The 263,367-nt window shown below is 42.8% G+C and overlaps 37 protein-coding genes, 2 non-coding genes and 5 pseudogenes across 54 annotated transcripts; 16 read left to right on the top strand and 28 right to left on the bottom strand.

Annotated features, from left to right (window-relative positions):
• Positions 1–143: 143 nt before the first annotated feature.
• On the bottom strand, positions 144–5,050 carry LOC127783012 (spindle pole body component 110-like). Of its 2 annotated transcripts, none has more exons than XM_052310309.1 (15): positions 4,660–5,050; positions 3,650–3,777; positions 3,489–3,560; positions 3,297–3,410; positions 2,723–2,791; positions 2,578–2,634; positions 2,139–2,192; positions 1,986–2,048; positions 1,830–1,892; positions 1,593–1,754; positions 1,330–1,485; positions 965–1,045; positions 834–895; positions 608–729; positions 144–471 (listed from the first exon to the last, which is right to left on the bottom strand). In XM_052310309.1, exons 1-14 carry the CDS (start codon positions 4,859–4,861, stop codon positions 654–656), a joined length of 1,359 nt encoding a protein of 452 aa, XP_052166269.1. In that variant the 5' UTR covers positions 4,862–5,050; the 3' UTR covers positions 144–471; positions 608–653. The 2 variants fall into 2 exon arrangements, with proteins under 2 accessions (XP_052166269.1, XP_052166268.1); XM_052310308.1 differs by having other exon boundaries at positions 608–732; positions 4,660–5,049.
• A 3,114-nt stretch (positions 5,051–8,164) lies between these two features.
• On the top strand, positions 8,165–14,002 carry LOC127782697 (uncharacterized). 2 transcript variants are annotated; one of them, XM_052309964.1, is made up of 5 exons: positions 8,165–8,452; positions 8,575–9,178; positions 9,800–10,207; positions 12,347–12,543; positions 13,079–14,002. In XM_052309964.1, the coding sequence occupies exons 2-5, from the start codon at positions 8,686–8,688 to the stop codon at positions 13,322–13,324; spliced, it is 1,344 nt and encodes a 447-aa protein (XP_052165924.1). In that variant the 5' UTR covers positions 8,165–8,452; positions 8,575–8,685; the 3' UTR covers positions 13,325–14,002. The 2 variants fall into 2 exon arrangements, with proteins under 2 accessions (XP_052165924.1, XP_052165925.1); XM_052309965.1 differs by having other exon boundaries at positions 8,165–8,431.
• A 5,426-nt stretch (positions 14,003–19,428) lies between these two features.
• Positions 19,429–25,231, top strand: LOC127782220 (protein ROLLING AND ERECT LEAF 2-like). Of its 4 annotated transcripts, none has more exons than XM_052309313.1 (6): positions 19,429–19,626; positions 21,298–21,399; positions 21,503–22,842; positions 22,930–23,147; positions 23,230–23,453; positions 24,182–25,231. In XM_052309313.1, exons 3-6 carry the CDS (start codon positions 21,564–21,566, stop codon positions 24,801–24,803), a joined length of 2,343 nt encoding a protein of 780 aa, XP_052165273.1. In that variant the 5' UTR covers positions 19,429–19,626; positions 21,298–21,399; positions 21,503–21,563; the 3' UTR covers positions 24,804–25,231. The 4 variants fall into 4 exon arrangements, with proteins under 4 accessions (XP_052165273.1, XP_052165275.1, XP_052165274.1 ...); XM_052309315.1 differs by having other exon boundaries at positions 21,506–22,842; XM_052309314.1 differs by lacking the exon at positions 19,429–19,626 and adding an exon at positions 19,655–19,901.
• Positions 25,232–27,240: 2,009 nt separating this feature from the next.
• On the top strand, positions 27,241–35,031 carry LOC127781889 (pumilio homolog 5-like). Its single transcript, XM_052308950.1, has 10 exons — positions 27,241–27,594; positions 28,241–28,883; positions 30,287–31,704; positions 31,802–31,943; positions 32,107–32,214; positions 33,039–33,251; positions 33,336–33,446; positions 33,792–33,986; positions 34,248–34,419; positions 34,528–35,031. The coding sequence occupies exons 2-10, from the start codon at positions 28,245–28,247 to the stop codon at positions 34,548–34,550; spliced, it is 3,021 nt and encodes a 1,006-aa protein (XP_052164910.1). The 5' UTR covers positions 27,241–27,594; positions 28,241–28,244; the 3' UTR covers positions 34,551–35,031.
• Positions 35,032–35,784: 753 nt separating this feature from the next.
• Positions 35,785–37,897, bottom strand: LOC127781890 (exocyst complex component EXO70I-like). The gene is made up of 2 exons (XM_052308951.1): positions 37,676–37,897; positions 35,785–37,146 (listed from the first exon to the last, which is right to left on the bottom strand). The coding sequence occupies exons 1-2, from the start codon at positions 37,895–37,897 to the stop codon at positions 35,854–35,856; spliced, it is 1,515 nt and encodes a 504-aa protein (XP_052164911.1). The 3' UTR covers positions 35,785–35,853.
• A 1,244-nt stretch (positions 37,898–39,141) lies between these two features.
• LOC127783274 (probable mitochondrial adenine nucleotide transporter BTL1) lies at positions 39,142–43,559 on the bottom strand. The gene is made up of 5 exons (XM_052310511.1): positions 43,155–43,559; positions 41,194–41,288; positions 40,383–40,716; positions 39,879–40,116; positions 39,142–39,715 (listed from the first exon to the last, which is right to left on the bottom strand). The coding sequence occupies exons 1-5, from the start codon at positions 43,392–43,394 to the stop codon at positions 39,465–39,467; spliced, it is 1,158 nt and encodes a 385-aa protein (XP_052166471.1). The 5' UTR covers positions 43,395–43,559; the 3' UTR covers positions 39,142–39,464.
• A 636-nt stretch (positions 43,560–44,195) lies between these two features.
• On the top strand, positions 44,196–47,381 carry LOC127781827 (RNA pseudouridine synthase 3, mitochondrial). Of its 2 annotated transcripts, none has more exons than XM_052308887.1 (8): positions 44,196–44,568; positions 44,975–45,046; positions 45,138–45,296; positions 45,668–45,796; positions 45,891–46,007; positions 46,131–46,232; positions 46,456–46,614; positions 46,788–47,381. In XM_052308887.1, the coding sequence occupies exons 1-8, from the start codon at positions 44,254–44,256 to the stop codon at positions 47,160–47,162; spliced, it is 1,428 nt and encodes a 475-aa protein (XP_052164847.1). In that variant the 5' UTR covers positions 44,196–44,253; the 3' UTR covers positions 47,163–47,381. The 2 variants fall into 2 exon arrangements, with proteins under 2 accessions (XP_052164847.1, XP_052164849.1); XM_052308889.1 differs by lacking the exon at positions 44,196–44,568 and adding an exon at positions 44,581–44,745.
• Positions 47,382–47,590: 209 nt separating this feature from the next.
• On the bottom strand, positions 47,591–49,363 carry LOC127781831 (pentatricopeptide repeat-containing protein At3g42630). Its single transcript, XM_052308895.1, has one exon. The coding sequence runs from the start codon at positions 48,924–48,926 to the stop codon at positions 47,616–47,618; it is 1,311 nt and encodes a 436-aa protein (XP_052164855.1). The 5' UTR covers positions 48,927–49,363; the 3' UTR covers positions 47,591–47,615.
• A 106-nt stretch (positions 49,364–49,469) lies between these two features.
• LOC127781830 (RNA-binding protein 208) lies at positions 49,470–55,347 on the bottom strand. Its single transcript, XM_052308894.1, has 12 exons — positions 54,908–55,347; positions 53,841–53,902; positions 53,461–53,563; positions 52,722–52,798; positions 52,566–52,627; positions 52,384–52,471; positions 52,056–52,131; positions 51,388–51,418; positions 51,162–51,284; positions 50,546–50,637; positions 50,193–50,366; positions 49,470–50,104 (listed from the first exon to the last, which is right to left on the bottom strand). Exons 1-12 carry the CDS (start codon positions 55,067–55,069, stop codon positions 49,811–49,813), a joined length of 1,344 nt encoding a protein of 447 aa, XP_052164854.1. The 5' UTR covers positions 55,070–55,347; the 3' UTR covers positions 49,470–49,810.
• Positions 55,348–57,533: 2,186 nt separating this feature from the next.
• On the bottom strand, positions 57,534–60,711 carry LOC127781828 (uncharacterized). Of its 4 annotated transcripts, XM_052308891.1 has the most exons (3): positions 58,608–60,711; positions 58,196–58,307; positions 57,536–58,097 (listed from the first exon to the last, which is right to left on the bottom strand). In XM_052308891.1, the coding sequence occupies exon 1, from the start codon at positions 60,445–60,447 to the stop codon at positions 59,047–59,049; it is 1,401 nt and encodes a 466-aa protein (XP_052164851.1). In that variant the 5' UTR covers positions 60,448–60,711; the 3' UTR covers positions 57,536–58,097; positions 58,196–58,307; positions 58,608–59,046. The 4 variants fall into 4 exon arrangements, with proteins under 4 accessions (XP_052164853.1, XP_052164852.1, XP_052164850.1 ...); XM_052308893.1 differs by having other exon boundaries at positions 57,534–58,728; positions 58,822–60,711; XM_052308892.1 differs by having other exon boundaries at positions 57,534–58,746; positions 58,822–60,711.
• A 452-nt stretch (positions 60,712–61,163) lies between these two features.
• Positions 61,164–68,143, bottom strand: LOC127781826 (auxin response factor 21). The gene is made up of 13 exons (XM_052308886.1): positions 67,835–68,143; positions 66,739–66,837; positions 66,563–66,619; positions 66,311–66,475; positions 66,139–66,223; positions 65,836–65,926; positions 65,560–65,724; positions 65,357–65,479; positions 64,950–65,025; positions 64,743–64,881; positions 62,744–64,587; positions 62,381–62,571; positions 61,164–61,893 (listed from the first exon to the last, which is right to left on the bottom strand). The coding sequence occupies exons 1-13, from the start codon at positions 67,994–67,996 to the stop codon at positions 61,740–61,742; spliced, it is 3,351 nt and encodes a 1,116-aa protein (XP_052164846.1). The 5' UTR covers positions 67,997–68,143; the 3' UTR covers positions 61,164–61,739.
• Positions 68,144–76,030: 7,887 nt separating this feature from the next.
• Positions 76,031–77,307, bottom strand: LOC127781832 (uncharacterized). The gene has a single exon (XM_052308896.1). It carries the CDS (start codon positions 77,113–77,115, stop codon positions 76,420–76,422), a length of 696 nt encoding a protein of 231 aa, XP_052164856.1. The 5' UTR covers positions 77,116–77,307; the 3' UTR covers positions 76,031–76,419.
• A 265-nt stretch (positions 77,308–77,572) lies between these two features.
• Positions 77,573–77,692, top strand: LOC127783407 (U5 spliceosomal RNA). Its single transcript, XR_008019311.1, has one exon. It is a non-coding gene; the product is annotated as a U5 spliceosomal RNA (small nuclear RNA).
• Positions 77,693–78,023: 331 nt separating this feature from the next.
• On the bottom strand, positions 78,024–79,135 carry LOC127781945 (glycosyltransferase family protein 64 C3). The gene has a single exon (XM_052309015.1). It carries the CDS (start codon positions 79,124–79,126, stop codon positions 78,128–78,130), a length of 999 nt encoding a protein of 332 aa, XP_052164975.1. The 5' UTR covers positions 79,127–79,135; the 3' UTR covers positions 78,024–78,127.
• LOC127781946 (protein PHOTOSYSTEM I ASSEMBLY 2, chloroplastic) lies at positions 78,900–81,550 on the top strand. Of its 2 annotated transcripts, none has more exons than XM_052309016.1 (3): positions 78,900–79,603; positions 81,062–81,190; positions 81,284–81,550. In XM_052309016.1, exons 1-3 carry the CDS (start codon positions 79,382–79,384, stop codon positions 81,359–81,361), a joined length of 429 nt encoding a protein of 142 aa, XP_052164976.1. In that variant the 5' UTR covers positions 78,900–79,381; the 3' UTR covers positions 81,362–81,550. The 2 variants fall into 2 exon arrangements, with proteins under 2 accessions (XP_052164976.1, XP_052164977.1); XM_052309017.1 differs by having other exon boundaries at positions 79,315–79,603; positions 81,280–81,550.
• Positions 81,551–81,660: 110 nt separating this feature from the next.
• Positions 81,661–88,793, bottom strand: LOC127781944 (isoamylase 1, chloroplastic). Its single transcript, XM_052309014.1, has 18 exons — positions 88,275–88,793; positions 87,960–88,142; positions 87,763–87,855; positions 87,256–87,408; positions 86,786–86,862; positions 86,062–86,203; positions 85,872–85,979; positions 85,671–85,756; positions 85,203–85,274; positions 84,988–85,114; positions 84,548–84,634; positions 84,014–84,106; positions 83,367–83,525; positions 82,847–82,930; positions 82,611–82,691; positions 82,451–82,530; positions 82,240–82,357; positions 81,661–82,118 (listed from the first exon to the last, which is right to left on the bottom strand). The coding sequence occupies exons 1-18, from the start codon at positions 88,671–88,673 to the stop codon at positions 81,861–81,863; spliced, it is 2,400 nt and encodes a 799-aa protein (XP_052164974.1). The 5' UTR covers positions 88,674–88,793; the 3' UTR covers positions 81,661–81,860.
• Positions 88,794–97,341: 8,548 nt separating this feature from the next.
• Positions 97,342–98,626, top strand: LOC127782656 (uncharacterized). Its single transcript, XM_052309925.1, has 2 exons — positions 97,342–97,621; positions 97,708–98,626. The coding sequence occupies exons 1-2, from the start codon at positions 97,454–97,456 to the stop codon at positions 98,290–98,292; spliced, it is 753 nt and encodes a 250-aa protein (XP_052165885.1). The 5' UTR covers positions 97,342–97,453; the 3' UTR covers positions 98,293–98,626.
• Positions 98,627–102,513: 3,887 nt separating this feature from the next.
• LOC127781378 (pollen receptor-like kinase 4) lies at positions 102,514–105,836 on the bottom strand. The gene is made up of 2 exons (XM_052308326.1): positions 104,070–105,836; positions 102,514–103,513 (listed from the first exon to the last, which is right to left on the bottom strand). The coding sequence occupies exons 1-2, from the start codon at positions 105,550–105,552 to the stop codon at positions 102,843–102,845; spliced, it is 2,154 nt and encodes a 717-aa protein (XP_052164286.1). The 5' UTR covers positions 105,553–105,836; the 3' UTR covers positions 102,514–102,842.
• Positions 105,837–106,009: 173 nt separating this feature from the next.
• On the bottom strand, positions 106,010–107,834 carry LOC127781379 (uncharacterized). The gene is made up of 3 exons (XM_052308327.1): positions 106,890–107,834; positions 106,555–106,810; positions 106,010–106,471 (listed from the first exon to the last, which is right to left on the bottom strand). The coding sequence occupies exons 1-3, from the start codon at positions 107,832–107,834 to the stop codon at positions 106,341–106,343; spliced, it is 1,332 nt and encodes a 443-aa protein (XP_052164287.1). The 3' UTR covers positions 106,010–106,340.
• Positions 107,835–108,739: 905 nt separating this feature from the next.
• Positions 108,740–113,936, top strand: LOC127782195 (ranBP2-type zinc finger protein At1g67325). Of its 6 annotated transcripts, XM_052309271.1 has the most exons (11): positions 108,740–108,951; positions 109,173–109,218; positions 109,318–109,430; positions 109,529–109,814; positions 110,241–110,305; positions 110,526–110,577; positions 110,658–110,767; positions 111,495–111,525; positions 111,737–111,888; positions 113,304–113,504; positions 113,567–113,936. In XM_052309271.1, the coding sequence occupies exons 1-10, from the start codon at positions 108,940–108,942 to the stop codon at positions 113,478–113,480; spliced, it is 1,044 nt and encodes a 347-aa protein (XP_052165231.1). In that variant the 5' UTR covers positions 108,740–108,939; the 3' UTR covers positions 113,481–113,504; positions 113,567–113,936. The 6 variants fall into 6 exon arrangements, with proteins under 6 accessions (XP_052165231.1, XP_052165230.1, XP_052165232.1 ...); XM_052309270.1 differs by having other exon boundaries at positions 113,304–113,936; XM_052309272.1 differs by having other exon boundaries at positions 109,532–109,814; positions 113,304–113,936.
• Positions 113,937–117,171: 3,235 nt separating this feature from the next.
• On the top strand, positions 117,172–117,845 carry LOC127781276 (ethylene-responsive transcription factor ERF015-like). Its single transcript, XM_052308210.1, has one exon. The coding sequence runs from the start codon at positions 117,172–117,174 to the stop codon at positions 117,739–117,741; it is 570 nt and encodes a 189-aa protein (XP_052164170.1). The 3' UTR covers positions 117,742–117,845.
• A 1,496-nt stretch (positions 117,846–119,341) lies between these two features.
• On the top strand, positions 119,342–119,414 carry TRNAE-CUC (transfer RNA glutamic acid (anticodon CUC)). Its single transcript has one exon. It is a non-coding gene; the product is annotated as a tRNA-Glu (tRNA).
• A 395-nt stretch (positions 119,415–119,809) lies between these two features.
• On the bottom strand, positions 119,810–121,643 carry LOC127781551 (uncharacterized). The gene is made up of 5 exons (XM_052308518.1): positions 121,053–121,643; positions 120,900–120,945; positions 120,557–120,642; positions 120,355–120,413; positions 119,810–120,123 (listed from the first exon to the last, which is right to left on the bottom strand). The coding sequence occupies exons 1-5, from the start codon at positions 121,503–121,505 to the stop codon at positions 119,985–119,987; spliced, it is 783 nt and encodes a 260-aa protein (XP_052164478.1). The 5' UTR covers positions 121,506–121,643; the 3' UTR covers positions 119,810–119,984.
• A 16,310-nt stretch (positions 121,644–137,953) lies between these two features.
• LOC127782354 (uncharacterized) lies at positions 137,954–139,055 on the top strand. The gene has a single exon (XM_052309525.1). The coding sequence runs from the start codon at positions 138,204–138,206 to the stop codon at positions 138,432–138,434; it is 231 nt and encodes a 76-aa protein (XP_052165485.1). The 5' UTR covers positions 137,954–138,203; the 3' UTR covers positions 138,435–139,055.
• Positions 139,056–139,164: 109 nt separating this feature from the next.
• On the bottom strand, positions 139,165–144,680 carry LOC127782355 (uncharacterized). The gene is given in 15 exon segments (XM_052309526.1): positions 139,165–139,505; positions 139,763–139,829; positions 140,006–140,127; positions 140,334–140,417; positions 140,604–140,700; positions 140,796–140,838; positions 140,957–141,027; positions 141,218–141,345; positions 141,635–141,725; positions 141,824–141,930; positions 142,030–142,155; positions 142,212–142,318; positions 143,090–143,369; positions 143,465–143,621; positions 144,193–144,680. Coding segments are annotated over 15 exon segments (1,971 nt in total). The 5' UTR covers positions 144,581–144,680; the 3' UTR covers positions 139,165–139,402.
• A 2,029-nt stretch (positions 144,681–146,709) lies between these two features.
• On the top strand, positions 146,710–151,153 carry LOC127782998 (chaperone protein dnaJ 10-like). The gene is made up of 10 exons (XM_052310294.1): positions 146,710–147,055; positions 147,137–147,196; positions 148,260–148,342; positions 148,593–148,752; positions 148,925–149,054; positions 149,669–149,827; positions 149,941–150,119; positions 150,213–150,293; positions 150,378–150,521; positions 150,721–151,153. Exons 1-10 carry the CDS (start codon positions 146,969–146,971, stop codon positions 150,820–150,822), a joined length of 1,185 nt encoding a protein of 394 aa, XP_052166254.1. The 5' UTR covers positions 146,710–146,968; the 3' UTR covers positions 150,823–151,153.
• A 107-nt stretch (positions 151,154–151,260) lies between these two features.
• LOC127782999 (BTB/POZ and MATH domain-containing protein 1-like) lies at positions 151,261–152,535 on the bottom strand (annotated as a pseudogene).
• Positions 152,536–155,762: 3,227 nt separating this feature from the next.
• On the bottom strand, positions 155,763–156,741 carry LOC127783132 (BTB/POZ and MATH domain-containing protein 1-like; annotated as a pseudogene).
• Positions 156,742–158,925: 2,184 nt separating this feature from the next.
• On the bottom strand, positions 158,926–162,734 carry LOC127783133 (BTB/POZ and MATH domain-containing protein 1-like; annotated as a pseudogene).
• A 6,634-nt stretch (positions 162,735–169,368) lies between these two features.
• On the bottom strand, positions 169,369–170,358 carry LOC127781107 (BTB/POZ and MATH domain-containing protein 1-like; annotated as a pseudogene).
• Positions 170,359–174,014: 3,656 nt separating this feature from the next.
• LOC127781771 (BTB/POZ and MATH domain-containing protein 1-like) lies at positions 174,015–175,100 on the bottom strand. Its single transcript, XM_052308798.1, has one exon. The coding sequence runs from the start codon at positions 175,098–175,100 to the stop codon at positions 174,015–174,017; it is 1,086 nt and encodes a 361-aa protein (XP_052164758.1).
• A 1,533-nt stretch (positions 175,101–176,633) lies between these two features.
• Positions 176,634–177,360, bottom strand: LOC127783134 (BTB/POZ and MATH domain-containing protein 1-like). The gene is made up of 2 exons (XM_052310381.1): positions 177,261–177,360; positions 176,634–177,178 (listed from the first exon to the last, which is right to left on the bottom strand). Exons 1-2 carry the CDS (start codon positions 177,358–177,360, stop codon positions 176,634–176,636), a joined length of 645 nt encoding a protein of 214 aa, XP_052166341.1.
• Positions 177,361–178,498: 1,138 nt separating this feature from the next.
• Positions 178,499–182,385, top strand: LOC127781454 (mediator of RNA polymerase II transcription subunit 15a). The gene is made up of 4 exons (XM_052308409.1): positions 178,499–178,793; positions 179,518–179,629; positions 180,471–180,579; positions 182,090–182,385. The coding sequence occupies exons 1-4, from the start codon at positions 178,534–178,536 to the stop codon at positions 182,161–182,163; spliced, it is 555 nt and encodes a 184-aa protein (XP_052164369.1). The 5' UTR covers positions 178,499–178,533; the 3' UTR covers positions 182,164–182,385.
• A 2,838-nt stretch (positions 182,386–185,223) lies between these two features.
• Positions 185,224–186,138, bottom strand: LOC127783135 (BTB/POZ and MATH domain-containing protein 2-like). Its single transcript, XM_052310382.1, has one exon. The coding sequence runs from the start codon at positions 186,136–186,138 to the stop codon at positions 185,224–185,226; it is 915 nt and encodes a 304-aa protein (XP_052166342.1).
• Positions 186,139–195,056: 8,918 nt separating this feature from the next.
• LOC127783136 (BTB/POZ and MATH domain-containing protein 1-like) lies at positions 195,057–195,601 on the bottom strand (annotated as a pseudogene).
• A 1,852-nt stretch (positions 195,602–197,453) lies between these two features.
• Positions 197,454–198,872, bottom strand: LOC127783137 (BTB/POZ and MATH domain-containing protein 3-like). The gene is made up of 2 exons (XM_052310383.1): positions 198,732–198,872; positions 197,454–198,005 (listed from the first exon to the last, which is right to left on the bottom strand). The coding sequence occupies exons 1-2, from the start codon at positions 198,870–198,872 to the stop codon at positions 197,454–197,456; spliced, it is 693 nt and encodes a 230-aa protein (XP_052166343.1).
• Positions 198,873–199,392: 520 nt separating this feature from the next.
• LOC127783213 (BTB/POZ and MATH domain-containing protein 1-like) lies at positions 199,393–200,917 on the bottom strand. Its single transcript, XM_052310447.1, has 2 exons — positions 200,627–200,917; positions 199,393–200,133 (listed from the first exon to the last, which is right to left on the bottom strand). The coding sequence occupies exons 1-2, from the start codon at positions 200,915–200,917 to the stop codon at positions 199,393–199,395; spliced, it is 1,032 nt and encodes a 343-aa protein (XP_052166407.1).
• A 9,144-nt stretch (positions 200,918–210,061) lies between these two features.
• LOC127783138 (BTB/POZ and MATH domain-containing protein 1-like) lies at positions 210,062–211,118 on the bottom strand. Its single transcript, XM_052310384.1, has 2 exons — positions 210,900–211,118; positions 210,062–210,829 (listed from the first exon to the last, which is right to left on the bottom strand). The coding sequence occupies exons 1-2, from the start codon at positions 211,116–211,118 to the stop codon at positions 210,062–210,064; spliced, it is 987 nt and encodes a 328-aa protein (XP_052166344.1).
• Positions 211,119–215,528: 4,410 nt separating this feature from the next.
• On the bottom strand, positions 215,529–216,578 carry LOC127781560 (BTB/POZ and MATH domain-containing protein 1-like). Its single transcript, XM_052308526.1, has one exon. The coding sequence runs from the start codon at positions 216,576–216,578 to the stop codon at positions 215,529–215,531; it is 1,050 nt and encodes a 349-aa protein (XP_052164486.1).
• Positions 216,579–218,052: 1,474 nt separating this feature from the next.
• LOC127781269 (uncharacterized) lies at positions 218,053–220,945 on the bottom strand. The gene is made up of 7 exons (XM_052308204.1): positions 220,756–220,945; positions 220,518–220,649; positions 219,845–219,927; positions 219,314–219,400; positions 219,035–219,183; positions 218,692–218,823; positions 218,053–218,437 (listed from the first exon to the last, which is right to left on the bottom strand). Exons 2-7 carry the CDS (start codon positions 220,645–220,647, stop codon positions 218,248–218,250), a joined length of 771 nt encoding a protein of 256 aa, XP_052164164.1. The 5' UTR covers positions 220,648–220,649; positions 220,756–220,945; the 3' UTR covers positions 218,053–218,247.
• A 7,097-nt stretch (positions 220,946–228,042) lies between these two features.
• On the top strand, positions 228,043–235,523 carry LOC127782316 (type I inositol polyphosphate 5-phosphatase 13-like). The gene is made up of 11 exons (XM_052309471.1): positions 228,043–229,025; positions 229,903–230,155; positions 230,245–231,049; positions 231,796–231,920; positions 232,049–232,133; positions 232,442–232,595; positions 232,695–232,732; positions 232,813–233,080; positions 233,229–233,352; positions 233,480–233,840; positions 234,867–235,523. Exons 1-11 carry the CDS (start codon positions 228,293–228,295, stop codon positions 235,257–235,259), a joined length of 3,339 nt encoding a protein of 1,112 aa, XP_052165431.1. The 5' UTR covers positions 228,043–228,292; the 3' UTR covers positions 235,260–235,523.
• Positions 235,524–237,987: 2,464 nt separating this feature from the next.
• LOC127782866 (cytochrome b561 and DOMON domain-containing protein At4g12980) lies at positions 237,988–240,378 on the bottom strand. Its single transcript, XM_052310143.1, has 3 exons — positions 239,690–240,378; positions 238,577–238,831; positions 237,988–238,462 (listed from the first exon to the last, which is right to left on the bottom strand). Exons 1-3 carry the CDS (start codon positions 240,305–240,307, stop codon positions 238,163–238,165), a joined length of 1,173 nt encoding a protein of 390 aa, XP_052166103.1. The 5' UTR covers positions 240,308–240,378; the 3' UTR covers positions 237,988–238,162.
• Positions 240,379–252,318: 11,940 nt separating this feature from the next.
• On the top strand, positions 252,319–253,695 carry LOC127781266 (auxin-induced in root cultures protein 12-like). The gene has a single exon (XM_052308201.1). It carries the CDS (start codon positions 252,431–252,433, stop codon positions 253,220–253,222), a length of 792 nt encoding a protein of 263 aa, XP_052164161.1. The 5' UTR covers positions 252,319–252,430; the 3' UTR covers positions 253,223–253,695.
• Positions 253,696–256,708: 3,013 nt separating this feature from the next.
• On the top strand, positions 256,709–258,711 carry LOC127783401 (60S ribosomal protein L32-1-like). The gene is made up of 4 exons (XM_052310665.1): positions 256,709–256,830; positions 256,957–257,048; positions 258,107–258,288; positions 258,411–258,711. Exons 2-4 carry the CDS (start codon positions 256,959–256,961, stop codon positions 258,538–258,540), a joined length of 402 nt encoding a protein of 133 aa, XP_052166625.1. The 5' UTR covers positions 256,709–256,830; positions 256,957–256,958; the 3' UTR covers positions 258,541–258,711.
• The last annotated feature ends 4,656 nt before the right edge of the window (positions 258,712–263,367 follow it).

Consider the following 263,367-nt stretch of genomic DNA (forward strand, 5'->3'; position numbering starts at 1 on the left):
GTATTTTTCGACTTGATAGAAACTTTTATGAAGGCATTTTCAACGTGTAGGCAGTTTTGTAGTAACGTGAGAAAACATAACGTAGCATTTGTAGTTTTTCGTTAGCTGTACAGCAGCATAGAAGATAGACCACACGCGGTTGCTGGACGGAAACTATATATTAGTATAGCCCCAAGTGTATCTATGTTCACGAACAAAAAACCAGATATCATGCACGCATTAACAAAGTTACAGGAAACAATAACAAATAAAATACCAACAAAACAAACGCTGAAATGCAGAGGTTTCCCCGTAAACCTCAGCAAAATGCAGATATAAAGGCCGCTGCGACACAAGTCCATAGCAAAGATACACCGGGGGAGAAATAAGAAAACTAAAAAAGAGAAGAAAACTATGGTGGTATACAGCACTTTTCAGGGTTGCCCATGACCCAAATATATCCTTCCACCATTGCTGATTCTGCTCCAAGATCTGCACAAGCATCAGTACCCACAAATACATTAACAGAAAATTCACGTAATTAAGTGATCAGTCAAATTGCTTGGTTAAAAGAAGTTTGAAGGTTGGCAATCTCAGCAAGAGAGTGTGAAGGATCTGATTTCCATACCTGCAACCCTAAATAGCGGGTGAGTCCCAATGTATCCCACAAGTGCCTACTTATCAGCATGCCGGCGCTTGTGTCTCCTATGGCCGTGGTTACCGCCATGAGGTGGTCTCTTCGGCTTCTTACTGCTGCATGAACAGAAGGTTTTTCAAACAAGTGACAGACAACACCAGTTCATCGTTGAGGTTACATCAGTAATGGTTTGAATTAGAAATATTTCAACACTAACCAGAATGCTTCCATTAGAAGCCTGTATATAATATAGACAGGGATAGCCAGCAAAGCAGAAGCCTGCAAAGAAAATAATTTTGTTATATGGGCATATATCTACAGCTGGTTAAATTTTCCAAGGGTGCTTACCAGGAACCAAACCAACTCCTTCGTCGCAAGTGATTTGGATACCTCATGTTGGTGTAGGTAATCTAAGATGGTTGATTGCGCCTAGAAAAACCGATAAACAAATGTTGAGATTTTTCTCGCGGATGAAATACTTCTAGTATAGGAGTAAAGTGAACATCAATAAATGTCGTATATCCAAATGGTGTAAATGTAACTATATGTTGGTGCAGTAATCACAATCTAGTTTGAAATGTGACTCTGACTAACATAATAATATCTGGTGGTCAAGGGGATTAAGAACAGAGATGATAATAGAATACTGGTGGAGTACTGACATGAAACACATACTAGAATATCTAGACATTTTAATATAAGGAGATGCAGACCTGCCGATGGTATGTGGTTGCTGATTCAAGAAATGACCCATACACACGAACTGCTCTTTTAGTATACGGCTTAAGAGTAGTTCTAACTTTCTCAACATGTGGCTTTGTAACCTCAGCAACTTGATCAATGTAGGGTTTGGAGAACTTCTTGGCTTCCTATTGCAACATAGTCAAATGACCATCAATTGATCATATATACCATATACCAGTGCAGCCATCAGAGGAAGATATTCTAGATTCATGAAAGTACTAGTGCTAAGTACCTGGAAGTAGGGATCAGCAAACTCTTTAACCTTTGCAACATGAGGTTTAACAGCATCCCTTGATGCCTCATAGACCTCCACGGATTTTGATGAGACCTTTTGTACATAAGGTTCTGTGTTTTTCTTGAGGACAACCAATTTTTCCTTCACTGGAACCCATTTCTTCAATAATTTAAAGTTATATTGTTAGTTGAAGATAAATAAAAAAGTAATAAAAACATAGTCATCGTAAGCTACCATTTTAGCAGTCTCCACATGTGGCTCAGCCCATTTTTTTGCCTGTGCTGATTTTTCTGATGCCTGATGCAGGTATACATGGACGTATGTTAACAGTGGATATATTTAAGGTATGCATTTTGAAATAAAAATAAAAACTGTGTAATTAGGATGCACCTTCTGCAGAAAACTGTTGATAGCAGGTTTTCCATGTTCATTCCAGTGACCAGAGATCACCTCCTACACAGCACGACAATGACAATGATAAGGGACAGGGAATACAAATTACTAGAATGTCAGGTGCATTGTTTGCTGGTTCTGCTTTGTTACCATATAATGAGCAGAGTGCGCAGCTAACCAAGGTGGCAACCATGCTCCATGAACCTGTAAAACGAAAGGCAGTATAAAATCACGCAGCCATATTTTGTTCGCATAAACCCAAGAGGATCACATCAAAGCAACATTAGAATAAACTTCAGGATACTTTAGAATGATAGACACATATTGTAATTTGAAATGCAGCAAGTGCTGGGAGACAAAGAAAAGGACTGTGCATCTACAAGGCATGTATCTCTTGGTCATGTTATGTTATCACTGATCAGCTCCACCAGCTGATCATTTAACTTGGAAGTTTAGTTTAGCCCAATAAGATCATAACTGTAATGTAGGATCATTGTCTTCACATTATTGATACTAATATGCATCAAGTTTAGATGACTGAAAGGATTATACTAGCAGCTCTACTATCGTACTATCAAGGTAACTTTACCTCTGTCAGCTGTTTTGACTTAGTTGTTGCTTCCAAATGCAGCCTCATCAGTTCCTCCTACAAACATGAAAAATCATGTATGGAATCAAATTCATCATAGAATCATCATATGTAAATACATTAATAGTCATCAAACATATCTCACCTCGGCAACTTTCAGAGCACGTTCTGTGCTTTGAAGCTTGCGCTTTTGCTCATCATTTGTCTTTTGGAGCTAGGTAGGACCAAAAACAGAACAGAAAAAAGATAAGTCCATATGACATGTAGAATGTTATATCTGTTTAGATTTAGTTAACTTTTGAGTGTAGGATCATATCAATCAGAAGACTCTCCAGTTATTATTGATAGACTCAGCTTCTAAGAAAAGAGAACATTGTAATAAAATTTAGTGCGCAGCTGTTACATATTCATGAACAAAATGGAGAGAAATCAGCTAGTCCCTTGGAAATAGGATTGTTAACCTACTACAGAAGTGCATTTAGTTTCTTTGGGGGGTTTGACTATTTATTTTTGGGTAGGTGAGGTGGCAAGATGTGTTGCCTGCCGTTGGAGGGTCTTGTAGTAACTAAGGAACGGAGTGGGATAAGATCATAAGTTTGCTGCATAACATATTTACGTAGTTACGAAAGGCAAACAACCCTGACGAAAATAACTAATACAGACCTGAAATAGAATAGTCTAATAGTACAAAAGGCCAGAGTCATCAGTCATGTACTCACTGCGTCAATCTTTGCATTCAACTCTTGCACCCTCTTCTCTGCATCATTAGCTCTGTTCTCCAAAGTAGCTTTCTTGACACTTTGTGCTTCAACATCCTTCTTGAGCTTGTCAATCTAGAATAGAAAATATTAGAAACCACAACCTAATAAGTGGTAAATTTTAATTTATCATGAACATTCTATGTTTTGCACCTGCTTCTCAAGCTCAACAGCCCGAGCGTTGGCCTTGCCAGCCTGCTCCTCAGCAGCCACAGACCCCTTTGCCTGTAAATGGATCAGATAGTGATACAATAAATTTTAGCCCATAAAGTAATGTTTCAGAGGCAATTCCTTCAGCATATAGTACTTCATACCTGGAGGGAAGTAATCTCGCTCTGCAGAGAAGCAATCTTCTGTGACTTCTCCTCGATGAGCTTCTCCAACTTTGCTATGCTATCATCCTTAGCCTTCAGTTCCTTGGATCGTTCTGAGATTCCTGATTCTATAAGATGATCCTTGGGTTATTGGAAGAAACATTATGTGCAGCATGCATTTTGGTTAAATCAAATACTAACCCACTATGCAAAAGTTATGAAGTTTGTTTTGCTTGATTCAGAAACAGTACTACCAGTCTACCACAAAAAGATATTATTCCCAATTCGGGCACAGCTTTAACTCTAGACAGTACAAGCTTTTTAAGGCCATTTATAACCCTATTATTACACAAATTATTCCAACTAAAGCATGAAAATTCATGATAGGCTTAAAGTTGTTGTGGTATAAATAATTACAACCATTGAATGCTGAACCACGAAAAGGTAACTTTAAGCAAAGTAAAAAAGAGTAAAACGCAGTTTCAAAAAGGAAAACACAGTTTCAAACGAGTACGCAATTTTTTTTAGAAAAAAACAAAAGGATCAAAATGCTCGCAAGTGGAGTATCTATCATATCGATAAAGAAAAAGTTCAAATGAATAGCAAGTAGAGTATATATCATATGGCGGATAAAAAGAAAAAAAATGAAACAACTAGGAAAATCTCACAAACAACAAGCCACTTGATCAAATTAGGCGCTTGTCACCAAGCAATCCAACACCGCCCATCAATTGATCACGCAAATACTAAACCCCTTATAACATGGATCCCGCAAAGCTCGACAAATCTAACATCATCTCGCGATTCACGTCGAATTGGCCCCCTAAACCCCTCGCTTCGCTCATCGCGGAGCCACCAAATCCAGCGAAAGAAGATCAAATTACCCTACCTCACGAGCACCAAATCCAATCCAACCCACCCAAATCCCCCCACCGGAAACCCCAACGAGCCACCCCCACCTCCGACTCAACCCGATGAGATACACCAGCACGGCACGCCACGGCACTTACCTAGGCCGGAGATCTTATCCCTCAGCTGCTGCAGCTCCGCCCTGAGCGCCACCGCCTCCGCCTCCTCCTTGGCCCTCTCCACGATCCCCTCCTCCACCTCCACCACCGCCTCCGCCGCCTCCTCCTGCGCCGCCACTCCCGTCGCGATCACCAGCACCACCGCCGCCGCCAGCAGCAGGAGCAGCCTCGAGATCCTCCCCATCGCCGAACCCCCTCCTCCTCCTCCCAACCCCAACCCGCCGCCTCCGGTTCGCCGCCGAGCCCGCGAAGACGACGACGACGACGAAGGCGAGTAGTGGCGGAGAGTGCCCCGGTGCGCGTCGCGTCGCGTTCGTTAGGACTTAGGCGCTGCGAGGCTGCAGATTTTTTTTTTCCCTTTTTCTCTTCTATTTTTCCCCTTTTTTTTCTCTTTTTAACCCGCGACGAAGACGAAGCCACGGGAGCACGTGACCTGGCACGTGGAGCGGGGGGGCGGCACACGTGGCGGGTCGCGGTTCGTGCTGCCGCGTGGGTCCATGTCACTGGCTGGGTCACTGTGAGATGGGTCCCACCGAGCCTATCCTGAAGGACAGGTGGCTGGCGGCGACGACCCGGCACGCATCGAAGGGGGAAAAGATGTTTTTCTCTCTTTTTTTTTGTTTTTGAGAAGAAAAGGAAATTGATTTCGAGTGTCCGTACAAATGTCCGTGTTCTAGAAGGCGTTGGGTGGTAGGCTTCCTAATTCTAACCATCGCTTTTATGGTTGGGTTGGGATTAAGCTTAAATAATCACCTGCAATACCTAAAAAATGAGGTACTGGTTTAATCACTGTGATTTGGATTAGGGGATTCGAAATTGATCATGCAAAGGTTTCTCCGGTCTTTGAGGGCAATGCAAAGATCCATTTCCTTAATTTCCCATTCTGCACACCAGACTGATGTCCATATTATGTTAGGGAGTATCTGATTTCTTTTCTAATTTTAGATTTCACACTTCCCAATCTAGGAGTACTAGGCTGTGCGTTTTCTGAAAAGCAATTTTTTTTACCTTGTAGCATTAATTTATCCACTTATACCTTCAAATAACTATAAAAAAAAAAGAAAATCCATCAGTTCGTAAATTTCAGCTGTCTCAAACTGCACAAATACGCTGAATAATTCCCAAAGCCACTAGCTACTGATGAAGGAGTAGCTGAATCTTTGACATAACTGATGAATCTTCTCTAAACTGATGAGAAAACATAACTGCAAAAAAAAAAAGAAAAAAACGGTGGAATGACTGACAGTCTGACGGCAACCATAAATGGGATCTTGATCATCTGATGAAGATCGGACCGTGGTGGGGTTACGTTGGAATTAAAGGTGAGATCAGGGTTGTTGCAGCAGTTACTACAGTCTTACTGTTACAGAGGGGTTAGTTGGCGAGTAGCTCAATCGTCAGCCATTCTTTTCTTCTTGTGATGAAGAAATTAAGGTGAGAGTTCAATTTTCAGTGGCAGGAAAAGATTAAGCACTTTGCTTACCACTCAGTGGTTGCAATCTTTTAGACTTTGAGACGATTTATCTGATGGTGGGTTATCTATCCGTGTTCTTTGTCGACTTCTTTTTGCTGCCGGATTAATTTGACCTGTGTTTCCATGCTTTTGGGTGGAGAAGATGGACAAGAACAAACTTGGCACTTGACAGATGAGAAAAATGAGACGTTTACATGTGTACGAATGGGCGGAGGTGCGGAGAAGATGCACACGCACGGCTACAGGGTGTTTTCCGAGTGTAGTTTTTTTTTCTTTTCTAGCCACGTGAGCTGGAAGGCAAGGAATTCCGGTGCAAATACTGCAAATCTTCATGAATCATGAATTCACCGTAAAACAACAGCGAGAGTCTACGGCTTGCTTGGCGAGTCCGTCTTGTGGCATCACAATTGTCACACCATTAAGTGTTAACACGACGTGAGGGAAGAAATTCTGAGAGGTACCGAAGACTATTAGTGGTTGAGCGTTTTATAGCTAGGAGGCGTTCCAGCATGGTGTTGAGAGAGAGGGAGAAGGACATAGGCTGTGTTTGGAAAATTGGTTTGGGATATGATTTCCCACCTCTTAAAGGGTAAGCTTCAATATTAGCCATCCATTCATCTCACTCCATTTTATCATATCCCTCCATTCATTTCTATTTCCCATCCCACCTCTCCCAACCTATTTTCCAAACACACCCCTAGGTGTTGGAATTTACGCTCTCATCCAAAGTCATTATATATCTGCTCCTGTTCACAATAATATACTCCCTCTGTCCTAAAATAAATCCAATACTAAATATGAAATACGGGTAAGAAAGAAGGGGTAAAAGATCTTATGACCCTCTTTAGAGAGCTTCTAGCCACCACAATTTCTTCCAGAATTTTCAGGTCCCCTTCAAATTCTCAACTAGATTAAGAGATTTATAAAATCCATAAAATAAACTAGAAGTCATAAGTTAGGAAACCCAATCTTTTCATATTCTAAAAAACTAGCTACCAATTATTTATTTAGAATCATTAAGCTTTCCCAAACAGATTAGGCTGTCTTTGTTGCTTGAAAGGGTTGACAAGGATGCACAATAAACTCACAATGGACCATCATGTGCGCGTCCTAAGCACACGCTTGGTAGAGGCCGCAGGCCCAGCAAGCCGCATCCCACGTGGAGTACCCACACAATGCCCACTTTTCTGGGCCCCCAATGTAATAAACCGCGTCAGCCTCGCTGGGCCTTAACTGGGCCAGATCCACTCAAACTGGCTAGAAGAGTAGGAGTACTTAATTTCAGCCCCATACTAGCCCATTCCAAAGCGAGGACGAGTCGGTGGGCCCCACGTTCTGACCGGGAGGAGACGCCGACGACGACGACATGGGTCCGTACGCACTCGCACGATCTCCCACGCACCTCCCCTCCAGCTTTGACCACACAGGTAAGGGTAAGGCTGAGAATACAACTTTCTCTCAGCCCACCCGTATACTTTTTCCATCACATATTTTTAAATCTAAAAAATTTATTTTTATAGATATATTTCTATCCAATAATTTATCCTTTTAATGACTTTATCAGATTTATCAGATTTAATGCATGACTCTCTATTCTTCCACACAAGATTGACTAGATGTGTATCGAGAAATGTAAATATTAATAGATCACTTGTTTATGAGAAATGACTAGTAGCATGTTTAAATGAATGATAAGTATAATTACTTATCCTTAGTCTATGTGCCAAGATGAAACATGACTATCAATGAGTAACAGTTAGCTCTTTACCATTAATATAGAATCCACTTGTACAGTTAGCTCTTCAAGTCGACTATAAGTTTACAGCCCACTTCTTCTCTCCTCTACCTCAGCGTTTAGTTGGCTTACAGCCTACTATTATACTTATACTTGCTCTAAGGTAACCCAGGCGATTACCATCCCCCGCTAATCCTAATCACACCCTTAATCCCGCGCTTAGAAAGATGGTTTAAGTTTCGCGAGGCGCGGAAGCATCGCCACCGACTCCCTAAACCTCGTGACCCCCCAAACCATCACCACCACCACCACTGCCACTGTAGCGTCATGCTGTAACGCTCGCTTAAACCCAAGCACGCAGCACACGCTCTCCATTCCATTCCCCTCCCGATTGATCTCCGCCTCGATCCCCCCCGACGCCGCCATATGGAGCTCACCGCCGCCGCGTGATGAGTTGCCCCGGTCGCGATTGCTGGGCTCCGCTGGTGATTCGTCGGTTGGATCTTGGAGGTTTTTTATCCCCATTATTCAAGCTGGTTACTCGGGTGGGTGGTTTCTTGAGGCTGGTGCGTGGTTGCATTTCACGGATTTATGAGTTCTTAGTTTTATTTTTATTTTGTTATTAGTTTGGGGCTTGTTCTTTCGTTGTTTGCTTCACTTGGTGATTTGATTCTTGTGGTGCTTGCAGGGAAGACAAAAAGGGGAGGGAGGTTTTGGATTAAGGAAAGGGGAAGGGGATCTTCTTTAGCATCGATCGGATCCTCTCTGTTGGGATTTCGAAGCTTCTGCGCTTCCACGGATGGATTTCTTCAAGATCAAGAAGTTGGGGAAGGCCCGGAAGAGCGGCGGGGGCGGGGGAGAGGTTGTAGAATCAGAGGAGGAAACCAAGGCTGGGAACAATGCAGCTTCCGATGAGCAGAAGGGCAAGATCTTGGAGGATGATCCTGCGGCGGCAGCAGCCGGTGCGGGTATGGATGCAGATGCAGGCAATGGGGCCGTGGAAGGGCAGGAGGAGGATGATGACGATGATGATTTCATCACCAATGAGGTGAAGCGTAGGCTCAAGGAGCTGAGGAAGAACAGCTTCATGGTGCTCATCCCTGAGGAGGAGTGTGCTGAGGTGGAGGAGGATGGGGAAGAGGAGGAGGAGGAAGGGAGTAGCTCCAGGGAGTGGATGGAGTCCGACGTCGGCGACGGGTTCCCGCTATGCGGGTTCGATTCGCTCTATGAGAAGTATTGTGAGAGGATGGCGGTGTTCGATAAGATGATCACGCAGCTTCTCAAGGATCCAGGTGAAATATTTAGCCCGCGGAGTCGTTCTCGTATGGTTGATTGTACATTTTGCATGTCTTAGTTGAATGCGAAACCTAATGTATATTCATGTTAACCACTTGGTCTTAGATAACCCCTCCGTTATTGCCGTTCATTTGTTTGTGGGACATTAATTGGCCATATGATTGCACGTGCGTGCATGGTATCGATTTTAGTACATATATGATACGATAGATTATATAAATCTAAATGACTGTTGAATATCATATACTTTGCCATTCCTTATGTGATGAGTACATAACTACCATATGAGTGTCATATGCTTCATATGGAGATTCTTATGCTAATTGATGGTATCATTTTGTATGATAATAAATTGTCGTCTTCCGTAGGTAGTTCTATTCTGTTAACCAATTTCAGCATTTTACTGGCCAACAGTTCCTGAGTAATGTTTCCTTTATGCATACATCAGTGCCTATTAACTTTTTGTCGGACTTGAGGGTTCCGTCTTTTCCTTGTGTAGCAAGGCTACACTTATGCATACACATTTGCTTACCTAATCAGACAGTTTCTTTTGCCGTTCTATTCTATAAAGTCTCAACAATTTATCCTTTTTAATGATTGGTAAACAAACTTCCTAGGGTCCTTCAACATCTCAAAAAAGTCGCCTAGATCAGCATCCAAATTGGCATCAACCCTGCGCAACCTCTCTTTCAAAAGGAGGGATGACCTCCAGGAGGACTGCGAACATCTTCAGCAACAGCAGAGCGAGGATAATCCCTACCAAACACTTGAGACAGCATATGTTGGGCATGTTTCTTTAAGTTGGGAGGCTCTTCATTGTATGTATGTGCACCTGAGTCTGATACTCGCAGCTCAACCTGATAATCCCACCACCTACAGCTGTGCTGCTCAAGCATTCCAGCAGTTCCAGGTTCTATTGCAGAGATTTGTTGAGAATGAGCCATTTGAGCAAGGTTCACGGGTTGAGATATATGCACGGTCTCGGAGTTCCTTGTCGAAGTTACTTCAGGTCCCCACTTTTCAAGGTATGATTTTTAGGTTTGCAATCTTTAAACGGACATAACCCATCATTTGACAATCGAATATCTTTCCGTGAGCGGTACAAATCACCCTTAATCTTCCTGGCAGCTTATTGACTTTTTTATTTTCTAGAAAATAATTATATCATTGGGTTGAGTTTCTGTGTAGCATAGTAATTCATCGATTTTATTACCTGATGTTTCTTTTAATCAAATAATTTCTGTGCACATTAGTTTCTTTTACAAAAGCCATTACATTTGTTTGGTTGAAATTTTGTGTCTTATTGAACTTAACTTCTGATAGATTGCCCAGTGACAAAGCCAGCAAGATGTACGTACCGTTTTGGCATATGAAGTAAAAAGCTCTAGCAATTATAGGTAGGTACATTGGCATACTCTCAGAAAAAAAAAAGGATACATCAGCTGTGCACACTAATGCCTCATCTGGCAAGGCCCAAATCTTAGTTTAAATTCCTGGTCCATCTCTAGGGATGGGCTGGGATTTGGACATTGCCAAACAAGGCCTAAGACACCATGGTTTACCATTGGTAACATGTCCAGAATGACCTACTATGCAGTTCTGTAAGTACCAGTTACTACAGCTAGGACCTAAGCACATTGAAGATATCGTGCTGTAGGATGGAGATTTCTGACAATTTTTGCATCTTCTTCCTACCTGTAGGTTACTCCTGTGCAACACAAAGTAATGCATACCCTTTTTTTTTGGTGATTGGGTTGTCACGTGCTTGATATATTGATCTTTATTGTTGCTCGTACATCTTTCATCAGGTCAACTTAATCTATTTGCTTATCCAACTAATGACATTGTTTAGTACATGTTTTCACAATCTGTTAATCTGGTGCTGCTCTTGGGTAGGTCCTTGGTGATAAGCTATGGTACTAAGATGCATTTAAAAATCAAATGTGTTGACACTAATGTTGGAGAGTTATAAGTGTATGACTGGGGTAGATTCAGTTGAGAGCTTTCATCCTTAGATGTTTAACTCAAGATGAGTTTAGGATCTAGAACATACTATGCATTTGTCCGTACAGTCTATATCTCAGTTACTAGCTGTTGTGCCAGATGATAGTTTCTTTTTTAAATCACACTTATGTTTAGGATCTAAAACTTTCAGCTACTGATTAACAACTTGCGATTTATGGCAATGTCTCCCAGAAGTACAATCAAATTGGTAATGACTTAATATAATTATGATGGAAATGTTTAAGGGCCATTAGCCCATTATAGGAGATATATAGATCTTACATCATGTTTATCCACATCAGCATGTTTGTCGTATTAAACGACATGCAGATACTGCCCTGGACGTAGATTATTTTAACTTTTTAAGTGTGACTATCTTTGGCTTTGGCATTGAATAGCCTAGACATTGCACATGCTATAAGCCATTTTGATCTGCTGTACATTATGGCACTATTAATGGCCAGTATTGCACCACCATTGGATCTTTTTTCCTTTCAATTCTGTTTCACATTTCGTGTGCGACCAAGAAAGATATTAACAGCAGTCAGATTTATAACATCATTGAGTAATTATGTGAATATGGCAACACCTGAACACTATATGTATCCAAGAATTAAGAGCCACATGTTTCGTACTGTTGATTTCTGCAACATGTGCTCAACCTGTGACTGAAATGGTGTACACAAGCTTTAAGAGCATTCTTTGCAAATTTAAGATGTGTCAGAATGCCATGCCCATAAACTTCCTCATTTATTCCATAGGATTTTGAAAGATTTCTGTCAGTCTAGACTCACAGCAGGACTTGGTACAGGTATAAATTGTATTACCTAGATGCAAGCTAATCGGTTGGTTGAACCAAATCTTGTTTAATGTGATGCTTAGTACAAAAAAAATCCCTGAACTCCCCAAAAGATTTCCTTGCATCAGATTTTACTTTGGTCTACCAGCAAGGCAGTAAGTTCTGAATGCAATAAACACTGTTGTCTCTTCTGTGGGGCCATGGCTTCACTTTTGCTTTTGTTACAGGATTTTTTTTTTATGTTTTTGCATTCATTTGAGAACTGGGTTCTTTAAACACAATTTTTACACGACTCTGTTAATTAATGCCATTCTTGTTTTTAATTAATATATTTCTTTTCATTTTTGTATTCTCTATACAGTTGCAGATGGGAAATATAATGCTGAAGATCAAGTGGAACCTTCAATTTTTGCATCTGACCTCATCAAATTATTAGAGGAGTCTATCATGACTTTCCGTCTTTTCCTGAAAAAGGACAAGAAAAAGAATAGTGCCCTCATGAGTGTTCATAGTCATACTGGAAGCTCGATTCAACAAGTTCAATCCTCTCTTGATAAGGTAATATCTTATTCTTATATGCGGCTGATTGACTAACAAAACCTCGAGCTCCTTGGTAGGTTTCTTTAGTTCATATCTGCTGGGTGCTGGTTATTCAGTGTCTCACAGGGTAGTTTTATATTTGATGAAACGGGGTAGTTTTATATTCATTGTTGCTAACTTTTATTGGCTTGGTTTTCATATGATATCTTTCTGAAATGTGCTAGTAGTATAATCACTTTTTCCTCAAATAGATCTGATGTTCGTCTCATATGAAACAAAAGCTCTGAAAGTTATTTGCATGGATATGGTATTTGTACTTGCACATGGTGGTTGAGTCTGCATGCCTTCAAGATTTCTTTACAGCATATGTTACCAAACGTGGCACGTCGAGAAATAAATGCCATATTACTAATGCAGCATCTATTCTTAGCAACGTGAGCCCAATTAGCTGATTCGATTGTTCACACGCTCTTTCAGTCTCAGATCCGTGTATATCTACAGTTTATGTCTTTATACGACTCTTTGTTTCTAATGGATCCCTCCAAACCTGCAGAAGGAAGTGAAAGTGAAGGAGCTATTCAAGAAGAAGAAAGGATGGAAGAGCAAGACCTGGCCAGCCACAATGGAGGAAGTTCAGCTGCTTTTTGCCTTAATCGACATCAAGGTTGTGTCAAGGGTCCTAAGGATGGCGAAGCTCAGCAAGGAGCAGCTCCTGTGGTGTGAGGAGAAGATGAGCAAGCTGGATCTCTCCGACAACAAGCTGCGGCGCGATGGATCCCCAATCCTGTTCCCCTGTTGACCCATCTAGTGCCTGAGGCACCGCAAAATGTGGCATCTGCTACACTTTGAATACTTGATAGCTTAGCTGCTGTATGAGCTGATACCACCCTATTATATGTAAATGCCTTTAGGTTTAAATGCTCATACTAAAACGATACCTAAGAAGAGTTGCTGCTAGATCCCCATTTCTGGAGCCTGTGTTTAGCATGAGGTTTTTATGCAGCATAGCAACATATGGAAGCAAGACAAATGGTTAATCAGAAATCACCGAGTAAAATCCTACTTCTGGACATAGTTGCAAGCTGTGTCTGAACTCTGAAGCTACTGGAGCAATGAGATTGAAGCAGGTGGCTTTAAACTACTCAATCTCCACATGCAAAGGAACTTCAGTGTGTTTGATTGCAACCTGCAAACTGAAGTGAGATCTGCTCAATTTTCTGCAGTGCTTTCTCTGAATTTTTAGGTAGGTGTTGTACCTCTCCCTTATCTTTTAGCACTTGGCTTCTGCAAGGATAAACCTGCTGCTCGTGCAAGCACGCATGTAACTCTGCAGAAAAAAATCATAGTGCACCATGATGCAACTTTAGAACAAGTGACATGTCTTCCTTTCCGTACACGGCGTGTGTGAAAAGGCCTGTGCCTCTTGCCATGCATAAATCTTTCCAAATGTTTTACTGAAATTCTGATAAGCTAAAAATTAACATTTTGGAAGCCTACAAATTGCATCACTTATGAGTTATGACCATTACCTTAACGATCTGCTCGATTGTCATGAAAGAGAATCGGTTTGTGAAGTCCGAGCGATTTTTTAATTGGTTTCCTTATAAAAGTTGTAAGTTTTTACTCAATTTTTGACAAACTGATACAGATTTGGTTTTTTCTTCGAAAACGATAAGGTAAACCCTGCCTGCACTACTGATCTCCACAAATGGATCTATGAACTTATGGACCAACACTGCATTGCCGTGTGGACCCCAGAAAGTCAGTTACTCAGTTGAATAATCTAGACTGGTGAGCCCCATTTGCAAGTGAACAGTCCGAATGTTCTGCATCAGCAGCATGCAGCATCAGGCCAAGTCCATGAGCACAGCAAATGGCTGCTGCCACTAAATTCCTGCTGCCACAGCCATCAATGGTGGGGGTCATCAATGTGTTGTGGTTGTGAGCTTGTTTGTAAGCAATGCAAGGCAAACTGGCCATTCACTGTGCCCTGCAATTTATGTGCCATAAAACTTGCACTGTTGCAGATCTCTCTCTCTCTCTCTCTCTCTCTCTCTCTCTCTTCCAGCCATGGAGGACAAATGAAATGCCAATGGGCCACATTGGCACTATCTATTTGGAAACTTTGATTGGCACTATCACACTGCTGCTACATCCCTGCCTATTTGGAAACTTTGATTGGCACTATCACACTGCTGCTACATCCCTGCCTATTTGGAAACTTTGATGAGGAGACTTTTCTCACATCTTGGGCTGTGTTTAGTTCAGCGCAAAGTTTAGATTTTGGTTGAAATTGGAGATGATGTGACTGAAAAGTTGTGTGTGTATGACAGCTTGATGTGATGGAAAAGGACTGAAGTTTGGATCCAAACTTTGGATCTAAACACAGCCTTGGTATTACCCAGTTTGATTGTTCTGAATAGATAATATATAATAGATCATCTCATTTGTGATGATATTAAAGGGTACAAACGGATAAATCAACTAACTAAAAAGCTAAAAATTCATTTTAAAATATATTTTAAGCAAATTATATACGAAAAGATTCTGAAAACATCACACCCTTTATAAGCTTTGGAAGCGTGCATGCCCATGATAATCTATAATTTCACCATGTTTAGATCCAAAGTTTTTCTTCAAACTTTCAACTTTTCCATCATATCAAAACTTTCCTACACACATAAACTTCAAACTTTTCCATCGCATTGTTCCAATTTCAACCAAACTTCCAATTTTGGTGTGAACTAAACACACCTTTTGTAAGACGAAAAGAACCGGGCATATGGCTGCAACAACCTTGATGGGAGTTTCTTGTTGTAATGCAGAATGAGATTACCTCTGCACCTGTCATTGCCCTGCAAAGCATGTGCAGTCAGATGTGTGGAGTGAGATGTGTGTCATCTCTTTGCTGCAAAGAGTCCCTTGAAATGTACTCCTCTTGTGTATATGCAGGAGTGCCAATAAGATGCAGAGAAGTTAACTCTTGTGGCAGCAGGTCATGTGATGGAAGGCAACCACTAACCATTTTTCTTCAATGCAGACTGAAAGAGGTAGAGGCCAAGTGAGGTATTTCTTCAAGAACTCTTTCTTGCTTGCTCTACTGTTCTTCAGCCAAGTGAGGTAATTCTGGTTTTAAGATGGTGGTTTTGGTAGGTTTGTAGTCTGCTTGGAATAGATCAACAGGCAACCAAAATTGGGCTCAAGAGAGTACAGAGAAACTGCATTGGGATCTTGATTCTTGCAGCCATGAACTGCATTGCCAGAAGCATTGGACCTTCTGACAGTGAGTGAGCTGTGTGTGCACACAACCCAATCTTCAGTTATCCTATACAGTAGTAGTACAATGCAGCAGAAGGTAGAAAATAACATCAACATGAACAGATCCAATGCTGGTTTTCTACAGTCTACTATTCCAAGTTGCAGACAAAAAAGCACACTATTATAAACCCATGCAGGATGCAAGCTCTGGTTCTCTAAAGAAAATTTTCATGTCAGCTTTTATTGCAGGCATTCGCAGTTCAATTAAGTCATCAGTTTTGATCTAGAGAGTAAACGTACATGTATAACACTGTAGCAGTATTTTGCAGTTTTGTGTTTTCATCAGGAAAAAGTGCAGTAAAAAAAGTGAGTCCAATGGATGGGAAATTGACCAGACTGAAGCTACTACAGTATGCATGTGTCTCATTGGACTGTGTTCAGTGTAGTTGCTCTCTATATAATTTCTGTCCTTTTTTCTACTTTTTTTTCATTGTGGTGGCCCACATTGTATTGATGAAAAGAGCAAGTTAAGATTCTTGGTGTGTCCTAAGAGTAGAGCATTTGGTTAAGGTTAGTCCTGTACTGTGGATCTGGGAGCTGAGGCATCAGTAAACGAAGACAAAATGGCCATGTTTGCCAATCATGTCTTCTTCTGAACCCCTGGCTGGTGAGACATTGAAAAAACAGGGCCTTGTTGTGCTTGTTTCATTTGTCTTGTTTTGATAATGTCAAATGCTAAGTACTAGTAACTTGCAAGGCTGCAACCATAGGATCTAGATTAGAGTGGCATCCTATGAGCAACTAGTCTTCCTCACTTTGTTCTCTTCCTAGCAGGAGATGGGCACAAGGATTATAAAAACTTCCAACTTGACTAATACTTATCCTATGGAAAGACCTTATTTGTCTTGTTTTAACATCTGAATTTATGTGCATTAGTCCTCCTAACCACTGCTAATCTTCAGTTTCAGAATTACGTACAAAACAGTTTTGAGTACAAAACAGATTCAGAATTTATAAAGTATCACCACTTTTTGTATTTTTTTTCTTCTTCTCATGCCTTTGTGATAACTAGATCGAGATCCGACGGTTTACGGTGGATATCAGTGGGGACCAATGTGTAATTAACAGAACTGCGGGTGCTTTTTTACAAAAGTAACATCTGACGTGGCACCCCTAACTTTCCAGCATTCCCACGGTGTTTAAGTAAACAAATATATGGTGGAATGGAAGAGAAGCTAAACATTGTAGTAAATATTATTCAAACTGAATTTTTACATTTTCTCATCATGCTATTTTTTAAAGTATGACCATTTTTTTTGTTTCTTTTCCGCTCACGTTTATGTGATAATACAGTGGAATGCCCGAGAAGCTAAATATAATAAATGTTATTCAACCAAGTGGAAAGGGTTCCCACAGTAAAGAAGTATAGTGTAAGGGCTGTACTGATAAAAAACAGCACCAAGCCTAGGCAGCTAAGCCTAGATAAAGGTGTGAGAAAAGGACCTCTAAAAAAATTCTGGGGCATGGACATGTGGAAGAATCTTTTCATCTCTTTTGCTTTTTTTCATCTCTGATAGAGGGGGGAGGCAGACTAACAAACTGTGCTTTATCTTTTTGAAAATTCCCATGCATGCTCATATCCATCCAATACAAGAGACCCTTTTTTCAAATTGCTTTTGCAGTGCATGCCTTCCTCTTCATGGTCATTTGGTCAACATAATCTTTCATTTTGTACAAGTGCTATGGCCTATGAACATATCTACTGAGCACCTAATATGCAGCACACCGGTGATATATGATTCTATTTGGATAATTTCATGGGGGTGTGTTCTAACATTCTAATGGATGATGAGCTTATGTCGATTATTCGAGGTCTCAAATGAAAGAATTAAATATTAGAATGTTCAAATGGTGATTTTAAAAGGTTTTCTTAAAATTGCTGATGTACAAAGTTTTTTTTTTTTTTGCAAACTTTTAGAAGTTCAGGAAATGTATCCGTGATAATCCAGGATTTTTGCTAGGACATATCCTAGTAGACTACCATCCTATGCAATAGTTGTGCCGAGTTGACTCTGTTGTAAGGACTTTTGAAGCGGAAAGCATGTATGAATCTAGCTTTGTGGTATTTGAAAATAATGTTTATTGATGACTAGTATAATGGTATTTCTTTTTCTGTGCAGTGGTAGCTGCTGTAATATACTAAAATCTATATCATTACATCTGAACGCACCATCGCAATGACGCGTTCTCTTGAATAAGGCTTCTCTCTTTTTTTTGTGCTTTTACATATGTTATATAGAATTTAAAATTTGAAAAGCCGAACACTCGGCATCTCCTCAAGAATTTCGTACTGTTTTTGGTTTTAGAAAACACATAAAAGCAAGATAAAATCAACAAATAATCTAGTCCTTGATAGAATACATGGATTCGGTAGAGTGACTCGACCGAAAACCCCAACCACTACCTACTAGTGCAAGCATCTGAGGAACTTTCATCTGAATTGATCAACACCTTAAAAGAAAGAAAGATGAGAGCATCTATTCTCTCTGGGCCTTTTCTGGGGATCGATGAGCTCGCATTTTTGCACAAACTTGCCTTGTGTGGTAGCCCACACCTTGTGCATGGTAGCCAGGTGCCGCATGCAGTGGCAATCCACACACACAGGATTGATTGATTGATACTAGTAGATATCATAGATAGATCTGAATTCCCATTGTTCTTTCTTTGCTAAAGATTACTCTGATCAGATTTTTTTTTTCTTTTGGCGTGTAGAAAAAAAGAAAAGGTTTTGGTTTGTTTAAAAGTGTATCTTGATGCAACCGATTTGTCCAGGAAATGAGATAAGTGTGATGCGTCAAGAGCGGCATGCATGAAGCCTGAACTTAACTGACTAACCGGAAGTTTGTTCAAAAGTTTCAGAGTAAAAAAGAGAGGAAAAAAAGACGTCTTTCTCCTCTTTTGTGAACTGACAAAAATGCAGACCTTCATGTTGTGCATAATTCATTCATTTATCAAGTTGATAAAATGGTATTAATAGTGTATTATTGAATAGTACGTTCTAAGTAATGAATTTTCATTCAACGTGCTGCTATTAAAGCATGTAGAAAAAACAAATTTTAAATTATTTATTGTAGCTTTCTCTGAAGTCTGAGCCGTACGTCCAAAATCTGTTGTCACGGTCATAACTTCAGTTTCTTTTCTCTAACGTAAGTGTTGTCGTATTGGTGAATGCCATAAATTATTCAACTGATAACTCCAAAGGGCATGAATGTCTTGCAGTCATCCTTCCTAGTGGTGGTAGACTGGTAGTATTTCTCAAGAAAGCCCCTCTGATCCTTTTCCTACTCCCAATATAAAATATCTCTGAATTCCAATGTGAAATTTCTCCCACAAATCACAAATTCCATTCATCTCGGTAGAGACATAAAATGTCATAAATTGCCTGAAATTTACTGAACATTGAACAAAATGTTCAGAGAGCAATTTGTGTAAAATGGCAAGGGAAGTAAATGAGTGGGGTATTATTGTGAAATAACTACAAGTGTAGGGTCATAGCTCAATTCAGTTACTATCTGCTGGCTGCTGCTGCTGCTGCTCCACTTTTCTCTCTCTTCCTTCCCAGTGATTTCTCTCCTTCTTTCAAGTCTTTTGACCGTTGTTGCATTGCATCTCTCTCTTTCTCTGCCACCACCACTCACACTCTCTCTCTTTCTCTCTCTCTCTCTCTCTCTGCACAAAGACTTCTTCCATTTCTTGTTCTTGTAGACTTGTACACACGCATACCAAAGGAGGAGAAAGGGATAGAGTAGAGTAGAGGAGGGAGGCCTGAACTTCTGTCATCAGGTATAAGCTTATCTGAACCTCTCATCTTATTTTAATATGTGAGCTTATAGGTTTGCATTTGCATTCCTCCTGCTTTGCTTTTGTTTTCACCTTTCTCTTTGTGTTGTTTAATGCTCGCAATTGATGTGGTTGGATGAGAGGTTTTGTGGGGCCAAAGTGGAGAGAGAGAGAGAGAGAGAGAGTGAGAAAGATGAGGGTGTGTGGTTTCTTCTTGCGAAGCTGTTCTTGATCTTTAGCGAATTTTGTGTGCTCCCTTTTGAGTGCTTCAAGAACATGTATGTATGCCTCTTTGTCCCTGGTTCCCATGGCCTTCCTTCCCTTCTCCTCCTCTACATGGACTCGTCTGTCTCTGCCTTTGCTTCCTCCACACTTCAGAATGATGTGCTCCTGTGCTGCCCATGTCCACCTGATCTTTATGCTTGGCTTTGCCTTTTTCTCTGGTGTTGCAAGATTGGGAATTGAGCAGAGATTGCCATGTTTTCTTGGTTCTTGATGGCTTGCTCTTGTTGTGTGTCCTGTTCTTCCCCACAAGATTTCATCTTTTTTCCTCACTCTTGTTTAAGTTAGGATTGTACTCTGGTTTCTCAGGAGATTGTAGAATTGGTTTTATTCAGTACATTGCCTGTTCATATATTTGCTCCAAGATTTTGGTCATCTGTTTCATCAGGGATTCTGAATGTTTTTTTAAATTTTTTTCTGCAAGGAGAACCACGATTCTGAATATTTTAGAGTGAGAATTCGTCTGTAAGCTCACGGGTCGCGTTTGTCTACCATTTGATTTGTCCGTTGTAGCAAGATAATTTGACATTAAGTTGGAGGCTTGGAGCTAAGTCCAAGACTTGTTTTTTCTTTTGGGGGCACTATGAGACAAGAGCTGTTACTTATTATTACCCATAATCATCACCTGAGCTTTGTCTTTGGCCTGTAGTTTTTACATCACAAGATTATTATTTTTTACTTCTGCCTGATTCCTTGCTTATACAGCAGAAGAGTGTCTAGCATGGTCCATCTGTTCTGAAATTTAGAATTCTGCACTTATTTTACTGTTAAATCTTCAGAACTAAATCATTCGTTTCTTCTGTAACTTGAAGACAGTAAAGATGATTCTGTCTGTACTGTTTTACCCTGAAAAAAAGTGTGACTTTGGAAGTCCAATGCAGTACAACCCCTGGTGTGTGTTCATAGCACTAGCCTCACACACTCACACTCCATACTGTGTACTGAACTGAATTTAGTTTAGTTGTCAAGTCCGTTCACTTACTGCAAGTTGAAGGTAGTAGGGCCAAGGATTAATATTCCTCACTCTCTTGCCTTCTCAGCCCTCTTTTGGGAGAAAAAGAATGCTGGTGCTACCGAACAAATGTGTAGTGTAGCGTATTTGCAGTGGGGTATTTCACCTGCAAAGGAGCATCTTTCTGTAGCCTTGTAGCTTTCACTCCCCTTTCTTTGTAAAGATATTTCAGGTTTCCAGATAAATAGATGCATCTCATGCTCTGTTTGGTTTTCAGTAGCTTGCAGTTGTTGCCTGTGGCTTCTGAGTGGCCAGTTTTTGTGGTTGTATTCAACCAGTTTCAACATTCATGACTGCTGTTGCACTTCATTAGCTTATGCCTAAGCTCCCTTTTGCTGCATGATTTGATTGCATATAATCATTCTGCATTGTTTCTGCAGCTTCTGAACTCTGGGGAACTTGTCAGACAGCAGGGTTGATTCAGGTCATCTTCTTGCTTGGAATGTGCTCATCACCAAATGTCGATTCTTGTACAGTATTAGGTAATTTCTGCAATGTTACATGACTCAAATACCTGGTTTCTTCAAGTCAGAACTGACCTGTTACATTTTCCTTCTCCAATGTTTTTCCACATGTTGAACTCAGAAGTTCTGATCCAAGCATGACGGGTTCTTGAAAGTTGAAACTACACAAAGGCTTTGGAGACATGGGATGTGCTGCTTCCAGGTTAGAAGATGAGGAGGCTGTCAAGATGTGCCGGGACAGGAGGGACTTCATCAAGCAGGCGCTGGAGCAGCGGAACCGCTTCGCGTCGTCTCACTTTGCCTACATTGAGTCCTTGAGGCGCGTCTCGATGGCGCTCCAGTGGTTCGTTGCTGGGGATGATCACCATGAGCTCATATTTGACCCCTTCATTTCTTCCTTGAAGCAACAGAAGCCAGAGCTGCTTGGCCTCCCTTATGGTTCATATGAGAAGAGGACAATTCATGTCTCAAAGTACCTGAGGTCAGGACCAAACCCGTCGGTATCAGTTGAAGAGCAACCGAGACCCGTGGAAACAATCCGTATTGAGTCACATTACCCCACAGTTAACTTTGGTGGCATGGACAGGTTCTTCGCAGCGCAATCCTCGCCAATGAGGCCATCTTCTTACTACACACCACCTTATGACAGGCCAAATTATCCACCTCCATCACCCCAGGAGCCAGTGAGGAACTCTTATTACATGTCCTATGACAGGCCAAGCTATCCAGCTGCATCACCCCAGGAGCCAACAAGGAATTCTTATTACGCGTCGTATGATAGGCCAAGCTACCCACCTCTGTCGCCTCAGGAGCAGGAATCATCACAGTGGGACTTCTTCTGGAACCCATTCTCATCGCTGGACAGCTTTGCGTATCCGCGACCTCGGAGTAGCTATGACAATGTGGTCACCGACGATGAATTGGCACGATTACAGCGTGTAAGAGAGGAGGAAGGAATCCCGGAACTTGAAGAAGAAGATGATGAGTGTCAACAACATGAACAGGTGCACCAGAAAGAGGAACAAGTGGATGACGATGACAATGATGATTTTGATGATGACGACGATGATGACGATGACGATGACGATGATGGCGACGATGAATGTGATCATTCAGATGAGAGATGTATGCCTTCTAATGGGGGTGCTTGCCCTGTGAAGACTGAGGTCAATGGCAAGCAGGAAACAAAGGGCTTTGAATCCAAAGGAGTTCAGTGTGAACCGCGTAACAAAGTAGAACTTGAGATCAAGGCGCATAAGAAAGAACTGATGAGGAACAAAGTAGCAAATGCAGAAGAAACACCTGGTTTCACAGTGTATCTGAACCGCAGACCAGCAAGTCTGGCTGAAGCCATGAAGGATATTGACAGTCAGTTCTTGGGGATCTGCGATGCTGCAAAGGAAATCTCAGTGATGTTGGAGGCAAGTAGAGCTCAGTACTCAACCTCAAACGATCTTTCTGGTACTAATTTTACAAACCAATACTGGAATTACTTAAAACTATTTCAGATCTAACTCACTCGACTTACTAATGAATTTAATAATGCAGCAAAGATGCTAAACCCAGTCGCATTATTGCGGTCTGCATCATCCCGGTCATCGTCTTCCCGCTTCCTTCTTGCTCCCACAAGCTCAATAGAGGACCTCTATGACAATGAGACAAACAGCTGTTACTCTGAAGAATCCTGCAGTACAATGTCTGGAAGTCATCACTCCACTCTAGATAGACTGTATACATGGGAGAAGAAATTATACAAAGAAGTAAAGGTACAATCTCCACCAGGAACTAATACCAGAAGATCAATAGAAGTGAGTAGTGGGAATCATGCTTTGTTTTTGTCACTTGTAGGCAGGCGAACGATTAAGAATTGACTACGAGAAAAGGCTGAACCATTTGAGGAACCAGGATGTGAAAGGCGACGAGCCTTCCTCCGTCGATAAGACCCGTGCAGCATTGAGAAGTTTACATACTCGGATGAAGGTGTCAATACACACAGTTCAGTCAATATCAGCGAGGATTGAAGTTCTAAGAGATGAGGAGATGCAACCTCAGCTTATGGAGTTGATCCGAGGGTACGTTTCTGTAGTTTATTGTTCAGTTTTGGTGTCCTGCATAGTGAGAGTAGAAACACAATAATGCGCATATATTAACTATTGAAATGGGATCCATAATTTGATCAACAGAGTAAATAACCAGTTACAATTGTTTCAGCTATTAGGATCTCAGATATAGGATGCGTAGGTAATGTGATCATTGTGATGAAATAGGCATGCAGAAGTAGGTATGCACAACTGGAGGTGTTCTGTTCCTGTAAATGAATGTAAAGCAATCTACTATTTACAAGAGAGAGAGAGAGAGGGGGGGGGGGGGGACTGCATACAGATAAACTCAACAAGAACATGTTTGCAACAAATTCTTCAGTTTTGTAACACAACACAAGTTGAATTCGAAAGAGTTACTTTTTTTTTCCCATCAGCATGCTATTAAATCGTACAAACATAATTAAACAGAAACATAAACAGATGCAGCAAAAAAGGCTGACATTCTTAATCATACTGTCTTAGACGGGTACAAAAGCCATCTTTTACCATCATCACTGTGAGCAGGAATTATAGCCCTGCTCTTTTCATTGTTTTAGCTTAACCAGATTGTGTAGGATCCATCAAAAGTTTGAATTTGATCAATTCAACTCTCAGAAATGGCAAATGCAGCGACTTATAACAAAATGAAAAGAAGATATTTTCCCCCCTTGTTGCATCACTGTGATCTTGAACATTGGACATGTCTTGGCATTACGCAGGTTGTCACGGATGTGGCGCACCATGGCCGAACGCCACAAGGCTCAGAAGCGCACCATCGACGACGCCAAGCTCCTCTTCCTCCAGCGCCACCCCACGGCCGCCGCTGCCACCGCCACCGCCATCGCCCTGAGCGCCCCGGACGCCGCGACGCCGCCCCCGGCCGCCGTGGCGCTCGAGTGCGAGATCCGGGCGTGGCGCGGCGCACTCGAGACGTGGCTGTCGGCGCAGCGCGCCTACGCGCGCGCCCTCGCCGCGTGGGCGCGCCGCTGCCTCGGCATCGGCGGCGCCGGCGCCGGCGGCACCGCCGCCGCCGCGCTGCCGCTGGCGTTCGCGGTGTGCATGGAGTGGGGGCACGCGATCGACGCGGCGTCGGAGGCGCGGGTGATGGACGGGCTGGACTTCTTCGTCGCCGGCGTCGGGTCGGTGTGCTCGGGCGTGGCCACTGGCATGGAGGGCATGGCCGGGCGCGTGCTCTGCGCCGGCATGGCCGCGGTGACCGGCGCCATGGCCGAGTTCGCCGACGCGTCGGCGGACGGCTACGACGCGCTGGTGTCGGCGGTGGCCGCCGGCGCGCCGGGACGCCGGAAAGAGGAACCGACATGTGGGCCCCAGGTGTCATAGAATGGCTCAAAAAAAAATTTGCCTAAACTTGAGTTGGATTCTGCAGTTGCCTAAAAAATTGCCTAGTCTTAGTCTTGTAATGAAGAATGATTTGCAACGCTGATTTACTGTAGCTGGTGATTATTGACTTGAGGAGAAGTATTAGTTAGAGGGTTTAATTACCATGGTGATTATGTTCTTGGGTGTGATTCTTCTGTCAGTGAGAGGAAACTTCTGATATTGTTTTGTAAGTAAGTATGAGGTTAACAGGTAAAAAGGGTGTACTGGTTAATGTTTTTCCTTGAAGAGGGGAGTGAGTACTGTTTTAGTTGATTTTGTTAGGTGCTGGTCTGTTTTAGGTTGAATGAAATGTAAATTACTCATGAGCTATCTGGCAGAAACTGTAGCAGTATCAATTAGTTGATTTAATCCAGCAAGCTACTGCACTACTAATTGTTTCCTTCACCTCTCGCCAAAAGACCTACTCCCCCCTAAAAATAAAAAATAAACTCAACCAAGAAGAGGCTGTTGATTCCTCCTATTATAAAAATCTAGACGTGGGAGATATCACATTCTCGTTTAAATTGAGTTTTTTTAGATGGACAAAGTATGCTACATCATAAATCACATGTACCTAGGCTCTTTTTATTTCTTTTTCTGATTTCAGATTTGGGATGTTGGTTTGCATGTTTTCCGATATTTTGAACGGTGTATTTTTTTTAAAAAAAATCTTAGAATAACTTTTTTAACTAATTAATTCATTTGCTATACCCTTAAATAGCTATTGTATCATAAAGAAAAGCTAATTACTCTCTCTGTTTCATAATGCAAGACTTTCTAACATTACTTACATATATTTAGATGTTAATGAATCTAAACACATACATATATCTAGATTTATTAACATCTAGATAAATACGAGCAATGCTAGAAAGTATTACATTGTGAAACGTAAAAAGTACTCATCAATTTTAACTATCTCAAATAATGTCATTAGTAGTGCCATCACAATACACGGTGCTATATGGATGATGTATTGATTTATTCAGCATAACCGGTGGCTTCGTTGGCTTTGTTGATTAATTTGCACCGTTTTATAATTAGACTTGCTTCAGTACTCCTCGTATATAACTTAAATTGATTGGAAGGCGTGAATTACTCCCTCCGTTTCAAAATATTTGACACTATTGACTTTTTAGCACATGTTTGACCGTTCGTCTTATTCAAAAACTTTTGTGAAATATGTAAAATTATATGCCTACATAAAAATATATTTAACAATAAATCAAATGATAGGAAAAAAAATTAATAATTACTTAATTTTTTAATAAGACGAACGGTCAAACATGTGCTAAAAAATCAACGGCGTTAAATATTTTGAAACGGAGGGAGTATTTACATACTCAAATATGACAACATGTGGTAATGAAGAAACTGCCGAATGCATTTCATAACATTTAAGTGGAAACATCGTAAGATTGTCTACAGTACAGTTTGAGAACGAGTCAAGCAATTTCCATGCAAAAGGAGTAGAGTACCTTCCCTTCACGTATCTTCCAAAACGTATACGTCTAACTACAGCAACACAAGACAAGGTCAACACAGTTTAAATAACATCATCGCTTAGGAGAGACGATTTACTAACAGAACCACGGAAACTACACAAAGAAAATGAGAACAACTACCTATTTTTTTTAAGAACACGAACAAATATCTCTATATCGAGTATTACTTTATTTGTTTGAAAAAAATCAATTTCCAATTCCTACAATAACACCAAAAAATTATTACTATTCACCGATGAGATTGGGGCAACCGTCCATATAGTTAGGCGGTGGCTCTTAGTTTTACCTTGGTTAAAAAGCAACTATTTTTTAAAACTGACCTGACCAATATAATTATAGTTAGATAAAGCATGTTATCCAACCTTCATGATTCCCCCAATTATTATATATTGCAGCCCATAATGATATTATTATTTGTAACATAAATTAAAAAAGAAAACCAGTTAGCCAAACAAAATTATTAGAACCAACTGTTTATAAATATAGTTAAAGTTTTACCATTTGATATTCTTGACAAAAACAGATAAGCACAACTTAATTATACCTATTTATTTACATATTTTGATGTAAATAAAGAAAAAAAAAGAATGTACTTATGAACTACAAATAAAAGGTGTGAAATCCCATTACACGACACCAGCACCAGCTGTAGCGAGGGCTTCGCTCAACTCGACTTGACTCAAGCGACGCCGCCACCCCTCTCCCCTCGGACGCAGCTCCTCTACCTTACGTCGGAGGGACTACGATAGATAAGTACACCTTTATTAGATATAATTTATTTACTCATTTCAATTTAAATAAACTAAAAAAAGAGAGAATATACTTCCGAGCTATTACTCCAGTAAAACCCCAGAAGATTAGCCTAGCAGAGAGCGTAGCACTCGCACTGCACGCCACCACACCACCGCAGCTCACCTCTCAAGTCTCAAGTCTCAAGTCGACTCGACTCGAGCGGCGCCGCCACCCCTCGCCTCTGCTCTTCTCCTCTTCTCTTTTCCTCCTCTTTCGCTTTTGCTTCTCCAAACCCTCGCCTCTCTCTCTCTCTCTCTCCTCCTCCTCCTCCTCCGCCGGAGACCACGGGCCTCACCCTGCTGCTCCGAGCTCCCCCTCCGGCGGCGGCGAACAGCCACGGTCTGGCTCTAGGCTGCTGCTCCTCCTCCTGGGGTGGGGTGGGGTGTGGCCTCGTCGGCCGGCGAGCAGGTTCGGAGGAGATAGCCAGGAGGCGGCCGGGTGGAATCGGGCTGAAGGTATTTGTTCCTCTCTCCAAGTCCTAGCCCTTCTCCTCCGCGCCACCTCGTGAGCCGGCGCGGTGTAGATTGGAGATATAATGGATAAAAATTCCTTCTTGGATTGATTTTTATTACTGCTCCGTTTAACCCATCCGGTTTCGTCCCAATCCCCTTTCTGAGGAGCAACGACTTCGGTGCAAGTTTCCTTTTTTTTTTCTTCCTTTCTTTTTTTTTTTTTGGGTTGGCTAGGGGTTCAGCTTAACCCCCTCATTCCACACGTTACGTTCGCCTGTGGCTGGTGGACTGCAACATGTAGCCTATTAGTATTATGTATAACCTTTTATTGTGCTACTAAAAATCTTCATTTTTACGATTAGCCAATTCCACCAAATCACAAGTTTTCCTTACTGCCTCATTTGTATCCTTTTGGGAGGTCCTGAGGTTGTTTAGCTTAATGTTTTTATTTATCCACAGTTGTTTCTTTACCCTATTCAAGAAGTATAATTGGGAACTTGTTTGCTTGCACCAATCTAATATTGTTACCTAATGCATTATCGAACCTAGTAAATTCTGAATAGCCAGACTTGGAAAGTAGCAAAGTGGGGAATGGAAATTGCAAATGTATTCGATGGATGAACACTGAATATTCAGTTTCTCTTTGCAGTGTGATGGCTACAGAGAGCGCTGTCCGGTTAATTGGAGGAACGGGGTCTGGTAACTGGAGCAAGGACTTCAGTGCATTTGACTCGTCACTGGGTAGTCTTTCAGGAGAAGGTCTGGGGTTTGTGGACAATAACAGTGGCGTTTATGGGGGCTGGAGGGAGTCTGTCCCAAATCGCAGCGGAAGTGCGCCGCCTAGCATGGAAGGGTCTCTTGCTGCTCTTGGTCATATGATAGGTCAGCAGAGTGGGAACTTGGAAGCCACTTTAGGGGGGAAGCTGGGAAACGTGGCGGACAGTTCCAAATCTGAGGAGCAGCTACGTGCTGATCCGGCATACTGTGACTATTATGGCTCCAAGGTCAATTTGAACCCAAGGCTTCCGCCACCACTTATGTCTAGGGAGAGCAGACGCTTCATGAACCGGGTTGGCAAAGTTAAAGAATGGAGAGTGGTTTCTCAAGATGACAGCAACAAAGGTTCCTTGTTTATTCCTCGATCTACTCTGTCAACACACAGAGAAGAGCCTGAGGACGATAGGTCACCAAGGTTGGATTCAAGTTCAGCAGAGGATGCCCAAGGTTCTGGTAAAAGTGGATCCAACTTTGATAGCCATTATACTTGTATGAATCTTGGAGATTTTGCATCGGTGAGTGCTCCTCATGATCCAAACCTCTCCTGCTCCCCTGATGTCTCACATAAAAATATTTATGTATTTTATCGTCCTATGTTTTGATTTCACAAAGTATCTTCCAAAATTGCTAATGAACCACTACCAATGTCACCCAGTCTTTCAACTTGAGTTCGAGGATGATATGACACTATTTTGGTGAGAAAATATTAAGGTTTCCCATTTTATGGGGAACTGATCACTCTAATCTTAGTGCATATCTATATACTACTTTGAATATTGGTAGTGGCCAATGTTCACTATATGAATCAAATACAATATGGATAATTTATATCAATTGTTCCTCGCTACGAGCAACTGTGTAGCTCACATACATGTACAAAATTGTACCAAGTATGATATGATGATTAGAGTGGGAATACTTTTATTTTGCCTTTTGGGCTTTATTGTAAATCCTATTGCAACACATGGGTATTTAGCTAGTATTTGAGAACAAGAGAAAGGCGATGTGACAGTCAAACTATCAGTAGTAAAGTACAATATCCAAATTGCCAAATCACTTACATCTATATAATTATCGTAAATCTACAGTTAATTGCCTCAATCTTCTAGTTCAAAAATGATCATGAATTTCTCTGCTATTATTGTACATACCATACAAAAAGTGTTGAAGATGTTTGCAGTGTTCTATTTCTAAGCTGCCATACAGTGTTTTATATCTGCCACATGTTGCATGGGTTTGGAGTGTCCAAACCAGTTAGTGTTAAGTTGTTAACTCACAGCAAATTTTGCAGCAGGCAGCAAATAATTATGACATTTTCATCAGCTATTTTGCTTTTCTGAAAGTCACTAGCCTAACCAGCCCTACTTAAACCTTGGAATTTCCTTTGCTATTTTGCTATAGTTCAAGAGCTTGTCAAGATTCCTTATAACTGATCAAAGTTCAATTTGGCATTCCTTCTTTGCGGAGTGGAGTTCTGTAGTGTCTTTAGTTATTTACCATCTATAGTATAATAACTCTGTTATGTGTTACAGGATGCTGCCAATTGTGCTAATCTGTATTAGAACATCGTTGGTGGTTGAATATTTCATGTCATGGACAACTCTACTTTTCTGTTATATCTCTAAGGTCATAATGTTTAATTAGTTAATCTATGAAACTGTAAAATAAATAAAAGGAGGTATTTTATTAAAATTCATAGTCATTCTCATATGCACCCTACCAAAGTCACTAGTGTACAATGGCATGATAAATTGTTGAGCTTGGGATTTGACCAAATCGTATTTGGTTGTTTCTTTTGATAATGAATTATTGATTTCTTTCCTGTCTTCACTTGCAAATGAAGTTTGAAGTATTGCTTTGATTTATTTTCATGCATATTATAGTTGATATTCTCATCATCTGTTTTATATCTTTTTAGGAGAGTTTTCAGCAGAAAGCCGCTTCTTTGTATGACAGTTCTACTCATCCATCAAATAGCAATACTGGTGATGGTATATCTGACCATTCTGACATTAACTCATCAACGAATTTTTCAATTGATGCTGTCAAGACATCTGGGTTGAATTCATGGACACCTGTTCCTGTGACTAACACAGTGAGAAGTACGCATAGCAACAGTATTTCATCTACATCTGTTCCCAGTTCATCAAGTCCTGATAACAACCCCAGTATGCAAACTTCTCAGCAAGAGAAGCCTAGCATAGACATCAAGCATGGGAATGATGTGCCTGGCAGCGGTTCTATTCTGACTGAACTAGATACTGTGAACTCCAATATGAAGAATCTGAGGATAAGTTTGGATAGCCATGATACCATACATGTTAAGCAGCAGTGGCCGGACAATGTCTTGCAGCAGTTTGGCCCCTCACCTTTAGTCCAGGGTGATCCTATTCAAATGATTCCTCAAGGAACACATCTTCCCCATGTTCCTTTTGTTGAGAACTTGTCGCATACTCAATTAAAATTACCAACTGGTGACATGCAGCAATTTTTACCACCGCCTGGTATGACAACACCTTTTTATGCACCAAATTCTTTTGGAAGCCCTTACTATCAAAATTTGCATCCGGCTAGTGTATTGCCAACACCATTTGGAACTGCTGGATATGCTTTGAGTGGTTCAGCTTTACCACCTGTTATGACTAGCTATGCTCCCCAGGTTTCTGTTGCTACACCTGTTGACAGCCCTATTACTCCAAGCTTTAGTGGTAGACCATCTGGTTTTCCTTCACCAGGGAATCTTAGTGCAGGAGCAGAATTTGTTCAGCCATATAAAATGTATGGACAACAACTTGGGGTCACCATGCAGCCATCCGTTCCTGACCCAAACTTCTTTCAGTTCTTTCAGCATCCTTCTTTACTTTCATATGCTGGTATAAATCAATACAATACAATGGGACCAAGGGTTAGTGTTGTTGGAAATCCTGCTGATAGTTTTGATCCCCAAAAGGTATTATCCCAGCCTGCGTATCCATCTGATCAGAGGCTTCAACTTCCAAGAACTGGAATTTATAACTCTCCTGCAGCCAGAAGAGGAGGGGCCGCTCCAAATTATCAAGGCATGACACCATATGTTGGAGCACCAATGACTTACCCAACAAGCCCAGTGTTTCAGGGACAGACTTTCACTGGAGTATTTTCTCCTGGTAGGAGAAATGATTCTGTGAGATTCCAAACTCCCTCAAGAAATATGACCGCTTATTCTGGTGTTCAAGGGCAGCGAGAAAGGGAGAAATTCGATGACCCAAAGGCATGTTCCTTCCTGGAAGAACTCAAGTCTAACAGGGCTCGCAGGGTTGAACTATCTGATATTGCAGGCCGTATAGTAGAATACAGGTTAGTCTCGAGGTGTTCCTTTTAGTTGTTCTGTCTTAGACATGTCTACTCATATACAACTTTTGGTCATTAATTCCTGATGTATTTTTTATCTCAGCGCTGACCAACATGGCAGCCGATTCATCCAACAGAAGTTAGAGAACTGCACTGCTGAAGAGAAGGCATCTGTGTTTGCAGAAGTTCTCCCTCATGCTTCATCATTAATGACTGATGTGTTTGGGAATTATGTGATCCAAAAGGTATGCTGCTGTAAGAGTTAATATGTCAATGCCTATTATCTGTGGTAAAAATCATGTGTTGCATGTTGTGGTCTAGTCACTTCATCTTACATAACTATGCCTTGTGACCAATAACAACTCTGAGTTTTATCATATGTGAAGAAATGACATATAATATCTGCAGTTCTTCGAACATGGAACTCCTGAACAAAGGAGGGATCTTGCCACTAAGCTTGTTGGCCATGTTTTACCTTTGAGCCTTCAAATGTATGGATGCCGAGTAATTCAAAAGGTAATCTTTACCTTTTTCTTATTTTATCTTTCCTAAAATCAAGAATGCTTTTGAATACTTTGATGGCAACTATAAAAATATTGGACTGTGGGTATGCGGTTCTTTTTTTTATAGCAGATTTTTGGGTTTATCTGTGGAAAACTTTAAACTTAAATAACTGGTTGGACAATACCATAGAATACATGGGTTAGCGATAGATGGTTTCAGGTTGTCTATGACTGTGTGCCTTTGCTAGCTATACTTCTGATCTTGAAAGGTGTATTACTTATTGGCTATTGCCTATTGATTTGAAGTTCTGATGTAGCTTATTTAGATTTTTTTTTAACATCGATTATATGCAGAGTATTAAAGGTTACTATCAACCTTACATTAACCATCTAGCTCTACTGAATGTTCCATAGGTCCTCAGCCTTTTGAACTTGAGAACTTTGAAGAGAACTAAAATATTTTAGAAATTAAGAAATGTCTTTAAGAGAGTAGAAGTACTCAGTTGTACACGAGAAACAAGTGGTACACGAGATTAGAAGTACTCGGCTGTACACGAGATACACAAGGGTATCCATGTTCTATATCTGTGTATGCAATCATTACAGTATTTTGGGGAAATTTTGCCTGGGGAATTCAAAATAAACTACTTTTGTATGCCTAGAAATAGCTATTTTATGTCCTCCTGCAAGTATTGTGTGGACCTGGCGAATGTTCATTGGCATGACATGGATGCACATACATGCAACACTGCGACGAGAATACGAGATGCAGCTTAGTACCATCTATGATCTGTTACCAGTACTATATTTACCTAACTTGTATTTTAAAACATGTAGGCTCTTGAAGTTATGGAACTTGACCAAAAAATAGAACTAGTTCGTGAGCTTGATGGAAACATTATGCGATGTGTCCGTGATCAAAATGGGAACCATGTTATACAGAAGTGCATTGAATGTGTTCCTACAGAACATATTGGCTTTGTAGTATCTGCTTTTCGGGGGCAGGTGGCCAGCCTTTCAATGCACCCATATGGTTGCCGTGTTATTCAGGTAATTTCAGAATAATATTTGAGATGTGTTCTGTGCTAGAGCTTGGTGGCCAGCTTTCTCATTAATCTTTATCCTACTTGGTAGAGAGTTTTGGAGCACTGCGGTGGTGATTCACAAGGCCAGTGCATAATAGATGAGATACTGGAGTCGGCTTGCGTCCTCGCACAAGATCAGTATGGCAACTATGTTACACAGGTAAATTTGTCTACAAGCTGATGCAATACTTGCTGCCCAAATTCCTATTTCCTTGGCAGTACCCATCACAACTGCGGAATAATACCCTGTCAATCAGTCAATCCTGCCTTGCTGAAATATGATAATTTCAAACAGTTTCTTGACTAGTAAATGATCAGACTGTGTGTAACAGACGTAGAATGCATTGCATGTTATGAAGTGTGTTGGCTCATTTGTTGGCAGTTAGCACTGAAATCTACATGCATATCTTTAGTGAATGATGCCATAATGAAGTGACTGAACTCAATTTTATGTCATCTTGTATTCTTACTTGTCAGCTCGTTGTTTTTCCTTTCTCTTTTGTAGCATGTTTTGGAAAGAGGAAGGGGACATGAAAGGACCCAAATTATCAGTAAATTGGCTGGGCAGGTTGTTACCATGAGTCAAAACAAATTCGCATCAAATGTGATAGAGAAGTGCTTTCAACATGGGGATATGACAGAGCGAGATCTTCTGATCCGGGAGATTGTGAAGCAGACTGAGGGCAATGATAACTTGCTGGTATGTTTGAGAAGTTGATACTGTAAATCAAATATTTTCATTCAGTTCTCTCCCTCCCTCTCTCAGGCACAGGGAGCAAAGCCTGAATTAGCGGGATAACCAGTATGCAGTAGCATCCCGTGTTTTTAGCATCCACGAAAAAATTAGATAAAAACCGATATACTATTCACTATATCTAATATAGCATCTCTTAGATTCCACAATTTTCTTTCCTGCGGTTTTCGTACGAATTGATTTGCTAACAACCTTTTACACATTTAGGCGATGATGAAGGACCAGTATGCAAACTATGTAGTTCAGAAGATACTTGAAACATGCAACGAGCAACAGAGAGAGCTCCTGCTCAGCCGTGTGAAGGGCCATCTGCAAGCATTAAGGAAGTACACCTATGGCAAGCATATTGTGAGCCGAGTTGAGCAACTTTGTGGTGAAGGTGATCATCCTCTTCTACTTTTTACTTCTAACTGCATCCTCTCTTTGGTTTTCTTCAACCTTCAAGTGCAACATTCAATTGACTCTATTTATGCTTTGATACTTTCAGGAGACACCGAGTCAGATTCTTGAAAAATTAGCATATTTCTTCACTGGAGGTGTATGCTTGGAGCCCTCAAGATGAACAACCTCCAGTGCTTCCAGAAGGGCTAACAAAACTCTTGTCTCCTTCAGATTGTACATAAGTGACTCTCATTAGTTGGTAGCCTAGGTGCTAGATACAGTTTAGTGGTGTGCATCAGTGTATCTATGTTAGGGGTTTGCTTATTTATAGAATCAATAATGGTACTGTAATAGTTGGGTAGCTGTTTGCAAAAGAAGATTTAGTGGCTTGTATGCGATAAATTATCGACTGCTTGGTAATGTAATCGCTTGCTTAGTGGCTTGAATCGCAGCTGTGCGCCAATTTGATGTGTCCAATCATGTGATATTGTGATGCATATATTTGCTAGATTTATAGGCAGAAGCTGTTCATCCGCTATGAAGAAAAGGTATATAATTTAAGAACGAACTGTACTTTGGGCCATATTTTATTGCCAAAGTTATCATCTTATGTCTAATCTTTTCATTTTTGTTGCACAATGGGCCATCCTAAGATTCTTAACTCTTCACTTGCCATACGTAATGTCTTTTTGGCAAAGGTACGGCATGTGTATAAATGGTGAAGTTCGCCGGCAGTTGTTATTGATGTGTTCGAGGTTGTTGTGATATGATTTGAGGTGATCCATTGTATAGGAAAAGTAAAGTTACCTAGTCCTTCCATTTCAATATAAGATGTTTTGACTTTGGTTAAAGTCAAACTGTTTTAAGTTTCAAGTTTGATTAGGCTTATAGAAAAAATAGTAATATTTTTAATCCAAGATAAATTTATTATAAAAATATATTTAATTATCAATTTAATAAAACTAATTTTATAATATAAATATTACTATATTTGTTTATAAATTGGCCAAATTTAAAATAGTTTGACTTTTTTTTGCGGGGATAAAACAGTTTGACTTCGACGAAAGTCAAAACATCTTATAACCTAAAACAAAGGGAGTAGTTCAAAGTAAAAAGGTTGAATAAAGGGTGATCCAAAATAAAAATTTAACAACAAAATATGGCATAAAGTGCATTTCACTCATAATTTAATTATCAATGGTTAGAAACTCAGTATGCTGCCTTGGCAAACTGATATCATGAAATTTAATTATCACGTTTAAATCTTGGGATTTACCTGGTTGATCATATTTGTGAATAAAATGCATTCTTATTCTTAACCATAATCCACAAAGAGAACAAATTGACGAACGTATTCTAATCCACACTTAAATGAAAACGCCATCAAAATTTAAAAGATATATTGGCGCCAAATGCGCCACTGTGGGTTCAATTAGCCCTCAAACCCCTCAAGATTGCCACTCTGCCGTCGGCTCCTCGTCCGGCCAGCGCTGCCGGCGACGCCGCCGCCGTCGCCCATTTCGTCGAACACCCGCCGCACCATCCCCTCAATGGCGTCCACCGGCAGGAACTCCCGCCGGCCGCCGCCGGAAGCCACCGCGCTGTCGTTCGCCCTGAGGAACCCGGCGTAGGCGCCGCGCACCGCCTTCGCCGCCGCCGCCTTGATCTGCTCCCGGAGGTCGCCGTCCGGTATCTTGTACTCCGCGCCGTGCCGCCGCGCCCGCTCCTCCAGCGCGTCGGCGAACGCCGCCGCCTTCTTCCTCGCCTCCTCCGGCGACGGCCACGCCTTGGCCGCGCCGGAGCTGCTGCCGCTGACGAGGCGGACGAGCGGGCCCCACGCCGCGTCCTGGTACTCCCACGCCGCCTCCTCCGCCGACGCCTTGTACCGCCGCCGCATCGTGTCGTCGCCGACGAGGCTGGCTAGCTCCGATCCCCTGGCGCGCATGTAGATGTACCAGTAGGAGTTCATGGCCATGACGTGCGACGCCACCGCGTCCGGGAGCGCGCGGCGCGCCGCCTCGACGTGCCGGTGCAGCGCCTCCAGCACGTTCGACGCCGCCTCCGCGAGCGCCTCGCTGTCGCCGCCGTCGTCGTCGCCGGCGCCGGCGCGCAGCGCGGCGTCCATGGTGCCACGGTAGTCGTCGGACGCGAGGCACTTGAGGTAGTTCACGGCGTAGCGCACGATCTTGGGCACGTGCCCGGACTCGCCGGTGGCGGCGGCGGCGACGTAGTGCGTCTCGACGCGGAGGCCGAACTCGTAGAACGCGGCGGCGGCGGCGCGCGCGAGGGCGCGCTCCACCTCGCGCGCGCGCTCGCGGATGGCGAGCAGCGTGGCCGACTCGCCGGAGAAGAGCTCGTCGAGGCGGCCCCTCTCCCGGGCTACCGCGTCGAGCATGTCGAGCAGCCTGAACAGCCGCTGCGGCTCGCGCGCCGCGGCGGCGGCGACGCCGTCGGCGAAGCGGAAGAACGCGGCGGCGATGCGGGCGGCGATCTTGGCGAAGCACTCCGGCCAGACCGCCGGCGGGAGGGGCGCGAGCACGCGCGCGCAGAGCCGGCGCTCCGCCGCCAGCACGCCGGAGATGGCCACGTGGAAGTGCGGGCCCCACAGCGCCATGGCCGACTCGAGCGCCTCCCACTCCATGGCGTCGACGTCCTCCGGCGTGTACGACTTGAGGTACTCCGGGTTCAGCCGCATCATCGCCTTCGCCGCTCTCCTGTACCTCACCTGACGTCACAGCGACAGTTATTTCAGTTATTACTCGGAAAACTATTTTGATCCTTGAGGAGATGTCCCTGGCTTGTTTAAAAATTATCTAAATGGTTCTAAAAAATTCTCAAAAGAATTTGACAATATTTATATACCACACCATAGAATTTTAAGTCCAAACGCAACTCACACGACGTGACGACGATGAGATATAAAAAAGACAAATCTAACATATAAATAGTAAACCTTTTTTTTTAGAGAATGAGATTTAAGCTCAGAATTTTAGATGCTACTTAGCCCACTAGACTATTTACTCAGGTTATTGTAACCTCGAATAGTAACGCACTGTTCACATTTAAATTTGTCCTTCTCTCTCTCTCAACATATAGATTGGATTTGAGCTTGATTTTTTATGAATTTATAAATATCATTATGGTCTACATTATAATTTTTTCTAGAACTTTTTGCAACTATTTATATTGGATTTTAAAGAAAAAAAAAGTAAACAAACTAACTGCCACGGCGAGGAATGGTGACGTCAGCTAACCTTGACGTAGATATCGAGGCAGATGTCCAAGCAGTCGTTGCCGGCGAGCGTCCTTGCAATCCTCGCCGCGGCGTCCACCTCGTCATCCGTGCCCAGCTCGTACTCCTCCTCCACGTCGCTCACCTCGCCGCCGCCGCCGGGGTGCTTGAGGCGGAGCAGGAGCGCCTCGAAGAGGTCCTGGAGGCCGAGCAGCGCCTCGTCGAGCGGGCCCTCGAAGCGCATCTCCTCCGCCTCCGCCTCGTGCACCGCGCGCAGCGCCGCCGCCGCCTCGGCCAGCCGCCGCACGCGGCCGCGCCCGGCGGCCTTGGTCCGGCCGAGGAACCCCACCGCCTCCTCCACCCGCCTCACGGCCTCGTCCCCGCGCGCCACCGCCTCCTCGACGGCGTCGCGCAGCCGGTCCACGCGGCCGACGAACGCCGCCGCGCCCCCGGCGTCGCCCGGGTCCGCCGCCGGGAGCGCCGCCGCGGCCTCCTCCGCGAGCGCCGACACGCGGCGGAGCGCCGCGAGGAGGGGCCCCGCCGGCGCCACGGCGCGGTCGATGCGCGCGCGCAGGGCGCGCGCCGCCACCGCCTGGGACTGGAGCTGGGAGGACGACGGCAAGCCGCTGTACATGTCGCCGAGGCGGTCGCCGGCGGCGTCGATGGCAGCCTCGGCCTCCACCGCGGTCGCGAGGACCGAGACGATCGCGGCGCGCGAGGCACGGAGCTGTTCGAGAACCGTGTCGCCGCCGGCGATCGCCGGAGTGGAAGCGTGGGCGCACATGGCCGGCATATGGCGACGCCTTCCTCTGTGTTAACCACTAATAGCCATGCATTATATAATTGAACACTTAATGGGTAACTAGAGCAAATAATTTCTTAAGTAAACTTCATGGCAAAAAAATTTGAATTTCAATAAAATGCATTTTTTTTTTCTGTTTACCAAACAGAGCTTTCATTCAGTATCAACACAAACAGAGGTTGAGCTTAAACAACAACTAAACAGGTCGATCGTCTAATATATGTAAGCTTATAAACAAGAAGTTGCATGTACCTCCATTTAGTACAATAATAACAAGAGTATGCTTACGATTACTACATAGTTTCATGCAAGATTTTCTGAAGAATTATTGGAATGCATTCATCTGACAGTTAAAAATATAAGTCTGTATGTTGTAGTGTTACTCTGAGTGATCTCTGTTCATTTCCACAATACATCATGGTGCAATATCTCTGAACCGAGTGAAAGGTAACATTGGAGAACAGGACAAGCTTTTCGGTGAGAGCAAAGCACTTGAATTTTAGCTGCTGCAGAGGGCAAATGGCTATCTATCTTTGGAGACTTCACCTCCTACTGTCTTAATTCTGAGAAACAACAGCATGCATCCGACAAGAATCACATTGTAATTTTGTTGTAATGTACGGCAATTTGCAGAAAAAGAATGGCAGATAGCATTTCTGAATCACACATTCGTACAAAGGCTACTCTGGGAATTAACCCCCTTTTCTTCATTACTTGGGGAATTTCACAGAATTTTGGGGGCAATGCATAACTCAAGCCACATGGCATGGAATGTCTGCCCCCCTTGTCAACAATTACTGGCTTAAACAATCCAGGTTGAATAAAGCCAATTAACTAATGCTTCTAATCATTGGCACAAAATGGCCTCTTAGCTAGATGACTGGCATGTGTGGGATTTCAAAGAAGAAAAAAAAAAAAGGAAATCCCACACTGCCTCACAGCACAAGAAATTTATTCTGTAGCAATGCCTGCCATGTTGAACAATTCCAGGCATGCTAGACTGCTAGTGCTAGGTGTGCAGCTCTGGAGCCAAAAGAATGTCCTTCCATGCCTCATAGAACATCCAGGTAATGCCGGAGGTCGGCATCACCTTCAGGGAGCTTGCGGCCCATCCGCGGTAAAGTCCCTTGATGCCCTCCTCTTGGAACACCTCAGCTAAGGCCGCGATCATGTGGGGCGGGCATTTCCCTTGCAGGGTTCCAACCATAAGCCGCTTCCTCGCCACTTCCAGAGGGAAGCTTATTGTACTTGAAGTTAGACCTAGAAGATCCAACATCAAAATTGTGAAAAGAGGGGTATACTCAAATCAAATGCTAAACTTCTCGTGAATTATCCCATTTCTCAGGTTTATCAGAATTTTTGGGAATTAAATTGTTAGCTAGTGAATTTCTAATCAGCAGGTGAAGTGGCACTGAATGCTAACCTGAAAGAGCTCCAATAATGAGTAGCTCAGGACGGCTCAAGGACTTCTTTTTATGTGCACGGCAATAAGAAGTCTTGATCGTCTCATACATGAAATAGTAGCAGGTGCTATAAGGAAGCATGCCAACTAGTGTTGGGCAGAGGCCAGCATAGAGACCACCAATACCATCAGTTTGGTATATCTTGTTGAAGGCAAGGCCGATACTTGGATAAGCCTCACGGTTGACAGTCAGGCGGTCCTATGATAGAACATCAGAGTATCAGACTGATGTACATGGATAAATGGCTTGCCAGCAGAAAGATATAAAAAATAATCAGACTCAAGCTACATAAAACTATTTTGAAGTTTGTCAGTATTTTGCACTACTTTGAACATAGAACTACAAAACCTACAGTTTAATTAAAAAGGAAATATAGCATAAAACACATCATGAATTCCAATTTTCACAGCTGGAAAAGCCAACAGATAGTTTAGACCATTAATACGCTGTAGATTATGAAGTACCTTAAGAACCTCAAGAGGATGGCACACTAAGGTGCTAACTATTCCAGCAGCCGCACCACCAACAGCAATTGGAGAGAGCAAGTGAAGTGGTAGCTCCATTTTCAAATTGCCAATTTGTATATTTGGGCACCCATCTTCCTTCCATTTCTCTTGTGCTTCTGTCATGCTCCTTTTGACACACTCAAATGTGCCAAGCTCAAGTGCTTGAGTTGGAATAATCCGAAGCATATTTATTGTATTACCTGCCCAGAGTCCTTGCCAGCCATTTTGTTCGACGATCTCCACAAAACTACCAAAAATGTGTTTTGATCCTACCCCAACAACCATTCTTGTCCTGAAATCAGACACCATGTAACATAATGCATAATTCAACAGCAGTCGATTGAAAATATTTTTTTGTAAAACACACACACACAAAAAAAATGACCACTCCTTTTTTTTATTTTGTGACTAAGCTTAAGCTTATATGACTACGAGTACTTTGTTAGTAAATATCCGTTGTTCATAATAAAAGAAACAATCAAGCAACTACTATATTTTGATTCTAACATTTGAACTAAATGGTGCATACGACTGTTCAACAAAGCCGAGAAACATAATGGTAAAGAACTGATCTCAATTATGTTTATAAGGCATAATTCTAGAAATCTCCTCAAGTGTACCAACAAAAAATAAACAAAGCAAAAAAGAAAAGCAGCTGGTACTCCAAGAGCCTACTTAATCACCAAGCCAACTAAACCATGTAATCAGAAAAGAAGACAATGTTACAGAAGTGAGTAAATGAATGCAGTGATGGATGTAAAGTGAATACCTGATAGTTTCTAGAGGAGCAAGAACAGCTTTAGTCATAGCACCAGCTAATGCCCCACTCACGAATTCTCCAACTTCTCTATTCCTCAGGAAATTCTGCATAAGATATAGTAATGGTTCCAATGTTAACAATTAACAACACCATGATTTAAAACTTACGAACAACTTTGGGTAGAATATAAATCAGTGAAAGAACTATTTCTGGAAGTGTTAACCCTGAATGCATCCAAAAAAACACCTACAAGCGTTTTGATGTGGTAGAGCTGCTATGGAGATGATTGCAACGAACTTTTCATCACCCACTGCAAAGCTATAAATTCAATATTTTCCCTTTTGAATAGGAAAGAAAGCGGAAGCTATATGTCCAATTACTGACTGCACTTGTTTGTGGATTTCTATGCTATAAACACCTAAATGGATCTGGAAGGTACCCGAGGTATTCAAGTAATTATTTTGTGTTCGGTCACTACTTCTTGCCTGTCATCTGTATCTAATCCAAACTACAGCATTAACTTTCCAGGACACATTTCCGGTTTGAAAATTTGATCAAAATTGTGAGTTCCTAAACTACAGTGTGCTGGGTTTGCTTAATTGTCAGCACGAAAGTTCCTCCACAGAGGCAACATCACTAGTAGTAGGGCAAATTTGAATGTTATTTCACATGATCCAGTCCAAATTCGGTGTTGGAAATTGGAAGGGGAAAAATAAGGGATAACAACTAAAAGACCACTCTTTTCTACACATGGTAGATTTGAGAAGACCAAGAAAAATCTCAGGTACCAGATGACAAAATTGGTGTCTTCGTTGAAAGAAACATCTCATCCTACCAAATTCTAGAAGACTATTCTCAACCCGATGAAAACTAATTGACTTAATCAGATAACACACAAAAAAAAAAACTTGCCCTACTCACACTAAAACAGAGCTGATGATCGCTGACAGCCAGAAGTTTATTGTCCCACAATTTCCATATATATGAAATATATAAAATACTGTAAAACTGTAAAAGGGTTGTTCACCGTGAATAATGTTTTCGGACAGTTTACTCGTATTTCTATATGTGGTTGTCAAGTATTTGGCTCGACGTCTATTTCTGAAGAAATATCTGCCTACGATCAATACAAAGAATACTAGTCAGCAGTCAGCACGTGTCGTCTACTGGCACATGGCAATGGGAAATAGGACGAACGCGTTGAACTAATCCTAAATAAATAGTGCCATAATAAGTAACACTAGTTCATCACTTAACTGGATAAACAAGTAGCTAAAGCAAGCTAAACAGGGGGGCAAAAACGAGGTCACAGCTTCCTATAACCTGTACACTTCAGTACTTCACCAAAACGAGCCAACAGAAACCATTTGGAATGCGCCTAGATCAAGAAAATACTCCAATAAGCATGAAAGAAACTTTCCGACAAAAGCAGATTTTTAACAGTACATTAACTAATAAAAATTGCAACGTGTAGCTGAGCCTTTATGTCTTTATCAGAAGTACACAGATCAAGATTCAAGAGTACACCGTCAACAAAATTATCCAAATAGTTAAGAAATTAAAAAGTTGAAGTACTTAGACTTGAAACTGGTACATCAAACAGTTAAAAAGAAGACTTAAAATAGAGTTGAAACGAATAATGAAAATCAGGAGCTGAAACTTCAAGAAAGAAATATACGGAGTACTTGACAGCCTGAAACTGAAGTACTCTGAACACAGAAAAGCATCAAGCCATCAACGAATTAGAACTGTTCGCTAGATAAAACAGCTACAGATCGAACATGAAAAAACCCCTCCATGAATCAGAACAAGGTGTCCCAGTTGCAAAATCCTATTCCGACATCAACAATCAAGCACAGCAAATCCAGTTTTAAACAAAACAAGCTTGCAAATTTGCCGCTCAAACAGTCTCCAAAACGTCCCAATATCCCACTACCCCCAGACGCCAAGATCTGTGTCCCTCCCCTTACCCTGACGGCGGCGCCGACGTCCGGGAGCCCGACGGCCACGTCCCCGACGACCTTGGCGACATCGAAGTCGTCGTCCTTGGGCAGGCCCACGACTAACAAGTCCTCCTTGTACCCGCCGCCGGCGCCGGCGCCGCCGCCGCCAGCCACGGCGCCGACACGGACGTCCGCGAAGCCGATGCTGGCGAGCGCGAGCTTCTTGCCGCCGCCGCCGCGCGCCACCCCCTCCTCCTCCATGCCCATGGCTAATCGAGAGGAACGCAAATGCGCGAAACCGCAGGGGGCAAACCGCAAAATGGTGGTGGCTCCTCTCCTCGCCGCCGCGCGTCGCCGCTTTTGGAGGAAAGGGTGGAGAGGAGAGGAAGGAAGGAAGGAGGAGGATGCTGACGTGGCGAAGCGCAAGAATTTTTGTATAGCGGAATGGAGATCGAATTCATACTAGTACGTATTTATATACTGTATTTATCTTGTATTTTTCCCTCTTTTTCTTTCTTGAGTGAATATTGCTACGCGTGTTTGTATTGTGTGAGATTTTTGCATGTTTTTGTTGTGTTTGTTCATAGTGGGATGATTCGAAATCTCCTGTATTTTTTGTGAGTTTCTGACATCAATTTGCACGTTTGAGAAATTTGTGTGGTTGTATTTTTTTTTTGTGTATTTACACCAAGGCTTCCTTCTTGAAACTTTCCTGCATTTTGGCATTTTGGCCGTTTGGAATGGTGGCCTTTTTCTTGAGAGAGACCTCGATGTCATAAAAAAAAAGTGTTTTTTTTCCTTTTCTTTTTTTTTTTGAAATGATTTCTCACTCACCATGATTGAGAGAGAAAAAAATAAGGGAAAAAGCGAGGGCTAAAGTACAAAAAATGGGTCCTTTTCCCGAGGCGATGACCTTTTGGGCCCACAAATTATTATTCCCCTGCAGGATCTAGCCTACACAGGTGTGTGGGCCCACCACGCGTGCTGGGCCCACCGTGATACTGGAGTGATAGGCCCATGGACCTATGTTGTATGGGCCTTACGTCAGCACGGCCCAGTTGCTGGTTTTACCTGCAGATGCGAGCAGCCGCTGGCGGCGGCGGTCGGAGAGCGAGTGGAGGGGAGGATGCTGTGCCGCCGCCGGCGCGTGGGGGCGGCGGTGCGGTGGCTGTCGCGGCTGGCGCCGCCCGCGCCGGCGGAGGCGGACCCGGTGGTGGTCCGCGTGGACGGGAGCAACGTGGCCCGCCTCGGGAAGCCCAAGCCCGGCCCGAGGCAGCGGCAGATGCTGTCGCTGCCGCCGTTCCCGGGCGGCGGGGACGGCGACCCGCTCCCCGGGAGGAAGGCGGCGGCGCCGCGGCGGGTGACGGCGGTCAGCTGGGTGAAGCACTACCTCGCCGACGTGCCGCAGGAGGTCGTGCAGGCGCACTTCAACAAGAGGCTGGTAAAATCGCACATGGCCTTCAAACTAATTTTTGACAAACTCTTTGATGCAAAGATTGCAATCTGTTTTCTTCCTAGTTAGTGAGACATATTAGAGGAAAAGATTCATGTTGTTCTCTTGCTTGAAATGCTCTTCGGGAGTGTGGACTCTACTACTCTAGTGGCGAAATGTTGCTTGGTTAGTGCTCATGTTTAAGTTTTTCTGTGTTTCTGCCCTTGCAAGAAAATAGTATCATGATCTTAATATGTCTTATTTATGTATGATTAGTCACTTTTATTTTTCTTTAAGTTCACAATTTTCCCTCTTGCAATCTTTTCTCTCAGTTTGATGTCATATGCAGTTGGCACTATATTTAGGGATTCCTTTTTTGTGTATGAAGTGAAACCATTTGTTCCCCGTTTACCAGGTTTATTCCGAGTGCTCAGATCATGAGGTTTCAGTTGAGACTATTAAGAGCCAGAAGCATCATCTCAAGAAGGTATACAATAGAGATTTCGTTCCTAAAATCTGTTTGTATTCTATTGTTCTGCGGTTTGAATGAAGTAAATATGCTCAGCAGTTTGTTGCAGATCAAGCATAATGATGTGATGGAGCCTGGCATGAGAATTCACCTTCCTGTGTCAGTGGCAGAGGGCGAGATTAAGAAGCGGTATGAGACCATTCCAACTGCCACATTGCATCCCAATAAAGATGAGATTGAATACTTGAGAAGGCTTGTCATACACAAGGTAAATTTATGGTTGTGTGATGTATTTTCATTGGATGAGTTGTAGCCTACATAATTCATGTAGTATGTGCGGATAAATTATGTAGGTCTTCTACCTTTGTACCATTCTATACCACAACTTGGACATACAGTATTATGATATGAATTAATTAATGGCTGTTTACATATTATGGTGCTTTTAAAATATCATAAGAGTGCTGTTCACAGTTTTATTATGCCTGTCAATTATTGAAAAATGTCAGCTTGACACAATTTGAGCACTCTGTTTAATTACGCAGCTTGGCATCATTTTAGTGTTTATTTTTTGGAGCTTACTGATTTTAATTTTCATAATTCAGAGTCATAATTGTATGCAAAATTTTGAAATTACAGGATTCTGCCATACTTGTACTTAACAAGCCCCCAAAAGTGCCCATGAAGGGAAATTTGCCAGTGCATAACAGCATGGATGTGCTTGCAGCAGCAGCTCTGTCATATGGAAATGAAGAAGGTCCAAAATTGGTGAGCTCAAGAGTCTCTTCATCATTGGTCAGCATGTATAACCATAAGCTTGCACTGAAGATTTTTCTCGATGGATTTTGCGTTTTGACCACAGGTTCATCGACTGGACAGAGAAAGTAGTGGTTTGCTGTTGTTCGGGAGAACAAAAGAAAGCTTTACTCGATTGCATTGGCTTTTCACTAGCGTCAATTTAGCAAAAACGAATTCTCAGGTAATGAGGCAAAATCAATTCATTGTGCTTGTGGTTAAGCAATTTTTTTCATCTAAACAACTTTTATTTGCTCTCTGTTGTTATTTGCATGTTAATTCCTTAAATTGTTGACAAATATTATAGGTATGGAATGCTGCCTGTGAAGCATACATGCAGAGGTATTGGGCATTGGTGATTGGGACCCCTAAAGAAAGAGAAGGGATTATTTCTGCGCCTCTTTCAAAGGTGTTCCCATTTACTTAGTATTACTCTCAGTAATGAACCACCTAAGCATGTAAAAGAAAAAAGAACTGTTTCCTCTCTAAGTCTGAGTTTTTTAGCTTCCAATCTTTTTCACTTAACTTTCCACTATGCAGTAATCTTAGCACTTGTGCTACGAGTAACCATGGATTGTTCAAGTCATATGTGCCAAGTTACATGCATAATAACATATATTTTTCATAAACAGGTACTTCTTGATGATGGGAAAGCCGAGCGTGTCATTCTGGCACATCCATCTGGCATAGATGGTGCACAAGAAGCTGTAACAGCATATCGGGTGATGGGACCAACCATTCATGGGTGCTCATGGATTGAGCTACGCCCATTGACAGGCCGAAAGCATCAGGTACCCTCAACTCAATATTATGTTCTAATGTATCAAGATAATTAAGATAATATATGTTTTGATATTATTAGTGGCTTAGTGCTACTGAATGCCTGAGTTATTTCACATGTATACATATGAAATGATGTTTTCTTTACTGAAAGAATCAATCTTTCCGTTTTGCTCCTCTGCAGCTCCGAGTACATTGTGCAGAAGCTCTAGGCACACCCATTGTCGGAGACTACAAGTACGGGTGGTTTGTGCACCAAAGGTGGAAGCAGAATCCCCAACCAGACTTTGAACCGTTTACTGGGGAGCCATACAAGCTGAGGCGCCCAGAAGGCTTGGAAATCCAGAAGGGCAGTGTTCTCTCTAAAGTCCCTCTGCTGCACCTGCATTGCCGGGAAATGGTCATCCCCAACATCGCGAAATTCCTGAGCAGCAATGGAGAATGGCATGAAAATGGTGCTCCATGGTCCAAGGAGAAGCCCAATCTCCTCAGGTTCATCGCACCGATGCCTGCACATATGAAAATTAGCTGGAATATCATGTCCTCATATCTGGTGTAAGAGCATCTCCATGTGCCATTGTTGGTAACATCAAGTTTCATTCCATGTAGTTTTACTGAGAAGCAGCTAGGCTTCTAGTTCATTATTTTCTAGATTCTATAGCTACATCTTCTCACAGTCTGGGTGAGAATCTGTTCTGCACTGCTTCGGGAGCCTAAGATTTTAGGATATAAGCTGCCGCTGCTAGAAGCTCAGCTCCCCCGAATAGTGCCATAGCTGTTTTTTTCAGGAATGCCAGATTGTAGCATCTGAACCATTGCAAAAGAAACAGTTGGTGTGAATATAGATCAATTTTCTAAGAGTATACATCCTACCAAAGTTTTAAATCTTTGTTTCTTTTTTGTAAGCATGATGTAATTCTGAACAATAATTACTGTACGTTGCAGCATTTTACTACTAATGAAATGCCACTGCTAGTCTGCTACTAATCTGATGAGTAATTCCATTCCAGTATCAGTAGTTCCAAAAGATTTGGTTTTTCCTGTGCTGCTTCCTCAGGTAGACGCCGAGCAACTTGTAATACGTCCACCGCCGCTCGCCGCCGGTGGCCTCGAGCAACACCTCGGAGCTCGCGTGGAATCCCCCCTTGCCGAACGCCTCGAACACGACGGCGTCCGTGGCCACGACGGGCTCGCCGGCGCCCAACCGATCGAACGCGAAGTTGAGGTTGCGAGCGAGGCGGCGCTCCAGGTAGGCGTCGACGAAGCAACCGTGCGTGACGAGGTCCGGCGCGACGCCGTCGCGGCGCATGTGGTCGGCGGTGAGGTGGAGGTCCCAGAACATGCACATCTTGGAGAAGGCGACGGCGCGGAGGTTGAAGGTGGTGAGGTCCGGCGTGAACCCGGCGGCGACCATGTCCAGGAACGCGCGCTGCAGCGACTTCATCTTGAAGTTGGCGGCGAAGGAGAGGAGGTAGAGGTTCCAGAGCAGGTTGCCGCCAGCGCGGCGGCCGAGGCCGACGTCGGTGACGAACTCGCCGAGCTTGTAGTACTTGCGGTGGGAGATGTACGCGGACGCCATGGCGCGGATGGCGGCGACGGAGACGAGGAGGCGCGACGCCTTGAGCCGCCGGTACGCGGCCTCCATCTGCGGCACGGTGCCCGACGCCGCGTAGTGGCACACGAAGGCGTTGCCGGTGGCGGAGTCGACGGGGAGGCCGTGGCGGGCCATCTCCCGGACGGCGTCCTCCATGAGGGCGAGCTCCCCCGCGGCGCCGAAGCAGGTGACGGCGAGCGGGTAGAGCGCCCGCGCTGCGCCGGGGTCGCGCGCGCAGAGCTCCCGCACCACGAGGAGCGCCTCGTCGCACCGGCCGAGCCGCGCGTACGCCGGGAGGAGCCGCGGCGCCGCGGCGCGGAGGCGCGGCGCGGCGGAGCTGTGCAGGAGCTGCGCCCACATGGACCGCGCCGACGCGAAGTCGCCGGCCTCCGCGTGGGCGAGCATGAGCGCCGCCGCCGCGTCGGCGTGCGGCGGCGCGGCCCTTGGGCAGTAGGCGCCGTCTCGCCGCGGCGGCCGCGCAGCCGACGGCGAGGACGGGAAGGCGAGCCTCGCCGGCGAGTGGAGCTCGGGAAGGAGGAGGCGAGCGGAGGGAGAGGCAGGCGAGGGCAGCGGCCATGGTGGAAGCAGGAGAGAACCCATGGTGATGATGACGTCACCTCTTTTTCTTAGCTTGGCTTCTGCTTTCTGAACTGCCTCACAAAAAGGGCAGGGAGAAATGGAAGCAAGATTTTTGAGAGGAAAAAAAATTCCTGGGAATTGGCAATTCATGTTTTCAACTTTGGGTTAACTGAATCCATATTATTATCAATAATAATTTATTCATTTTCGAAACATGCTATATTAAAATTCGCAATGTTTAAGTTGTGCCATTACAATTTGGTTTAGAAGTCTTGATAAATGCATATACATCGAAGGGGCAATAGTAGTGGCACTGACATGTCCCGAATACCTGCTAAATTTTAATAGCACAGCTTGAATATCACGAAATTATAATTAGCATACTTCAAAGATGGAGAAATTATAATGGCGGATTCAATTATAATAGCGTGCCAATCCTGTCTGCAGAATCATCAAGATGGTGACAAACCCAGTGTAACAAGTTTCAGTAAAAAAAATGCAGGATTTGGATCATCCAGCAGTTCAGAATTCAGAGCTAACATCTCTTTTCTTCTGCGCTGATAATCTGATATGGCAAAAAATGGTCATCTTAGCCTCCATATTGCAACAAACTCAATCTGTTCATCACTGACGGCACAAATAATCACCAAAGATAAGCAGAGGATAGCAGCAGGAAGCTGCAAAACACAAACCTTTGACTACATGATAAGACTAGCCCTCTTTGCCCAAGGTGAATAATCAATACTCAGATGGGCATCAGGAGAGTTACATTGATCAATCGCAAATTCACATTCCATCAAATACATCTGTTACTCTGTTAAGGCGAGAACTACTTCGACCAAATTAGAAAAGAAAATGGTCAATAGTACAACAATAATAAGAAGATAAAAACACAATTCCGCGACAAGCAGTGAACCGGAAGAGGAGCACTCACTCAAATAGTACAGAAACCAGAAAATAGGAACCGAAAGAGGAAGGCCAGGCTTGCGCCGAACAAGCCGAACACTACAAATGCCTTCCTCCTCCTTAAGCACCTAGTTGTAGTACATAAGCTGTTGCGCTGATGACTGGTTCGGGTACCCGTCGTAGAGGGCCTGGGAGCCAGCAGCAAGAAGCCCTGCGGATACCTGACCTGCAAGGCCATGCTGGCCAGCAATCTGCCCAGCTGCGACCTGGCTTAAGGTAAGTTGCCTCTGATATGCTACGATATCAGCTGCCGAGAAACCTTGTGGCACACCTGCCATTGGTACGGGTTGATATGAAGGAAGTGGCGGTGGCAATGGCTTGGAGGATGTACCAGGTGGGGTAGGTTTGTTGCCCCATGAGCACTAAGAAAGAACATGGGAAATTGCATAAGTAATCATGCAAAAAATTGAAAGAACAGACGAAATAATATTTATTTGAATTGGACAATACCTTGATCGGCTTCCCACGCACTACCAATCCATTGGCCATCTGAATAGCCAATGCTGCTTCGCCATGGTTACTGTATCTCACAAACCCAAATCCTTTATCCTGTTGAACGCGAACTTCCTCAATAGCCCCAACACCTAAATTATAGAAGTGGCGGTGAAGCTCATCTCGGTTAACCTGACAAGTTAGATAAGTAAATGATCAATTTAAGGTGTCCTAAAATTCGAGATGAGAAGTAATTGCAACACACGAGGAAAGAGGAACGGTCTAGCACCAATTCCAGGGTAGGATATGGAGTAGGAAATAATTAGAACATAGGAAGAAAGAAAACTGGGCTAGCACCAGTTAATTTCTACCTCATGTCCAAGGTTGCCAACATACACCGTAGTACAATCAGGGTTGTTCTCTGGATTCTCTTTACTTCCGGTGTCCTGACTTGCCTCCATTCCTGCAGAATAAAGTTGAAAACAATTCAGAATTAGCAGCGAGGACTATGTACGTCAGTAGCTCAAATTGCTATTGTTAAAGAGCAGCTAGATATGAGTGTATTTGCTATGGATGAAAATAATCGTAACAAATGAATGTGGTTATGCAGAAAATACAAGTTGCAGCATCTTTTCACTTCTTTTGTTACAGGAAGCACTTACAAGTTGCAGCAGCGTATGCAGAAAATACAAATATACATGGAAATCCGGTCATCTCAGATCTTTGTGTGTTAAATTTGATCTTTCTAAGGATTAACATAAAAATACAATGTGGAAGGTCCATTGTGTAATATTGAAGAACTTCAGGGGGCTCAAAATGCAGTGTAAGTAAAGGTGGGATACCAGATTCAGAACAATAACCACCAGCTTCGGTCTTTTAGAGGTTGACTCAAAAGTTTATGGCCATGGTGTACCCCACATGCTATTTATTCAGCTGAATATAAATATAATAGTGCCTTTTGGTCATGAAACTAGTAAAACAACTAACCTGGATTACTAGAACTACCATTTGTTAGTACAACTGCATTATGGTTGTCAGTTTCTTGTTTCTCTTCTGCATTGTTCTTTGTTGCCCAATTACACCTTATTTGTCTGCTTCCAAGCCATTTCCCTATTAAAGCATATTAGTTTGCAAAAGTCAGGAAGTTACAACACTGGAATGCCAGTAGGTTATAAGAAAAAAAATATATTATGAGCTCTGCTTGCATGTTTACCAGTCATTTCAGTTATAGCAGTCTCAGCTTCCTGCATTGAGAAAAATATCATGAGTGATAATAGGACAAAACACTAGGTGCAACTGTAGGACTGGACATCAGTTTACAAATGAAACTTCAGGTGATAATCAAATTTATGTTCAAGCTATGATAAATCATAAATAAAAAAGCAAAAGAAAAAAAACTGACACTTGGAATTTGCATAACCTTCATACAACAGCAAAGATCACCTACGATACAGTTTGAATTTTTGGCTATGGATGAATGACATAAGGAACCCGAAGAGCTAAAATTAGATATACAACAAGTACCATAAAAAACTATTTGAATATTAAAGAATATGGAATCATAACATAAAAAGTAATCAAACCTACCAATACCAAACATGAGAACATAATATTATATCTCATCTGAAACTAACAGTAACTGGTACACAGGTGGAGAATAGTTCACTGAATTAAACTACAACAGCAATAGCTCTAAGCCTCTAACAGAACACTGGTTGCCAGGAAATAAAAGAAAGAACGCAAATAGGTTGTCACTCGTCACTGTAGTATAGCTAAAACACCAGAATAATAGGTAGAGAATAAGCTGTGGAACACACATCACCCACGGGACAAAAATTGGTAAACATCTGCGAAATGGAAAAAGGTCTGAGTTGTTCATGCCTGTTGATTACGGAAGGAGACAAAACCATAACCTCTGGAGCGTCCGGTTTTGTTATCCCACATGACTCGAGCATCACTGATCATAAATGACACAAATGAAAAACTGAAAAGCTACAGCAAAAACAAAAAAAAATGGTAGAAACAAAGAAAAAGCATGTAGTCCAAAACGCAACATTCTAACATGTAATATCATCAATTTTACAATGGATAAAGTTTATATAGAAAATTGAGCCACTTGAAATCAAGTCAGAATTACAAGGCATAAGCTGCAGAATGCAGATAAAAATTATCATATAGTTTATCATGTCACAAAGAACTAAGGACTTACGAACAAGAAGGATATGCTGAGAAACAGGCATAAAGAGTTGCATCATTCACTTCAGAACTTAAATCACCAACAAAAATATGGAAATGCCCTGGAAATAGTTCAGTGGGCACAGTTAACCAAATAAGAATTAAAATTAGAAACAAATGAAAGACATGTGAGGTTTTTCTTTAATAATATCTCACCAGATGTATCCTCCCTCTGTGTACTTGCATAAGCCCAGTTCACCTTGATTGCTTGGCCACATCTGTGCAAAAAAAAGTCCATAATGAAGAAACCCTAAAAGAAACTTGAGGCTCTGAAACCTGTGCTGTTGAAGTTAATGGAACACGGGAACTTACATGTGACGACCATGAAGGGTCATTATTGCAAGAGCCGCTGACCTCCGATCATAATAGTCAACAAAACCAAAGGAAGACTGTAACGAAAAAGTGAATTCTCATCAAACAGATGAATATTAACAAAATGCAGTAGGTTCTAGTTATTGGCCCTGTTCTTTTCAGCTACTTCATTGGATTGTTACGGTGGATTATTTGCTCCAACGACTCTAAAAATATATTTTCTCAAAAAACTTTCTTCTACTGTATTGCTTAAACCACTTGCTCTAAGCTACTACCTCCATCCCAAAATATAAGGAGTTTTGGGGTTGGACATGGGTATTAAGAAAGTAGGTAAAATTCAATGTGTGATGGTTGTGATTGGTTGAGAAGAGAAGGTAGGTGAGGATTTTAAGAGGTGGAAGGTTGTGATTGGTTAAGAAGGGAATAAATTGTTATATTTTGGGACAGATGTTGGAGGCTAGAAGTTGTTATATTTTGGGATGGATGGAGTATTTCTTAAGTTTATTTCTACAAATCTTTATTTGATCCCTACAATCACGTAGATAATTCACTGACTAATCTGTTACAAACTGTGCCAAAATGTTTGATGACATTTGAACCAAAATCACACCAAGATTGTTAGAAAATTAAAACTAAAATTAGGTCGGGAATGTTGTAGTGTTAGAACGTGGCGTTTCTCAAACTTTCATCAAACCTTGGGCACAGCCTTTGGATGCATGAGCAGGATGCATAAACATACCTTCTCCTTCCGGATGAGCTTGCATCTTTCCACAAGGCCAGAACTCTGGAAAACTTCGATTAGAAGGCTCTCAGTAACATTAGGGTGCACATTCCCAACATACCTAGTTGACACAGCATCGTTAATTAGAAAAATAAACAAAACTTCAAAGTAGTTAACTAGCAACCATATATTATACAAATTTCTACCAAAGAAAAAATCAGCATCAGCCTTGATGGAAGACTGTGCATAACCTAATTATGCACGCATGCGTCACCTTGTGGAATTCCACATTGGTCATAAAACAAAATAAGTTGGCAGATAAGGGGGAAAATATTAAAAAAAAAAGGAAGTTGTATAATATATGAAGGTGAAAGCAGGAAAAGACTGAAAGCACTCACACACTGCGACATGTGGATGGATCAAACCCTGGTGGAAGATTGCCATTTGAAATAGGCTCCATCTGCAAAACATAAAATGTCAAAAGAAAAAAAAAACAAGACTGACGCGAAGCAAGCACGGCAAAACAAGATAGAAAACAAATAAGTACAATGAGGAAAGCTAAACTTGGTACCAAATAACATAAGAAGAATAGGCACCCAACATTCAAACTAAAGAGGAATCACACCAGTAGTGCAGATAAGATATACACCCACAAAGCCCATCTAGCAAAACATAGTTTCTAAGTCATCTGTTATCCATTAACATCGCCATGGTGATGTGGATTGTTAAGCCAGACTTCCAAACCTATGTTCTTCGTGCAGCAGGTGATGTCGCACAAAACCAGGCTATTTGGTGGGTCTTATAAGATCGTGCCATTAGGAACCTTGAATAATTGGAGAGTGGAAGCACTAGCCTAAGGAGATACGGAAAGCATTTTGATTAAACAGATTTTAGTATGCACCAAGAATGTACACTGAGCCAATGAGGTAAGGGGGACAGCTTACAAAAAGTTAAACTCTCCCAGATTCATAACAAATGCAATAATTTTATACAATAATTACATTCGATGTGAATATGAATAGCATATAGGCAAGTAAACATGATATGATCACTTTCCCCAGAAATTGTAAAGGAAGTGAAAACCCAATTCTTCCAAGCCATGTTTCATCACGGCCAACTCAAAGTTTGTCTCTCTTTTTTCACCAAACTAACCTAACAATTAGCAGTTAGCACGACATTTGCCATGAATAATGACATGCACCTTTTATGCAACTAAAGACAACACATCACTTGCTCAATTCCAAATAACAAAGAAACTCTAGTTTTCAAGTGAGAGCCTCCTCTAACTACTCAATCAATCAAGATGCAACCTTAAAAAAAGGAGGAGGAATGCACAAAGCAAAACAACAATCCTCCTGGGGCTCGCGCGGCAGATCGGCGCGCATTACTGCTCCCCGACACGCGCACGCAATGGCACGAACAAACAGATCAAGAAGAGAGGGGGGGAAACGGGAGAGGGGCTGACCTGGGTCATGGCCGCCGCGGCGGCGGCGGCGAGGACGCCGGACTGGTACTGCTGCTGCTGCTGCAGCGCCTGCTGCATCAGGAGGGCCTGCTGCTGCTGCTGCTGCCTGAGCCGCTGCTGCTGCTGCTGCTGCTGCTGGTGGTTCCCGCCGGCGCCGTTCATCTCCTCCCCCTCCGACTCCGACTCCGACTCCGGCGGCGACGGCGACGCGGCGAAGACCGGATCGGGACCCCGGGAACCGAGAGTTCGCGCGGAACGATCGACAGATCGGGGGAATGGATCGAGCGGATCGAGAGATTCCGGGGCGAATTTCTTGCGGGGATCGAGCTAGATAACGGAGGAAGAGGAAGGTGAGATTTTTCTCGTTTTCTTCCTCTCTTTTTTTCTTTTCTTTTTTTTTTCGCTCGCCTCTGTTTTTTTTCTCCTCCTCGTCGAGCTCCAATGGAGGTTAGAGAGGGGGAGGGTAAGTTGGGGATTTTCCCCTGTGTAGGAGTCTAGGAGATGGCATGGACCTTACACTGACAGGTGGGCCCGGTTTTTCCCCTGGCTCTAAAGCCTGAATCTGCATGGTCACTTGTGGTCAGGTGGTCAGGTTAAGACTTAAGAATATGGATGTGGTATTGTGGATAGGTTTCAAAATTTTTAAAAGGAATTCGCTATAGCAGGTAATACTTGTTTTGTCCAAACATTACATATTTGGTTCATATTTATCTTAAGATTTATATACCCAAGGTGGATAGGGTTTGATGTTTGGTTAGACGGATGTGACATACCTGTGGTAGAGCTCAGCTCAAATTGGGCCAGAGAATGAGATTTTACGAAAGAAATTATATTGGAATTTACTTAGGGAAAGATAAATTTTTAAGGCCCATTAAAAGATGCTTGAGATGAACCATGGCTCTGGTTTTCAAACGATTTGGAAAAATTTGGTCTTTTGCTTTTCACGGGAATTAGAGCCAAATTATTACATGATTTACAGCACATTCATTTACATTACAAAGAAAAGAGAAAGCCAACATAGTTCGAATGATAAGACGTTGTTAAAAGCAAATGCTATTGCTAAATCCCCATCCATAATTAGCAAAAGGTTGCATAATCATCATATTTAGGTAACAGCACAAGTCCTATATCATTTGTTTGTCATTTTCGCACTTTTGCAACATGGCCCAAAACCAAAGACAATGCGTGTCTCTTGTAAAGTATCTACATATAAAATTTAATAGAAAAGTTATCGGAAATCATCTCATTGCGACTTAACCATATAGCCTAGCATATTTCAGATGTCTCGGCTAATATTGTCTCTAATGATGGTGATATCTAAGGTAGGATTACAGTGTATGATTGCTTATTTTTGGGACCAACTTCATAATCATAGGTTAATAGATTGCATTAATGATTTAAAGAAGAATGTCAAATTACTTAAACATACATTTACTCACAAATACTCTATGTCTTTTTCATGTAGCTATATGTCTATTAAGTCTAGCGGATGAACACGACAAAAGATGTTATCATCCCATAAATGTGATGCATATGCATACATTTTTATCAGTACTAAGGGCCTGTTTAGATCCCCTGGCAAAATTTTCACCCCGTCGCATCGAAATGTTTAGACACATGCATGGAGTATTAAATATAAACGAAAAAATAACTAATTACACAGATTGCGTATAAATTGCAAGACGAATCTTTTGAGCCTAATTGCTCTATGATTTGACAATATGGTACTACAGTAAATATTTGCTAATGACGGATTAATTAGGCTTAATAAATTCGTCTCACAGTTTACATGCGAAATCTGTAATTTGTTTTGTTATTAGTCTACGTTTAATATTTCAAATGTGTGTCCATATATTCGATGTGACACGCCAAAACTTTACACCCATGGATCTAAACACCCCCTAAACTTTTTATATGCCATGTTATAACCTCAATACATATTTATCCAAATAATACCTTAAATATTCCTTAAAAAAATTATCCAACGTCCCAAATAACGGAACTAGGTATTTTAATGTCGAAATTTTACCATTTGGTTCAAATAACAACCTCCTTACTAATGTCTTGCGGCATTGTCCATGTGATGAATGAGTGGTTTTTCCATAATATTAGCCAGTTTGGAGATAGGACATCCTTTGGAATGGAAAAGCTCAACTGGTTAGGTTCATTGTGGTGGAACCTGTCCACCCGTGTTCAAGTTCTAGATTTGCTCGCATTTATGACTATTTATTCTTCAGTGATAGATGACATACTCATCGACAACAAGACACCCGTAGTGACTTCGTCAATCTCAAGATATGTCGGCCTAGCCTTCCAGAGGTTCTCAAGATATTACGGTCTAGTTTTTCGGTGATGCTCATAGCAATAGGGTGTGCGTTCGTAGGGGTGTTCTCAAGATATGACGACCTAGTTTTTCGGAGATGCTCGTAGTGATAGGGTGTGTGTTTATAGGGGTGAGTGTGCGAGCGTTGTGAGCGTCTACGTATGTATCGTATTACAAAAAAAAAAGGAATTTTCTAAGAGCAATTTTATGGGAATCAATCCAGATTATGTAAAATTCATGCCTCCCAAATAAGCTCTAAAATTTGAAGTCACACCTCTCCCGCGATTCATGGATCCATCCAATATAGTCACCAAAAAACGAAGTATAATCTTCCAATTCCAATTCCACTCTTGTCATTGTTGGTATTAACAAGAAAAGTACATGGCACCAACACGAAAATGGCGATCGAATATACCTCTACAAACTTTAAATGAACAAACAATGATTTAGATAGCTCACAACATGAAAACGGCGATCCAATATACCTCTACAAACTCTAAATGAACAGATAAATAATTCATCTGGATGGCTCACCAGGGGCCTATTTTACAACGAAACGCTAATAATCAGTGCATCCTGGTGATGATGTTCTGATCGACAGGTGAAACAATTGTTTCCATGATTCTGGGCTTACTTGCTTCACATGCTTCTCCATAACATCACAGCAGATACCAGTAAGCCATATTATGTTTTCAATACAAAATATTGACACTCAAACAATAATTGCTGCTGCTCCACACATGAACAAAAGTGAAATTACACAACAGATAACCAGAGAAGAAGAATGTACTCCTGCCCAGTATGTTTGGGACAACCAGTTTTCCTCTTGGCTGCTGATACGCCATATTTCCACCTTAAGCTTAAAGTCTTTTTAAAAAGAAGGGAAAGCAGGTCAGTTCCATATGGTGCAGATAAATAATGTAGTGAACAAGGGAACCTTAGGAAAACAACGGCACAGTGCTTACCCCATATTAACCTTGGAAAGATATATTTTGCAGGACAATGCATCGACAATACCTTTTCTTTTCTCGAAAACATCAGCAGGACTCATATGGAACATGTTAAGCGAAAGATGATCTGTAGTACATATTTTTATTTTGAAGGTATTACCACCAATGTCAAAGACCAGTAGACGTCATAATGTTTCAGAGGCATGAAAACAAAATTATTGGTTGAAGTGGTGTACAACAAAATGTACCGTGAAAAGAAATTCAATAGCTAACATAAGAAGTCTAGCATCAATTTTGTTTTTTGAGAAGAATTCAGACATTAAGGCTAAATTGATCTAGGACATGGCAAGGTTTCTAGTGTCTTCATGAGACTGTTTACGTCGCATAATGTTTAAAAGGACAGAAAAATCTTCATGCACATACATACCTGTAATATGATAAATATCAAGAGGAAACCATATCGTTTTAGCTGTTATTGTTGTACTCAGATGCTCTCTTCTTTTAGATGTCAGATGTATCATTTTGCATTGCATTGACATTAACAAGATCTGTTTGGCAGAGGTGTGCTACATATATCACGACAAAATATTCATCTTGGGAAGCAAGCGATTTTGTAATGATATCTCAATTGTTGCTATTACCTGTTCAGTTAAATAAGATCTGAAATACAGCAGTAAATACTCAGGAAGAGCTGAGGAATCTGGGGTATCAAATCCAGTGGCTGGCTCAAATGGACTTCTTCATTTGAGATAAGAACAGTGAAATACTATAGCCGTCTGAATAGTATGCAAACAAATCCAAACAAAATAACTTCTGGACAGATGTTGTGGAGGCCAATTGGAGCAACAATACAGTGACTTGGAATGTCAGATTCTCGTTATGTGTTCCAAAAAATCCCCAGCTAATTTCCTCAATTTTGTCAGAACGCTTCCTGAACTATCAGCAAGGATAGTTTCAACTGGTGACACTGTGGCAACAAGGACAAAATTTTCACCATTACTGACATTTATTTCATACAACTCAGAGAAGACATGGCGAAGAACATCAATCAACCCTTTGTAGAAGGATCCATCTGCAGCAGGAGGGATAACATTCAATATGAAAGCCCCATCACGATGTAGGATCGTGCGTGAAGCAAGAAGAATGCTTTCCTTTGTCATCTCCAACGGTGGTGCACTGACTCCACATATAGCATCAGATGAATCAAGATCCACCATAATCGCACTGAAATTCATATCAGGGTCCCCTTGATGAGCAAAATCCTGGATCATTTGAATAGCATCACCAACACGGACTTGAAGGAACTCATCCTCTACCAATCCAAAATGGCTCCTTGCAACATCCAACACAACACCATCAGCCTCTATCCCTAGTACATCACACTGAAGCCCCATTCTGATTGACATCAGAAGAGCGCCGCCACCGATACCAGCACAAAGACACCTCGGCTTGCCACCCAACCGAAAGCTCTCATCCATGGAAGGGGCGATCACCGCAAGACCAGCGGCCATTGCCTGTAGGTAAGGCTGGACCAGCTCTCCACCCACCTCAGGCTGCAATGAACCACCTCCAACCTCATCCAATGCATCTAACATCAAAGAATCACCCGGCGATAATTGCCGCACAAGGCGCACCTGCGTCTGAACAAGGAACGGCATCCGCTTGAACCGCAATCGGCGGCGCAATTCAGCCGGACGTGGCGCGCAGTCGACGGCCACATCCTCAACAACCATCTCACCAACCACAGGACCAGCGACAACCTTGACAGGAGCAAGCCGGAGGAGGTCATCATGGAAGGAGAGCAATGGCACGTCAGGGATAGCATCGCCCCCAAACGCGTCACGGGGGCATAGAGCCAGGAGGAGTGGGAGCAGCCGCGCGTGAGCAGGATCCGGGTCCGGGCGAGCGGCGGCGGCGACGACCACCACCCGAGAAGGAGACGGCGCGGAGAGCTCGGGGCCGACGAGGATGAGGCGGGAGAGGTGGCTGCACTGGGAGCGGGAGGCGAGGAGGAGGTGCAGGTGGCCGGCGCGGGTGGAGAAGATCCAGTCGCGGTGCCGCCCCGCCGGCACGAGCATCGCCGCCGTGCGCGGCGACGGGTGGGGTGAGGAGTGGTCGAGAACCGCCACGCGGAGGAACTCATGGCCGCCATGGGCGTACGGGTCGGAGGCGTGGTCGAGGAGGAGGAGAGGGTTTGGGAAGGAGAAGGCGATGAAGCGGGAGGGCTCCACGTCCTGCAAGCCCTCCAGCTCCGAGCTGACCGCCATTGCAGAGAGAGAGATCTCGAGCAACCAAGAAACCCAAGCAGGAGGAGCAATCGCGCGCGTCCAAATTTCTCGACGAGGGTTTCGTTTCTCCTCCGATTGGGGGAGTATCGCGAAGATTCTAATGGCGGGGAGAGAGGGTTGACCTGAGATTCCGTCCCGTCCAGCCGCCGCCGGCGAGGGAGTCGACGGGGCTCGCGGCGGCGCCGGCGCCGGCGGCGACGAAAAATCGCCTGGAGCTGTGAGCTGAGGGTTTCCTCTGTCACTGTGTTGTGGGACCACAAGGTCAGTGAGAAACAAAGATCATATGATATATTTACCGTTCTTAAATTAGGTGTATTTGACCCCATGTTTTGAGTATTTTCTATGTTCAGTTTAAAATTATGTTCCCGTTGATGGAATTGGTACAGTATCTTCCAAAATCCATTCTTCGGAAGAAGATTGTAAGCAGTAATGCTTATTAACAACAACAAAGGAAAATTATGTAAAACTTAGTGTATGTGATCTTAGCGATTTAAAAATTAATGCTGGAAAATGAACTACGATAAAAGAAACAAACAAATCTAAAATTAAGTTTTAAACTTCAAATATTGGTTGTGGCTCATAAGATGAAGAGCAAATGATAAAGCTGTTGGTCATCTCATATAACGAATGAAGTCAGGCAGCATATGATAGAAAGAATTTAGAGAAATGACATGATGAAAAGTCCCTTAGCAATATTTGCAATAAGAATTTGGTACTAATTCATTGAAATATTTCGTATCCCCAAATGTACAACTCAACACTAGCTCCCAAAGACTGTAGAAAACTCTCATACAAATACATGATCAGCGATTCCTCATGTATAAAATGTTGTTTTTTTTTACCCATTTAGATCTGTAACAGCTTACAGATGGTGATATCTGACAATCTCCATTCTGCAGCTTATACAGCAGCAATATATACACTGTAGTATAGACATATGGACGGGCTATACAAGAGGGTAACAAGGCCATAAAAACATACAGAGAATTAGCACATCTACAAGACTGCAACAGAGACAATAGTCTGAATAATGGAGTAAACTTATAAATGGAGGCTTCTGGGCACTCCAACACAGCCTTCCTCTTGTATCCATATTATTGAGTTTTCTTGTCGATAAATTTACTGTAAGCTCAAAGTTTCGAAGCCAAAATTATCATTGCCTACTACCATCCTTTGCACTGTCATGAGACTAACAGTCAAAAAAAAGTCGGTCCTGAGGTGACAGCAACTACAGTATGTATGTAAAGTGGGTTTTGATCAGTTTCTACATTCTAGTCGCCGGTTATCCTCCAGGGATGACCCCCATCAGAGCTGCTGCAAGCTTGGTTGGGTAGAAAGCTGTCTCCAAAGTCGCCGACTAATCTCATCTGCATTTCTTCCTGTGGAGAAAGAATCCTGATACATCGTACACATTTCACAAAGTCCCTGCACATGCAAAGCCATCGGTTCTTAGTTATCACCGTGATACAATTAGAAATAGCTATACTTTGATAGGTGAATAAGTATGATCAGTTGAAAAAAATGGAGCCTCGTTATATTTCTCAATCAGGTAAGTGGTGAGATCACTGCAGAAAATATGCTTGATTGGTTTTACGTAACACAGAGTTGCTTTTAGAGTCTCTCTACATGTTTTAACAGGTAAAGTAAATATTCAGCTGGAGTTAGAAAACATTCTATGGCATGTGAAACTAACAAGCAGGGATGTACAGATCTTTGCGTGTTAGTGAAACTAAGCTCACAAACAATAAATCCAGAATCTATATGAAGTTGCTCCAAGATCATGTTCACTCAAATCAGCTAACCCCATCCATGGCTTTATCTTCGGTAAAAAAAAAGATCCACGCCTCCAGAAAGATATTATTGTTAGTTTTGTATGTGCAGATGAAAAATAAGTTTATGGGATTTGACTTACTCCCATGGATCATCGCCAACTAGTAGAACATCCTTCTCGTGATCTTCATATACTAGCTTCCAGCCAACTCTATTTTGATCACCAAGCTGCCCCTCAATACCAAACATCCGAGCAACGTCATGTTTCAGCTCATCATATCCAGAATATCGATTGATGTCAATTGATCTTCCCACCGCACCACGCTTGTGTACCTGTAGATAATTATTTTGGTCAGCACAGGTGTCCACTGCAATAATCATCAACATGTGCAATTATTTCATGAATCTTAGTTAAGAGTCATCCTAAGATTGTAACTTAACTCGAAATTTTTTTCTAAAAAAGATGGTGTAAAGTAACAAGTTGAGGCTAAGCTAGATAACAAACCTTGGTGTAGGTTCTCATCCGTTGATGTGCAGGACCTGCTGCAGACCGGGAATTTCTATTTAAGAATGGGGTATCATTGATTGCAGAATCTATAGAATTGAATGCCATATCAGCAACTCCAAATGAATGTGAAATCATTGAAGATGATAACTCTTGTTGAGAATCCTTTGATGAAATGAAGTTAGAAATGCCATTTCCTGGCAACTGATCCATGTATTTATCGGTTCCAATGTCATTCGCAAGCAGGTCTGCATTAAGTGGTAAACCCAGTTGACCATCAATATTCACCCCAAATAGAAGGTTATTTCTTGGATCTGTAACCTCAAACTCGCTATCTGGAACTGTGTCTTTTAGCAAGTGATGCTGGTGGAAGGATGAAGGTGGAAAGTTTTGTTGCAATGATCCATCAGCCTGGGAAAGGCAAACCGAAGTAGCTGAAGAGGATGTGTCCAAGTAATCCATTTGAGGATTGTTATTTATGCAGTCTTGTCCAGTAGCTGGCCTTTGTTCTGTCGTCTTGGGAATCATAACTGTTTGCTTTACATTTTGATATGGCTTTGTGTCCTGTTCGATCGTAGGACCCAACACAACAGATGATTGAGATGTCTTTCCTGCTGTAGTTAAACTTTGGTTCTTGGAGCTACTTGGGATGGATTGCAGAAGAACAGGATTGCTGTTAGTGGATGGTGATGTTGAAGTAGACGGAACATCATCTGTCTTCAATAATTGGCGTCCACCAGCTACATGCAAAGAACTAGCACCCATGGAAGTAGCGATGTCTGATTTTGAATTAGGAATGACATTCCCAGTTAAGTCTTGAACTTGGTGAGACTGAACCTTTTGCTGTGTCGGGTATTGAATAGTGTTACTGTTATGTAAACTAATAGCTTGGTTTGTTACCTGTACACACTGCTGAGGAGCTGACTGTGAATTTATCACTTGCTGCTGCAAATCCAAAAGCATCTTCTGCTGCTCTGAGATCAGAGGCTGCTGTGGCTGTAAAGCCTTGAGTAGTTGTAGTTTCATTTGATGATCTGCCACCTGCGTATTCATACTTGCATCCATGGAAACATGAACAGGTTGTATCTTTATTTGCTGATGTTCCTGTACTGACTGCTGAACCTGCTGGACAGGTTGCAACTGTTGTGTTTGCTGCTGCTGATGATGTAACTGTTGCGGTATCTGCTGGTGCTGCACATGTGGCTGTTGCTGCTGGAGAAGCTGGATTTGTTGAAGACCTCCTTGTAAGACAGTGTGACTTTGGACCGAAGGTTGCGTTTGCTGGAGTTGGGCCTGGACAACAACTTGAGGTTGCTGCAGTTGCGCCTGGAGAATGACTTGTGGTTGCTGAAGCTGAGCCTGAACAACAAGCTGAGGTTGTGGAATGTTTATGTTTGGCTGGCTGCCTTGCACTGGTTGAGTAACCACATGCTGCCTTTGTTCAGAGTTGCAATCCTGAACCACCTTCTGCGGTATTATAACACTTCCTAATTGGTTTGGTGTAGGGATAACTTTCGCTAATTGTTCTGTCTGTTGGTTTTGTTGAGGTACCAACGCAGTGTTGAACTGGATGTTGTTTTGTTGCAAGAACTGCGTGTGAAAACTGATTTGCCTTGATAAATCAGCTGCAGCCAAATTTTGTACAGGTTTTCCACTTAATGAGTTTAGTAACTCTGGTTGCACAACCGTGCCAGGAAGCGAGGAGCTGTGCTGCATGTTCATCCACTGAGCTAGATTTAGACCAGGCACTACACTGTTCTGAATATTCAGATCTTTCTTGCAAATCTCCTCACCAACCCATGGCATGGCCCTCTTGAGAAGACCGTCCATTTCAGTCTCGTCATCTACAGATGTGATTAAATTATTATAAGATAATGAAATCATAATTTTCTGTTAGAACTGATATTCAGTCGAAAACTTTGGTTACACAATAATCATAGTCTGATATGAGTACTAATCATCCATAGAGTGACCTTTTATCAGATCAGTAACTGTTTACCTGTCATCCCAGGTAGCCTTGGACGTTTTGCGGTGAATAATGGTGAGGGGTAGATGAAGAATGGAGCAATGATAGGCTCTATCTCCCAGAGGGAAACCCTGGTGCGTCTCTCAGTTGGTGCCGCTTCATCCCATGCAACCTGCATATAGTTCTACTTATTCCAGCAAAAACAAAGGAGATATAGCTTTGTAAGGAATCAGACCAAACCTGAATATTGCGCCAATGAGATGTTTTCCACCTTACTGGATCCAAATCACTTATACCAGTTATTGTACCCATGTACCTGCAAGGAAGATGTCACAAATACGATTCAGAAAAGAATCTTATAAAACATCACACATTCACAAGTGCATGAACATGAACACAGTCAACACACAGAACTGAATGTGACTCAATGCAGAAAAATGATGCTCCCAAAATATCCTAAGTGTGCACAACACACACCAAGGATCTTTTTAGGTCCAGTCTGTAGCAGGGTCCCTGTGGGAGTCAAGGTAGCTCGATATCCACCCCTTAGAGGGGGGTTTAGGATAAAAATTTTTCAACTAAAAGGAATTTGAAGTAATGAGAACAAGTATATGTTACACAAATAAGATAAAGTTCAGAAACTATACCTTCTTGTTCCTGACTCTTCAGTTTCAAACATCATTCTGAACCGCATGCCAAGAGATAATTGGTTACCATACACTGCCTTCTGGTATTTGGCAAAAGGAATCACAAATTCGGAAGCACTGGCCCTGAATAAACAAAAAAAAGTTCAAACAAAACTAATAACATATCATCTCTTCATACGTTAAACCTAGCCAAAGATGTTTACCTTGGGTTATAATATATTGTAAATTGGCTGTTATTCGCTGCAGCATGGGCTGCTGCAGCAAGAATTCCAATATGCATACTATCACTAGATAAGACAGATGATGAGAGGTTCGTAGGTTGCCTATTTGCTCGTCTGATCCCCAAGAGGAGCTGCTGTTTTGCATCCCTATGGTCGGAATGAAGAAAGTTTAGTACTCCCTCAAGATTGATTTGTTACAGCAACATTTTCAAGCGACAGCGAGGCAGAAAAAACAGTTTATTGGCATAATCAGTGTACCTAATAAACAAGACTGAATCACCAGCAAGTAATCTCTTTCCACTGACAAATAGGCTCCAGCCCGTAGTCAGTAAATGCCTTTTAGGCTGACCTGGTGAAGAGAAAGAGAACTCATAAACTTTGAGACATTAAAGCATGAAGTAACACCAGAGTTTCCTGAACCTTTTAGTAACCAAAGGCCAAAGCTGACATACGGCAGTTGAATACGGGTTTCGTTTACAAGAGTAAGGCCTTTACTAAGTTGCATTAGCTTTTATCATGCATCAAAGGGAACAACGGAATATTAGTATTTTTCTACTGTACCCCGGTATATATGACGAAATGTCCAAACATTATCATGCAAATCCCGGGCCTGCAGTTCCTGGGCAGGAGGCTGCATGGAGAAGTCCTAAACATAATACAGTGCGCATAAGTTAGTAGAAGAAACCAAGAAAGAATCAACACTTTGTTTTCCATAAGGTCAAAGTATGCTCACAAGACGAGGAAAAATCCTCTCAGCGGCACGGCGTGGCACAGAGAAACCTCCATGAGTGCTTGTATCACTGGCGGTCAGTGTTTTGCAAAAGAATTCTGTTTGTGGCCTGGTTTGCTTCAGCGCAAGCTCTGATGCTAGCAATGTCTCCTTGTCACACTGGGTCACCTAATAATCCCAATTCCAAAATCATGTCGGTACTGCTACATCACATAATCCAGAAGATCTAACTGAATTTGGGAAATTGCAACCTACATTGCTAACTGGCTGGAGAGTCATTCGAGCATAAACCTCATCTGTGTCAGGATCAGCCTGTCATGTTTTGTCAAGAAATGTGTCAGTACAGAAGTTCAAATTATTGGCATAATAGAGCACTAATAAAGCGTGGAGCTCTTTTTCTGTTTACTGATGCTCAAAGTGGCAGAGATTACAAGCATGGTGACACTGTGGAGGATGCATATCAGCTTTGATGGAAGATTTGGATAGCTTGGAATTTGCGCATCTGCGTCCTTTCGCATAGATGCTGCAACCTGAAATCGGGTATCCAGGAATGAGAATTGTTCTCCATGAAACCCCAAAACCACTTGCACAAAACTTGCACATTTACAAACGGTGTGCTAGTAACTCTCAAAGCTTTTGTTAACTCTCATCATAGAACTTGTGTACAGAAACACACATGTTTTCTATATCAAACTCCATGGTAAAACAGAAGCAACCAAGTAACATGAGCACTTTTCGTTTGGGTTGATTCAAAATACAGTGCCGTATAACTGAATTTGCTAAGAACTGAAAGAAGATTAACAAAAGTTGTATGTTCGTAGTTGAAAGTTGCAAAAAGATTAAAGTTATCTGCAGATAAGATTAAACAACATGTAAAGGAGCATCAGAAAAGGAAGACAGATTGGGAGGATGCCCAACTCCATGCTCCTCCAGCATTGCATCAAATGGCACCAAACCTCCATGACACGACGACTTAATCTCACAAAGAACAAAAGCAAAGGGAAGTAAACAACACGAGCAATTAGACAGTGAATTAATTCCTCTCTGAAACCTCTTCCTTTATGACCAAAAAAATCGATTCCCAAATCTTCCTCTTATGAGAACAAGAACACCGAGAAAACCGGAATCTTTTTTTCCCTATTTCTCGAGAACAAAGGGAAAGAAACCATTTGGATATATGGCCAAGATCAAACGCTCAAGAACCAATTGACACCGGACACGGAACCAATCAACCAAACCACACAACCGCAAAGAGAGAGAGAAAAAAAAATTCTCCGCCGCACGCGGACATGACGCGACAACTAAGAGACGAAAGATGAAAACGAAAAATTCACGAAAACCACAACGAAAAAACAACAAGAACCAAAGAAAGGGAGAAATCTCCCTTCATCCGAAATGGGGGAAAAAAAGAAGAACAAAGCAAAGCAATCAGCAGCAGCAGCTTTGATCAAAGACGACTTCAACAACTTCACAAGTCGTCGTCGTCGGAAGCAGAGAGCTCGGCGGCGGCGGCGGCGGCGGCCGTACCTGCTCGCTGTGGCCCTGGGGGAAGTAGACGATGAGGCTCCCCTGCGGCGGCAGCGAGACGAGCGGCCCCGCGCACGCGTACCACAGCTCCTGGTTCACCTTGGTCGCCCCCCTGCCCTCCCCCTCCTCCCCACCACCACCTCCTCCGCCGGAGCTCGCCATCGCCGCCGCCGTGTCTCCCGAGCTCAGTCACCGCCGCCTCAGCCTACCGCCCGCCGGAATCCATCGCCGGATGGATCGCCGCCGGCGAGGAGGAGGCGAATTTGAGGAGAGAACAGAAGAGACTCGGTAGCAGCGAAGAGAAAAAAAAAAGTAGTAGTAATATAATAGTGCAGCCGAGCTAAGCTTACTGGCCACTGTACTGTTTAAGCATCAGAGTTAATTTAATCGCAGGCTATAATTAATTAATTACTCTCGCTAATTAATCAACCAGAACACATCTGGGGAATGGGGATTTGCAGCTGCAGGCTGCAGCACGTGTGGAGAGGGATTCTATACGCGAAATTCACACGCGCGAGCGTGCGGGTGCGTTCGTTGCGTGTGACTCCTATGAATTCTGACGAAATTCTGAATACACTGCTCCCTCCATCACATAGATTCCATTCTTTTCTCCAACAAAAGTTAGATAAAGATTAATATTTTCATGTCACGATTTTCAAACTGCTAAACGGTGTAATTCGTGCGAAAATTTTTATATAAAAGTTGCTCTAAAATATCATACTAATCTGTTTTTCAAATTTGTAATAATTAAAACTCAATCAATCATACGTTAATACCACCTCATTTTACGTAAAAAAAACTTAATCTTCATCTTCATCTTTATCTTTAGAAGAAAAGAACGCCACCTATACAAAACTAACTTCTAACTATACGTCCAGATTCGTACTCAGAATTTGATTTTTTAGGGACAAAGAGAGCATCTCTGAATAAACATATGGGAGCAGCCATTCGTTTTGCCTTTTCTTCGTAAAGATTACTAATTAATGATGGGATTTTAATTTATTTTGTATACTATCCACCTTTTGACAAGTTTGTTTCTTTTCTACTACCTCTTTTGATGTTTGATTTTGAGAAGAGAGGGAAAGGTAATTTGCAGTGTATAGCATTTGGGGCAATTTTATCTTTCTCTTTCTCTATTTCTTTTTGCCTACTTTAGTTTTGCTTCTTTTTGAACTCGGCTTTTCAGAAGTTTTGGATGCTTTTCAGAAGTTGCCAAGGGAGACTTCAGAATATTATTTGGAGTTTAACTAGGTGCATGCATGTTGGCATGTACTGTTGGTAATATAGTGCCAATTCCTTTTCTTTTTACCATAAAAAATGGATGATAATATGCTATAATATGATAATGTGGATAATATGGATGATAATGGAGTATTACTTACAATTTGGAGTTTTTTTTATGGAACTCTTCAAGTGACCCAACCATAGCTTCTTTTTTTTTCTTTTTTTTTAAACCACCTGTGTTAGGCAAAGCTAAAGGATGAAGAGAACGCTTAACTACTGCTACTAATAGGACTCCACCTTACGTGATACTAGTTTCATAGTGTTAGGCCCAGTTGATAGTTGACTGAATTAGATGTGTATATATAGATATTATTCCTTTGGGATAAGAAAAAAAAATCAGCAATACACTCTTTTCATGCGAGTGGGGTTTATAAAAGATCAAAATAAATCGGGACACTAGAGTTAATATTATTTTGAGGAAACTTAAAACTCCATTGCTAAATTGCTTTTGGCTCTGATTGTTAGAGTTATGGCTAATAAGCTGTGAAAAAAATGAGCAAAGTAACCTTATGAGTAAAATTTTTATATGTGTAGTTATCATTGTCTATTCCAAGGAGTCTCTACTTGGCCAACTTCCTTAGTTCGTAAGACAAGCCATCAAAACTGTGCGACTTGTGGGCCAACCCCTGTTTAGCTTAGACCAAGTCTATGGTCTCATGGGGAGGTCCATGTGTCCATCCTCTGTCTAGAAATATCCTTATGAAGGTTGAACGTTCGATTCTGGTTGGTTCAGTTGATGTGGGTCGAGATCGTGCCCCTAGAGCTGTTTAGAGACAAACACACTTTCCCTATGCTAGCGCGTAAGATATGATAGCTGGCTGCATGGTGGCCAGGTCGTGGCGTTTTTCTATGCTAGAGTCCATGACTCTGCATTGTCCGGGACTGCCAGGTATATCTTGCCCATTGAGGTCGAGTAGAGTAGGCATGTCATCCCTTTTCGGAGTCCACCATGTAATCGTACATGGGAAGGAGGATGAAGACCCTAGACTCTAGGTGTTGTATCATGAGCACCCCTTGGCGTCTCATGACAGGCCAAATAGTGTTCATGAGTGCCGAAGATGGGTGGGTGTGTGTCCAAATAGGCACTACATCGCCTTTGGGAGGAATGCATAGGCCACAGAGCCCATCCATCATATTAACTACATATTCTCTCAAGTTGCCTCTTAGCATTAATGATGAGGGATAATGTGTATTGAAGACTCAATATCTCTTGGGAGTAGCTTTTTAGGCTCACATGAGAAAATAAGGAGACTACAAGTTAGTCTAGTGTGGATTCCTAGGGGAGATCGGCCGCTACATTAAATATAGCGAGGAGTTCAAGGAATTAGTTCGGACTTATGATTATGTACAGTCTTTTTTGTTTGTCTTTCATCAAGGAGAAAAAGAGAGAGCAGGGTAGTTGTAGGGTATAAAAACCCATCCTAAACCCTGTAGAAAAGGTTAGACGTTAGGAATTGGTAAGAACACCAGTCTTCCTAAGCTAGTTGGAGAGCATCCAGAGCTTGTACGAGTTGCTTTGATAGTGACGAATAACATGAGTAGATTTGCTATCTTCGGAAGACCTGAACATGTGTACGTGCTTGTGTTCTTTCTTATTCCCCGAGCATATCTGGACACGCCGTCAGCATCTAGAACGGTACCCCTGGTTGATCCCGATTTATGATTTTTCACATTTGTCGGTGTTAATACTGGTTTAAAATTAACCAAGACTAAAAAATGGACCGATAAAACAAACACCAAAATTAACCTTAGGATTAAATTTTTAAAATTCAAAATTTGATTGTATGTAAATTGCAAGCTAAAGTACAAGGGAAATCCAACTGAACTACTATATTGTTCAAACTGAGTTTATTATAAACTACTCTATCCATCTTATATTTATTCATAGTATTCAACAAAATTAATTTTAGGGTATTGCCTTCTTCACCGACTATACCTGAACTGGCCCTCATTTAACTTTTTACCCAATTAATTTTACCTTAAACCCCAATCCCACTCGAATTGAATGACAAAGGGAGTAACTAATACTACATAATCGAAGGTCTCCCATAAAACGAGCCACAGAGATATTATATCAAAATCATTACCATGACTAAGCATATACTGAACATGATTGCATATATATACTCCATATATGGAATTAATTGAACATTAGTGTTATTCATGCGCGATTAGATAGCACTTAGGGCCATGCTAATTGGCTGCTAGCTAGCTAAATAGAGCTAGAGTTAGCTACTAATTACCTACTAGCTGTTTGCAGCAAGCTGATAGTGCAACCTTAGCTACTAGAGCTAGTGGCCTTGCATGTGTTGATCATCATCTTTACTCTGGAATATGCATATCCAGCTAACAATAATGCATATGCATTGCGTACATTTGATGCATGCCTAACACAACGATCGATCGACGCCGCTCCTACTCGATCGTTTCACCAATGAATAATTCATGATCAGTTTGGCTCTTTCTTCCAAGCCTTTTAATACTATAGCATGTAGTATGAGTAAGAGCTACTTTCTGCAAACCCAATCTCATGGACCATGCGTGTACTTTATGTTGCAGTGTTGCAGCTAATTACTATGTCTGTTTCTCTATTGATTTTTTAAATAAAGTTTAAACATTTGTCTTATCTAAAATTTTTGTGTAAATATACAAACATTTAAGTCATACTTAAAGAACATTTAACGATAAACAGAATAAATAATAATTACATAATTTTTTTTAATAAGATAAATTGTTAAATGTATCTAAGAAGTCAACAGCGTCATACATTACAAAAGGGATAGAGACTACTACTTCAAAATTGAAGTATAGCAACTACAAAAATCCAAGCTGCATTGCATTCCGCGCATTCATCCGCCGACCGATCGATCGATCAGCAGTGATGGGATGCAACATGGGACCTCTTGCTTGATGAACAATAATATGATCATCATACGCCGGTGCCACTACTTCTTATCGTATACACACTCGTCCATAAATTAATAATTTTCATCAGACTAGTATATACCGAGTTGTATGTATGTGTATGCTGCCTGATTAAAAAGGCTGTCGTTTCGGACACAGGTCAAACTTTCAAAGTTAAGCAACAAATTAATAATATATATTTATAAATATTTGGAATATTGCACACATTCTTAAAGTCCCAAGCCTCCGAGGTAGGTTCATATGCTATGGACTTGATCACTTGATTAGAGGAACTTCATCCCAAATATTACATACTCACCGTTGAATTCTTCTTTACAAAATTCTTATCTAGATTCCAAGACTCGGTAAGTACATAGTTAAAATAAAATATAGTACTTCCTCCGTTTCACAATGTAAGTCATTCTAACATTTCCTATATTTATATTGATGTTAATGAATTTAGACATATATAACTATTTAGATTCACTTTCGCTTCCACCCTCATTTCATGATGCGATTAACCACCGCATCTACTTGAGAGAGGATCAAATACACAAGCGTTTCGTTCCAACCAAATATTCCAGATAACGGGGGGATGAGGGAGTCGAATCATTTTTTGAGGTGATCTCGGTGAGAGCACTCCCATTAGATTTGAAGTGCCGACCATTGGCTAGACGAAGAGGAAGGACCAATTTGATCTTGACCAACAACTCGTGCCATGCCAATGCTTGTAAAAACTGCTACCGATCGAGCTTGATCTCATGCCTGGATTGATTGAAACCAGCTAATTAAACACGTGCAATATAATTCAGACTCTTTAACCGATCCAAATCTTGGCATTGTACATGTAATAGTACAAAATATGCATGGCAGATGCATGCTCTGGTTGGCCACATGATCGTCGCGAAACGTGTGATGGACGTACGGCGATCGGGTGAGATGGGATCCCCACATGCATATCATCACCGCTTCATCCGCCTCCTTCTTTGTCCTCATCTTAAGCTAAGCTAAACTGAGACCATAGAGCTTAATAATTGATCAACTATATATACATCTATCCAGTGATTAGTAGTTCTTGTTGTTGCCAGTTGCCTTCTCTTCAGATAGATAGCGAGATTTGATCGATAGATCGAGATAATGATTAACTTGTACGTGCAGGTGATCGATGCGTCCTACTACTAGTAGTTAATTTCTCCAAGCTCCTTTCAATTCAAAGAAATAGTTTCAGCCTCTGAATAATGGAAGCAAGCGGATCAACCTGATCAAGACGATTAATTGCATCATAATCAACAGAGAGTTATTTAAGAGCTAGCTATTTTTAGGCCTTATCCGTAGGCAGCCTTCACATATCACTAGATAACAATTTTTACAGACAACTAAAATACATTAATATTTGTGTAGAGATGGTAGAACCAATCGTCTCTTAAAATAACACATGAAAATTATACGTCTCCAGTTTTTTTTTTCACGTGAAAGTAACCAGATATATAGCTTGTTTATTTCTAGCTATTTAAGTTCATATTAAATCATTACTCTAATTTACTAATATATTGGCGTACAATTATTTTACACGTTCGGGAAAAGAATCTTACTCTAGTTTAGTTTACTTAGTAATTAAATAATTAGATAATTAATATGTCGAGACTTCCGGTAATTTTTATTCTAGTTTCTCCACTGAGCAGCGCCATATGAAAAACAATTTCCAACTACGATCGGCTTAATGCCATCTCCAGCGAAAACCATCTCCCCATGTGGGCCTTTATGCCAGCCGTTGCCACATATATTTCTTTCATCCCATAAAAAATCAAAATAGAATACAAAAGCACATCTAAATTCACTATATTAAGATATGTTATATCCAATCCTATGTTTCTTTTATAGAGGGAGTATATAAGACCACATGAGTTGCTTGTTTACACTGATAACTTGTAAGTTGTAATGTAAGTTCATGCAGTTTAGTTGCAAGATATATTTGATAGCGTAGTGAAAAGGGGTGTGTGGTTTTAACCTTAAGATCACGTGTTTAATATTTAACACACTCATAATTTTTTTTAGAAAAAAAAATATTTGGAGAGGCGATTCTCCCTCGTTTTTATGCAGCTCAGCTGCCAGCTCGATCGACTCGACCAGCTTATGCATTCAGAGATGGACGATGGCTGGCCGTCATGGGGTCCTCCTGCAGCTGGGCATGGTGGTTGCGTCGTTGCGAGCATTCGATCCGATGGGGACGACACATTGCGCCGCTAGGGCCCCCGGATCGATCACTGTTCATCGACGTCTCGTCGGCACCTACCAATCATCATCATCATCCATCAGACATTCATTTTCGCAGCAAATCTCTGAATAATTCAGCAGCAGCTCGATCCATCCATCAGATCGCAGGATGAAGCATGTCATCGATCCTGAATTTAGCCTGACGAGACTGCATTTCTGTTTCATCCATACTACTATATGCACCGGCGAAAACTATGCACCGTGTACAGTGTACAGCGTAGAATTCAGAGTTCAGAGTCTCTTATCCTCTCACTGGGTGTTAACTGAAGAATGTTCTCTTGCAGTGATAGTATTAGTTGTTGGCATGAACAGCTAGGAGTAATTAATAGAGATATGACGAGACTGCATTTCTGTTTCATCCATGCACCGTGTACAGCTTAGAATTCAGAATTTAGAGTTCAGAGTCTCTTTTCCCACAAATTTTGACAATTTGACCCTTAGCAAAAAACTATTTTTACAAATAAACCGTCGCCAAAACTTATTTCAAATCTGACCCTTTTGCTCAACGCCAAATCGTGTGGCGCTAAACTTAGACACCTCAGCGCCAAATAGCATGGCGCTGAATGTACGTTGGCACGCTGACTTAGTCTCCCATCCGCCATGGCACGGTATTCAGCGCCAGCTGACGTGGCGCTGAGGTGTCTAAGTTCAGCGCCACATGATTTGGCGTTGAGCAAAAGGGTCAGATTTGAAATAAGTTTTGGCAACGGTTCATTTGTAAAAATAGTTTTTGCAGAGGGTCAAATTGTCAAAATTTGTGCCTCCCACTGGATGTTAACCGAAGAATGTTCTCTTGCATATAGAGTGATATTAACTGTTGGAATGAAGAATTAGGAGTATAATTAATTAATAGAGATATGACTGAGATGTTATCCACTCTGACGACAAATCATCAGGAATCTGTCAAATAAAGCGGCCGGCTATCCTGATGAACCCTTGAAGATTTTCGTCGCTGGAATTGAATCTCCGGGCACTTTGATCAGCAAACCTGATGTGATGCCAAAACGAGCACCTTGTCGGCTCCGTGGTTTATGCGATTGGACATCACTCACGCTTGATAGATGAGATAATGCATATGCTTTCATTAGTTGTTGTACTGCAGTACAATTTCTACTCAGTCATGATATCATTATGAATGAAGCTTTGCATTGTCCAAGTTTTTTTTCTTTTTTATTTTTGCAGATAAATGCATTTGTTAAGACCAGTGCGACCGATCTGAGGACAAGAATTATTGCCCATTGACATTGCGAATGGTAGTGGGCAAACATAATTAAATGTTTGTTTTTTTTTTACAAAAATATCATACAATAATTTTAATTAGTTCATCCTTACAGCTCATGTTGCCTTTTTTTTTGTTTTTACTGTTTGGCAAAAGACTTGCACGTTAATATATTAGGGTTTTGTTGTTTATACTAAATATGTTCACGAGTATTTTAGGGCCTGTTCACTTTGACGCCATTTTTAACCTTACTAAATTTTAGTAAAGTTGCCAAAAAGTAGTTTGCTGCAAATTTTTGGTAACTACATAACAAATCCTGCTAAAATTTTGACAAGACAACGTCAAAATTTGGTAAGGTTGAAAATGGCATCAAAGCGAACATGCCTTTAAACTTTTCAATAGTTTACGCTTTTCGTCTTTTTGTTTTAAAATATAGTAACATAGAACACACAATTAGACATCAGCTACCATTACAAAAGATATATTAGAACAAAGGACATCTTTACTCTCTTTATTAATTATAATATAACAATATAAAACACGGAATTGACATTGTGGAACATAGGGGTCGGAGTCTCGCAGATGGCAACAGAGGGGAAGGCAAAAGGCCCACCAACTGCACGGCCCAATACCTGACCAATCGAAACCCAACAGGCCAACACTGCGGGCAATCCCGTTCCGGCCCAACTTAAATGGGCCGTCCGTACCACGGCGGAGCTCCGGCGAGCTGCCACGGCGGACGCGGAGGGATTCTTCGGGATCGCAGAGTGTTGGGATCGTACGTTTTCCTAGTACTGAATTCAAACAATTCTCTTGAATCTGATCCAAATCATCTCTATTTCAGTTGAAAACTGATTTCTACAGTACAGCAACAGAGTACACGGGGTGAAAAGATTTCCCAATTTCACCACGACCACATCACCGGGCTCGCCTGCCCGATCGCCGGCAGCGGCGGCATGCAGTGCTGCGGCCACCGCCGGAACAGGTACCCCTCGCCGCAGCCGGCCGCGGCACCGGCGCCGGCGAGATGCGCGCCCTCTTCCTCGACCTCCATCGCCTCCGCTGAGCCCTCGCCGTCCTCCTCCTCCTCCGACGACGACGACGAGACGCCCACAGTGTCCTCCGCCATCGAATCCCCCGCCGCTGCCGGCGCGGAGCCCCACGGGACAAGGGCCATGCCGGCGCCATCCTCTTCTTCTTCTTCGGCGCCGGACAACAGCCGCCGCACCGTCCGGCTGTCCGCCTCCCGCAGCATGTCCCGGATCCACTCGGCGCCGGCGCGGAGGCTGGCCCACGGCCGGAGCCGCCGCCGCAGCTGGCCGAGGAGGCCGACGCCTCCCACAGAGTCGACCGGCTCGTACACCACCATAGCCCCTTCACCTACCGCCGCCACCTCCGCCGCCGACGGCGCCTCGCCCATCGCCACGTCGTCCGCCGCCGCTGCGTCGTCATCGCGCACCAGCCGCCTCATCTTGGTCGCGCGGCAAGCGAGCGGGAGCCCACCGTCGACGTCGCCGGGGCAAATGAACAGCTCAGGCTCCTCCCCGCCCTTCCTCTTCTGCGTCACGCCGCCGCCGGGGGACTCCACGAGCACCACCATATCCTGCTCCACTAATCAATCACCACGTCGCTAATCTCGCCACTTAATCCCGGTGCACTCGAAGGTTAATTCTCGCATCGCAGCGAAGGGGGGAAGCGAAATGGCGGGAGATTTATACGGGGCTCGTCGAGAGAGGAGTGGACGAGTGGAGAAGAAGAAGGCGAGGAAGACCGGAGAAGCTTCGGTTCCATCTCCGGAAGCCTCTAGAATGCGCCTCGCTTCTCGAGACAGCGACAGCGCGTCACCTGGGCGGCCCACAAGGCCACCATTCTGGGCCGGATGGGTGATGGGCCGAATTGGTGGTGGGCCGAATGGCGGAAGCCGAGGAGGGGTGTCGCGCGCGGTGTGGCCGTGTGAGGTGGGGGTTTGAGTTTAGTACCACCTCGGCGAGCGAGGCGGGTGGTGGAGGGGGAGGTGGCTATATAAGGGGGGTTGGGTGCGACGGTGGAAGGCACGCAGCTGCGTGGTGAGCACAAAGCGAACTATTCTTTCGCCTTTTACTAAAGAATACCGTGTGCGCGCCACAATTAGCAGCATACGCTAATTTTTGGAGGGTGCCTTCTCTTACGAGGAGGCTCCCACAATTTAAATTTAAAGCTTTGTTTTACTAAATCTTGAAATATTTTGGCGGAAATTTAAAGCTTTCAGCCGTGAGATGTGTCAAATGTTTTTAAGTAATTGTGTAACTCTGAAATGCTCAACGAAAGACTACGGGATTAACGTGATTTCGAGTTTGAATTGATTTTACCAATGCCTGTGATTAACTTGATGATTTGGGGTTTGAAACTTTGAATTAATTTTACCAATGCTTATTTGGGGTTTGAATTGATTTTACGCCTGAATTATCAGATATCTACAATCGCACTCTGTAAATTTGGTTTCTATAGAACATACTACAATTTATACTCCACTACTGTTTTAAACCTGGATTTCCTCTGAATTAAATTTACCAATATCTGCAAGTTTTCAGAATTTATACAGTGATAATCAGGGAAGACTCATCGTGTCAAAGCTACTCCTGGTCACACCGGACGAGGCGGCCGCGTTTGCTGCACAGCGCCTGCTCGCCGCCGGCCGCCGCCACCACCTTCCCGTAGCTGTACCGGAGCGGCATCCTTCCCAGCAGCCGGTGGAACTCCGTGATGCAATCCCCTCTCTTCTCCCAGTGCGCCGCGCCCCCCGTCGAGCTCAGGCCGACGGCCTTCATCTCCTCGCCACCGGCGCCGGCGCCGGCGTCGGCATCGTCGTTCCTCGGGTCGCCCCAGTCTCTGATGCTGCCGGCCTCCACCAGCACCGGCCCCTCGCCGGACTCCTCGGCGGCGACGAAGTTCATCAGGATGTCCTCGCAGTTGCGCTCCCGGTCCACCACGGCGCGCGCCGCGGCGAGCTCCGGCGAGCAGGAGTACTCGCGGAGGAGGCCCGCGCCGAGGACGAGGAGCTTGGTGAGCACCATGGAGTAGCGCGCCTGCTGCCGCGCCGCCGCGCCGTACGCCCACCTCCCGCGGGCCAGGTCGAGGTGGTGGGACCTCGGGAAGAACCCGACGAGGGTGCCCGGGCGGGCGCGCTGCTGCCAGGCGGCGAACGCGAAGGAGAGCGCGGCGGCGTCCGGGAGCACGTCGTCGTCGGCGACGGCCACCGCGGCGGTGCGGATGGACGGGTGCGGGAGGAAGCGGGAGTTGAGGGAGGCGGAGGCGGTGCGGTGGAGGGTGACGGCCGGCGGGAAGCTTGACAGGAGGCTGTCCGGTGTGGAGGGGTTGGACCAGAGCACGACGACGGCGAGGACGAGCGGGTGGGCGGCGTACGCTCCGGCGATGGCGCGGAGCAGCGGGAGCCGCCGCTCCGAGTAGCCGCTCAGGAGCACCGTGAGCCGGTCCGGCCTCAGCGTGGCCGCGTCCGGCATGGACTCCACTCCGCAGAACGCCTCTTCTTCTTCCACACCGGATACGGCAGCGGCGGCGGCGGCGAGCGTCGCCGCGAGCAAAAGGAGGCGGAGGCGGCGATGCGACGCCATGGACGCGGTGGCGAGATCTGGTTCAAGTGTTCAACGCTGGAGCCGTTGACTTGTGAGTTAAAAATGTCTCGAGTTGGATTCTGTGTGGGCCCCAGTGTCAGCCTCGGTGGTGAGTGGTCGTGTACGATCCGACGTGGACTCGCGTGGGCCCGGGGCGTCAGGCGCGGGAGCCGTTCGTTTTCCCCGCGGCTTTATCCACACGAGGAGGGAGAGAAGAGGTGGAGAGGGAGAGGCGAGGTGTAAAGAGGCGGAACAATGGCGGCGGCGGCGGCGGCGGCGCAGTGGTGCGGCGCGGCTGGGCTAGACAGGTGGGTGGGCCGGTGGCGGTGTACCTTGTCGCCGGCGGCTCTGCCGGTGCCGTCGCGGCGGACGAGGAGGAAGGGCGGGGTCGTCGGCTGCGTGTCCGTTCCAAGGGAGGTCGCCGCGGCCGCGGCGGTGGAGCCGGCGGCGCCGCCCGAGGCTGAGGCCGAGACAGAGGTTAGTTATCTTGCATGCTCCCTGAGCTCGCCGGCGCTTTGCCGGAGCAGTGTGTGGTGCAACCGTGCAATCCTCACACCGACAGGACGGGCCCACGGGTCAGCGAGACAGCAGTGGTGCCCTGTGGTAGTTCTCTCTAGGAAGTCCAACCGCTTACCATTTGTAACTGTCCTAACCTTGACCTCCCTCCGCCGTCCGATCTACCATAGGCGGTTCAGATCACTAGGGGCACGTTTGGATCCTGGGCAAGGGACACCCTAGCCTTGCCTGGCAAGGCTATCCGTTTGGAACTAGTAAAATAGCCTGGCTTTTAGGGGCGAGTTAGCTGTACAGGGCGAGAAAAACTTTGCCGGCTAGGGAGAGCCAATTTGTCTCGCTTTCGACGGCAAACTTCACTCGCGTGAAAATATTGTCTGCGGGCGACGCGGACTTCTCCGGAATCGCTGATATTCTCTCCCCAATCAGGAGACGAACTCATTAGCAGCAGCTCAATCCGGAGGCGATCTCATCCGCGTAGACTCCTAGATTTGATTTCTTCTTTATCGTCAGCTCCTAACCTCTTCTTTCTCAGATACATGGTGTGCTGTCTTGTTCAATCGCTCTGTCAGGAAGTAGGTAGAGTTAGAAAAGAGCGTCTTTGAGATCGTTTGCTTTGTGCTAGATGCAGCCTTTGCGTTGCCAAGATCATTTATTATGATGGTACTTGATTAAGGAATTCTCTTGATTTCTCATTTGTGAATCCTAAAATATTATGGGCCATTTTGGTTTGGTACCAAAATGTTGCCATACCAATTTTTTGGTAGTTTAAATAGTAAATGTGATGATTTGGTTTGAAGCTAAATATTTGGTAATGCCTATATTCAATTTGGCACAATTCTAGAATGTTCTTCACCACAATTCGATATTTGGCACTCAATTGACATTGATCTAAAACACTCATTTACAATTCTACCCTACCAAAATATTGGTAGTGCCAAAACTTACGAAGAGTTTGGCACTACCAATATATTGGTAGGGTACTAAACTAAACAAGCCCTATAACTTTAAGGTACTAATAAACTACAAGCAAAAGAATGGCTATGGGAAAAAAACAATGCAAGATTATTAACATGACCGGTGCCTTTTAATTTTTGAACAAAAAAAGGAAGCAAAATAAACGTGGGCAAAGCAATAATTTTTGAAGGATTCAAACAGCTAGCCACTATTCCTTACCCTCGGAAGCAAACCAACCAAACACAGGAGGTACGGCAAGGCTAGCAAGCTGGCAATGAGATGGTTTAGCCTTGCTGAGCCAGGCTAGCTGAGCGAAGGATCCAAACATACCCTAGATCAACACCATTGGTAGCCTTCGCCCTCTCTTCTGATGCTGAGAATCTGACTGTGTGGTTTCGATGCAAAAACCATTCGAATCTGATGCTGTTGAACTACCTTGGCTGTGATGATTCTTCTTGTCCTAAGGAAGAAGGTGTAGAGTGCGAAGGTTGCAACGGCGCAGGGTGGCTGCTCTGCGACTTCTGCAAGGGGAAGAAGAACAACGTCAAGTCGGAGAGCAGCCGGATCTACCGCCGCTGCCCGACCTGCAAAGCCGTGAGTTTCGCTCCTCTCTTCAATTTTGCACATTGCCATCACCTTTTTCTGCTTCGTTCCAACACTTTGAACTGGTGCTGCTGTTGCAGGCAGGGTACATCCTTTGCCCAAGATGCAGGGTCTACAAATGCATCACTTATCCAGAGAGCAATGACTCATGAACAGAAGTGAAACTGATCGAGCTGGAAAATCTGGATGAAGATCTGATCCTTTTGATGAGCATGCTTGAGTTGAGTGGATAGACTGCACCGATGAATATAGAACAACCGCACAGCTCTGAATCTGATTGTACTGCGCATTGAAGCAAAATGACTATGTACACAAGTGCATTCTGCATAGCAACATATGCTGTTTATTGTACCTTGCTCTTCCAAACATCAGGCATACCCTGATGTTCCGCCTTTCTTGTTGAGTGAAATGAGGATCATCTTTCGTCCACTCAACATGTCAGCATACCCTGCACTAGTATATACATCAATCCGTTCTTGCCAGAGAATGCTTTTTCTGCTAGCTCGTCCCGGAGGAGCTTATCTGGCCGCTCAGGACATGCATGAATATACAGATTACACCATCCATCAAAATTGAAGGACCGCACAACTTCAACATATACGCAAAAAGGGCTATAAACATATGTTTTTTACTCTGCTATACTATGCTATACTTTGTTCTTTCAATCATCAGGCTGCAATTCAAGGATGATGGAGGAGTAGCTGAGCATGGGGTAGAGATTGGAGTTGAGGAAATGAGAGAACAGGTGGACGGCGTGAGCACGATCAGGCAGGTCGTCGGTGAGGAAGTCATAAGGCGCTGGCTTGCCTGTGTCCACCAGCGGCTCCCAGCGGTAGCCTGGGCGCTCTGGGAGTCCAACAACCGCCGGCAAATGGCTGGCGTTGAAGGCCACGTAGATCTCGCCTTTCGTTTCATCTTTCTGTGATAGACATGGATAAAAGAAATTATCATCTAGCTTCAACTTGATTGTTGTGAAAAAGACGGTGCTTTTATTTTTTGGGGGGAAATGGCTGTGTTGTGTGAGAGCATTATGTAGGTACCATGGAGAAGGCCACGAAACGGCTTGTCTCAGACCAGTCAGGTTTCCCAGGCTGATGGCCATGCCAATGCAACCGTTGAGCTGTTGGGAAGTCTGCGAGGCCAAGGGACTCGCATTGTCTGCAATGTAAAAGAAAACAAAGCATGAGGTCGATGTAGGCTATGGAGACGGTCTCACTTGTTTAGCATGTGGAAGTGTTCCAGAGTAGTTACTTGCGGAATTTGGTCATAAGAGAGCAGAACCGTTGCAAGTCAGAGGATTCTTCTTTCTTGTCCCAGCGGAAATAATTGACCTATAGAAGAACCAAAGATGGATTAAGGGAGGGGTTTAATGACAGCTGATTCGAAAAATACACCATCACATTGGACTGACATAATGGTCATGGCAGTATGTGTTGTTGTTGCCTCCTTTTGTATGGCCATATTCATCGCCCATGTAGAACATCGGAACACCCTAAAGAATTAAGAGAAAGTAATAGTTTAAAAATGTTAAATACTGCAGAAGATGTGACTAATGAAAGTGGCAAGTACAGAACTAGCATCTTAACGTCATCCTACATTTTGGCAAACGGTCTAAGATAATTAAAGAGGTCAGATAATAAATCTTACTTGAGAAACCATGAGAGAAACAAAGAAATTGCGCATTTGCCTCTTCCTCAATCTTTTGACCGACAAACCTGCAAATTCTCCTTCCTACATTGTTGACATGAAATTGTAAATGCGCATTCTATATAAGATTCTCAACTGCAAATTGAAAGAAAACTAATTACTTTGAAATTGCTAATGTATATCAGGTCTGCGCCTCTGGTGAGGCAAACGGAGCGCAAATCCTAGTCACTGAGCTCACATGGTTTTCCCACCAGCATCAAATCCTAGTGACTGGACTCATGGTTTACCTACCACCAGTAGTAACCTTCATCCATAAGTCCCATAACTCATCTCATTTACAAAATACAACACACATTTTCATCTTTAAGAAATACAGGAAGTTTACAGACCATGATATTTGGTAGGGGAAACCTTCATCACACTAATGGTTTAGCTATCGAGTAAAGCCATTGTAAGATTATCGGGCATTTGAATAGAAGTAAAACAAGAACTATGCATAAACATTATAGTGCAGTATTACCTCCCCACAGTTCCAGCTGAGGTTATGATTTTCTCCATCTCTATTATCCTCACCATTTGAAGAGTTGTACTTCTTGTTATATGTCACCAAATCAGCCAGCGTAAATCCATCATGCGCACACACAAAGTTAATACTGTGCCAAGGTTTCCTCCCCCCTGCCTGATTAATAAAGGAATATTTGTAATGGCAAATACAAGTGACAGCTTTGATTCTTATGCAAACCTAAAGGAAATGTGAAGTAAAAAACAAATTACATAGACTAGAATGAAGCTACTTTGCATTGGTACTTCTCTGTGTATTTTTAAGTGTCAGAAATGTACTAGTCCAATTGGCTATCAGTATCTAACATAACCTCTTTTCACAAAGAGAAATGGACAAAAGAAAATAAAAATGGCATGGAGGTTATTTTTTCAGAGGTTAGGCCAAATAGAAGCCTCACCAGACACAAGAGCACCCCAAAAAATGAATGAAAAGAAAACAAGACCATTTTCTTTACTCGCAAGTCGTGTGTTAAAGGCTATGCGTGGATCTAGAATTATAACTGTAAGCTTCATGCACTATTATCACCAGTTCATCGTGTGGCATTTCCAAAGACCCCATCCAATTTGCATTGTACCCGATCCATCTAAAGGTATTTCACTATGTACCTGGTATAGATGTGGACTTCCACACAAACATTCAGCGAAACCACCAGCAAATCCATCTGTGCCTTTAATGAATTGACGAACAATGTCCCGGTACTGGAGAAACAAGCACATAACATAAATCAGTGATATGATAAAACAACAATTACACATATAAAGTGGGAACTATGTTAGATGTTGGTTTAACTTTAGATGGATGCAGATCATATGTTATAACTCCAAAGTACAGTGTCTAGCTCAAATATAAGCTTAGTATACTGTTGTTTCGTACTTTTTCATAACCCATGCCCTGCTAAAGAACAAAAGGCGTATTTATGTATTGTTAGCAGTAGCCCTGAGAAATAGCTCACCGTTCAGTTCATGTATTATCTTCTGTGTACATTTATGGGCAGAATAATTTATGTGTTTGCCTTTGAAGTTTAGTAAAATAATGTTATGTTAAATTAGACATGTCTCATATATAACCTCTATTTAGTGTATGCAAGGAAACATTTGTTTCCTTAGAAAATCGAATAGATCAAGATATGCAGTTGTTACCTTTCCATTCCATTCTGACCAAATTTTCCAGTGAGGAAATTGACCTACTTGATAGAGGCCTCCCGCATCCCATGCTTCAGCAATGAGCTATAAATGCAACCGGATATACGAATAAGAGGATTTCACAAGGATACAACAACGTACTAATTATATCATACTCCCTCCATTTGATATTATAAGTCCCTTTTGACTTTTTTGTCTATAAATTTGATCAAACCTAAAGAAATTTGACATATAAAAAAGTCAAAACGACTTATAATATGAAACAGAGGTAGTACATACTATTATGATATTTGGTGTAGATATTTTCTTTATATCAGAACAAAAGAATTACTTGTGTAGAAAAATAAATTCATTGCCAAAAATATGAATGGTAACATTACTGGTATGAATGTACTAGAAATTGTAGATGCGCAACAAAAGTCAGAAAAAGTAGTAACCTTGACATCTCCAAGAATTGGATCATTGCTGATCATGTCAATAAGTGGTGGAGTAGCAAGAGGTGTCCCTGTCGTAGTCATGTCACCTTCTACTGGACTTCCATACACATTAACTGGATCCCAAAGACTTGTAAAAGTAACAGGAAAAAAATAAGACTCTTCTGGAAAGACAAAACACGGCCAAAATAAAATAAAATAAATGAACTGCCGTTTACCTGCATCCTCTGGTCATTATGGATGCAAGATCAAAACGAAAACCATCAACATGCATTTCTGTCACCCAGTATCTGCAATGTCAAAGCTATTTTGTTTAGAACAAAGCAAACAAAAATAAGCACACCAAAGATATCATGAAAAATGGCCTAACAGGAGATTCAAGCATATTACAACAAACATGGCAGTTCTTTGATTTATTTATTATTAATGAGCATAAAAAAATGATAAGATGATGGGATATAGTTTCCCTGCTTTATTAGAATATAGAAGAATATCCAAGTGTACATATACTCAAGCACTGAAACATCATCAGTATGTGTTTTGAAAACAGAAAAAAGCAATTTGCTGGAGATTAAAAGAATAAAACCCTTACAGGCTTGCAATTGAAGTTCTTGACAAAATGATAAGCAGTGAGAAGAGATCAATAACTGTTTTACTGTGCAGTATATATATATTTATAACTGTACCTTAAACAATCTACAATAAATTCACGGACCACAGGATGATTACAGTTGAAGGTATTCCCACAACCAGAATAATTGTAAAACTCTCCCTGTAGGCACAAACACCCTTCAAATTCTTAGATAGAATTACATAATAAAACTGCATTATATACATCTCTGAAGAAAAAAAAAAGAAATGTTTCCACAATGAGCAATATAACGCACCTTAGGGGCAAGCATATAGTATGTGCTATTATCTATCCCCCTAAATGATAATATTGGTCCTTTCTCATTACCCTCGGCTGTATGATTGAAGACAACATCCATGATCACCTAATAGAGTATCCCCACGTAAAAAAATATGTTGAGAAAGCAGCAATTACTAAACAAGAATTAGCTATATCAACTTGGTTACCTCAATTCCCCGTTTGTGAGCCTCTCTAACAAAAGTTTTGAATTCATTTATGGCATCACGGCCACAGTTTCTTATCCCACCTGATGAATATCTTATCATTGGTGAAAAAAAGTTTATCGTGGAGTATCCCCAGAAGTTCATCCTGGTAAGATAGTGAGCAGTTTATATGAAATAATATAAAAAATGATTGAATTTCTATGAAAATATGAAAAATCATAATAATGTAAAAACATGTATGGATGTACACAGTACACATGTTACAAGAAAGTAAGTGCGTAACTGCAACATTCCATGCAAATGAAGGGAAAAAGGTGAACTGAGTTTAGAGATGGAAAAAAAAAATCACATTCAAGAATCTAGACAAAGAAAAGGCTGTTATGCTGCAACTATGCAAAATCTATGCATGTCGAACCTCTTATAAGAGTGGGAGATTTGGGCTATCAATTATTCAAATGTAATACGATATTGATGTGACCAACATTAATTATTGTTTACATCTCACAAAGAAAAACTAGTTTATTTTATCAACTTATAAAAGTCAAGATGGTAGCGTTAGCAGTAGGTCATATCTATCATGTCTACACAAACACCTTATGCAAAATAGTTGACTGGATGTTAACCAATGCACAGTTTAGAAGGGGGAAATCAGTTTTGCGAGAGTAAGATTCGTTAGGCCCCATTCAAACACTGCTTATAGCTCAATTCTGGATGTAAGTCTGCATACTTGGAAGAGCAGCTGAAGTACTCCAGCTCATTGAATTCATGGCAGGGCATCAACTCTACACAGTTAACTCCAAGCTCCTGTAGAGGGGTTATTCCAGATTTAAATTAAGAATAAACACACAACTAAAAATATAAACAGGCTATTATTACAGCTATTCACTTAATGGACCACTCATGAACAAAATAAGAAAAAAAATGCTGGGACACTAAGTAAATTTGTCAATGCATAGACCAAATTTTAAGTGTTCTATCACAAAGTACAGCATAGGTCTTAGAAATACTTTTTTTCGCTGGGAAGGTCTTAGAAATACTTGATTATGGTTAAGTTGTAGAATAGGATATCTTCAGCAAAAGCCATGCAAAATCTAGATGTACGTGAAGATCTTATAAAAAATGAATATGTAACAGTCTTATAAATTGCTCTGTGGCCCAATAGCTTCTTGACCGAACTAGGTAATTAGTAAAATGCACCTTCAGATAGTCAAGCTTTGATATAGCCCCAATGTAAGTCCCTGGATGTTCTACATTGCTTGAACTGTGCTTTGTAAACCCACGTAAATGCATCTCATAGATTACAAGATCCTTCTGAGGATATCTCAGAGGTAGGTCACCTTGCCAATCAAACTGCAAATGCAAACATTTTACTGTGAGATTTAATATCATAGACAGTAACAACAACAAATTAATGCAATTCATTTTTTTACAAGGCACATAAATGCAATTCCACTTCATAGCAGCAACGAATAAATGGAATTCCTTCGGAAAAAAAATCATGTTCTTTTCCACTTGCAAACAAATATTATTATTATTATTATCAAAATTACAATATTAGAAAAAAAGATGCAAATCTTAGTTGTACATTCAGCAACCAGCTAATCGGATAATGACTGCCTCGGGTAGTCGGGTATCAGATCAAAAGAGGATAAATGGAAACAAGTGGGAGTTAAAAAAAAAAAGGAAACTGATTCGTTGGCATACCGTACTGTACGGAAGAGGGATCAGGCCAGCCATTTGAGGCCAGCAATCGCCACCAGGACCGGGGACACCATACTCTCCTCGGCTTATCACTGCCTACAGTAATAGAAAAAAACTGCAGATAAGCGCCTCCCAAAACTAGTACAATCACAAACATAGGAGAAGAACACCAAGAAGGCAAAATGAAGCTAATGCATCACCTTGGCATAAGGATCCACCACGACATTGGAGACATCGAAGTACTGGCCGCAGTGAGGGGCGAACATACCATCGAACCTGTACCCGTACAGCATGTTGTGCAGCTCCCCTTCGATGAAGACGTGCCACACATTCCCCGTCCGATTGAACAGAGGATCAAGCGGAACCTCCTCAGTCACCTCACCCTGCACCATCCCACACAATGCAAAACCACCTCAACTAATCATCGGATTAAAAAAAAACAGAGCCACTGAAAACGAAAGGAGAACTTCGCGAGGAACGCGTGACACCGTTGTGGTGGTCTGAAGCGAGCTCACCGCCTCGAGATCGTCGGGGGTGAAGAGGCAGAGCGACGCGGCGGATGCGCCGGCGGAGTAGACGGCGAAATTGACCCCGCCGTCGAGCGCGGTGGCCCCGAGCGGCGCGGGCATTCCGGCGAGCACCCTGCACGCGCCACCCAGCGCGTACCTCTCCGGCATCACCACCGCCTCCACCTCCTCCTCCTCCTCCTCCTCCACACCCTCCTCATCCTCCCCGACCCTGACCTCCACCGCCGAGGCCACCGACCTCCTCAACCCCACCCGCCTCCCCGCGTTCCCCGCCGAAACCGCCGCATTCCGCCGCCTCGCCCCGCCGCGCAGCCCCGGCCCAGGCCGCCCCGGGGCCGCCGCGACGACGAGCGGGCGCGCGGAGAGGCAGTGCGGGAGGCTCGCCATGGCGGAGAGATTGCGAAATCTCCGATCGAGAGAGGCGATCGAATTGTGAATTTTTCCGGTGGATTATTTATAGTTGGGGATTCGAGTTCGTGGGGAGTGTGAGGACTGAGCGCGACTGAGATGAAGGGGAAGCGTGTGCGTTGCGCGCCGCGCGAGGAGGCGGGGGGGAGGAGGTATCACTGTCTCGCTGACATGTGGGGCCGGAGGGTGGGTCCCACTCTACAGCTGACGTGTGAGGCCGGTGGGTGTGGGAGGGGCGTCGCGTTGCGGCGCGCACCGTCCACTTGGACATGCAGGTAGGCGGTGAGGCTGTTGCTCCTTTTTCGGGATGGGGCCCACGTGCATGGGCTTTTCGTGGGGGCCGCGTGCAGTCGCTTCTAGATATTTCCCCTTTCTAGATTCAGAAAGTTTTTTTTTGTACTTTTTTAATACAGATTCAGATGCTCTTTGTAATAATAAAGTACTATTTAAGAGAACATTTTGTGAGAAATGTTGAACATTCAACTGAAACAATTTAAACTAAGGGCTTTGCTTTTTTTATTAACATTTTTAACCTACCAATTTTTGGTAATGTTTAACCTTCAACTAAAACAATTTAACCTAAGGAATATTCACTTTGTTGTTATTTTTAACCCTACTAAATTTTGGCATTACCAAATTTTAATAGAACAACAAACCAAACTCATTATTGTTGTTGCTATCTTACCAAATTTTGAAAAACCAGGAAGCTTCCACTCTCAAAAACTCTACCAATTTATCCCGTTACACTGACATAAGTAATGACATTGCACGGTTCTGATGTAGGAGAGGTAAATTTCATCAGTAGATAGCACGAAAACGCCTCTATGACATAACTTCAATTGGTATAGGCACAACCGTAGATATATATATTTATTTGCCTTTAATAAAACTTGAACAAAACACAGCATTAGCTGTAGACATATGGCCAGATGTCACAGGTGTGATGTCGGTGCTGCCACATCACATTAGCATCTATACCGCACGTGCAAGACAGGGAGATTAAAAAAAATATCAACAACTGGGTCAGGCTTGCACCATTATCTATATGATTCTGTTTACTTACGGATTACTACAACTAATCAGGTTCTTTTTTCTATTGGAATTACATGTTGATTCCAACAACCACCTCTCTCCTTTGTTAAAACTTCTCTTCGTGTGAACCATTCCTTCTAGGTATCGTGTGCTTGTTTTGTTTCCAGTAGCAGGATCAGATGTAGGCATGTGGTGTGGCCGTCTTTTTCTTCTCCTAACTAGTCTCTCAACGCTGTAGATTTGTATTTTTTTTCCTGCTATATCAATAGAAATGTCGCACTACCGTATGGCTTGATTCGAAAAAAAAAACTGCTCTTCGTGTGGGTTGTGTTGATGGCTTGCGTGGCTGCTTGTCCATAGATGCTTTCGGCTGTTGGTACGTATTGCAGATTGTCGCTACGTACTCCCTCCGTCCCATAATATTAAAACCTAGAACTGGATGGAATGTTTCATAGTACAACGAATCTGGACAGATGTATGTCCAGCGTGCAGTGCAGCTTTCGGCGGATTTCTTTGGAGTGCAGTGCAGCGTGTACGCTGTCGTGTACGCGAAGCACGGGCACCAGCTGCACCACGAAAAAACGTGACGCCGTAGAAGGCCGTAGCAATCTGGGCCGTCCACCTCACGCGGCCCATCTTGAAATCCAGTGCGCGGCCTGCGTATGCACGTGGGCCGTGTGGCCTTCTCCACGCTGTTCAACAGACGGCTTGGGCCGAGAAAAACTAGCCCATCTTTGAGCCTTGCTAATGGGCTTGGCTGTAAAGCGGCACAGGCACAAGTAACGGCCCATGCCCATGCAAAAGTAACGGCACAGTGTTACAGCTCCTGGGTACAAAATTTTTCTAGCAAAGGGTTACGAAAGTTACTACATCCTTTTCAATTTACAAAACATTTTGACTTTAGTCAAAGTCAAACTGCTTCAATTATAACTAAGTTTATAGAAAAAAATAATATTTTCAACTCAAGACAAATTTCTTCTGAAAATATATTCAACTATTGATTTAATAAAACTAATTTAATATTATAAATATTAATTACTATATTTATCTATAAACTTAGTCAAAACGTCTTATAACCTTAAACGGAGGAAGTATTTATTTAGCACTTTTAGATATTTGTTAAACGCTAATAGGCTAAATATACAATGAAATTTCCAAGCCATATACATGACACACAAGTTTCTAAAATCTATTTAGTCCATCTCGAGATCCGTATATCACTTCACTGATACTTTTATACTTGGTTCTTAAAAAAATATCAACTCGAAATTTTATGATTGGATATGAGCGCCTACATCGTACCGTAAGCTTTTATTCCGCCAACACCACACCATCACCATGGACGTATGTACGGATCTTTTACTTTTTAAGGTAAAAAGAAAGAGCTTTATTAATTATAATTATAAAAATAGCGATTATATTTCTGATACAATAGTCTAGGATTCCTACGGGAGCACACAATCTCATCTGTGCAAGCTCTTAAGCCTCTTTTGCTTCAGCAATCCTTGCTTCAATTCCCAGGCATCTCTCAAAGTCTCAATGGACAACTTAAGGGGCTTAGACAACTTCGGTGATATCCATATCCAATATTGTTGGAATATGGATCAATTCCATCGCCACTAAAAGACCTTTTAGGATGTGTTTGGATAATGAAAAATGTGACATGGAATTAGGATTGGGAAATAAATGAAGAGTTAGGATTAAATGGAAGAGGGATAATGAATGGTTAGGATTGAAAGATGTCTTTTAGTGGGTGAGAAATCATTTTCCTATCCCATTAGCCAAACACTCCCTTAAGCCATTATAGTGCGTTGGCCTAAACTACAACGCCACACAAATGTAAGGTTCTATGTGCTGCTAATGGGCATGTTCGGCTGCAAGGTGCAGCAGCTGTACCACAGTGTTGCTGCTGCAGCTACTTATATAAAGTACTGTTCTGGCCGGCTGCACCACAGCCGTATGAGTGCAGCCGAACATGTCCAATAACACAAGGCTTTTGCAAACTACAGTCTCCATTAATAATTCCTGAACCAAGGGGCAGATCTAGAATATTCCAAGCCTAGTGCTCAATAAGTTTGCTTTTATCCTTTTTTTTTTAGTTTTGAAGTGCAAATTTCAATGCGTATTTAAGCTCAGGAGTATGATTGCAGCCCTGGCTATCTCTCGCCCTACTTGCCCCTGCTTCACTTGCTTCTTCACTACTCCCTCCGTTTCACAATATAAGACTTTCTAGTATTACCCACATATATATAGATGTTAATGAATCTAAACACATACTTATGTCTAGATTCATTAGCATCTAAATAAATGTGAGCAATGCTAGAAAGTCTTACATTGTGAAACGGAGGAAATATCTTCTTAAATGCATCGTCGACATATTGTTCAAGTGGATTATATGAATTTCTAGAATCTTGAAAACTATTGGCGGAACTCCATCTCACCACGTGTTATATTTTGAACTACTAATTTTGGTTTTCCCTATGGAACTTGAAATCCCTGGGCCCTTGGGCAACCCTGATGGACAAAGTACATTAGGGAACAGGAATTGTCTAATTTTCATATGTATATTATCTTATATAGTGAAAGCAGCAATCTTTCTTACACGAGAATACGCCACATCGTAAAAAAACATATATCAACCATTGAATAAAGAATTTAGATAAATAATAGCCATTGGATCAAAAAGGTTACATATGCATTAAAAAAATAACAATGGGATAAACATATGGGAATTTTTGGAGGTTTCTAGTGCCCCCTCTTAGACACATGGTACAAAAAGAGGGCAAAGATAATGAAGAAAACAAAAACTAGGGGGTTATAGTGATTTCTCATATAGTACGACAACTAAATCTATAGTTAGCTAGACCAATATATACTTTGTAAATAAATTAACTCGTGCTAAAACCTTCTGTAAACTAATAGACCGTATACAACAAATAATTCTTATACGGAATTAAAAATCACGCATCGCGCGACTAAGTGGCTTGTTTATTGAAATCTTTACAACTTTTTATCGCTTTTCTTGTCCTTGATGGCAGCCACCCCTCTCATAGTCTCATTTTCCATGCGAACAAAATATTTTCTCTATCGAATGAAAGGTTGAATAATGTAAATGTCCTAACTCAGGCATAATTAACTAGACACAAACTTAATGCATGTGCTTCATTTGTGCACCGTCCCACAACATTTTCATTAGATATTCTCTAATGCATGAGAGCCGCACAATCTGGTGGTACGGTTTTGTACAAACAGGCTACAAGCTTCATAGAGTACCATTTCAGTTAATTAACTGTATAAAGTACCAGTGGTCAACATCTTTTAAAGTTTAGGCCATACATCGATTAATTGCATGGTCAATCACTTGAAGTCCTTAGTCTTACACATATAGTACTCGATCGTTGATCCAAATACGGTGTACGGACCAAGGTCGGCAACATTTCTTGATTTGCATATGGATGTATGTACAAGTACACAAAACCTGATCTAAGTAATCAACATAAACGAGGTCATAATCTGATCATTTCTTGCATGGAAGTATGCACAGTGGTATTCTTTTTTTCATTATGACCGTTTTTTTCCTCGATTTTCATTAGCACGCTATCTAAATCGTTAAACGGTGTCCCTGTGTAAAAAACTTCTATATATAAGTTGCTTTAAAATATCAAATAAACCTATCTTTTTAAGTTTGTAATAATTAAAAGTTAATCAGTTATGCACTAACATCTTTCTCATTTTGAGTGCTTTAATTTTATCTTCATCTTATCAATCTCAAACATAACTAAACTCCATCTAATCAAGGAAGACGAGTGAGGTCAGAATTTGATCAGACGATAAAGTGAGGCCAAATTAAACTCAAATTAAACTCATGGGTATATGTCAAGTAGCAGGTATACGGCCGTGGCGGCCGGCACAGCCTCAGTTTTATTGGATGAGATATACGTTGATAAGGCAACAGTGGTTGGATGCTACTACTCCCTCAGCCTCTCAAACTTATAGGTACTAGCTGTAGTAGACGGCGGGTAAATACGTAATCGATGACTTTCAAAATATTAACTATAGCTAATACATAGAAAAGATATTTTTAGGAAAAAGTGACTCCAATAGATTTGTCATTTAAAATGATTTATTTTTTATATGCATGATTAAAATTAAATGTAGAAATGAACTGAGCGTACCTTAACTGTTAAGGTATCTTACGGGGAAATCTGTCCACCCGGATTCAGGTTCTCAACTTGACATGGGTACCGCATGCGTGTTCATAGAGTCGAGCGCGCACGTATATATAAGCGACGTCTGTATTGTTTTCTGTAAAATAAAGTATCATATATATGTACATAGTACGTTGCTGGAATGCTAAAGTACTTCCTGGTTATAAATAATTGACATTAATTAGAATAATATTTAATTAAAACTTTTAATTATTAACTTTATGTAAGATTTAGAAGCCTCTTCTACTCATTTTGTTGTTGTTTTTATATCAGATTAAGTTTATAAGTCTAGTAACAAACTTTATGGTACTACGATGGTATTTTAAAGAAAAATCTTGCTTATACCATTATTTTTTGTTTTAAATTAATAATTCTCAAGTAATTAATTACGGATTGTCACGGTTTTAAAAGTTTAACCAAATCATACACCTAGTTTTCACATATCCTAATTAATCACCTTTTTTGTTTTCAACTATACCAAAAATACATATATACGCACACGCCACATGCACACACACCCATGAGTATATATCCACACACACCCATGAGTATAACACACTCTTAAAAAGTTAAATTTGGAAACCAGCGACAAATTCCTTTTCTTCACTAAATTCCCATACTCATGTCAATGCAATATTTATGGGCACAAGTATTTCAACCTTGGTGGAGGCTCCTGCACTTATGAATTCACCATCACACTACCTGTGCTTCTTCCCAGATCGACGCAGGAGAACTCTGTTGCATCTTTCACTATAACCATATATATCTTAGAAGCCTGTGATAGAAAATGCATATATTCATGCTGCACTCCAAAACAGATTGATCTTTCCAGGAAGTGCTAGGTTGACATATCTCCACTAAAACATGTCAATCTGCCCTGACCTAAAAGATCAAGTATATATATGGTATATACCGAAGATATGGAAACTCTCCGTGTAAAAAAATTCCATGCATATGCCATTCTTGTCTTCTAGATATATAACACTTTCTGAGTAACTTTGACACTCATCAAATGGGTGCAACACACCAACAACCAAAATGTAACCCATGCACGCGACTAACAATATATATAGGAGTACTTCATATGTTCCATTTTATTTGACACCGGATACTATATATAAATTAAACTTTCACTGCTCGTCTTTTTTAAAATATATATAGTTATGAACATCGAGAAAGATATCATGCTAAATATAATCATACTACTGTTGTATTCATCACAGCATCTCGTAATAAAAATCGTGATTCAAAATTTTTTTATTGGTGTAAAAGGTAAAAAATCAAATTGGTCAACGTGTCAAATAAAAAAGAAACGAAGAGAGTACGAGTAACTTCCACGCACTGCCGGCCGTTATTCTACCACGCTAGCTACCACCATTTCTCCATTATTTTTGTGCGTGCATCCGGCGGCGGCGGCCACTGCCTCCCTCGTGCCAATCCAACGAGGAGATGCAATGCAAATTATATTGGGACAGGAGATAGAGAGGGAAAAAAAAGGTTAAGATCAGGAGGAGAAGACGAAGACGATGGCAAAGAAGAATACTACGTACACTAGCTAGTTTCTATCGTGCGCTGTGACGAAGACTAACCCAACATATGGCCGGCCGGCCGAAATACACAGAGGCGTGGCTAAATGGCTAATGGCATTTTCAGGTAGATAGCGAGCTCGCTTTTGTTGAGGGGTTTATCCAGCTCATACAACCCACTATATAGAATTTTTTCTTTTTACAATGAAAAAAGGCGTTTACAATTCAACCCCACTAAAAATTGCTAGCCTGCTCGGTGAATATATTATATACTACACGTACCCCTTTATTTGATGTTGGTAAGTTTAATTTTGACATAACCACGAGTATATTGTAACAAGAGCATTCCACTAATCTAATATGAATACATATGTGTTACATATAAAGACTACTACTTTGTAAGGCCGAGGGTCGATATGGTAATATGTATTGTCCTATTCTATGCATGTCGATCACTTTTTGAAATCTTTCTAATTAAATATATTTTAAAAATCGATAATAAATTATGTGTACACTTTATTTTATATCTAAACTTTTTTAATATCTAAATGATATTATATATGGTACGCGTGGGACAACACTAAATGCGAGTGATTTTTACAATGGAAGCATATATAATTTCTGATCCCTAGACTAACTAAATATACACACAACGGAATTTATGGATATTGAGATTTGAACATTGATGAGTGTAATCATGCATCTACGATTTCACTACCACACCAAACTATGTTTCCCCAAATAGGTAACAACAGATTGTTATGAGTTTTTGCCCATTGTGGTGGCATCGATCAGCATGGCAATTAATTAACTCATACTACAGTTTACCTGTCACTCGCTAGCTAGCTCTTGAAACATTCTTCACAACACTCGGTGGGGAACCGAATGGACATTCCTGCTGCCTCAGCCTGCACGTATGAACCTATGATCCACACATGTATATCCTGCAGCTTAATTTACAATTAAAGGGGTAGGAGAATGTTGGCCAAAAGGCAAAATTTTCCCTTTCCAGGGCACTTAACAGTTAACACCTTATCAGCAAATGGTTGCTTACAGCTACCTAAATAGACCGACGGTCGTCGTCACAAGATTAATTAATTAAGATTTGCATGCACCTTACAATACATTTCAAGCAAAAGGCCGACTTGCAAAGTGATCTTGTTTTATTTTATTTTTTGGGCGTGATAGATTTATATTAGACCAATAGCACTAATACTCCCTCCTTTTTTTTATATATGACGATGTTAACTTTTTGGATACGTTTGACCATTCGTCTTATTCAAAAGTTTATGTAATTATCATTTATTTTATTGTGACTTCATTTATCACCAAATATTCTTTAAGAATGACTCAAATATTCTCATATTTTTCACGAAAGAATTTGAATAAAACGAATGATCAAACGTTGATAAAAAGTCAACGGCGTCGAAGTAGTATCACACTAAACAAATCCAGAGGGACGCGAAATCTTTTCCTTTACCAGTAAAAAGCTTTTCTGAATAAAGAAAACCTAGAACAGAAAAAGAAAAAAGGGGAAATTAAACTAAAATATTATAACAGCACTGGGGAGCTATCTCCTTCGTCACAACTGGGCGGCAAGATGAGGTTTGGTCATCTCATCAGCTGACCCCTCTTTTTCAGTTTTTTCTTGACCATTTTTTTAGGTCACAATTGCTTTTTCCCTATTTCTCGTCTCGCCTTCGTGGAATTTGAATATGTTTCCACCAACCAACCAACCAACCGTATGTGCAATGTGGTGCACATTTTGTCATCTCCTACCTTTTGCTCTAGCTTGCTAGCTAGTGAGTGCCATCTCGTCGGCTAGCTAGCTCATCACTATATAATCTCCACATGGGAGAGAAAATTAAGACAGTGCAGACGACGACCAACCTCCTCCTCTCTAGCTTCTCCGACGACGAACTCCGGCGATCGAGCGGCGAGGAGGAGGAAGAAGAGAGAGAGAGAGAGAGAGAGCAGGTTGGAGAGGTCGTCCATGGCGTGGAAGGACGGCTACTTGGACCTCGTGCTGATCCCGGCGGGGATCGTGTTCCCGATCGTCTACCACGTCTGGCTGTGGCACGTCGTCCGCCGCCGCCCGCTCTCCTCCACCGTCGGCATTAACGCCGCCACCCGCCGCCTCTGGGTCTTGGGCATGATGAAGGTACGACGAACGTCGTCGATCATGGCGTGGCGGCTAGCCCGGGAATTAATCGATTGGATTAATGGATTTGGAAACTTCATGCGCAGGACAACGAGAAGAAGGCGGTGCTGGTGGTGCAGTCGATGAGGAACGTGATAATGGGGTCGACGCTGATGGCGACGACGGCGATCCTCTTCTGCACCGGCGTCGCCGCCATCCTCAGCAGCACGTACACCGTCAAGAAGCCGCTCAGCGACGCCGTGTTCGGCGCCCACGGCGAGTACATGATGGCGCTCAAGTACGTCACCCTCCTCCTCGCCTTCCTCCTCTCCTTCCTCTCCCACACCACCGCCATCTGCACCCTCAACCAGGCCACCTTCCTCCTCAACACCCTCCCTTCCTCCTCCTCCTTCGCCGCCGACATCGCCGGGCTGCCGGTGACCAAGGACTACGTCGCCGACGTGCTCGAGAGAGGATTCCTCCTCAACCTCGTCGGAAACCGGCTGTTCTACGCCGGCGTGCCGCTTCTCCTGTGGATCTTCGGCCCGGTCTTGGCTTGCCTCTGCTCCGTCGTCATGATCCCGATACTGCACAGCATCGACGTGGTTTACGTCGATGGGAGCAGCAAGGGCGAGGCCAACGCCAGAGTGGAGATGGTGTACGAGAGCGATGAGAGCGTCATGCAAGTTTGACCAATTTCAGACACGAGTCGGACTCTGTAACCTGGCTACCCTTACGGAGAATATGTGGTGGTGCTCTCGTCTCGTCCTTCAAACTCGATCTTGAAGAAAAATGCGGGCAATTCTTGATCCAACAGTGACTGCACCTGTGTTGTGTGTGTCATGTTTGTGGCTTGGATTGTTTTGAGTATTCTTATTCAAGACATGTTTAGCATGGCACGGCCGGGAGAGTACTTGGTGCTGTAACAGAGACTCACTGATCGGTCAACTGTTAACGCACAGCAATGTACTGGTTACAACTGCTGTAATCTGTCAGAATAAGATGTTCTCCCCCATTGATTCACTATTTGTACGTACTATCGCAAAGTCTTTTTCCTCCTCGAGAGGAACTCCCATCGATTTTCATTTCACTTATAAAATTTAAAAAAGTCACAAGATATACTAATATATGATATATCACAATATAAATATATAAATTCAAATTCATCTTATATTAGTATAAATAAAAATAACAGATAACTTGTATATACTCCCTCCGTTTCTAAATATTTTACACTGTTGACTTTTTAGCACATGTTTGATCATTCGTCTTATTCAAAAACTTTTATGAAGCATATAAACTATATGTATACATAAAAGTATATTGTTCAATGAATCAAATTATAGGAAAAGAATTAATAATTACTTAAATTTTTCGAATAAGACGAATGATAAAACATGTTTAAAAAAGTCAACAGCGTCAAATATTTAGAAACGGAGGGAGTATATCATTTTTTTTACTGGGAAACTTATTTTTCACCTAAGTGGACATACACTTATTTTGTGCATTCAACTAAAAAGCTACCATGAAATTTTTTTAAAAAAGTAAGATATATCAATATGATATATATCATTTTACAAACATACAAGTTCAAATTCTAAAAAAAAACAGACACAAATATGATGATCAAAAATGTGTATCATTTATGGATGAGATTTGTTATTTTTATTTCTACTCGTATAAGTTTTTAGTTGGCATGCACGAATTGAGTGTATGCCCACTCGAGTGATGAAACCACTTTCATTTTCATGTTTGTGAATAATATACATGTAAAATATTGATATATCTTACCATTGTATTTTCTCATTCTAAATAGCTTTTTAGGTGATATGTATAAAAGGAGGAGATGTCAAGCGGAAAAAAATGCCTCCAACAAGTACAAATGATCTAAGTATCATACTCCCTCCATTTTTTAATAGATGACGCTGTTGACTTTTTCTCACATGTTTGACCATTCGTTTTATTAAAAAAATTATGCAAATGTATAAGATATAAATCACACTTAAAGTACTATGAGTGATAAAACAACTCATAACAAAATAAATTATAATTACGTAAATTTTTTGAATAAGACGAATGGTTAAACATGTGAAAAAAAATTAACGGTGTCTTCTATTAAAAAACGGAGGTAGTATATGTCTGGTTGGAAGATGCGTTCCTCTCCACCCGTAACCAGCTGACACAGAGGCCCTATATGTCTGTACTTCCTCCACCAGTAATTTGCATTGAAAAAGGGATACTGTAGTACAAAATTACAGGACCTTGTACCCTAAATCCTACCGGACACGGCAGAAAAATTGGAACTGCAAAAAAGAGGGGGGGGGGGGGGGGGGGGGGGAATCCCAAAACAGACAGAAGATTGCCATGGAATTGAATAAAGAAGAACCATATAGGCCAAAATTCTGGCTAGGAAAAACAGAACAGAACTTTACAGCCACAGTGGCACAGCCCAGGGCCAAATATGTGGGACTGCATAATATGAAAAAAAAAAAAACAATGTGTGCTTTATAAAATTCAAAGTTGTAAACCCCTTTGCGTTTTTATGAGATTTGGGCAGTACTAAATGGGTTAACGTGACCGTTGGTGAAAAATTAACAACAAAGTGATACCATCTGTTCTTGATTTTGTTATAGCAAATGGAAGATATCTAACATTATAATTTTATAGAGAATTGTCCGTTATATGACTCGCTATAAAGTAGAAGTTTGCCCTTGCAATTTCAAGACGGATATATTTACATCTCCAGGAGGACACTCTTATAATTACAGCTTGATGTGCTCACGTACGTGTAACACATGTCTCCTTATATGAGTCTTTTATGTTTATAAAATAGTTGCACCCTAAAAAGGTGACCTTTGAAGTTAAAGACATGACCAGGGGCTCTGTTCACAACAACAACAACACAGATCCTGTTCCCTCCAATGACGAAAGCTCTCAAAAACAGAAAGCCTAGTTGTGGCAATGTGCAAACAAAAATGCAGGGTTTTCTCAAATGAAAAACCGTGTGCCTTGCCAAGTTGCCATGTTGATCTTTGCATCCTTCGTGCAGGTTTGTGTAGCCTGCAACACACAAGTTGTATTTTTGGTGGATGCTCGCTACTTCCACTCAGTGGTAGTCAACAACTAAAAGATCACAATATGTAGCAATCCCAACCACGGAAAGGTGTGGACAATGTTAACCACCTAGGTAGTTAGGTCGTTGATTTTAGATAATTTTTACGGTACTCAAGTCGGTACAGGAAAGTAACAACACTTTATGGTACTCGCGAGTTTAGAATCCACTCTTTTTTTCACACTTCACGGTACTCGCGAGTTTAGAATCCACTCTTTTTTTCTGAACTCCTTATATCATCTCCAGAGTACAATCTAACCATTCAGCGAAACATGGGACTGAGGGTACATGGTTCAATTAATTGAGTACTTCATCCGTCCCATAAAAGCAAACTTAGGACTAGATGTGACTTAATCTAGATTCATTGTACTAGATTAAGTCACATCCAGTTCTATGTTTAATTTTTAGGACAGGGGAAGTATGCTTGTAGTGTGTAAATCTATCGTGAGACCCACTAGTAGAAAAAAGAAAGCTAAACCATCTCCATTTCCTATTCAGATGAAGTGGTGTCCAACCGATAGGCAAAAAAAAAGTAATTTGGATGTTTTTTGCAAGCATGTTGAGGCCCTCTTTGTTTAGGCTTATAAACCAATTTATAAGTCGAAAAGTTTAAGCCTAAACAAACAAACAGTTTTTTCGTTTGGCTTTTTTAAAGCCATAAGCCGCTCTAACACTATTAACTCAAAAGCTAGGTTGGAGAAGCTTTTTTACTTATGTGAGGTATATGTATGAACCACCATTAAATTTAGAACATTAAATCATCCCACTTATAAATCATATAAGTCAATAATCTAAGTCAATAAGCTTAAGCCTAAACACAGAGAGCCTGAGAGAGAAGAGAAATGGCTCAGCTCGCGCACAATTGGTGCAAACTAATTTCAATTAAATAGACCTAGCTAGTGAATAACCGTGAAAGTTTATAGAGAATGGGGATCAGTTGGGTCTATTTAATTGAAATTAGCCCGCACCAATTGTGCATAAGTTGAGCCATTCCTTTTCTCTCTCAATACGCTTGCATGGTATAAGAGCTTTTCATGTCGAGGACAACAGACACATGCGTCTTGACGCTTGGAACGCTGAGGCGGAGGTAGTGCTGGTGTCATGTTGGTTGGCACTGTGTCTTGGGCACGAGGCGTTGGTGCCGTGGTGGCAAGCACCACATCGCGCACGCCCGGCTGGACGACCACGGTAGAAGGAGAAGGTGTCGTGGTGATTGTGTTGTCTGACACCGTGATGGCGTCTTGGGCCGCCTGTGCTTGAGTGAGGGTGGCGGGAAGATCATCGGTCTTGCCAATGGCTGTTGCGGCATAGGCAGTAGCAAGCGCCGCGACGAGGTTGGCAATAGCGTCTTGGGGCGGAGGGAGGGGCGATAGGAGCGACGCCATCGATGGGCTGTGGAGAAGCCATGGATGCAGCGGAAGGAGAGAGGGAGAGGGAGGGGGCAGACGGGATCAATCTTGCTCTGACACCATGCAAGTGTATCGAGAGAGAAGAGGAATGGCTTAACTCATGCACAATTGGTACGGGCTAATTTCAGTGAAATAGACCTAGCTAGTGAATAATCGGAAAAGATTACAGAGAACGGAAGGTAATAGTGGGGCTTACTATGCATTCCCCGTTCACCAAATATGGAAGATACGATGCCAAAAATAGGAGGGACGACAAGCTATCTTTGACAGGTTTGAACGAAAAACATGGTTCCATTTTGCCTTGTACCGATTTGGTTTGCTACCTGTAGTGTTGTGTGTTTGTTGGTACAATTTTAAGTGCGATGGTTCGATTTATTTCATACACCGATGATGCCCTAATTAGTAGTGAGGCATAACAAATTTAAACTAAAATATACGACCTTCTGGACCGTAAAATCGCTCATATTGTACACGACATGAACATACTGTGCCCTGGCCTTTGTGCCACTAGCAAAAAAAGAAAAGAAATATGAGAAATGAAATGAGTCAAATGCTAACGAAAAAAAAATCGAAAAAGACGTACATGAAGTACAGAATGCTAGTTCAGATTTAGTGTGTTAGGCATCATTTGTGTATACTTTACATAATGAGCTTTTTAACATATCATTTGATGCTGCTTAATTACAACCGATGCGCGCGCTAATGTGGGTTAATTTCCGAGTTAGTTGATGGCGACGCTGGCGAATTCGTCGCCGTCGATCGAGGAGTAGAAGGAGTGCTCGTCGTTGGCGTCCTCCTCCTTCCCCCCCTTGAGCTCCTCGATGCTCTCCACCGCCGTCTTGAGCTCCCACCGGCTGTCCACGGCGGCCTCGCAGCACGCCATCCCGATCTTGATCAGCTTCACCATCTCCCCCTTGCTCTCCTCGTCCTCCCCCTTCCTGATCATGTCCGCGTCCACCACCTTCTCCAGCCACTCCCCCTCCGGCGTCGACGCCACCGCTCCGACGAGGTCGCCGTTCGCCGTCGCCGCCTCCGGCTGCGGCGGCGGGTCGTAGGACGGCGGCCGGCCGGTGAGGATCTCGAGGATGAGGATGCCGAGGCACCAGACGTCGCTCTTCTTGGAGGAGCGGCCGAACTGCCTCCGCTCCGGCGACTTGAAGGCCACCATGAGCTGCGCCGAGTGCGACTGGTTCATCACCGGGACCAGCGAGTAGTCGGTGAGCAGCGGTTCGAAGCGGTCGTTGAGGAGGATGTTGGACGACTTGAGGTGGCCGTGCGGCACCGTCAGCATCGGCAGCTCGTCGTACAGGTATTGGAGCGCTCGCGCCACCCCCTTCACCAGCTTCAGCCTCGCCGGCCAGTGCACCAGCTTCTTCACCCTCCGACCCTCACCTACAAATCCACACCCCCCCAAAGAAAATTAGCTTCAATGATGAAAAATTACAGAAAAGTAAATGAAACAACTTAAAACAATAATTTACGAGTTAAAACTTTTATTATACCTAAGTTATCATTTGTTGGGGTTGAAAAATAGGGTAAATTTGATCCATGCCATTACAAATTTACCGTATTAAAAATATTATTAATATTCTGAAACATGTTGTGGGGGCATTGAAATTTTCTAAAACTCGAATCATCCTCATGGCAGAAAATGTGACGGCGATGCCATGGTTTGAAAATTTAGAAAATTCTGGTGGCACGCAACAAGTTCCACGAATAGTAATGTTATATTTCTAATACGGTAAATTTATAGTGGCATTGATCCAATCTACCAAAAAAAACTAGGATAAAAGGAATAGTCCAAAACCAACTTTAAAAATCAAGTTTGAAACCTGGAACTCTGATTGTGGCTTAAAATTAAAATTTAAACATTAAATTTGAGTGTGGATTATAATAAGCCAACAAGGAAGCTAATAAAAAAGAAAGAAATGTGGTGTGTGTGGATTACCGTGGAGGAGGTGAGCAAGGCTCTTGTTAGGGACGTAGTCGTGGATGAGGAGCTTCTCCTCCTTGCGGTAGTAGTAGGAGATGAGCGGGAGGAGGTTGGGGTGGGAGAGGCGGCCGAGCCGCCGCATGTGCTCCTCGAAGTCCTCCTTCCCCACGCGGTTCATCTCCTTGAACCGCTTCACCACCACGGAGTGGCCGCCGGTGAGCTTAGCGCGGTAGCACACGCCGAGGTTGGCGGCGCCGAGCACCTCCGCCGACGCCTTCAGCAGGTCCTGCAGCTCGAAGAACCTCCCCCTGTCGTCGTCCCGCACGAACGTCAGCCGCCCTTGCTCCCCCGCCTTCCCGCCGCCGCCCCTCGCCGTGCTCCCGCTCACGCTGCTGCTTCGCGCGCCGCCTCCTCCGGTGGTGGCGGCTGCGGCGGTGGCGGCGGCGGCGGCGTGCGTGGGCTTGGTTGCTGGTGACGCGGGAGCTGATGGCAATGTGGGCTTGGTTGAAGCTGCAGGGCCGAAGTTCTGGGTGTTGTACTCTCGCCGCCTCTGGAGCGCGACCACCGCGAAGCCGATGATGGCCAGCGTGCCGAGGAACGCGGCGAGGACGCCGAACGACGTCGATCCCTTGGTGGGCTTCGTCGCGCCCTGCGTCCCCTCCTCGGCTGGCACGGTGCCCGTTGTGGTTGTCTCGGCGGCGGCCGGGGGAGACGGCGAGGTCCCGATCTTGCCGGATGTCGCCGCCGGCGGCGACGTCGTTGCCGGTGGGGATGGCGCCTCGCATTTCGCGTCGACTGGCGCGCCGCAGAGCTTCTTGTTGCCCTCGAACATCTGTGGATCGATTGATTTGAGGCTCGCCGGGATCTCCCCCTCCAGCTCGTTGTTGGAGACGTCGAACACCTTGAGATCCTTCTGGGGGAAGTCGGGGATCTTGCCCGTGAACTTGTTGTCGTTGAGCTGGAGGTCGAGGAGCCTCGGCACGGCGGCGAGCGAGGCCGGGATGGCGCCGGTGAAGCCATTCCGCGACAGGGACACCTTCTTGAGCCAGCCCATCCCGGCGAACGCGTCGGCGGGGATCTCGCCGGAGAACTTGTTCCCGGACAGGAAGATGGCGCGGAGCCCGCCGAGGCCCTTCACGTCGGGCATGGCGCCGGCGAACTCGTTGTCCATGAAGCTGAGCGTGCGGAGGCCGGTGAGGCTCTTGAGCGGGGCGAGGTCGAGCTCGCCGGACAGGCCCTCCTTCTCCAGCTGCAGGCCGAGCACGCTGCCCTTGCTGCACACCACGCCGGCCCACGCCGAGGTGCCGCCATCGCAGGGGCTCGTGCCGGCGGCCCAGGTGTCCAGCGCGCCGCCGCCGTCCACGATGCCGGCCTTAAGCTTGAGCAGCGCGTCGGCTTCCTCCGCCGGCGCCGCCGCCAGGAGGCGCGCGGCGTCGGCGAGGAGGCAGAGGCAGGAGGAGACGGCTAGCACGCGCAGGAGGCACGGCGCTCCGGCCATGTCCAGCCCGCCGGCGCCAGCGCCTCGACGACGGCGGGGCGGGGTGGTGGGGGTGGCGCACGTAGCTTTCTCCGGAGAGGAAAAGTAGGAGAGATCGCGGGGAAGAGAGCGGATTCAGGAGAGAGCTCTCTTCCGCGCGCGCGCGCGTTGGAGAGAGAGAGAGAGAGAGGAGAGAGAGAGATGGGGCGTCGAGCTAGCTGGCCGCATGGCCATGGCCATGGCTGTGGCCGTTGCTGTTGCTGCCTAACTATAGCAAATTCAACCATCTCTCTCTCTCAGCTACGACTAACCTGGACTTACTACCTCAATTAGCAAATTCAACCTGTCAATTTCAGAATTGCCACATTACTAATCCAACCACATGATCTGAATCTTTTTTTTACATTTATACACAAGAAGTTCATAATGATACTCCCTCCGTTTTATATTATAAGTCGTTTTGACTTTGGTTAAAATCAAACTAATTTAAATTTATAGATAAATATATTAATATTTACAACACCAAATTAGATCAATTAAATGATAATGGAACATATTTTCATAATATATTTATCTTGAATTAAAAATATTGCTACTTTTTCTATACAAACTTGATCAAATTTGAAATAATTTGATTTTGACCGAAGTCAAACGACCTATAATATGAAACAGAGGGAGTAGATGATTATAAGTACATCGTCTAATTGCTGAAACATACCACACTCATAAACATTTACTGACACATTGCATAATTGCGTTCTTGCAAACTGGTGAGGAAATTTTAACAATTAACACGAGCTAATAATTAATTAAGAGAGGACTTTGCTTAGAATCCATAGCACGAGAGTCATCTCGAAGGCGAAGATGGTGTGGAGCAATCCCCTGTCCAGCGTGAACCCGAACAGTGTGATCCCGCCGCTGTTGTGGCACAGGTACGTCACTGCAACGACAAAAAATGGCGCGAGCGAGTGAATTTAAATCTCAGAAAAAAAATGGCGCGAGTGGGGGTTCATCTGGTGTTACCGAGGGCGTGTCTGCTTCTGTAGGCGCACGCCGCCGTCGTCGTCGTCCCGAGCTCCGGTTGGTGCGGCGCGTCCACGTCGCTGGCCGACGAGCTGGGCGCCGCCGGCAATGGCGCCGACTTGGCGTGGTGCGCCACGGCCTCCATGCTCATGTGCCACTGGCTCGCGATGGACACGATCCTTTGCGCTCTGTGCGTGATCCTCGCCGCGCCGAAGAGGCACATGAAGAAGCCGCTGAGCTGCACCGACGAGCCGACCTGCGAGACGGCGAGGGTATAAGCATCGTGTCGTGATTGCTACGCCTGCGGCGGCGGCGGAGTGGCTGTGTGGTGTTACCAGGAGGTCGCCGGAGTTGGCGAAGCTCTTGCCGTCCTTGGAGGAGAGGGCGACGACGAGGGCGCCGAGCTGGCTGACGGTGATGGTGACGAGGCAGGAGAGGATGAACGCCCTGTAGCGGTGGCTGGTGGCGAGAAGCTGCGTGCGGATGCGGCGGTGCTCGGCGAAGATCTCGGCGGCGGCGGCGCGCGCCTCGACGTCGAACATGTGGTAGATCCCCTCGAAGCGGAGGATCTGGAGCTCGCACGTGAGGCGGAACAGCACGCACACCAGGAGGAACACGCCCGTGCGGTACACCCACGACGCCACCGTGGCCACCAGCGCCACCGCGCGCCACGGCACGCCGACGCCGGGGAGGGGGAGCGGCGGCTCGACGCGTACGGTGGCGAAGAAGAATACGGCCTTGTGCGCGGCCTCGACGCAGAGCGACGGGAGGAGCAGCGCGGCGAGGAGGCGGAACGCGCGGTCCAGCTCCCGCGCGTACCCGCGCCGCACGAACGCGGTGTCGTCGCGGAGCCCGCCGTCGAGGAACAGCAGCTGCCGGAGCCCGCCGCCGCGGCGGAAGAAGGACGCGAGCGCGGCGAACGAGATCGCCGCCAGCCCCGTCGCCGGGGCCTGCGCGACGCGGTTGAACGTGATCGCCGACGCGGACACGGGGGACGCCCCGGCGTCGGCGCGCAGCGAGAGCGACACGGCGGCGGGGACGGCGAGCGCCAGCGCGAGGAACGCCGCGTACGACGCGGCCCGCGCGGCGCGGGAGGAGTGGTCCAGCGCGCACCACTGCAGGAACACCCGGAAGCTGCGCAGCTCGTCGTGGATCACCGACTTGCTCCGCGCGTACGCCGGGTTCAGCAGCAGCGGCTGCGACGACGCCGCCGCCGACAACAACGACGACGACCACGGCGACATGGAAGACGTCTCCTCCTCCTCCGAATCCATTGCCATTGGAACAGTTGGACAATTCGGTTTGATTCGTATGCATCGAAATATATAGTCGTCGTGATCGAGCGAGCAGTGTGGGGGGTGTGCAAGTGTTCGACATGAGGGGAAAGGAGAGGAGGGAGGAGGAGATCTCGTGATCGTTCACAAGGGCGGCGACGACTGATGAATGCAGCAAAAGGCAAGGGGAAGAAGGCGACTAGCTACGCGTGCATATGCACGAACTGTTCGATGATCTTGATCGCCATGCATGCATTGTCCATGATGTTCTTCCTTTTCTTTTTCGTTGTCAAAGGTTGTCACCTGTTCAGCTCGATGCACACTCTTGGCTGAGCTATACTGAACTGAATAACTTGTTTTGTTTTTTCTTAAAAAAAAAGCTCGTTCCGGTCATAAATATTTAACTCCTGGAATGAGATTGTGATCAAAATTTCAAAATTCAGACCATCGAAATTTCTTTAAATGACTAATTTAAAAGCACAAAAAAGTGGCAACAATAGATTTACCTTGAAAAGTACTGTCATAATATCATAAACTTATACACATATACAGATTGGCAGAATTTTAAACGATTGATAAATCTTCTTCTAAGCTTCAAATATTTATAATCAGAGGGGGTAACTTTTCTTTTTTTGTGAGTAAAAAAAGAAAATGAATAAGTATTATTAATGAACTTTGGAAATCCTAAATCAAATTCCAAAAGAATAAGTCCACTTCTGAGGGACTCAAAGTAGACTTATACGAATTCCAAACAGGCTTAGTAAGCCCATGGTGAGTTTACAGATGGGCCGTAACCCGGAAGAGATTGCCAGCTATGCTAGGCGAGGTGGAGGGCCCACCTAGTGGGCCCAATTGTTTTCGCGGGGGCATATACAGCGGAGGACGCGTCGTTGTGGAGAAGTGGAAATCAGTTTCCACTTTCTTCCAAAGCCGAAAAATCGAGAGAGAAAGAGCAAAACCCTAACCGCGGCGCTCCGCCCCCTTCCGCCGCCGGATTCCTCCTCCTCCTTCGTCCGCCTTCGCCGGCGCCGCCCTGCTCCGAAGGAGCCCAGGCCTTGTCGCCGCGTCGCTTGCCCCGCCGCTGGTTTCAGCAGCAGCCACCCCCACCACCATGTCTTCTCAGGTACACGGGTCTCTTTCCTCGCCTTGCTCTATTTGTCGCCGCGGATTGGTCGGGGGGCTCCGATTGCTGCCGCGGGAATCCACCCCCGTCGCCGCGGGATGGTGCGTGCGGGAGTGGGTGGGCGTAGAATTAGGTTAGGTTGGATTTGGACCTGTTGCTTGTCGATCAGCCATGGGATGTCGCCGCAAAAGCTCACGCTCGCGGTGTTTGTTTGTTTACAGGTCGACAACCGTAGCCAATCTGCTGGAAAGCGTGCCCGCACCGACGGTAGGTCGCTTCGCCGCGGCGATTAACCTGCGGCTTTCCTTTACTGTTTAAGCTGCATCTGAGGGGAATTTCATTTTTGGTATGGATGACGACTCACAGGTGGGCGGCGTGAGGACGACTGGGTTTGCCCCAGCTGCCAGAACGTCAACTTCGCCTTCCGCACCACCTGCAACATGCGCAATTGCAACCAATCCAGGCCCACGGACTATACGGTACATGTGATTGCCACCGATGCACGCTCATGTGGTTGATTAGTTCCGCTCGTCGTGATTTTTGCATTTACCTAGTTGTGCTGTTGCCTCCTCTCCAGAAGGATATGCAGAAACCTATGCAGACACCGCCGCCCCATTTCCCCATGTCAGGGGGATACATGAGCCCAGGGACGCCGCCATCCATGTACCTCGGGGGTGGTGCTCCCCCTTATGGCACCTCCCTCTATGGCGGACCTGCTTTGCCACGTTATGGTATTGCTCAGTTCCCTGGGGGTTCTGGATATCCATATGGCTACGGTGGCCGCCTGCCAATGGGGAGCCCCTATGGGCCGCCGATGCATATGGCAGGGCCTCCATATTCTGCTGGATCCATGATGGGACCAGGTAGGGGTGCTACAACAATATAGACTCTACTAACTGCTGAGTACTTGATTTACTAGATACAATGGGCAAAATTTTTGAGACCATTTATGTCCTTTTATGCAAACCTTAGTGTGGCCAGAATGAGATTTTACAGGAAATATCCTTTTGCCTGACATTTATTTTCTATAGTTACGGGATAGAAATGCTAGTATGCGAAGTATGTTTCTTCGGGAAGTAATTTACTCTTCTACGCTCTAGCATGTAAACTTTTATAGGCAAATTAGTTATTACCATATATTTTTTTTGGGTGGTTGTTGCAGTTTATGAATTAAATGCATACGAGATAAAAATTAAAAAGTTACCAACTCTTTGTGAATATGTGTCCTGACTCGTGTGAGACTATTCCTCACATTTTTTCTCTTATCCATTTTCCTGTCCTCAAAATAGGTGGAATGTATGGGATGCCCATGGACAGATATAGCTTGGGCTTACCTGCTGGTCCTGGTCCAATGGTAAACTTTTCTGGATTATTAGTATTTGCTCATGCATATTAGCATGATTCAATTGTTTTTCCCTTGCATAACAAACTATTGTGGGATGTTGTCAGTGGTCACTCTGTGCTCTGTGGGTCTAACTGTTGAAGGGCTTCCTTTAAGTGTCCTTTGATATTATAGTGTGATAAATAACGATAGGAAATGTTTCAACTCTCATTTATACAATTCTTTGATGAAGGGCGCGAGGGCTGGTTCATATTCCGAGGAAGGATCCCAGAAGAAGCCTGCAGGTATATATTTTCAAATGAATTTTGACTGTTCATTGATTTTGTTGTCCATTGGTTTATTTTTCTCATGAACTTTATTTTAGGAGCTGGGCGTGATAATGATTGGAAATGCCCTAATTGCAACAACATTAACTTTGCATTCCGGACAGTCTGTAACATGAGAAAGTGCAATACACCAAGACCTGAAAACCAGGTACAGTTCTCCACTTCTTGTACTTGTGCAAGTTCCCACCTATTGTATTACTACTACTAAATTATGAAATATCTTTCTTTCTATAAATCTAAAATTGGTCAAAGTTTATGTGCAAATTCTGATAATGAATAAATATTTTTGATTTGCTTACTAAAAGGTGTACTGCAATATACTAACATCGTAATCATGCTTAAAGTTGACCTTGTTGCCACAAGATTAGCAATGTGACAGCCGTTTGTATTCGATGCTATAGTAACTGGTCTGAACTGTTCATTAAAACCTCATGCCATGCAATTCAACACAATTTGCTTGTGCCATGTATTAAGTTGCCCATTGTTTGGGCACCAGGACCTAAGGTATTAAGTTGCCCATTTCGTGTGAACTGTCATTGTTTTCTCCTCAAAACAAGATGTACTAAATTTCTCTCCATTTGGCAAATCTGGAACCTATACTTAGCAATACATCGTCCACTCAGCCTTAGCCATTAATCAAGTCACAGCTGACATGCAGTAACAAACCGGCGATTTTCAGTACTGCTATATTAACTGTGTTCTGGGAAGTCTGTAGCGTGTCAAAGTATTCTAAAATAGTTTGAGCTGTTCTCTTCGTAATTTCACTTTCATCTATCTTCTGAAATCGTTCCTCATGCTTTGACTTCTCTTGTTTTTCCTAGAGTTAAACCATCATGCTTACTTTGCTGATAGCTTGTGTGTCAACTCTTATGCAGGGGTCCAAACCTGATGGTGCAAGAGGTCCAAGTAAGTTTAACACTAACTATGCATACATGCGGTGCCTTGTTTGTAAAATTTTTTAGTGTACCTTTAGTACCTCGAAACCAGTAAAATTCTGAGATCAATGCCATCTTATTTCCACATTGCATAAGTTATGCGTGTCACTTAGCACTAGTTCTTGTAATGGCTTTGTCCTTTTTAATTCTATATAATCTTTACATCTAATATTTCATGGCAGAACCAAAGATGCCAGAAGGTAGTTGGAAGTGCGAGAAGTGCAATAACATAAACTATCCATTCCGCACAAAATGTAACCGTCCAAGTTGCGAGGCTGAAAAGCCATTTCAGACAAACAATGCAAATGATTCATCTGCTGATCAGGACAATCAGGTGCATAATTAGAACCTCCAGTATGATCATCATTATATGCCATGCCTTTCTTTAGAACAATTCAATATAAATTGCATATCTTATGTTTTCTATCAACAGTTTCGTTTATTTGCTTGTCTTCATCATCTCTTGTGCATGGCTTGATATATCATGTCCTTACTGTTACAGTGAGTCCTAGAACAGTTATGAGGGTCAAGAAGGTCCAGCGTCGTCGTCAAGGTTCAGTCTGAATGTCTGGGGTCTATCTGTGTCAGTAGTCGCTGCTGTATCCCCTTGAGACCTTAGTTGAGTCGTCGTCCTAATGGTAAACGTTTTGGAGTGGCAACTGGAGTCATGGATTTCTTTATTGCTACAGATTTTGGTTAAGAACATCCCTTGTGAATTTGTCATATACTTCTGAAGCTTGGTTGCTTTGTCTTGGTTACTGGTACTCTGGGAAAATGGCAATTTATGATATAAATTTCAATTAGCTATCTGTGTCTTAGATTGCTACCTGTGTGCTATGAAGTACTATTAGACTGTTCATTGCGGTCTCAGTTTTGTCAATTGTGTTTGTGGTCTTTGTTTCAACGTAAGGGTTTGGTATCTCAGATAAGTTGGTTCTTGCTGATGCCTATATCTTTTTTACCCGTTTTAAAAATTTTCGAGAGGATCTTGGAAGGTAGATTCTCAGTTTCTCACTATATGTTTGCGTGGCATCCTCTTCACAAGTTTCTCTCCACATTTTCTTTTTGTACTGAAAATTGATTTGGAGAGCCTCTCTGGTGCTATTGTTTGAAGTAGCAATTGGGTCTAAGAAACAAGTTAGCTCGGTACCATGGAATTGATACCTCTGTGTCAGTATATCACTATTTCATCAATGGTAGCAGCCTTTGGAATAAATAAAAATTGAACTTGATCTAGTTTCTGCCACAAAATTTTTATATGTTTGTAAAAAGAGGATAACACCCTTCTGTCCTCCCACAATGTTGGTATATTGGTTAGGAGACCTATAAAACCATTGTCTGAGGTTAATCAGGTCCATTTGAACCATGGACCTTAGCTTAGTTTCCATCATTGTCAATGGATTGACTCCTACAGCCAATGTAGAAATTAATTGAAAAACTATGATTATCCCAGTGCTCAGAAGTTCTATAAGTCCCTATTGTTTGCTTTTACATGTGTACGGCAAATAGGCATGCATGTTACTTTCTGCCAGACTCGTAGAGCTCATGGAATCCTGTTATATGTTATCATGTTATCTGTAGCTTAGCATTTTCAAGTTACCCCATTCTGATGTGCTTGATTCAAAGAGAGGGCCCTTGATGAAACAGTGAATCCATGTGCATCATCACATTGTGGAGTGGTAGACTGGGTACCATTGCATGCTTGGTTCGACTCTGACTACTCGACTGACTGGATGTCATTAAAATTAGTTGTTGTCATGTAATATTGTGAAGCTTTTATCAAAGCTGCAACTTTCACATGACTTTCAAGACAATAATGAACAAACAAAGGTGGATCCTCCCGGTGGCCCTGCTGGAGTACCGACAAGTTCGCACGCCCTGCGAATGGCAGCTCTCAGTGAGTTGCAGAACAGTGTTAAGAGCTGATACCCTTTTCATTTTCCAAACAAGGTGAGAACTTTGATCCATGTGGATGTGCTTCTATCAGGAGCAGCTGACAGTATTGCATGCAGTGATCTTGCTAAGGAAGTTGATGGGAAACATCGTGTGATGGCCAGCCTTGATGTAAGAATGCAAATCAGTCTTACTCCGTACCATATCTGTGTGGAGTGTGCACACCGGAAGCAGAGTCATTTTTTGAATGGTCCATTGCTTCTTCCACAGTAAAGTCTATAAAGTCTATAATACCAGTGTGCAGGTGTTTTTTTCCCTTTCTTTCAGTGTGAAGGTGTTTTTTACCCCTTTCTTTCGTTCATTCATTCTTTTTCTTTTTCCTTGTTGAGACGGTATCCTGGAGCACTTTGTAATACTCTAATGTGCTTCGGAAAGTAGAATATAAGTTGTGCTTATGGGCGGGCCAAAATGCTTTGGCCGTTAGTTGCATGACAGCCTTTCCAACATGCTGCTGCCTAGCCGTAGTTCTCCCAAAAATGAAACCATCTTGAGATCCGTTTGCGGTTGAACTGAAATTAGACGGTATCTCTGGTTTCAACATCATCCTTTAAACCCTGGATGAAAGATTTGCAATATTCCTGCGGAAATCTCAACGTTCTTGCCTATTTGTTTGCGGTTTCGAGTTTCGAGTATACGTAGAAACGGAAGCCGGATCATGCACCACGCTACTCTTCAACTCTATCAAGTTCATCTGAAAGTTTACGCGGCATGCCGCCATGTTCTTCGTGACGAGGACTCAGCGGCCAAAGCAAATCAGTATTCAGGTGCTTAGGTAAAGCTTTTTTATCTTTGGGTGCTTCTTGCACCGATCGATGGGATGTGCTAAGAACCACATATATTTGATGGCATTTTGCGGTACTATGTTTAGTATGAACATCCATCTTTCACCAACCGATTGATTTATAAGGAGTAATAGTTTGCAACCAACAACATCAGTAGTAGGGAGGCCAAAGGTGTTGTCATGCAGGAAAGGGAGGCGGTGGAGCGGCGCTCAACAAAACACATGGTGCAGCAATGCGTCATGTTGCACTCGTGCAATGGACACGCACTAAAAATGTTTCTTATGGCTAGTCAAAATTCTCCAGGAAAATACATTTCAACCATAATAGAAAGGTCCTAAATGCCACAACCAAAACAAGGAGTCAATGCATGTAGATTCAAAAGAAAAGGACGATAAATTTCATGGCCAAAGTAGGAATACTTGTTATAACATTAACAATATATTTCAATTAGCTACGATGACAGTGGATTAAATTATAAAAAATAAATCTACAATTTCGTTAGAACCCTCTTATTACTGACACACGAGGCCCACGAGTCATACATAACCTACTTGCAATGTGACACTTCTCATCATTTCGCTTCCATCGAGTAGAGTTTGTATGGCATATAAGCCAGGTGTTTAAGTGACAAGAGGGTCTGGAGAGTTACAGTTTTATGATAATTTTATTTTCTATTATCGTAGCTATCTAAAATATGTCATTTATATTGCAGCAAGTTGATAATTTAATCATTAAATATGTAGTAATCTGAAATTTTCCCAATAAATAAATAAATAAAGGGGCCCTGTACCTAACATTGCACATGTGTAGATATAACATAGGCAAACCCATAAAATTGCATAATAGATGGATGCTCATTAAATACCCTAAGAAAAAAGGATAGGTAATAACTAATAATATCCTCAAGATGATATACATGTCCAGAAGATACATTGATAGAGTATGAAGTAACCAATCTTCAAGATATATAGTATGATATAAACCAACGATAATAATGGAAATCGATATACATACTCTGGTAAAAGAGTCAAACTGCGCCGATCGATGGGAGTGACGCGGTAGTAGGCGTCAATACGGAGCGTTGGGGTTATACGTACGTGTATACTACATATCTGCAAGCACATAATTAATCCTCATATCTTCAAACGCGAGCAAAAACAGTACTACTCCCTTCATCCGATTCGATATTCTTAATTTTTTGGAGAACGACATAATTTTTGAAGTATATCTTTAACTATATTGTCTATTATGACATATACAATAAATAAATACAAATAAGTATTTACTCTAATAGTAAAGACTAAGAGGGACTATATATATGTTATTCTAGTGCTTTCAGTCGAAATTTTAAAAGTTTGAATACAACCTTATTCAAAACATTAAGAACAATGGAACCGGAGAGAGTAATATAATTAGAGATTATAGTGTGTCGTATTTGTGGGTTTTACTTAATTAATTAATTAAGCCGGCCTGATCAGTGTCTACCTACACACTGGCATGGACTCTTGCAAAGTCAGATGGATGCTAATTTGTACTTTTGTGCAGGTATAGAGCGGTCGCGGCCCAGCCTCGATCGCTCACGTCCGCACCGTCGCCGCGCGCGCGTGTGACACACGCACGCACGTACGTACGCTCCGTGCATCCGTCCCTCGCCGCCCTCGGTGCTATACTCCTCTCGCGTTAAGGGGGTGTATATCTAGGGTTTAAAATTTTGACGTGTCATATCAGATATTATATAGGATGTCGTATAGGGTGGGTACTAATAAAAAAACTAATTATAGAATTTGTTAGTAAACCGCGAAACGAATTTATTAAGCCTAATTAATATGTCATTAGCAAATGTTTACTGTAGCACCACATTGTTAAATCATGGAGCAATTAGGCTTAAAAGATTCGTCTGGCCGCAAGCTGTATAATTAGTTATTTTTTTAACCTATATTTAATACTTCGGATGTGTTTAGATCTAAAGTTTGGATCCAAACTTCAGTTCTTTTCCATCATATCAACCTGTCATATACACATAACTTTTCAGTCACATCATCTCCAATTTCAACCAAAATCCAAACTTTGCGCTGAACTAAACACAGCCTTCATGCAAGTGTTCAAACGTTCGAGTGACAGGGTGAAAAATTTTGAAGTGGGATCTAGACAAGACCTTATTTATACAACATAAAAACACTATATCTATACTTCTTTAAAATAAAAACATCGATGGTACAATCTGACAAGATAGGACCACCATCCTTCATCCTTCATCCAGTTTCAGACCCAGAGATCAATTGCCACATCTAGCAACAATATGAATACCCAATGGATAAAGCGCGAGGAGAGAGTTGCAGACCCAGAGCAGATTGCAGCCGGACTGACATGGATAGAGATTAGTAGATGGTGTGGCACTTTCGTTTGGTGGTAAAGTAAGCCATACTGTTAGTTACTCCTCTAAATTTTTTGCAGTGTAGCAAGCTAAAAGATGAAGTGAACCCATAAATAAATTCAACCTATAGTTATATGGCTAGAAACATAAATGTAGCTACTTTCTCTGTACACGAGACACTAGAGATAGAACTACGTATGCACGGACCGGCTGATCACTAGAGGAGTAGGTGTCAACCGGTTTCAAGATAAATATCCCTATATAATAATAAACAAATAAATAAAATGAAAGAAAATTTTTTAAAAAAAACACTTGCAATTTTGCAAACAGATGCGCCAGGTTGCATGGACACGTGGCATTTCTCCCACGTTACTCCTGCATGCGTGCATGCCGCCACGTGTCCACCCCTCCCCGCCTTTAAAACCCGCCTCCGATCCCCTCTCCCCCAACACCATCTCCTCCTCGTCATCCTCATCGTCTTCCTCCTCGCGTCGCCGATCACCTCGCCATGGTGCCGCCGGCGGCGCACGCGCCGAAGAACCTGGGGCTGAGGGGGGTGCGGCGCCGGCTGTGGGGCAGGTGGGCGGCGGAGATCCGCGTGCCGCGGGGCCACCGCGCGGCCGCGAGGCTGTGGATCGGCACGTTCCCGTCCCCGGCGGCGGCGGCGCTCGCCTACGACGCCGCGCTCTACTGCTTCCACGGCGGCGCGCCGCCGGGGAACCGCGCCTTCAACTTCCCGCACGCGCCGCGCCTCCGCATCGACGACCGCCGCCGCCACGCGCTCACGCCGGGCCACGTCAGGGCCATCGCCGAGAGGTACGCCCACGACGTCGGCTCCGTCCTGTTCCGCCCGCTCCCTCCGCCGCCGCCGCCCGTCGCCGCCGCCGCCGTCCCCGTGTTCGCCGCACCTGCACCGCCCATGGCGCCGGCGCCGGCCAACCATGCTGCCGATCCTTACTACTGCAACGAGCCTGACACCACCACAGACGAGGATGTCATGGCTGCGGCTGACCGCCTCCTCTCCATGGACATCGAAGAGGTCGCCGCTTTGATCGCCATTGTTCAGCAAGGAGAGTGACCATATCTACAACTTCTTAGCTAGCTAGTTACACCTTCTATGTAGCATGTGTACTATGTACTTTTGTGGTTGTGTTGTGCTGTCCTAATGGTGTAACTAGCCATATCAAGGAAGACATGCATGATCTAGAGTCTAGAGTACTCTAGCCATGGAATAAATTAACTTAGTCTGTACTTGGTCATGCACCTTGTGTATGATCCTTGTGTAAGAGAAGTGTAATAATCGGTTCTTGAAAAGGAACTGTTGTTATATATGAGATGGATGTTGTCATGAAATGGAAATTTGCAGTTGTTTCTCTTTGCAATCCGGTGTGATTTTGTAGTGGAAATTAACAGAGGAAGAAAGGAGAAAAAGAGGCGCGAAATCGACCCATGGCGCGAAAGTTTGAATTTGAAAATTTTTGAGTGGAATGTTTAATTTTGCGGTATAACTTTCTTACAATTCATTCTGGGGGATGCCAGAAGCATTCTATATGAAGATACTAGCTATCATGAACATATGTGAACTTTGGCAGGGTCGAATGTGAATTAATCAATTACCCTTTTCATATGCTAGCTTGGAGTACATATATGGGGTCAAAATCTCATGCATGTAAATAAGTCCAAGGATTATGAAGCACATATATAAATGCATGAACTGAACATATATGAAAACAAATCTAGCCATAATGAGTTGTACCATCAAAGTCTATAGAATCAAGAACTTGTGTTAAAGAGCAGAAGGGCTTTCATGTTAAAGAGCAGAAGGGTTTTCATTAGAATGACTGATGTCTTTTTTCTTCCTATTTTCCACTCTATCCGGAGGAAGATAGTACAAGAGATTTAGGCAAGGGCTGCAAGAGATTTTTTTAAAACTTTTTTTGAAGAGATTTTTTAAAACTAGCTAGATAGAAAGTGAAAGAACCAAATTAATAATGGAATTCCCGTTTCATCATAAACAAAAGTAATGGACTCCTCTCACCGAGCGCTCACGTGAACATTATAGTCATAATTTTGAGCCGAAAAAACCCTTCAAAATATGCTACGTATAGTACAAAACCATATATATTGTTCAGTCCGATATTTGCCATGTTTTTTCCTTCTTTTTAAGCTTATGTTAAGGGAGGGGACTCACTCGCGTGGTGTACGTGTCTTTGATGTCTCTGTGTAATCATACTTGTAAGTTCATGTATTTCACATTTTGTTTGAAATGCATATATAGTGTTAACAAGTTTCAAGCAGAGTTGCAATTAAAGTTACCGTTTCTTTTTTACTAGTTGAGACATGTCCAAGATTGATGCAACTACAGATGTGGGTGAGGTCAGGAAATGATGGCATCTACCTATGCTGAAGATGTCATGCACAAATAAATAAGTACTCTACTGATGAGTCTACTCATCAATTGCAAGCAGTTTTGGTTTATGCTAATTTTCAAACACATCAATCATTCAGCTATATCTCTCTTTTGTACTCGTGTGCACGTCATTCTAGCTTTGGGGCCTTGGACACCACACCGTGCATGCTGGTAGCGGGTAGCCTCGAATCGAACGGCAAAAATATCCCTCTGTATCATTTTATAATAACAATGTTTATATAATTTGTATATGTACTTCTATCAGCAATCCGTTGTAGTCTAGCTGGTTAGGATACTCGGCTCTCACCCGAGAGACCCGGGTTCGAGTCCCGGCAACGGAATTTCTTTTTTTGGTTTCATAATTGTTGAAAGATTATTTGTTAACTTTTTTGTGGTTTTTTTGATCTCCGATGTATGATCAATGAATCCAAAATTCTTGAAAGATTATTGGTTTTCAGATTCAGATGTTTGTTACTTCACCTTTTCATCTCTTCTCCGATGTATGATCATGTAGTGCGATCAAAAAATTGTTGAAAGATTATTCGTTTTCAGATGCTTGTTACTTCACCTTTTCATTTCTCTCTCTGTGATATATGATCACGCAAGCTGAAATTCCTAAAAGATTATTCATTTTCAGATCTTTGTTACTTCACCAAAAGTTCTCAGTGCAATGTCCGTTTTCCTAATTCTTGAGTTCGTCTTTTTTTACGAGAACTAGTGCTGAAGAAAACAGAGATTGTAAGCTGTGCAGTTTGATGCCTGAGTTTCACTGAAGCAGTCATAATGGAACTATTTTACAAACTGCAATTTTTAGTTACATCGGCAACCAATTTTTCTCCAAACCATCCAACATATTTTCTCAGAATTCTTTCGTCTCGCTAAAAATCTCTGAATTCGATGAAGCCATCCGACTATGAAGCATCGATTTCAGCAGTTTCTAATGAGGAAATTTCAGGCTGCTGCTGCTGAAGCTGAACCCACGAATGGTAGTCTCTCAGCAGCTGCTCCCCCAGCAAGGGCACGAGCCTGTCCAGGAGGCCTTGCATCAGCCTGCCAAATGTTCAGTTCTAATGTTAAACCAAAATGAAACTGGTAATACTGAACAGTGATTCAGTTTCAGTGTAAAAGATGTGCTTAAACATCTTGATGGGGTGATTGGATTGGAAGTTAGTTCTCATCAGCATCTGGTGAGCACTTGTGTGTAATTTCTTTGAGATATTTTGCCTTTTTTTTTTTACTACTGAACTTTCAGAAACTTCAGTGATTAATGTAGGGCCTTACAGGTTGCCTGGTGTCTCCACTGCTGACAATGGAAGCATGCTGAATGGCTTCGTGTAAACCTGTAATCCACATCTGAAGAACTTCAGTGTACGTTAAAAAAAAAATCAGATCATCTCTTAGTTCCGTAGAATCAGTAATTCAGTGAGCAAAACGGTTGAGGTGCTCTGTTCATCCAGATGCTGTATTTTCTCATGTAATATACCTCCAGAGTGACCTCCAAATTGACATCAATGTCCAAGCATGGTTCCTCACCATCGTCTTTCCAAGTTATATGGTTGCTCATAAAAGCTGCAAACATCAAACCTCTAAATCAGACACACATTTTATTTTGTTGCCCCGGAAAGGAAGTTCAGAGTTCAGAGTTCAGACTAAGCAGTAATGATTCGCATGGTTACAATGGTTAGCAAAACAGATGATTGACAACGATGAATTGATGACCAATCTACTAATTGCACAGATAAATCAGATGTCTCCACTCAAAACTGCAAAGAATTTTCAAGAACTGCGAGCCAATCAGCTAACCGAAGAACCTGAATTTTTTTTACCTGAAAAGAGCTCATTCTGCTGCTCAACTGAGCCTGAACCCTCAAACTGCCACCAACAAAACGATCAAATCAAACCAAGATTAACCGTAGAATCGATCAATTGAGCAAGTGATTGAGACATCATGCAGAGCAATTCGCTTAATTCAGTAGTACCCTGCAGGAGAGCATCTCGACGGTGCAGTCGTGGCATGTCGGGGCGACGCGGAGGTCGAGGACGGGGGCGACCTGGAACCCGAGGAAGCCGATGCTCTGCAGCGTGCACCGGAATGTGTTCGCCCCCGGCGCATCGTCCACCGCCGCGAAGCTCTGCAGCGCCCTCGTGTTCAGCAGCGACTCCACGCCGGCGGGCTGACGCAGGAACTCGCCGATGCCCCCAACGCCGCCGCCCTCCACCACCACGATCCTCTCCCGCCGCCTCGCCGACAGCCGCGCCCGCCTGCCCCTCGCCCTCGCCGACAGCGATTGGCCGTCCTCATCGCCTTCGGCTTCGGCGTGCGCATTGCCGCTCGCCGCCGCGGCTCGCCATGGCCGGCGGCGACCGGCTGCAACGGCGGCGACGCTTGAGATTCGGAAGAGGCAGCAAGGTTTGGCAGCCACGAGCCTCATTCCATCGTCCACTCAGCTGAGCTCGAGCTCGCGCATGGAGTGATGCGAGGTTGGAGTTGGAGAGGAGCAGCGGCGACGGCGAGCCACTGATCAGATGGCTTATCGTGTTCGCGGTTTGGCCATCTCTCTCTGTGCACAAGTGGAGCTCGATTTGTGGTCGGCTGCGTCGCGTTCTTGCTGTCGCGGTCATCGTCTTCAACCTGTTCACCAGTTCAATCTTTAGTTTTCGACATTTTTTTCGGAGGGTGCAATATATATCGAATCTTTAGTCTTCAACCTGTTCACCAGTTCAATTTTTAGTTTTCGAATTTTGGAAATTTTGATAAATTTTGTTAAATTTGAACAAATTATTACCAAATTTTAAAAATATTTTTTTGGCCGAAATAATTTTGTATCGCGGATCCAATAGAACCGAAATTTCTGAAATTTCGTTCCGAAAATTTGAACCCTGCTTACCACCACGGATTCACCACTTCCAACCTGCCAACCCCACTACCCCAACTCACACATAAAACCACTTGTGTTTTCTTATCTAAGGGATGAAAAAGGTCCAAAAATATGGAAACCACTTTCGTAGTTATATTTCTCTCGGAACGGAATAGAAAACAGTAAAGAATAAAATGAAAACGGTATCGAAAAATATTGGAAAAACCAAAAACGACGTGTTGGAAAACGATAATAAATATCAAAAACATTGAACGGCGAAATCACACATTTAACTTTACATAGCTATATAAAATATAATAAATTCAAGGTTATACAATGTAAATTATAATTGTCTCTTTTTTTAGCCATGCACTTGATTTGGGTATGGAGTTGATGGGTATCAGTCAAATAAAAAAAATGGGTCATAGATGTTGACGTATTTACAAATATAGGGTAATAGATGGTAATTTTCATACAATTATGGTATAAAAATTCGGAAACACTCGATATAACAATAAAATAGTTTTCATTTGCATTTCTATATTTTTCTACTATTTCTATTTTTAATTTTGTTGGCAACAATTTTCACATAGCTCAGCCAGTCAAAATCGAGAACAAGTGTCGGTCAGTCTGGAATTTCTACGATTATTTTCACCCCTAGTCTTATCTTCTCTCTCCTTTCCTCTTTACCATCAAACTATTCTAAATTTTAATTGGAACTTTTAACCATACTAATTGGAGTAAAATGCTATCCTACCAAAATTTCAAAAGTTTTCTCAATACTATCAAAATTTAAAAAGGCATCAAACTAAACACATAGTAAAAAACTATCAAAATTCGGTAACACTAAATCTTGCCAAAATTTGGCAATGTTCTTGAACTGAGAGCGTATTACATCAGGCCATCAATATTCGATTCTAGCCACAATCCTAGCCGCCGGTTTCCAGCCCAGAATTAATTTCATTTAATTTGGGCAAAACCCTGGCTTAATTCTAGACACAAACAGGCTCTGGTCTCTTGGACCCAAATTCAACTTGGATAATTCCGACACAAACTCTATCGATCGAACGTACTCACGTGTACATATTCCAAGGCGATCGATCGATCTCCACGCGCGACACGACGCGACTTTGCATACGCAGTTACGCACGCATGCAGGCGAGCCACCTCGCCGGAGATCCAGCCCGTTCGACAACCCTACCGCCGGCGAGCGGCGGCGTACGTGCGCCGGCCATGTCGATGTCGAACTTCGCGAAGATGGGGTACAGCATCTGCGGGAGCTTCGCCGCCGGCATCTACGTCGGCGTTAAACTGCGCGCGAGGCAGCAAGCGGTGGAGCGCTCGGAGGGGAAGAAGTACATCAGCAACATCGAGCAAAATCTCCAGAGCCTCAAGAATCTGTATGAGCGCGTCGAGTAGCCGCCGCCACCGTTCGTCGTCGAGACAACTGATCCGGCCGCCGCCGCAGCTGAGGAGACTCGCCGGAGCAGGAGAGATGCCGGCGAGCATTAGACGTCATGAGAAGTTCAGACATGCATGCACCCCGAGATGATATATGCTATAATAATATTAACAACAGATTTACACGGCTGATTTTCAGTCTATTTACTGATTAATCATACATATTTGTCCCAATTTCAATCGGCTTTATTCATTCATGATGTGTTTTTAAATGGATGTTTTTTTTATGTGTTCGATTGATTGTGTTGTTTGTTACACACCGTACATGCATGATCACATTAAAGTATGAGAATTTTTACTGTACATGCAATTTGAGCCATTGATTTCGTTTGATCCAACGGGTGAGAAAGAGTTGTACCTAGTAGTACTATCCACGTGATTTTACATAGCATAGAGAGGTACTAAAGAAGCAAGGGTAGTTAAGTAATTTCACGTGTATCTTCTTCATCTTCCTCCTGTCTTTTCTCTCTCCAAAAGATGCTGCATGCCTGCATCGATCGATGGCTCTCACCAGGGATGGACAGGCTAGCCGGAGTGGAGGTGGAGGGGGCCGACGAGCCTCCGTGCATCACTTCCCCCAAGCTCGCCGGTGACATACGCCTACCGCGGCCCTTCCCCTAATCTCGCTGCCGGATTCGAGCACATAGGCGACTGACGCAGGTCCTCGTCGCCTTCGCCGCCGCGTAGCAGCCTCTGACGTAGGCGCCGCCGTTCAACACCACCGGCGCCGACCACCCCTCCTGCTCCTCGTTACCTCGCCACCATGCAGACACCGCCGGCGCCCAACGCGCCGCCGTCCAACACCCCGCCGCCGACGCCCCCGGCACCACCGGCGCCGACCACTCCTCGTCCCGCTCCTACCACGCCCTTGCTCTTGGTTTGGACTTGCTCAGTTGCTCTTGGAGTCTTCGTTGACACAGTCACTCAGTCAGTGAGAAGGAGCATCACGAGCTGCTTAGCGTGAGATTTTCAATCTTACCCTCTGTGAATGAATGGCCGGATTTAAATTGGTACCTCAAGGTACCGGTACCTCGAGGTACAATATGCTGGACTGGAGCAATGCTCTTAAAGTATACATGCAAGCATGGATGGAAGGGCGAAGACCCAAAGACCTCCTCGTACCCCTAGTCTACGCAATTTCTAAGAAGAGGAGAGAGTCCCTGCACCAAGGAAAGGAGAATAATGTCTGGGTCGGAGATTTGGCCTTGGAGACAAACCCACATATCACAGTGGCCCTCGTGGAGCAGCTTATGGCCTTTATGGACCGCAGTCCATGGTGTGCAGCTAGACGAGGAAGAGCCTAACCAAATCTCATGGAAGTTCACACCCCCATGACTAGTACTCGGCTTCGTCGGCCTATAAACACAATGCGTTGGCGTGCTCGACACAACCTTTGATTCATTGATCTGGAGGGTCTGGGCGCTAGGAAAATGCAAACTACACGCCTGGTTCATCATCCTGAATAAAGTCTGGACCTCTGACCGACTTGCGACCAGGGGGTGATAGAACAACGGACGGTGCCCACTTTGTCGGGGAGAGGACGAAACGGCCTTGCACCTCGTCACTAGGTGCAGATACACTAAAAGGATTTGAAGCCTTGTAGTGGATTGGGTGGCCAATCATCAGCTTGAGCCTTGACACTGGGAGACTACTCAGTCGGTCAATGAATGGTGGGAAGTGCCAGCCACTTTGGCTGGCATTCCCAAGAAGGGATCCCGTACCATGATCCTCCTCATCGTTTGGGAAATATGAAAGGAATGAAACCAGCGGATCTATGAGTACAAGGAGGCCACAACTTCGTATCTTCTCGCGAGAATAAAGGAAGAAGTCGACATGTGGGGTTTGGCGGGTGCTAAGTGCCTTAGTGAGCTTGTTCCGCACCTTGTATAGTGTACAGTTTTTCCTGGCTTTTGCCTTTTCTTTGCTCTTAGGGGTTGCATTTTTCTCCCACTTTATTTAATGAAAAAAGCACACTCTCGTGCTGGATCGATTAAAAATAATGGAGTCGTCTTTATCTGTAACTAGTTGAAACCCCGCGCGTTGCGGCGGGCACATTAGAAAGGATGAATATGCATGTAAGTATGAATAAACATGAATAAGTGAGATATAAGTGAGTAGTTCTGCTACCTAACCAAACAGGAATATAGTTTAGTATAGTATACAATTTCAGAAGTAAGCAGTTCTGCTATCTGATCAATTGAAGATGATATTTGCATCATCAATTGCTAAAAGTGCCAAGCACAAAAAACTCATTTCGAGTCCAGGGAGTTGGAAATTTATAGTCACAATGACAACACCATTCAGATTTACTGGAAACATTGCAAGCAGAATATTGTTAGGAACACCAAGATCTTCACCAGAGGATAAATATAAGTTGAGTGAAACACATGCAAATATAAAATTAAGTTTTGTTTATTTGATTACAGCAAACTGTAGGTAGGTAGTAATACTATGAGCTGGAAACAGTAGGAAACTGTAAGGTCTAAATCTCATTGTTTTTGACATTTTCTCCATCGAGAATGATATGCATGTGAGGAAGTTTATTTTTCATGTAATTCACAACATGAGCTTGAGTTGGCTGCAGCTTGGAGAGGTCATCGGTGGATGATTTCCCTTGGAGAGTGATATAAATAGCTATTGATTTGGATGCAGTAATCTTGGAAACTGCTTGCAGGTAGTTGGTGTGGATGAGTTGCGCCTCATGGTTCCTGAAGAAGAGTAATGCGTTTGATGATGTATAGATAGGCATATATAATGTACAGAGCACTGAAATGCATGAAGCATGTTAAATATAAAATATAAGCTTGAAAACTATGTAATTAGGAAGCTATAGCTGAACCTGGATAGTGAGAGCTAACCTATTTTTTTCTGGTTGTTGGTCCATCTGTGTTGGCAATGGACGTTGTGTTTGCAGAAGAAATTTTGTGAAGGAAGGACTGTGGTATGAGAAATTGGCAGTGCACATGTTGTTGTGGTGTTGTGGGTGATTCTTATAGTATTTCAGTGGTGATAATAAGGATACTAATTTTGTTTTCTCATTTATTGCAGAATCATATATGATTAAGAATCATATCTTGAGTCTTTTATTATTGAGGATAAAATATGGAATAGATATAAATGCCATATTTCAGATTTGGTTGGTTTTGCCAGTAAACTTGCAAGTAATGGTTGCAAAGATAAGTTAGCAATGATGGTGATAGATTTGGTGCAGGTTTAAATTTCTTAAGGAAATCGTTAGCAGTGATGGTGACAGATTTGGTGCAGGTCTAATTCTTTTAAGAAAATCTATATATGTTGCTGATAAAAGGCCATGTTGTAGGAGAATTGTGAAGGATTTGAAGAGTTGTACCTGTTCCTTGTGACCCGATGGCTGTTGATCAGCTATCTTTGGCTGCTGCAGCTGGTTTTCCTCTCCATTGGTGGAGGTTTCCGTTCTGAATTTAGCAGTCAAATTAGTAGCAAAACATACATACATATATATATGCACGCGCGCGACACACACATATATATATTTATAGGCTGAAACTTTATATGTTTATAAGCTGAAACTTAAGGTGTGCACGTACACTTTTTTATGGCGCTTAGAATTTTGTCCTGGAGAAAATTCTGTTGACGGTTGTTTTTCCTTGCTGAGATCTACTTGTTGAGGATGATAAAGTTGATTTGTTGCAACCTGAATAGTGTTTGCAATTGCTGGGCTGATGCATATATGAAAGGAATTTAGTTGAAGAATAGTTTGTATATTCTAGAAAAAGAACTTGTATCAGTGCAGTACCTTGGTTGATCAATGTGTAACTCCTTTTCAAATTGAAGAGCTCTCTTTGCTGAAGGTATAATTTGGTTTACTGTATTGTTGTCTAGAGTTGTTTCTGGAGGTTGTAGGGACGGTGGCGTAGTGGGATGTTGGTCTTCTTTGCTGCTATTAGTTGTAGTCATAAATATAGAAATGTTAAGCAGAATATAATAAGTAAAAAAGGCATATGTTGGTTAACCTGCAATGTTCCATGGTGGTTAGCCCTTCATCTGTTGCAAGTTGTTTGGTGGCTGATTCCTGAAAAAAGTTATTTTTAGATTATAGATGGTTGGTAGAAGATATGGTAAGGACAAACATTTGTATACCTTTGCTACCTTTGTATTTTCCAGAGTAGGTAGTATCAAACTTGTATTTTCATTTTCAACGGGATAACTCTTCTTGAGGACATATTGATAGTGAAGTGTAAAGAGTACTTTGTATTCATGGCAATGTGAAACAATCTTGTTTTCCCAATGGCTATATCAAGAGCTATGGCATGTTCTGTTGCATCAATTTTCAAGTTCTGGGTAGCTTGAGTAGCATTTACCTCAACCAAATCCTCAGCCACATTGTAGAATGCTACTGCGTCCAAAGTTCCTGATTCATCTTTAATTGTTAAAGGAAGTTTGTACCTGAAAGTTTGTTTGAGTATATTAGATTTGTTTATAGAAATGTAAGACGAATTAATTAATAAGAAAAATTAGTATTATAGATATGTCACATACATTGGTTTTGGCATGGAATGCTGACATTGACATCTTGGAGTGTCGGAGTTGCTATTGTATGATGCAGTACATGATTTGCATATTTTGTAGTACCAATTTGTATATGGTACTATCGCTGATACCTTTGCAATGCAACTGTATGAATTCCCTCCCTAGTGTGTAAGAAATATTGAAATGATTATTTAATTAGATTAGCAACTTATTTAGTGATGTAGTGTGAATGAGGTACCTCGAAAGCAGAAATGGGCAGTCTTGATATTTCTTCAAGTTTGTATAGCTTACCAGCCGCTTGAAGTGGAGTTAAATGTTCAACTCGTGGCATTTGTTGTTGGAGAGTTGGAATATCCCATTGGTAGCTTGAAGGAAGATTGATGCATTTTTGAAGCAAATATAAATTAAAATCAGTATGGCAATAAGCTATATAAGTTACCTGCTTTGATATTCAGCAATCTCTGTTATATCGGAGTCAAAATATATTTGTGTTGCTGAACTTGATGTAGCCTCTGTTTTGCCTTTTAAAATTGTAGCACATAAGTGAGTAGTGTTGTTTATGAGAGGGGGTATTAAAAAGTTATTTGAGGGACTGACCTAAATAAGTCCCTGCTGTAAGTCCAGCAAGTATAGCTACTACTATTTTGTGGTCTGTAGATTTCTGTAGAACAAAAGCTTCATCAAATGACTCTCCATATTCACCCCAGAGGACTATTTCTTGTTCTTGTTCACTACAAATTGGTGAAACAAAAGGTAGAAACTACTGTGTCATATACATTTGGAACATAAAAATATAATGCATATGTGATACATACTCTTTGCTACGGATTTTGAGCTTTCTGTTTTTCTTGGATGATGTTTTGCCAGCATAATCATATGGCCCAACATGGCTGATAACTCCTATCAGAACTAGAGGCAAAATGTTCGAGATTAGTTGTATAATAATTAAATAAAAGAAGATAGAAAATGCAAGTATTACCTATCAATGGTTTTTGATATTCCGCTTTTAGATGGTATCTGATCAAATGGGCAGAATTCAAAACCATAGTTTGGGATGGATGAACCTCTTGATTCTAGGTGATGAACCTTTATGCTGGACTTAAACTGCAACATGTATTTTTGGTGGTGGTAAATATATTTTTTGTTTTTAATGTCAACAGTATTGACATCAACAAACATGTAGACACAGCCTAGAGTTAGTGATGGACGAAATTCATTTTCAAGTTTCTTTGGAATAGTAAACTGCACCATAGTGCCCTGCAAGATTAGAACTGGTATAAGTCTAAAACTGCATCGTTTTATCAGTAATATTTAGATTGGAAGTTAAGCATAGGATAAATTATTTTTTGGTGTAGGATAGTATACCTCTTCATCAAGAATTACCCCATCGATGCTGAATATTGTTGGTGTACTGGCTGAGGCCATGTTTTTAGCATCCCATAGTCTAATAAGTCGTCCGAAAACTTTGAGGTTTTGCTGTCCCAAATTTATCTGTTTGAGTTTTGTTGCTGATCCCATCTATGGAAATGTTCCTGAAATAAGAGGTCTAAGGTTAGCTAGTAGACAATATCAGAAAACATACATTGCATATAAGAGATAATTTGTTTACAAAGTACCTTGGTAACTAATTCATATCATTGTTTAAACGGTGAAAAATCTCATGATATACTACATTTTGCGTGCAATGTTCATTTGATGAACTATTGCTATTTATAAGTATCCGCAAGCCTTTTGGAGATGTTACTCGTGATAACGCAACATATAATTGTCCATGAGAAAAAACTGGAGATGGCAAGTATGCACCAACTTTTTGAAGTGTTTGACCTTGGCTTTTGTTAATTGTCATCGCATATGACAAATGTATTGGAAATTGACGTCTTTTTAGCTTGAATGGCCACTTAGATTGGGCTGATGTCGTTATAATACGCGGTATGTATGCTTTTGAACCTTTGGCTTTTCCAGTCATTATTTCCCCTTCAATGATGCGGGTTGTGAGCTGTGTAACAATAAGTCTAGTCCCATTACAGAGACCTCTAGAAGGATCAAGGTTACGCAAAAGCATTATAGGAACACCAATTTTAAGATGCAAAACATGGTCTGGAAGTCCATTCAAAGATATTGTGTTGAGGAATTCTGTTGGGTATAGAGCCTCTAGAGTTGAATGGTTTGCACAGCTATCATCAATAGTATCTGAGCTATAATATGAAATTTCAGCAGCTGTTACTTGAGCAATGATTTTGTTGTTTATTTCTGAAACAACCTCATTTGTTGGTGATAAAATTGCACGATCACAAAAATATGTTGTAATATTGCTTGGTTCATATCCTAAGTCATACACAAAGGAAATCAAGCTATCAAGATTTCTGGAATCTGAGGGCAACAGAAGAGATTGGGGTATCTCTATGAAAGTACCATTGGTTTCATTTTCTATTGAAATATGAGGCTCTGTACCATTTCCTACTCTTAAAACCCAATCTGCAAATACCCGTAGTTCTTCTTTATCGGATGGTGAAAGGTTTTGTGAGCTAAGTCTCATATTTTCAGTCAGTTGAAGAACTACACATTGATGCCATAAGTATGAATTAACAATAGAAGCTCGCAGAATTTGGTGCCTTGTTGCATTCTGAATTAACAGGAAGTGTTTGCCGAAAATCTCCACCAAATGCAACAGTTATTCCACCAAATTGCCTATGCTGTGCATTAGGTCGAATGTCCGATAATATATATCTAAGTGTGTGATCTAATGCTTCAAAACAATACTTGTGATTCACAGGTGCTTCATCCCAAACAATAAGAGATGTTTGTTGAATAAGTTCTGCTAAGTGTGTGTTCTTCTTTATACTGCACATAGAATTCTCACGTATGTCCAAAGGGATTTTGAAGCAGGAATGAGGTGTTCTACCTCCTGGAAGTAGGAGGGCTGCAATTCCTGATGATGCAACAGCTAATGCAATTTTCCCTTGAGTTCTCACAAAGTTTAATAAAGTTGTCCATAAGAAAGTTTTTCCAGTTCCTCCATATCCATACACAAAGAATGTTCTTCCCTCATTATTTATGACTGAGTTAGAAATAGAATTGAAGATTTCCTTCTGGTTTGTATTCAGACTATTGATGTCATTAGTAGATGTAGATGCAATGCTGGTAATATCATAGCTGAGTTCATCTAGTAATAATCTATTATCTGCAGATGCACTACCAATATCATCTGGAAGTGGCAAATTAAAGTGTGATAAAGAATATCCAGCATTTCTCAATAATTTATCCAATTCAAATAATAGGGCATTGCCAACAAAAGAGTCTGCAAATGAACTATTACTTTGTGATAGATTTTGATTTGTTCTGTATCTAAAATCTTCACTCATATGCTGGGCATGTTCTGTAAAAAGCCTTTGTGGATTTGTCACCTCACAAAACAGTAAGATTGTTACAAATAACTGACGTAACTGATAAGGTAAGGCCCAGTGCGCTGCATCATTGAGAGCATGGGACCACTCTTGGTCATCACCAAGGAGACCTAGAGCTTCACATGCAGCTCGAAATGTTGGATGTTGCTGTCCAGATATATTTCTGATTTCAGAGAAGGTCTTTGGTCCTTTAACTATATGGAGTAACATCCTCAAATAATACTTCTCCCCTTTGGTTGGATCAACATGAGCTATACGTCCAATCTTGTTGTAACAACCACGACGTATATCCCAATATTTTTCACTTGCATGCCATGTAAAGTATTCAGGGAATTTAATATATGTATGCTCTCTAGCTTGAGGAAATTGACTATTAGCTTCTAACCATGCAGTAAGTTTGGATTTCTGATTTCCTGGGTTTTCAATGACTTCTTCTAGGTCATCATCCTCTGTGTACACAACATTATTCTCTAAAGGGAGGTGGACCGGAAGGTGTTCAACTGATGGGTCTGTATGGTGTATATCAAACTGAAGTAAACGCCAAGCAACATCATTTGGGGTTACACATCGACATTCAAGATAGTTGTCTATTTCATTTATAGTTTCATTTGCTGAATTACGACGAATACCAGCTCTAGAACAATCATAGCCTTTTGTAACGTACTTAAAAAGATACTTATGCATATCATCATGATTAACACTTTCCACATTTATGTGAGCTTGGTACTTAACCACCAAATCAACATTATGAGGAACAATGACTCTGTTGTCAATGTCAACCCCATTTTTTGTAACAATTTGATTGTTTGGTCGTGCGTATTGGGTAAAACCATTTTGCAATATAGAAGTGTGTTCACAGAATTCCTTTGGATAAAATTTGGAGCACCTTCCTTCAGACATGCATGGTGAATAGGAAATTCCAGGACCGCAAGGCCCATGGATCATAAAAGAAGTAACAGCTTCAAATCCTATTGGATCAAGTGTAGGATTTGGTAGTTGAGCTGAAATACGTAGGTCAACCTTTTCAGCATCTAGAGGTTCTTCTTTTGAAAGCCAAATGATTATATGGACATGTGGTAGTCCACGCTTTTGAAATTCTACAGTGTAGACAACTGTACAAAAGGGTTAACTATTATATGGATTTGATGAACAATATATGTATCTAAGAATTTTGATTGAAAGTTGTTTTGGAAATTACCTGCATGTATGGGACCAAAAAAAAATATTTTTTTAATGTCATCCATTAACATATTCAGCTTCATTTTGAACAAACGGTCAACGATATCTGGACGATCTGAAGGTTGTTGTCCAGGTGCTAGAGCTTGTAGAATTTCTGGCCAAGATGCATTTGATGTGAATGTGACAAAAAGATCTGGGCAACCATACTTCCTACAAATAGCAATGCAGTCTTGATAGTTTTGATATAGATACCGAGGGCTTCCAGTATGAGAGGCTGGTAAGATAACCCATTGGCCAGCCGAAGAACCAGTTGTAATGCCTATAGACACAGAGCTGGCTAAAGAATTGAATGGTGCCGATCTATATTTGTGTTGAAAACTGGGCAACCTATAGTGTTGTATGCGCTCACCTTCAACACAACAATAGCCATCAACCAAATAAGATTGGGTTAACCTCCCACAACGTAATGGAGTGTTGAATTGGCCCGCTCTATCATGCATTATATAAGCAAAGAATTCAACCATTGTTGCTTTGTTACGCCGCAAGGCAGATGAACTTGCTGTTTGGTTATACATGATGGATTCATGGAAACCATCTTCACCATATGGGAATAAAATAGGATATTGCATGGCCATAAATTTTCGGTGTTTTTCATCTATACGCTGCAATTGTGATGAATGGTGTTGTATTATTATATCCCGACCAATATCAGTCACCCCAATATCCCCAACAACTAATCCTACAACCTCTGCTGCCACTGGTGCACTGTATATATCTCCATGTGCATCTGTCGAGCCAAATAGTCGGATCTTGTAATGATCAGATTCATTTTCACTTAATCTTTCTCTTGCTGTTCGGAATAACTTCACAATGGGATTGTGTGTATCGAACATTTCTATTAGAGAGCGAACAATTTCTTCATTGGCATGGAAGGAGTCGCGAGAAGAAGAAGCAATGTTGATTATGTTAGAGATTTCATTTTCTGTATCGAAGATGTATAGCTGAGCATATTCTGGCCGACGACCTTGTGAAGGTATTAAAGAGCCTACTCTGTGGCAGATCTATCCACTAATTTTGAAGACATATGGTCCATGGCCGTCGTTGATGGATTCAATGATTTTAGCCCCCATTGAAGTCATAGCAAACATGGAATTGTATCGATGAATATGCTGCAAGAAATAATTTGAAAGGGAGCTCGCAGAAGTTAACAAATTCAATATGGGTTCTGGAGGTGGATTACAAATTCAATATGGCTGCCAAGATTAAGTGGAGCATAGATTGTTCCTAACAAAGTATATCAATGGAAGATGGCAGATACTGTTATATATAAGATGTAAGGTTGGCATATGTCAAATTTTACGTATAAAGGATATGATAGCATATGGTGATGGCGAAATACTTGGTTTGATGTAGACACAGATGAAGAATTATTACTCTCAGCTGACTGGGAATGAGAGGATATTCCAATAATTCGTTGTTCATTAGCCAATGGAGGAGTAGATGCAGATGAAGAGCCTATTTCAGTTCTGTTCAACTCTCGATGCAAAGACCGTTGTTCTGAAGATGATGCTATATGTTGTGAAGGGAATGTGGGTACAGAATTAGATAGGCTATAACCGGGTAACTAAGGTAGGTAGGCAACGATAAACTTTACATTACTAAAAAAAATTGAAGGTGTAAATTGGGGAACCAACCTCTACCTCTATGGGCATCCAATATGAGTTTACGTTTTCGTCGTGATTCAGCAGCAGTAGCATGATCAGGGTGAGGGACCAAAATATGTGCCAGTGGACATCTTGACCGGCGACGTCCTACTGGAAAACGTGAAGTACTTTGCCCAGCATCCATGGGTTGAACCCTTTGTTTTTTAGTTTTAATCAACAACGCATCTGATCATATATTTACAAATATCGGATGTAAGTTTATTATATTTGCAAAATGTAGGAGTATACGCATAAGATGTAACTGGAATATGAAATCAGAAAAGAGATGTACAAAAAAAAATGAAAAATATAGGATGAGTTGAACAACACACATACCGAGCAAGGTTATCTGCTTTTATGACAATTGTCAGGCTTCTCCTCAAGTGGTGAAACAAATGTTCTTGTATCTATTAATAAAGGATAGGTGAAAGAAGTATAAGCTGCAAGCACCATTTTTTTAAAGAAACTAAAACAGTACTCAATGCATAGGTCTCCAACATGTGCAAAAACCACAATGTATGCTCAAATATAATATAACCTGGCAAAATTCATGTGAAATTCACACATACTGAACTGAATCACTAAACCAACCAAAAGCTTTCATTTTATCAAACTTTTTGCGACAAAAATGCATCATAACATGAACTATGGATTTGCATAGTTTGAAAAACAGTATAAGCTGCAGGTTCTATTTTTTTAAGAAACTAAAACAGTACCCAGTGCATAGGTCTCCTGCATGTGCAAAATCTACCCAGTGCATAGGTCTCCTGCATGTGCAAAATCCACAATGTATGCTCAAATATTGTTCTGAGAAAAATCATGTGAAATTTACACATACTGAACTGACTCACTAAAGCATCCAAAAGCTTTCATTTTAACACCTTTTTTGTGACAAAAACGCATCATAACATGAACTATGGATGTACATAGTTTCAAAAAATTTGATAACATTTAACGTATGTTTTTTAAATGATTTTTTTTCACATTTTAACAGGAAACATGAATAGCATGGGGTGAGCTCAACAGAAGACATACCGAGCAGGTTAGTAGCTTCTCGCTATTTCAGGACATCTATGTAGCAATCCTCTGGCTCCTCACCAACTGCTCAAATACATTAAAGTGATAGGACATATAAGTATCCACTGCAAATATCAGTTTATTTTTTCTTAAAAAACTGGAATAACAATCAGTGTTGAAATCATAATGTTTGCTCAAATAGAATATGGAGAAAATTGATGTCACATTCAGGCTTATCAAATAGAATAAATTCTCACACTTTTTTTTTAGAAACTAAAATCACATAGGACATATAAGTATCCACTGCAAATATCAGTTTATTTTTCTTAAATAACTGGAACAACAATCAGTGCATAGGATAGGGATTATTTCTTTAGGTGTAGAGAATCCAATTTACAAAGCTTTCATAGTGATCTTGCCTGGTTGAAATCATAATGTTTGCTCAAATAGAATATGGACAAAATTGATGTCAAATTCAGGCTTATCAAATAGAATAAATTCACACATTTTTTTTCAGAAATTAAAATCAGTACTCAGGGCAAAAAACCAACTCAATTCAGACATATTTTTTTCAGAAACTAAAATCAGTACTTAGGGCAAAGAAGTAAGAACCAACTCAATTCAGACATACAAAATTAGTAACGAAGCCTACATACAATGATCTGACAAAGTTTGATCCACAACTAACCTATCTTGTCGTGATCGCAATCATGTCCGAATTGGAGAATATGCTTGCAGGATGAAGCGATGATGTCGAGGGAGGTATGGATCTGAGGCTTGCGGATGGATGGATGATGTCTGACGGAGAGGCACAGGTCTGAGGAGACGTCTGGTAGCAGTGGGGATTGCAAGAGGATTATCAAAAGGTTTGGAAGAGGCTTACGAAGAGAAATTGCAAGAGGCACATAAATCGTATTAACCATCGTGCCTCCAGTACCATAATGATTTTGGCCGTTTCTAATGTAAATGCACATCATTAAGGGCGGGGAATGGGAAGAAGCATGGTGATTACCGTTTCTGCTATCCAAGAAGATGGGGAGGGGGCGGTTGATTTCACCATGGATGGTGCCAGGGTTCCAGATGCTTCTTCCCATCGAATGGATGGCGCTAGGGTTTTCGAGTCCAGACGCTTCTCCCCATCGCCGTATCGCTGGTTGCCGAGTCCAGACGCTTCTCCCCCATCGCCGCATCGCTACACAGCTCCCCATCGCTACCTCCTACTGCGACCGAGATGAGTGCGATCCCCACCACCACCTGCGCGCCATCGCCGCCTCCTGCGACCGAGCGCCCTGTCCCCACCACCACCTGCGCGCCATCGCGACACGGTGGGCGAGCGCTAGGGTCCGTCGCACTACGCCGCTGCTGCTCCGCTCAGGAAGTCAGGAGGAGATGAGACATACCGAACCCTAAAATCCCTCATTGGACTGACTTGGGCCTCCTGGGCCTCACGACTTGGGCCTCCTGGGCTGCAGTATATGTGTTGTGTTCGACCCCGAGGCAGATTGCATCCAACGGTGCAGATGCAATCTAATCTACCGATCCAAGGGCTGTAAATTAATGATGACGTGGATCATTGAGGTTTGAGCTTTAGGATCTTAATTGCACTTAGTGGGGGATAACTTTATAGGAAGAAGGGATACCTAAAAAAAAAGCTAAAAAAAAGCGCGCTAGCTGTGCAGCCCAGCAGCAGCTAGGCCTTGGGCCCTTGGCCCACGCGTGCAGCAAGGCAGCAAGCAAGCGAGCAGTAGCGGCAGCTGTAGCTAGCTTAGTACCACCTCGGCTAGCTAGCTCCATCTACACTAGCTTAAATAGGAAATGTTGCCGGTGACTGTAACATATCGATTCCAGAATTTTTGCAGCGTGTTGCAGTGTTAGGTGACTAAGAGTATGTTGGAAAACTCTATTCATTTTTTAAGGGTATATTGTCTTATTTTTGCATGTCTCTCAGAAGTCAAAATTTGTAAATATTTAGTAACATAGATCAATTTGTGATATGTCACTAGAAATATGCATGTTCAAATTCAACTTACACAAGTAGAAACGAAAATAACAAATTTTATTATGAATATAAAGCATAATTTACGGTCAAATTTATTATTTTTTTTCAAATTGTATAAGTCGAATTTCAATTTACATGTTTGTGGAAAGATATATCATACATTGATCTATCTTAATTTTTTATGGCGTTTTAAATGCCATGCACGAATGTTCCCTCGAGGAATTTTTTTAAAAAAATCCACTTCCTGTTTGGTTTGCTACCAATTTTTATTCACGCAGTTCAATCTCTATACTAACAATTTGATAACGCAAAAATTGAGTCCAAATCAGACAAGGTAATTTCGCGCATCTGGATCAACTTGGATCCCGACAGAAACTCCTAAACTCCATTAATATTGTTGAAGTAATCCATGGCGCCATCCGCTACAGCCATCGGCTATACTGCTATCGGTTACAGCCATCGGCTGTCTACTGCTCTAGTTATCCACTAAACGCGTGGTTCCGGTTTTGCTGGGGATCATGGCGTGTGTATCGCTCCGACGCATGCTGCGTTCATGCGGGAGCTCTTTCCAGTTTTTTAGTGAGTGCGTGCGCTTCGTGTGTTCTCCGATCGTGGGATGGCGCGGTCTAGTCAGGAGGCATGGCGAAGTGGCGGGAGTTTAGGAACGCATGGCAACAGCTTCGGTCGTGGGATGGCGCGATCAAGTAGGAAGTTGTGGGCATGTAATTTACTATTTAAAGTTTCCTAATACAACAGAAAACGCTGCCAAGTTTCTTCTCGCTCGTTCTGTTTTGATCGGCTAAACTTGCGGTAGTTCGCTAACAATCTTCATATTATATACGCAGCCTGCCTCCATCACGACCACGACGTACTCACAACCTCGCCGGAGATCCAAGCAGCCCGTTCGATAATAATCCTATCGGCGGCGGCGGCGATCACCGACCGGCCAAGCAGCATATATACCTTCGGTTTCGTAATTTTTCTCTCTTGCTCGTTCTCCATGGCGGCGAATTTCGTCTGCTTCTTCGCCGGCTTGTGCATCGGCATATCGATCCAGGCGAACGACGAAGAGCAGCAGCGGCGGCTGCGCCTCGTCGAGCTGGAGCGGCGCGGCGAGGAGCGGGAGAAGCAGGTCGCCGAGATGGTGAGCCGGGAGGAGGATCGCGAGCGGGAGCGGAAGAAGAACCTGGACAAGCTCGACCAGATCGTCCAGATCCTCAGGAATCTGTGACCGGATAGCCGCCGGCCGCCGTGGAGACGAGGCTCGCCGGAGCTAGGAGAGATGACAATAACAGTGTTATTACTACTGTACTAGATTATTACTCCCTCCGTCCCACAGTATAAGGAATTTTGAGTTTTTGCTTGCAACGTTTGACCACTCGTCTTATTTAAATTTTTTTTGTAAATATAAAAAACGAAAAGCTGTGCTTAAAGTATTGTAGATAATAAAGTAAGTTATAAATAAAATAAATAATAATTTCAAAAATTTTTGAATAAGACGAGTGGTCAAACGTTGCAAGCAAAAACTCAAAATCCTTTATATTATAGGATGGAGGGAGTATTACATTATGATACGATGATTGCCTAGTACATACTGCTGGGTCTCTGTAATCATTTGTCCCATATTTTTCGCTTTTCTGTGTGATCACTTGTAGTACCAAATTTAGGCTTTGTTCTAATGTGCAAGTCATTTATAAGCTTTTCGCCAACCAGTGCGTAAAACGAGAGAATCAATCACACCGTTTAGTAGTTTAAAATGTGTGCTAATGAAAACCGAGGAACATGACGTTTGAAGTTTCAGAAAAGAACGCTGCCTTTAACATGAAAGTTCCAATGCTTACATTCCTTATTGATGTTTGTTGAAAATATATCCTACAGAACTGCATGATTTATTAGCCCCCTACATTCAAAAATATAAGGAGGATTTTGATTGTCTAGTTCTATGCTTTGACCCTTGGTAATAAAATAATATATAGGTTTTGCTATACAAAAATATATTTGTTGGATTCATGTTCGAAACTCCTATTTAATGACTATGATTTCGTAACAGTAAGAAATTTACGGTGAAAGCTTGTCTTTGGAGTAAATATTAAGAAATCCAGACCTCCATTGCTTTGTTTTCCACAAAAATTCTCTGAGGTTCCTACGTTTGAATCGTGCCTAATAGCCTACACGAGAGAGAGCTGTGTGCGAGTAAAATTAAGCTGATCTCCATGAGGCTCCAGTATTTACAAGCTTGATGTATGCATCCTTGAAGTCGGCAAAAAATTTAGCTTGGTCCTGTGCATATAAATTGATCCATCTGCAAGTAGTTTGGCATATGCCCAATGTCAATGGCCTGACCAAACATGTGAGCATGAAGGAACCTTGCAAATATATCTATTTGTCCTATAAATTTGTGACTTAAAACCTAAAGCCTAGGTCCTGACTGAAAGAATTGAAGATAGAGTAGGATTAGTGCATGGAGTTTGGAAGCTTATGATTATCCCTAGTACTTCTTCAGAGCTTGTAACAAGTAAGCGACATTATTTAGCATATCTAGTTCAAGAAAAAAAATACCTTAAGCATTCATCATCTTCAGTGAGTGCCCAATCCGTTCGCAGTCCTACCATTGCCGGCATGCCAGCTTCATAGAAGAACACAACACATTGTATTAAGGTGATTTACAAATAATGCCAAGTCGATTATACATTGTACAAGGATGATTTACAAAGGCATGAGCTAAGTTGAGATTCAGTTATGGCTTATGGATTCATGATGACAGTATTTAAAGGGCATGATGGAAAAAATGAATGGACTTACATGAAGATGGCTGTGGCTTCTCAAGGAGTACTTTAAAATAGGAGTTGTCGAAAATATTTGGATTCCCGAATCCTTTACCTCCAATTGTGTGTGCTCCAGATAACACAACCATCTCCTGTGTCCTGCCAAGTATCAAGTTTAACTTCAGACATGGAAGGATGCTAAGTTTTCAGGAACATTTTGTAGAAGCCTAGAGGGGAAATCATGTGCAGATACGTATCATGTACAGATACATAATTTTTAACCACGCATTAGTAAATTTTCATAAATAGGCAATGGGAATTGAATTCACAAGATGTTTGTGTAAGTAGAGAAAAGGAGGACTCACGAAAAGCCCTTTTTGCTGAATAATGTTTTCAGCGCAGTGGCATCCAATGTTTCTTCAGGAAGTTTACCAGCAGGATCAGCAGTACTACAGAGTCAAATGCATTATTTCATAAGAATATGGATATTACTTTGAGAAAATATGGATACCTACATGTTCTTTAAAAAATATGGATGCATACTAAATAGAAGCACTGCCTGGAAATGAACAGCCTAAAATTTTGCCAACATTGCAAGGGAACTGTTAAATGAACAAACCACTGTGATGTTGCACCTGGAATCTAATCGACCTAGTCTTACTGGAATTTCTGGCCCTCCACATAGCGCAACTGACTCAGCACCAGCCACGGCAATCAAATCCGCCCATGATACTGTTAGCAAAGTAACGGTATATGTGTGCTTGAAGATACATCACAACCGAAGCTCAAAACAGAAAGAACATATAAAAAGGGTGTAAACCATGTACCTTGCTGCACAAGGTCAATTACTTCTTTCGCTTTTCCTAATACCTGTTCAGTTATAAGTCATTAAAAACAGATATGGGAAGTCAAAACATGTTGTTCTTCAGTAAGGATATGTTACTACTATTTATGATAAAAAGCAAGAAAAAAAAGGAGGAAAAAAAACCTTTATGGATTTATTTAGCCCAGTATTTTCAGGTCTATCAACTTCATAAATTATAGATCCATTCATGCCACCTGCAAGATATTGTCATAAATATCCATCTACTGTTTTACTTCTCAGAATTCATCTTTAGATAGGTTGAAGTGTAGTTATTCGTAGTTTGTTCTTGTTTGCAATACTCTATAATTCTACTTTATACACATTCAATTTTTGCTCTAAAACTGTATATAGAACTTCAACCAATGAAGACATTAAAGATCGAACCTGATTTATCAGCAATATCAAAAGTCCCTGCATCATGGAAAGCCAAACGAAGCATGCCAGCAGCCTTGACCTTGGATAAAACATTCCTCACACCGTTTTGAATAATTGAACCATCAATTGGCTCAGCCCTATAGAGTCAAACATAAAAAAACTTCTCTAAAAGATGTCATACTGCTGTTTTACGAGAATGAAACTACTTTGAGTAGGTTATTCTTATACACAAATAGCTATTGTAGGTATACTTTATTGACCTGTGGTTCATTTCGACTTTTGATTCTAGGCCATGCTTCCACAATTGAACCAATTAAACATAAATAAAAATACTCATAGAAATGTAAATTAATACGGTTAGCAACTCATAGCTATGGAAACTTAGAGCAGAATAGGAATATGATTGTGGTTGAATACTGCACTTACGCACTCGCTATATGAACATGAGGAAGTATGAAAGGGAGCAGAGCAACAGAAGCAAAGTCCCTCCTTGTATAACAAAGAGAAGATATGGGACCTGTGGTCACCATACACAAAGCAAATTCAGTTGGGCAGAAATATATCAGTAGGCACTGGAAGCATTCTCTCAGTTCTTGCAATGGAAACAACTCATACCTGAAAAGAAATCTGCATTTTGCTGCTCAGAGGGTTCTGAACAAGCAGAATCATCACTACTGCACCTACGACCAGCAGCAGAAGCTCCTATCCTCGTCTTCCCACTTCTAATCCTGTATCATCACAATTTTCACAGGTCATGTGCCTTCCATGAACAAATGATGGCATGGTTGGTATCAAAGCATGAGAGAAGATGCAAACATTACCTGCAGGTGCAACGACTGCAGCTGGAGAAGAAGCGGGAGGAGGCTGCAATATGGGGGACATTAGTGAGCTCCATTCCCGTCCTTCTGGCCTTGTTAACTGTCAGCAATGGCTGCTACTATCCTGAACTGAAAGAGGAAAAGGACACAACTCACTAGTCACTAGTCAGCCAGCCTATCCCTACCTGGCTATACATGTGTGGTTCCCAACTGATGGTCCCCAAGAAAGCACTTTGGATAAGCTGTACTTCAGTGGTAAATATCTGCCCAATTGTAGTTCTGAAGAATATGCCTCTGATACTCCAGTGATTATTTTTAGAATTCATAAATGCCATTAATGTCTCTTCCTATGTGGATATCTTTCTTTCACCAGTAAATACTCCCATCTGTTCATTAAACCTTTTATGGTAATAGAGTATGATTTGAACTGTTTGTGCCTTACTAAATTTGCAATTTCAACACAAATCTATAAAACAAGCTACGCAAAAAAGAAAAAAGAAAAGAAAAGAGCACCAACAATTAACACAATTTAGAAAATAAAGTAAGCCAAGATCCCACCGTTAAACTCAATTACAAGTTACTGCTGATGCCAAGAAATCATGTTCACAGAACAAGTGAGAAAAAATCATAGTTTGTTGATGTAAACAGGTAGTACAGAACTTTCTAAGCAAACTGCAATGAAATTATATGCTTATTTACAACAGTCATTGCATGTTTGAATGTGAATTATCTGCTTCAGTGTGTAATATGTATTGTCACATATAAATGAGAGAACATAGCGGACACTTACATAAATAGGCTACAAATTTCGCAAACAAACACAGGTGGTACTTGGGAGCTATTAAAAGTACCATGTATACGCTTTTCTTTGTTTGGGAAGCTAGCTGTCTGTGCCTCAAATTTACAGGGAATTATCCGTCTATATAACACAGATTGCTTAGGAGTCCAAATTCTTTGAGGATGGATTGAACGCCACCTGGTCAGCACAATCCAAGTTATCTCCAGCTTTGTCACTACCAACACCCATCAGGTCGAGATAATGTTGGTAGTGGGATACAATGACGTTCATCTTATCGATGGAGCCTTGACCACAGATGAGATCGCCATACAGGATGTTCATTGTAGCACCAAAGCCAGGATACCTCTTGGACAAAGTGTCATTCTTGGTTGGTTTCCAGTTGCCAACGAATACATCATGGGCTGATGGTTGCTTCCTCTTCATTGGAGTCATCCACCTCCAGATTGCTGCTTCAAATGCTAGGGTCGCATTCTGTTCCAATAACTCTGGGTGGTTCAACAGATCCTGTTTGATACCCTGACCGATAATACCATAGTTGTAGTTCCTGAATACCATGTACAAGCAGATTTAATTAGTCAGTACCTTAACCTAATCAGTTACTAATCAACAGCTATCAAGATAGGGATAGGTCAGCCTAACCAGTAAACAGGAAGAGCGCCTCGACCATAATACTCGACTCCTTCAACACAAGGATACAATTCGTTGCTGTTGTCACAATAGCTTTGGCTTGGGCTCAATTCATGGTTGTAGCAAAGCCCCCAAGCCAATGGACCACCAGTTGCGACACTATATCCACCTGTAGAAATCACAATTCCAATACTCTATCAGATGCTACTAGCCTAGGGTTTTTTGATTCATCTGAAGTTCACGTGTTCGGTGAACAACAGAACATATCACACAGTTGGAACGAAACTTCTGAAGATTGCTACCAATTGAACAAACCTTAGGTTACAATCTTCTTTACAAATCAAGTACATATTCAAATCGGACCAAAGTCCACTGTGTTGTGATATTCAGAATTTCAGATGCAGAATTGCAGTTGTCTACTTTTAATATGGAAATGCCAAGGATGATACACGATGCCAATCAAAACTAATTAACATGCTCCACATATAGCTGCATTCGGCAGCAATTAACTACTAGCTGAGATAAAAAATTGTTACCTCCCATTCTACACACGGATCCAGATTACTTTCAGATCTTAAAAGCAACACTCCGCAGAGCACCTATCCTAAAGATTACAGTAGGCCGCAAATCTACTACCAATTCGTCCATTTCCCCCAATCTATTTCTCGATCCACGCAACATCAAATTGGTAAAATCACAGTAACGATCAGCGAGAAGAAGAAGAAGAGCAGCACACGTACAGGAGGTCTTGGCGCCGACGTGGCCGAGGAAGGCGGCGACCTCCTTCATCCCAACCTCCTTCCCTCCCGTGGTGCCGAACCCGCGGGGCTCGAAGAGCGCGGCGGCGGTGATGAAGGCGTGGTAGTCCCAGAACCCGGCGGCGTGGGCGAGCGAGCGGTCGTTGCGGTGGGCGAAGAGCTCCTCGAACTGGTACGCCTTGAAGTAGTCGGTGATGGTGTCGTTGCAGCAGAACCGGCTCCCGCTGCACTCCCACCCCTTGTCGCACGCCTTCGCCTCCTCGTCGCCGCCGCCGTCCTTGTGCCTCCTCCCCTCCGCCGCCACGAGTAGCGCCACCAGCAGCAGCAGCGGCAGAGATGCCGCCGCCGCCGCCGCACGCGACGTCCTCATCGTCGCCGGCGATGCGGATGCGGAGCGCGTGATCGGCGGAGGAGGAGGAGCGGAGAAGAGAGAGTGTCGGTGGTGGGGTGGGTTGGTGGGGGCAAGCTGGAAGGGCCGATGTGATATCGCTGTTCGGGGGTATTTTCGTAATTTGGTGTTATTGGGTTGTTTCGAACTTCAGATGGGCCGGTGTTCTCCGGCTGTCTAAAAAGGCCTCAAGGCTTAAGGCCCATTTTGTGATACGGCTTTCATTGGAGTGAAATTGAGCAATTTCATAGAGGAAGTTCATTATCGTCCCCCAATTATAGCCCCAAATTGATTCATTCAACCCAAAAACCAGATATGGAGCATCCCAAACTATTAAAACAAGATCAATTTATGTCCCTAAGCGGTTTGGTGATTTTATCTAACGTGGCTGCTTACGTCGCATTTCATTTTAGAAAAAGAATAAACAAAGCTATTGGTGGACCCCAACATTTCAACAACACTCATCTCTCTCCTCCCTTCTTTCTTTCACTTTCCATTTTCTGATTTCAATGGCGACACACATTTTCTTTCAGACATAGGATAGGGCATTATAAGTTCTGCACCGTTTCTCTTAGTACGTGTATTCATTCATGAGAGTTAAGATGTGTTATTTTCGCAACGGCTATTATTGGAAAAAGAAATCAAGTGTACTATAGTATTTTCTATTGTTTATTGGTAATCCAATGTACTAAACAAAGAGATTAAGTAAATACACCATATCTTTTTACTAATACAAAAAGATTTATATGTTCGGCTTTTGGACATACATCTTTCCATGTAAGGATAAAAATAGTCATAAAAATTCTCGATCGATCTAGAATTGTTTTCGTATGAGTGGTACCGTTTCTAACCATTACTATTTTAAACCTAAAAAAATTGGTTTTTCTAAGAGTGAATTGCACCTTGAGCCACCTTTGATTACCATTGTTACAATTTGGACTAGGCTAAAGCCAAACTTTTCACTTTGGGCCAGGTATCTTTACATGATGTTTCAATTTGGACTCCCTTCTTCTTCCTCCAACTCTCTTCCCCCTCTCTCCCCTTCAATCTGTAAAGTCTTCCAAAGAATTCAAAGGGTAGTTTGCATTTTCAATCATCGACTACCTAGTGCTTGTGGCTTAATTTCAAGGACAGTGGAGGGTGCACAACAAGTATTCCTACTGGTAGCAACTAGCATACGAAGAAGTTGGCCGGCAATGACAGACAGTTGTTGCTACTTTCTGAACTGACGATAAGAACTAAGTCAAGTAGCAGATAGCCACGCTCAAGCTCATGCTCGACCTCCGCTAGTGCTACATGTTATGCTGCATGCCTGCGCTAAATTTCCACATGTGTCGCTCAAGCTTCAACAAGTTTTGCAACGCTCAAGCTCCGCCTTCGTAGTGCCGCCTGCATTTGAGCTCGAAATCAAATTCGGCGGGTGGCTACCCTGTGAAGGGTTTTGCTTCTTGCCTTTTCATGCACTACACCTGATCGAGAAAGAGACCTTGAGCTGTACAGAGAAAAGAGAGGAAGAAAGGGAGTTGGAGAAAGAAGAAGAGAGTCTAAATTGAAACCTTGTGTAAACATACCCGGTCCAAAGTGAAAAGTTTACTTTTTCACTGGTCCAAGTTACAACACAGGTAAGAAAAAATAGCCCAAGATGTAATTTACTCTTTTTCTAATTTCGTTCGGTGTCGCATTAATCTCAATACTTAATATTTTAATTGATAAATATGATCAATTATTAAACAGATAAGCGTCGTTTTCGAAGATACGTTACCGATTCCAAATGTTCTCATCCTTATTCTTATCGACTTTTGTTTTTCTCCATTTGACCAAAGCGTTTTGAGACGGAGGGCTTTGTTGTTCAGCCAGCAAATAGGGGAGTGTTTCCAGTGTTTTTCCACCGAAGAAAGGCGAAAAAAAAAAAGAGAAGGCAGCGAAGATTTCTCTAGAAAGAGAGACGATTGTCCCATATCCACCGATGCCGGATTAGATCCGGTGGACTCCACCGATCCACGGGCCGGGGGCCCATTCCAACTTGCCCAGCCACTGGTGGGCCCACCGGCCACCTCATTTCCCTCACCCCCCAACCAAAAAGAAAAAAATAAACAAAAAGTTTAATTCGCCGCCACGCGCTTGCTTTGCCGGAAAGCACCAAAAGCCCGACCACCACTGCCGCCGCGCCGCCTCCTCCTCCTCCGCCTCCGCCGCCGCCGCCGCCGCCGCCGCCCGCCGGCCATCTCCGTCGATCCACCGTCCGGCGAGCAGACAGCAGCCCGGCAGATCTGCCCCCACCACGGGATCGAATCGGCGGGGGGAACCGAATCGGGGAGCGCGGGAGGCGGGAGCTTAGTTTGAGCTCGGTCGGCGGCGGCGGCGGCGGCCATGGTGAAGGAGACGGGGTACTACGACGTGCTCGGGGTGAGCCCGACCGCCACCGAGTCCGAGATCAAGAAGGCGTATTACATGAAGGTAAGTAGGATTCGTCGACTTGTCGTCGTCGTCGTCGTCGCTTGATTTTGGTCTGATTTGTGTTTGCTGGTGGTGGCGCAGGCGCGGCAGGTCCATCCGGATAAGAACCCCAATGACCCGAAAGCCGCGGAGAATTTCCAGGTAGGTGTTCCGCCATTGCTCTACTACTGGCAACTTATACCCTTATAATCAACTCGGTGCAAGCAGCTCACAGGGTAGTGTAGAACCCTCGATTGAATCAGATTAGATGCTTATTTAGCTGGACAGCTGATGCACAAAGTCCGAGATGTTGGACAGATTAGATGCTTATTAGCTGGATAGCTGCTGCGCAAAGTCACTATCCCAGCACGCTGTTCTCTGCGGATTGGTTTCGTAAGCAGTCGTGTTTTTGTTTGTTTGGCTAGTTAATCAGTAATCACTTTAAGTTTAAGGTTATACAGCTAAATGCTTATTAGTAACCACCATTCCACCAGTCTCTATTACTCTGAAAACATAAAATGCGTCTTTGCCTTTTTTACGTTTGAGATTTGGTTAATGGTGATTAGCTATATATGCTAAACTAAGTGTTTGCCTATCTAAACTGCTCTGTGAAACTCAACATCAGGAAGTTTAATATCTAACATTTGGAATCAGAATTATATTGCTGAGATATATAGTAAGTTCTAGTTAGGCCATTCAACTTAACTATGCAGATCGACCATTCCACAAATGAAATCTGTGTAATAACATGCCAGTTAATGATCGCGAGGTTATGATATGATATCTCTAATCTACTTAAAAAGGCAGTCGTCCGTCCGCACTCCCCTCCCTCCACCACGCACAGTGAGAGAAAAAGAAGCACGCAGCGCATGCCCCACTTGCCCCACTTGCTCCACATCCTCGCCTCCCCAAAAAACTGGATTTATTTAACAGCCGACAGAAAACATGTAAAAACAATTAAAAAAATTGGCTATAAACAGAAACAGGGCACAATTAATATTTTATAGGTCCGTTGCAACACACGGGCATTTTTACTAGTATTAGTAACATATCACATTCTTCTCTCCTCCCTAACTCCAAAGCAGCAATGAATATATTTGAAGCTGTTACTGCATAGCCATTGTAGTATTATATGGCATTGGCTTTATTAGAAAGGGTGTTTTTTTTTTTTTTTGCATATTTTCCTATTCCGTACTATTGTTACTTATAGGAATTCTCATTGCAGGCACTAGGAGAGGCATACCAAGTTCTTAGTGACCCTACGCAGCGCCAAGCTTATGACGCACATGGGAAATCTGGCATCTCAACGTATGTGCTGATTTTCTCAAAGAAATTATATGATGCTCTTGCAAAATATTGAAAAGCTTTATAGGATTTTCATGGTTATTAATTTGCCATTTGTGGCAAAGCAACGCCAGTACTATAGTTGAACTTCTTTTTTTTTCTTCCATTCGAGAGATGCATATTTTTGTGGGATACTTAGTGATTACCTCTTTTTTGTTTTGAATATAATACCAGACAACAATGTTCTAGCTCATTTGGTTTTGAAATTCTATAGGGAAGGGATAATTGATCCAGCAGCAATTTTTGCAATGCTATTTGGTAGTGAGTTGTTTGAAGATTATATTGGTCAACTGGCTATGGCATCAATGGCTTCACTTGATAATTTCGGTGAAGATGAACATATTGACACAAGGAGGTTGCACGAGAGAATGCAGGCATGCTCCTTTAGCTGGTTTATTTTATATCATCCTCCATGCTCATTGAATAACATGAATACAGTCAATGGACATTAATGTATGATTCTTTTGGCAGCTTTCTTTTCATATTTGTTGCATTTTTCATATTCTTCTGCCACAATATTCTGCTGAGTAGTATACTTCAATTCAGGCTGTTCAAAAGGAAAGGGAAGAGAAACTTGCAGAGACACTGAAAAACCGACTGCACATTTACGTTCAAGGAAATAAAGAGGAATTTGTCCAGCTTGCTCAAGCTGAGGTGACCAGACTTAGCAATGCAGGTTTTTGTCAATACTACCCACCCTCTTCCTCAACTCTGACTTCCCCCCTTGCTCTCTTCCTTTCCTGCTTAAGTGCTTATTGCTGCAAAGACTTGCTCAACACTTATCTTAGAGAAGTTGGCATATGATATTTAAGGAACTGTACCTATTTATCACATGATTGAATAGATAACTGCATAATAAGATATCTTGACAAGCATATCTCATGAGATGGCATCTAGAATCATCCACTTCAGCTGAAACAGATCCAAAAATTAGTATGCTATTCTTTGGCTACACATACTTCTTGCTGAGCTTATTAATTGAAGTGAATATACAAGCACCATAAGCTCATTCTTTTTTTTTTTTAAATTATGCGCATGTTGTAAAAGGATGTGAATGGCCTATATGCTATTCCTGCAAGTATATGATGATGTTAGCTCGATGGCATATTACCAATTTTCCCTATATTAAAGTATATTTGCCAAGTTCGTAAATAGAACCCATTAAATGTTCGTTTTGGTATATTTTGTTGTTTTTGCTCTGTTGAGTGCTCATTGTGACTTCGGTTGGTCTTTAAGCTACATTATGTGAACTTTCTCATTCTGTTTGGTCATGTTTTGCTTCTTGTGCAGCATATGGCACTGTTATGTTAAACACTATCGGCTATGTATATTCGAGACAAGCTGCAAAAGAACTTGGGAAGAAAGCAATATTCTTGGGTGTTCCATTTGTAGCTGAGTGGTTCAGAGACAAAGGCCATTTCATCAAATCCCAAGTAACAGCTGCAGCAGGTAACATAACTCATCAATATATTTAACTTGAAAGTATATGATACAGCTAATGTCATCTATTGTGCTAGCATTATATTAATCATAAAGAATTTGGTTGTCTCATGGTTCTGTAGGTGCAATAGCTTTGATGCAGTTGCAAGAAGACTTGAAGAAGTATCTTAGTGCTGAAGGCCATTACACAGAGGAGGAACTAGAAATGTTCATGCAAAACCACAAAAAGGTTATGGTTGATTCCTTGTGGAAGCTTAACGTTGCTGACATAGAAGCCACCCTATCACGAGTCTGTCAAATGGTCTGTCCCAGCTTACCCATCACCGTTTTACTCATGGTTATTTTTTAACATAACTAGTGTGATAGTGAATTTTGAACATTGTATGGATGCCAGGTGCTTCAAGATGGAAGCGTCAGGAGGGAGGAACTGCGTGCTCGTGCTAAAGGACTGAAAACATTAGGCAAAATTTTCCAGGTATAGCTTGTTCATTTGTTCATTAAAGTTTTGGTGATGCTGTTGACATTTTCATTATATGACTTGTATTTACCCTTCACTTAGCGGGTTAAGCTCAACAATGATGAGGGGGAAGCATCGGATATGAGGAATATAGATAACATGGATGACAATGACGGGAGCTCCCCCGATACATCACCAAGAAGGGAACCACCATACAATCCTATCCCTAACCCTCCTCATGCTCAGGTAGCAGCTCATTATGATTTTTTACTTCTGTCGAATTTCTCAAGATGGCCATTTGCCACTGTCCATTATCATGGTGCCTTATTGATTGACTCATCGAGAGATTGAACTTGGAGCACAGTAATTAATCTATAAGAGGCTTAAGAGCTCTTATATAGCCTTCTCTCATGACATGCTAAAATACTTTTTTCTCTTGTTCTAGAGCCCATATGTGGAGGCCCCACAGTTTGGAGGAACCTATTACCCATTCAATTTCCCAATGCCAACAGCTCCACCTGGTGCGCAGAGGGATCCAATTCCATGACACCATTTAAGCTTGCATGTGCTGTTGTTCTGTGCAATATTGCTGGTGAAATACTAGATCATTTGTGTGATGCATCATTTGTACCTGTAGTAGAGAACGGAGGTTTAGCTATCCTTCGCACCATTTATTCGGTTGTACAATCAGTGACTGGTCAGGTAGCAGCCGTGTACTGTTGTGTACAGTTGTTAACGCTCGTGTTGAGGCAGTAGTAGGTCAGCATTGGTGTACATGGTTTGGTGTTAATCTGCGGCCTCGTTCCGTTTAGCTTGACGTGCATCTTCTATGGAAAATGAAGCTGAGAAATAAAATCATGTTTATAGTTTTGGGTGTATTTCATGGAAATCATTGTGAATGAGTTTGTTGGCGGCAATGTCGAATAACCATAATGTTTTGGAAATATCATTTGGATGAGAAACTGTTGGTCTTTCTGCTTACTGTACTATGGCATAAGATTTATCAAGAACAAAGAAAATTCACAGCATCCAGATAATAGAGGGAAAATATATTATAATAATTCGCACGAACAGTGCTCGTCGATGCTTTTGGCGATGTTGTCGCCGACGTCGAAGCTCTGCGTCTCCTGGTAATCTAGGTTGAAGACGAAACTGGAGGTTAACATGTTGGCAATAATCTTGCAAGCGACCGATATCTATATGTAAAGTTTTTAACTCTCAATCCGTTTTTTAATCTCTTCAATAATTAACGGGAAGTCCTGCCTAAGATGAAAGTAGCCATTGGTGACGGCCACCTTCTTGAAGTTGCTCTCCGCCATCAAGAAGTTGAGGCACTTGCTCTTTAGCTCCGGGCAATGGTACGTCTCGGCGTAGCCTAGCGTCGTCGCCACCGTCTCCACCGACACGCTCTCCCACAGCTTCTGTGAGCACATCAGCTTCAACCTCTCCAATGCGTACCTGTCCGCCGCCACGAGCAAGCTCTCGAAAAAACCGGTCGTCGTCGTCGACGATGACGACGATGTCGATGGCGACGGCAAGGTGTCCGTGTACACGAAGTGTAGTAGAGTTTGAACGTGGCCGGATCAATGTCGTGCAGGGTGACGCACGGCATGGCGGCCTCCGCCATGGACCCGAGGAGCTCCGCCTTGAACACCGGCGAGCGCGCGGCGAGCACGGCGCGGTGCACGTGGAACGTCTCGCCGCCGACGGAGAACGACACGTCGGAGCAGTCGGCGCGGTCCACGATGCCGCCGAGCTGGCCGCCGAGGTTCGACCGCGGGACGGGTATAGGGCCGCCGTCGTCGTCGTCGCCGCCGCCGCCGCCGGCGTCGGCGAAGACCACGACACCGCAGACGATCGTGACCACGCCGTCGACGGCGTAGAGCGGCTCGAGGTCGCTCCGCCTCACGAGGTGCCGGAACGCGCCGCCATAGCCGCGGGGGTGGCCGGGGACACTCATCGGGAAGGCCCTGTCCGAGCAGATGATCGACGGCGCGCCGACGCCGCCGTCGCGGCGCATCAGGAAGGTGTGGAAGATGGCCCTGACGGTGTTCGATCTCGCCGGCACGCCGATGCGCAGGGAGACGTACTCGCCATTGTCCTCCTCGCGGTAGCCGCGCGGGTAGCATCTGATGACCCACGACTGCTCCCCGTCGCCGACGCGCTTGTCGAAGCCGTCGCCGACGGCGAAGCTGTTCGTCGTCGTCGTCGTCCCTGGGTACTCGAGCTTCAACTCGGCGAAGCTGGATGATATCATCATCGTATTTTTAGTGTATTATTAATTAATTGCAAAAATATGCCGCCAAACGGACAAATTAATAAAGTTTATATATATCGAAAATCTCACGGACACGCTCTGCGTATCATGACGTGAACTAGAGTAGTTCATGACGTGAACCAGAGTACGTTGTAGGAATTTATTTTCGGCAAGATAAATGATTCCTTTTTTATGTACGCATTTGAGTCATATTTTGATTGGTAGGAGATAATAAGTACTTGTTGTTTTATGTTTATGCTAAACTAAACATGTCCATCTTTAACTATTAATTTTTAAGAAAATGTATGGTTTAACATAATAAGATGTTATGTTTTTAGATTCACCATGAAATATATTTTTGTAATATAGATATATTTACATGTTGTCAAACTATATGATTTTTTTTTATTGTTTGACTTCAGATACAACAATGAATTTGTCAATTTTATGGATTAGATATGTCATATAATTGGATTCGTAATCACCATAGATACCACATATGTACCTAATATTATACAATAAGGTATATTGAAATATAGGAAAATAGCAGATAAGAACAACAACTCTTCCTACTTGAGGGAAGGGGATTGGAAGTTTACACGAGGGAATTGATGGTGAGATTAAGATGGGAATTTGATTTTTCATCCCAGTCTCTTGTTTGGTAGAGGTAGTGGAAATTGATAGGGAGTTTAGTTGGAGATTAGATCATTAATGAAAACGGATGGCTGAGATTTGTTTAGGCGAAGTAAAGGAGAAATTTCCTCCCAATTACCTGCCCCTACCCAGGTATTGAAAAGGAGGGAGTTCATTTCTCAATTCTCTATCCCCATCCCACTAAAATTCCCATGTCCCCCAACCAAACAAAACAGTTAATAGCCTCATCCCTCTAAACTCCCAATCCCTTCTAAAAACTCACTCCAACCAAACGGGCCGCAGTTTACACGAGGGAATTGATGGTGAGATTAAGATGGGAATTTGATTTTTCATCCCAGTCTCTTGTTTGGCAGAGGTGGTGGAAATTGATAGGGAGTTTAGTTGAAGATTAGATCATTAATGAAAACGGATGGCTGAGATTTGTTTAGGCGAAGTAAAGGAGGAATTCCCTCCCAATTACCTGCCCCTATCCAGGTATTGAAAATGAGGGAGTTCATTTCTCAATTCCCTATCTCCATCCCACTAAAATTCCCATGTCCCCCAACCAAACAAAACAGTTAATAGCCTCATCCCTCTAAACTCCCAATCCCTTCTAAAAACTCCCTCCAACCAAACGGGCCGCTAAGGAAATATATATAGGTTGTCAAAATCTGACCTAAAAAGGGCAAGGTCTTATTTACTCAAAGTTTTAACACGAAGTGTAGTAGAGCTTTGAACGTGGCCGGGTCGATGTCGTGCATCGTGACGCATGGCATACGGTGGTCTTCTCCATGGAGCCGAGGGACTCCGCCTTGAACACCGGTGAGCAAGTGGCGAGCACAGCCCGGTACACGTGGAACGTCTCGACGGAAAGCTTCTGGTTTTTCTTTCAAGGAGTAAGGGCAAAAGCTATGCCGATTTCATTAAGAAGGATTTCATTAAGAAGGGAAAGGCCTAAGGTTCACATCATACAGATTACAAGGATCAAAAGATCCCAGACAAAAGGCTTCTGGCTATTTTTTGGTAGTCAAGTTTGTACTCGATGAAACCGGAGGCCAGCATGTTGCCGGCTTGCCGCCGGCGAAGGATGAACTTTCTCGGGAGAGAATTTTTTTACCCACAGCAATGTGAAGAAGATCGATGGTGAGGAAGCGACGGTAGTTGCTGCCGATACCGCTGGCGGTTTAGGCGGCCCATGAAGTGCGCAGACCTAGTCAAGGCCCAAGTTACTCCAGTCTAAAGAAGTCTAACCGCAATTCCCAAGCCAACCAAACTATTCGCAAAATAACTTTTTTCTTTTTAAATCTAGGGCCTGAACGTTTGCTTTTGGAGTGGTTCTCCAGTGCTGGGAAGTTATATGGTTCGTTAATCAACTAAAATCTAATGGTCCACAGAGAAAGGTATCTTCCGAAAGGTAGTAAAAAGTGGGCCAAGGTACTTAATTTATAGATTGGGTGGAAGGATAAATAGGTAATTATCTTAATTTTACAGCGATAAGACTACTGAGAGAGAGAGTAATTCAATCATGACGTGGCGTGATCGGCAGGGGGTCTAATGCGCCACTAACCTCGCGATTAGTAATTGTGTAATTAATGATAAAACTGAGAAACTAATTGATAATCGTGTACATATTTTCCTTTAATCTATACAGTCATATTGTAACAAAAGAGAAAAAATATTCTCATAATGTTATATTCACGCCGTTTCATATTATAAGTTGTTTTGACTTTTTTCTAGTTAAGATTTGTTAAACCCGAACAAATTCACATGAAAAAAATAGTAACACTTAAAATATTAAATTATTTTTAAAAAATCTAATATTAAATATATTTTGATAATATATTTGTTGTTTGTTGTGTTAAAAATGTTATTATGTTTTTATATAAATTTGGTTAAATTTAAATAAGTTTGATTAGAAAAAAATCAAAACGACTTATAATATAAAATGGAAGGAATACATTCCAAGTCACAACAAAATGGGAAGAAATGATTGACATGGAAATTGAATGATTGCCACGAACAAGTATCGCAAGCACTACAGATTAACAGAAGCCGCAGAGGCATATTAGAGACGGAAACATACATTGGTAGGAAGTTACAGTACTATCCACGTTTACAATTTTTTTATTCCTAAACTATCCTTATTGAATCAATGGTGCGTGTTCATCCGAGAGGGAGGTACTGGAGGTACCTCTCAAGCACAGTAAAAGCGTTTTGTGCACTCTCTTCGGTGAAGACCTGACAGTAAAATTGAGTACCAAAAAAGAGAAGAGCGTGCCACTGATTCGCAGTTTTGCAGGCTAATAACAACTTATCAACATTCAGAACATCTAATTGACGCTATCAACCGAATAAAAGGGCGAAATGTAGAATACTCTTGCCCCTAAATATCTTTCAGGTCTCATCTCTCAAGTCTCAAGCCGTTCTTTTATTGGTAAATTAGAACCATGCCATTATAATTTTGCAAAGTTTGAGATATGTCATCGGTATCTCAATGACATATAGGACCCACATGAGTCAATGACACGTGGGTCAGGATGGCATATCTTAATTTTTGCAAAATTATAATGGCATGGTTCCAATTTTTCTTCTTTTATCTGTTGGATAACTAAGGGAAAATTCTGTATAAGAAGAAAGTAGCCGTCGGTGACCACTGCCTTCTTGAAGTTGCTCTCCGCCATGAAGAAGTCGAGGCACTTGCTCTTCAGCTCCGGGCAGCCGTGCATCTCGGCGCAGCCCAGCGTCGTCGCCACCGTCTCCACTGACACGCTCTCCCACAGCTTCTGGGCGCACATCAGCTTCAGCCTGTCCAGCGCGTACCTGTCCGCCGCCGCGAGCAAACGCTGATGATGAAGCAGATGATCGCTCGTGCTCGCCGTCGTCGACGACGATGAGCCCTCGATGATCTGCAGAACGTCCGTGTACACGAAGTGCAGCAGAGCTCTGAACGTCGTCGGCTCGATGTCATGCAGCGTGACGCACGGCATGGTGGCCTCCGCCATGGAGCCGAGGAGCTCCGCCCTGAACACCGGCGAGCGCGCGGCGAGCGCGGCCCGGTGCGCGTGGAACGTCTCGCCGCCGACGGAGAAGGACACGTCCGAGCCGTCGGCGCTGCCCACCATGGCGCCGAGCTGGCCGCCCAGGTTAGAGGGCGGCACGGCTATGGCACCACCGTCGCCGAGAATTACGAGCCCACATATGAATGTAGCCATGCCGTCGATCACATAAATCGACTCGAGATCGCTCCGTGTGATGAAGCGATGCCATCCAATGGAGCGATGCCATCCAAGGAAGCGGAAACGATGCCTCTATAGAGCTATTCTTTGCACAGAGCAAGGATGGTTTACCATCTTTGTTCATCAAGAAGACCTGAAAGATAACATTGATATTGGGGTCGATCTCATTCAGCAGCAGGAAGACAGAGATGTTTTCACCATTGCCGTCCTTAAATCCACGTGGGTAGAACTCGATCGTTGCATTGTGCTCCCCGGCCGAGATTCTTATTCCGGGCAAACACTCGCCGATGGCAAGCTTCTGGGTTTCTAGGTAAGTACAATTGAAACCGGAGGACAGCATGCTTGCTGCCGTGTATATTTGTTGTATGGGGGATGAATGAATTCGAACTGCTCAAGGGAGAATTTATAGCTACACTATTAACAGCTAGCATGCATCGGTGTAAACCGATACAAGTGTGGTTGCAATCAATAATTAAGTGCTTAATTAGGAACCCTTGGAATTCCAAGAGGCAGAGAGAAGGCGATGGATCGATCGGCGCCAAGTCTCCCAACCAACCGTTGCGTGACTGACGGTCACAGCAAAGAAGATGAAGAGGCAATGGGATTTCAACGGCGACCGCTATAGCTGATGGAATCCGGAGTAGATTGCCGGTTTGGCGCGGCCCATGAAGAGTGCATGGTCAAGGCACAACCAATTCTACTCTACAGAATACAGAAGCCAAACCGCCAATACCAATCAAACCTTACAATTCGAAGAACATATTTCTTCTTGATGTGCCGCGTTAACATTGGTATATATGTACCAATGAACTCGCCTATTCTACGGTGAAGACTTAATATTAGTATAATAAATAGTATAAAAATGCAGCCATGCATGGCTCATGATTTAATTTGCAGTTTTGCGTCTAAAAACTAATTATAGATGCAAGGAAATTCACGATACCAACGTACTCTCCATCTCTAAATAAATAAGTGCAATTTTAATTAATCAAGCATACAGAGTGAAAAAGATACAAGGGGAAGAAAACGAGGAGAAGGGAGTGCTATTAAAAACGAGAAGAAAAAAATTAAAGTACTTCCTCCATCCGATAATATAAGACTCGTACGTATTTTAAGATTCAACCTTTAAAACATTTGACGAACATTTAATATAATATGAAATGAATTTCATTTGTTAAAATTATATCATTAGATTGAGATTTAAATTTACTTTTATATGGTTATAATTTTGTTGCTACAAACCTTATAGTATATGAGAAATTATAAGCTAAAAATTAGTTTTAGAGACCGTACCAACTTTACCGTATCTTATATTATAAGATAGAGGGAGCAGTAGTAATAAAGAGGTCTAATGGACCACTCTAAAACTACATTATTAATTAGGGACTAATCTTCAAGTTACAACTATACTTCATTCTAAAATATAAGTCACAACCACTCTTAACCCAAAACCAAGAAATAATTATTATCACATTATAGTTCGGATATCCTAATAAATAGAATGCATGTACCTAATAAAATTAGAAATCTTGATGATGGAGAATTTAAATAATAATATTTTAATAGAAAATATGTGCTAGTTAATGACATATATGCATGCACGTCTTATATATTATGAAACAACTTTAAAAAATAATTGTGCCTTAGTTATGTAATGGAGGTAGTACTTATTTAGAAATGGAGGGGTAAATCCCAGCCTCTATATCTAGGACATACAACTAGCTAGGATAAGAGATGCGAGTAAAATTTTATACTTAGTTATAAATATTTAATGTTTAGGATGATATTTGATCATAAGCTACTTACCATTAGTTTGGTATTAAATAAAAATAATTTTATAAAATTTAATAGGGTGAATAGCTAATTTAGTCCCTCAAATTTTACCGAAGGCTCAATTTGGTCCTTCACATTTCATTTTGTCCACATAGCTCCTCTAAATATTTGTTTTGGCTTGAAATCATACTTGGGCCCACTTAATATGCCATATGGCTATTTTTCTAGTTAATATTTCTATTAGAAAATGTCCCTTTTACCTTTAATTTGTATACAACTATATACTAGAAAAGAGGAAACCAAGATGAATAAACAACATTGCAGATGTACTTCCCCTTATTTCAACATGTGCACATGAAACTTAAGCAATTGCTATCGTATACTATATAATTTATTTTCGTTTTACATAATTTACTATGCATTATCTATAAAAAAATCAAGCATGTAATTTTTCTCTTATATATGTGAATGATGAGGGTATAAGTGTCATTTATCAAGAGAGTTGTTGGTTTAAGGATAAGTTTGAACTAAAATGAAAACTCGAAGGACTAGTACGGGTATATTGAAACATTAAGATTAAACTGAGCCCCTCATATGAAACTTAGGACCACTTTAGCTATTCACCCAATTTAATATGTCGTTGATGGATATACATAGCATAAAGATTATAACTAAAATTTATATTTATAAAATTTAACTCTTAATTTACAGACAAAATATTTAGGACTTGAGGAAATGCACAAGTGAAGTCTCAAGTTTCAATCCTCGCTTTTATCTCCTCGCAACGGGAAACTCTGCCCAAGTTGAAAGTAGCCCTTGGTTAGCACTACCTTCTTGAAATTATTGTCTGCCGTGAAGAAATCGAGACATCTGCTCCTCAGCTCTAGGCAGTTTGGCAACCGTCTCTACCGACACGAGCTCCCAAAGATTTTGGGCACACATAAGCTTCAGGCTATCCAGTGCAGACCTGTTTGCCGCTGCGAGAAGCGGCTCAAGCAGGTCGGATGTACCTAACAATGGTGGCAAAACGTCCGTGTACACGAAGTGTAGCAGAGCTTTGAACGTCGCAGGCTCGATGTCGTGCAGCGTGACGCACGGCATGGTGGCCTCGGCCATGGAGCCGAGGAGCTCCGCCCTGAACACCGGCGAGCGCACGGCCAGCACGGCCCGGTGCGTGTGGAACGTCTCGCCGCCTACGGCGAACGACACGTCCGAGCCGTCGGCGCTGCCCACCGTAGCTCCGAGTTGGGCACCCAGATTGGAGGGCGGCACGGGGACAGGGGCGAAGCCAGGAAAAATAGTCACCGGAGTCACCACTAACTGACTATAGCTTATAATAATCTTAAGATAATCCTAGAACAAAACTATAAACCATATAATATGATAAAATAAAGTTTTTTTAAGTAAAGTGGTTATGTTTTACATGTTACAAACTTCTCATGTGTATAGTTACGATCCTTCATCTTGTGAAAATGAACAACCACGTCATTATCATTTGGAACTGTAGCTATATTTTAAAACGCAAGGAGTAATCCATATATTTATTACCGATACGATTGCGTGCAGTATTGTCTACACAACTTTTATTACCGAGAAGGTTATCTCCACTGATAAAGGAGAATTAGTACCACATGAACTAGTAAGTGGGTATTTTTCTTCTCAAGAATCACACTCCATTATACTTTGCTTGCCTATTAATTTATTAAAAAATGGAATGATTAATATGTAAAACAAAATACCCACGCTGCAGTAGATGATCAAAATCACTAATTTCTTACCTTCCACTTTTCTAGAAAGAATAAATTTATGTTTATGTAACAGAAATTTGGAGAAACTTCATATTTCAGAACCCTAACTTCCTAAAATTTTGGACTTGAGAAACCAGCCTACAACCAATTTGTGATGATAATAATTAAGAAATTGTGATGGGGTTAGTGGGTTACCCTTGCCAATCGGCGACGATTGGGCGAAGCGCTTCTAGCCAGACTGCACTGCAGCAGGAATACAGAGCAGCACAACAAGGCAATTTGTGGACTAGTTTAGCAGGAATACAAAGCCTTATGGGCTCAAATCTCATACGTATATCGGGCTGTCGTATAATAAGTGCTAGCTAATTTTCTATTTACTACTTGTTAGTATTGTTTAGTTGCTAATTGAGCTTGAACAGAACAATATCACAGGACCCTGGGGTCTAGTAGTTTCCTTGACTGGGGTCGTAGCTGGTAAATTAGTGCTGGTACAAGATGTTTGCAAAAAATCGTCGGGGTCTACTGACCCCGATAAGTGACTCTAGCATCGCCCCTGCACGGGGATAGGATTGTCGTGGACATCGTTGCACACAACCATGAACCCACACACGAATGTGACCGTGCCTTTCTCGCTGACATGATCGGGTTGTAGATCACTCTGCTTGACGAAGTGACGCCACCCAGTGAAGCCGAGACCCGATGTTGTCTCCTGTTAGACCTTGCTCTAGGATCACCTAGGTTAGATCTAGTCGGGTGGTTCTATTTGGGATTGATGAACGACATTGTAGATGAAAGGGAGAGGGGTTTAGATACCGACCGGTTGAGGTGTTCGTGGAGGAAGAAGCGCCGGACATCGTCGTTGTCGTCGCGGCTTGACGTGGACGGCGGCGACGGTGTGCTTGACGACGGCGGTTGTCGTTGCAGCTGTGGTCGTAGATGTCCTGGCGATGAGGCGTGCCGCGGCGGTGGCGTTTCCCGTCACTGGCTGCGCCCCCTCTCGATCGGTTAGGATTTTGTGGGGTGGAGTGGCGGCGGTGACGAACCTCGTACCTTGTGCCGTGCCGGCCTCCACCCCTCTTTTATATGTTGCAGTGTGACGGGGGCCCACCAGCCATTGGGCTGGGCGCCCCCGATCAGGGCGCGGTCAAGGTCCGTTGTGCCGTTGGGCCCGACGGGTGGGAGATCAATCTAACATTCTCCCCCTTGATCTCACTATTTCTTTTAGTTTTTTTCTATTCCATCACAGATTTGTAAATAGAGCATGTTTCATCGTCACAGTCAATCACCGATGGATTCGACAGCCACTATACACATCTCTATTTAGACACAGATACTTTACTTTTGGGCCCTGTAGTCCAGGATTCATAAGGCTTCCCTTAAACCCATGCCGGCTACATGTTCCTTGAACACGTTGGGTGGTAGGCCTTTCGTGAGCGGATCCGCGAGCATCCTTTCTGTTCTAATGTGCTCGAGACTGATTGTTTGATCCCGGACTTTGGCCTTCACAACGTAGTACTTTATATCAATGTGTTTGGCAGCACCACTTAACTAATTGTTGTGAGCGTACATTACTGCGGGTTCGTTGTCGCAGTATAACTTTAGTGGTTTCTCAATACTGTCAACCACCTTTAAACCGGGTATGAACTTCTTTAGCCAGTTCACCTGCCCCGTTGCCTCATAGCATGCTATAAACTCGGCATACATAGTAGACCCTGTAGTGATAGTCTGTTTTGAGATTTTCCATGAAATAGCTCCTCCTGCCAGGGTGAACATATATCCCGATGTTGACTTTGTATTATCTTTTGCAAAATCAAAATCTGAATACCCCACTATCTGGAGCGATTCTGATCTTCTGTAAGACAGCGTGAGGCCTTTTGTTCCTTGCAAATAACGCAAGACTTTCTTTACCAATTTCCAGTGTTCTGGGCCAGTAGAATGTCATCCACATACATAATTAGGAAAATAAATCTGCCATTCTTAAACTTTGAATAAATACAATTGTCCTCAACATTCTCTTGAAACCTAAATTTCTTTATTGTCCCATCAAACTTTAAGTACCACTGTCTCGAAGCTTGTTTTAATCCATAAATGGGCATCCCATATTTTCGTTTCCTTTCATGACAAAACCTTTCGGTTGCACCATGTATACTTTTTCCTCCAAATCTCCATTTAGAAATGCCGTTTTTACATCCATCTGATGTAATTCCAAATCATAATGTGCCACTAGTGCCATTATAATCCTGAAGGAATCTTTACAAGAGACTAGAGAAAATGTCTCATCGTAATCAATCCCTTCTCGTTGCGTGAAGCCTTTTGCCACAAGTCGCGCTTTAAACTTTTCTATATTCCCTCTAGAGTCATATTTGGTTTTGTAGACCCACTTATAGCCTACTGTTTTGGCTCCTTTAGGAATATCTTCTAAATCCCAAACATCGTTTAGTTTCATTGATTTCATTTTATCTTTCATGGCTTCCAACCATTCAGATGAGCAAGCGCTTCTCATAGCCTCTTCATATGAGGTGGGATCATCCTCCATATGCGACTCTCCTATATTATAAACTTTATAGTCATCACGGATAGCCAATCTTCTGACTCTTTCAGACCTTCTAGGGGCCTGCACATTTGGCACATCATGTACCTAAGGCTCTTGTTGAGTCTCCTGTACTGGCACATTATCTATTTGAGGCTGTTGCAGCTCCTCCTCTGGTGTGGCAACCATTTCTGTTGAATCCTGTATAACAGGTTCCTCATTTTCATTCATTGTTGCCACAGGAGAGGTAACAACAGGTGCTGGTACCTCAATGACAGGCATTGCAGGCAGAACATCAGCAGGTAGAGAGAAGAAAGGTTCCTGAGTCGACGGAGCGGGTACAGACACCCGCCTCTCATCAAGATCAATTTCTAGAACTACCGAGCTCCCCGTAATCATTTCGTCTTCCAAGAAGACGGCATGTCTCGTTTCTAGAAATTTTGTATAACTGTTTGGACAGTAGAAACGATAGCCTTTTGATCGTTCAGGATAGCTAATAAAATGGCAACTGACTGTTTTGGGATCCAACTTCCCAATATTTGGGTTAAATACTTTAGCCTCTGCAGGACTCCCCCACACACGGAGGTGAGCTAGCGAGGGTACTCTTCCTGTCCATAGCTCATACGGTGTTTTGGGCACCGATTTGCTTGGAACTCTGTTGAGAATATGAATAGGGGTTTTTAACGCCTCCATCCATAAACCCAGTGGTAGTGTGGAGTAGCTCATCATGCTGCGCACCATATCTATAAGGGTACGGTTACGTCTTTCAGCTACCCCATTCTGTTGAGGTTCGCCCGGTGTTGAATACTGGGCTACTATTTCATTCTCTAGCAAGAACCTTGCAAAAGGTCCAGGGACTTGCCCATAAGGCGTATGTCGACCATAGTACTCCCCCCCCCACGGTCAGATCTTACTACTTTAATCTTTATATCATGCTGATTTTCAACTTCAGCTTTGAATATCTTAAATTTATCCAATGCTTCTGATCGCTCTTTAATTGGATAAATATAACAATAGCGGGAGTAATCATCTGTGAATGTTATGAACGAGTCATAGCCATCCACACTTTTCACAGGAAATAGACCACAAATATCTGTATGAATGATCTCTAAAATTCCTGCGCTTCGTTTTGCACCCTTTTTGATGCTCTTTACAAATTTTCTTTAATGCATTCTATGTATTGTTCTAAGTCTGAGAACTCCAATGGAGGAAGAATTTCATTCTTAACTAGTCTCTCAATTCTCCCCCTCGAAATATGGCCCAAACGACAGTGCCATAATTTCGATGAGACATCGGGAGTTCGCTTTCTTTTCTTGTTTTCTTTTGTCAATGAGGACACAACATTCACATTCTCAGAGAGAGATAACAAATAAAGCTCGTCTCACAACACAACAAGACCAATACATGCATTATTATACCATAGTTCACATTTGCCACTTCCAAAGCGGCAATCATATCCATCAAAATCCAACTTTGATACACTTATTAAGTTTCTTTGCAAAGAAGGAACATAAAAGACATCTCGAAGTAAAAGTGTGAAGCCATTCGCGAGCTCTAGAGGAAGATCTCCAACAGCTTCAACTTTTTCTTCAACTCCATTGGCAACTCTAATGGAGCTTTCTCTTCTTTGCGTAGTCCTCGTCGAATGGAATGCCTTTAAACAATTACAAGCATGAATAGTTGCTCCAGAATCAATCCACCATGTGGATCTAGAGTAACCAACATAATGAGATTCATTTACAAATGTAATAATGTTCTCACCTTTCTTTGCCATGATCATTTTCAAGGAGTCAGGACAGTCTTTCTTGTAGTGTCATGTCTTCTTGCAGTGGAGACACTGATCTTTCTCAACAGCGAACTGTTGTTGCTGAGGCAGATGCTGAGACTGTTTAGCTTTTGGGGTGGGAGACTTGTGGTTCTTTTTCTTGTTATCTTTAACATAGTTAATTGAACCACCATTTGATTCTTTGATTCTCTCCTCCTCTTGCACACAATTAGCAATGAGCTTTTCAAAGTTCCATTTCTCTGGACTTATGTTGTAGTTGACAATAAAATTGTCAAACTGCTTTGGCAATGAGGCCATAACCAGATGGACCAGAAAGTCATCTGTTATGCCCAAATCCATTGGCTTCAACTTGGAAGCCATGTTGCTCATTCTAAGTATGTGGTCTCTAACACCACCTCCATGGTACCTTTCTGTCACAAGCTGCTTGATCAGCTGTGTAGCATAAGTCTTTGAAGAGCCAGTAAACTGAGATGGTTGGCTCAATCGTATTCTTTACCACAGCCAAACATTTCTTGTTGGCTAAGGACCATTTCTTTTGTTCAATGTCATACGACATGACAAGAGGAGCATGGTCCCTCTGTCTCTTTTGCCAGTCAGCATCTGACTCATTTTCACCTCTGACAAGTGCAGCAGGTTCTATAGGACATGGGGTAGACAACACCCAGTCCACCTCTCCCAAGATAAAAGCAAGGTCGAGTTTTCTTTTCCATTCTACGTAGTTATCTCCTTTTAGGGTCGGAATATCTTTAATGCAACCCATCAAGGAGTAGCCACCTGAAATAATCATGTGCGGTGAGAACAAAATTAACATTAAAATATTATGCATTAAGCCTACATCACCGTTGGGCAGAAATAGACATAACACATATAACCATAACTATAACATTGCAATTATCAACGTTGGTCAGAAAATTATAACATCATAGCACATAATTAATGTTCCTAAAATTAAATTCTCCCGTTGGTTCGAAATTTAATTTTAGAAACACTAATTTTCATCAATTTCATCTATTTGCAGCGGAAAAACTATATAAAAAACATATGAACAGTAGCAAAACTCTGTTTTTTATACTCTATGTAAAAATTATCTCGTTGGTTCAAATTTAAACAGAGGTAAAACATGCAAAAAGCTATTCAAAATTCTATTGAAATTTGCATGAAAAATTGACAAAATAAAATGGAAAAATTGCTACTGTTCTCTTTTCTTTGTTTTCGGCCCCCGAGGGACCTCAAACAGACTTTTTCCGGTCGGCCCACGGCCTTTGGCGCGCGCGGGCGTGCCTCCCCCCTCCCCAGGCCGCAACCTGGGCCTGGGCCGGGAATGCCACCGCGCGCGCTCCCTTTTGGGCCGGTTTCGGCCCGACCTCCGCCGGCCGTCCGATCGGCTAGAGTTTCAATTAAACGGCCGGGCGCCGAGATCAGAGGGACAAAACCCCGACCCCAGCCGCCGGCCGGCCAAACCCTAGCCTGTCTTCTCTTCTCTCTTGCGCGACCGCACGGAGCGGCGTCGCCGTCGCCGGCGACCTTCGCGCCCGCTGCGCCATGGCCGACGCCTTTTCTCTTCTCTTCTCCCCCCACCGTCTCTCGCCCTCCACCCGCGTGAAGTGAGTGAGAGAATGGCGACAACGGAGATGGCGGCGCCGCTGCGGGCCCCCTCGCCGGCGCGCGCGTGCACCCGCGGGTGCGCGCGGCCGTCGAGTGGCTCCTCGGCGGTGCCTCTTTGCCCCTCCCCCCCCCTCCGTGGCCGGCGTCAACGACGGCCGGCGACGAGGTAAGATTAGGGTTAGGGTTTTGATCTTTTCGATCCGTTGGATCGTTTGCTTTTCTCTTTGGATTTCTATCCCCGAATCGATCCAAACACTAGGGTTGCTCTGATACCATTGTTAGACCTTGCTCTAGGATCACCTAGGTTAGATCTAGTCGGGTTGTTCTATTTGGGATTGATGAACGACATTGTAAATGAAAGGGAGAGGGGTTTAGATACCGACCAGTTGAGGTGTTTGTGGAGGAAGAAGCGCCGGATATCGTCGTTGTCGTCGCGGCTTGACGTGGACGGCGGCGACGGTGTGCTTGACGGCGGCGGTTGTCGTTGCAGCTGTGGTCGTAGATGTCCCGGTGATGAGGCGTGCCGTGGCGGTGGCGTTTCCCGTCATTGGCTGCACCCCCTCTCGATCGGTTAGGGTTTTGTAAGGTGGAGTGCCGGCGGCGACGAACCTCGTACCTTGTGCCGTGCCGGCCTCCACCCCTCTTTTATATGGCGCAGTGTGATGGGGCCCACCAGCCATTGGGCTGGGCGCCCCCGATTAGGGCGCGGTCAAGGTCCGTTGTGCCGTTGGGCCCGACGGGTGGGAGATCAATCTAACATCTCCATGTTTGGCCCCATGGTCCTCTTTGCATGGTGAGAGGAAGGTTTCCCGTCTTTGTCCATCAAGAAAACCTCAAAGATAATCTTGATTTTGGGTTCGATCTCATTGTCATCCAGCAGCAGGAAGACAGAGATGTACTTGCACCCTTCATGCGAGTAGAAGTGGAACACAATCGTCGCATTGTGCTCCCCGGCCGAGATTCTTCTTTCTGGTACCCATTCGCCGATGACAGTCATCCAAGAGGCTTCTAGGTAGTCAAATTTGTACTCGATGAAACCGGAGGACAGCATGGTCGCCGGCGGCGTATGTTTTGTTTGTTGCGTGGGGATATCCCGAAAGGAGAATTTGATCATACGAGAGAGGATGCACCGATCGATTTTGAGTATCTTTTCTAGGTTAATTTATCGTAAAATCTAAACCGAAAGCGCTCTCGGTTTTGTCCTAAGCAGCAACGGTCCAGTTGTAGTGTGAGAGAAATCTAAGCCAGGCTAGGTTGGCATGGATTTGTACCAACCTATCATGTCAACGTGGATGCCTTTTATAGTACTAATCTATTAAGTAAGTAGGGAAAATATTCCTATCATCTATGATTCAAATAAAATTTTCTCTTAAATTACTCATCCGATTTACAATCCGACTACACTGTTGTGTTCGTAACAATTAAATCTTTACAACAAGATCTCACATGATTATATTTTGATGAAAAATCATAAATTACTTTTATGATATGTCTAAATTACTTTTAGATTTCAGTTACTTCTTAAACATATAAAAGTAAATTCAGTAAAGTCTAAAAGTAATTTAGATGTATTATGGAAGTAACTTAGAACAAAACGAAGGTAACTTTGGCATGTCATTTGAAGTAAATCCATTGTAGAGATAAAAACATGACTCTATCTAGAAATTAAATTAATCAGCACAAATTATGGAATTAACTAAAAACAATAATAAAAGTAATCACCTCGGAGCATTATGAATGTATAGGAAGTATTTTAATCAAATCTAAATATAACTTATATATATGATAATTTGTTCAATGAAAAAAAGATATTAATTAAAGTTACCTTCGTTTTATTCTAAGTTACTTCTATAATATATGTAAATTACTTTTAGTCTTTATTTAATTTACTTTTATATGTCTAAGAAGTAACTTAGTGAAATCTAAAAGTGATTTAGATATATTATAAAAGTAATTTATGATTTTTCATCAAAATATAATCATGTGAGATCTTGTTATAGTTGTATAATCAGATCGTAGATCGGATGAGTAGTTTAAGAGAAAATTTTATTTAAAATATAGGTGGATGTCTCTTATAAATGGAGTGGTAGCTGGTTTAGACAAATCAGCTACCACTAGCCGTGTAGTCGCGTCCTTAATTTATACTACCCAAAGTAGCGATGAGTTGTTCGGTCTGGTGGTGAGGAATAAACGGCAGGGCATTCAGATAAATTTTTAATTAGGATTTGTAAACAGATCATCTCCGGACTCTGGTTGATTGGTGAACAAATAGGATTCGTAACAGGTTATCTCCGGACTCTGGTCGATTGGTGAACGTAACGGTGGATGCCAGGATTATGGGAACACGTCTCTGAAACATAAAGCATTGGGGGGTGTGAACTAGGTGGGCCACTGATACGCGGTCAGTTCGACCCCCTCTAGTCTCTCTCATATGTAGTACTATATATACATCATATGTATATGTATATACGTATGTATATACTATATATATATATATATATATTAATATATAAAAAATATATACACATATACAGAGTTTGTATACATGTATAGAAACTTTGTATATGTACGAATACAAACTTGGTATACATACCAATACAACCTTTGTATTTATACATCTTTATTTAAAAAAACAGAAAAAAGAACAAAAAGAAGATAAACCGAAAAAACCGGACAGAAACGAAAAAACCGGAGAAAAAAATCGGAGAAAGAAAAAACAACCAAACAAAAACGAAAAAAAGGGAAAAAACAAAAAGAAAACGGAAAACTCCTGCGGCGCGTCCGCCGCCCCCTCTCCGCGCACGACACGTGTCCAATCGTGTGGGAAGGAGGGCGCGCGACTGATAGCCAACTAGCAATCTCGGTGAACTGGTCTCTTCAAAGGTAAAGACTTAATCTATCTACTACTGCTTAAAAAGTTTAAGGTGTTTCCGTCGTCCGTATGAATAAAATAAAGAGCGAAAAGAATCGAAGCTATTTTCATCCGTATCGGTGAGACCGCGTACGCGTTTCTGTCTCCATAAGCCGTGGACGACTCGGCTTCATACCCGGATTGAAAACTTTCCCCAAAAAACAGACAAGAACAAATCCAAAATCTCCCTAGGTAGACTTACTAAAAGAACAGCATCACAAATTGTATTTCGGCTCATTCAATTGCTCAAAACAGCCATAACATGTAAACGGAAAAAAAAAAAAGGAAGAGCGATGCATCCACGAATCATGTGCAACAAGCAAGCCCACCGGTTACAGATTGATGCTAACCACTTCAAGATCGAAGGAGTGGCGCGGGGAAGGTCTTCTACCTGCCCGCCGTCGTCATGCCCATATGACCAACCAAATACCAACACAACCAATTCTCTCAGACGTGAATAGACAGTACAAACGCGGAATTATTAAAAGAAATGCACGAGGTGCCATGGATTAATATGCAGTTTTGCAACTTGTAAGACTAATAAGCAATATTCAAATAACAATTATGATACTCGACGTAATAAAAGGGCTAAACGTTGTATAATGTTTCAACGTTCACTTCTTAAGCCGTGGCTTTATCTCTTCGATAACTGACTGAAAACTCTGCCCAAGATGAAAGTAGTCCTTGGTTACCGCTACCTCCATGAAGTTGTCCTTCGCCACCACGAGATCTATGCACCTGTTCTTCAGCTCCGGGCAGTTGTGCATCTCGGCGCAACACAGAGTCGATATCACCGTCTCCACTGACACGCTCTCCCACAGCTTCTGGGCGCACATCAGCTTCAGCCTGTCCAGCGCGTACCTGTCCGCCGCCGCGAGCAAGCGCTGATGCTGAAGCAGATGACCACTCGTGCCTTCGATGATCTGAAGAACGTCCGTGTACACGAAGTGCAGCAGAGCTCTGAACGTCGCCGGCTCGATGTCACGCAGCGTGACGCAAGGCATGGTGGCCTCCGCCATGGACCCGAGGAGCTCCGCCCTGAACACCGGCGAGCGCGCGGCGAGCACGGCCCGGTGCGCGTGGAACGTCTCGCCGCCGACGGAGAAGGACACGTCCGAGCCGACGGCGCTGCCCACCATGGCGGCGAGCTGGCTGCCCAGGTTGGACGGCGGCACGGCGACATGGTCGTCGCCGTCGTCGTCGTTGCGCAGAACTACGAGCCCACATATGAATGTGACCATACCGTCGAGTGATTCGAGATCGCTTCGCATCACAAAGCGATGCCACCCAAACCAGTCGTAGCCATCCTGGGACGCCTAACACTGCATAGTCCTCTTCGCATGGAACGAGGATGGTGTACCATCTTTTCCAATCAGGAAGGCCTCAAAGATCACCTTGATTTTGGGGTCAATCTGTTTCAGCATCACGAAGAAGAGAGAGATGTATTCACCATTGCCGTCCCCAAACCCATGCGGGTAGCACATGATCTTCGCATTGTGCTCCCCTGTCGAGATTGTTGTTGCTGGCAATCTCTCGCCAATGGCTAGCTTGTGGATTTGTTGGTAGTCAAACTTGTACTCGATGAAACCGGAGGACACCATGTTGCTACTGGCGTCTATGGGGCCTGACCGCCTGAGTAGTAGTAGTATTATTATTTGATCTGCTGGTTGACACTTTTTCAAGGCCAAGACAAGATCACCTAACGATTTACGGTGTAATTAATAGAGTCGCCAAAATCGATAGATTAAAATCGGCTAGCGGAACTGATTTCGAGATTAATTCACTTTCATGGAATCACACAACTAATTTACGAGCAAATTAGTAAAGAAGATAATATCGTACTTACGTGACGACGAACGACTAGTTTCCGAGCAAACTAGTAAAGGATAACCTCCTCGCTTTCGTGGAGAAGCACAACCGTTTTTCAGCGCAAAACGGTAAAGATCAAGCAAATCCTAGGATTGCTAGAGCTCAGGCATAAAAGTAAAATAGAAAATAACGGAAAAGTAAAGGAACGAGAAAAATAGCAGATCGGTAATGTTCGGGGTCGTCCTCGAATCTAAAACCCCTGATATGTATAAGATTATAAGGGTATATGCACTGCTACGGCGCAGACGAGAAATCTACGGAAACAAGGTACCAGAAAATCCTAACAAATAAACTACCAAAAATATCTATCTTCCACTCCTGGCAACCACGCACATCCACAGCTTCGGCATGCAATCGATCAGTACAGGAGCCGAGTTGTCTGCTGTGAAATTCAATGATCCAAGCATATGTCTCCAAGCTAAGTCAGCCATTATGGCCTTCCATCAATTACGTATATAATCCCAGTGCATCACAACTAATCCTGACACACATAAATTTGTCTTTCCAGCAAACCACTTAACACATATAGTACAAGTTATTTTAGATAATTTGGCCTGCTCAAATAAAATCAACTATGAACCAAATTATGACATAAAGACTGCTAAAGAGAGAATTTATATTACAGCAATGCATGCATACGCATCGATGCAAAGTCTTAGGTGGTGTTTGGATCTAGGGACTTAACTTTAGTCTCTGTATTTAGACACTAATTTATAGTACTATATATAGACTACTTATAAAACTAATTACATAAATGAAAGCTAATTCACGAGACAATTTTTTTAAGCCTAATTAATTCATAATTAGATAATATTTATTGTAGCATCACATAGGCTAATCATGGATTAATTAGGCTCAATAGATTCGTCTCGCGAATTAGTCCAAGATTATGGATGAGTTTTATTAATAGTCTACGTTTAATATTTATAATTAATTTCCAAACATCCAATGTGATAGGAAATTAAAAGTTTTAGTCCCATCTAAACAGGGTCTACTCCCTCCGTCCCAAAAAAAGATAAACCCTGGGTTTCCATGTCCAACTTTGACTGTCCGTCTTATATGAATTTTTTTTATAATTCGTATTTTTATTGTTGTTAGATGATAAAGCATGATTAATGCTTTGTGCGTGACTTGTCTTTTTAATTTATTTTATATATTTTTTAAATAAGACAGACGGTTAAACGTTGGACACGAAAATTAAGGTTTGTCTTTTTTTTTTTTTACGGAGGGAGTAATTAGTAACGCTTTGGAGTTCCAACCGCGGAGAGGAGAAGATCCATGATGTCTCCATACAACGCCTCTTCCGAAGCGTCGAGAATGTGAAGACGACGACGCCTGGACGCCTGGTGCATGTCAGTGCGATTGATAGTCAAAAAACAAATGAAACGAAACTGCGGATACACACCGGATTCTAATCACTATAGAGTAAAAACATGTTAACTAAATGGTTATAAATTTTTTTAAAAATATTTGATAAAATAAATTAATATGTAATATACAATTCTACAAACATGCATGTTCAAATTCAACTTCTACAAATATATAACTAATATAAATATTCTTATTTTTTCGTTCGTCACCTCATATGTGCGGTGATTTTTTTCATCCCCCTCGCCTCTCCTAAATCTTAGTCGAAATTCCATCACCCCGACCAAAAAAACTTCCCAATAAGAATACAATCAATCACACAAATAAAATAAAATCGGAGGAAGCATTATACACACACACACACAAATATATCAAAAAAAAAAGATCAAAGGGGAGGTCGCCGTCGAGCCGCCACCGCCGCCGCTAGGACGCTGGCGGGCTGTCGATGCCTCCCTGGGCGCCGCAGCCCCCGCCGCTGCCGGTTGTGGGGAAGCCGCCGTCGCCGCTCGCAGGGGGAGGGCGGCACCGCCACTGCTCGGGGGGGGGGGGGGGGGGAGGGGAGGGGGGCGCCGCCGCCGCAGCTTGGGCTTGGGGGAGGGCGCTACCCCCCTGCCGTTCGGGGGGAGGGCGCCGCTACCGCCGCTTGGGCTCGGGGGGAGAGGCGGCGTCGCCGCCGCAGTCGCTCGGGGAGAGAGGCGCCGCCGCCGCCGCTTTGGCACGAGAGCATCAGGGGCGCGGAGGAGAGGGTGGCGAAGCGAGAGAAGGGAGAGAAGGAAATGGGCTAGGGTTTTTGATAGCTAAGGAGAGGGAGGGGGTTTTGTTTCCCCGATCTCGACGCTCGGCCGTCCGATCAAAACCCTAGAGATCAGACGGCCGCTGTCAACCGGGCCGAAATGGGCCCAAGAGGGATCGAGAGCGAGGCCACTTTTTCGGCCCAAGCCCAGGTTGCGGCCTGGGGAGGGGTAGAGCGCTCGCGCATGCGCAAAAGGCCATAGGCCGACCGGCAAGGGACGAAAAGAAGTCTATTTTAGGTCCCTCGGGCCGAAGAAAAAGAGAAGTTCATTTTAGTACTTCATTTTTTCAGAAGCATTTACAATTATAGTTATTGAATGTGTTTATTTCGAATCAAACCTAAAATGAAGGATTTTCTTTCTTTTTCCAATTAAATAATTGTTAAATGATGTTTGTATTATTAAAATTAGCAATTAAGCTCTAAAAATTCCAATAAAATTCTAAAGAGCGTAACTAATCATGGAGAATTTAATAAAATTAAATTTAACCATGTTATTTTATTTCTCACATTTGCTTTACTTGTAAATTTATTTAATTATACACATACCTACTTAAAAATACCAAATATGTCAATAAATTTGTATTTAATTAATTGCATATTTTTATGATATGTACGCTTCCAAATTCAATATTTTTGTGCACATGTGTTATAAGTACAAGCAATCTTAAGCATCCATGTTTGTTTGATATTCACCCGGTGCAACACACGGGCATATTTGCTAGTTATAACAAAAATAACAAAATTAATTGTTACAATTTGTAGAAGTTGAATTTTAACTTGCATGTTTATGAAGTGGTATATTACATATTGATCTATCTTATTAATTATTTTAATTTTTTTTCATAACCATTTAGATGACATGCAATAAACGGGTGGACATCCACCCAGGTGATTAAAACAGTTTCCCGATACACGCAACTAGTAGTTGCTAATAATTTTATAAGCTAATGTATGAGTGATTTTGTACTACTTGGGAATTACGGGAGATATCATATTTTTTATATAAAATTTGGTATATGAGCATCTTTGATACACTATAAAAAAGGATTTTTTTTTCATACCGCTAAAAAATATTTTCACATGCAGGTCTTTGATCCGTCTGCACCAGGTGTATGTGAAAATCACCCGAGTTCAAATCAAGAGATCGCAAAACTTAGAAAAAAAAAACATAAGAGAAGAGCAGTCAACGTGGTAGCTAGAGAGCTAGTACAAGATATATAAATATTTCAGCTACAATTTCTCAACCCTCTTCTTCAGCTCAGCAACAATGACCGGGAATTTCTGCATGAGCAGTGCAAAACCATCGGTGAACACGGCCTTCCTGAAATTCTCCTCGACGGCAAAGAAATCGATGCACTTGTTCTTCAGCTCCGGGCAGTTGTACATCTCGGCGCAAACCAAGATCGCGGCGACCGAATCCGGCGTCATGTTGTCCAGCAACCTCTGTCCGCACATGATCTTTAGCCTGTCCAGCGCGTACCTGTCGGCCATGGCGAGCAGGTGCTTGAAGAACACGTTCGTCGACGAGGAGCCCTGATGGAGTTTGCCGGCGTCTGCAGGCAACTCGTCCGTGTAGATGAATCGGAGCAGAGCTCTGAATATCGCCGGCTCGATTCCCTGCAGCGTAATGCACGACGACGACGGCGAGGTGGATTCGGACTTGCAGCCAAAGAGCTCCGTCCTGAACACCGGCGACCGGGCGGCGAGCACGGCACGGTGAGCGGCGAACCTCTCGCCGCCGCCGCCGACGACGACGAAGGTGACATCCGCACCATCCTCGCTGTCCAGCAGGCCGCCGAGATGGACCCCGATGTTCGGCGGCGGCAGCGGCAATAAGCCGCCGTCGAGATGGCCGCCGGTGACCCCCGGCGACGGCAGCGGCACACGGTTGCCGTCGCCGTCTCCGTCGTCGTCACGCAGGACGACGACGACGCACATGATCCTGACCTTGCCATCCACCACGAACACCGATGACAAATTGCTTCGCTTCACGAATCGTGGCCATCCCCACGCGGGATAGCCCGCGGGTGGGTAGACCTGCACTAACCTGTTCGATCCATCGGACGGGTTGCCGTGTTCATCCACCATGAAGGCGTCGAAGATGGCCTTGATGTTCTTGGACTTGCTGATCAGCTCGAGGTAGAGCGAGATGTAGTCGCCATTGTTGTCTGCCTTGTCGCCGCGCGGGTAGCAGTTCACCCTCCAGGTTAGCCCTCCGGCGGTGAAGAGGTCGGAGTTGATGGGATCGCCGATGGCAGAGGCGTTCGTCGCCGAGTAATCCAGTCTGAGCTCCACGAAACCGGAGGCCGGCGCCATGCTCGATCGATCGTGTGCTGAGATGAGACGTACGTGTGATTTCAGCAGAAAGACTGAGAAGGATAGATAGATATCGAACGAACGCCAATGTGTATACCGTATAATGCCGATGTGATGAGTTATATATATGTATTGTGATCTCTTTCTCTAATTTTGGATGTGTCGATCGATTTTCTTATTGGATAGTACAAACTCCTATTTCGGTATTTCCATAATAAGAAAATCGATTTGTCGTGTCGATCGATTTTTGGATGTGTCGATCGATTTGTTGTGTCGTAGTCTTATTGGATTCGGATACATGCCCGGCACATGAACATGATAAGATGAATTTTGCAGTCCTTTAGAAAATACTTGAGATACCTAAATTTTGCACTATAATTTTTGGTACCTTAAGAAACTTATTATAGTATCTAGAGGTATCAAATTGTACACTAGAAAATAGAAAATGCTTCTCATCGAACATTCGAAGCAATGACAAAAATCGGATAGGCAGCCTCTAACACACATACACATATCCAACCCTATATCTCTACCTCCAACCATATAACATGCACCTTTAACGATATTTAAAACGATTTTTCTCTTAAATTACTCATCTAATCTATAATCTGATCACACCGTTGTATTCGTTGTAATTAAATCTTTACAACAAGATGTCGCATGATTATATTCCGATAAAAAATAATCATATGTTTCAATCCATTAACACTTTTTGTTTCATACGTGATAGATACATGTTTCAATATGTGTCTTCAGCGTCTCTCCTCTCTCTCCACCTCATGCATGCATGCATGCATGCATGCATTTTAGCTAGTTTCAAAATGATTTTTCTCTTAAATTAATTATCCAATCTACGATCTGATCACACCGTTGTATTCTTTGTAATTAAATCTTTACAACAGGATATCGCATAATTATATTTTGATGAAAGAAAAACATATGTTTCAATCCATTAACATTGGTTGTTTCATATGTGATAGCGATATATTTTAACATGTATCTTCACCATGTTTCATAAACTTTTTAAATGTTTCAGTTGCTGATTTTTTTAACCCTATATAACTTGATATTTCACTCATTAGTTAATTGGAACATTTGACTGACTGATTCTTTTTTTTTTTTGCATATTGCATATGCAGGTGGTGTGATGACGCGTAAACAGTCGGGCGTCCGATATTTGGTGGAATATCGGACGTCTGACGCGGAGTCGTCTCCCTAGAATATATAGCATCTCTAAGTATCTTAAGAATGATAAAAATACCCAATTGATAATATGGTCGATTCCATCACAGCCTGGTGGTATATTTGGAACCAAAGAAATGCATGAAGCTTCCAACAAACCCCAAGATCAGCTGATGAAGTAGTTGGACAAATTCTGATGAAAAGCAAGAGCATTCAGCTAGTACATATAACACCCCCAATATAATTAAACATGATAAAAAAAAACAAGTTCAAAGCCAGACATAACTTAGAAAAAAAAAACATAACACAAGTGCAGTGAACGCGATAGAGGACTAAAAGATATATATGCAGCTACGGTTTCACAATCCTCTTCTTCAGCTCAGCAGCTATGAGCGGGAATTTCTGCACCAGCATCGCAAAACCATCGGTGAACACGGCTCTCCTGAAATTCTCCTCGACGGCAAAGAAGTCGATGCACTTGTTCTTCAGCTCCGGGCAATCGTATGTCTCGGCGCAAGCCAAGATTCCGGCGACTGAATCCGACGTCATGCTGTGCAACAGCCTCTGGCCACACATGAGCTTAAGCCTGTCGAGCGCGTACCTGTCAGCCATGGCGAGCAGATGCTGGAAGAACGCGCCCATCGAGGAGCCCTGATGATTGAGTTTGCCGGCGTCTGCGGCCGGCAAGTCGTCGGTGTAGATGAACCGGAGTAGAGCTCTGAACGTTGCAGCGTCGATATCTTTCAGCGTTATGCACGACGAGGTGGATTCGGACATGCCGCCGAACAGCTCCGCCCTGAAGACCGGCGACCGGGCGGCGAGCACGGCACGGTGGGCGGCGATCCTCTCGCCGTCGACAACGAAGGAGACGTCCGTCGTCCCATCCCCGCCGTTTTAGGAAGAGCGATAAGTAATCACCATTGTTGCCCTCCTTCTCGTAACCACGCGGGTAATAGTCTACACTCCAGGTGAACCCACCGGCCGAGAAGACGTCGGAGGTGAGCATGTCGCCGACGGCGTAGGCGTTGGTCGCCGAATAATCTAGTTTGAGCTCCAAAAAACCGGAGGCCGGCGCCATGTTCATGGTGGTGGCAGATGGACAGTCTGCGAGATGGGGAGATAGATCGAAAAGCAATGTATACATATACTAATGAGTAATTATGAGTATCATTTTTCTGTTTTTTGAGATCCGTAGATCGATTCACTTTCCTATACGGAAATATATCTAGGCCAGTTCAGATGCATAGGCGCATCACCACTGACCCATATCGATGGGACTGACTAGGTGACTAGGGCTGTGTTAGGGAGTGAGGTTGGTAACCCTCTGCTTCGCACGTAAAATGGAGCAGCGTTTAGTGTATGACTAATTAAGTATTAGCTAAAATAAATATAAAAAATAGATTAATATGATTTTTAAAGCAACTTTCATATAAAAAAATTTTATAAACTGTTTAGCAGTTTGAAAAGCGTGTGCGCGGAAGAGCTGGGGAAAACTCAGCGTAGGAAGAGGAGTTTTAGGGTGAGTTTGAGATGAGGGGAAAAGAGACGATTGAGAAGATATACAAAACGAGGTGAGCCATTAGTACAAGATTAATTGAGTATTAATTATTTCAAACTTCAAAAATGGATTAATAAGATTTTCTAAAGCAAATTACATATAGAATTTTTTTTTCAAAAAACACCCTATTTAGTAGATCAGCATGCTTTCTCCAGCTGCCAAACGTAGCCTTAGAGCAGGTACAATAGCAGGCTATAAGCCAGCTATAAACATATTTTAAAGAGATAAAGGAAGAGAGAAAAGAGCAATGGGCTACAGATTTATAGCCAGGCGTAGCATGGAATCCAAGACGTAATGTGTGTATGACAGGTGAGACTAGGTATTAATAGTATAGTAAGTAACTATTGTATGAATCGGCTATTACTTCCTCTGTTTCATAACGAGAGTTATTCTAGCATTGCCCACATTTATATATATGTTAAATGATGTGAGCAATGGTAGAATGCTTTACATTATACAACGAAGGGAATACATTGGCTATGATAATTTGGAGTTAATAATGGACTATACTATTAAACTTGCTTAGTACTTGAGAGGGGAGGTATCAAAACTCAGCCGTTGATTAAGGTTAATCGGATGGAAATGATTGATCGGTACCTGTTGCCTGTTGGTACTAACGTCGTTCCGCCGCGGGGTACCTAGTGGTTGGTAGGGCAGCTAAGTAATTTCGTTGTGTCATGGTTGACTCTGGCGATGGGTATCTCACCAAATCGGCTACAGATCAGCTCCACGGCTGCTGCTTCTTCGCTGGCTTGCAAATTGCAATCGAAGAAGAAGAAGAGGAAGACGAAGAGGAGGATGGATGGCGGCGGCGGCAACTGGAGGCCCACCCAGGGGGCCGACCCCGCCGCCGCTGGGGGCATCGATCTCAGCGCCCCCGCCCCCGCCCCCGCCGGCGGCGACTGGCGCTCCCAGCTCCAGTCTGAGGGACGCACCAGGATCGTCAACAAGATGTATCTACTCATCCCCCTTCCCTTCTATGTTCAGATGCCTCCGGTTTCTTATTAGCTTTGACATTCTTGTCTAGTTCACCTAGTCTAGATATCCAATTGAACTCAGTTTACATTTCATCGGACACAGTTACATAGAAAAACACATACATACAGTATAGAAGTTTGCTTACCTTCGACTGGAAGATGCACCCCTTCCCTTATGTTCAAATGGATCTTCCCTTCGAGGGGATTATGATGGCAAGGCAAACTGTTTGATGGAGAAACCACCTACCTCTCTCGTTTATTTTACTTCTTTATGTTGGATCATGTATGTGCCACTCTCGCCGAGTCCTTGTAGCCGTTGTCCACTTTTGGTCATAGCCACTAGTAGTATGATATCTGAGGGACATTTAACTTTTTTTTCACTTTTAAGATGTGGCAATTAATTATCTGCCACTCGCTGTGTATAACATGTGGGCCCTTATATATCTATGACATGTAGATTCAGTGACAAATCATTTATCACCCCTCGTAAGAGTGACAAATAATTAATTATTCCGATATTTGAGCACGTAACGTGGGCGATGCCTACTCATTTGTCCAACATCTTAAATGGTAGACCGACACATTATGCCTTAGGTGACAATTTTTTTTTGCACAAAACATCTCAAAAGAAATATATCTCTCTTTTTTTTCTGCATGGGATATATTTGTCATTTACTTGCTTGTTGCAATCTATGTACAGAGTGGAGACTCTGAAGAAGCATCTACCAGTATCAGGGCCTGAGGGGCTGAATGAACTTCAAAAGTTAGCAGTGCGATTTGAAGAGAGAATCTATACTGGAGCCACCAGCCAGGTACACTTAGCCTCTTGCTAACTTCCTCGGGTTGATCCAATCTTTCAGTTGTGGGGCTCAAGCATGGCATTTGGGATCTTAGTAGAAGAAATCGATCTTCAAATGTTTGCAAATATGTCTGTTGATTTTGAAATTTGTTAGAGTTTCACCATGAAGTATCCACATTTTTTTTGAACCGATGGTAATATTTCACACCTCCACCAGATTATCCAAGGCTGCTGAAACTTTTTCCTTCCATTTTATCGGTAGAAAATCTCCTTTGCGCCTTAATACGGGGACTAAGACTGATTCAGTCCTATGCTAGAGGTGTTGATGTCCCCACATCATTTTTCATTAATAACATATCTCAATAGTAAATTAGTAATAATGAATTATAGAACTAAACAATATTTTTACCATGAGACTGGTTTCTCTCATTGGCCATGTTAAAAGTACAGGAGTTGTACCTTGAGTTCTGTAAGCCCATCATTTCATCTGTTCATGCTTGTATAAATCACCTGTAAAATATTCCCTTTATCCGAGATGAAACATCAAACAATGGTTTACTCCAGTCCTTCCTTTTGTGTTAGTACTTCATTTTGGTAAACATTTTTGTAGGAGCTTCCTTGGCTGGGTATAGGGTTTCATAATCTCCATATTCCAATTGTTCTCCTGGTCATACTTCATCAGGCTTATTCATGCCAAAGTAGCTTGCTGTATAGATAAGAATTTGTATAATTTAAATGATAGTATAAAAAAACGAAGCATATGTTTCAATTGTGCTAACCACCAGGATTTAGGGTGGCAAGTTATTTATTACTACAAAGCCAAATCTTACCATTGTATTCTTTTGCATTACCAGTCTGATTACTTGCGGAAGTTGTCTCTAAAAATGCTCTCTATGGAGACAAAGACTCAACAGAGTCCTGGAAACGCCCAAGTGATTCAAAACCAAAATCCCCCTGGCTCAGGTATCATATGACGTATATCCAATATCCGATTCTGAAATACTGGAGTAATAGTAAGATATTTGGTGGTACCATATTTTGTTCACCTTAAGTTTTTATCTCTATCTCTACTATTATAAAAATTGAAGATGTTTTTGCCAGTATTTTGGTATGTCATTCATGTTTGAGCCGGTTTTTAAATTCGTTTGCTTTTGAAAATACATATCCATGTTGAGTCGGATTTTAAGTTCGTTTACTTTTGGAAATACAAAAGGAGTCGTATAAGAAATCTCATTAAAAATACTTGCATGTTAACTTGAGATGAATTTCGAACTCCTAATTGCAGCTCATGATTTTCTAGAAAAAAAATATCCAAGTGAATTCCCACAGTAAATTTTACCCTAGCCAAACCGTATAACAATAATAAGATTAAAATAGTATTCACCCGTTGCAACGCACGGGTATCTTTTCTAGTGTGTGTGTATATATATGATGTAACTATATTGTATTTAATGGTGACCCATGCATGTGTGTTGACAACCCCATTTATGATAGGAAACCATCTGATGGATGCTGTCAGTGGCAAAGCTTGGGCTCTGCCACACTGGGAAGTACCCCTCTGTCCTAAAAAAAAAAAAAGTCCAATCCTAGCTACGAACCTGGACATGCGTGTCCAAATTCGTAGCTAGAGTTTGCCTTTTTTTGGTATGGAGTAGTACAACACTACAACAGTGCTCTCTCATTTTAGGGCCTGTTTAGTTACCAAACAAAATTTTTCATGTTGTCTCATCGAATGTTTAGACACATGCATAGAGTACTAAATGTAGAAAAAAAAACAATTACACAGTTCGTCAGGAAATTGCGAGACGAATCTTTTAAGCATAATTACGGCATGATTTGACAATATAGTTATTAGACTACGTCTAATATTTTAAATGTGTGTTCATATATCCGATGTAAGGGTCGGCCCTGGGCCTAGGCTGGCTGGGGGCCCATCACCAACCCCCAACCCCCCCTCCCCCAGCCATCAGCCCACGCGCAAGCCAGGAGGGAGGGATGCAGAAGGCCGCGACGCCGCTTCGCTAATCGCTAGATCGCTTCGTTTTCTGTTTTTCTCCTCGCGAATCGCGATTCCGCTTCCGCGAGTGACTCCCTAACTCCGCGACCGCGACGTGTGTCCTCTCCGGCTCTCCGCGTCGATGGCGCCTGGCCGAGTGGCCGGCTGGCCGCCGGCACGCCAGGGCCGCCTCTATCCTCTAATCGCCAACGCCTGAACGCCCAAGCCTCTCTGAGCCTCACACGCCTCTCCCCGTCTCCAGTCTGGCAGTCTCCTGTTGCGGTGTTGCCGGCCATAAGCCCTTGGCAAACTGAGGTTAGTTACGTACTTAGGTTAATTAGGCAAACAACAAACCGAAGTTTCTTGCTTGGCATCATTGTATGATTTTTCCACTCGAAAAATCAGGTTAGTTAGGCTATAATTTTCATGGTTATTGCTGTATAATTTACTTTACAATATATATATTTACTATTTCAGGTGTTACAATGTTACCAAAAAACATTTGTCAGGTGCTCAGAAAAGAAACAAAAGAAAACGGGGAGATCAATTAATCGGTTCACAAAAGAAATGATTTCGCTTCAAGAAATACGTGAAGAAGCTCTTTTTTATAAGGGATATAGGATGTTTGTGGTCTCCTATTAATGTATTCATACTACTTTGTTTCTATAGTGTTTTTTAGTTGTCAATTATACTATCAATATTATTTATCGACAATAAATTGCTGTATTGCAACTTGCAAACTATTTGATTTACTATTTACCATGTTAGAAATGTTTATTTGTGTCACTATATAGTATATGTGCTTTATAGAGTATATGTATTAGAAGTAAAAATATTTAGCCTTAATGCCTTAAGGGCCCATAGTGTCGAGTTCGCCTAGGGCCTCTCAAATGTCAGGACCGGCCTTGGATGTGACATGCAGGGGCAAAATTATTTGCCAACTAAACAAGCCCTTAGCTTGTACTGGATAATGCTCAAGCAAGTAAATTAAGGCAAAATGCCTGCAAGTTGAAACCTCCAAACTTGTTGATCACTCGAACCTAATTAAGTAATTAAGTAATGGGACTGTCTATGTGAGATTTGCATGATTTTTTAGACTTCCATCATGCAGTGTTTCACCAAGTAGATCGAAAATGTTTCAACCTTTTAAAAAGCTGTACATAATCAAATCACCCTATGATACATTTTTCTACAACGTATGAAACAACGGTTCTGAATATATTGAAACGTAAAACAAATCCGAGTACATCGAGAAAGAGTCTATATGGGATTCACATGATTTTTTTAGGCTTCCATCATGTAGATTTTGAAGCCAATTAGGCGTTGTTTCACCAAGTAAATCGAAAATATTTTAATCTTCTAAAAATATGAATCATAATCAAATCATCTCATGAAACATTTTACTACAATGAAACAACAGTTCTGAATATATTAAAACATGAATGATTTAGCTATTAAAAATCATTCGACAGCCATTTAGCCTTCTCGGGGATGATTGCTGATCCTGATAGCAAACACACCTTTCGGTTGTTGCTGGCCACGAACCCTTGCGTGGTCAGATTCAAAGCTTTTGGGCACCAACATCAAAACAAACGACCCCTTCAATATGCTTGTTCTATTAGAGGATAGATCAGCCATGCAATGTAGAAAAGCAAAGCAAGGCTCACACCATCACGTCTGCTGCCAGCAGCCCAAAGACCAAAGCTACACATAGCTTTCTAGCACCCATTATCTTTTTTTGTTAATCAAAGACTAGCATCATACTCTAGCCCATTGGCAATACACAATCACTTCATCGATATAATCCATCTTCCTTCACCATCATCGGTAACTAGGATGGAAGTAAATCACTCAGTCCTAACCCAAGCTCGCTTCTTTTCTTCAAACTCCGAATGAAATGATTTTAAATACCCCAGTAAAATCATGCGCTACTATAAGGTGATCATAACAACGAAGAAATAGTTAACAAACCCTAGAATATGTACTGATTGGTCCTTAACTATACGATGATTCAAAGTGATGATAAGAGACAATTATCTTAGGCTGGGTTTAGTTCCCAACTTTTTCTTCAAACTTCCAACTTTTCCATCACATCAAAACTTTCCTACTCACATAAACTTCTATCTTTTTTCTTCAAACTTTCAATTTTAGTCAAACTTCCAATTTTGGCGTGGAACTAAACACACCCTTAGTTCGTTAGATTAAGAGCAATCAATGGCTCTAATGTATGCCAAGCACAGTAGAAAGTCTCCCAGGGGATAGTATTTTCTACGGCACCTAGGTATATGTATGCTGTTTACATAGTTATGTAAAAATTTTATAAATTTTGATTAGTAGATCTTTATCTTTACCCTTTTACCTCCTTAAAAAATTCGTAGTGTTTCTGTCGTCCAACGTCAATAGTTTTCCCAATAAAATAAATAAAAAGGCAAAAAAAAATTAAAGTCCGACTCCCTAAAAAAGACGAAAACAAAAAAGAAGGGCTAAAAAAAACTTCCAAAAAAATAAGGGCCGCGTACGAGTATGGGCCAGAAACGTGCACGAGTTAGTCTGATGGCGCATACGCGCTAATTAGCAATTTTGAAGAGGTTGTGTGCATGGGTGCTCACCAAGGGTGTGGCAGAAGCAATAGGATGGACACTGGCAGCGTCGCTGTTGTCAGGATGGAGACTACCGGCGGCGTCGCGGGCGAAGACGCGGGAAGTTGAGGCCACCAGGATCGACGCGCTGAGGGCCTCCCCGCCTCCTCCCCCTCCGTGCAACGATGGCTGTCGCCCTCCGCCCTTTTCCCGCCTTCTCCTTCTCCTCGCGCGCACGCCGACCTCCCCGTCCCGTTCATCGGCCTCCCCGCCCGATGGCTATCGCCCTCTGCCCTTTTCCCCGCCTTCTCCCTCTCCTCGCATGCTCGCCAGCCTCCCCATCCCACTCGTCGGCCTCCTCGCCCCCTCGCCGGCCTCCCCGTCCCGTTCATCGGCCTCCCCGCCTCCTCCCTCTCTCCGCGCATGCTCGCCAGCTTCCCAGCCCGATGGTTGCCGCGCCTCGCCCTTCTCCCCGCTAGCAGGCAGCCTCCGCCCTTCTTCCTCTCGGTGCGACCTTGTCAGGCGGCGAGGGTGCTCGAGGATTAAAAGATGGTCAGGAGGGAGAAGGGAGAAGGACGTGGTGGAGATAGAGAGGAGGGTGGGACCCATTAACATGTGGGTCCCACTATTTTTTTCCTTTTGTTTGACCAACATGTGGACCCCACATTTTGTTTTTATTTGGTACCTCTAGGTATTAAGTATCTCAAGGTACTAAAAATTTTAATGTAAAATTTAGGTACCTCAAAGTACCTTCTCAAGGACTGTAAAATTCCTCATATAAAAATATTATTTTCTTTGTTTGATAAATTATTTAAATGTAATGAACTTTGAGTATTTCTGGTAAAAAGTAATGATATTCTTAATTCATACAAACTCCAAACTTTGATCACAAAGAGACATGTCGATTGCCATCAATGTGGATATCGAGGAATGGACTATTAATTTGAGTAGAAATAAAATGAGAAAACTAGAGCCTGACAGTACAGGTCCTGAAAATGGCAAATTTGAACGGCCAGACAAAATATCACTCCATTACATTGATTTAGCTCTCAGCAAACCTCTGATCTCATCCTTAATCGAGGGAAAACGCTGCACCAATTGCACATAGCCCTCAGTTAGCACGGTCTCCTTGAAGTTCTTGTCCTGCACGAAGAAGTCAAGACAGCTACTCTTCAGCTCTGGGCAACCATGCATCTCAGCGTGGATCAATGTCGTCGCAACCGTGTCCACTGACACTGCCTCCCATAGCTTCTGCGCACACATCAACTTTAACCTGCTCAAATCATACCTATCAGCAGCTGCAAGCAATTTCTGGAATAGCTCATCGGTCGCCATTGCTGCCATCTTGAGCTGATCACCGCCGTCGTCGGCAGGCAACTTGTCGGTGTAGATGAACCGAAGTAGAGCTCTGAACGTCAAAGGCTCGATGTCGTGTAAAGTGATGGAGGACATCTTGGACTCCGCCATGGAACCAAGGAGCTCGGCACGGAACACCGGCGAGCGGGCGGCGAGCACGGCACGGTGAGCCGGGAACGTCTCGCCGTCGACGAGGAAGGAGACATCCGTCCCTTCCCCGCGGTCCAGCAGGCCACCGAGATGGGCACCAATGTCAGACGGTGGCACGGGCACGGTGTTGTCTCGTATGACGATGACCACACACATGATTCTGACCTTGCCATCCACCACGTACGACGACGACGACGACTCGAGATCGCTTCGCTTCACGAACTGTGGCCATCCCCATGCGGTATAGCCAATGGTTGGGTGAACATGCACGCCCCTGTCTGCGTGGGTGGAAGATGGCTCGTCGTCTTTTTCCACCAAGAAGGCGTCAAAAATGGCCCTGACATTGTTGGAAGTGGATTCGCGGACCAGCTCGAGGAAGAGCGAGAGGTACTCACCGTTATCTTCTTTACTATACCACTCGGGTAGCACCTTATCCTCCATGCGTGTCCTCCGGCAGGAAAGACATCAGAGCGGACGATGTCGCCGATGGCACAGTTCTTGTTGGCCGCCGCATAATCTAGTTTGAACTCGAGAAAACCGGAGTCCGGCATGTCTACGCAGACGATGCAGCTGAAACCAGAACGCACTCGAGAGAGTATGGAGTGTAGGATCGAACACGAATAACCAAGCGTACCAGAGAAGGGTGAATGGTTGATAAAATCAAAAATCCAAAAACTTTTAGCGGAAATAAAAGTTCCCTCAAATCGATGGAGAACTTGATGTAGTTCTATCGCCGCTGGTCGGACCGCTCGCACGCTGCCGGTCTAACCACCGCCTGGTCGCTGGTTGAACCGCCTCCCTGCCGCTGCCGCCGGTTGAGCCGCCGATGTGACCGCCCGCCGGTTAGACCAATGAATCGCCTCCGGTCAAACCATTAGGATCCAGAAAAACACGTATCAACGAAACACTTAAAAGTATATCAACTTTATTGCATCAATATATGTTTACAAAGTGCACCTAAGGTACTCCTCTCTCAACTCACGAACTAGGATTGAAACCTCGAAGTAAATCCTAACTTTTCTCTACCAAAAAGTCAATATCCATTTAGTCTCAACCCCTCATTTATTTATAAAAAAAACTCTAGGACTCAATAGCTCAATTTCCAAACCTTTTACAATTTAACAAAACTGCAGCCGCACCAGCCACAAACAATCACACCGAGTCGGACTTCTCTGTTTCCTGCTCGGTCACCTGCGCACGGCTGCTTCCTCTCCAGCCGCACAGGCCAGCTGGGCCGATGCCTTGCTGCCTCTCGACGTGGGCCACCTAGGCTGCCCTGCAGCCCACCGCATCTCATACCAACGTGGGCCGCCAGCAATCCAAGCCAGCCCAACCATCCAGGCCGACATCCACAGCACACACGACACATGTATGCTACAGTGTACCGCTACAGTTCATAGTGTACTGTAGCAACCATGTACTTGACATATACCACCTCCGTTTTTTAATAGATGACGCCATTGACTTTTTCTCACATGTTTGACCATTCGTCTTATTCAAAAATTTTATGTAAATGTATAAGATATAAATCACACTTAAAGTACTATGAGTAATAAAACAACTCATAACAAAAAAAATTATAATTACGTATTTTTTTTGAATAAGACGAATGGTCAAACATGTGAGAAAAATTCAACGGCGTCATCTATTAAAAAACGGAGGGAGTATATGCATGCTCCAACAGTACCTCGCCATACTGTAGCATCATATATACTCCACTCCAGCGAAGTGAGCATAGCTTAACTAGTTAGGTTCTTTGTGGTGGAACCAGCCCACCCGAGTTCAAATCCTAGATTTGACACGGATGCTCGTATTTACGGCTAATTATTCTTTCAGTGGTAGGCGACGTACCCGTCGACAGCGAGGCGCTCATAGGGGTAGGGTGTGCGTGTGTGCGTTCATGGGGGTGAGTGTGCGCACATTGTGAGCGCCTGCGTTTGTACTGTGTTTTAAAAAAAATATATACTCCACTCCAATTTCTTTCAATCTCCTTCACGAACACCGACGCTTATACGCACACCTTGTGAAATCTGTTGCGAAGATTTCTCCCACACGATGTCCATCCATCGTGTGCCATCTCGTATCCAACTTCGTTATTCGATATCTTTGACCGTCTGGATCTCAACTCCTCCCTGAGTCTAGTCCCGATCCCCAGCGTTAACCGAAGTTGATCTCCAAGAATACTGACTCTAGTCACCTTCTCACATGGTATCTCAACAGCACTAGACCTAATCTGCTCCTCCCTGAGTATAGTTCCGGTCCTCACCATTGACCAAGGCTGACCTCAGGTCACCTGCACACAATCAGACAAAACAACTGTTTCTAAGCACAGATATCACAACCTGACCCACATTAGTCCCACGCATTCACACCAACATTCACACATATTTCAAACAAATTTATTGATTAAATCATTTGTAAAGCCAATTATTCACCACAAATATTAATGGAGATGTATCTATTGAAGCATCGAACAATAATCCTGATGGCTTTAGGGCAAGTACTATAAGGGCAAGTTTTATGTTAGAGGTGACTATCACATCTAATATTGTCCACATCATCAACTAATTTATTAAGGGCAGCTCACATACTAGTCTCAATGCAACATAAATATTTATTTTATTCACTATCATCCAATCAACCTCACTCTTTTCTCCTTCCTCCTTGAAGTTTGTGAAGAGGTTGCCCCTTGCATGATGGGTGGCTCATCCTCTCTCTCCTCCACATCATCATTTAAAATTAGGTGGCATCTAGGTGATTGTGCTTAAATGCCTATAGTACTTGCCCTAAGGTTCTAAGCACAAACTCCAAAGTGCCATGTTTGCTTAAATAATGATGTGGAGGAGAGAAGAGAAGAGAGAGGGGAGGAGCCACCCCTCATGTAAGGGGCAACCTCCATACAAATTTCAAAAAACAAGATAAAATAAAATAAGAGGGCTGATTGGTGGCAAGTATATTGGGACTAGTGTATTAAATGCAATGTATTTACATAAGTTAATTTTAATTTTTTGAATGGATGATGTGGATAAAATTGAAGGTGACCACCACATCTATTATAAAACTTGCCCTTATACTGATCAAGTGATCAGCAGTGATTTACTCCACCTCGAAAAAGAAAATTGATCAGCAGTGAGATATGGAACTCCTCGAGTTTCGAGTAGCAGTAATTCTCATTCTTTGTCATCAAAATGACTAGCAGCGCTGCTATACAACCAGATCATTGTTTTACTAGTACTGCATCTGTGTGATGTCTAGGTTTGTGCTGAACTCTTCGATCACCTTGACCCGATGCTCGTCTCTTCGGTTCAGCTCGCGCGCTTGTTCGCCCGGCGTGCAAACCAGACGTGGTCCAGGGGGCATGCATCTACCAGGCCTTGGTCCGTCTACGGGCCTGTCTAGGAGAAGCCCAGCTTTGCACGTCCAGGCCCATGGACAACACGCACAACCTCATATAAAGGAATAAGTTAATTTGGGTCCCTTAACTTTACACCGAGTTCAATTTCCCTCCCTGAACTGCAATACCAGATGCAACAGGTCCCTCCACATGTCACTGATACAACACGTCGTCTTCTTCCTCTCTCTCACCCTCTTCCCCATCTCTGTCTAGCTCTCTAGCAGAGCGGTGGCCGATGGCTGGTGGGGAGGTGCTAGGCGACGGCCGCAACGTCATCGAGCTTGACCACCGGTGTGCTCGGGAGAGATGAGAAAGAGGATGGGGGCCTCCTACCCCACGCGTGCACGCGGGGAGATTAACTCGCGTGCGGGATCGGCGGTACGGGTAGTACGGGTAGCGTTCTCGCTTTTCTTTTCTTCTCTTTTCTTTTCTTTTTAATTTGGAAAAATAACTGCCCACACATTTTATTCCTTTTATTTAGGACACGACAAATTGGGATAGGTACGGAAATTTAACTGCAACAAACTTTTAAATTGAAGATTTAAAACTTTCAACTTATGTTTGAAAACTTGTAAGTCAAGATTTGAAACTTTCAAAATTTTCAACTCAAATTTGTAAATTCTCAAGTCAAGATTTGAAAACTTTCAACTTGGATTTGAAAACTTTCAACTTGGATTTGAAAATTTTCAACTTGGATTTGAAAACTTTCAATATAGACTTGAAAACTTTATTCAAATCAAGATTTGAAACATTCAAATCAATATTTGAAACTTTCAACTCGGATCTGAAAACTTTCAACTCAAACTTAAAAAAAGTTTAAGTCAATATTTGAAAACTTTTAACTCAAATTTTAAAACTTTTGCCTCAAAATTCAAAATATTCAATTTAAATTCGAAAACTTTCATCTTAAAATTCAAAACATTCAACTTAAATTTTAAAAAAAATCAATTCAAATTCAAAATTCTCAAGTGAAATGGGAGGTAAAGATTTAATTTATAAAATATCTTAAAAAGAATACGCATGTGGAGAAAAAAAAGGAAAGATTTACCCAAAATAACACTCGCCAGAAGCGTCGTAAAAAAAGGAAGCGATGGGGTAAGCGCGAGTGTGTGGGCCGCGTATGAGTATGGGCTAGAAACACGCGCGAGTTAGTCTAATGGCGCATACGCGCTAATTAGCAATTTCGAAGAGGCTTTGTGCATGGGTGCTCACCGAGGGTGTGGCAAAAGTAGTATGACTGAAACCGGCAGCGTCGCTGTGAGGATGGAGACTACCGGCGGCGTCGTGGGCGAAGACGTGGGGAGTTGAGGCCACCAGGATAGGGAGATCGACGGGCTAAGGGCCTCCCCGCCTCCTCCCTCTCCACGCAAGCTCATCGGCCTCCCCGCCCGATGGCTATCGCCCTCCGCCCCTTTCCCCGCCTTCTCCCTCTCCTTGCGCGCTCGCCGGCCTCCCCATCCCGCTCGTCGGCCTCCTCGCCCCGTCCCGCTCGTCAGCTCTCCGTCCCGCTCATCGGCCTCCTCGCCTCCTCCCTCTCCGTGCACGCTCGCCAGCTTCCCAGCCCGATGGCTGCCGCTCCCCGCCCTTCTCCCCGTCAGTAGGCAGCCTCCGCCCTTCTTCCTCTCGGTGCGACCTTGTCGGACGGCGAGGGAGCTCAAGGATTAAAAGATGGACGGGAGGGAGAAGGGAGAAGGACGCGATGGAGATAGAGAGGAGGGTGGGACCCATTGACATGTGGGTCCCACTATTTTTTTCCTTTTGTTTGACCGACATGTGGACCCCGCATTTTTGTTTTAATTTGGTACCTCTAGCTATTAAGTATCTTAAGGTACCAAAAAATTTAATGTAAAATTTAGATACCTCAAGGTACTTTTTTAAGGACTGTAAAATTCCTCATATAAAAACTTTATTTTCTGTAACACCTTGAAAATTCGACCGACAAAAATCTAAACTCTAAAAATACGGATTTTCAAAAACTTTTTAAATTAATTGCATCATGCCGATCTTATTCGCCTATTTTATTTGGATTTGATCTCGAAGTTTATTAATCGTGAGTAAAGAATAGTTAATTAGGAATAAACCTTAAAAAAACAAATTGGTAAAATAAATATAAATTAAAATAAAGATTAGGTGTGGATAGGAATAAATAAAATATTATCGCGACCATATTTGGATCAATTAAATTTAAATACGATGGAATAAGAATTAACCCTAATTAAAAATTCAAATAAATTATATAAAAATAAAATATGAGTAATATTAATCTAGGGTGAATTCATTAGTTGAGATAACACAAATATTGAGTAAAATTCATATATGCAAAAATTAGGAATTGTGGAATCAAATTTATATGGGAAATACACTAAAATCGGGATAAATAGGAAAAGTCACTATTCATTGCCCCCTAGGTGTTCGATCACGTTCCCTAGCCCTAGCCCCTCCTCTGCCGCGTTGCCCTCCGCCTCCCCTATGCCGTCGCCGTCGCCATCACCGCGCATGCCGTCGTCGCCTCGCCGCCCACCCGTCGCCATCGCCGCCTGCCGCCGCGCCGACGTCGCCGAGCCGCCCCGAGCCCGCGCCGACATCGCCACCCCGTGCCGCGCGTGCTGCCGTCCCGTTGCCGCGTCGCCTCGAGCCCCGCGCAGCCGTGCCGTCGCCGCGTCGCCGCCCGTCGCCGTCAAGCCCGCGCCGCGCCGTCGCTGTCGCGCCGTGCCGTCGTGTCGCCGCCCATCGCATCCCGCCCCGAGCCGCGCGCCACCGCTGTCGCCGTCGCCATCGACGTCCCGTCGCCGCGCGCGTCCCATCGCCGCTGCCGCGCCGCGCGCCGTCTCGTCGCCTCGCGCCGCGAGCCCACCGCCTCGCGCCCCGCGCCGCCGTCGTTTCACCCTTCCCCCTCCTTCCCCTCTCTTTCTTCCCCTCTCCCCTATAAAAACCCCGGCCCAATCCCCTCCTCCACCCCACTCCATTCCCTTCTCCTCTCCCTCTTCCCCTTCTCCACGCACCGCCGTCGTCGCGCCGCCGCGCCGCCGTTGTCGTGCCGCCGCGCCGCCGTTGTCGTGCCGCCGCGCCGCCACCTTCGAAGCCGCCGCGCCGTCGCCCCGGAGCCGCCGCGCCGTGCGTCGCCGCCTTGCGCCGCCGTCGCCGTCGTCGCCGCCACCGCCGCCGCCGGTGAGCCGTCTCCCCCCCCTCCACCTCGCGCCCACTGCCGTCGCCGCCCGGGGAAGCAAAGAGCCGAGAGAGAGAGAGATAGAAAGAAGCCGGGAGGGAGGAGAGAAAAAGAAAAGAGAGGAAAGGAGAAAGGAGCCGGGAGAGAAGAAAGAAAAGAAAGGAGAAAGAAAAAGAGAAAAAAGAAAAGAAAAGGAAAGGGAGAAAAAGAAAAAGGAAATAAATAGGAAATTAGAGGGAGATTAGGAAGTTTAGAAAATTTAAAATAATTGGAAATTAATTATAGATTAATTATAGTCGTAGAATTGCAAAATTTAATATAAATTATGGATTATTCTTGGCAATTTCTATAAGAAATCAATTCGCGGTAATAATTTAGATGTGGTTAATAACTAAACAAATAGATGAATTCTTATAGATTATTATAGATTATTTTTGGGTAATCCCTATAAGTAATCGATTCACGGTAGAAATTCGGATTTAACTACTAGGGATTTTACCCGTGTATTATATTTAATCATTTAGTCATAGACTAAATTAAATCGTATAATATTTCTAGGATTCCGTCCGATATTTAGCTCACGATAGAAATTTCTAACCTATTATATGGATATAATGCTCGGTTAGATTAAATTAAAAACTTATGACAACAAAATATTTATACCCGCAAAATAGTTTGAATCGAAATTGGGTTTGCCTTAGTTCGCGAATAATAAAGTTAATATAAAGAAATCGACTTTCGCATTCGACTTTCATTTGGATTTATTTGGATTTTAATTTGAATTCTAACCGAATTCAAATCAATTTTCGCACGTAACTATAGAGCCCGAGGGAGTTGCGGATCCAAGCGAAGGTCAAGACCCGCAAGACATTGAGCAAGGCAAGTCATCACTATTCCTTGAACATGTTGATCCCAATTGCGAAATTATTTTGTTTACAAATAAAATTGCATGCAATGATGAACATCCTACTTGTGATTATGCCATGCCTTGATTATTGTTTGCCCTTATTCCTTCGTAACCATGTTTACGTATGAGTCCCTAGTCAATTATGACAATTGCTTAGAAATGCTATTCTAGAATTATGCATACTCATATTTATCAAATGCTATATGCCTGGGCAATTACCTTTAGGAAGGTAATTGAGATGCGGCATGTGGAGACATGAGCGCCACATTGCCATGATATTGATGACATGATTTGTGAAAGGAAAAATAAAACTAAATAACTATTTTCGACTGGGGCGGACGGAGGATTTGGGTGGTATCTGGAAAAGGCTAGTACCGTCCCCAGTCAATTAAGGACCGAGCCATGAAGTTAAGCATGAAACGACCCCCGTACAACCGTACTTCTCGAATGGGTATAGACCTAGCGGATTAGATAGCCGAGCGGAGGCAGTATCCCTGCATAGATGGTTCACCCCTGAGTGAGGCAGGTGCGCTACGATGGGACAGCCGTTGAGGTAGGGCCGAGAGGCGTGCCCTACATCGGTGTCGCCATTGGTAGGACTGCCATGAGTGTGTGAGAGAGAGAACTTAACTTGAACCCTAATTTAATATGTGTGTGAGACTTCTCTTTCCCGGGAGCGCCAGAACTCCTCTCACTGCTAGAAACATGGACGCCTAGAGTGCAAGAGGATTTAAGTTCATGGAGCGGGTACTGCCAATGCGAGGTTATCGAAAAGCTTTGCCGTGACGCGTCTCATGTGTTGGGACGAGGCTCATGTGTTGGGCAGTTACGGAGTGCGGGTAAAGTGTACATCCACTGCAGTGTGAGTAAACCAAATCTATTCGAATAGCCGTGCTCACGGTTATTGAGCACCGGGACATGTATTACACTTGGCTAGACTCTAAATTCTTTAACTTGTGTGGGATGGGATATTACATGATGATTTTTATGCTGAAGGAGCCACTTCCTGAGAGGCGGGAATGTGGACGTCCTCAGAAAACCATGACGACTCAATGGCGGGAAGCTATCCTTGGGATCACAATGGATGGTGGACAGAACCGTCGTTGTTTAATGTGAACATTGGTATTAAAACTTGATCAGTCTATGCTAGATCTTAGGCTTGTGAAAAGAATTACAAAACTTGCTTTGCGCAAAAGAACCATAGCCATCATTTGAATTCTCCTACCATGTGCATTGTTGTTGTGATGGCTTGCTGAGTACGGTTGGTACTCACCCTTGCAAAAATAAAATTAATCAGAAGTGGGAGATGAAGCTTCGGAGGATCCCTATGCCTACTACCAGGAGGGAGATGAAGACGATGGCGCTCAGTAGGTCTTAGTACGGTCGTTGCCTGTGGCAATGGCATGCCGCCGCCTGAATTCCGCTACCTCATCTATTTCTGCTTTTGGATGTATTCCGGACCGTTCGGTCCGATGATTTAAGACAATGCCTACGGGCTCATGATGTAATAATTAGCACTAGACTCTCGTGTATGTGCTCTTGGTATTTCAGCTATGAACTCGTGTGTACCAGACTACTTGATCCAGGGAAATGGTACTGTTTACACGAATGATTCCTGTTATAAAAACGGGGGTCCACATTTTCTTTCTCTGATAAATTATTAAAATGTAATGAACTTTGAGTATTTCTGGTAAAAAGTAATGATATTCTTAATTCATACAAAATCCAAACTTTGGTCACAATGGGACATGTCGATTGCCATCAATGTGGATATCGAGGAATGGACTATTAATCCGGCAAATTTGAGTAGAAAATAAAATGAGAAAACTAGAGCCTGACAGTACAGGTCCTGAAAAAGGCAAATTTGAACGGCCAGACAAAATATCACTCCATTACATTGATTCAGCTCTCAGCAAATCTCTGATCTCATCCTTAATCGAGGGAAAACGCTGCACCAATTGCACATAGCCCTCAGTTAGCACGGCCTCCTTGAAGTTCTTATCCTGCACGAAGAAGTCAAGACAACTACTCTTCAGCTCAGGGCAACCATGCATCTCGGCGTGGACCAATGTCGCCGCAACCGTGTCCACTGACACTGCCTCCCGTAGCTTCTGCGCACACATCAACTTTAACCTGCTCAAGTCATACCTATCAGCAGCTGCAAGCAATTTCTGGAATAGCTGATCGGTCGCCATTGCTGTCGTATTGAGCTCGCCGCCGAAGTAGAGCTCTGAACGTCACAGGCTCGATGTCGTGCAGAGTGATACACGACATCTTCGCCTCCGCCATGGAGCCAAGGAGCTCCGCCCGGAACACCGGCGAGCGGGCAAGCGAGCACGGCACGGTGAGCGGGGAACGTCTCGCCGTCGACGAGGATGGCACAGTGGTTGGTCGCCTCGTAATCTAGTATGATCTCGAGAGAACCAGAGTCCGGCATGCCAGCATATGGAGCTGCAAACCAGAACGCAATCGCGAGAGGGATTGAGTCGGAGATGTATCTATCTATCGATTCGAACAGTATCCAACTCCTATAATCCTGATTATATACACTGATCAAAGTGATCAGTACAGTGTGATCGAACTCCTCGAGTTTCGAGTAGCAGTAATTCTCCTTGTTTGTCATCAAAATGAGTAGCAGTTTGATTTCCCGCGTTATTGTTACTGCAGCTGTGATCTCTCTGGGTTTGCGCTGAGCTCTTCGATCACCTGAGCCTCGTCTCTTCGGTTCAGCCGCTGCATTAAATCTGGCGCTGCAACGGCCGGCCATACTTCAGTACGCAGATTCAGAGCAAGTATAATAGTAGGCTATAAGCCGGCTAAATGCTGAGGTGGAGGAGAGAAGAGAGGAGAGAGAAGAAAAACGGGCTGTAAACTTATAGCCGGCTTAGACACAAGAACCAAGAAATTCTGTGAGAGAGACAAGTTGGCCATATATTAATTATAAAGAGCTAACTATTATATGGTTATGCTAAGAGATGGCTATAAAGAACCTTATAGCCAACACGTCGACTATATTATTAGCCTTGCTCTCATCTACGAGGCCGCCTAGTCCACCTACGGGCCTGGCTAGGAAAAACCCAGCTTGTACATAAAAATATTCATCTTTACCACTAAAAATATTAAAAGGGTCGTGCCTAAAATTCAAAAGTTACTTATATTTTGAAACTACTTTTTTTTTAGAAAAAAAAGAGGATAAAAGTTGTATCTCATATATATTGATACAACAAAGTTAGTGGTAAAAATACTTAAGACTTTTACAAGGGCAAAACAAACGGGTTAGGACACGTCTCCCGAAGAGATAAACTACCACAAGGGAACTCGCCCCGCTTTCACCCACGTGGCTCCTTCCCAAATTAATCATCATATATGTTTATACACCAACACCAAGGATAATTTAAATCACATCAATCAAGAGACCATGCACATATTCTCTTAAGAGCAGGTACAATAGCAGACTATAAGCCAGCTATAAACATATTTTAAAGAGATAAAGGAAGAGAGAGAGAAGAGCAGCGGGCTACAGATCTGTAGCCAGCTGCAGTACGGACTCCAAGATGAAATGTGTGTATGACAGGTAGGACCGGGTATTAATAGTATAGTAAGCAACTATTATATGAATTGGCTATTATATTGGCTATAGATGGTTTGGAGCTAGTAGTTTGCTGTACTATTAAACTTGCTCTAAAATCCATGCATCGATTAAAACACCATGCCAATTATACCTTAGCATACACACATTATCTCATGCTGCATTAATTGTATTCGGATGAAATGTGTGTCCGTGCGGTTATATGATGATCAATTTGAGAAATTTTGAATTCCATTATATGATGATCAATTTGGGAAGGATGGAGTAGTTGAGAATTGAGATAGCTAAAACAACAGCTAGCTGCCTAGAGTACGATGTTTTATAGAACATGCTGTCAAACTTTTCTGAGTTTTATAAGATACTCCCTCCGTCCTAAAATATAAATATTTTTAGCATAGTATCAAGTCAAATATTTTTAACTTTAACTATTAATAGCAAAAAAAAATAAAAATGATCAATCATGTAAAATTGGTGTTATTAGAGTTATTGTTAACCAAACTATCATAATGCGCAACTCTTTTTATTTAAAATAAAACATCTTAGTTTTATAGATATTATTAGTCAAAGTAGTATCTCGAAGACCCTATCGAAGTAAAAAAAATGCTTATATTTTGGGACAGAAGAAGTAATACAGATACAAGTAACTGGAGTAGTACTATTCATAGACATTGTAACAAGCTTAAACTCAATAGATACCACATCAATTTTCACTCCATTGCATTGTTTTAGCTCCCAACAAACCTTTAATTTCATCAATAACGGATGGAAAATGCTGAACCAACTGAGCATAACCCTCATTCAGCACGGCCACCTTGAAGTTCTCCTCCTGCACAAAGAAGTCGAGGCAACTCGTCTTCAGCTCCGGGCAGCCGTGCATCTCGGCGTAGATCAGCATCGTCGCGACATTTTCCACCGATACTTTCTCCCACAGTTTCTGCGCACACATCAGCTTCAACCTGCTTAGATCATACCTATCCGCGACCGCGACCAAATTCTGGAGCAAATCGGTTGCCATGGAGTCCTTCTCCTCGAGTTCGTCGGTGTAGATGAACCGAAGCATGGCTCTGAACGTCACCGGCTCGACGTCGTGTATGGTTATGCGTGACATCTTGGCTTCCGCCATGGGTCCGAGAAGCTCTGCGCGGAACACCGGCGAGCGAGCGGCGAGCACGGCACGGTGCGCAGGGAACGTCTCGCCGCCGACGACGAAGGAGACGCCGTGGAGTCGGACGTTGGGTGGGCACTGCTGGATCTGGATGATAGCGTGAGCCAGTGGCGGAACTGAGGGGGGCTGGCAGGGGCCATGGCGCCTCCCAATAATTTTTTTTTTAATTACCCCTATATATGGTACCCAGGTCCAACAGGCCACCGTATGGCCCAATTCAATCCGGCTGGCCCATAGCAGCGATTTCAATACAGTGAAGACTCGTGCCGTGAAGTTTAAATGAACATGTAAGTATATTGTCCACTTTTGCAAACTATTCGCTTTTATGTATTGCCAATGCATGAAAAAAAAGGAGAAATTGCCAATCTTTTGAACTGTCAAAAGCCGGCTGGCCCCCCTTTGATTTTCTGTCCAGCTCCGCCACTGGCGTGAGCGGCTACCGAGAAATTTGATAATTTAACATTTTTCCGTCGTCCACTAGCTTTAATCGATACTTTTGAGGCTGGCATGTAAGACCACCGAAATGAATGAAAGTGTGTCAAGATGTCAAATAATCGAAGCTCTTTTTTCAAACTGTTGAATTATCAAATTTCTCGCAGCACGCTACTAGTGGCGAAACCAAGAATCTTCCTAAGCCTAGGGCTCAATTAGTATAATTTATATAATTTTGCCTTTATCTTTTATTTTTTAAAAACAATATAATGCAATATTAATATATATTTAGAGTCAGGAGTACAGTTGCAGCCCTAGCTGCCCTACTCTTGTATCCGCCCTTGGCGGCTACGGTGGTGGTGTGAGCAGCTCGTCAGGCACGCATGATGGCTCAGGGTGGAGGAACAGGTGACACTGTGACCATGGGCAGATGACGTCGGCGAGTGCCTCCCCAACTCTCTCTGACAATGGAGTGGATCTAGCTAGGATGACCACCGCGACGAAGTCTCTCACTTTCGACATCAAGTTGGACTCCTCGGGTGAAAACATAGTTTTGAAAGCCCATAACAACGACAGGGACATCCTATATGTCGAGAATTTCTTGGAGGCATTGTATTGAAGATCCCCCGTTGGTGTGACATGTCAGTGAATTTTTGGAGGCATCGCATTGGAGGTCCCATATTAGTGCGAGATATCCTTGGTGGTGGAATCCCCACAGGATTGTCTACATGGTTTTGGTGGTGACAAAATTTGGTTAAACGATTGATTTACATATCATTTAGTATTTGCGGTTATCTTCCGCTATGGCACAATGTCAATCGCTAGTGGTGATGTGGTGAAATTTAGTTGGTACAAAGATCGATCACTGATTTCGGATATTCTGCTTCTTGGTTTGAGAAAGATAATAACTAACTAGATAAAAGTTTTCTTAGTTTTATATTGTAAGATAGACAAAAAGGTACAGACTACTACGAAATAGATATTTAAACAAGCTTAAAACTCAACAAACACCACATCCAATTAGAACTCCAATTACATCGATTTAGCTCTCAACCAGTTGTCTTATTTCATCAATAACCGAGGGAAAATGCTGCACCAACTGCACATACCCCGCAGTTAGAACAACCTTCTTGAAGTTCTTGTCCGCCACAAAGAAGTCAAGGCACCTCGTCTTCAACTCCGGGCAGCTATGCATCTCGGCGTAGAACAACGTCATCGCGACATTATCCACTGATACCATCTCCCACAACTTCTTCGCGCACATCAGCTTTAACCTACCCAGGTCATACCTATCCGCTGCTGCAAGCAATTTCTGTAATAACTCAGATGTCATTACCATCATGGTGGTGGTAGACGAAGAGCTCTCAATTTCAATGCCATCTTCAGACAACTCGTCGGTGTAGATGAACCGAAGCAGAGCTCTGAATGTTGCCGGCTCGATGTCATGCACTGCGACGCACGACATGGTGGCCTCCGCCATGGGGCCGAGGAGCTCGGCACGAAACACCGGCGAGCGCGCGGCGAGCACGGCACGGTGAGCCGGGAACGTCTCGCCGTCGACGAGGAAGGAGACGTCCGTGCCATCGCCACGGTCCAGCAGGCTGCCGAGATGGGCAGCTATGTCGGATGGTGGCACGGACATGGCGACGTTGTTGTCTCGCAGAACGATGACGACGCACATGATCCTGACCTTGCCATCCACCATGTGCGACGACGACTTAAGATAGCTTAGCTTCGCGAACTGTGGCCATCCCCAGGCGGTATAGCTCTTGGGTGGGTATACCTGCACGTGAGTAATTTTACCATCCTTATAAAAGTATCAGAAGATACCATATTTTCTACTGTTTAAGTGTTAGGAGATACGTATCATATAGTAATTTTACCATCCTTATGAAAATATCGGAAGATACCATATATTTCTACTGTTAAAGTGTTAGGAGATATCATATTTTGTAGTGTTAAATTACTATATTCGAGTACTAGGTACTACATATTTTCTAGAGTTAAATCATATTTTGTAGTGTTAAATTACTATATTCGTACTAGGTACTATATATTTTCTAGTGTTAAAATAGTGTTAAATTACTATATTCGAGTATTAGGTACTACCCCCTCCGTCCCAAAATACGTACAGTTTTATATATTAAGCTGTTTATGTGTGACTAATTTTTTTAAATTTTTCATAAATTTTTCAAAATAAGATCATTGCTGTAATTATTTTGAGAAGGAGGTAGTAAGAGACACCAAAACTTTTAGTTGACTGTAAAATTTCTCACCTGCACGCACCTCGTTGCAACGGAGGAAGACGGCTGGCCACTTTTTCCCATCAAGAAGACGTCGAAGATGGCTTTGATGTTCTTGGATTTGCTGACCAGCTCAAGGAAGATTGAGATGTACTTGCCATTGCTCTCCGCTTCGAGTTCTTTCGTCCCACGCGGGTAGCATCTTATCCTCCACGAGTGACCTCCGGCGGAGAAGACGCCGGAGCGGACGACGTCGCCGATGGCACGGCCGTCGTTGGTCGCTGAGTAATCTAGTTCGAGCTCGACAAAATTGGAGTTGGCCATGCTGGTATATTATAGAACGGCAATGGAGATCTGCGATTTCTCGTTATATGCGTGCTGCTGATCTCGGCAATTTTGATCTCTAGCTTAGATCGATTTTCTTCTTGATCTCCTTTTTCTGCTGTGGAAATATGTAGATCGATCGAACTTCATTCTATGTATATATGCGGATAAATATCTAGATGGATTAATTTAATTTGTAGGTGTTCATCTCTTCGGTTGATTAGCACGTACGTGCATGGGCTAGCTGGGCTGACCTAATTTGCCCAAGTTACAGTTATGGGCTATCCACATGGTCCATCCTCTTCTCTCCATCTCCACGGAGGAAGCAGGCTTATCATGTTTACTTAAGATGTGGTGGTGGTGTGGGCACGTGACGTAATATGTTTTTCTTTTTTCTAAGCTATATAATCTTGTAATTCTTTATTTTTTTTCGAAATCTTGTAATACTTTGTTTTTTTTTCTGGATGGGAACAAAGCTAAAAAGAAAAAAAAAGTATGTGCTGGGGCATGGATTTAGCAAAAAAAAAAACATTACTTCTCCATTCCAAAATATAAACATTTCTAACTATGAATATGAATAATTGACTATCTAGTTTTATAGTTAAAAGTTGTTACATTTTTTGACAGGGTAGTAGTTCCTTTAACCGAACGATTTTATTTTCTGGTTTTTTCATGTGAGATGGGAATTGCTGGCCAGGATGCACCTGACGTGAGGAGAAAATAAGTATGTTCAGTAGTTTTTATTTTGTTAAACCCTTTTATTAAATTTCAAATAATTTGTCCGAATTTTTATTTTCGCATTTGAACCTTTCTTTCTTTTTTTGGCCAAACCATCTTAATTAACGCAGCAAACAACCGTTGCCAAGCCTGCACAAAAATTAAAAAAAAACGTCGCGTAGCCAAAATATTTATTTTTTTTAATCTAGGTTTTAAAGGATTCAGTTATTAAATTTAAATTAATAAAAGGTTCAACTAATAAAAGAATTCATTGATACTCCTACCTAAGATCGATTTGGACCCATTTCAGTTCTTTATATACAAACAAGTGGGGTTTTTTTCACAGTTTTGTAAACAGCTTAATATATAAAACTGATCAGATGCACAGCTCTTAGTTTCCAGTTTTATAGATACAATTGTATTTTGCATTTAATAATGGATCTTTGTCACGCCCCGAACTAGTCCCGAGCGGAACTAGCCCGTGACGCTCCAAATTAACCTGTTAATCGATACCAGTCCCAGGAAACAGTGCTGGTATCACAGGAAGACAGAATATCACAGCAACAGAGGTCTCTTTATTATAGAGTAGAAGTACAGTCATGTTGGGCTACGGACAGATCCCGAGCTCACAACTGCATTACAAAAGGGAAGCGGAAGCCAAGACTTGGACCAAACATCACAGGCGCGACTTGGGAACTAGGCCGAAACCCTAAAACTCGTCGTAGCCGGCTTGCTCCTGGAAGAACTCCTCGTCAGCGGGATCCGCTTCATCTTCTTCAGCAACTGGGGGGGATTATTTATATAGAGCAAGGGTGAGTACGGGAGTACTCAGCAAGCCATGGGAGATAAGTGTTTAATGCAGGCTTCAAGGGAGGGCTGTTGTTTTTGCAATTGATTTTATTTGAACTCTTTCCTGAAACAACTAAGTGAGTGCTTCTCAAACGACACGGATGAGACAGTGCGTCTCGTCCGGTCGGAGTATGTGCAATGTATCAGTCTTTTGAATTGTTCAAGATTGGCACCCGGCCAACAGCTTTCAAACGGCCACCCGGGCCTGGCTGATCCCATCAGCCGCAGATTTTCCAAACATCAAACCCATTTCACAACAGCAAATTTCACAAGGCAGTAGTCAAACAAAACTATGCTAGGAGTCACCTCACATCCGCCCATGACCGTGGGCACGGCTGTTCGAACAGTTTAATAACCTCTGCAGAGGGGGTACACTTTACCCACACGACATTACTAACCCGGATCTTCCAGCCCGTGCAGAACGGCCACGACTAGAGACCTTAAGGCTTTCATGACAAGGCATTTCGAAAGCCGACACAGGTTCACCATATGCCAACGAGAGGGGTCCCAGACCAACACCAGATTAGGTCCCAGACCATACTGTGCCAGGAAGCCCAGGGGTCCTCCCCGACACCACCCCGGCAAATCCACATGTCTCTTGGCATCAAGGCTCCCCCGATTAGCTAGTTACTCAGCCAGGGGTGTTCCATTCCACCCATGTGGTCGTACTTGTCTTATGTTCGGATGAAATTTCAAGGAAACGGTCCTTAAGTTCAAGAGCGGGAAACCGTACACCCGGTACGTTCCCCGGTCCGCGATTTGGAAAATCATTTAGTTCACAAGCACCGACCCAGGTGTCGGGTTTTCCAAGTCTTTTGTAAAACCCCAAGTTTTACCCATCATTGGATATTTTAAATTTGAGGGGAGGTGTTCCGATACCCGTGCCTGAAGGCCCATGCATCGAAGCACAACAGTCGATAAAGGAGGTTTAAGTGTTCAATAAATCAAGGAGGGTAATTGCAGCAATTAGGGTTGGGGGCCGGCAGGCTATCTCGCGAGCCGCAGCCGAATTACTTGTGTAAATCCTATTCATGCAAGATTTGCGGAAAGAAATACTTAGATTTAAATTATAGGTGCAAGATGATCAAAGGTGACTTGCCTTGCTCGAGATCTGGAGCTTGATCCTCGAAATCCTCGCACTACGGGTCTTCGGGCTCCGAAACTACACGCGAAACGGAACAACTCAACAAACGGCGAAAATAAAGCCCTATTATTGACCTCTAAGCGTGCCATTAGATAGATCTCGAGATTTGAGGAATTTTGGAAGCTGAACGGAGTCAAACGGACTTACGGTTGGGAAGATATTGAATTTCTAAGATTATTGGATTTTTGGTCTAAAGGAAAAGGATTTATTTAAATCCTTTTTGAAAAAGAAAGGAAAAGAAAAGAAGGAGGGAGGGAAATTAGACTTCCCTCGGGTGGCTAGGGCGTGGCCCGAGAGAAAGGGGCGGCTCGGCCGACTTTAATGGGCCGGCCGGCCCAAGAGGGCGGCCTAAGGCGCGCGCGCGGGCGGGCGCGGAGAGAGAGAGAGCCGGTGGGCCGGGTCTATCCCGCGTGGTCCCGGGTGGGACCCGCTTGTCAGCGGCTCGGCTCACCGTGAGCGAGGTGCACGCGGGGCGTGCTAGGGTTTGCGGAGGGAGGCGCGGCGCATGCGCGCGGTTCGCGGAGGACGCGGTGCGGCGGGCCCACGCGCAGCCTCACGGCTCGCGGTGGACCGCGCGCACGGGGAGGGAAACGGAGGGAGCGGCTGGCCGGGTCGGTCGGCCTGGTTGCGGCCGAGGTGGCGCCGACGTGGCGCCTACGTGGCAGCCACGCGGAACGGCGGGAGGTAGACGACGACGCCGGCCGGAACGGACGGCGGACGACAGCGGCGAGCGGCGGAGTGAACCATGGCGATACAGGCGAAGGCGAGCACACCGGGATGTTGCACAGGACGAGGGGAGACGAGCCAACGGCTCGGATTCGCCGGGGGATGCTCGACGGCGGCGGATTACGGCGGCGGCAATCGGCGGCGAGGGAAGGGGGAAACGGCTACGAGGTCACGAGGGGCCGATTCCCGGCGGTGAGAGCATCTACGCGGCTACGGGAATCCGTTGCTAGCGTCGGATTAAGAGGAATCGCATCGAGGGAGGCCGGCGACGAGAGGCGCTTCCGAGCTCGGGCGGCGACGGCGGCGAGCACACGGCGAGCGACGGCAGCAGTCGGGGCGGCACCGGCTAGCTACGGGGAGGCTACGCATGCTACTACCGAATTCTAAGGGGGGGGGAATGGATCGAGGAAGGAGAACGGGGGTAGACACTACCGTGCGGGGAAGGGGCGCTGTGACGAGAAACCGACGGCACGGGAGTGATCTCTCCGGCCTCGGGCTGGGGAAGAGGAAGAAGACGGTGCCCAGAGTCTCCTTCCACGTCCTAGCGCGCACCGACTCCTCCGGCACACGCGACGGCGGCGGTCGGTGAGGAGGACGGCAATGGCGTGGGTGAAAAACGGGGAAGATTGGGAGGGGGAAAAGGAAGGGAGGGCGCTTGGGTTTATAGGGCGGCGATGTCGATTTGGGGGAGGGGAACCGACATTGGACGGTCAAGCCAGCGAGCTGGCGCTCCGGCTAGCGGCCAAATCGGCGACAGGGAGGAGGGGAATGACGCCGGCGGAGGAAGAGAAAGAAAGAAAAAGGAAGGGAGAAAGGGAGCTTGCCCCTTGCCACTTTGGGAAAAGGAGGAGGGAGCGGGCGCGACGCGCGGCAGAGGGGGGGCTCAGCCTCCGTCCCTTGGAGGCACGCGTGCGAAGAGAGGCGGGGCCGAGTCGATGACGACGGCGATGACGGCAGGGCGGTTTGGAGTGAAGTGGCGACACCGGCGGCAGACGCGGGGCAGGCGCGGACGGCGGCGGCGACTGGCCGGTCGGCTACCACGGCGCGCGCGCGCGGGTGGCACAGCGATTTGGGCGGCTTCGGCGGGAAAGGCAGCGAGAGCGGGAAGGAGGGCTCGGCGCGGCTCACGGCAGAGCGGGGAGAGAGAGAGACAAAGAGAGAGAGAGAGCCGGGGAGGGAGGGGGAGATGGGCCGAGAGGGATTCTGTCACGCCCGAAATTTCTATCCAAAATTCCAAACGCTTACATGTGCGCGAACCCTCGTCCAGGAATCAGCCGAGGCACATAATAACAAATTGATAATAGAGTACAATTATTACTCTAATTAATAAGCGAATAAAATGTCATTACAGAGGTAGATAGTTCCTCTCAATCAATAAAGATCTAAGCAGCGGAAAATAAGATAAACGGCGCAGACGATTCCACTCCACAGGCAGCTTGACCAGGGCTACACCTAATCCTCCACACCATCAGCATCACTGTAGAACTCCTCCTCTGATGAATGATTGCAAGGTGAGTATATGACATACTCAGCAAGCCACGCAGCAAATATGCAAGTGCACAGGATAACAAAGGATGGCATAATAGGGTTTCATTTGCATAAACAGCATTTAATAAACATTTCAGAATTTAGTAAAACAGTTGAGTAATAATTAAACAATATTAATCCAACGCTATACAACATACCCTGTTGCATAGGCCCAACCATTCTGAACAACCAATCCCGGCTGCACAGTTCTATCTCCAAACCAGGAATATTCCATTCCAAACCAGGAGCTAATCAAATTATTACCAGTCATAGTATCTTTTATTATGATGAGAGGTATGAGACTAATCACGAAAGACATTGTTTGACCCGCCCATAACCGCGGGCACGGCTATTCGAATAGTTTTGCTCTGGCCAGAGGTGTACCACTGTACCCACAAGACACAGCCCCACGACATGTCACCATGCGCCTTGATACCACCACGGTACCTCAGAAAGGAGCTGTGACAGTACCCCTCGCACAACACAATCCACCACAGCGCACCGTTCCTGGATCATAATCACCCCCTTATAAACAAGGCATGGACTCCCCAGCGACCCCCGTGGGCTTATCTCCGCCACTTCTCAGTCTGGTGCCCCGCAATGAACTATGCTATACAAAAGGTAAAGCCGTTGCCCACGCTGGCTTGTGGTTGGCACGGTTAATGTTTCACAACCGAAACTCGTGAACCGGTCCTTAATTGTCATGAGCACGACCATCAAAACCATGTGCTCACAACCCACCATTAACAGGTTTTAGTTGGCAAATTAATTAATTAACCAATCATGATTAACCATCATGAGTTATCATTAAGCCATCATTAAATAATAGGGAGTCATAAGTTATCCCAATAGTGTGCTAATGTTTCTAAGCATGGCTAAGCAATCACATCTAATATCTAGCTGAACCAATATATAAAGCTCAACTAGTCAATTTATAAGAACCCAAGGTATCAAGGAATAAAGTAATCAAGAACAAAAGGGCTATAACAAACAATAGGTTAATTCCACCCAATGACATTCGAAAATAAATGCAATAGTTGAATAGAAACAATAGCTTTAAACAGGATCAACATGTTCAAAGGGTTATTTGGGATCTGTGTGACTTGCCTTGCTGGCCTTGGAACTCTTCAAATTCTTCTCCTGCGAAAACGGACTCTCCGGAAACGTCGGAATCTAAACAGAAAGGAGCAAAACACCAAAACAGCACATAAACAAGCATGAACAGTACATGTGGATATTTTTAACATGTAGATCTCAATTTTAGAAAAATTTAGAGACTTGAACCAACTAAATCCGAGCTAAGATGAATTAGTTATGAATTTTTAAAGATTAAATCGGATTAAAACACTTATATGGATTTTAATTGAATTATGACGCAATAATGAATTATTTTTGAAAAGGAAAAGAGGATTTATTGCGTCAGCGGCTAGGGTTTGCGGTGGACCGGGTGCACGGCGACGGTTCACAAGATTGGACGGCCGAGATCGATCCATCCAAAACGAACGGCCGAGATCGACCGGTCCACGGCCGGACCACGGCGGACGGCATCGATGGCGTCAGCGGTGACGTCATCTCCGGCGGCGACCGAACCGCGCGAGCTCGCCGGCGAACGACGGCGTGGCGGCGCGAACGGAGAGCACCTACGGGTAGCGGACGGCACGGCGAACTCACCGACGACCAAAGCGACGGCGGACGATGACCGGACGACGTCGGCGACGAGGAAGAAGCGGCGGCAACCTTCGGCTTGACGACGGCGACGGAGTTCCGGCGGTCGACAGCGACGACGGAGGGGCGGACGAGGACGGCGACGCGACGGCGACCACGACGGCGGCCTTCCCGAGCGACGGCGACGACTGGAGCGACGGCGGCGCACGGTTGGAGCGGCGGCGACGACGGCGGCGCGAGGACTCACGGCGCTAGGGCTCTACGGACGACGAGAGGCGAAGGCGAGGGTGGCGACGGGTAGCGGAGACACCGGGGATCCTTTTATAGGGGCAAGAACACGGCGGCGAAGGCCCACGGCGGCCGGCGACGAGAAGGAAAGTCTAGGGTTCGGAGGAGAGAGACCGATCCGATTCGAGATCGAATCCTCCGCTTTCCAAACGATTTTAGCCGAAGTTCCAAAAGGGAAAAGGTAGAGGAGATCGAGAAGATCATTTCCCCTCTATTGATTTCACCGGAAACGGAAAGGATCGGCCGGATTTGGAAAGAGACGGCGGCGACGCGGCGCTAGGGTTTCGGGCGGCGGCGGCGCGAGGAAGACGACGACCCTGACAGGCGGGCCCCACCTGTCAGCGAGCGGACGCGCGCGCGAGCGGCGCTGCGGACTGGGCCGACTTGGGCCGAGGAGGAGAGAGAGAAGGTTTTGGGCCGACTTTCGGCCCAAAGCCAAAAGAGACTTTTAAAAACCTTTTTCCATTTAAATTATTCATGAAATGCAATTCCATTTATTAAAAATACTTCCTTAGCTCAAATAAATCCCAGAAAAATCTAGGAATTATAGAATTAAGCAAAGTATTTAATAAAATTTTATCTAGCCCCATTTTATATTGGAATTTATTATTTAAAATTAGATCTTCTCTTCTAGGCTTTTAAAATCAATTCTAATAATTCCAATTAAACAACAATTTATATATTTGAAATTTTTAGGGTGTGACAGATTCGGCCCATCGAACCCTAGGGAGGCGAATTAGACTTTTGGAGAGGGATTTGATTTGGGAAGGATTTGGATTCGAGATTGAACTCGACGATAGATCGGGGATTTGAGATCTGAGATGGCACGGACACTAGACAACAAGCAAAGAAACGGATTTCGCAATTAGGATTTTTTTTAAGAGCTAGTTTTCCCGCTAGGCGCCACGACGAAACGGGCGCTACAATCTTGGAAGTACATGACATTTAGAGGAACCTATGCAGAAATTTTCCCGGCACAACGTTATTCTACTATATCCGTGCGGCACAATCTATTATTATATTATTAAAGGAATAGAAAAAGGAGCCTCCACGTTCGCTCCCATGGCCTAGAAATTCTCACATTAATCGGAGAAAAAGAAAAGGCAGAGTACATATAGAAATATAATTTAGAAGTAGAGTATAGAATCCATATAGAAATACAATTAGAAAATAACTGAAATTCGGAATTAAAAAAAATATTAGAAGTAGAGTACAGAGTCCATATAGAAATACAATTAGGAAATAACTGAAATTCAGAATTAAAAATAAGGAATATTAGAAGTAGAGTATAGAGTCCATATAGAAATACAATTAAGAAAAAAAATAGAAATTCGGAATTAAAAAAATAAGGAATATTAGAAGTAGAGTATAGAGTCCATATAGGAATTTAAAACTAACTAAAATTTGAAATAAAAATAATAAAATTAAAAGTAGAGTTTAGAGTACGTATAAAAATAACTAAAATTCGAAATTAAGAAAAACATGGGAAGAAGAGTTTAAGGTCAATATAGGAATACAAATATAGGAATACAATTTAGAAATAACTGAAATTGGAAATTAAAAATTAAAGAATATTGAAAGAAAAGTTTAGAGTCCACGTAGAAATACAATTAGAAATAATAAAAATTCAGAAATAAAAATAAATAATATTGGAAGAAGAGCATAGAGTTTATATAGAAATACAATTTACAAAAAAAATTCGGAACTAAAAAAAGAAATATTAAAATATGAGTCTAGAGTCCATATAGGAATATATATAATTTACAAATAACTAAAATTTGATATTAAAAATAATTAATAACTAACAAGTATATAAAATATAATATGAATATTACACATTAGTAGTTTTGTAAAGTTATTGCAAAATTTAAAAATATGTTGTCATTTTAATATGTTTGAATAATATAATGAGAAAACATATATGCTATTATATGAGAGAAAATATAATGATGCTAGCCGCGCAATGTGCACTAGGAAGTCTCATGGATGCCCGGCAAAGCTCTGCTTGCATTGCGCCCCATCCATGTGAATCGAAGAGACGACCACAAATCAATCTATGTATTTCCATACAAAAAAAAACGATATAGAGATATCATAATTTCAGAGCCAGTTTCGATCAGAACAAGAAGTTTCATAGCATAACGACAGAGGATACACGATTGATATTGTGTCATTGTGACAAGGAGGAAGAGGGCACAAGGACAAATACGCAGGTAGTAGTAGTACTACTATATCCCAACTCTCTTCTTCAACTCAGCAGCAATCACCGGGAATTTCTGCAACAGCACTGCAAAACCATAGGTGAAAGTGGCCTTCTTGAAATTGTTCTCGGCAGCAAAGAAGTCAATGCACCTGTTCTTCAGCTCCGGGCAGTTGTAGGTCTCTGCGCAAGCCAAGATATCGGCAACTGAATCCGCCGTCATGTCCTGCAGCAATCTCTGTGCACACATGAGCTTCAGCCTGTCAAGCGCGTACCTGTCGGCCATGGCGAGCAGATGCTGGAGGAAGGTATCAATCGGTGAGCCGTCAAGTTCGCCGGTGTCTCCTGGCAAGTCGTCGGTGTAGATGAACCGGAGTAGAGCTCTGAACGTTGCAGCGTCGATATCTTTCAGCGTTATGCACGACGAGGTGGATTCGGACATGCCGCCGAACAGCTCCGCTCTGAAGACCGGCGACCGGGCGGCGAGCACGGCACGGTGGGCGGCGAACTTCTCGCCGCCGACGACGAAGGAGACGTCCGATCCTTCGGCGCTGTCAAGCAGGAGGCCGAGCTGTTCCCCTATTTTTTGGGGCGGCACGGCGAGCTGCTCGCCGCCGCCACCGCGGCACAAAACCGCTATCCCGCAGATGAAAGTGACGAGCCCCGATCCTGTCACGCAATTCTTCTCCAGGTCTGCTCGATTCAAGAACTGATGCCACCCCCAGTTGTCGCCATTGCGCTTGAACTCTCTGATGGCCGTGATCCTCGATCTTCTCGTCGCGTTCGAATGGCGTGCCTCCTCCGTTCAGCACATCGGCCACGAAGAAGGCCTTGGCGCCGCTACCTGATTTGCTCATGAGGCTGACAAAGAGGGAGACGTACTCGCCGCCGTTCTTCGCTGCCGTCTTCGTGCCATGGGGGTAGCACTCGATCCTCCAGAGGTGGCCTCCGGCGGAGAACTCGTCGGAGCAGACCAAGCTGCCGACGGCGTGGTTCTTCGTCTCCGAATAGTCCAGGACGAACGGCATGAAACCACCGCCGGTGAACATGTTGACATGAACTAAGCTATGAAGAGTACTTGCCATCGTCGTAATATTTCAGGGATATTTTGGTGTGTCTTGTTATTTTGGAGGAGTACAAATAAATTGGCGCTAGCTAAATTATTGAGACCGGCCGGACGTCCCTTCGAATTCTAAACCTTAATGTGAATTTTGAACGACATTTATTGGGTTTGGAGATCAAGCGATCGATCGTGGGGTGTGAGCTACGGAGAGAAGGGAGGGACAGTAATTGGACATGAATGGAACTGGAACGTGATCCTTTGACGTACTGCCCTCTAACTTTGAGAGGATGTCATGTGGGCCCCATAGCTGGTGGACCCACATGTCAGCCACCCAAGTCAGAGGGCAGTAGGTTAGAGGAGCCTCTTCCCATGGAGCTCATGGCTGCAATGCTGCATGCACCCGGCGCCTCGCCTGTGGCGCCGGCCGCTTCTAGTTGGCGTACTTTCGTAAGTACAGAGTAGGATGAAACCGCCACGGAAACTTTCCGGATTCCGGACCTATTTTCGAAAACAGAATCTGTCGGTAGGATTTTTTTCAGAAACGGAAACGAATTTGGAAATATTTTTTCGGAAACGGAATCGAATATGATGAGGGCAGTTTCCATTGAAACTCTGAATCGGTCGGAAAATTTCCGGAAAATTTCTCGGAATTATAAAGGCCCATACCATAGTCTATAATTCCTCCCCTGTCCAACACAATTCAGGATCATTAATTCCTAAGGCTGTGTTTGCAAGAGCAAGTTACCAACACTTCTCTCTCGTTTTCCACACGCACGCTTTTCAAACTGCTAAACGGTGTATTTTTTTTGTAAAAAGTTTCTATACGAAAGTTGTTTAAAAAATCATATTGATCCATTTTTAGAAAAAAAAAGCTAATACTTAATTAATCACGCGCTAATGAACTAGAGTACTCCGTTTTCCGTAAACACTGTGCAAGTTTCCATCCCTAGCGTGCGAACATAGCCTAAGTCACTCAATTTAGCCCAACCCAATACACCCAATTCAAACTTGAGAATTGGACTTGACATGATTGTGCTTTGTGATGTAATGTTGAAATTTGAAATTTGAGAATTGGATTTGACATAGTTTAAAGCTTAGTTTGAGACTTGTATTTCGATAATTTTTTGTTACCGTATCAACACCGGTCCATTTTCGGTTTCGACAATGATTCTGTTTTCGTATCTGGGGTTTCCGATTCCGATTCCGTAAAAAATATGAAAACGAAAAGATAAAGGTAGTTTCCATCCGTTTTCGTATCGTTTTCATCCCTAGTACGAAGCAGTTACAATAGCAGACTATAAGCTAGCTATAAATACATTTCGAGTTCGAGAAGATAAAAGAGGAGAGAGAAAAGCAGTGGGCTACATATTTATAGCCAGTTGCAGCACAGACTACAAGATACATGTGTGTATGACAAGTGGGACCAATTATTAATTGTGTATTTGTTGACGAAAAAATCGAACACACTGGCCTAGGAGATCTGCTTAGCTCCAGTGCATGGCCAAATATGATGAGATGCGGGCGTGCCAGTCAGTTTGATCCTGCAACTGACAAGATATGTAAACAACAGATAAAACAGCCTATCGGCTGATAAGCCGATGGAGTAGTTCCAGCCGATAGCCGATAATAGCCGATGCTGATACCAGCCGATAGCGATAGGGTTTAAGCAATCGGCTATATGTCCAATGTAGATAATGATATAAAGGCAATCGGCTGATGATGATGTAATAAAATAACAATATAATCCAGTATAAACCAATCGGCTAGCATTGATATGATAGAATAAGCATCGATCCGATGGTTAAAGCACACATCGGCTGGAGGTCCGATGTCATGAAATCCACAAGATTAGATTAAACAGTGAAACCTTTGTTGTCATCGGCTAAATGTAACTTATATGTATATGCAATCCTTATGAGCTGATGCAACGTCCAGATAACTCACCGGCTGAAACCCCGATGAAACCCTTATTGACAATCAAGAAGCAAGCTAGAGATTATGGTTCTAAGCACGACTTAGTAGATCAAACTTAACTGATGCAGCACTAAGTATGAAAAGAAACATAATATCTAGACAATCAAGCCGTTGACTGAGTTTTCAGGGTGGTAGATGTCTAAGCTAATCTAATCTAGCAACGCGATTTAGCCGATACCGACAGAAACCCTAAAACGAGAAGCAGCCGATAGAGCTAAAGTGATATGCTAAGACTAGATTAACAGAGACATGATAAATAGGTAGGCAAATATATTATCCAAAGCAGAGTAATCCAAAAGGTCGAATGTACTGATGCAGCCTTGAACGACGCCGACGTAGACGATACAATTGCTTGGACCGACGGAACATTGGACTTATCCCTTCACCGGAGATCGAGGATGATGCAGCCTCGCGTCGGGTGCCAAGTCCTGCCGGACGATAAAATAAAGTAGAAAAGGTAAAAGGTGGCGATGCGCCGAATTGTATTGATCGTGAAGAAGATTACATAGATCCCGGGTGTACATATTTATACCCATGGGTTGATACAAGTTCTTGTCGGACAAGAAAGAAACTTTCCTAGAGATAAAAGGAAAAGATAAAGTCCTTATAGGATACTAAACACACTTTCCTAAAGATAAAAGGAAACTAACAATCTATTCCTAATTAATAGATAACTTGCCATGCCACATTCTCTTTGAACTCGGTCTCTTCTAGATAAGCTTCCTTTAGTAGATCAATTTCCTTAACCGAATATAGTAAGAATCCGACAACTAACGACTTGACAACTCTCATCGGCTAATATCAGGACTTCGAAGCCGATGCTGACTCTAAGCCGATGACTACTCCGGGCTTACCAAATTTCACTGTTAACAGTATTATATGTTTAGGGTTAATTGGATTCATGCCATATTATAAATTTGACTGTTTTAAAAAATACCATTATAATTCGTCTAATTGGAACGATGTCATTAAAACTCTTCTAAAATCAGATTCATGCTATCCTACACACTTGATAAGCTATTTGAATCCTTTTTTAACTAACATATTTTCGTATGGACCAAATTGCCAATTTCTTCTTCCTTCATCTCTTCTCCTCTCTCTCCTGTTCATCCTTCCCATCTGTCAGATCCTATCGATCTCATCTTAATTTCTTTTTCCCTTCCTTTGGGCCTCATCTCTAACTGACCAACAACAACAAGAAGCAATAAAAGAACTGGCAACACAGCAGCTAGCATATCTGCTCCCCCCCCCCCCCCCCCCCCCCCATCCTCTTTCGGTGAGCAAGTAGCAACAGCAGCAAGGGAGCAAGCGGCGGCGGTGACGTAAGCAGCAGCAGGGGAGCAAGCGGCGGCGAGCAAGCACGACGGGTCTCCGGCGCCGGTTTCTGGTACTCACCTCGCTCGGCCGGAGTTCGCCGCTACATTGGGCTGAGCTCGGTGCTGCAGTGGGAGGGCAGCTCGTGTGGTGGTCGTCGCCGGCGAGCTATTGACCATTCCATGCCGGGTGGGCAGCTCGTGTGGTGGGCATGTGTAATTTTTTTCTAATGTATATTTAGCCAAAAACTACCACAACCAAAATTTTGGGGAAGCACAGGTGGTGTAGTGGAGTTGTGACTTGTGAGTGCATGACTTCACCCACAAGGATTAAATTCTGATGCCCACGAATATTACGCACATGCGGGTAGACTTTCAACATTACTTTGGTGAGATCAAGAATGTACCATTGGTTTCCGTCTCTTAGAGCATGTGTTAGGCGACGCATTCGTGGGATGTGAGGTGTGGTGTTGCGAGTGCAGTGGTTTGTGTGCGCGTCTGCCATATAATCTTAAAACACTACCATAATTTTAAATCTGGTTTAAAAATTTAAGCTGAAATCAACGAAGTATTTGAAATTCTCGAAAGTCCAGACACACTATCAAACTATTGTTACACTGCACGAACTTTGTAGTGATGTCATATAAAAATGGTTAGCCTACGAATATATATTGACAAAATGTTCAGTCGAAAAAAATAGAAGACCATTTAACATTTATGGTCCAAAATAGATCACAGACCGCTACACTCAAGCACAAGACAACAATCCATAATTCTCCCAGTATATGTACCATGAGGTCATAAATTAATCAATATTCTCAACTTCGAAAACTATGAATCGGCAGCTTGTGTTCTCAACTACATCTGCTTTATTTTTCACACGCATACATTTCTCAGACTACTAAACGGTATGTTTGATGAAAAAAAATTCAATACTTTAAAAGTTTATATTAATATATTTTTTAGAAAAAAAATTACTAATACTTAATTAATCACGTGCTAATAAATCACCTCGTTTTACGTGTTTAACCTACCGAACACAGCCTTAAAACAAAAGCAAACCAAACGGATTTACCTCACATTAATCCCTGGAATTTCTATTTCTAATTTAAATCCAGCCACCACATCGATCCGCACTAACTGTCTCATCTCTCAATCACAGCTCGTATTTCATCCATGAGGGAAGGGAAATCCTGCAACAATCGAAGGTACCCCTGCGTCGTCGCCGCCTTCCTGAAGTGTTCGTCCTCGCGCGCGAGGTAGTCGAGGCACTTCTTCTTCAGCTCCGGGCAGCCGTACGTCTCGGCGCAGACGATGATCCCGGCGACGTTCTCCGGCGTGACGTTGTCGAGCAGCTTCTTGGTGGACAGCAGCTTCAGCCCGCCGAGCTCGTACCGCTCCGCCGCGGCGAGCAGGTGCTGGAACATGTCCACCGGGGAGAATCCGGCGAGCTCGTCGATGTCGTCGGGCAGCGCGTCCGTGTAGATGAAGTGGAGCACCGCGCGGAACGCCGCCGGGTCCATGTCCCGGAGCGCGACCGACGGCGCGGTGGCCTCCGCCATGGAGCCGAAGAGGGCGGCCTTGAAGACCGGCGAGCGCGCGGCGAGCACGGCGCGGTGCGCGCGGAACGTCTCGCCGCCGACGACGAGCGCGACGTCCGCGGTGTCGTCGGCGGCGCCGTAGAGCAGGCGGCCGATGTGCCCGCCTCCTCCACCGGACGACGGAGGCGGCGGCGGCGGCGGGGACAGCGCCTGTGGGCTGTCGCTCGGGATCAGGACGCCGCAGACGACGGTGACCCAGCCGTCGCCGGACACGAACTTCTTCTCGAGCTCGCTCCGCGACGCGAAGTACATCCACCCGGCGGCGGCCTTGCCGCCGCCGCGGCCGCCGGCGCCGAGAGGGTAGACGGCGACGAAGCTCTTGGCGTGGACCGGGGACGGGTGGCCGTCGAGGTGGACGAGGAACGCGGCGAAGATGGCCCTGACATTGGTGGACCGGGTGACGAGGTCGAGCTTGATGGAGAGGTACTCGCCGCCGATCCGCTGGCCATTGCTGTTCATCGCGCCGCCGCCGCGAGGGTAGCAGAGGACACGCCACGTGTGGCCGCCGGCGTAGATGTCGTCGGAGCGGACGAAGTCGCCGGCGGCGAGGTCCTCGTACCGGAGCTTCAGCTCGATGAAGCCGCCGTCCAACATGGCGATCGAATCGTGTTTCGTGCTAGATGGAACGCGATTAACGAGAAGAGGATAACGATGGTTTACGTCATTTTAAACCATGTCATTTTTTAAAAGTTACCAAATATTTACATACATTTTTTTCCAAATTTTGATAAATACATAAGAAATTCTACAATATTGTCAACTTAACAAAATTTGGTAAGATTTATTTTAGCTATAATATGGACAACGCTTAAATCTAAAAAAAAAAAAAAACCCTGCTTATTCTGTTGCGTATGTTGCCTCTTCAGCATCCGTGGGCTTCTTGGCCTTCTCCCATAAATTTTACAAATATTTTGACAGAAATTTGTTAAAGAAACAAATGTCTGGCAGAAATAGTTTTTTCTTTCAAATTTGCCATACGTTTATCAATAAATTTTATTAAAAAATTGATAAATGTAAAAAAATGTAGAGTAAATATATTGTAACTTATATATCTACACTAAAATATAAGTTTGCCAAACATTATTTAAGTTTTTCATACCTTATACTCCGTATTAGGTAAATTTGACCGAGTTCGCCCCCTTTTTTATGTATAGACGCACTTGTGGCAAGATCTCATTTCTCATGGTTCACATATTATCAACTGAAAAATCTTATTTCCTAGAGGAATTTCACAGTTGTTAAAAAAATATCTCAAGATACCTAAATTAACTTGAAATATTTAGTACTTAGATATACCAAATTTTGAACTAGAAAATATCTCATTTCTTATGGATGATAAAATTATCTCATTTCTTATGGTTCACATATCATATGGCTAATGTATGGCTCACTTTTTGCTAGCTATAACTTGAACAAGTGTGATAAATGATACTACTAGCAAACTTAGAGCAAGTTTAATAGTATAGCCAACTACTAGCTCCAATTCATCTATAGCTAATCTAATAGCTCATTCATACAATAGTTATATACTACGCTATTAATACCTGGTCCCACATGTCATACACACCCTGCATCTTGGAGTCCATGCTACAGCTGGCTACAAATCTGTAGCCCGCTTCTCTTCTCTCTCCTTATTTATCTTTTTAAAATATGTTTGCAGCTGGCTTATAGCCTGCTATTGTACCCGCTCTTAGAATACTCCCTAGCATTCAAACAGCCCCTTCATACCAATGCTTGTTCTCCGGGACGCCGATGGGGTAGAAGGTCCCCTTGCATCTGGTGAAATGTCGCTTGCCATCTGTTGTGGTCGCCGAAAAACTCGAGGTGCCCCTGCACAAGCATCATCTTGCGAGGGGTACCCGTGTTTGCAATGCCGGTGTTCATAATTTGATCCGGAGAGAGATCTTGTTTAAATACAAGTCGTATAGCTTAGCAAGGCGAGAGTCTGATAAACGTTAAAGAGTTCAGGCCTCCAGGGCAAGCATAATACACCATAATATAATATTAAGACGGTCATGCATGCCAAGAGGCAAGAGCAATGTGTCTGTCAAGAGTTAGCAACGAAAAGTTAAGTTCAACTGAATGTCCGATGCTTTCCTTTCAAGAAAATGTTGAAATTTCTCACACGCATGAATGGAATGAAGCAGATGCAGATGAGATGATGAAGGTTTTCCTTCTTCCATCAGGAAAATCAGTCTCCGCTTAGATGACAATTTTGAACGAATACAAACTCTATTCTGTAAAGGTCCGACAACTCTAAGGCCTAAGCTTTCACATACTCACGAATGAACTCCTCAACCGCTGAAACATTACCGGTCAGACCAGCACCTTCAGTAACTGTCACCTTGTTCTGGCATTGGCTGAAATTAAATGCTTCTCCAGGGTTCCCAAGCTTGACTTCATCAGTGATGTCAGCAGATGATATGGCGTTCCTTGATTCCCGGAGCTTGTTTCTACACAACAGTAAAATCAGCACACAAGTAGTTTAAGTTAAATGAGTTGCTGATTATAGTGACCTCGGTTATTTCAAGTATGTAAACATGTGTACTCTAGAGACTTGTATTGCAGAATAATTTATTGTATCCACTAAAGCTACATCATAAGTTATAGGTGGACGCATTAAAATTGTAGAAATTTAATATAAACACCATCACAATCTGATGCACTATAGTTATACTAATATGATATGTTAGAAGAAAAAACATACAATTCCTTTTCCAATTGCTTCTTGATGAATTCTTTTGAGTGAGCTGTAACTTTATCTGTCTTGTTGCAGAATATCAGAACAGGAACCCTCTTCTTCACTACAGTTGCCTTTGTCAGGATGTCATACAAGTACCTGCGGAAAGAGAATATTGTAAGACCATAGCAACTGCAACAGAAGGCTGACACAGCACGCAATTTATTACTCCGTATTTGTCTCGGCATGACAAGACGGAAGCTCCTAGTCACACTTCTAATCTCATTCCAGTAAGAGATGGATTTCAATTTAAGCTAAAATAAACACCACATATTTTTACTAAGAACAGGATGTAAGTCAGCGAAATTACTCTGCAGCAGCATGCATGGTAGACAAGAAATCTTGAGCATCAACAACATAAACTATTCCAGCTGCTTGAGGCAGGACTTCATCAAGTTTGGGTTTGAGCCTTGCATGACCAGGAACGTCAACAACATGAACAGGTTTTACTTTGCCTCTCTGCAGAGCGAACAAGAACATGCATCAATATATTGTAGTCAGCAAATGCATGGTTCTATATAACAGGATAGTCTTCCTTTCATTTCATATCAAGATGTTTAAAATATTTGTCTCTAAGAAGTTGCCTTACCCTCTCCAGCTCAGAATGAAGCACGAAAGTATCGTTGTTTTGTTCCATTGAAGTCACAGTTCCTTGATGTGTTGATCCATCCCGAAGCTAGAGAAAGGGAGAATTAGCACAGACCACAGAGACAAAAGATACTCAACTCAAATTAACATGAAAAGGGAACAGTGGTGATGTATGATGTTGCGATTCAATATATCATGGAAAGAATACAGACAGGAGCATATTAAGTCGAAGCAAGGTAAGCTAAAGAGATACCCATAGATTACAACATCAAAATCAGATTGAGTAGGTTATTTAAAATGGTCATTTCCTAAGCTACTGAACTGTACATGTATAGAGGTTGAAACAATAGAAAGAAAAACGAGTTCAGAATTGAAGACCATTAAATGTTTAGCCATTATTCACCAATTTGATACAATTTCATTTCTCCGCTTTAATCCACCAAAAATAAAAAATAACTGTCACTGAAGGAGTGAGAAACACACATAAAAAGGAACCATATATGGGCATTGAATGATTGAAACAGAAAATTACCTGGTAGAAGAGAATAGTTTTGCCACTACCACTGAGCCCAGATAGCACTATGGTGTTTGCTTTCGAGGATTTCAGGCACGAAACTGAAATAAAACAGAAGCCAGGAATTGCATATTAATTACTGCACATGCAGCTCCATCAAAATAATGTAGCAAAATGACTACTTTAGAAGTTCCACTTTTTGGTGATGGTGGACTCACTTATACCATACTGAGGAATTTGTGTGTGCGCTTGTGCCACAAATTAAACAGATACACATATGCAATTGATCAGATGGATTGAAGGCAAACTAGGTAATATGAGTTACTCAAACATTATCGCAACATGTAACAGCGACAAGGGTACAAAAGGTAAGCTCAGGCTTCAGAATGTAACCTTATTTGAGCTTGGCAACAATATACTGTATTATGGCTGGCTATTGAGCTACGCGATCAGATGCACAAACTAGTTCATTAATTCGCAATTATGGCTATGAAACAAACTGCTGGATTATGGAGTTGCACTGGAAACAACTCTAGCCAGTTGCTAAATTCTCGAAGCCTAAGCAATTTCAGTATCACTTGTGCCCACGCTTCCTAGCTCTTCCATAAACCAGTACTCTCGTATGCAAGATTTGAAGCAACCAAAAAAAAAAAAAACTAGGCAGGCTTGAATAGTTGAATTGATACATCACCTGCGACCAGCAACAGAACCGTCACGGCGACCACCGCGACGGCGACGTAAACCTGCTCGGGAGGCTGCTGCCGGATCCACCTCTCGGCTTGTCCCACCCATACCTCGGCCTGGCGAACCCACTCGTCCATCCCTGCACGAAACGAGGCGACGGGGGTGGGGGTGAGCAAGCGGCGAGCGGAGCGCGTGGGCTGGAAGAAGACGATCAGATCTGAAGGAGCAGCGGAGATGCGCGTTACCTCGCTGCACGCGGAAGTTCCCAGAGCAGGACGACGGCGCAGGCCTGCGCGTGTTACACCCTCCCTCTCCGTACGCCGGCGGCGAGCCGGCGCGAAACCCTAGGATGCTCCGCCGCCGCGGAGGTGGCCGGAGTCGGAGGGGAGAAGGCGGGGGTTGGGGGGGAAGCCGAGCAGGAGAGGAAAGAATAGAAGGATGAGGAGAATTTTCTAGAGGAACACGAGATTCTCGAGTTAAGCCCAATATGCACGAAGGAGTACGGCCCAGTATGGGATTTCGGGCCAATTCCTCCGGAGAGGTCGAGATCCATATATTGGGCTGGATTTCCTTGGGCCTCAGGATTTAAATGGGCCCTGATTTTATCACTGCATTGAAACTATTGTTTTTTTTTTTTGTTTTTCATGCGACCGAGTTCAAATTCAAATCGTTACTTAGCGATGCTTGTATCATTTGTATCCACCACAACCAATAATCCCAAACACCAAATGAAAAATTCGTGGTGGCTCCCATAATGGTTTCCAGTTATGATATCATTTGCAAAAAAAAATACTACTACCTCCGTTTTTTAATAGATGATGATGTTGACTTTTTCTCACATGTTTGACCATTCGTCTTATTCAAAAAATTTATGTAATTATAATTTATTTTGTTATGAGTTATTTTATCACTTATAGTACTTTAAGTGTGATTTATATCTTATACATTTACATAAAAAAAATTTAATAAGACAAATGGTCAAACATGTGAGAAAAAGTCAACGGTGTCATCTATTAAAAAACGGAGGTAGTATATAGCTGAGATCGCAAACTTGCAACAGATGAAGAGAGAAGAAGAATGACAGCATAGATTCCATGGAACAGTGCCAGGTAGCTCCAACCATTGCCATGGAGGTAGGTGTCAGGGTTACGGATAGCACATACCTAATAGTAGTTGACTAAATCTCGACAGGATCCACCACATACCATGTCTTATACGGAAACAACCTTCGGATATAAGAGGAGTTTCGCATAAGGAAGGATGACTAGAGTTCTACATTGAAACGACAAGGACTACTCGGATTGTATCCATATTGGTTTTCCTAGTTCTACTTGGACAAGAGGACACCTATGGTTATAAATATAAGGCCCCCTAGGAGGAGAAGGGACAGACCCACCATAGAAGATACGGAACAACAGAAGCCACAACATACAAGCCAACATACGCCAAGACAAGACGCCGGATATCGACTTCAGAGATAGGCATGGCTAGTCCCCTACGGTGCCTACGGATACCGTCAGGAGAGATATAGCGTTGTCTCTGATCTCACCGGATACGGATTCGAGGAGGAAGGCTACCCTGTTGTCGACTACGAGCCAGTACTACATACCGCCAAGTCGACAACAGTTAGATAGGCTACCCCAAATATTGTACTAGTTTGATTATGGTGAATAAGAGCAATACCGGCTTCGGCCAACAGGATGTAGGGTTATTACCTGACAATTCAGGGGCCCGAACCTGTATAAAAATCCCTATCTCCATCTCTTTTACCTCAATCTCGCATATACCCTAGTACCAATGATCCCCATGCTATGCAAATACCGGAATCGCGACATCAAACATCGATAGTAGGGCTATCAAAAAAGCTCGAAGCTCGCAAGCTGCTCGAGCTTGATTCGTTACAGGCTTGATTCAAGCTCGGCTCGAATACTAGACAAGTCAAGCTCAAGCCTAGGTTGAGGCTCGCAAGCCTAGCAAGCTCGAGCTCGAATAGCTCGACAGGGCTTGATTAACATAAGATGTATTGCATGTAAGAAGATATTCTTGATGAGACAATATATACTGGTCATCGTGCTTGACCTGCTCAAGTCTCAAGACCTCATCAATGCTTCTCAATAAAGCACTTATCCGGCTGCTAGTAATAGTACTACATTCCTATTAGATGTAGTAGCTAGCTTTTGTTAATTGCAACGTTTCAAAGTCATGAATTCATGAGAAAAACTACAGAGGCTTCATTCAATACAAGTAGCATCCATTAATTTTGACTACCGATAATTTGTATTAATATCTCTTATACAAAAGTAAGTTCTTTGGAGTTTCACCAAGTCAAGCTGTCAAGCTCGAGTAGTCTCGAAGCTCGCTCGAGCTCGAACTCGAGCTCACTCCCAAGCTCAATCAGTATCCAGGCTCGGCTCGAGCTCAGCTCGAGTTCATGTCAAGCTCAAGCCTACATAGCCAAACTCGCTCGAGCTCAGCTCATTGATAGCCCTACATGAAGAAGGAAGAAGGAGCTCCATACCTATGGCTACCTGCCAATATATCAAATCCACTCCAAGAAATTTAAAAGAACCCTGCTATACACACGAAGAAATCTGTACGAAATTCGTACGAAAACTACCTGCTTACGTGATTTCCATGGCTAGAACACTAGAAGCCCACACAAGATCACAGACCTACAACACTCTAGATTATTCAATAAGAAAAGCCCATATCAAATTGACAGGTTCAATATCATGCTACTCATTCAAACTTCAGAGCTTCGCTTGAGTGGAGATGCAGAAAGCAAGGATAAAATAAATTTAATCAGTTCTAAAAAAATTCAATTCAATCAAGCATATGAGCTAGGTGGCGGCTATATGCCTAGGCCTCACCGCCTCAGCTGCCGCCACAATACGAGCAGTAAATATTGGGTTGCTTCCTGCATGGTAGGTAGGATCTACCATGCCCACACTAATAATAAATCATACATTGATGCACCGATGTACTTGTTTGATATGCTAGCTGATCACTTCGATGCTGCAAAGGACAATATATATTAGTTGTGTGGTAGTCGATAGTGATATGAGCATGCAGTAGTAATTCCTCAATATGATTTGAACACGATTTACTTGTTTATAGTTTGAACATATGCAGCCTGTGTATAGATTTTCGTAGCACATGGTTTTATAGACAAGTAGAGATATAACTCTTGCTTTTTCGTTTGCACCATACGTGGGCCTGTATTTGTTACGGGCTTAGGTACTTGCAAGATGATTATAGAGCATACAAGCCGAAAAGACAGGCTGCATGCGCTCTTCGTACATGTTTCGTAACAAAAAGTTTCGTACGTATAGACTTTTCCAATTTAAAATTAAGCATAAACACGATCCAATCCACTCACAGGACCTTGCCATCGATTGGACAATACGATTTTATAATCCACCTGATCAGCGCCCTGAGCCCTGAAGATTAGCCACACAATTTGTTTATCCTCGATCGGTGCCAATGTCATCAAACGTCAGTGACCTTAATAATTAATTAATTAATTGCTTGATTAATTACCAGATGAACTGATTCTTCTGGCAAGTCCAGATCGACACGAAACGTACAGGAGATCACGAATTGCCTCTTCCGATCAAGCCATAGCCAGGATACTGCATCAATTAGCCAGGATACTGTGTCGATTTGACTTGATCGACCAGATCAAAGTAGTAATTAGCACGAGCGATTTTGCGAGATCGGGAGCACACGTAGTACTCCTACGTTGAGTGCACGTAGATATAGTCTTGCACAGTGTTTACACTGCCGTGGTCAACTAATACTGCACCTGCACGCTGCAGCTAAAAACACCTCTCGATTTTTCGCATGCAACGAAAAGGTTTGTGTACACGTGGATCGCTGTGACCAATGAGGAGTCGCCACGTCAGCGGCGCGCGAGATAGGTCAAAGCCGTTGAGAGGTGGGGCCCACGCTGCGCCAGGTGGCCCTGGTGGTTGGGAAACCGCTCCACCTACCTCCGCCCGCCCATCTCGCGATCTCGCCGCCGCCATTCCTCCTCCGCCGCCGTCGCCGTCCGCCGGCCGCCGGCCGCCGCCGCGCGCGACAGCGAGCACCCCGCTGCGCTGCCGTGGCGCATGACATGACACATGAGGCGATGAGTAGCTCTGGCTCACATCTGGCGGTCTAAAAGATTAGGATTACAGTTGGGCTGGTTCCAGAATGCTAGAATTGCTGTAACCCGGCCCTATGATCTGCGTCAGTAGGGTAGGTTAGTAGTTGTAAAATCTCTTTTCTCTTTGCTAATATAGGCCTTGTTTAGTTTTCAAAATTTTTTTCATAGAACATCACATCGAATCTTTAGACACATGCATAGAGCATTAAATATATATAAAATAAAAAACTAATTACACAGTTTGTATGAAAATCGCGAGACGAATCTTTTGAGCCTAATTAATCCATGATTAGCCATAAGTACTACAGTAACCCACATGTACTAATAACGGATTAATTTTGCTCAAAAAATTCGTCTCGCGGTTTCCAGATGAGTTATGAAAATAGTTTTTTCATTCATGTCCGAAAGCCTCTTCCAACATCTAATCAAACATCCGATGTAATACCCAAAAATTTTCATTTTCCAAACTAAACAAAGGCCATAGTGATGTTCATCTTTGCTTTTGGCCTACCTAGCTAGCTCAGACAGCTGGTTCAGTAGAGTGTTTGGCTGTCCTAAACTGGATTGAGTTCTTCAGAGTTCGGTCGGGCCGTTCATTCGTTGATAAGCAAACTCAATTAATCTCGTTATCAAATGCGTTGGCTCGATCCCGGCTTGCTGTAAGACTGTTTGTTGCTGCTGAACTTGCTTCTGCTCCAACTGTTCTATCCTCTTTTTTCGGTGTTCTTTTGGCACGGAAAGAATGCAAAAATGGTTGCTTATCCAAACCGAAACGAATCAGCATTCAGTGTCTTGTCAAGCAACTAGAAGTAGTGAATTATCATGCTCACCCACTCTGCCTGTCCGACGCGTCTGAATCGACCAAAATAACACGTTTTGGAGCCTCACTAGAACAGACGAAAATTATTCACTGACTGACACTTAGTGCACTGTACGAATTAATCATCGCTCAATAATTGGCAGGGGCCATCATCGATCAATCGTGCTTGCAGCATCACCCTCATATCACCGCAACGTCATACTCACAGTCTTCACAGGTAGCCAGCTCAAAGGCCAGAAGCTGAACACATCTACTATGGCGTTTAGTTGCTAAATTTTTTTTTTCCAAAAACATCACATCGAATCTTTGAATACATACATAGAACTTTAAATATAGGTTTTTTTTTAAAAAAAAACTAATTGCAGAGTTAGAGGAGGAATAGCTTGACGAATTTTTTAAGCCTAATTAGTCTATGATTAGTCATAAGTGCTAAAGTAACCCACATATGCTAATGACATATTAATTAGGCTCAAAAGATTTGTCTCGCGGTTCCCAGACGAGTTATGAAATTAGTTTTTTTATTCATTCCGAAAACCCCTTCCTACATCCGGTCAAACATCCGATGTTAAAAAAAAAAAAAACTTCTAAACAATGTTCTTCACTGACACTGTCAAGAGCGATGAGACATCGAGTGATCTGAAGATTTTGATCACGGCGATGGCGACTGAAGAAGAAGAAAAAGGAAAGCTGACGCCTAGTACACACTAGTGCGCTCGCAACGACTGGCCACTCACTCGCTCACTGCCTAGTGCTCGATCTGCTCATGATGCAAACGCAAGGACTTGGTACTTACATGGCCATGTGAGACTCTGCTTGCAAAGGAAGCGAGTGATGCTTTTCGAGTGAAGAAATTATTTTGCCTTGCTCTTGGAGGCAACCTTAATTGCGCTTTAATGTTGGTCGGCGCCTGCTGCTTGATTTCCAACCAGGGAAGACTTAGTGTGGCGATCAAGATTAGTGGAGACAACATCTTGATCAACCATTTTGTCAAGATTCAGTTCGTTTATTTATCCCGGACTCATGGGCAACCGAAAGCGAGATGACAGAATACAGAGGAAATCAAAGGTGAAAGAAGCCTTTTGCTGTAGTGTGAGATGTGCATGGACACGGTCCAAGAACCATGATGTGAGCATCCTGTTTCAGCTGCTCATTTGGGGGGGGGGGGGGGGGGGGTACTGTAGTACTGATCAGTTTTTTGGATTAGACAATGTCAATTTTTCTGGATGGATCAGATTTGGATTTAGGTACTGCTGGATTCAACACATGTCATTGTCTTAAAGTAAATTGAGTTTAAGTAGCATGGTTTGACTTGCTTGATCACAGGTGTTGGTGTTGAGAGATACAGACAACTACTTATGCTTATTTATTTGGTAGTCTCCAAAAATCCGTCACATGATTATTTAAAAACTTTCAAATGTAATTGTACTATAATTAGTTGTAACATAATTTATATATAACTTAAATATATATGAGTGCTTAGTGACTTAAAAACAAATGAAAAAAACTATATTAAAAGAACATCAAGATCAACTTCAAACACAAATTTTAAAATTTAAATTTCAACAACGGCTTATAAACCATAGTGCAAACGATAATACCCTATATCAAATCAGTACTACCAAATAATACCTCTGTTTTTTAATATATGATGCTATTGACTTTTTTGTCACATGTTTGATCATTCATTTTATTGAAAAATTTACGTAATTATAATTTATTTTGTTGTGAGTTTTTTTATCACTCAAATTACTTTAAGCATGATTTATATCTTATACATTTACATAAAATTTCAGAATTAGATGAATGTTCAAACATATATTTAAAAGTCAACTGTGTTGTATATTAAAAAACCGAGTGAGCACTCGAGTATACAAGTACTCCTTCCGTCCCATTTCAAGTACAACCATGGTTTTTCACGTCTAACTTTGATCGTCCATCTTATTTGAAAATTTTTTGAAAAAATTTAAAAACATAAATTATGAGTAAAGTACTATTCATATTGTATCAACTCATAGCAACAAAAATACTAATTATAAAATAATTTTAAATAAGACAGACGACCCATGGTTACACTTAAAATGAGACGGACGTAGTATAATACCATTTGTCACTAACTCGGTTCCAAAATACAGTCTTGTTTAGTTCCCAAAATAAAAACTTTTCACCCATCACATCAAATGTTTGAACACATGCATAGAGTATTAAATGTGGACAAAATAAAAAATCAATTATATGGTTTACGTGTAAATTGCGAGACGAATCTTTTAAGCCTAATTACGCCATGATTTGACAATGTGGTGCTACCGTAAATATATGCTAATTATAGATTAATTAGGCTTAATAAATTTGTAGTTTCCTAATGAAATCTGTAATTTGTTTTGTTATTACACTACGTGTTTATGTGATAAATAAATCTAAAATTTTTCCTCAACTAAACAAGGCCTACATTGACCTGTCACAGAATCTTCAGAGAAGGAAAAACAAAAATCGCAGCAAAATCGGCCTCCATTTGGAAAGGGAAACCCCGTTGCTTTCAGAGCAGCAACCAAAAATCCAGCCGGCCTGAGCTCAGCTGCCGTTTCCGACATCGCGGCGGGCGAGGAGCAGCAGCTGTGCGGTTCACACTGCCTCCGTGGTCCCGGTCCACGACGCATCCACCCATTTAAACCCCACCTCCCCTCTCCTCCGCCTCTCGCCATCGCCATCGACGACGACGACGACGAGCTCGCCTCCCCTTCCCTTCCCTCCACGGCGCGCCGCCTCCGCGACAGGTCACCCTCTTCCCTTCCATCCAAACGAGCTCGGATTTAGGATGGACTCGGACGACGAGGCGGCGGCTGCGGCCATGGCGGCGCGGGCGCGGGAGACGCTGAGGAAGAGCGCGTCGTCGTCGTCGTCGTCGCCGTACGCGGCGGAGGCGCACGCGCGTAGCACCGACGACGGCCCCGTCGCCTCCGCCTCGTGCGACGCGCGCCTCGAGCGCTGCTGCCGCGAGGTTGGCGCCGCGGTGGCGGTGGTGGAGGAGCCGGAGCGGGTTGTTTCGGGGGGCGGGGCGTTGCCGGAGTTTGTTGGTGAGGGAGGGGGCGAGGGGATCTACCGGGTGCCGCTGCGCGCCGCGATGCACCCGGGCCGCCCGCCGCCGCTCGAGGTGCGGCCCCACCCGCTGCGGGAGACGCAGGTGGGGTCTTTCCTGCGGGCGCTGGCGTGCGAGCCGCGGCGCCGGCAGCTCTGGGCGGGCTCCGAGTCCGGGGTCCGCGTGTGGGGGCTCGACGACGTGTTCGCCGCCGCCGGGTGCGGGGCGCGCCGCGGCGACGAGGAGAGCGCGCCCTTCAGGGAGTCCGTGCCCGTGCCGCCCGTGCTCTGCGTCGAGGCGGACGCCGCGAACGCGCTGGTGTGGACGGGCCACAAGGATGGGAGGATCATGTCGTGGCGAATGGACCTCGCCGCCGGCGGCGACGACGACGACGCGCCGTTGTTCAGGGAGGCCCTGACGTGGCAGGCACACAGCCGCACGCCAGTGCTCTCCATGGTCATCACGTCTTATGGTGAGAAGCTTGATTACTTACTTTGATCATCTCAATCAATTCTATTTTTCATTGAGCAAATTACGCAAGGGATGGATAAAAATTGGCTCCATGCATAGTGAGGCAATAGCATTATTGGGTAAAAGAGCACGAAGAATGATTTTAGCTGATGAAATGTTTCATTTTAGCTGATTTTAAGCGTCTGAAAATAACAGGGCTTTAGCAACAACTTTAGTCTATTACAAATAAATTAGGAAAAACACTTTTGGGGGGTGGGGTCCAGTAATATTGACATCTTGCAAATGGAAAATCTGAAAGTTGAACTAGTTTTTTTTTTCTGTTCTGTATGACATGACATCCATATATGGGAGTATTAGTGTTAGAAGTTTTCTCAAATGGTAGGCTTCCGTTATCTTTTTTAGATGCGTTTGCATGGATGTAATCACTTGGGCGCGTTTTTCTCTTTGCATAAATGAGGAGAAGTTTGGGAAGGTAAAAGTAACCTAAAAAACATCCACAAACAATAGGATTAGCCTACGAAATGAACACTCATACCATAGAGAACTTTATCGAATAATACAAATAAATCCTTGTTATTCTTGAAATATTAAGAAACTGTCTGTTAATAATTGAAGTCTTAAAGTTCACTTGTGTTTTAGTTGTCTACTATGTGAAAAGCCTACTTGGAAGATGCTTTATTGTTGTTCCTTTTGAAACTTAATTTTCAGCTTTATTTGTTGCATTGGATTGCTGTCAATGGCTGAATCATTCATTCGTAGTTATATGACATTAAGGCATCTCTTCTGCTCCATACAAGATTTAAACTTCACAATGTCCACTAAAAGAGGTAGAACGTTTTGCAAAAATGATTTATTTCATTTCAATATCTTGGAAACAGGTGAAATATGGTCAGGATCCGAAGGGGGTGTTATAAAGGCATGGCCCTGGGACGTCATTGCTAAGTCCCTCTCACTAATGCCAGAAGAAAAACATGTGGCTGCTTTACGGATTGAAAGGTCATATATTGACCTTAGGAACAATGCAGCAGCTGGCAACATATCTTCGTTCCCCGCTGCTGATGTGAAACACATGCTTGCTGACCATTCCCGGGCAAAAGTTTGGTGTTTAACTAGCATGGCATTTGCTGTTTGGTATGCTTTCATAAATAAATTGCATTATCCTTGAGTTCATCGGCCCATTGAAAAGTTAGGAACTATTTTTTCTGATATTTTTCCTGTAGGGATGCTCGGACCAGGGAACTGCTAAAAGTGTTTGGCATGGACGGCCAAATTGAGTCAGCTCGGTTAGAGGCACCTGTGATGCCAGAGCAATTTATAGAGGAAGAAATCAAAGCAAAACCCGTGAAGAAGGATAAACCACAAAGCTCTTTCAATTTTTTCCAGAAATCAAGGAATGCCCTGATGGGAGCAGCTGGTGCAGTACGCAGAGTTGCTACAAAAGGGACATTTGTTGAAGATAATCGCCGAACAGAAGCAGTGGTTCAGGCAATGAATGGAACGGTTTGGTCAGGTTGCACAGATGGTTTGATCATTATGTGGGATGGAAATGGGAATCGACTGCAAGAATTCCAGCATCATTGTTCTTCTGTTCAGTGCATGAAGGCACTTGGAGAAAGGGTGTGGGTGGGCTATGCCAGTGGCATTATTCAAGTCATGGATGTGGAAGGTAACCTTCTGGCAGAATGGACTGGGCATAGCTGTCCGGTCATACAGATGGCGATTGGTGGTTCTTATGTCTTTACTCTTGCTCATCATGGTGGAATTAGAGGATGGCCTCTAGCTTCTCCTGGCCCTCTGGATGATATTCTGCGAACTGAGTTGTCAAACAGGGAGTTGTCGTATAGAAGGCTAGTGAACATTAAAATGCTTGTTGGGACTTGGAATGTTGGCCAGGAGAAAGCATCTTATGAATCACTCATGTCATGGTTGGGTCGTGCATTTTTTGATGTTGACTTGGTGGTGGTTGGTCTACAAGAGGTCGAGATGGGTGCTGGTGTTCTTGCCATGGCTGCAGCCAAAGAAAGTGTAAGATACGAAATACTCAACCCTACCTTTGATTTCGTTGTTTCATTGTTTTCTTGCTCGGTTCAATCAAGGAAAAAGAAACTATTATTGAGATAGGAAAATAGGTTACTAGTGAGCACAATAAGATTATTTCTGCATTACAGCTTAATTTGTATTATTTCTGATAATATGACTGTATCTGTGCTACTGTCTTTTGAAAAACACAAGTGGTGTGCTTGTCTTTCTGATAAAATGGTTGTACTATGTTACATTTTAATTTTTATCCTTCTTATCTCTATCTGGAGCTCATATGATTCTAATTTAGCTGCTTGAAACAAATACTGCATATACCTAAGCATAAGGGTTCATTCTAGAGCTCTAGGTGCAGATTACCTTTTTACAGTTTTTTTTTTGTGAGAAGGCACAGGAGAACTGTGTATATTTCTGTTAGTATAAAAATGATGAACACTGAAACTGAAGTTAAGAGTTGTCTTTTACAGTTATTGCAGCTGTATGTTTGGGAAGTAAATGCATTTGCTTTCATGCTAGTTTGTTTGCTGTGGTGTTTTATTGGTATAATAAAGCTACCACTGAGAACTGGAAGGAAAATTTAATTTAATTTCCTATCTGGTCATCATCTCCACCTTCTTCCTGTTTCTGTCTGATTTTCATATCTAGACTGCACTGGGCTATTTCCTGTACTGGTATCATGCCTGCTATGTGAGTTTTGAGCATTTTATTCAACATTTCTTGCTTTATGGCCTTAGGTAGGGCTTGAGGGTAGTGCCAATGGTCAGTGGTGGATAGACAATATTGGCAGGACCCTTGATGAGGGGATATCCTTCCACCGAGTTGGTTCAAGGCAGCTGGCTGGATTACTTATTGCTGCATGGTACTGGTTTATCTTAAAACCATTTCTTAGTGAAACATTTTTCTGTTATTATATAATTATCATTTTTTTTGCACTTTTGTACTTTTCTCATACGATATGTATGGCATGTACATCATGATAATTTCAAGGGCAAGGAAGGACCTTAAGCCACATGTTGGTGATGTTGATGCTGCTGCAGTACCATGTGGCTTTGGGCGTGCTATTGGCAACAAGGTACATGATTGTCAAAATGTTTATTAACTGTTTGTTCTTGAGCGTATCATATGTGCACCATACCAACTGGGAATTTCGTTCATGCAAAGAACATTATACTGCTGTGATAAATAATCATGGGATACTCAAAATATGTTTTTCTTCACATACTTCATCCAACTAGAAACAATTTGTGAGCGTGCAATGGTTAGAGGTGAAAGTGTGCAGCTGCAGTTTTCAGAGGAAAATTATTTTAATAAGTTAGCAATATATTGCTCTATTCTTTTTCCTATTTTGCATTGAATAATGATATCTCATTCTTCTTGCAGGGTGGTGTAGGGTTAAGAATTAGAGTCTATGATCGCAGGATATGTTTTGTGAACAATCATTTTGCTGCACATCTAGAAAATGTTAGCCGTCGTAATGCTGATTTTGATCATATCTATCGAACGATGACTTTTAACAAACCTCATGGATCTGCAGGTACTTCATTCTCAACTTTCATCTTATAAGTATATTTAAATACTAGTTTGTTGTAAATGAATTCTATAACATCTTTTTTTTTTTTGGTTTCCTCTACAGCTTCTGCTACATCTGTTCAATTGCATAAAACCGTGAATGTATGTAATCGCTGAACTGCATTGCAGATTTTTCCGTGGAAATAAAGAATACTTATTTATAGCTATTGTCATAATGGCAGGCCAATGGAAATCAGGTCGATGAAGATATACCTGAGATGGCAGAAGCTGATATGGTTGTCTTTCTTGGTGATTTCAACTACCGACTTTACGGTATCACCTATGATGAAGCAAGGGACATGGTCTCTCAAAGGAGCTTTGACTGGCTTAAAGAAAGGGATCAACTTCAAGCAGAAATGAGGGCAGGAAAGGTTTTCCAAGGAATGCGTGAAGGTTTGATCAGATTTCCTCCGACTTACAAATTCCAAAGACACCTACCAGGTCTTGCAGGTATGGCCTGTTTTTACTTTTGATGCTAGCGGCACCTCCTTAATTAAATAGTTCCAGTTCTGTCACAAGATTCAAATGTTCTTTTATGTGCTGATTAAATTGACGCAACTGCTTTGGAGCTAATTTTTCCACACCAAAAATAATGTAGGATATGACTCGGGTGAGAAGAAGAGAATACCTGCTTGGTGCGACAGAATACTGTATCGAGATAGCCGTGATGTATTAACAGCAGAGTGCTCATTAGAATGCCCTGTTGTTGCTAAAATTACATCGTAAGATTCTACAACTTACCAGTTACCACTCGTTTTGAGAAGGAGAATCTAAGACACACATATTGTTTTGTCTTGATCATAATCACTCACTCATACATAATTTGATGTTTTATTGCTCTTCTGGTAGGTATGAAGCTTGCATGGGTGTCACAGATAGTGATCATAAACCAGTGAGGTGTGCATTTAGTGTTGATATTGCAAGAGTGGATGAGTTTACAAGAAGACAGGAATATGGAAAAATACTCCAATCTGACAAAAGATTACACAGTTTGCTTCGAGAGTCCCATTTTGTTCCAGACACTATAATCAGCACAAACAATATAATTTTGGAAAACCAAGAACATGTTGTCCTCCGGATAACAAATGATTGTCAAAGAAACAAGGCTGCTTTTGAAATCCTGTGTGAAAGCCAGTCAATCACCAAGCAGGATGGAACTAAATCCGAGTTTCCTCCAAGGGCATCCTTTGGGTTGCCGCTTTGGCTTGAGGTATGCATTAATATGTTTATTTGTTTATTCCTGCATTCATTTTTTTTCTTTTGTTTAGTCTTAAAACCCATTGTGTCTTTCCCTTATTAAGAAAAAAGAAAACCCATAGTGTTACACTCTCAGTTGAGTGTTCTATTTCTATCTGTAGTGTTGACCATTCTTTTGCTTGTATATAGAAAGCCTGTTAAGTTCAAAACCATAGAAAGTCTGTCCATTATGTATTCAGTTTTCAAGACCTAAAATAAAATTTAGCTCATAAATATAGAAGATATCTTGTCATTCTAGAATATGAATTTTGGACAACCATGGAACCTATATACTCCCCTCACATAATGTAAAAGAGAAGGGATGGAGTATTTTACTTCTATGACATGCACTTTCTGTATCAGCTGCACTCCAACCTCTTTGTGAGAACTATATCAGACTTTCTTTTAATTATGAGAAAGCAAACTGAAGGAAAAAAAATTGCAAAAGCAAATGAGATGAAACACAATTTCGATCACCTTGTACCTAGACAGTCATGGAGGTGGCCTCAGGTTTGGTTGCATGTATTGTCTTCTAGTGGTCATTTAGGATACTCTTTGTGGACATATATCATACCAAACTTTTCATGAGTTGATAGACAACATCATATGATCATATCTGTCAGTGCTCAGTTCATAAATGTGTTTCAGCCAAAAATCCTAATGCCTCATTTGCATGAACCCAAATCCTGGCCTATCCACATCTATGGGCTAGGATTTTAGCTCAAATTCCCAACCCATCCCATACACATGGATGGGCTGCCATTTAACCCATCCATATAAGCCTAAACTGGATATGGATCTCAGTGGAGTTGCTGACTGACCAGTTTGTCATGACAGTCAACAGACAAGAACAGCTGCTACCACTAACCATTCATAACAAGCCTTTTGACTTGAGTGTTATACTAGTTTATTATATTTTTCAGTGCTTTGCATGTTCCATTTTGCTTTTCACAGTACCAATATTTGGTAATTTAATCATTCATCGTGCTATGTTTTACAGGTTGAACCATCAGTTGGTCTCATTGAACCTGGGCAAACAATGGAAGTTACCGTGCACCATGAAGACTATTACACCCAAGAAGTATTTGTCAATGGAGTACTGCAGAACTGTTGGTGCGAAGTCACCAGAGATAAGGAGGCCGTTCTTTTGGTCAATGTAACAGGTAGCACCTCAACTGAAACCATTACACACAGGATCAATGTCAGGCATTGCTGCTCAACGATTTCTGCATCCCCGCCCATCAATCCACCGTCTATCACAACCCCATCCGTTGATGTTCTATCGGGTGAAGCATCTACAAGAAGTTCAAAGAAGAATCCGTCGAATTATTTGCAACGTTCTGACTTTAAGCCATTCGGCAGCTCAGAGGTGCATGATTTGTGCCCCTTGTGAAACATGTAAAAATGAGTGTGTCTGTGTGTTTTTGTCTGTTTGGTGTAGCAGTTCTGTATAGGAGTTGAGTCTTACATTACTTACCAAAGGGAGAATTAAGGTGTCCCACTGTTAATTCTGTAGATATTCACCACTGACTTCTCACCATTCGTTGAGTAACATCAGAAAGGAAATGTGTGCATAGTTACAAGATATCTCATGTAGTTTTTTTTTTCCTCTTCTTTTTCCGATTTCTTTTTATAGAGGACACATGGTGATACAAAATATTCTTTACAGGTTGAATACAAAGAAAGTTACTTCGAGTCTTTTCCTTTCAGAAGTTGTTGTGAGTTGTGACCGATCAACACTATAATTTTACTTCAATGAATTATTGCGAATCTTCTTTTACTTTGTTTTACAGCAAATGGTACATGCAATTTGTGTGGGCTATGTCCTTTGTTAACAAGATTCCAATCTGTCTGAAAGCATCCAAACAGGCACATATCTTCCCCTTTTTTTTTTCTTCCAGAAACTAATATTCAGGCAGTTCAACAAACACCAGCTTTGCAGGATTGCTGGGAACTTGATAGCACCATCCAAGCTGTCTGCTGTTGAGAATAAGATGTTTGGAGTTAGTTGATGCTTTGCTCCTACTGCACACATTGCACTGTTCTACTATAGCTCAACAAGAATTGCTTCCTTCCATAAAGCAGCAAAAGCTTTTCTAATCCATGAGTCGCTTTTGATGCTTGCTAATCACTTCTGAACATTTTTTCAGGCCTAATACAGCTCAACTCTCCTTCTGACCTGCAACTTGTTCCAGAGATGGATGCAGTTCCCAAATCCTTGTACTACTACCTACTCAACTGAAGGAGACCACCCAAAAAGTTCTGGTTGAGCTAAGATGGAAGTTTGAGCCAAGCTCAAGCAAAACTGACTTTGCATGAACCCTACTGAGTGATGATGGGTCATACTCAACACAACCAAACTGTTTGGTAGCTTTGACAATCTGATGGAATTCTGGTTTGAACATGACTAACGATTAGAAAATTGAAAAGGGTTTGAGTTGAGAGCTACATGACGTTTAGATTCAGAGATGACAAAAATCAATGAGTTAGGCTAGGTCAAATCATATGGACTGCATTGTCAATTCGTCATCTAAGTTCAGTGATGCAGAGATTTGGTCATAATTTGGTTTTCTACCTGATTTTGCTGCAGCTTAATACTAATAGTTCAGAAAGTGCAGGAGTAGTTGAGTTTGGCCAAGTTCACTTAGAAGGTGTGTCACTCACAAATGATCAGGCATTTATGTTGTGGATCCACTACTGCTGGAAACCCTTTTGGACAGTTTTGGTGAAGTCGTCTACTATAATTAATTTTTTGAGTTGGTAGGTGTTTACCAGTGAGTTCAGAGACCATCTGGAAAGTGAGGATTCTGGAACAATGTCTGCACGTCTTGAGCACTACTAATAATCTACTTATCTCTTACTTGTAGAGAGTCAATGATTCATCATCTTTATATCTAACTTGTAGTAGTTGTGGAGTCAATGATTCAACATCTTTACACTTAAATAAACGAGGTGCATCAGAGTTCGCCAAATGTTGCAGTCAAAAATGCATTTTTTTTAACACCTGATAATAGCATATTAGCATCATTGCAACAAGGGTTTAACGTTTGGTTTAGTTGATTAGTGCCAGATAGCATGATCACTCGAACACTCGCAGGGGATTCACATGACATGAGGTTGTTTGCTGGCGATCTGTGCAATCAGCTAGCTAGGGGCATCTCTGATGTCAGATCTCGCCAAGGTCGTTGCTTTCTGAACTTTTTCCCTGGTTTGCCACAACATCTAGCATCTTTTTTCTCCTATTTGCAAGCAAGAAGGTTGTGAACTGACCTGCACTAAATCACGCGCCACCAACCCTTTTTCTGCTCAGGACTCCTAGCTGAGTCTGATTGAACCACACACTCCACTCTAACTACTACTCCCTTCCTCTGGTTTTAATAGATAACGTTGTAGACTTTTGGCGTTTGATCATCCGTCTTATAAAAAAATGTAATTATCATTTGTTTTGTTGTGATTTGGTTTATCATAAAAGGTACTTTAAGCATTACTTATTTTTTTACATTTTGTAAACTAAAATTTGAATAAAATGATTAGTGAAACATATGTCTATATAAAAAAAACGGAGGGTGTACTATTCTTTCAATGGAGTCACTCTAATGCATGGACCAGTTGGCACAAAATCTTGAATAAAGTTGTCTGCATGGAAAGCAGACAAATTGCTATTACATCAAACTTAAAACTGCCATGATATGTCAATTATTCAGTTGTTTGCATGTTCACAGTTATTTTAGATGGATTCTATTTGCATGTTTTGGACACATGCCACTCTTCTGAATGAAGCTAATAACTGAAGAAACAATAGCCAAACATTTTGTTTCCTTGCTACTGAAACAAAGTGAAATCTGACATCACCACACTCCCTTCAGTTTCTTGAACAACACAAAAACATAGCAGCAAATGGAGTATTCAGTACCCTTTCCTTTCTGCTAGGCTGCTACGAGCATCAAACTTTCTAGAGAGATCATGCTTCCACTAGCAAGCATTTTCTTGCATCTTTCTTCTCCAATTCACCAACCACTTGGGACACCTTTGCCCAACTTTTCCAAAAGGAACATTTGTAATGGCACCAAAATCATACAAAGTGGATGTTCAACTCAGCAATTCACAAACAGAACAAAAAATCAAACAAGCTGTACTGGCATCTCTCATCTCCAGTATAGTGTGCAGTATACAAATATCATACAAAAGAAGAGATACCAAGATCACAAGGCCTAATCCTATAAGCATAAACATAACTGAATATAGCCTCCTGAATATATAAGTAGGGATCACAAGTCCCTCCTGCCTCTACAAGAATTACATAGAGAGTGGCAAGTGACCGTTTGAAGCGCCGTTATAGGACTTGTTCTCCTCCTTCCTCCTCTTCAAGACGATGCTCCATGTAACAGCTTCCAGGATCACAGCAATGCCACCCAGGATGCTGATCGTGATGATGTAGCCCGTCTTCCACTTCTGCTCCACGTTCAAGATGGACATCCCTTTGAAGATGTTGACGATGCCGAGTATGATGATGGTGTAACCGACCGAGTGGTGGTAGGCGTTCCAGTAGACACGGTATTTGTGATCCTTCTTGGGCCTCAGGAAAAGCGCAAAGATCTTCAAGAAAGAGTGCACATAGAACAATCAGTATGATCGTACAATTTTTACACAAAATGGGCTTGAAATATTGGCAGATAAAGAGGTCATAACAATGTGTGCAATAGAACATACCTGTAGGGTACCAAGCGCAAATACTGTGATCCCGATGTTTCTGTGAAGCGAATAGGTGATTCCCTTAGACAGGTTACCTAGATGAATGCCAGTGGCCCAGCCAGAAACTCCCACACCATAACCAATCAGCTGGCAAGCTACATGAAGGTAGAACCACGCGGGATCGGCGGATTTGAATGTCTTGAGATATCTAGCAAATATGGCTCCCATGGGAAGTAGAAGACCCCAGCTAACAGCATTCAGGATTCCATGGGTCTGCACATATAAAATTAGAAAAAAGTTTGAACCAATTAGTAATACATCATAATATCATTATCAATATGGTCAAGCAATTTGTGAATGTGAATCAACAGAAGAAGAAAAAGCTTGTTTGGTTTGCAACCAAAGATCGATCCCTTCACTAGAACATCAATAACACCACGGCTCCCTACTCTCTACTGAATTTGCATTGTGTGAAATGAGCATTTCGATGTAGCCATCAACAGGAAAGACAAATCGTGCTGAAGTCCACCAAAGCAGGAAGAAACCAATACAGGCAAGAAAATTGCAATCTGAAAGCATAGAAATTTGAGTGTGTAGTACGGAAGCAAAGAAGGCATTTTGTCACACATAATCAGTCAGCAAACGTCATCTTATTCCTACAGATTTTAACACAGTTGAAATCATCTCAAACCAACCAGGATATAACAGTCGAACATATGTATAAACATTTGAGCATTTCACATGGCAACAGAAGCAGGAAAGATTATTTTAACCAAAGATTGACTCTTAAGCATTAAAAAATGTGTTGTTTTTTTCTTTCTTTTCAACGCTCTACCACCTCATAAGCATATACTTCAAATTAAATTGACTCATACCAGTACCGCTTCAGACTTCAGTAACCACTACTGTTGCTAATTCATAAAGCAATAAAAGAAAACAACAATATGAGAGCTTTTGCTAAAAAAAAAAATCCCCAGGATTTTAGCTTTTGGAGTTAAGTTCCCTGGTGGAATTCGAGCTGAAATCGCCCCCCTTTTCTAACTACAATTTGATTTGTGCACTCAAATTTGATTAGGAATTCAAGAAAGGCAAACAAAATGATACTAGAAATCAAGATTGAAGAGTGCTCACATTCTTCTTCCTGAGGTTGCTGCCGCCGCCGCCGGAAGAGGTGGCTGCCCCGGTGAGGAGGTTGAGCTTCCCCATGGCGGCCTTGTTGTCGCTGCTCATGGCGTGCGGCACCATGGACCCGCTGGAGACCGGCCCGACCTGCCAGACCTGGTTCACCTCGGCGGTGCCGTTCTGCAGCGCCAGCTTCCCGAAGACGCTGACGCGGCCGTCGGCGGCGACCTCCGCGGCGAGGTCGGTCGCCGGGTACTTGAGCTTCCCCGGCGCGGAGAGCGAGTACCCCTCGATGTCGAACGTCTGGACCTCGTACCCGCCTCCTCCCCCCTTGGGCAGCGCGACGAGCGCCTGCGTGCCGGCCATCCCGCCGTCGGTCGGGTTGAGCCCCCACGCCACCCACCCGCCGGGCGACGGCGGCGCGGCGACGAACGCCACGGACAGCGACGCCGACGCCGCGGCGTCGTAGGTCCAGTGCACGGACGCGCCCAGGTGGGGCAGGTCGCTGCACGCCGCGTACACACGGTTGCTGCTGAACCTCTCCGCCGCGCACCCCCCTCCTGCCGCCCTCGCCGGCGCCACCGCCGCCAGAAGCAGCGACGCCAAGAAGACACCGAGCACGGACATGGCTGGTTTCTTGGTGGCTCCAAGAAAAGTAAACTAGAGAGAGAGAGAGGAGAGAGAGGCGAGGTGGGAGGAGGGGAGGAGGTGGCGAGGTTAAGAAGGCGGAGGTGAGAGGGGGGGGGGGGACACGTGGGGGCGTGTGATTGGGCGGCCATTGACGCGGTCGGAGGTTGGATTTGAGGAAGGTTTTTTGCACGTTGCCCTTTTTCGCGTCCACGTTCACCGGTTCGGTTTTTGGGTTTTTTACCTGCCGTTTTCATGTATGCTCGCTAATCTTTCAGTACTTACCGTTTCCATGATAACGACTCTCTTGATTCCTTTACTCGTTATAATTGTCGGTTTCTCTTGCAGTGTTAAAGTTAGGTTTGTTTGATTTGGATTATCGTCGTAAGTTATCTACTCAATTTTAAAATAGATTAAGTATTTTAAAAGATGAACTTTATAAATAAGTTAAAATAAATAGCCTGATCAATTACAGTACTATTTTTCTAAAAGGAAATTGGTTTTCAAAGCATAAAATAAATAAGCCATTTCAATAATCGGATAAATAAACTAAGGGCGTGTTCACTTTTTTTACTATTTTCAAACATATCAAATTTTGGTATTGCCAAAATTTAAAATGACAACAATCCAACCATGTCTCGAATAACCTATCACATCCTACCATACCAAAATTAATTTGGTAATCATCCAAATTATTCTTTACAAGGTAACAAACTAAACAATACTGCATACATGATTTTACCTTATTACCAAATCTTGTGGCATTATCAAACTTTACAAAATTTTAATATTACTAAAATTAATTAGGCTTGAAAATGGTAAATAAACTGAATATCCCTAAATCCCTAAAAATAATATGGTTTAAGTTATGGGGGAGTTGATGATGACATGAGAGGCAGAAAACACATCAGAGATAACAGCCCATCCTCTCATCTCATCTCATCTTGTACCGTTGATTGGCTGAACAATGAGACAATTAATCAGCACAATCACTTGGATGCCAAACTGAACCCCACAAATGGTGGTACAGTGGTACTACCTGTATCAATCAACCACTCACGGACTCAAACCGAATTCATTCCTTCCTTCAGTTCTAGAACACCATCAAGTACAGTAGTACTCATCGGAGTCAATGCATTCGCTGTGCATCGCCGATGGATTCGGATGGCTGCTGCAGATATAAGCGTTGTTATTATTTGTCAGTTGAGAATATGAGATTGCCTCGCCGCCCTGAATCTTTGGCACATGATGAGAAAGATAATCGCATGCTTCTTAATTAATTACTCATAAATCACAGAACTAGCTTACTAGCCGGTTTGATCCAGGAAGATGGGTGTGAACCGTGGTTGGTAAGCGGTCAGTCAGCACGCCGCGGTAACCGTAATACAATTGGATGTGTTCGTAAATCATTTCTCCGTATAGAAAACGAAATACTCCCTCTATCTACTTTTATAGTCACGTAAACAAGCAATTCATTAATATTTACATTTCTCAATACTCTTGTAGCCAATCATGTGTGAAATAATAGAGAGTCATGCATTAAATCCGAGAAAGTCATTAAGATGATAGGTTGTTGGATTAAAATATGCCTATCAAAAATAAATTTTTCAGATTTGGAAATATGACTATCAAAAGTAGATGGAGCGAGTAACTCATTAAGTCATGACTAATTAAAGTTGGGAACCTATTATTCAAAACGAGAATAAAGATATGTTTGAAAGTACATGTCTCAACTTCTATTTTCCCGTTTTTCACGCAAACGTTTTATGAACTGCTAGAAGATACTCCCTACGTGCTAAAATATAATAACTCTCTGTGTCTCAAAATATAAGATCCTAGTACGTTGAATCTGTGTCCCATCCAACTAAAAGTTCTTATATTTTAAGACGGATGAGGTATGTTTTTAATAAAAAGTAAAAAAGTTGATAGGGAAGACTTTTTTTAATCATATTAATCTATTTTTCGGTATTGTTTTACCTAGTAAGTATTAATCATGTGGTAATGAGTTACCCTGTTTTAGGTGCATAGGAGAAGTTTCTAACCTTCTTTCCTAAACCCATCTTAAAACAAGACTATATCCATCTTAAAATAAACAAATATGATACACTATGAATTTGTTTATCTAGGATGGAGGAAGTAAGGGCTTATTTAGTTGACAAAAATTTTTGTTTTGGGGTGTCACATCGGATATACGGATATACATTTGAAGTATTAAACTTTGTCTAATAACAAAACAAATTATAAATTCCGCCTAGAAACCGCGATACGAATTTATCAAGCCTAATTAATCCATCATTAGCAAATGTTTACTATATCACCACATTATCAAATCATGGCACAATTAGGCTTAAAAGATTCGTCTAGTAATTTACACCCAATTTGTGTAACTTTTTTTTGTCTACATTTAATACTCCATGCATGTGTCCAAACATTCGATATAACAGGGTGAAAATTTTTGTTCTGGGAACTAAACAGGGCCTAAGAAAAACCTTGTGAATAGCACTCCCTCCTTCCCAAATTGATCATCATATAAGTTTATACACCAAAACTAATCACATCAATGAAGACGCCATGCACACATTCTCCCACAATACATGCATCGATTAGAGCAAGGTCAATAGTGCAGCTAGCGGCAAGCTCCAAAATTTTATCATGTCAAGGTAGAGCTAACTTACGGAGCCAACTCATACAACATGCTAATTAACTACAAGTTAGTTATAAGCTGCCTTGGTTAAAGCATACATACATTAAATATAACAATTTTTTTCGTGTGGGACCCACCTAGCATTTTTTTTCTCTTCTCCCGTGACCGATACTGCGTGGGGCGCTGTGCAAGCGCTAGCGCTAAAACAAGCGCCCGTTTGTTTCTCTCCTAGCGATTTTCTTTTTCTAATCTCGTATTAGGCTGATTAATAAGTTTTGGAGCCTTCTTAATAGCACTATTGTACATGCTCTTAAAACCCCATGCCAATTACACTCTAGCATGCACACATTCACTCATATTGCATTAATTGTATTCCGACGAAATCCGTGTTCATGCAGTTATATAATGATCAATTTGAGAAATTTTGGATTCTATCATATGATGATCAATGTTTGTTTTCTTTGTTTGCATACATTCTCCTCCCCGGCTTCTCATAGTGTAAAACTCGTTTAAGGGTGTGTTTAGTTCACGCTAAAATTAGACGTTTGGTTGAAATTGGAACGATGTGACGGAAAAATTTGAAGTTTATGTGTGTAAGAAAGTTTTGATGTGATGAAAAAGTTAAAAATTTGAAGAAAAACTTTGGATCTAAACACTAAACACGGTGTAAATGAGGTCATAGTCAGAGGCCATACGAAAAGAAACATCAGCCCTACGTGGAAGGAGCGCGACAGAATGAGGATGATCAATTTAGCAAGCACGGTCTCAGTCTCAGCAGCGGCAGCGGCCTGTATACAACTCGGTAAATTATTCGAAGTTCCTTGGCGCCGCGGCGTGCGGGGCGAAGCACGTACTGTACACATCATCAGAACACTCATCGCGTTTTTCAAAACCAAGTTGACTGGAGAGTTTCTCCTGCGGTGGGTTGGTGGCTGGAAGAAAGATGACACCACATCCACATGTTAATTAGTCTTGGGGGAGAAAGAAATCAGTGGCGTTCCAACAGAAAGAAATTGCGAGATTGCAACGGTTGATTTCATTCGGGGGTTGGTCACCGATGCAGGCCAACTGCCAAAAAAAAAAAAATGCGTAGGCTACCAGAACGCCTTAAATGACTCTCACCGTCACCGGTTTCCCCTTCCTTCTCCGGCGATGCGTTTGGCATGCAGTTGTTCACTTCGCACTGAAAAACGGCCTCAAACAACATATTTGTAAATAAAAAATAATTTATAAATAAAATTTTTTTATATAAGTGTTTTTAACGATTTAAAGACTGAAAAATAAATTTTGATAAAAAAAATCAAAATCAACTTTAAATTTAAAGCTAAAAATTTAAATTTTAACTGATAAGTATAAATATAAGTGAAAAGATGAGACCAAATCAGCCATCTGTGCATAGAGATGCAGGAGATGGTTGATGTCACAGGGCTCCTACGACACGACATGTAGGTTCCGTTGTTTAGGCCGAGTTTAGTTCTAAACTTTTTCTTAAAACTTCTAACTTTTCCATCACATCAAAACTTTCCTACACACACAAACTTCCAATTTTTCCGTCATATCGTTCTAATTTTAACCAAACTTTCAATTTTAGCGTGAACTAAACACACCTTTAGAGATATCCTGGTAGCTCAGTTTTTTTTTAATTTTTTTCTTCACAAATAGTTTAGCTATTTGTCTATATTATAAGAATCTATAATGGTAAAATCCATAAGATAAATTAGAAGTTAAATGTTTGTTTTCTTCTTTTCTATGTATTCTCATCCGCTGCTTCTTATAGTGTAAAACTCGTTTAAACAGAACGAAAGGAACCGGAGGACTTTCCAGCACAAGGAGCTGCCGTCGCTAACTCTGCTAGCCAAGACAAAGGAGGAAGCAAAAACATGGGGGTTGGCGGGCGCAAAAAATCTCGCCGTCTGGTTGACAATGTAACTGCCTATAGTTAGGGCCACGGCCCTGGGTTTTTTATTTTCTATACTTTACCCTTTTTCTTTACAGTTTTCGTCTCCTTTATTCAATAAAATTGACAGCCTCGTCGATTCGTAAAAAAAAAAAAAAACTCGTTTAAACGAGGTCATAGCCAGCCTGAGGCCATGGGAAAAGAAACACCAGCCGTGAAAGGAGAAACAGAATGAGAATGAGAATGAGCATCCAGCCAGCCATCCATCCATCCTCCAGCGTCGGGTTTGCTGTTGCTTGCATCATATGTAGGGACGAACCGTGCAGCACGTCGTCCCACTCCCACATAAGATAGGTTCACACTTGGCCCATATTATTCACGCTCCATGCCGTTCACTTCACGGATCAAGAATTTCTATCTTCGAAATCACCGTGTCTTAGTTGCTGACATATAGGTTCAAAGTCTATCAGATTCAGTCAATGATCAAAGTCTATCCGTGTTCAATGTTTGACCATCCATCTTATTTAAAAATTTTATGAAAAAAATATAAAAAATTAGTCACACATAAACTATTGTTCATGTTTTATTATCTAATAATAATAAAAATACTAACAAAAAAGAATCTAAATAAAACGAACGGTGAAACATTGGAGATGAACAGTGTAAAAATACAGTTATTTTGACTTTTTGAGATCAAGGGAATAGTATCTGTCGCACCCATGTTTTTTTCGTGAACGCGCAAAAAAAAATTACACGTCAATATATTAACAGGAAAAGATTTTTTGTTACACAAAACAAACAGCCAGACTGGCTTATGCCGGGAAGGGGGGGGGGGGAGAAAAAGAAAAATAAAAAACTCAAGCTAGGAACTATTACGACGGTTAAAAACACAACTTCAACCAGCGGGAGGGGGCAGAGTGTGGCACCCATGTATCGGTGACAAAGTAACAAAAGTAGAGCATCTAGCTCCGCCGCTCGCGGCTCGCCTACGCACCAATCAGTTCACATCCACGTACGCCTCCCTCCGCTCCTTCCCGTCCCCGACGCCCGTCGTCGTTTTCCTTGCAATTCCGCCTCCGTCTCCGCCTCCGACGCCGACGCCGACGCGAACGAGGCCGCACCGCGCACACGGCGAGGAGAGGATGAAGAGGAAAGCGACGACGACGAATCGTGCAGCCCCCGCTGCTTCGCGATGCGATTCTCTCCCCTCTCGTCGTCGTCTCGTCCCGTCGCCCAAAGCCGGAAAAGGACGCGCCGCGGTTGAGAGGGACGCGGCCCCGGTGACGCCACGGTGACGCCCGCCTGACGTCACGCTCTTTGCCATGCCCCAAGCCAAACAAATTAGAAAAGTTTATTACTACTCCGTACAATCTGCTGACCGGTCGCTTTCTGCACAAAAAGCTTTTATTGCATGACATTGATTATTCACAAAGGTCATCAAAACTGAAATCAAATCAAATCAGCGACTCCTGCTCGATCAAACATTTGATATCTCGATTTAATTATCACCTTCGTGTAGTCGCTGTCTCTATATATATCCCCGAAAAGAGTTCTCATTCTCAATGCAACCAGAATCAAAAAGTTCAGAACAACTTCTGCTAAACCCTGTAGTACAAAGCACACAGCAAATTAAAATCACGAGTCCAATTCCAATATGCATCACGAATCATTCGTCCGTTGACAGCAATAGCCGTACGTGCGCTAGCCACACGCCTTTCCCCCATGTCCCATGAACAAATTTCCTGAAACAATTTTTTTTTTAAAAAAAAAGACGCCATGTTTTTGAGTTCGTCAGTCAAACTGCCGTGCTTCTCGATCTGAAACTCGACGAAAATGGCAGCTATCATGTTGCATACTTGCATGGTTTCAACCGTGATGTGCTCAATTTGGACCTACAAATGCCACGAAAATCCTCGGCATTGAATTTCCCTGCTGAATTTGTACTCGCTGACCACTGAAAATCTTGTCCACAAAATTTGTAAGCACTTACACTGTAGAGGTACGACAAACGCACAAAGAAGAAGAGTTCTACTGCTGGTTGAAAGTTGAAACTCGTTCTACAATCATGAATTTATTCTCTTATTAATGTGACGATTGAATTGTCTCTTTTGGACTTCATACCGGTGCGCAAGGAGAAAATTGCAATATTGGGACTGCAAACATAGGGGCTTCGCTGTTTTGATACTCCGAGTGGATGACAAATGGGCCCATCTGTGTCTATGAAATGTGGGTCCAGTGTCATTATAGCAAAAGTTAATGTTTGCAGTGTCATAATTGCAAATCCCCCGTGGGCAAGTTAGCATGGAAGAAAAATGTAGTATTGTTCAGTAACCAATCCATCCTTAGGTCCAGTTCTTTTTAGCTGTTCTACTGGATTATTGTCACAGATTTATTTATTACATAACTTTTTTTTAAAGAAAAAAAGAACTTTCTTCTATTGTATTGTTTAGACCACTGGTTCGAAGCTATTTATTAAGCTTAATTCCAAAATAATTAACTCATCTCTACAATAAAGTAGATAATCCGTAGGAATAACCTAGTGAATAATTTGTTTCTATACTAGCACAAACCATTTTCATTATCTAAAAAAGATTCATACAGTCTACCGCAGCTGTGATTTATCAAAGTCAAGCGTGTGAACTTTTGTTACTTGTTTCAGCACAATTTTGTGGACTTGGGCATTACTACCTGAAGAAAATTGAAGTGTGGTTCACTTCAGAATTACTACAGCGGAATAAAAAGTCCTTCCAGTTTTTCTCTCATCCACATGGAAGTTGGAATAAAATATGGCCGAGTTTAGTTCCAAACTATTTCTTCAACTTCCAACATTTCCATCACATCAAAACTTTCCTACACACACAAACTTTCAACTTTTCCATCACATCGTTTCAATTTCAACCAAATTTCCAATTTTGGCGTGAACTAAACACACCCATATGTTAGGAGGAGAAAAAAAGTTGGTGGCTTTGAAGCTTTCATCATCCCATCAATGGCCAACCACGTTCAGTTGACCTAAAGTATTTGGCCCAAATCCAACGTTTATGGAAGTTGGCCCATTACCATTACTATGCATGTCATCAGTTCATTTTCTTTTTCCTCTTCTTCTCCCTCACTATCTAAACCAAACTTAAGATAAGCTAGCATATATAAAAAAAAGTTAAGATAAGCTAATACTCCCTCTGTTCCATATGTATTATATAAGTCATTTTCGATTTTGTCATAAGTCAAACTTCTTTACCTTTGATCGGCTATAACATCGAATTGTTTTCATTAAATTCACTAGAAAATGTGTCCTAACAGCGCATTTATTTGTTAGTGTAATTGTTAGTGTTTTTTATAAACTCAATTAAAGTTCTTAGTGAAGTTTGATTTAGGATAAAACTAAAATAACTTATAGTATGGAACGGGACGGAAGGAGTATGTCTTAATTCTGATGCTTGTAACCTGTCATTACCAAAATTCCCAACGGCTAATGCCCACTTAGATAGTCTCAGAGTGGTCCTATCAAAAAGCTAATTGTTCGAACCTGAAACCTGAAAATCACGCCGAAAACACAGGAGATAGGATGCTAAAGAAACGCTGTGACCAGCACAAAAGGGTTGTGAACGTGCAGAGCTTGCTACTAATGTGAAACCTAACCACCCAACAGGATGGGAACGCTTGGATCTGAAAAGAGATTAATTTGTACCAAAAGGCATCGTCCATCGAGGAGCTTTTCAACAGCTTTCTTCAGGTTTAGAAAGAATCAGAACTTACATAGGACACTCTGGCCCATCTCTTTTTATTAGGTTTTACCGACTGTTTTGCAGAAGTAGACTCAGATTCAGCTAAGTTGAAAAGCTCAAATTTCCAATCCTAATCTCTCCTATGCAAGTAGTAGTAGCTAAGAGTGAATCATTTGTGGTCCCCCCCCCCCCCCCCCCCCCCCCCCCCCTAAAGAGCTGAACGGCTGAATGATTTTGTGATCACTATTCGAGAGTACAAACGAATGAATTAACTATTATAAAATTTAAAACTGATTATTCTTTTTTAAAAATCATATATCAAAAGTTTCTACGAAAATCACATGGTACTCGAGAAGTGCGTCCATTCTTTCATTCCTAACCTCAAATGAATATATGCCATCTTGAAAACTGAAATGAATTTATTCAGATAAGCTAAGCAATCCAAAACAGACCCTGGCAGATACAGTATCATGAAAAGATAGTTACTGAAAAGTCCATGAATCCAAAATCATTTCAATACTGGCATGTATACCAGACACAAATCATTGAAGAAATGATTCATTCGTATATATGCAGGCACCTAATCACTTAATTGGCACATATCCTGTTCAGTTTTCCCTTTGAAGCTATCTCCAATTGCGAGATGGGGTCACTTACACCCTGTAAAACACTAGCCACTCTGATGACCAAAAGTTGATCATTTTTCATACAATCACATGCAATGCTTCTGCAAGATCATTGAGTTGCTTCTACAAGATGTGTTTAGGATACTAGTGCTTTACTTATACTGAATTGACAGTGACCTCCGAACTTTTTCTTCCCGTATAATAGCTCATCTAATCGAGTATATCATATTTTTGTCTCCTTCCATTTCATGCTGATTAAGTTCATAACCCACCTTGCAATAATCAAGTGTGTAGCCTGTCACCTTTTTGCAGCTTCTGGATGGCGTTGCGTGAAGCTTTAGTATCTGATGGCCTAGCTGGCCGTTTGGCGAGTACTGCAGATAGGGTTATCAATGATCACGGGGTTTATAGTTTCAGATTAATTTAAGTACTCCAATGTAGTATTTGGTAATACTAAAATGGAAGATGTGTTTGTCTTCTTGCCTATTATTGCTGACCCCTGCCGTTGCAAACTTGGCAATTTGCGCAGAGTACGATGATTTGATTTGCATGATGGCATGATACACAGTATTGTAGTTAGCAACAGACATGTTCAGAGTTCAGAGGTGAAAGAGGCAAAAGGATTTGTTTTGAGTGTGAATTTTACAGGGTTTTTTTGAGCAGCTTGTTGAGATGAATCCAAAATGGTTGGATACGTTTCATACTTCGTATCATGTGAGATGGCGAAGGGATGTGTTTATGTATTGATTTCTGGATCTGCCAAATCTATAGGTACACAGTAACACAGGTTCATTGAGATCTCCGGGTTCATTTCAGACAACATAATCTCCAATCAATCGATCACATGTACGCTTCATGTTATCACATTCTGTTTCATGTTATCGTTGTTGATTAATCCAACCACTCCATCCTGAATGCTTCCATGTGTATCCTGTAATTACATCACCTAGTTGTCATCCCATTCGTCATGCAATCTCGTAATTCACGGGTCAACCTTCAGAATCAAATTAACCCTAAGCCTGTCATAGCCTGTGCAGAGTTGAACATGCATCGGTTCATGTGCCCTTAGTCAAGAATGATATACTAGCTTCAGGGTTAATTTAGACTGATTAAGATTAGCAAGCTTGCAAGTCTTTTACTGATCATTCAGTCTACTAATCACCCGGCCGTTGGGAGCACGCGTCAAGTTCTCACATGGGTCACACATGGCCAGATTCAGAGCTGCTCGTCTGAATTCTGAATGTTTCAGACTTGGTGTTCTGTTCTGTTGGATCTCCACAAAAAAAAATTGGCCAGCTAGTAACAAATTAACCAAGATGCATTGACCATTGACTGGTTGGTAATCAAAAAATTCGCATGTGTATTACACTCTGTAGTGGCGGTGCTCCTAACATGGATCATTTACGTGTGTGGTTACATTTTTCAGCCAACCCACCGTCAACTCTCTGCACACGGTTTTGAAGGATTTGGAGTTAGGCAAGTCAATATTGGACTAGCTTTGTGAAGTTAGATGACTTGTGAGTTGGGATTCAAAGCTCTTTTGACAAATATTCATGTCCTGTTTGGAATTTACGAAGATTTACTGTTTATTTGGAAAATACTTCATCCGTCCTAAAATCTGTTCCCTCCGTCACAAAATATACTAACTTTTATATATGAATCTAAATATACGTTATATCCAAATTCATGCGTAAAAGTTAGTTTATATTGAGATGAATGTGGATAAGTATAAGTAATTTTCCAGATCTATATCCTATATCCAGGAAGTTGCTATATTTGGACGTGTGTAGTAGTAGTTGGTAGTGCTTGTAAAATTTATCTGTTTCAGAGAGGGTGTTATTGATTTATTTATCAATACCGCACCTTTATGATAAAATAGTGCTTTGTTGGCAAATATTTGAAAATTTGGACAAATTGATTTGGTTTGCCTTTTAAAATTCCGATCATATATTTTAAAACAACCTTATATAATCTAGTAAAAAATTATTACAGTATTCGTCGACGAGTTATACCACGATCATGGTATTCATATATATATATATATATAGGATGTTTGAGAACGTAGGGACCAACTGATATGAGAATGCAAACAAAACTCTAAAAGGAGCAACGAAGACAAAAAAAATTTATACGGGTTCCAACCTCCTATTGACAAGTAATATTCCTATTCCTACTGACCGAAACCGGTGTTACCATTATATATCAATATCTCTCATAAATATAATAGGGAGTAGAACCTAATCTAGTTTGCTAGTACACCAGTGTCAAGCTCAGGCATGTGCTTGATGGCTAATTGATATCGGCTTCCTTGAGAACGAACTTGGCAAGATTGAGAGGTGGCTCTAGAACCCTCCTTGTTGGATTCATGTCTCCTCTCCTTCTGTGAGGTTTTGTATTTATATTGTTATTATAAATACTCTCTTGATCAAGTAAAACTAGGAAAATCAATTATGTATACAATTCGGGTAGTCTTAGACTCTTGGTTAGATCTAAATAGGACTCTGTTTCCTTTTTCTTATATATGACTACTTCCTTATCTACTTATTACACTTGCCATAGCAGTATTGATTCCGTATATGATTTGGTATATAGTGGGCTCTACTAATACTAGTACATATGTGGAGCGAGAAGTATATGATATCTCATATTTAGAATACTAACAATATGATAGTGCTTTTAAGACAAATATGTGTATACCATTTCTTCTATTTCCAAATTAAACATTCTAAAAATTACCAATCGTCGGAATTTTGAAAGTTTAACCGAATCTTATCCTAGTCATTAATATTTATAGCGTGAGAATGTACTTCTAAAGTACTAGGAGCAGTGTTTAAACAAAATTGAATCTAACGACAAATGACACCTTGCAAATATAATAAAACCCAGAGGTACAAAGTACAAACCCCACAACCTCGTGGCTACTATAACACACGCAACAAACTCACGGGAGTCAGGATTCATGTCTCATGCATGTTTGTCACCAACCAAATGATATCACACCCCTCTAAATACGGACCAAATTTGCCCTTTCCATCTTCAAAAAATTCAAAAAACATTAACAAATAACCCCCTGATAACCCTCATAATCACACATAACCCCACTTCCACTCCTTATAAACCCTCACACTCCCACACTTCAAGGAGGAGGAGAAGAAGAGGCCAAGCAAAGCAAATCAGCCAACCACTTGAGCTTCTCCCTCCACTGAGCTCCAGATCCACTCGCCCTCGGCAATGGCGCATCCGCATCGGCTCGCCGCGGTGCTCGCGCTGATCCTCCTCGCCTCGCCGGCGGCAATGCGCGCGGCGGAGGCGGCGTGCGCCGGCGAGAAGTTCCCGGCGGGGAGGGCGTACGCGGCGTGCGAGGACCTGCCGAGCCTCGGCGCGGCGCTGCACTACACGTACGACGCGTCCAAGTCGTCCCTGTCGGTAGCGTTCGTGGCGGCGCCGGCGGGCGCCGGCGGGTGGGTGGCGTGGGGGCTGAACCCCACCGGCGAGGGGATGGCCGGGACGCAGGCGCTCGTGGCGCTCAAGGGCGGCTCGTCCTCGTCGGCGCCCGCCGTGAAGACATACAACATCACCGGCTACGTCGCGCTCGGCGGCGCCTCGACGCCCATCGCGTTCCCGGCCACCGACCTCGCCGCCGACGAGGGCAGCGGCGGCAAGATCCGCCTCTACGGCAAGCTGCAGCTCCACAAGGGGATGAAGTCCGTGAACCAGGTGTGGCAGGTCGGCTCCTCCGTCACCGGCGGCGCGCCCGACAAGCACGCGTTCGGCCCGGCCAACCTCGCCTCCAAGGCCAAGCTCGTCCTCGCCGGTAGCAAGGCCGCCACGGCGACCTCCCCGGCGTCCGAGCCGGCGCCCGCGCCCGTCGCCGGTGGCCCCGCCCCCTCTTCCGGCAGCGACAGCGGCGCGTCGTCCTCCGTCGCGCCGACCGCCGGCAAGAACGCGGCGACCACCGCCGCCGCCGTGTCGGCGCCGGCGCTCGCCGTGGCGGCGTTGGTGGGTTTCTTGGCGATTGTATGATAAAGATTATTGACAGCTACGTTCCTACGTCCTAGTACCATGATTAGTGGTGTTCATTGGTGTTTGCATGATGAATCATTTCTTGAACAATTATTTCCCTACTGTTCTTGTTTTCTTTCCTCTTTTTTTTTTCATTTTCTCTTGCTTTTTTTTTGTTATAATTAGTTTTTCTTTGATTTTTCCATTTGCAATAAAAAAAATGGTTGGTGCACAGCACTTGTTGTTAATTCGGCACTAGATTAGTACAGTGATTTTACTATTGTTGTACATGCCATTGATCTGGTGGTAATTTGGGGTTATTTAATTTCGGATCTCCGGATCAGTGTGGTACAGTGATTTAACATCCTGTGCGTTGGCAGGGAAGAGTGTGCACTGTGCAGTTGCGTTATCTGGATTTGATTATGTATTTGCGATATAATTATGTATTGCCGGGGGGTAATTACCCATGAATTTGTCTTGTATTTCTTGTCAGTGAGGTTGGCAACAGTGACTGCAGTAGGTACAAGGACTGTGCAACTATGAATGTCTGAACAGAGGGTGCATGTGAGCTTGCATTTGTTTACGCCATTCACCAGCCCAGCTAGCTGGAGACCGTTGGGAGGGAGTGTAAATGCCAGCTTTTACTGAGGATTAATCCTTTGCAGTAATACGTCCGTGCAATAGCAATTAACAAGATATACTAATACTACTTCATCAGATATACTAATACTACTTCAACCGTTTCATATCATAAGACTTTCTAGCATTTTATATATTCATATATATATATACACACACACACACACACACATATATATATATATATATATATATATATATATATATATATATATATATATATATATATATTAATGAATCTAAACATATATGTGTGACTAGATTTATTAACATCTATATAAATGTGGACAATGCTAGAAAGTCTTATAACCTGAAACGGAGGTAGTACTATGTATTTTTTTTCCCAAAATAGTACTCACTTTTCAGCTATAAATATGGATATGGCTATGTTCAGATTTACTCCATGTTTTGACTTTGGTCAAATCAAACTAAGTTTGACTAAGTTTATAGACAAATATAGTAATATTTTTAATACCAAATTAGTTTTAATAAATCAATAATTGAATATATTTTTATAATAAATTTTGTTTGGATTGAAAAATGTTATTATATTTTTCAAACTTAAAGTAATTTAACTTTAACTAAAGTCAAAGCGTCTTATAACCTGAAACGGAGAGAGTATGTCCTATTAGATATACACGCCCTCAATTCCAAAACAAATGAATCTTGACTAGTAATATAGACATGTGCCATGTAAAAGTTCATAGCCAAGAATTCAACTTTCTTTCCAAAAGGAAGTATTAACTTTTAATTATTAATCTAGATACTGACTTATCCAAATTATTAATAGCTAATATAGCAACTATGAACCGAGACAAAGTTATTGGAGCATATTTTAAGATAAAGGCAGTGGTAAATATATTTCCACACACACATGTACATGCTTTAGTAGAGAATTTTGGTAGACTAGCTAAAGCCCGTGTTTTACTACGGATAAAATGCATTTTTGGTGAAATGTTCTACCCGTCGTTCTGCTATGGAAAATATTTGTCTCAATTTGATTCTATACGTCGCTATCCATTTAGATTGATTGGTTTTTAACATAAAGAAGTTCATCGAATGGTTTGTAAAATTTACGATGGAAGCAGTTGGAGTGACAGATTCACTGTTATCATTATTAGAGTCTTGTTAAAGTAGTATGGATTTTCGGTGTAACTGAGAATCAGGGAAGCTACGAGCAGGATGATTCGCACCATTAGCAGCAGGAATTGTCAGCTTGCCGAAACGAACACCGATGATAGCGACGATCCAACTGCTACGGTGCCAAACGTACACGGTTGACCGGTTTGTATGAAGCCATGGATCGGACGGTCCAGATTGCGTCTCGTCTCCTTCACAAAATAACCTACTAATACTGTACTAGTAGTAGCAGCTAGTGTGTACATATACCGTGTACCTGCAGGAGCATGAATGTTCAGATGGACACATGGTTGCAGTAAAAAACGGCGATAATGTCACGGACATTTTATTTCTCTTTCGTACTACCATGTGTACTGTGTCTCTGAATCGATGAGGATGCAGTACAGCAGCATGCACTCGAAAAGAAAATGCAGTACTACCTCATGGTCAGATTGTACTACTAGAAAATACTAGTATTTCATTTAGGTTTTCATAATTTAAGATAAAGACAGTAGTAATTAGGGATGAAAACTACTATAAATCTAAATATACCTTAAATTTATAGCATTAGGATAAGTCTAAGAGCCATTTTGGATTGCTACAAAAACTTAGCCCTACCAATATTTTGGTAGTTTAAATAGTACATGTGTTTAGTTTGGACTAAAACCAATTTATTGGTAATGCCCATGCTAGATTTGACATCAATATCTATAACAATCTTAACTAGAATTCGTAAGGCTTTATATGATAGCAAACCAAATATAATCTTACCCTAAAAAAATTAGTAGTGTCAAAATTTAACTAAGTTTTAGCACTGCCAAAAAAAAATGCAATGGTAGTAATCCAAATAGGCCCTAAAACAGCGAGAGTACAATGAGTGAAATGACCGAATCGTGTATGCACTGATGCAGCAGAAATCAAGATAGGAATATAGGATGAGGAGTTGTAGATGCATGAACACAAGCAAGATGAGCACTCAATGGATCAGAGAAAAGGGTGTGTGATAAGAGGATGGGTCGGCAAAAGTGAACGGGCCCGGCACGGCCGTCTATCATGTGCCGAGATGGTGAAAATTCCTTCTTCGTTTTCTTCTTCTAAAGTTGTGTTGGACCCCCTTCACTGGAGTGCAGGAAAAGGGCGATCGACAGCTGAGTGCGCTCCTAGCTACTCCTACCAAGATGTGAGGAGCGTGCACACTGCACATGGGCTGTAACATTGGCACAGTCTGATTCAATTATACAAACCAAATTTAGGATTTATAGTTTGGTGCCTCATGCCGTTTAAAATGGATGTTGTTCAAAATGAAACAACAATGGCAAAATCATACTTTTCCACCTAACATTTGGCTTGTCTTATCCAGACGCTTTTGCCGAAAATTTGATAAGAATCCTTCCAAATCTACGGACCACACCCTACTAAATTCTCCTCGGTCTACTGAATTCTGCAAATCAGAAAAATCCAAACGGGAACAGACAAGCTGCTTGGACATCACGAATCTCCGTATAGTTTGGGCCAGAATTTCCTGGCCCATCTAAGTGGCCGGGTGGGATGAGGCCCATAAAACGAGCCCAGAAGCAGCTTTATCCGAGCAGAACCAGCCCAGTTCAGATCATATGGGCCTAACCACGCACGTGGCCCATTTATCCCAGCAAATCCAGCCCAGTTTGGAATGCCAGGACGGCCCACCCATACAACTTGATCCGGCCGTCCGCTTCCATCTCACGAGATCCTAGCCGTCGATTCGACCAAGGCCACGAGCCCGCTAGGGTTTCTCCCCCCGTATAAGAACCCTTCGCCATCCTCCCCACCGCCACCGCCGCCGCGTCTTCTTCCCCCAAATTCGTCGCTCCGCTTCCCTCTCCGATCCGAAGGTACAGCGTCAGTTCTTGCCCAGGAATCAAGATTTTTCTTCACGCAGCTGGTTGGATTTGTTGCTTGCTGCATCGTCGATCTCGTCTCTTAAGTTTTTTTTGTTTTTGTTGTTTTTGGTGGAGCAGAGATGGCGGTGCCGCTGCTGACGAAGAAGATCGTGAAGAAGAGGGTCAAGCAGTTCAAGAGGCCCCATAGCGACCGCTACCTATGCCTCAAGGTGATGACGAGTTTGTGCTTTCTGGAATGGACCATTTCGATTAGTGGTAGTAGTAGTAGCTGCGGTGAGATCAGCTGGGTTTCCTGCTTGATTTTGAATTAGGTCATACGTGTTGCTCAGGTTTGACCGATTTGTGGATATGTGTAGTTTGTTTCAAATTCATGGGTTGGTTTAGTAGGCTATGGAAGTGTTTTGGATTTGCTTGAAGTATGTGGTGATTTGCTTAGTCTTGATACACACAAGTGCTATTTTGCTAACTACTACTCCCTCCGTTTTACAATGTAAGTCATTCTAGCATTTTCCACATTCATATTGATGTTTGTGAATCTAGACATATATATCTATCTAGATTCATTAACATCAATATGAATGTGGAAAATGCTAGGATGACTTACATTGTGAAATTGAGGAAGTAGTTTAGTGTCCAGTTACAAGAGACGCTTGTATAGTAACTAGATGTGGTTGGTTTCCCAGTAGCTGAATGCTCTTTCAATTGTGGTTGGTTAACCTAAATTTACCCATTTGCATGATGTTGTACGCAATGAAAGGCAAGATATCTCCCATCATTCTTGCATGTCATTACTTGAAATTAGGATTGTTGCGTCAAGAAACTGTTTTGTTGTGAAGTGTGAACATTGCTCCTAGTGCTGCTTCCTTCTATTCGTATTATCAGAACTGCAAGGCCTGTGTGCAGATATTGAGCTATGTATAGCACTACTGACAATTTTGCTATCTACTAGTCAGCTTAGCTGAGAATGTTGTTGTTGGACCAACACTTCTTTGTGATATTTTTGTTTAAGTATATCGAAGTTTGTTTGCAAAGTCTGTTATGGACTTCTATGCACTTCTATTGCACCAGTTGTCCTGGTAATAGTAAACTATGTTATTGTTTCATGGATGCTAATGTGATGCCACCGTTTAAAGGTTTACTGTTATCATCCTTCATATGAGTTCCTGCATGTTATTGCTTTCATTAGTGGGCATGGCATCCTCGTTTGTAACTATGGCTATTTGGCATATTTGCTGAGACTAACTTCAACTTGTTCATACTTGTCCAGCCAAGCTGGCGCAGGCCCAAGGGTATTGACTCCCGTGTCAGGAGAAAGTTCAAGGGATGCACCTTGATGCCCAACATTGGTTACGGCTCAGACAAGAAGACCAGGCACTACCTCCCCAACAAGTTCAAGAAGTTTGTGGTGCACAATGTCTCTGAGCTGGAGTTGCTCATGATGCACAACAGGTAATCACTTTGTTCACCAAGCTTACTTTCAGCGGGGTGGTGTTCAGCATTGCTGTTTTCTGTTGTCAGCACCAGCTGCAGTTACAAACTTTCTGCTAATAAGCTAATTCTCCTGTAAACAGGACCTACTGTGCCGAGATTGCCCACAACGTATCTACGAAGAAGCGCAAGGAGATCGTTGAGCGTGCTGCGCAGCTCGACATCGTGGTCACCAACAAGCTTGCCAGGCTCCGTAGCCAGGAGGACGAGTAGGCTGTTTTATCAGTATAATGTTTTGGTCTGGTTTGATTGTAGGAAACTGTCGCGCCTCCAAGTATTCTCCTTTCAATCGATGTGGTACTGTGAAAGATAACTGTTATGTCAACCTTTTTGCTACCAGCAGCTACTCTAATGTGGCCAAATTACTATCGCATCATTAGCCTACATGTCCTGCATTTTGCGTTTTTGCTCTGGATGAATGCTGTATTGTATCTGTTGAATTTATTGTGTTGAGGTATCGTCCTGATCAGCATGTTTCTGGCTATAATGTTCGGGTAGGATTGGGATCACCTGCCAGTGGCCTGGCCGCATTGGTTATCTAGTCAGCTGCGTTTGATTCTGTTTAACGTGATTTGCGTAGTTCCAATTGGGTTTCTGGAGCCTAGAAAATTTTGAAGGCTCAAACTTCTGTCCAGGCTATTAAACGGGAATTAAGAATAGAGATGCCACAAGCCCACAATTCTATCTAGTGGGCCATCAGCTGCCATGTTATATTCACCCGATTGGTCGCATACAAATTTTGCAGTCATCTATTGGTCAAGTTTTAAAAAATTAAAGTGAATTTTAACTTTTTGATAAAAATTTATTCGAATTTCATCGGTTTTTTTGACGGATCCCATGAAATCCGATGATACCGCTCGAGATTGTAAACCTTGCTCAAAACCGTAGCCAACCAAGTAACCTTCGCCCTCCGATACCATCAGCAAAGCAAGATAAAGAGGAATAGCGTTTGGGCAATCCGAGTCGGAATAAGTTTACTTTGGGTCCCTCTATTTGTCGTCCAGTCTGATTTTCGTCCCTTGATAGCAAAACTGGGTACGACAGGTCCCCTAACTTACAAAACCGTTTAAATAAGGTCGCTTGGCAGTATTTGACCCGATTTTAGCTCAGGTGGCGTCTACGTGGCTAATTTGACTTGCATTGACGTGGCGCTTCATCGAATAAATGCGGCCCAAGATAATTGATCGAGGCCCAATTCAGGGAACCCAATAGGCCAGGCCGAATACAGAGTGAAATGGTCCCGTTGGGCCAGTAAAGTTTGGGCCGTTAGAGTCTGGTTCGACTCACAGATGCTGTGCCCCATATATCGGCCCATATAAATCTGGACCCCGGACATTCCGCGAAGGGTATGGCCCATTACCGAGAAGCTTTTAGTTTTGATGGTAATTCGAGTTGAACCGCAGGCGGCACCTTGATGGGTGCCAGTGGACTGAACGATTGTTGCAAAATAATGAGCCATCTGAAACTAAAGAGCAACAAAAGATTGTTTCATGAATGCAAATAGAACTTCAGAATCCAGAATTGAAAAAAGAACACGGCCAAGCCATTAAAGGTTTTATTAAACTACTCGTACTAGTAGTTTTTCATGAATGTATGGAGGCCGGCCAATAATATCATGGAACGAACGGATTCAAACAATTTCGTTTCAAAAGTAAACCAGGAAAAATGATTCAGGTAGACGTGTTCGTTCATCATTGGATTGCCCATTATACATCACTAGAAAACTCCAGCAGGACTCACTTTGAGTTCTTGGTCCTATTCTATTTAGATTATTGTTGTTGATTATTTGGTAATAAAATTTTGAGAAATTAACTTACAAATAGCTTAAAATAAGTGATCTAAACAATACAGTAAAATATAGTTTTTAAGAAGCCGTAACGAAGCCTAGAGCAAACGATTCATTTAATAATCCGGTGAATAAGCTGAAAATATAATAGCCTAGTAACATATAACTTCTGACATTTATTTTTTTTAGAGAAAGGTGTTTTTTACCTGGCATCTACATCCATGCAACCTTTTTTCTGACATTTACATAAAGGCTTACAACTGGAAATTTCAGGCAGTATCCTATTGAGTTTTGCCTGTGTACCACGTCAAAAGGCAGCAACATATGTGAAACTAACTTGGAAATGGTCAGTTACCCAAATGGGTTTTCGGAGAACTATCTATATATGGGCTTGGATGACTCAAAAGAACATCTTGGAACTCTAATGACGGTAGTGATACTTATTAAGAAAGACAAGCCCATTAGTCATCCATAACCAGCCTATCTGCTTAGGATTTTAGATACCAGTAGTAGACAGTCTGTTGCTTACTGACGGCTACTTACATGGATTTGAGCTTTAAGAGGCCATGGGATTCAGTATCAGAGGAAACTTGCAAAGAAGTGCTGTTTGCAGGTTATCTTGGATTTCAGTTACTCTATAAATTTTCTCCATCTTTTAGGTCATTCTCAGGATGGCAAACATAACTGGTAGATCTTTACAGATGTTCTCATTTTTGTGGTGTGTGTAAGAAACAGGTGCAGGTTTGTTTTGCTTCACCTCTCTTCAGTTTACTACTGTACATCTCTCCATCATTCTTCCTTGCTCCTCCAAATTCAGTACATCGTACTAGCATAATTAGCTTTGAAACTGAATAATTTCATACCTACAACTCGCACGATAGTCTCAAAAGGCATACTTCCTGTGTGAATCGTGATATTGTTCTTACCTACGGTTCTGTCACTAGCAGGTGACAGAAAGGACTTGTCAGCAATTCAGCTCGTGTCAACGATCAAATTCAGTAGGAAAAGTTAAAAAAAAAAACAGAAGCTACTACCTTTGAACAAATAATAATAATAATAAATCAAAGTTCAGAGAGAATCCAATAAAGGGCACCTTTCGTGTTCACTCTTTGCAAAGAAAACATCATGTTAGGTCGAGTAGAATGACAGCTTTCTGACGGGAGTTCCACGGCCGCTACAGCATCAAAGCTACAGTACCATCACTCTCTCTCTCTGTCACAAAGGTGATCTTCTTCCACAGCTCGACACCAAAGCTAATCTTTCCTCCGATTCTCTCTTCCTTGGATTGCACAGGCAGGTAATAATCCAACGCTTTAGCTTTCAGCAATCCAATCCAAGGCCACACTGGCCAATGCTGTTGTTGTTCTTTGTTCCAAAGCTTCAGTTGACAGTTCAGGATGAAGCACTACAACTACTACTGCAGCAAATGCAGAACAGCAGTTTGGCATAAGGTTTCAAGTAATAAGTAGGCCAACTTTTTTTTTGTTCTCCCTTTGGAATAAAGGAGAGTGTGCAGAGCCTGTGCTGATGCCTAACATTGCAGTGTCCTCTGAATTCCTGCAGTGGTGGTGGCAACAGCTTAGCAGCATAATGTTTTCTGGCAACAGCTTAACAGCATAATGCTCTCTTTCCCTGTCTCTTCTTCCTTTTTTCAGGGCATTGTCTGAAAAAAATCTCCCTTTTCAGGGACAACCTATCCATAAACACTCCTTTCAAGTACTTGAATTTATTAGATTCGTAACGGATTACTTATTATTATACTTTTGTATCACATAAATTATAGTATTGTAATAGAGCAATCGTAGGTCAAACCATTCTTCTAATGAAACAAAATACGCCTTATATTTTGAAACAGATGGAGGACCACAAATTAAACCGTATGAGACTATCAGAAAGTTTGGAACGCGGGAATTTCACAGAAAACCGTTCAATTCTCATAAAAACGAGGAAATATTGACCGAGGCCAAGATCATGAAATCTTAGTTACGGTCAAATAAAAAGACCATCAAATTTCATGCAGTGACTGACTAACTTCCTAGCTAGTACACCATCTAGAACGTAGGAAAAGCTTTACTTTTTGTTAATTCTTTTTCCTATCGTCCTTCCAGCTTTACGAGTGCAGGGCAACAGTAAAAGTCAAAAGCTGCGAGCAATGGAAAATTTTATTTTATTTTTCAGAGATTATTGCCGGCGAAGTACGCAGTACCAGTGTACCTCTCTGCATGTTCATCGCAGTTGCCCTGAAGGCGCACGCGGCACTGTACTCGCAGCACGGCGAGGCGGCCGGCGAAGTCCGGCAGCTGGCTGGCCGATGAGCCGGTGGCGCCATTGCTGCCGGCGGTGGTACGTACGGACGCCGGGAGATCGAGCGCGAGAACGGGAGGGTGTATCAATGGCGATCGAGCTCTCTGTCCGTCAGAACGGTTGGAAATTAATTACAGTGATAGTTCAGATCGAAGGGTTGGATGGATATGACTGAATATTATGTATTCTGGTGCATGCATAGCATATCTTTAGTTTGATTTGTTTGTTTTTGTTGATGGAGATTTACTCGCATTTTATATTAGGATTAGGATAGGATCGGGGATTTTTTCGATAGAGTAAATCTCTCAGCACCATAAATGGTTCAAGTTGTATAAAATCATAGTTTTGGACCCGTTTGGTACAGCTCTAACTCTTCTAAAGTTAGAATCCAACCAAATGGTTTCAACTCCATCCAAAAAGAGAGCGAGGTTGGCTGGAGCGTTCTCACAAAATGAACTAGAGAGGTGGTTTAGGCAGTTCCATAACTCCACTCTAGACCCAACCCATATAGTTAAATTTAGGACCTACCAAATATGCCCAAACTTTAGAGTGTCGCATATAGCCCTGAGATTTGACAAAACATATCGTTAACCAAATTTTCATTGATCTCTAAACTTGTGTTCAAAATGTATTAGTTATTTTAATTCGTCATATAAATGTTGTATCAAATATTCTATATTTTTTTTATAATATTAAGTCAATTTGGTTAACTGTGTGATTTATAAAACTGTAAGATCATAATGACCATAATATCAAAGATTATGGGTCACGTATCAAAATTATTGTATTTTTATGCAACTTGGATCACATAATACCCAGGTTTTTATCAATAAAATTGTCTTTCTGATATGAAGATATGTTAATGTCTTTAACTGTCAACTTTTCAGCGAAAGAAAGGCAGAGATTAATCCATGAGCCCGACAGGGAAACCAAGAAGTAAGCCGAGACAG

Source organism: Oryza glaberrima, chromosome 8 (assembly GCF_000147395.1).
Source record: "Oryza glaberrima chromosome 8, OglaRS2, whole genome shotgun sequence".
Taxonomy (NCBI): Eukaryota; Viridiplantae; Streptophyta; class Magnoliopsida; order Poales; family Poaceae; genus Oryza; species Oryza glaberrima.

Excerpts from the sequence above, each read along its gene's own strand:
- LOC127782195 (XM_052309270.1), top strand. Across the intron at positions 110,768-111,494 it reads CACCAAGACCTGAAAACCAG|GGGTCCAAACCTGATGGTGC; the intron begins GTACAGTTCTCC and ends ACTCTTATGCAG. Across the intron at positions 111,889-113,303 it reads CTGCTGATCAGGACAATCAG|TTGTTGTCATGTAATATTGT; the intron begins GTGCATAATTAG and ends CATTAAAATTAG.
- LOC127781379 (XM_052308327.1), bottom strand. The coding sequence starts at position 107,834 with ATGGCAATGGATTCGGAGGAGGAGGAGACGTCTTCCATGTCGCCGTGG. Across the intron at positions 106,811-106,889 it reads CCAACTCCGGCGACCTCCTG|GTCGGCTCGTCGGTGCAGCT; the intron begins GTAACACCACAC and ends GCCGTCTCGCAG. Across the intron at positions 106,472-106,554 it reads CAGAAGCAGACACGCCCTCG|TGACGTACCTGTGCCACAAC; the intron begins GTAACACCAGAT and ends TTGTCGTTGCAG.
- LOC127783138 (XM_052310384.1), bottom strand. The coding sequence starts at position 211,118 with ATGGCAAGTACTCTTCATAGCTTAGTTCATGTCAACATGTTCACCGGC. Across the intron at positions 210,830-210,899 it reads GCGAGTACGTCTCCCTCTTT|GCACGCCATTCGAACGCGAC; the intron begins GTCAGCCTCATG and ends TGAACGGAGGAG.
- LOC127783213 (XM_052310447.1), bottom strand. The coding sequence starts at position 200,917 with ATGGCCAACTCCAATTTTGTCGAGCTCGAACTAGATTACTCAGCGACC. Across the intron at positions 200,134-200,626 it reads TTGCAACGAGGTGCGTGCAG|GTATACCCACCCAAGAGCTA; the intron begins GTGAGAAATTTT and ends ACTCACGTGCAG.
- LOC127782998 (XM_052310294.1), top strand. The coding sequence starts at position 146,969 with ATGGTGAAGGAGACGGGGTACTACGACGTGCTCGGGGTGAGCCCGACC. Across the intron at positions 147,056-147,136 it reads AGAAGGCGTATTACATGAAG|GCGCGGCAGGTCCATCCGGA; the intron begins GTAAGTAGGATT and ends GTGGTGGCGCAG. Across the intron at positions 149,055-149,668 it reads GACCAGACTTAGCAATGCAG|CATATGGCACTGTTATGTTA; the intron begins GTTTTTGTCAAT and ends CTTCTTGTGCAG.
- LOC127783012 (XM_052310308.1), bottom strand. The coding sequence starts at position 4,861 with ATGGGGAGGATCTCGAGGCTGCTCCTGCTGCTGGCGGCGGCGGTGGTG. Across the intron at positions 2,792-3,296 it reads TGAATGCAAAGATTGACGCA|CTCCAAAAGACAAATGATGA; the intron begins GTGAGTACATGA and ends GGTCCTACCTAG. Across the intron at positions 2,049-2,138 it reads CGCACTCTGCTCATTATATG|GAGGTGATCTCTGGTCACTG; the intron begins GTAACAAAGCAG and ends CGTGCTGTGTAG.
- LOC127782656 (XM_052309925.1), top strand. The coding sequence starts at position 97,454 with ATGGCGTGGAAGGACGGCTACTTGGACCTCGTGCTGATCCCGGCGGGG. Across the intron at positions 97,622-97,707 it reads GGGTCTTGGGCATGATGAAG|GACAACGAGAAGAAGGCGGT; the intron begins GTACGACGAACG and ends CTTCATGCGCAG.
- LOC127781945 (XM_052309015.1), bottom strand. The coding sequence starts at position 79,126 with ATGGCGTCGCATCGCCGCCTCCGCCTCCTTTTGCTCGCGGCGACGCTC.
- LOC127783274 (XM_052310511.1), bottom strand. The coding sequence starts at position 43,394 with ATGGGCATGGAGGAGGAGGGGGTGGCGCGCGGCGGCGGCGGCAAGAAG. Across the intron at positions 41,289-43,154 it reads ACGTCGGCGCCGCCGTCAGG|AATTTCCTGAGGAATAGAGA; the intron begins GTAAGGGGAGGG and ends TATCTTATGCAG. Across the intron at positions 40,717-41,193 it reads GCTCCTCTAGAAACTATCAG|GACAAGAATGGTTGTTGGGG; the intron begins GTATTCACTTTA and ends GTCTGATTTCAG.
- LOC127783134 (XM_052310381.1), bottom strand. The coding sequence starts at position 177,360 with ATGGCGCCGGCCTCCGGTTTTTTGGAGCTCAAACTAGATTATTCGGCG. Across the intron at positions 177,179-177,260 it reads CTCCGACGTCTTCTCGGCCG|AAAACGGCGGGGATGGGACG; the intron begins GTGGGTTCACCT and ends ATCGCTCTTCCT.
- LOC127781276 (XM_052308210.1), top strand. The coding sequence starts at position 117,172 with ATGGTGCCGCCGGCGGCGCACGCGCCGAAGAACCTGGGGCTGAGGGGG.
- LOC127783401 (XM_052310665.1), top strand. The coding sequence starts at position 256,959 with ATGGCGGTGCCGCTGCTGACGAAGAAGATCGTGAAGAAGAGGGTCAAG. Across the intron at positions 257,049-258,106 it reads ACCGCTACCTATGCCTCAAG|CCAAGCTGGCGCAGGCCCAA; the intron begins GTGATGACGAGT and ends ATACTTGTCCAG. Across the intron at positions 258,289-258,410 it reads TTGCTCATGATGCACAACAG|GACCTACTGTGCCGAGATTG; the intron begins GTAATCACTTTG and ends TCCTGTAAACAG.
- LOC127781269 (XM_052308204.1), bottom strand. The coding sequence starts at position 220,647 with ATGGACGAGTGGGTTCGCCAGGCCGAGGTATGGGTGGGACAAGCCGAG. Across the intron at positions 219,928-220,517 it reads GGTTCTGTTGCTGGTCGCAG|TTTCGTGCCTGAAATCCTCG; the intron begins GTGATGTATCAA and ends GTTTTATTTCAG. Across the intron at positions 218,824-219,034 it reads ACCATGCATGCTGCTGCAGA|GTACTTGTATGACATCCTGA; the intron begins GTAATTTCGCTG and ends CTCTTTCCGCAG.
- LOC127781828 (XM_052308893.1), bottom strand. The coding sequence starts at position 60,447 with ATGGCGGTCAGCTCGGAGCTGGAGGGCTTGCAGGACGTGGAGCCCTCC.
- LOC127781771 (XM_052308798.1), bottom strand. The coding sequence starts at position 175,100 with ATGGCGCCGGCCTCCGGTTTCGTGGAGCTCAGACTGGATTACTCGGCG.
- LOC127781890 (XM_052308951.1), bottom strand. The coding sequence starts at position 37,897 with ATGCGCTTCGAGGGCCCGCTCGACGAGGCGCTGCTCGGCCTCCAGGAC. Across the intron at positions 37,147-37,675 it reads GCCTCGATATCTACGTCAAG|GTGAGGTACAGGAGAGCGGC; the intron begins GTTAGCTGACGT and ends CTGTGACGTCAG.
- LOC127782316 (XM_052309471.1), top strand. The coding sequence starts at position 228,293 with ATGGACTCGGACGACGAGGCGGCGGCTGCGGCCATGGCGGCGCGGGCG. Across the intron at positions 232,134-232,441 it reads GGCGTGCTATTGGCAACAAG|GGTGGTGTAGGGTTAAGAAT; the intron begins GTACATGATTGT and ends TTCTTCTTGCAG. Across the intron at positions 233,081-233,228 it reads ACACCTACCAGGTCTTGCAG|GATATGACTCGGGTGAGAAG; the intron begins GTATGGCCTGTT and ends AAAATAATGTAG.
- LOC127781560 (XM_052308526.1), bottom strand. The coding sequence starts at position 216,578 with ATGTTGGACGGCGGCTTCATCGAGCTGAAGCTCCGGTACGAGGACCTC.
- LOC127782354 (XM_052309525.1), top strand. The coding sequence starts at position 138,204 with ATGGCGGCGAATTTCGTCTGCTTCTTCGCCGGCTTGTGCATCGGCATA.
- LOC127781551 (XM_052308518.1), bottom strand. The coding sequence starts at position 121,505 with ATGAGGCTCGTGGCTGCCAAACCTTGCTGCCTCTTCCGAATCTCAAGC. Across the intron at positions 120,946-121,052 it reads TCGAGATGCTCTCCTGCAGG|TTTGAGGGTTCAGGCTCAGT; the intron begins GTACTACTGAAT and ends TGTTGGTGGCAG. Across the intron at positions 120,414-120,556 it reads ATTTGGAGGTCACTCTGGAG|GTTTACACGAAGCCATTCAG; the intron begins GTATATTACATG and ends TGTGGATTACAG.
- LOC127781826 (XM_052308886.1), bottom strand. The coding sequence starts at position 67,996 with ATGGCGAGCTCCGGCGGAGGAGGTGGTGGTGGGGAGGAGGGGGAGGGC. Across the intron at positions 66,476-66,562 it reads CTCTCCAGCCAGTTAGCAAT|GTGACCCAGTGTGACAAGGA; the intron begins GTAGGTTGCAAT and ends TGGGATTATTAG. Across the intron at positions 66,224-66,310 it reads AGAGGATTTTTCCTCGTCTT|GACTTCTCCATGCAGCCTCC; the intron begins GTGAGCATACTT and ends TATTATGTTTAG.
- LOC127781454 (XM_052308409.1), top strand. The coding sequence starts at position 178,534 with ATGGGTATCTCACCAAATCGGCTACAGATCAGCTCCACGGCTGCTGCT. Across the intron at positions 179,630-180,470 it reads ATACTGGAGCCACCAGCCAG|TCTGATTACTTGCGGAAGTT; the intron begins GTACACTTAGCC and ends TTGCATTACCAG. Across the intron at positions 180,580-182,089 it reads CCAAAATCCCCCTGGCTCAG|GTGTTACAATGTTACCAAAA; the intron begins GTATCATATGAC and ends TTACTATTTCAG.
- LOC127781832 (XM_052308896.1), bottom strand. The coding sequence starts at position 77,115 with ATGGTGGTGCTCGTGGAGTCCCCCGGCGGCGGCGTGACGCAGAAGAGG.
- LOC127781266 (XM_052308201.1), top strand. The coding sequence starts at position 252,431 with ATGGCGCATCCGCATCGGCTCGCCGCGGTGCTCGCGCTGATCCTCCTC.
- LOC127783135 (XM_052310382.1), bottom strand. The coding sequence starts at position 186,138 with ATGGAGGATAAGGTGCTACCCGAGTGGTATAGTAAAGAAGATAACGGT.
- LOC127782697 (XM_052309964.1), top strand. The coding sequence starts at position 8,686 with ATGGATTTCTTCAAGATCAAGAAGTTGGGGAAGGCCCGGAAGAGCGGC. Across the intron at positions 10,208-12,346 it reads TCAGGTCCCCACTTTTCAAG|TTGCAGATGGGAAATATAAT; the intron begins GTATGATTTTTA and ends TTCTCTATACAG. Across the intron at positions 12,544-13,078 it reads TTCAATCCTCTCTTGATAAG|AAGGAAGTGAAAGTGAAGGA; the intron begins GTAATATCTTAT and ends CCAAACCTGCAG.
- LOC127781889 (XM_052308950.1), top strand. The coding sequence starts at position 28,245 with ATGGCTACAGAGAGCGCTGTCCGGTTAATTGGAGGAACGGGGTCTGGT. Across the intron at positions 31,944-32,106 it reads GGAATTATGTGATCCAAAAG|TTCTTCGAACATGGAACTCC; the intron begins GTATGCTGCTGT and ends TAATATCTGCAG. Across the intron at positions 33,252-33,335 it reads ATGGTTGCCGTGTTATTCAG|AGAGTTTTGGAGCACTGCGG; the intron begins GTAATTTCAGAA and ends CCTACTTGGTAG.
- LOC127781831 (XM_052308895.1), bottom strand. The coding sequence starts at position 48,926 with ATGAATTGCCAATTCCCAGGAATTTTTTTTCCTCTCAAAAATCTTGCT.
- LOC127781944 (XM_052309014.1), bottom strand. The coding sequence starts at position 88,673 with ATGGCGAGCCTCCCGCACTGCCTCTCCGCGCGCCCGCTCGTCGTCGCG. Across the intron at positions 85,980-86,061 it reads CTCACAAACGGGGAATTGAG|GTGATCATGGATGTTGTCTT; the intron begins GTAACCAAGTTG and ends ATACTCTATTAG. Across the intron at positions 82,531-82,610 it reads CATACTGCCATGACCATTAT|GTCAATTATTTCCGCTGGGA; the intron begins GTCAGTCCAATG and ends GTTCTTCTATAG.
- LOC127781378 (XM_052308326.1), bottom strand. The coding sequence starts at position 105,552 with ATGGCCGGAGCGCCGTGCCTCCTGCGCGTGCTAGCCGTCTCCTCCTGC. Across the intron at positions 103,514-104,069 it reads CCTTGCTCACCTCCTCCACG|GTGAGGGTCGGAGGGTGAAG; the intron begins GTAATCCACACA and ends GTGGATTTGTAG.
- LOC127782866 (XM_052310143.1), bottom strand. The coding sequence starts at position 240,307 with ATGTCCGTGCTCGGTGTCTTCTTGGCGTCGCTGCTTCTGGCGGCGGTG. Across the intron at positions 238,832-239,689 it reads GCAACCTCAGGAAGAAGAAT|ACCCATGGAATCCTGAATGC; the intron begins GTGAGCACTCTT and ends TTATATGTGCAG. Across the intron at positions 238,463-238,576 it reads TTGCGCTTGGTACCCTACAG|ATCTTTGCGCTTTTCCTGAG; the intron begins GTATGTTCTATT and ends TCTTTCTTGAAG.
- LOC127781946 (XM_052309016.1), top strand. The coding sequence starts at position 79,382 with ATGGCGGCGGCGGCGGCGGCGGCGCAGTGGTGCGGCGCGGCTGGGCTA. Across the intron at positions 79,604-81,061 it reads AGGCTGAGGCCGAGACAGAG|GAAGAAGGTGTAGAGTGCGA; the intron begins GTTAGTTATCTT and ends TCTTGTCCTAAG. Across the intron at positions 81,191-81,283 it reads GCTGCCCGACCTGCAAAGCC|GGTACATCCTTTGCCCAAGA; the intron begins GTGAGTTTCGCT and ends TGTTGCAGGCAG.
- LOC127782220 (XM_052309313.1), top strand. The coding sequence starts at position 21,564 with ATGGGATGTGCTGCTTCCAGGTTAGAAGATGAGGAGGCTGTCAAGATG. Across the intron at positions 22,843-22,929 it reads AACCTCAAACGATCTTTCTG|CAAAGATGCTAAACCCAGTC; the intron begins GTACTAATTTTA and ends TTAATAATGCAG. Across the intron at positions 23,454-24,181 it reads CTTATGGAGTTGATCCGAGG|GTTGTCACGGATGTGGCGCA; the intron begins GTACGTTTCTGT and ends GGCATTACGCAG.
- LOC127783137 (XM_052310383.1), bottom strand. The coding sequence starts at position 198,872 with ATGTCGAAAGTGAGAGACTTCGTCGCGGTGGTCATCCTAGCTAGATCC. Across the intron at positions 198,006-198,731 it reads TCCACCCTGAGCCATCATGC|ATCCAGCAGTGCCCACCCAA; the intron begins GTGCCTGACGAG and ends GCTATCATCCAG.
- LOC127781827 (XM_052308887.1), top strand. The coding sequence starts at position 44,254 with ATGCTGTGCCGCCGCCGGCGCGTGGGGGCGGCGGTGCGGTGGCTGTCG. Across the intron at positions 44,569-44,974 it reads CGCACTTCAACAAGAGGCTG|GTTTATTCCGAGTGCTCAGA; the intron begins GTAAAATCGCAC and ends CCCGTTTACCAG. Across the intron at positions 45,797-45,890 it reads ATGAAGAAGGTCCAAAATTG|GTTCATCGACTGGACAGAGA; the intron begins GTGAGCTCAAGA and ends TTTTGACCACAG.
- LOC127781830 (XM_052308894.1), bottom strand. The coding sequence starts at position 55,069 with ATGAACGGCGCCGGCGGGAACCACCAGCAGCAGCAGCAGCAGCAGCAG. Across the intron at positions 53,564-53,840 it reads CCATCCACATGTCGCAGTGT|GTATGTTGGGAATGTGCACC; the intron begins GTGAGTGCTTTC and ends TGTGTCAACTAG. Across the intron at positions 52,132-52,383 it reads TCAGCATATCCTTCTTGTTC|TGATGCTCGAGTCATGTGGG; the intron begins GTAAGTCCTTAG and ends ATTTATGATCAG.